Raw genomic sequence first — 288,358 nt, forward strand, 5'->3', positions numbered from 1 at the left:
GTGCCCGCTTCCCTTGCTAGAGCATAGACGTCTGACATCTGAATGTTAGGTTTCATCTTCTGGGGACTCCTGTTTGCATTCCATTTTAGCGTGCCCTAATTTTTCCTTGTCTTCCATCGAGAGGATATTCTTTCTTTCTTGGGTGAATTACTTTCTCGTTTACGTGAGGGGTCTGCAAAGGGTGGCGGTATAGTACGTCTTAGAATTGCTCTAAATATGACATTCTGAAATACAGACTCTGACAGTGAGATTAAAACTGTTTTAGGATTGTAACTTCTCCCTGGAAAAGGTGATTTAGTGGGCAAAGCCTCTGCTGGATGAGAGATCGTGACCTTCTAGAACCCCAGAGTTGGGTCCTTACTGCTTACACTCAACTTTAGCTGGCTGTTGCCCTCCTTCTAAAGACTGTGATACCTTCTTTTGTACCTTAAAGCCACCAGCATTTATATGGGTGAACACAACCATCTGGGAAAGAACTCACTACTTAAACTAATACTCAGGAGATTGAAGTTAATTCCATTAACAATAGACAGATCAGTCTGTTTTATTTTTACTATTTATTTTACTATTTTTCAATAATAATAATTTTTTTTTTTTTTTTTTTTTTTTGCGGTACACGGGCCTCTCACTGTTGTGGCCTCTCCCGTTGCGGAGCACAGGCTCCGGACACACCGGGTCAGCGGCCATGGCTCACGGGCCCAGCCACTCTGCGGCATGTGGGATCTTCCCGGACTGGGGCACGAACCCATGTCCCCTGCATCGGCAGGCGGACCCTCAACCACTGCGCCACCAGGGAAGCCCAATAATAATAATTTTAACATGAGTGTTACCTTTGCTTTCTAGACATGAATAAATAGCTTTCTATCTTCTATATTTGGGAACAGTTTTTATACTATAGATTTTTTTTTCTTTGTGAATTGGATAAGATTCACCAGTAGAAATATAGAGCCTACTGGGAGGATTCTTTGATGACTGTCTACATTTCTTTCTTCATATTTGGTCTATTCAGAATTTCATCAGTTTCGGTAACATTTTTTCCAGAAATGTTTTCCATCTCTATGAGTTTGTTGAATCTGTAAGCATGCAGTTATATAGACTCCTCTTATAATTTCAGTGAATTTTCTGATTATTTTTAGAAAGTGAAAAAAAAATCAGGGAGATGGTTTTTAAGATTGTTTTAATATTTTATTTGGCCGGGAAACGCAGAAATCTCCAAGTCAGGCTGTGGTTCAGTCAGCCCTCTTTTCTGAAGAGACTCCAACGGAAATATAAGAACAGGGTGCAACAGCAAAGTGAAACAAAGGAAAGTCAAGTTTAATTTCATCTGGGACTTTGCCTTTGCCCTGCAGGGTGGGATGGCAGTAGGCTGAGCTGGGTCTGGGTTGCACGGCGTCTTCTGGGTCATTGAGAATGGGTAGAACCGAGCAAGTTTCCCCTCGTCCCCCTGCAGTGATCCAGACCAAGAGGAGGAAGAGCAGGCACGAAGCACTGGCCCCAGTGACGAGCATTGCGCGGCTCCAGGGGTCCGCCCCAGGACATTTCTGACAGGCCAGCAGTTGCCTGCCTAGCTGCCACATTGGCGAGAAGACAGAGGAGAGAGGGTGAGCAAGTGATACATCAGGAGAAATAAGAAGCCCTGAATTGTACTTTTTATTTTCATGTTTTTACTTAGTGCAACGTTATTTTTTTTAATTTATTTTATTGAAGTATAGTTGATTTACAATGTCATGTTAATTTCTGCTGTTCAGCAAAGTGACTCAGTTATCCATACATATATACATTCTTCTTCATGTTCTTTTCCATTATGGTTTATCCCAGGACATTAAATATAGTTCTCTGTGCTATACAATAGGACCTTGTTGTCCATCCATTCTATATGTAATAGTTTGCATCTTCTAACCCCAAACTCCCACTCCATCCCTCCCCCAACACCCTCTCCCCCTTGGCAACCACAAGTCTGTTCTCTATGTCTGTGAGTCTGTTTCTGTTTCATAGACAAGTTCATTTGTTTCATATTTTAGATTCCACATATACGGGATATCATATGATATTTGTCTTTGTCTGACTTACTTCACTTAGTATGATAATCTCTAGGTCCATCCACGTTGCTGCAAATGGCATTATTTCATTGTTTTTTATGGCTGTTATTCCATTGTATATATGCACCACATCTTCTTTATCCATTCATCTGTCGATGGACGTTTAGGTTACTCCCCTGTCTTGGCTGTTGTAAATAAGTGCTGCTATGAACATAGGGGTGCGTGTATCTTTTTGAATTGTAGTTTTGTCCAGGTATATGCCCAGGAGTGAGATTGCTGCATCACATGGCAAGTCTGTTTTCACTTTTCTGAGGAACCTCCATACTGTTCTCCATAGTGGCTGCACCAATTTACATTCCCACCAACTGTGTAGGAGGGTTCCCTTTTCTCCACACCCTCTCCAGCATTTGCTATTTAGTACAACTTTATTATTATACGTTTCGGTGTTGACAAATGTTACTACTGACATTATAGTGGAAGCACCATCACTTCTCAGCCCTGTCAGCCGCTGGTTTGCTCCTGAGTCACTGTGATGCATATTTGCAGTATGAAATGGACACGTACTTTCAAAAGAGGCCAAAGAAAAGGCAGAGATTTGCGGGTCCAACATTTTGCTCTAACGCTTTCCTCTTTTCTTCATTTCTTATATTCTTTATTTTATCTGGTTCGAATAGGATTTATCATGGGTGATATTGTACATGATTTAAGTATTTTTCCTCCTTGTGAAAATCTGATGGGGTGAAAATGGACATTCTGCTTTTAATTCGTCTTCGTAAGATGTGAAGAATTGCCAAATAGGATTTTCTCTTTGGCCAAGATGAAATTTAAAACAAACAAACATATTGATATATATTTTTAAATTATAAATACTAACTGTTTTATTAAGAAAATAGGCTGATGATCTAATCTCCATTATATTCTTCTTGAAAATTTTATGTCATGGGTTGGCTAAAAAAGAATTAATGTTTTCCCAATATCTACCTAGTCCACTCTCTTCCACAACTGTTTCTATTGCCAGCTTTGTTCTCTATGTGTTTAACTATTTGAGAGTCCTTTTGTTCTTTTTCATACATAAATTAATGGTTTTCATGGACATCATTAATTATACCATTTTACTCTTGCATAGCAAATATACGTTTATATTTTAACTGACCGGTAGACTTTCAACCTATAAAGTATACAAAATTTTCATCTAAGTTTTATTAAGTGACTAATCAGATATTACCAATAAGTTGGACTGACACTGACATGTCTTATTTTATTTTATAAATTTATTTCATTTATTTATTTCTGGCTGCATTGGGTCTTCATTGCTGTGCGCAGGCTTTCTCTAGTTGCGGCGAGCGGGGACTACTCTTTGTTGTGGTGTGCAGGCGTCTCATTGCAGTGGCTTCTCATGTTGCAAAGCACGGGCTCTAGGCGTGTGGGCTTCAGTAGTTGTGGCTCGTGGGCTCTAGAACGCAGGCTCAGTAGTTGTGGCGCACAGGCTTAGTTGCTCCGTGACGTGGGATCTTCCCAGACCAGGGACTGAACCCATGGCCCCTGCATTGGCAGGTGGATTCTTAACCACTGAGCCACCAGGGAAGTCCCTGACATGTCTTATTTTAAATCGATGTGATGCTAATTAGAAATTTTGGTCCCGTGGTCATTGATATCATTCTCAAGTTAAGGAAGAGTAAAAGTGAAATAGAATTCAGCCCTTTGGCCTTCCAGATGCCCAACAGCAAAGCTGAGGCAGAAGAGCACACTTTTGCCACATTGGCAGCTGCAGCTGAAATTTGGTGCATCTTAACATTTAACTTCCTATGTTTTAGATGTTTTTCTGAATAGTTATAATTATGGTGTTATATTGTTTTAACCACTTGTTATTCGGGAGAATGACTTTGGGAATTTCCAAATAGTTCTTTTTTATGCAAACTAGTACTTATTATATCTTCTTTGGGTATTTTGCATTTTTTCAAAGACACTTTTTATTCTCTTTGATGCATTTTTAATTCTGCCTGGTGTCAAATTCACATAGTTGTTCCTGATTTCTTTTGGTTTTTATATGCCTGAAATATCATTTCCCCGTTGTTGTTGTTTTTCTTAATTGTAGTAAGATATACATAACATAAAATCTGCCATTTTAACCATTTTTAAGGGTAGAAGTTATTGGCATCAAGTACATTCACAATGTTGTAAACCATCACCACTATCCATCTTCATACTCCCACACAGAAACTCTGTCCCCATGAAACACTAACTCCCCATTCCCTCTCCTTCCGGTCGCTAGTAACCTCTATTCTACTTTCTGTCTCTATGAATTTGCATTTTCTAGGTATCTCATAGAAGTGGACTCATACAGTATTTGTCCTTTTATGTCTGTTTCACTTAGCATTATGTTTTCCAGGGCCATCCATGATGTAGCATATGTCAAAATTTCATTCCTTTTTATGGATAAATAATATTCCATTGTATGTATATTTATATTTTGTTTATCCATTCATCTGTCAGTGGACACTTGGGTTGTTTCCACCATTGGCTCTTGTGAATTATGGTGCTATGAACACTGGTATACAAGTATCTGTTTGAGTCCCTGCTTTGAATTTTTGGGGTATCTGCCTGGAATTGCTGGATCATATGGAACATATAAAGTTCTATGTTTAACTTTCGGAGGAACTGCCAAACTTTTCCACAGCGGCTGCTCTATCCTTTTATTTTTAACCGTTCTGTGTGGGTCTGTTTTAGTTGTGTTTCTTGTAAGCAGTGTATGGTTGGCTTTTACTTTTTAACCCCAAACTTTCCTTGGCTTTAACTATCCCAGTAATTTGGCAGATATATACTCTTTGTTTTATTAGGGCTTGTCTTTAATGTTTTTCAAAACATAGTCTCCAGTCTATATTTTCTGACTCTAAAATTAAAAAATTTAAAAGATGCTTTTTGACCTACCTTCCTGCCTATAATTCCCATGTAAGACCTGAAATTTAAATTATTTTTGCTTCTTCATCTTTACCCTGTACTTTCACCTCAGATACTGAACTTCTTTAATATAAATAGGAGTTTGAAATTGAGGTTATTGTTACTATTTTATAGTTTTTGTAGGTGAATGCATGTTAATGTTCAGATGTTATGTTTCACAGTTGCCTTGAGTTTAGCAACCATATTTGTGACAGTATTTTCTACAACTCTACCTTTAACTGACTTAGTGCTCACAGCTAATGCTTTTAGTCTCGTTTTCAGCATTTTTGGTTTCATTTCTTAAGCATCTCCAAATAATTTTTCAAGAGAAAATGAGTGCCATGTATATTCAGACCAGAAGTAACTTTTCCAGGATGTTTGTGAACTTTATGCTTCAGGTCTTCTCACTCATAACACCCCCGTCAGTGCCTCAGCCCTAAAGTTGCATTCGTAACACTACATACTTTTGAAAGTTCCCCAGATTGTACTTTAGAATCCACAAAGCCTGGATCCGCCCTTGATTCTTACTGATTAATCTCTGAGTACATTCATTTTTGGCTTTCTCATGGGAAACGATTACAGAGCTAAAGTCAAAAACCAATCAGATTTTTTACTCTTTCTAGGAACTATATTTTTCCTATCCAGAATTCAAGTGAGGTTGTTTTTGTTTGTTTGTTTGTTTGTTTTGTAATTCAAACATTTCTCTAGACTATATCACCCCCACCACCCACCAATTCCTGTGCTGAGTTTCTTCTTCCAGTGGTTACTGTCTTTGGATGACTGTAGAAAGAGAGCTGCGGGATGAGAAGGGGCACTTTGCTCAGCTAGTCTGAAGCATCACAACCAAAGAGGAGATGGCCAGATTTGAGAGTCCAGGCTTCTATTCCAGGTTTCAGACAGTGAAGTAGGAATGACATATTGGCCTATCTTCTTCCAAACATGGTAGAGCTGTCATAATTTGAGAGAGACATGGGTTATTTTTCTCAGTCCAGTTCCACTAGTCTTATAATTTGTGGAAAGATCAGCCAGATTGTTTTTTAAATAACAGTGTTATTGACATATAATTCACATACCATATGACTCACCCTTTTAAAGTGCCCAATTCAATGTGTTTTTTGTACATTCACAGATATGTGCAGCCATCACCACAATCAATTTTAGAACATTTTCATCACCTCTAAAAGAAAACCCGTACTCCTTAGCTGTCACCACCCCCAATCCCCTTATCCATTCATTCCCCTCCATCCGTAAGCAGCCACTCATCTACTTTCTGTCTCTGTAGATTTGCCTATTTGGGACATTTTTTATAAATGGTATCATATAATATGAAGTCTTTTGTGATTGACTTCTCTCCTTTCACATAATGTTTTCAAGAGTCATTCATATTGTAACACATACCAGTATTTTGTTCCTTTTTTGTCCAAATAACATTGCACTGTATGAGTATTACATTTTATTTATCCATTCATTAGTTGATAGACATTTGGGTTGTTTCCACCTTTTGGCTTTTACGAACAATGCTGATATAAGCATTTATGAAAAAGTTTTTGTGGGCGTATGTTTTCATTTCTCTTGGATAGATACCTAAGGAGTGGGATTTCTGAGTTATAATCTACCTCTACATTTAACCCTTTGAGGAACTACCACACTGTTTTCCAAAGTAGCTGCACCGTTTTACGTTTGCACTAGCAGATTAGGAGGGTTCTGATTTCTCCACATCCTCGTCAGCACTTGTTGTCTTCTGACTCTTTCTTTATGGCGATTCCTGTGGATGTGAAGTAGTATCTTATTGTGGTTTTGATTTGTATTTTCCTAGTGACTAATGATGTTCAGCATCTTTTCATGTGTTTATGGGCCATTGTATCTCTTCTTAGGAGAAATGTATATTCAGATACCTTGCCTATTTTTATATTGGATTTTTTGTGTTTTTATTGTTAAGTTCTTATTAAGAGTTCCTTATATGTTCTGGATACTAGCCCCTTATAAAATAGGTGATTTGCAAATATTTTCTCTCTTTCTTTGTGTCAACTTTTCACCTTCTTGATATTGTCCTTTGAAGTTTTTTATTTTGATAAAGTCCTATTTATCTAATTTTTCTTTTGTTGCTTGTGTTCTTGGTATCATATCTAAGAACCATTGCCTAACCCAAGTCATGAAGGTTTATGCCTATGCTTTCTTCTAAGAGTTTCATAGTTTTAGTTTCTACATTTAGGTCTCTGATCCATTTCGAGTTAATATTTTGATATGGTGTGAGGTAAGGGTCCAACCTCATTCTTTTGCATGGGGAAATCTAGCTGTCCCAATACCATATGTTGAAAAAAACTATTCTTTTCCTAGTGAACTGTCTTGGAACGCTTGTCAAAAATCAATTGACCTTAAATATAAGGGGTTACTTCTGGATTCTCTATTCTCTTTCATTGATCTATATGTTTGACTTTATGCCACTATCACACAGTCTTGATTTCTGTAACTTTGTAATAATTTTCGAAATCGAGAAGTATTAGTCTTCCAACTTTATTCTTTTTCAAGATTGTTCTGGATATTCAGGGTCCCTTGCAATTCCATATGAATTTTAGGACCAACTTGTCTATTTCTGCAGAAAGCCAGCTACAATCTTTTTTTTTTGCGGTACATGGACCTCTCACAGCTGTGGCCTCTCCCACCGTGGAGCACAGGCTCCGGACGCGCAGGCCCAGCGGCCACGGCTCACGGGCCCAACCACTCCGCGGCACACGGGATCCTCCTGGACCGGGGCACGAACCCACGTCCCCCGCATCGGCAGGCGGACTCTCAACCACTGCGCCACCAGGGAACCCCAGCTGCAATCTTAATAGGGATTGCATTCAATCTATAGATAATTTGTGGAGTGTTGCCATTTTACCAATATTAAATTTTCTAATCCAGGAACACAAATGTCTTTCCATGCATTTAGGTCTTGTGAAATTCCTTTCAGCAATGTTTTGTAGTTTTCAGTGTACAAGTCTTACACTTCTTTTGTTAAGTTTATCCCTAAGTATTTTTTATGCTATTGTAAATGTAATCATTTTCTTAATTTTATTTTTAGATTGTTCATTGATGGTGTATAGAACTACAATTGGTTTTTGTATATCAACCGTGTATTCTGCAAACTTACTGAACTTGTTTATTAGTTCTAATACTTTTTAAAAGATTCTTTAGGATTTTCTTGGCGCAAATAGTGTTAATATTACTTCTTTCCTCCTTTCTGGATGCATATTTTTTCTTTTGATTGGCTAACTGCCCCAGCTAGATTCTCCAGTTCAATCTTGAATACAAGTCCTTGGCTTGTTCCTGATCTTAGGCGGAGGTTTTCAGGCTTTTGGCACTAAGTATGATGTTTGCTGTGGGTTTTTCATAGGTGCCCTTAATTGGAGCAGAAGTTCCTGTCTATTCCTAGTTTGTTGAGTGTTATCATGAAAAGGTGTTGGAATTTTTCAAATGCTTTATCTGGATCTGTTGAGATGATCATATGGTTTTGTTCTTTATTCTATTAATGTGGTGTATTACATTGATTAATTTTCATATGTTGAATCAATCTTTCATTACTGGAAAAAAATCTCACTTTATCATGGTTTCTAATCTGATTTATACGTTACTAGATTTGGTGTGCTAGTATTTTCATAGGTATTTTTTCTTCTATGCTTATAAGAGATTTTGGCCTCTTGTTTTCTTTTCTTGTGAGATGTTTTTCTGGTTTTACTATCAGGGTAATACTGGCCTCTTAGAATGAATTGAGAAGTGTTCTCTCATCTTCTGTCTTTTGGAAGTGTTTGTGAAGGACTGGTTTGTAAAGGACTTCTTTATACATTTGTCAGAATTCACCTGTGCAGGCGTCTCATTCTGAGCTTTTCTTTGTGAGTAATTTTTGATTAATAATTTAATGTGTTTACTGCTATAGGTCTGTTCAGATTTTCTGTTTCTTCTTGAGTCAGTTTCAGTAATTTGTGTCTTTCTAAGTTTTTGTACATTTCATCTAGGCATACAGTTGTTCATAGTATTCCCTTAAAATCCTTTTTATTTCTGTAATGTCAGTAGTAATGTTTCCTCTTTCATTTCTAATTTAATAATTTGAAGCTTCTCACTTTTTTCTTGGTCAGTCTTCTGGCTAGATTTCTAATTTCATTTCACTGTGGTCAGAGAATTGTGTTTCATTTCAATCCTTTTACATTCATTGAGACTTGTTTCCAACTTGATATATTGTTTATCCTGGGTAATGTTCTTTGTGTACTTGAGAAGAATATGTATCCTATTGTTATTGGGTAGAATGTTCCATAGATATCCATTAGGTCTAGTTGGTTTATCGTGTTATTCAAGTCTTCTATTTCCTTGTTGATCTTCTGTTTTGTTGTTTTATTCATTACTTAACATAGGGTATTGAAGTCTCCAACTATGAACTGTTGGAAGTTCTATTTTTTTCATCAGTTCTGTCAGTTTTTGCTTCATATATTTTTGGGTCTCTGTTTATTAGATACACACATGTTTATAATTCTTATATTTTCTTGATACCTTGACCCTTTTATCTTGACTCTTTTATTAAATGTTCTTCTTTGTCTCTGGTCTTAATGTCTACTTTGTATGATAGTAGGATAGCCATCCCAGTTCTTTTGTGTTTAATATTTGCTATCTTTTTCCACTCTTTTTCTTTTTCTTTCAACTGATTTGGATCTTTGAATCTAAAAGGTGTCTCTTGTAGACAGCATATAGTTGGGTCATTTTTTAAAAACTTAATTTACTTTATTTATTTTTGGCTGTGTTGGATCTTCGTTGCTGCATGTGGGCTTTCTCTAGTTGTGACGAGTGGGGGCTACTCTTTGTTGTGGTGCTCGGGCTTCTCGTTGCGGTGGCTTCTCTTGTTGCAGAGCACGGGCTCTAGGCACGTGGGCTTCAGTAGTTGTGGCATGCGGATTCAGTAGTTGTGGCTCTCAGGCTCTAGAGTGCAGGCTCAATAGTTGTGGCGCATGGGCTTAGTTGCTCCACGGCATGTGGGATCTTCCTGGACCAGAGCTCGAACCCGTGTCCCCAGCATTGGCAGGCGGATTCTTAACCACTGCGCCACCAGGGAAGCCCAGTTGGGTCATTTTTTTTTTCCATTCCTTATCCAGTCTGCCAGTCTCTGCATTTTGATTGAAGTGTTTAATCCATTTAAATTTAATATAATTACCAATAAAGTAAATTTTACATATGCCATTTTCTATTTGTTTTCTATATGTCTGTGTCTTTTTTTTTTTAATTCCTGTATTCCTCGATTACTGCCTCCTTTTGTGTTAAATAGATAATTCCACCCTTTAGGAATGGGCCTTTGGAGGAACTCCAACCCCATCTGCCTCCTCCAGTGACTCCCAGTCTTATTTTCACTGTGATTGTGGAGCTGTTGGTTTACAAGATTATCACAGAGGCTGGCAAGAGGGATGGGTACACGGAAAGTTAAAACATCTCAAAGTTTGCTCTTCTTACTGAAATTCAGGTCTTTTTCTTAAACCAATGCTTCTCAGATTGTTGCAAGCCTTTAGTTAATTTCCAGAGTTTGGAAAAAGTTGATCTGGACAAATTCTTAGTGTTCTTATTGCTTTTATGAAGGGAGATGATTTTTAGGAGTTTTTACTCCACCATTCGTGCCCATGTCACCCCTTTTAAAATCTTTAAGCAGATTATATCACAACCTCCTTAGAATCTTCCAAAGACTTCTCTTTACAGTTAACATTCCAGTCCCTAGCAGGGCCTGTCAGGTCCTGCACGATTTTGCCCCTGCAGCGCCTCTCACCTCACTGCCTGTTGCTCTCCTCCTTCTCACTACATAGCCTCCGTGTCCCTTCTATTGCTTGAATACGCTGGGCTGGTTCCTTCTGCAATTAATGTCTCGGCTCCCTGTCACCTCCTCATAGAGGTTATGCCTTACCTCACCCTGTCCCTCTTTATCCCATTACCCTGGTTTCTTTTATTTTTAACATTTAGCACTATCTGAAAAGATCTTGTACTTTATTGTGTATTAGCTCTCTCCCTCACTAGACTGTAAACCCGATGAGAGCAAAGGCCCAATTTGTCTTCTTCTCTGCCACATCCTCACTGTGTAGAACTCTTTGGCATATAGTTAGGTATTCATTGTTGAATGAATTAAGACCTAAGTTCATGGTTTACAGGCAACAACAAGAGACCCACTTCAGTTCTTAAAAAGGATTAGAACTTTATTTTTCTCCCTTGAAATTTCTCCAATCTATAGTCTGGCTGTTAAAATGAAGTTAATAAACTTTCTCTTAAAATGAAGTTAAAACAGTTTTTTTTTAATGTTCTAATTTCACTCTTTTACATGTAGCTGTCCAGTTTTCCCAGCATTAAAACAGTTTTCACACTTGTTTTATGAAACTAGTTATAATCTACATTAATTATGCCCGATATATATTCTCAATCCCTATTCACTCCTGGCCTCATATCTTAAGACCTCTGTTTATTTTAGAATTCAACGTTGTATATTATATAACCTCAAAGATCATTTTCCTTCCCTTAACACTAGGAAAAATATCACAGGAAATTCTGAAGAATTTTAGTCTCTAAAGTGGGAGACCTTAAGATCTGAAAGGAAATTGAACTCTAATAAGCTGTAGGAGGTAAGATCTGTGGAAGTTTGGGTTATAAATTAGGCTCTTCAGAATATGAATCTATTCCTCATGCTATCACTTAATTTACTCCGTGCTAAATTATTCCCACAGGGTAACCAAACCCAATCTGTGTTTAATATAAGGCTATGCAACATTTCCCTGCCATTTTTATGTTTAAGAACCATTTTTCCTCTTGCGGCATTCCTTGCAGAGATGAAATCTGTGAAATTATTGTGAGTCCTTTCTTAGGGTCCTTGTGGTGAGTAGTGAGGTGTGGCCTGATGACTCATCCTGTGTAACTAGCGCCGCTCTATCCAGGAACCGAGCCATATCCATAAATGTATGAGCTCCAACACCAGATGTCAAAAAGTCAGCATTTATTTAGGAAAGTAAATATGTCATTGAGTGATTAACTCCTAGAAGCAACAGTTAAACTTTTGAATCATCTGAATTTATTTTAAAGTGCCACTTGTCTTCTTTACTTCGTAGTTGGAATTATTTACTAGGCACTTGGGTTTTCAATGAGAAAATAACATGGACACCTGTCCACATCAAGAGTTTTCTCTTTGTGGTTAGTCTGTAAAATTAGCTGGAGAAACTCAGCAGTTAATCATTTCCTGCTTTGAGAGGAGCTTTTGAACCTTACCAGGATTGTACCTGGGTGGATTCCATTCAGGTGTCCATTCCCTGAGTCAGGGAGCAGCCTGTACACGTGGAAGGATGCTGGGAGCCAGATGCAGGTGGCATAGTGACATGGCGGTGTAGGCTGCTTCTAAGAAGAGTTTCATTCAAGGAACATGTGGCCCCAAACATCTTTCCCAGTGGTTAGGATTCGACGCTTTCACTGCCATGGCCCGGGTTCAGTCCCTGGTCGGGAAACTAAGATCCCGCATGCTGCGCAGTGTAGCCAAAATAAATGGAGAGCACACGATGGCTCTGCCCTTCCACTGTACACAAGTCACGGGATATCTCGTTGACTTGCACACTGCAGGCTGAGAGGCACAGGCAAGCCTGCTCGGTTGGTTTGGTTGGTTACAGCACGATGCTAACAGGGCCCAAGGATGCCCTGTCTGGTTTCCCTCAGGTCAGCTTGCCTGGTTCAGGGAAACAGTCTAACCCAAGGCCACAAACATGACCCTTGGCCATTCACCTAAACCCAAACCACTCAAAATCCTCTTACACAGTTACGTTCTTGGTTCTACAGAAGGAGATAATGGTAAACAGGCTGTAGAAGTCACTTTCTAAATGCTTTCTTGTTCATTTGTCCAAGTTCCAAGTTTAACTCTAGAAACGTTTCTTCATGTGGGTGAAGGCTTTTTTTTTTTTTTTTTAAGGCGATAATGACTCTTTAAAAAATTTCATTTATTTTTTTACTGTGTTTTCGGTCTTTGTTGCTGCGTGCGGGCTTTCTCTAGTTGTGGCGAGCGGAGGCTACTCTTCGTTGCGGTGCATAGGCTTCTCATTGCGGTGGCTTCTCTTGTTGCAGAGCACGGGCTCTAGGTGCGTGGGCTTCAGTAGTTGCAGCACGTGGGCTCAGTAGTTGTGGCTTGTGGGATCAGTAGTTGTGGCTCGCGGGCTCTAGAGTGCGGGCTCAGTAGTTGTGACGCACGGGCTTGGGCCGCTCCATGGCATGTAGGATCTTCCCAGACCAGGGACTGAACCCCTGTCCCCTGCATTGGCAGGTGGATTCTTAACCACTGTGCCACGAGGGAAGTCCCAAAGGCATTTTAATAGATACATAATGGGAGAATTATACAGATTGTATAAGACATATTTAAACATTTGTTAGCCTATTCATTTAACGTATACAGAGTATGTGTTTGGGACCAGGTTCTAAGAATACAAAAGCCAGAAAGAAATCATTCCTGCCTGCCCTCAAAAAACTTACAGTGTAATTAATACTGAGTTAATTGGAAGTTCGAGTTATTTGGAAGGCGGGGGGAGGAAAACTATAGGGGAGGGAAACAGTAATATGTGGTCACATGAGATTCAAATATTCTCACATAGTCCTAAAGGTAAGCTTTTTATTTCTTTTCTTCTCATTAAAACTATCAAACCTATTTCTCTTGTTGCTGAAAAATAAACAGTAAATAACTACTCTGAAACTTTATTTCTGATAAACATAATATACTCACATAATAATATATAAAAATTAATGCCAGGTACTTTTAAAAAGGAATATAAGTTGAGTATCCTATTTAAGAATATAGTTCTTAAAAAACCTAATTTTTATTAGTTTTTCATTCTTACATATTCATCGTAGAAAATTTAGACTACACAAACCAAAAAGAAGAAAATAAAAATTATCCATCATCCTATTACTCAGCTATAACCAGATACCACTTAGATATATGTTTCAGAAGGTACTTTCCAGCCTTTTAATTATATAATAATAATGAACATTTATTGTATATATAACAATAGTTAACATGTTAGCATGCTGCTAGGCCTGTCACTTGCAGCATCTCATTTAATAAATGGCCTCAGGCTTTGCATGTGTTTCGTGGCAGTTTTTAATTTAATATATTGTGTGATGCTTTCCTTTTCACTAAATATTCTACTAAGGCATCATTTTAAATGGCTGCATGGCATTTTAACATATGATGCATTTAGCATAGATGTATTTAATCAAATGTTTAAAATTTTTGAACTTTTTCCTATTATGATAAATGCTAGTGATGAGCATATTGTTTATGATAGCAAACAAAACAAAACAAAACCCAACAAGCAAGAAAATATTTTGTAACCTCCAAAATTATTTCCTTAGGATAAATTCTTAAAAACAGTTCTGAAAACAAGCACTTGGATAATTTTAAGACTTTCAATAGGTATTGCCAAGAGAATATCCCTTTTTGCATTCAGCATCGTATTTCCAGAACATAAGGATGGGCTGATATTTTTCCATCATGTAAACAATCTGTTAAGTTAGGACGCAGTGAACTATGTTACTCCTCTTGGTCTGTCCCTTCAGCAGCTGCAGCTTTGGAGTTGCCAGGAAGTCACCTGACTGGCAAAATCATGGACATCTTGGCCATCATCAAAAAGAACACAAATAGCAAATGTTGGTGAGGGTGTGGAGAAAAGGGAACCCTCCTGCACTGTTGGTGGGAATGTCAATTGGTGCAGACACTATGGAGAACTGTATGAATGTTTCTCAAAAAACTAAAAATAGAACTACCGTATGACCCAGCAATTCCACTCCTGGGTATATATCTGAAAAAAAAACAAGAACACTAATTTGAAAAGATACACACACCCCAATGCCCATAGCAGCATTGTTTACAATTGCCAATCTATGGAAGCAGCCTGAGTGTCCATCAACAGATGAATGAATAAAGAAGATGTGGTGTATATGTACAATGGAATACTACTCAGCCATAAAAAAGAATGAAGTTTGGGCCTCCCTGGTGGCGCAGTGGTTGAGAGTCCGCCTGCCGATGCAGGGGATACGGGTTCGTGCCCCGGTCTGGGAGGATCCCATATGCCGCGGAGCGGCTGGGCCCGTGAGCCATGGCCGCTGGGCCTGCGCATCCGGAGCCTGTGCTCCGCAACGGGAGAGGCCACAACAGTGAGAGGCCCGCATACCGCAAAAAGAAAAAAAAAAAAAAAAAAAAAAAAGAATGAAGTTTTGCCATTTGCAGCAGCATGGATGGACTTGGAGGGCATTAAGCTAAGTGAAATAAGTCAGACAGAGAAAGAAAAATACTGTATGATATCACTTACATGTGGAATCTAAAAAATACAAGAAGCTAGTGAATACAACAAAAAAGAAGCAGACTAACAGATATAAGAACAAACTAGTGGTTACCAGTGGGGAGGGGTGTGGAGGGGCATTACATGGACAGGAGAGTGGGAGGTACAAACTATTGGGTGTAAGATGGGCTCAAGGATGTACTGTACAACGTGGGGAACAGAGCCAATATTTTCTAATAACTATAAATGGAAAGTAACCTTTAGATGTTGTATAAAAAATTTTTTAACTTTTTTTTTTTTTTTGCATTATGTGGGCCTCCCACTGTTGTGGCCTCTCCCGTTGCGGAGCACAGGCTCCGGACACGCAGACTTAGCGGCCACGGCTCATTGGCCCAGCCACTGTGCGGCATGTGGGATCTTCCCGGACCAGGGCACGAACCCGTGTCCCCTGCATCGGCAGGCGGACTCCCAACCACTGCGCCACCAGGGAAGCCCAAAAACTTTTTTAAAATAAAAAAAAAGTCATGGACATTCTACTGGGTTCATGGTACCTACTTGTAACAGTAGGGGAGGCAATGCAATTGACTTTCTTTCAATTCAAGGAAATGAATCCTAATAAGTTTGTATAAATTCAAATACCTAGTGAAAGTTTTTATAGGTTAAAACATACCCTGCAACTTTTTTTCCCATAGTCCCTCCTATCAACATAACATCCAGTTTCTGAGATGTGGCTGAGGAATTATCAAGAAAGGTTAGAAGGAGGTGGAAGTCTAGCCCAGCAATGTGGGGATACTTGAACTTGGAGATCACACTGGATAATCTTACACCCTTCTGGGCATCTTGAGACATGCAGTATCTACCCTGGAAAAGTCCCCAAAAGGTTCTGGATGTTCTCAACTAAGGCACTAAGGAGATTGCTTAGATCCTCTATATGACCTCACCAGTGTCCTGCAACAATTGATAAAATAAATTTGAAGATCCTATGTAATGTTGACATCAAATAGTAGAGACATTAAGAGGTCAACTCTAATAGACCCTTAACACAAAAGAAGTTTATAATTTTCTTTTAAGACCAAAGAGGATGCCGGTATTGGTTAAACATTAGAGAACTGTAAAAATTCCATCTCGGGAGACAAAAAAGAATAATAGTGTTCAAGGAAATTTGACTTCAAACCTCTCCCCCACATATATGCTTCCCAGTTGCCTCATTGGTTTAGATTTTATTCTGAAACTTTCTCTCTGGCATCATCTGGTACTATACTTGTGACTTCATTTTGTCCCCTAGAGAAAATGGTGTAATGTAATTAGAAACTTTAAAAAATTTTTTTACTCACAAAAATACCAAGCACAAAAATTAAAAACAAAACAAACAAAACCCTAAGTAATTATGAGTCTCTCCCCCTCCAAATAAATAATTAGACTCAAGTGTGGGTTATTCAGAAAAGGAATTCACTGATAAATGACTGGTAATAATAGTTCCTTTTTCTTTGCAGAATCAAACTGTAAAAAAATAGTTAAATATCATTTGCACATGGGTGGGCTTATCAGTACTTTGTCAGTCCACTTCCTGTGTTAGGTTAGAAGGTGGGAAGTAGTTACATATTTACTTTGGTCGCAGTGGCTGCTGTTTGAGAGTTCTAGTTTGTTCCAAATTATATTACTCACCAGTCATTTATAATAGGCTTCCTGCATTCATACTCTACCTACACCTTTCAAAGAAGCACTTAAAGTCAGTCCAGAATTATTTCTTAGGTTATAGTATTTTTAAGGCTAAAACAACTTCTTGTATCATCAATGGTACACTTAGTACATGTTCACTGATAAGCATGTGGTTTAAAAAATGAATGTTTTGCCTTGAGGGAGAAATAAAATCATGAATTTAAAGTAGGATATTCTTCTGGCTTCTGTTAGATTTAGCTAAGCCCCAAAGAATATAATTCCTGGTATGACATTTTAAGTCTCAATATTATACATTGAGTTTAAATATTGATGTTGCTTTCCAAACAAGTTTTCCATTGAAAGTGTTACTATTTCAAATTTGCATACTTCTTCACTATGGTATTTATTGCATTTTGGACTATACCTTCAATTTTATAAGGAAAGTTAATGATGATAAAATAAGCATAAGCTTATGTTCTCACCAACTTTCAAAAAAGAGCTCTACCCAATAAATGAGATATGACTTGGCTGGTGTGAAACCTATTAAAATGTACTGTAGCTTAAGTGATTATATGTAGTATTTAACAACATCTTTTTACTGAATTCAGTAGACTTAAACATTATTACGGTTGTTTATAGCCTGTATGTATGTATACACATGCACACACTTCTTAAAACTGGGCACGATATTTAAAAAAGAAAACATGATTCTTATATATTCAACAAGGACATTTATTAATCATGTATCAAACATTTATATGCCATGTCGTTACAATAATTTTTTTTCTTTTTTGCAGTACGCGGGCCTTTCACCGTTGTGGCCTCTCCCATTGCAGAGCACAGGCTCAGCAGCCATGGCTCATGGGCCCAGCAGCTCCGCGGCATGTGGGATCTTCCCGGACCGGGGCACGAACCCGTGTCCCCTGCATCAGCAGGTGGACTCTCAACCACTGCGCCACCAGGGAAGCCCAAACATTCATCTTTAAAATTGCACTTATGGCTCCTTTAGTTATTTGTGGATGCTTCCATTTTTAAAGGCAGCTTTACTAAAAGTTTTCAAGATATGTGGAGATGCTTAATATAGGATCCTCAAATTCTTTTTTTTTCGGTCACACCACGCAAGGTCTTAGTTCCCCAATCCCGACCAGGGATTGAACTCAGGCCCCCTGCAGTGGAAGCTCGGAGTCCTAACCACTTGACCGCCAGGGAAGTCCCTCAAATTCTTAATGATGCCCTCTTATTATTTTGCCTGTGTGTGTGTGTGTGTTTGCCTTTCCTTAAGCTCCTTCATTTCCCCCCCAAACTTCCATCGTGTGGCTGGATCGTGAGAAATTTTATGCCTTTGAATACACCCAGAGTTGCTGCAAAATCCCTCTTCGTGACAATTCTTCCTTCTCTGATGGATTTCCTTTCAGACTCTCTCCTTAAAAGATGCCCATACCTGACTTTATTAAAACTAGGACTTCCAAGAAACATTTGGGTAATTGAAACAATATAGAACTTAAAAATGGGGGCAGAGGGGCTTCCCTGGTGGCGCAGTGGTTGAGAGTCTGCCTGCCGATGCAGGGGACACGGGTTCGTGCCCCGGTCCGGGAAGATCCCACATGCCGTGGAGCGGCTGGGCCCGTGAGCCATGGCCGCTGAGCCTGCACATCTGGAGCCTGTGCTCCACAACGGGAGAGGCCACAACAGTGAGAGACCCGCGTACCGCAAAAAAAAAAAAAAAAATGGGGGCAGAGGAGACCAGCATCCAGGAACCTGGCTCTCCCCTGGGTCCACCTCTGGCTTGCAGCCCTTTCACGTGGAAGCTGCTCGTTCTCCCCCGAGGCGTTCCCAGAGCTCAAGAGATGCAGTGCGCATCCTCCCTGCTCCACACTGCTGATTTTCACAAGGAAGAGGAAAAGTAGTAAACTAGAAGCAGCTTTTCCACCCTCAAGCAAAAGATGTTTTCTCCTTTGAAATGGAAGAAATATCATCTTTGTCATTAATTCACAAATCTTTATGGAGGGTCCCCAGAGTTGTGTTAGGCCTTGGGGAAACAGAAATGCAGAAAAGACAACCTTTGACATCTCTGAGCTTCTGGTTTAGGGAGGGAGGGAGACCATCAACAGGTAATGATGCGATGAATAGTCTCCAGAAAAGAAGTGTCTCCTTGACTGCTGAGGGCAGAAAATCAGGAATGTTCCCAGAAGTCAACACCTTTTCTGAGGGCATCATTCAATACAGCAGACACTTATTGAATTGGTACTTTGAGGAGAATATCAAGATAAACAAGAAGTGATTGCTGCCCCCAAGGAATTTGAATTATAGTGGTGAATGCATTTCCACTTAAAGTTAATGCAAATTACATTGAAATCAATGCTGTAACAGGACTATAGTCAGAGAGCAGAGATGGGTGAGGGTCCGGGAACCCTGCCGGGGAAGGAGGGGTCCAGACTGCCTGGGGGAGGTTGAGAGAGAACTGTCTTAGGTCCTGACATTTTCATTCCTTTTTCTTTCTAAGTAATACATTGTGTTGTTGACACCTTTCTGTGAGATCTAAGAGGCCCTAAGGGATCAGCATTCCCAAAATATTCCCAGGGTTCTGAGATGCACTTTAAGGGCATCCTTTAGATGCTCCTTTAGAATAAGGGCGAGCAGTAGTGAAGAGTCTTCCGAACCAAAGGGGGCGCTGTTGTATGGAGGCTGTCTCACCCAGATCTGGTGTTCCCAAATTTGTTACCTGAAATGGTAATGTTAAAGCCCCCTTACTTTTCCCCCTTTGGTGGTTGATATTAAAACACATTGGTGGGGCTTCCCTGGTGGCGCAGTGTTTGAGAATCCGCCTGCCAATGCAGGGGACACGGGTTCGAGCCCTGGTCTGGGAAGATCCCACATGCCGCGGAGCAACAAAGCCCGTGAGCCACAACTACTGAGCCTGCGTGTTTGGAGCCTGTGCTCCGCAACGGGAGAGGCCGTGACAGTGAGAGGCCCGTGCACCGCGATGAAGAGTGGCCTCCTCTCTCCACAACTGGAGAAAGCCCTCGCACAGAAACGAAGACCCAACACAGCCAAAAATAAACAAATAAATTTATAAAACACATTGGTTGTAAGGCCACGCAAAAAAAGTAGTGGACAGTGAAGGAATATTTTATTAGTTAAGGAAATTTAATGTAAAAGAAGTTATTTGTAACTTCTCTTTGAATATAGGTAAGTTATTTGCTTTTCCCTTTGAATATAGGTCCACAACCCTTCATTGTTCTGTTTTATTGTTTGAAATCCAAAGAGCTTTCAAAACAATTTTTAGAATAAGTTGGATTAAAACATAATTAAAATCAGTTTTACCACTAAATCCTAGATGCACGAGACCAAGCCCTGAAAGTGAATAAATGGGAGCAGAGGAATTTTTTTCCCCCCAAAGCCTCACTTGTGTCCAGGTGACATGGTTCTGGTGCCATTTGTTCCTTTGAAATTGTACCTTTTTGATTTCTTTCCACTTTTATGATTACAGCATATACAGCTCCGTAATATGGATAGAATAGCATTTCCAGAATCACATGTAAAGAAGGTGTGTGTCCTTTAATGGAAGAGAATTTGAGCACAGAAAAATGTGTCCAGCATTCCGTCAAACACAGGGGAACAGCTGCAGAATTAGCAGGCAGGAAGCACCCTCTTTCTGACCTTTGACAACTTTGGTCTATACGTGGCACGTTTGAGTTCTGGCAGCCTCACTGCACAGTCCCTGTGATCAGTGTGATATCAGGAATAGCTAGCAGAAGGGCTAACAGCACAATCGCACAGGTACTCTAAAACTCATAATTCCTGGCAGAGGGAGCATTGATCATGGCTCTGGGGGAAGCCAATGGCTTGTTGTCATGGTCCTAATTTCATGGTACTGACAGTTGCGAAACCAAAAAAGAACACAGAGAAGAGATAACTGTTACGAAAATGTTTCCTCTCAAATCCACAGAACCTGTCAGTTTCATTGGAGTTGTCTTCCTTCGAGCATATGCCATCTTCCGGGCTGTCAAACTCCTAAGATTTGTGGGTGGCAAGATGATGTCGTTTGTATTCAGCAGCTTGTAGTAATTTCCACTCCCAGCCCCGCTCAGAGGTTGAGATTATTGCAGTTAATGGGATCCGAGCCTGCAGATGAAAGCTTCACTTTTCTTTTCCATTGAGACCACAATACTCTTCTCTTTAGCAGGATGACAATTGTGCTGTCACCAGCATTACATCAGTCTATCTCCCTTGAAACGGCATCATATAAGCGTGGGAGCACAGCTGTGAAAACAAAACATTTTACTGGGAGCTTGGTAAATCCTCAAGGCACAGATTAATTCATTTGCCTTTTTTTTTTTTTTTTTTGCTGTACGCGGGCCTCTCCCTGTTGTGGCCTCTCCCGTTACGGAGCACAGGCTCCGGATGCGCCGGCTCAGCGGCCATGGCTCACGGGCCCAGCCGCTTTGCGGCATGTGGGATCTTCCCGGACCGGGGCACGAACCCATGTCCCCTGCATCAGCAGGCGGACTCTCAACCACTGCGCCACCAGGGAAGCCCTCATTTGCCTTTTTAAAGTAATATCGAAAATGTAATGTAAGAGAGATGGCTGTGACAGGTAGTCAAGAGCAAGATTCAGGAGCTCAGAAGGCCGGAGAGATCAGACCTGCGTGCAGTGGCCGGGCCCAGCGGATGGTGCTCGCATCACGGGTCTTGCTTCTGCATGCAAGTGAGGGTTCCACTGCGGGCTGGGGAGAAGTGGTCCTCAACAGCCCAGTAGAAACCACCTACCCGCTATGCAAATTCATGCTTAGACCACAAAATGGGGTCCACTTACACCACCGGGTTATCACCAGGTGGTAACCAAAGGGTGATCACTGATTCCTGCATATTCTGGAGACGACGTCTACTGTGCTGCTGTTGAAATCTGAAAAAGTGGGTACCCTTTACAACTAGCGATCCCCAATCTAGAGACACGTCTCCAGGGAAGTAGAACAAGTGTACAGGGATCAGATATTGTCACCTAGCTGTGCAAAGCCAAAGAGGTTCCTGGTGTTGGAAATAAGCTTCAGCCGACCAGCTCTTACGCTGATGGATGGGAGAGGATTAGAAATGGTGGAAAGTGAATTGAAACGTGAACCTGAGGAAGGTTCACGTCCTTTATTCCATTGATGGCAAAAAGCTGTCTAACTCACCGACAGCGCCTGCTCCGTGGTTACATGGAAGCAGCGGCTTCACCCATACTGTTACCGAGTCCACGCTCAGACTGCTTGCCACGCGACAGGCCGATACATCGAGACACAAGTTTTGGGGGCCAGGAATGGCGACTTTATTCAGAAGCCAGCAGACTGAGATGATGACGGACTAGTGTTCCAAAGAACCACCTTGCCCAGGTTTGATGCTAGTTTCTTTTAAATAACAAAGAGCGGGGAAGCGAGGAAGTAAAGTAAAAAATGTGGTACGTTGTTGCAGATACGTCCTGGCTCCGGCCAGACTCCGGAGGGTATGTGGCAATATCTTCTTTCCTGCAGCCACTCACAGGTGGACCTGGTCAGGCTGTTTGCTGAGAGCTAAACATAGGTATTCTAGTGTAATGCTCAGGCGTGGGAGGCCCGAGCCTGGGAGGGTTCTGGGAGATGGACCACTATGTATATTTTAAGTTATAGGTGACATCCCTTTAGTGATTAACTCATAGCAAAAGCAATAGAATACAAATGTCAAAGTAAAAGAAACAGATCCAGCATGGAGTCATATTTGTTCTTCCCCATTAACAATACTTTGTGGGGGGCTTCCCTGGTGGCGCAGTGGTTGAGAGTCCGCCTGCCGATGCAGGGGACACGGGTTTGTGCCCCGGTCTGGGAGGATCCCACATGCCGCGGAGCGGCTGGGCCCGTGATCCATGGCCGCTGAGCCTGCGCGTCTGGAGCCTGTGCTCCGCAACGGGAGAGGCCACAACAGTGAGAGGCCCACGTACGGCCAAAAACAAAACAAAACAAAACAAAACAAAACAATACTTTGTAGGAAAAGGGCTCCTCCTGAGAACGCTGGGACATGTCTGTATAGTCACAGATGGAGTGGGCTGTGAGCAGGGGGTGCGGCTGCAGGCTGTCCCCCTTCCCAGGCAGCCGGCACCGTGGCTGGAGCTTTCTTAGTGACTTTGCTTGGTTTACCTCTCACTGGTCTCATATTTTGCTGTGTTAAGAAACACAGAGAGGAAAATCAGGAAAGGGAGTTCACTGGGATACCAGAGAAGACGTGGCTCCTTCAAAGAGCTGCGCTCCAAGGCGCAGAAGCCATCTAGGCAGCTGTCACTGTCCCCAGGATGCAGGTCTCCTTCCGACACAGGAAGATATTCTGAGACTCAGTCTCACCCAGTGAAGGGAAGGCTTGGATGGTGTTTGACTCTGCTCAGGCCGCCACAGCAAAGGACCACAGACTGGGGGGCTTAAACAACAGAACTTTGTTTTCTCGTAGTTCTGGAGGTGTTGGGGTCTTCTGAGGCGTCTCTCCCTGGTTTGCAGATGGTTGTCTTCTCCCTGTGTCCTCACATGGTCTGTCCTCTGTGTGCACCTGTCCTAATCTCTTCGTCTTATAAGGACGCCAATTATATTAGATCAAGGCCGATCCATATGACCTCATTTAACTTAATTACCTCTTTAAAGTTCTCATTAACTTAAATACGGTCACATTCCAAGGTACTGGGGGTTAGGACTTCGCCATATGAAGCGGAGGGGAGCAGATTCAGCCCATAGATGACAAACAGCACCCCAGAGTCTGTGTCTCTCACCAGCTAAACCCAGGCACGCTTACTGGCCAGACAGGATGGGATGACAGTGGTGTAACTAAGAAGGACACCTCAAGGACCTCCAAGGCAGCCCCATTTGGACTTAGCTTTAGAGCTCTAGTGTCAAGTCCTGTCACTAGGCCTTTTTTTTGCATTTACAAAAACAGCTATTGTCTTATACAGGGACCAAATTTAGAGCTGCTTTGGAAACACTTTCTTCTAAGGAAAGAGTGGATTTCTTCCTTCACTTCTTCCAAAACAAGAAGGGTGTAGGGCATTGCTTAAAAATCCATATGAGTCCCTTGCTATTGTGTCTGTTTTGCAGACAAAACACTTTGCCAGGAAGTCTTTGGCAGACAGCCCCGTAACTCAGAAATTCCAGGCTCCATGACAGATGTGAGCAGCTACCTTGGTGACGGGAGCTGCCCAACTGCACGTAGCAGGACAATGCCCGCAAGATGCCTGGTGTCTTCCTTGATAGGAAAGGGAGAATGCTGCTGTGGCTGTTGGGATTTGGCTGGAAGAACAGGAATAATACCACTATGTTAATGAAAAATGCAAAGGGAGTTTTAATGGAGCAGAAAAGTTACATCACTGGGGTTTGCCCATCATGAAATACATTTGGTTTATTTTATATTATGTCTGACCTACGTGTGTGGGGCTGTAGATTCTTCCATGTTTAGTAAAGTTGAGCAAGAAGTCACAACTGACTAAATACTAGATATTCAAGACCAAGTTTTTGGTGTTGGTCAAAAGGTTCACGGTTCTCCCATTATTTATAAGCATGGAGACTGAAGACCTGATTTTGTTGCCTTAATGGAATCAGTTATTAAAGTATCTTAAACTTTGGTCTTCTTTACACACATGGATTTAAAAAAAAAGAGAATAAAAAAATAGAAGATAATGACATCTAGAAGAAATTAAATTTGGACTAAAATTCTTTAAAAGGAGATTTTTATTTCTATGGAGATATAATTTTACTAAAAATTTAAAAAGAAGTAGATGAAAATGTACTTGTTAACACAAGTGTTTATAAACAACTTTAAAATTAATTTCATTGCCTTAAGTGTCAGAAATTTTGAGTCAAACAAAGGAAATTTAGACCTGCTTATTAAATGAAATAGATAATACTGAATGAGGCATCATTCTTTGAAGAGGAATAAACTGATGCTAATTCTTTAGACACTTGAATGCACCAGCACTGAGAGGTTTTGTTGTTTTTTCACAGATGGGTGTTAATTCACTCTGAATTGGCATACATATAATAAATGTTAACAATATTTCTAAATCAGCTGTTCATAAAATAAAATACAATAAAGGCTGAGGAATCTCTCATTGGATGGTGAGGGCATTAACTTTCACTTGAACTTCTCAATTCAAAGGAAACAAATTCATGAATAGATTCTCTTTCATCATGAAGGCAGTGTCTAATTTACAGTCTATTTATCTGTGATGCAAAAAGGGAATGAAAGTTATAATTTTTCAAGTTTAGAAAGTGCTTTTTAGGAAAACCATGTTGTTTAAAAGCAAAAGAAGGGGAAGAAAGCCCTGCTATAATCGCTATAAAGTAATTATGCTCTCATTAAAAAAAAAGTCCCAGATTGCTATAGACTGAGTATTCATATCTCCCCAAATTTCATTTGTTGAGAGCCTAACTCCCAATGTGATGCTGCTACCAGGTGAGGCCTCTGGGTTCTGATTAGGTCATGAGGGTGGAGCCCTCATGAATGGGATTAGTGCCCTTATAAAAGAGACCCCAGAGAGCTCCCTTCCCCCTTCTGCCATGTGAGAACACATGGAAAAGACAGCTGTCTATGAACCAGGAAGCAGGCACTCCTTACCGGACACCAAATCTACTGACACTTTGATTTTGAACCTACCGGCCTCCAGAACTGGAAGAAATAAATTTCTCTTGTTTATAAGCCACCCAGGCTCCAGTACTCTGTCATAGCAGCCTGAATGGACTACGACAGGGACTTTTCAGGTAAAGAGGCTTGGCTTTTGGATACAATTTATTTCTAAACACTCATCCGCCACCAGTTCCTAAAGAAATAATCTAAGAAGTATATAATTGGGGAAAGCATCCATTTACACAGAAAACTAAGGAATCAAATCATCAAAATGGCAGAATAAACCTCTCCTGAAGGTATGGCATGGCCTTCTGGGGAGTAAGTGGGTAAAGTGCTGGCCCCCAGGAGTCACTGGGCTTGGAGGGCTGAGCTCTGGAGAGGAGGGGAGGGTGGGCTGTGAGACTAACCTGGAAAGCGCCCTGTGAAGGCCGTGGGTGTGTGGACTGTGGGGCTTCCCCACTGACAGTGTCAGTGCAAGACTCAGAGATCTAGGCTGCCCTCATTAGTGGAGAGCTGTGGTTCCCTGCTCTGGAGAGGAAGTTTCCCAAAGTGCAAAGGTGATTGTAATTATAGTGATAAGTAGCCTGGTGAAATTGGGCTGGAGACCCCAGGGGGAAAGGACCACTTCCTTGAACAAGAGGCTGCTGGCAGCATCTCAGGATGGTGGCCAACCTTTGCTGACACAGTAACAGCTGTTTAGAAGAATTGGGCTGAAGAGGCAGATTTTCATGGGAGTTCCAGCCATAAGCCTGGGGCCAGGCGAAATGGCTTCTCTATAGATAGAGGAGGAATTACAGAGACCAGACTCCCTCATCAGCATAGCGTGTGGCTCAGATGCTCTTTGCTACCCTCAGACTGGATCACTGGATTAGCAACAATCAGTAAGCAAGAATAAAACCAATGTGGTGTCTATGAAAAGATTCTTTATCATGAAGTCCTACCAGGAAGATTCAGAGAAAGTGTACATTTCTGGAAAATATTTGTGGCCAAAAACCCCAATGAATTTCAGATACCATCTGCTCTTTACTCAATAATATTTAAAAATGCTCCGCATAAAATTAGATGAACTGTAAAATGACGTGACAGTGGAAGATAATGTTGAGATGTAAGCAGCACTTAAAGGGAAATAAATGAGGTGTGAAGAAATGATTTAAAACTAAGCAGATAACATCAGTGTTTCAAAACGCATTAGAAGCAGTAAAGAGCAGACTCAACCCTGCCAAAAATTATTTCAGTGATACAGAAGACAAGCTAGAAGAGATATATGTATATATAATGCAAAAAAAAAAGAGAGGAAAAAATTGAGGGATTTCATGGTCATACATGGAGATCCAATATGTGGAAAACTGTACTTCTGAAGATGATACCAAGAACAGATGGAAGAAAAACAATATTTGAACATATATAAAACTTCCTAAAGACTGAAATCTTCCAATTAAAATGGCCCACTGGGTACTAGGCAAAATGAAGAGATTCAAACACTTAACATACCCCGGTGAAAGTTCTGAAATTTATGTAAAAGTAAAGAACCCTATTAATGCCATGAAAGAAGGTTATATATTTTTAAAAAAGAGAGAGAAAAGAAGAAGGAAGGAAGAGAAAGAAAGAAAGATAAGAAAGAAACAGAAAAAAAGAAATACAAACTGGTCTCAGGATTTTTTTTTAAATAATATAGATGCTAAAATCAATGATGCAGTCAATGTCTAGAGTGTTTTTTTGATTTTTTTTGTTGTTGTTGTTTTTGCGGTACGCGGGCCTCTCACTGCTGTGGCCTCTCCCATTGCGGAGCACAGGCTCCGGACACACAGGCTCAGCGGCCATGGCTCACGGGCCCAGCCGGTCCGCGGCATGTGGGATCTTCCTGGACCGGGGCACGAACCCGTGTCCCCTGCATCGGCAGGCGGACTCTCAACCACTGCGCCACCAGGGAAGCCCTGTCTAGAGTTTTGAGGGAGAAACTTTGTGACCCAAAATTCCTTATGTAGCCAATCTTTCACCTGTCAAGAACAGAAAAAAACATTTTCAGAGATCCAAGGGCTCAAAACTTACAGTCCACGTGCAGCCCCTTGCTACTCAAAGTGTGGCTCACATTTAGCAGCATCGTATCATCTGGGACCTTGTTGGGAAGCAGAAGCTCTCCTCAGGCCCCACATCAGACCTACTGAATCAGAATCTGCATTTTAACAAGATCTCCATGTAATTTATATGCACATTAAAGTTCGAGAAGTACTGCTCTAGTAAACGAAGTAATTAATCAAAATGTAAACTGCACCCCCTCCCCCAGTAGTGAATCACAGTTGAGGACCACAGTGAACATTTAAATTAAGTACCATAGAATCAAATCTTAATAAGTGTATATTGAAAGTCTACATATACACTTATATAACATAAAATAATAACTTGAAAATAAATGTCTAAAATCTGATATAAATAGGGAAGGAGAATAGGTGACAGAAAATAAAAAGCCTATTGCATCATATGGTTCAGCAACATTCAATAAAATTCTTAACTTTTGGGACGTTTTATCCTTGGAATTGGTAAACAAGTATGTATATGTATGTGTGTGTGTATGTGTGTGTGTGTGTATATATATATATATATATATGTATATATATATATTTTTTAAATATGTTAAAGACAAATGATACCCAAACTATAAACTACCTTTAACAGAGGGCAAAAATTCACATAATGTAAAAGAAAAAAAATCAGAACATATTCTTTGTGAAAATAAATGTAAATGGGATAAACTCCTCTATTCAAAAAAGTAGGCAGATTTCTGTCAGTGAAAATAGTTTTATTAATTATCTTCAAATCAAAGAAAATATAAAGTACAGAGCAGGCACAAAAACTCTCCTGAGCTCCCATTATACACAAATAATCATTATAAATGTTCTGATGATCATTTTTCCAGAAAACAAATCCATCTGGTTTTTACAAATGGGACAATACGATGCATGTACTTTTTAAAACTGCCCATTAAATATGATATGTCTAGGTGTATTTGTAGTTGTTATTTGTTTGTTTCATATTTTCATGCTTAGGGTTCTCTGGATCTGTGGTTTGATGTATTTCATTCATTTTGAAAATTTCATTTAAAGTATTTTTTTCTGCATAGTTATCTCTCTCCTCTTCTTCTGGGAAACTAATTACCCATTGTTACTTCTTTTTCCAGCTCTTGAAGCTCTGTTATGTTTTATTTTTCACTCTTTTTTTTTTCTTTTTGTGTTTCAGTTTGGGTAATTTCTATTAACCTATTTTCAAGTTTATTGATTCTTTTCTCAGCTCTCAAGTCTGCTGAAGAGCCTGTTGAAGGCATTTTTCATCTACAATACCACAGTTTTCTTTCCCCTAATATTTCCATTTAACTTTCTCTTCTCACTCCCATTTCTCTGCTGAAGTTTCCCATCTCTTTATGCATGTCATATGCTTTTTTCCCCTAAACGTCTAACATATGAATGATAGTTATTTTAAATTCCTTGTCTGATAGCTCCTATACATGGATTACCTCTGAATCTGGTTGTGTTGATTGCTTTGTCTCTTGACTTTGGTTTTGCTTTGTTTTTTTAAAATTTTGTTTTGTGTGTATGTCTTTAATTTTTGATTGAACGTTAGACATCATGTATAGGCACTGAGGTAAATAGTATTTACACATGTAAGTGAGCATGCCTCTTCAGTTAGACCTTTAGTGTGGGTGTTGAGTAAATACATTCAGGAGTTGAAGTGGGTTTGAGTTTTCTTGTTGTTATGGTTCCCTTCCATGAAAACTGGCTTCAGTTCCTCTAGCATTAGCTTGTGCTTAGGGGCTGGGGTTCCAGAGGGTCTTTCTCAATATTCCTGCTCTACCCTCAATTTCCAGTCTTCCCTGTGTACCTGTGCCAAAGAGGGGGAGGTATCTCTTCATGCTCTTGCCCCCTTTCTAGAAGTAGACCGTTCTTGCATATCACTTGGTGCTTGCTAGCCTTGTGGTGGGGATAGGGAAGGTTGTCCTGGTCCAGCTTCAATCTTAGGCTGATCCTCTCTGCCTGGGTCTTAGGGGTGGGGCTTTCACAGTGATCCCACTCCTTTTCCCATGATAGCCAAACTGCCTTGTATCTGTGGTGAGTCTTGTATGGGGTAGTTCCTGCCCCTGCCCTGGATATAGGAGACTTCTATTCAGTCCCGAACCAAGAACTGTTTCCTGCTCCTTCTCCAGAGGTAAAGGATGTTCCTTTTTTTTCTTTTTCCTTTTTTTTTTTTTAACTTTTCCCCAGCCGCCCCAGCTTACCAGTGTCCCAGCAAAATAAAACTTTTTTTTTTGTTTTTTAATAGGGGATTAGGGTCCAATCAGAGTTTTGTGCCTTTCCTATAAAAGCAGCCACTCCCATTTTCAAGGTCTACACAATCAAAGGAGTTTCTCTTGGCCTCCTGCTTTGCTCCCGATCTTTCTTGTGAGCATTCAGTGGAGGTCCCTGTAGAAGACCCTGAATGTGAGTGCAAACTCCCTCTGTGTCTGTGCTCTCAGGGGATCTGTACTCTACTGCTAGCCCACACTTGGCCCTATGCAACTCATTTTAAAATCTAGCTGAATTCTTCTTACTCATGTGTATGGTCCCAGCATCTCTTCCTCCTGTGCTCTGCCGTAGATGAGTCAGTACTTGTGTCCCATTTTTCCTTGGAGGGGCCTGACTTTCCGTGCTTTTAAGGATACTTGTTTTGTGCTGTGGCCTCCGCTCTCTAATAAGTTCACGAAAGTTAAAATGTTGCCATTTTTCTGGATTTTTTCCCCATTGTTCGAGTGAGGCAGTTCTTCCTGCTCTCCCCGTCTGAGGTGGAATCAGGCAGGGTTTGGAATGCTGTACAAGTAATAACTCATCTCTTTCTTTCAACAAATCTATAAGGTAGATATTATTATAGTCCGCATTGAACAGATGAAGAAACTTAAGCACAGACATTTAAATTATCCAAAATCACATAGCCAGAAGGGCGAGAACTGAAATTCAAACTTAAGCAGTCCGATGCAGAGGCTGCACCATTCACCACGAAAATGCAACTGCTGTGCATATTGTAAATGGTCTGAATATGCCATTTTTTAACATCCAGTGCTCTCCTAAGGGATATTGGGTTGTTTCCAATAGTTTTCTATTATAAACAATGCTGCAATTAACTTGTGAAGTTATCTCCCAAAGATAAGGCCCTCAACCTGTTGTGGGTCAAGGGGTATACATGTACTTATTTAAATTTAAAATACCTGTTGTCAAATTGCAATCATTTCCTTCATTAAAATTAAATTTAAAGTTTTTTCAATTACAGAGTTCTAAAAGTGATATAACTTTTTTATAACGTGCTTACTGAAAAAAATTCAGATGAAAGATATTATATATATATACACCCATATACTTACGTATATATGTGTACACACACACAGCTCACTCCAGTCCTACTCCAGTCGCACTCCTTTCTTGTACCTACCACTATCACAGTGTAGTATATACAGCGGTAGAATTTTGAAAAGCAGAGAGAGCATTTCATTCAGAAAGCATAGCATGAGCAACATCTGGCCGGGCCAATCAGGAAACCAGCCTTTCTGGAGCAGGGTTACACAGTATAAGAAACAAGTTTGCAGGGGCTTCCCTGGTGGCGCAGTGGTTGAGAGTCTGCCTGCCGATGCAGGAGACAGGGGTTCGAGCCCTGGTCTGGGAAGATCCCGCATGCCGCGGAGCAGCTGGGCCCGTGAGCCATGGCCGCTGAGCCTGCGCGTCCGCAGCCTGTGCTCCGCAACGGGAGAGGCCACAACAGTGAGAGGCCCGTGCACCACGATGAGGAGTGGCCCCCGCTTGCCGCAACTAGAGAAAGCCCTCACACGGAAACGAGGAGCCAACACAGCCATAAATAAATGAATAAATAAATAAAAATTAAAAAAAAAAGAAACAAGTTTGCAAAAGCAGAGGGAGCTGTTAAAGCCATGCAGAGGATTTGTGATTCGATGTAATAAGAAATAATAGAGCTGTTCTTTCTTAGGGGCAAAGAAGTGACATACTAAACCTGTTATCCTTGGCAAAAGTGGTTGCACGTGGTTTGGATGGGAATACACGGAACTGGTGATAATAGCCAAGATACTAGAAAGACAGTCCAGGCAGGAAGCGTGGAATATGACTTCCCGATAAACTGACACGTGACCTACTGGAACTTACTAACTTATCAGAGATGTGACGAACTCGTGCATTATAGGTAGACACGACTATTACGACGTCGTAGGATACCTGTTTGATTACTTTAGCCTGCTGCAACTCCGCGGTCAAGTACTGTCATTCCTTCCCTACCTACGCTCTCACTCTGCCGCCTCAGTTCTTTGCTGCCCCCCTTGGCGAAACCCAACTCCTCGTCTGCTCTGTGGCTGCCCTGCACAGTGGAACATACCTGGAGGAAGCCCAGGTGTGTCCCATTGGCGTCAGGTGGGTCCCCAGGCCAGCAGGCAGTCATGCCAAACCGCGCTGGTCCATCACTCTCCCATGCTTTTCTAGACCTCACACTTCCTCTTCCCTCTCCAAACTCCAGTACTTCTTCCCCCATCTTCAGCCTCAGCTCACGATACTGGCTCCCATTATGGTGACAAAATGGAAGCCACCAGAAGAGAACAGATACAAGGGACGGGGGAGGGGCGGTGGTGGTGGGATGCATTGGGAGACTAGGATTGACATGTAGACACTAATATGTATAAAATGGGTAACTAATAAGAACCTGCTGTATAGAAGAATAAAATAAAATAAAATTTAATTCTCTCCAAAAAAAAAGAGAGAGAGAACAGATACAAGCTCTCACCACCAACCACACCCACACACCTCTCGAGATCAGTGCTCACCCCCCTGTACAGCCCTTCTCTTCTTACAAACAGCGGTTTGTACTCCTTGGGCCAGCCAACCTCTCCTCCTGTGCACCTAGTAACATCCCCCCACACTCACTCAGGGACATTGCCCCCAAATTCTCCCTTCTCCCTCCTACAGCATCAATGTTGCCTTCTTTTCTGGATCATCCCCATCAGCTTAGAAACAGGCTGATTCTTCTTTCAGGTTAAAAAAATCAAAACCCTCTTGGCCGCATTCTCCCCTCCAGCTACTGTGTGTGCCTTTCCTTTTCTTTACAAGAGAGGTTTTTGAACGTGCTGTTTGCACCCATTGTTGCACCCGTTGCACCCGTTTCCTCCCTTCCTGCCCCCTCGAAGCCACTCCAACCAGACTTTGCTGCCACCCCTCCACCCAAACTACCACAATCGAGGTCCCTGGTGACGTACACACTGCCAAATCCAGGGGTAAGTGTGAATTCTCATCACACCTGACCTATCAGTAGGAGGACCTGTCACTTGTCATCCAAACTGGGGCACGTTTGAGAGTGAATAGGGTTCTAGCAATGATTAAACCCAGTCCAGGAGTATAAGCTGGGATGGTCCAGGGCAAACCAAGACAAGTCAGCAGATACGAAGCAGCTGCTCGCTCCCTCCTCTTTGCTCCTGGCCTTCAGGCCAACAGTTAGCAGGCTGTCCTCCTGCCTTCCTGGCTGCTCCTTGTCTGTCTCTTTTTCCTATTCCTCCTCATTGGCTGGTCTTCTTTTTTTTTTTTTTTTTTTTTTCCATCTTTATTGGAGTACAATTGCTTTACAGTGGTGTGTTAGTTTCTGCTTTATAACAAAGTGAATCAGTTATACATATACATATGTTCCCATAACACCTCCCTCTTGCATCTCCCTCCCACCCCTCTAGGTGGTCACAAAGCACCGAGCTGATCTCCCTGTGCTATGCGGCTGCTTCCCACTAGCTAGCTATTTTACGTTTGGTAGTGTATATATGTCCATGCCACTCTCTCACTTCGTCCCAGCTTACCTTTCCCCCTCCCCATATCCTCAAGTCCATTCTCTAGTAGGTCTGTGTCTTTATTCCCATCTTACCCCTAGGTTCTACATGACATCTTTTTTTTTCTTAGATTCCATATATATGTGTTAGCATATGGTATTTGTTTTTCTCTTTCTGACTTACTTCACTCTGTATGACAGACTCTAGGTCCATCCACCTCACTACAAATAACTCAATTTCGTTTCCTTTTATGGCTGAGTAATATTCCATTTATATATGTACCACATCTTCTTTATCCATTCATCCAATGATGGACACTTAGGTTAACAGTGAGGTGCCACAGGGCTCAGCCCTTGACCCTCTGCTCTTCTGTATACTCGCTCCCATGGTGACTAATCCTATCTCAGGGCTGTAAATACCATCTTACATGCTGATGACTCTCAATTTTATCTCTGGCCCCATCTCTCCCCGGAACCCGCATATCCGGCTGCCTATTCTGTGTATCTGCTGACTTCTCCAGTGTAGTATGTTCACCATTGAGTGACTTTTTCCTCCCAATCCTGTTTCCATTAAAGTTAATGACACCTCACCCCTCCCAGTTGCTTTGTCTAAAAATCTCAAAGTCATCCACAACTTCTGTCTTTCTCTCACAACCCTCCTCTGCTCAACCAGAAGATCCTGCTGGCATTTACACCAAAACAGATCTAGAATCTGACTACTTCCGTCAACCTCCAGCCTCCACCCTGGTGTGAGTCACCAGCATCTCCAGCTGGGATTGTTGTAACAGCGTATGTCCGCCCTTGCCCCCTCTCCATTCCTCAGCCCAGCTCTCAGAGCAACGCTGTGTGCAGAGGAAGTCAGAGCATGTCGTGTTCCTGCTGAAAACACTTCTCACTGATGAAAGCCAGTGTTCTCTCACACTGGTCAGAAAGGCCATCATCAAAAAGTCTACAAATAATAAATGCTGGGGGCTTCCCTGGTGGCGCAGTGGTTGAGAGTCCGCCTGCCGATGCAGGGGACACGGGTTCGTGCCCCGGTCCGGGAAGATCCCATATGCCGCGGAGCGGCTGGGCCCGTGAGCCATGGCCGCTGAGCCTGCGCATCCGGAGCCTGTGCTCTGCAACGGGAGAGGCCACAACAGTGAGAGGCCCACGTACCGCAAAAAAAATAAAAATAAAAAAAATAATAAATGCCGGAGAGGGTGTGCAGAAAGGGAACCCTCCTGCACTGTTGGTGGGAATGTAAATTGGTGCAATCAGTATGGAGAACAGTATGGAGGTTCCTCAAAAAACTAAAAATAGACCTACCATAGGATCCTGCAATCCCACTCCTGGGCATACATCTGGAAAAGATGAAAACTCTAATTTGAAAAGGTATATGAACCCCAACGTTCATTGCAGCACCATTCACAATAGCCAAGAAATAGAAGCAACCTAAGTGTCCATCGACAGATGAATGGATAGAAATGTGGTATATTTATGTAGTGGAATACTACTCAGCCATAAAAAAAGAATGAAATAATGCCATCTGCAACAACATGGATGGGCCTAGAGATTATCATACTAGGTGAAGTAAGTCAGACAGAGAAAGACAAAATATCATATGATTTCACTTATATGTGAAAAAAAGTGATAAAAATGAACTTATTTACAGAACAGAGATGGATTCACAGACTTAGAAAACAAACTATGGTTACCAAAGGGGAAAGAATGGTGGGGGAAGGGATAAATTAGGAGTTTGGGATTAGAAGATACAAACGAGCAGATACAAACTACTATATGTAAAATATCAATAGATAAACAACAAGGACGTACTGTGTAGCACAGGGAACTATATTCAGTATCTCTTAATAACCTAAAATGGAAAAGAATCTGAAAACATATGAAACTGAGTCACTTTGCTGTACGCCTGAAACAGTGTAAATCAACCATACTTTAATTAAAAAAGGAATGATTTTTTAAAAAAAGCCAACGTTCTCCCTTTCACTTGCCTCACTCTTTGCCCAGGACCTTCAGTCTTTTTCTTTGGACTTTCTCTGTTGAGAGCAATCCTTCAGCTCTGCCCTCTTCCTCAACAATCACATTTGAACCATCACAAAAGCTCCTTGAGAAAACTACGGTTTCTCTTCTTCTTTAGATGCACCTTCCAGAATGTTCTGACCAACAGTTAGAACAAGAGGATGTCAGTGCTTTCAGTACCTGCCTAAAAGTAGTATTTGTAGCCCAATAATAACTCAGGATGCACCTGTTAAAGGGGTTCAAATGGTGGCATTTCAGTTTCCATATTAAGAGAATGTTCTGTGGAGTCCTCTTCTCAAAGTGGCAACACATTGGGGGTTCATTTCAGTCTCAGCAGGTGGAAGACAAAAACTGTAGTTTTCCGCTGTCAGCAGCAATTCCTCCCAATGGAGCTCTTGGAAGGCTTCAGATTTACAGGAAGAGGGCAGTGTATCAACACTATTTGTTAATGGTGGTAACACTGACGCCCCTGCCTGTTGTCTTATTTGTTTGGGACCTGGCTATGATTGTGAGGATTCTTTCTCAAGGAAGCCCATCATCTGAGTGAAAACAAATGGGACTTTTGTTCATTCATTCAACAAACATGTATTAAGTGCCTTCACCAGACATTGTGTTCACATCTCACCCCATAGAGACTAGAGGGGAAACCTGACACTACACAAAAAACTACACAAATACATAGTTACCGTTCTGTTTGGGGGTCCAGAGAGAAAGGACAGGTATTAGGAGAGCGTAGTGGAGGTGAGGGCTAAGCCCTGAAAAAAGTCTCCCCGGAGAGAACTGTATTTACTTCGTTGTTATAAAAATTCAATTTTCCCACTCTTAGGCTTTCTGGAGCTAGAAGGCAGGCTGCTCAGAGGTGGGAATCTAAGTAGGGGCACTCCTGGCTGCTGCCCTCTGACGTGGCATGTATGTTCCAAGCGGGGCCTGGGAATTCAGAGCAAGGACAGAGCACAGCCAGCCGGGGATGCTGGGTCGTGCAAGAAAGGCAGGCCTGTGGTGGGCTCAGAGAAGAGGAGAGTCATTCCAGGCAAAGGGAGCAGCTTGAAGTCTGTCTGGAAGAGAGCACGTTATTTAGTCTTAGTGGAGCCTGGGAGAGACAGATGGGTAGAAAGAGATAGAAGGATGGGCTCTACGTGCCAGGCGTGTGGGTTTCAGGGAGAGAGTGGTGAACGTGACAGATATAGCCGTAAAGCTTACTGATGGAGAAGAGGGCCAATCAACCAAGTGAGCACATATATCCGCAACAAAATGACATCAAATTGTGAAAAGGGCCACGTGGGAACTAAACTCGGAGGTGGTGGAGAGAGTGTGGTGAGCAGAGGGCAGTGGCTCCAGAGGGATGCTCGGGGTGGGCCGGGAGGTGTCCCCCCCCCACCCCCAGAGGTGATCTGGGGGCAAGAGACCTGAGCGCACCACGAGGCCAGTCACCGGAAAAGAAGGGAGAGGGACCAAACTTGGGCCTTGCAAGTGCAGAGGCAGGAAGTGTCGGAGGGGATTAGAAATAATCCAACAGCTAGAATCCGGGGCAGCAGAGGGCACGGGGTACTGGGTGAGATGGCATCTTTCCTGAAGGCCCTTGAAAACCGAAGCGAAGAGTTGGGGTTTTATTCTAAGAGGAAAGGAAGCCACTGAAGGGAATTAAGTGAAAGAGTCGTATGATTCGTTTGTAGAAGCTGTGTGGACAGACTGGAGGGCCTCTGGAACCCAGCGGTCCGGAGACTCCCGTAAATGAGACAAGGGACGTGGGGTAGTGGGGAGGGGGACGTTGACTGGAGCTGTGTTTCAGAAATGGAAATGACAAGCCCACTGATGTGACCTGGGGACTGCAGTGGGACTGAGACCAGCAATAGGAAAAGGGGAGCAAAGTGTGCAAACTGGGTTTCTGGTTTGAGCCAACAGCAGGGAAGTACCGTTTTCTGAGATGGAGAAGCTGAAGGCCAAGGGGATTGCGGGGAATCCCACGTGTGGGGTTTGGGCTCAGCCTGTAAGATAGGCTGGTGGTGAGACCAAATAGACAGTGGGCGCTCAGAGGTCTCGGCTCGGCTCGTAACAGAAATGTTGGTGTCATCAGCTTGCAGGTGTGTGTCTTGCCAGGGCTGTGAATGAGATCAGCTAGGGAGTGAGTGGACAGAGAGGACAAGCAGATTGGAGGCTGAGAAGCTAGCATCTTGGGGCTGGGCTGAGGGGCTTGAGGAGAGATGCATGGGGTGGGAGGTACAGCAGAGAAGTGTTGGTCCACATGTGGATCCAGAGGTAGCCAGTGCTGGTTGTCCCGAAGCTGCCAGGAAGCCCAGTAAGATGAGAGAGCGTAGCCTTCCTTGGATTTGCCAGCGTGGACATCTTTGGTGACTTTGGTGTATGGTGGGTGTGGAAGTCAGGGGGGCATGGGCTGAAAAACGAACTTACAGTGATGTGTGTGTAGTTCTGGAAAGATTTTGCTATGAAGGAAAACTAAGGAATTGGGATAGTAGCTGGGGGGTCATGAGGGCAAGGGATGTTTTCTATTTTTAAGTTAGGGAACGCTAAAGTATGTTTATCTGTGAGTGGGAATGATCCAACAGAGAGGGAGCGGTTGGTAATTAACGCAGGTGAGAGAAGTCTGCGTGGGAGCAAAGCCTGGAGCAGGTGAGGGGGGAGGGTGCCGGGGTTTTGGCTGTTCTAACAAACTACCATGAACCTGGGGGCATAAAACAACACACGCTTCTCCTCTTACAGCTTGGAGGTCAGAAGTCCAAATCAGTGTCACTGGACTAAAGTCAAATTGTCAGTAGGGCCAAAGGTCGCTCTGGAGGCTCTAGGGGACAATCTGTTTCTTGCTTTTTCCGGCTTCTAGAGCTGATTCCTTCATTCATTGCCGCTCCCTCCATCTTCAAAGCCAGCAGGGGAGGGGCTTCGAATCTGTTTCTGCTCTGGTCACATTATCTACTCCTCTGTCTTCAAATCTGTCTCTGCTCTGGTCAAATTTCCCTCTGCCTCTCTCCTGTGATTACATTTAGGGCCAACCTAGGTGTTCCAGAATAACCTCCCCACCTCAAGATCCTTATTAATTACACCTGCAAAGTCTCGTTTGTCCTGTAAGGTAACACTCAGCCAACATGGATAGGCTGCGGAGCGCTGCGGAGGACTGGCCTTGGCTCGGAGCGGGGAGACTTCCTTCCTTCTTGTAACTAGAGGGGAAAAGGGTAAGGGACCCTTGCAGGGCTGTGTAGATTTGGTGGCGCAAAGATGAAGGAGTTCCTGCAGTTGGCTTCAATTTTCTGCAAGAAGTATTGACAGCTGAGAGGAACGGGGACTGAGGGAGGGCGGACAGGGGAGCGGAGGGGGTAGAGGTCTGGAAGTGTTGCACGGAGTGGGAAACTTAACCACCTCTCAGGCAGGGTTCCTGCGAGAGAGCCTGGCCAGGTGTTAAGTATAGGACGAGAAACTATGGGATCCAATCAGGAGGCGGGGAAAACAAAGCAGCCGGGTGGCTTCTCAGGAGCCTGTGAGCAGAAGAGGGACAGGATCGAGAACGAGGGGACACTGAGTGAGAGAACTGTAAGTACCAGAGGGGTTGGGCAGAGTGGGATATCGCTAATGCAGATTTTGGAGACAGTGCAGATTTAGGTGATGACAAGTTCTGGGGTTTCGCTGGGGGAGGGAGTCACTGGGGGACAGAGAGATGGGTCATCCACCTGGACGCTGAAGAAAACAGAGTGGGAAACAACCACCTCTCAGGCCTGATGCTTAACACCTGGCCAGGTGTTAAGTATAGGGTGAGATGGGTCATCCACCTGGTTGCCGGGAATGAAAACAGGACAGAGGTGGCCAGGAATACTGTGAGACCGGAACCAAAATCTTCAGTGAACGGGGAGTGGGGAGCGACCCGGAAGAAGTTAGATGCTAGAAGCGGGTGGGTGACCGGAACCGGAAGAGCGGTGGGTGCCCTGTTCAATAGGATCCGTGGAAAGGGAGCTGGTGGTTTGCTGGAGGAAGGAGGAGAAAGGGTGTGGAAGGAGCAATGCAAGCAAGGAAGCCCAGCTTTTCTTGCCAACTCGGAGGAGTCAAGGTGTGAAAGACAAACCTCTAACACTTGAGAGGGCTCCCGTGCTTCCATGTTTGTATTAAGATAAGGAAAGTAGCTGATACTCTAAGAATGTGTGCTAATGCTTTGGTGGGAGAGTTGGGAGGTCTGAGGTTGGTGGCACATTGGGTTGGGAGTCTGGCTAATACTGGATTTTTGGAGAGGATCCCTGGGCTTCCAGTGGTGAGTGAGTTTCACAGGACAGAGCACATGGAATCACATAGCTAAGGGCCTTGAGCGGCAGTCTGAAGACTCTGTGTTTTACCCTGTAGATGGGGGCTGGGGGAGGGTGTTCACAGCAAACTATCATGGTCAAAGGCAGGCTTTGGGAAAGTTAACTTTCCAGCCTCGTGAATGAAAGAGGCCCTTAGAAGGCTACTGCACAGGCCAGGATTAAGGTCTGATCAGGGTATGAGCACTGAGAATGGTGGAAAGAAATGGTATTTGGCAAGAAATGTGGTTGGCTTGAATTATCAGAGATAAGGGAAAGGAGGGAGTAATTGGGAAACGACTCCCATGTGTTGAGTGTAACTGGTTGGGAGAATCGGTTTTGAGGGGAAATTGATGACTTGGTATTTGGCAAACCTTGGTTAAAGGGTGCGTAGTGGCCGGAGCAGTGTAGTGACAGGTGAATCACTGGGCGCTTCCCCTGCTGTGTCAGCAGTCACTGCCTGGAGTTTCCCAGACTGAGGATAAATCAAGGACAAGCAGGATCCCGGGAAGCAACCCAATGAGTCTCCTGATTTAGCTTCGGATCCCTAGGGCGGGGCCTAACCTTCAACTACCACGTGCAATCAGGCTTGCGCCAGCAGATGTGAATTGTGAGGTGCCCGATTCACACGATTCACACCTGGGGAAGCCTCGCAGTCTTTCCACGGGAGGCAGTGCAGCGAGAGTAGGCGTGTCTTTATAGCCTTGATGCAGTTGGGGAGTTAGGGCGCCATAGGACGCCAGCCAGGCGTTTTTGGAGGAGGAGCCCTGCGGGATTAGTGTCTAAGAGGATGCTTTGAGCTTTTCTCCTTCTCACCCTCAAGGTAAGGCAGGGCAGGGCACCCCCGCACGGGTTTCTCTTGTTAAGCGGCTTTTCATCAGTCCCTGAGCTCAGGGCCAGAATCACAGTTGAGGTCCAGCCAAGAATTTGACTCATTCAGGTGTAAAGCCCGCCCATTCTGCTCAGTTTCCTGAATTCTGCTGACAGCCGCTCTTTTTTCCTTTTGCCTGAAATCCTGGGGTCTTTGTGTACGTTGAGATGAACCGAGGCTGACATCCCCCTCTGTGGCCTCCCGGCGCTCCAACACTCAGCCCCACTCCAGGCCAGAGCGGACAGAGCCTGGGTTTGGGGAGGCGCAGCGCCCCGCGGGAGTAACCAAAGCCGTCCCGGGAAGTGCTGGAGGCCGGGCACGGAAGGCAGTCGGGGGCCAGGACCCCCTCCTTCCACGGGCTCCCATCCAGGCTCTCCGGGCGCGCGCGGGCCCAGCCTCCACCGGGGAGCGGGCGCGCGCCGGGAGGGGCGGGGCGCGGGCGGGGCCTCTCCGGGGCGGGGGGCGGGGCGGGCGGCTCGGAGGGAACCGGCCGCCGCGGCGAGAGCGCGCCCAGCCAGCCGTGATGTCCGCGCGCGCCGGAGGCCTCCTCCCGCCGCGGCCCCGGGCCCTGGCGCCGGCCGTGCCTCTGCTGATGCTGCTGTTGCTGCTGCTGGACGCCGGCGGCGGACGCGGGGGCGCCTGGGCCCAGGAGCCGGGAGCGGCGGCGGACGGGCCCCCCGCGGCCGACGGCGGGGACGGGCAGGACCCGCACGCCAAGCACCTGTACACGGCCGACATGTTCACGCACGGCATCCAGAGCGCCGCGCACTTCGTCATGTTCTTCGCGCCCTGGTAACTGGTCGCACCGCCCGCCTCGGGCTCCGCGGCGCGGGTCGGGCCCGGGTCCCGCAGTGTGGGCGCGGGGGGCGCGGGGCCGCGGCCTGGGGGCACCCGGCGAGGGACTGAGGGTCTTCCGGGCCGGGGGGCGGCACGCGCCGGGCGCTCGCGGCTGACGTGGCGCTAGGGCCGGGGTGGAGCAGGAGGGGGCGGTCCCCGAGGGCCGAGCCGGAAAAGGCCGCCGCTCCGGCTCCCGCGCCCCCTCCCCCGATCCTCTCACCGGGGGAGGGGAAGGGGTCGTCGCCCTTCGGGGACGCTGGGAGCTCAGAGCCCGTCCGTCCTCTGGCCCCAAACTTCTGCGCCGGCCGGAGGCAGGCCGGGACCCGGAGGCCACGTGCGGTCGCCCCGGCGACCAGGCGCCCGGCGTGCACACTTGGACTTCGGAGGCTGTTCGCTCGCCGCACGGCAGACCTCCGGCCTGCGGGTTTAATTGAAACACAGGGACTCACAAGGCGTGATTTCCCACCCTGCGGGAAGGGGTGGCCCAGGCAGAAGAGGGTTCCTGCGCTCCCCCGGGGGGTGGAGAGCAGTGCGGGTTCTGGGGGCCTGTCCGCAGCCCCCGGGCGGTGGGGAGCTGTGCTCGCGGTGATGGGAGCCACTGGCCCCGGACCCAAGGCCGACCTCTGGCTCCTGCTCCTCCCTGCTCTCTTGGGGCCTGGTCGTCTGCAAAGTGTGAGATGGGAAAAGTTACTACGTTGAGCAGACGGTCCCCCTCGCCGTGGTTCTTGGGGGGCGGGGGGCTTTGGTGTGGCCTCGGTGCCGAACCCAGAGACGTCTGCCCTGTGGGTTGTCCTACAGAAAGTCTTCCCGTCATCCGCACGAGCACAGGGACTGAGTGCCTTCCTCCTAGGGCCTAGATGCCCGCTGAAGGGGGTCCTCCGTGGGCGGAGCAGACAGCCAGTCTTCGGGCCCAAGGCCCTTTGCAGGCTTTACTGCAGAATTTGGCATTCTCCCCCAGAGCGGAGGAGGCTCCTTGAGATGTGGGAAGGGGATGCGGGAAGGAATAGGGAGAAGATGCCCAAGAAAAACGGCCTGTTCAGAACATGTGCTGGTGGAAGTTGGAGGAGACTTTCTCGTCCTCCCCATGTTCAGATGATGAGTGTATTTCAGTTCATTTGGAGTTAAATCAGCACTTTTGGTCTGGGTCAGAGCTGTCCCGTAGATACAGTGTGTTTCCAGCCGCCAAGAACCAAGAGTTGACTTTGTAGAAGTACCAATGGTGTAGACACTACTTTGTAGTGTACAATAACGGACATCGATAGTTACTTTGTGACGGGTATTATTCTCAGAGTAGCTATTCCAGTTAAATACACTACTGAAGTGAAGCCTATGTTTGTGGAATAAATCTGCCCATGGAATTTGTTTCCTTATATTTTAAAGAAAAACTGACATGCAGACATCGTAGGTCCGTGCAGTGCCAGTGGACTTTTAATTTTGGAGTCTCTGTAATACTCACCAGCTAGTCCTGGGCTGAGTGAGGGAGAGGACCGGGCACTTGGTATTAAGTACATTCCTTAAAGTAATGTAATGTTTCATTGTGTGTGGCTTATAGACATTTAGGTGGATGCTCCCATAAAAAGTAACTTTTAAAGTTTTTGTTTGCTTCTTAATAGTCTACTGTGAAATGCTTAAATAGAGATGTGTGGGTTTCGGTGACAACATTTAAAAGTTAGACTTTCAGAGCAGGTTGGAGCTCAGACGGAAGACACTGTGGGCTGCCCCTCCTCTTTCCATTTCAGTTTCTGGAATGTTGGGAGCCCACGTGCGATTTGGGGGCAGGAGCTAATAATGAAAACATCGATCTGTGTGTATCTGCTCTGAACTGGATAGTGGCAGGGCTGTCCTACTGCTGTAGATCTTGTGCCAGCGTCAGGTCATAGCTTCTCTATGGCCAGTTTTCAGGTCACATTGAATCTGGGGACAATGAGGTCAAGGTTGGAGCTGCTTCCTCAAAAGGACCAGGTGGCTTTGCTCTGTTATGTGACCACAAACTGCCTCTGAGTGCAGCTGCCGTCTCAGAGGTTCGTGCTGTAGCCCCAGGGGTCCAAACCCAGAAGTGCCAACTGCACGGCACCCGTGGATCCATCACTAAGAGATTGCCAAGCACTTCGTACGTGCCAGACACTGGGGATCCAGTGGTAGAAAGGATGATGCTTGTCTTCTTGTACCATATATACTTAAATCTAGCAGGGGTTTTCCCTCACAATTGTCTTCCAGAAAAGAGGGATTCATGTTGTATTTGAACCTCTTATAAAGCAGGATTCTCTTCCCTGGCCAAGAAAGTGCCAGGGAAGACAGGTTAGCTTGAAGCAGAATTTTCCAGTGCTTCCTTTAGGTGCTTCCTGGTGAGGTCATCTGTCAGAAAAGAAAAGAGGCAAGGAGACTTAACACTGATTTTATTGAGAAATTATTTTGAGGATGAACTCAGTTATTAAGTGTTGGGTGTTCTTAACCACACTTTAGAAAGCAATACAGCAAGTAGTTACATCGTAGACATCATGAATACACACTTACCAGGTGAATGGGGAAAAACACCCCACATGCCATAATGTTTGTGTATAGTTAAATTCATACAATGAATATTATAAGTGTATGTTTGAGTATATCAAATTTAGAAGTTTGGGCCGGCCACAAGCTTTTTGTATGCTTCTCACTGGAAAGAATGCAGAACTGATTTCATTTCGAGGCTGCCTTGCATTTGGGGAGACTCGGTTACATGGTAGAGGTGACCTGACCGTAGAGGAGCCATGGCGAGGGGAAGTGCTGAGCCACTGCCACAGAGGTGGAGCGAGGGAGCTCTCCAGAAGAGGGGGAGAAGAGAGTGGACACCAGACAGCCTGGGAGTCAGGGCTGACTTCCTGGAGGAAGTGACACCCAAACTGAACAAATAGGAATGAGCCAGGTGGGTTTAGGGAGGAAGTGTCAGAGAGAAGAGGGTGCTGATTCCCAGGGCCCGGCCAAGCTACGGCCCTTTCAGGAACCTGGAAACTCAGCAGCGTGGCCCAGCGGTGGGCAGCACGGGAAGGAGGGCAGTGTGCATAGAGGTCAGGTGGGAGGTCAGCAGGGGCCAGATGGAGGGGGATCGGGCACCTGGCTAAGTTTTGATTTCACGCTGAGAACAATGCGGGGTCTCTCCGGAGGGTTTAAGCAGGGGAGCAGGGTTCTGCAGACACTGTGAGCTGTCTGGCCCCGTCTCCACTGCAGTGTGAAAAAGGAGTTGGATCCGAGAGCCCCGCCACCCTGGGAAATGGCTGGGCGGGTGGGTCAGGCACCCTCTGACCCCGGCTCTCAGCGTGCTTTTCACTGTCACCTGGCCACAGGTGTGGACACTGCCAGCGGCTGCAGCCTACCTGGAACGACCTGGGAGACAAGTACAACAGCATGGAGGACGCCAAGGTGTACGTGGCCAAGGTCGACTGCACGGCCGACTCAGATGTGTGCTCCGCCCAGGGCGTGCGTGGCTACCCCACGTAAGTGACCGGCGCTCGCATCCTGTATCCGCCGGGTCCTCTTTGGCTTTTTGCCAGCCGCAGTCGGCCAAGAAAGTTCAAGTTAAACTTTTGGCGCCTTCCTTGTAGTTCTGAGGAGTGAGGGGATGCCGAGTTTAAGCAGGCACTCCCTGTTGTTGGGGGAAAAGGTTACATTTACACCGTGTATGTATTAGGTGCCTTTTTTTTTTTTTTACTTTGTTTGGAAAAAGCCTTTAATTAGTCAGTTGAGTTTTCCTGTTTATAAAAGAACGTGTTTGCCAGACAAAAATGGCATTCTCCCCGAGATCCTGTCACATTTGACGTTCACATGTACGTTTACACGATGAGCACCGACTGTCATGAATTTTCGTCTGAATTTTTGGTCACTTTAATTCTTAAGCCTCCTTTCTAGAGTTATTTCCCACGTGACTAGCCCACGGGCTGTTTTTGTTGGAAAGAAAGTGCAGCTGTTCTGACAAGTGATACTTGCTACCTGCTTCCTTGACAGTTAAAATAATTTTTTGGTTTTAAGAACAGAAATTGAAACTGGCTTAATGAACAAAAGAGGGAATTAATTTGAAGGCTGTGGGGGAAGGCCTCTGAGGCTCGGCTCCATGGGTTTGGAGGTCTGTTTTTCTGCCCTCCCACCCCTTAAGGTGACTTAACTCGCTGCTCTGCATCTCTCTGTTGCTGTGGCGGACTTGGGCCCGTCGCCGATTGGCCCAGCTTGGATGGAGTGTTCATTCCAGAAACTATCTTTGTGACCCGAGAGGCAGGATCTTGTCGGAAGACGACAGCCCCGTTCAGACTCAACATTTACTGGTGGAGTGAAGAGAGCTTCTCCAAAAAAGGGAAGATGCTCTTTCCAGAAGGGTGGGGGAGGGGTTGGGCACTGCAGGTCCCAAAATATTTGTTCAGATTGACAAATGAAGTCGATCCTTTGGGAAACCCGAGCTGATCTTCAGACTTGAGAGGCCGCATGGAAAATGGCGGGAGCTCTGGGCTGGAACCTGGATGCCACGGTTTGGACCCCCGCTCTACCGTCTACTTATCCTGCAGCTCTGGCCACTCACGTTCCTCAACTTCTGAGTCTGAAGTAGGGTGCTGACACACACACCCCCGTAACACTGTCGTGTGTAATAACGTGTGTGTAAAGACCAATCTGAACACACCCAATGATGTTAAGGTTTCCTGTAACCTTTGGAGATTTGGCATTTCCATAAAGGGCTCTGGAACTCTTGGTCTTTGGTGACTGCTTGCTAATGTGAGTGTAGTAACTCAAGTGTACATCACATCAGAGCAACAGAGACAAAATTTCCTGCTATGTGTACCTACCTGTTGGCATCACTGTCCTATGCTCCACTGCGTTGCCTTTAAAGGAAACTCTGCTTGTATGAAGAGCATCCCAAGGAAGCAGCCAGTGAGAAGTGGGACCAGTTACCTGTTGAGAACCTGTTACTTTCAAGGTGCAGGAGCAACAGAGATGGGTGGCCGTGGTGTCCACTCTTAAACAGCTGGCTGTGTGTGGCCCTGTGGCTCTGTGCACCGTAAACCACGCCATAGGGAAGGTGAAACAGGACCAGTCATAGGGCTGAGAAGGCAAGTGTCAGAGGGAGAGTAGAGGGTACCACCTGCACCCAGTCATACGCGCTCTCTGGCTGCAACATCAGTCACTCCACAGATGCTATTCACAGATACCGAAAGATCCATGTTGGATCAGGTGTCCTGATTTGTTTTTTAGAAGATATGGTCTCCCCAAGAAAACCACGCACTGGTTTTGTGTTGTTAAAAAGAACTATACAATACGAGCTGCCACTACATGGTTTGGGAAGGAACCTCGTGACCGTCACAGCCCGAGAACAGATTTTTTTCACAGAATGCAGGAGGTAGGGTCATGCTGCCTAAAATGTAGTGGCCTTAGGGCATTCATAGATGTACCTGTGTGAGCTTTTACTTCTAGGGATGTTTCGAGGCCTGAATCAGATGACAATGTAAATGCTGAGGCGGGTTGCGGAGCGGGGTGTCAGCACATTAGCTTTTAGGTCACCCCTCCCCTGTCACCTTTAACTGGAGTAAAGGATTGGAGAGGGAGGGAATTTGGGTTCCCAGGTCCCTGGAGAAGGCTGCCTACACTCGGGAAGACGTTTTGAGGTCTTGCTGTTGAGCCAGTAAAGAATCTTTATCATCTGGGAAAATGCTGTCGGGCAGGGCTGAAGGAGGTTCCCTAGGGCTGCCATGCAGACTGCCACTGAAAAGAATAGAAACGCATTCTCACAGTTCCAGAGGCCAGAAGCCCGAAATCAAGGCATCAGCAGCTCCGTGCTGCCTCTGAAACCTGTCAGGGCCCTTCCTTGCCTCTTCCTGGCTCCTGGTGGTTGGAGGGCAGTCTTTGGTGTCCTTGCCTTGCAGAAGCATCACCCCAGTCCCCTCCTTAACTTAGCCTTCTGCTGTTTGCATGTCTCTCTCTGTGTCTGAATCTCCCCTTTCTACACGTACTGGATTAGGGCCCACCTTCATGACTGCATTTTAACTTGATTGCCTGTGTGCAAATCCTATTTCTAAATAGGGTCACATTCCATGGTAGCGCGGGTTAGGACTTCAGCAAATCTTTTCGGGGACACAATTCGACCCATAACACCATCTCATCTATTGTAGTAGAACTTCCATCACGCTGTTTTCCAGAGGGACCCAGCAATGGGGATCTTTTCCCCTGCAGTCTCCTGACTGAGGCACAGATCACCGGGAAGACAAGTGCCCATGTGGGCGTTTGGTAACAGCAGAAGAGTTTGGGGCTATACTTGGGGCATGAACCCCATGGCCCACTCTGCATTGCTGCCTTCATCTCCATGTACAGTGGGAATGAAGTCAGATGCCCTGTAAGGGAAGCTGTGCCCTCCCTAGGCTCCGTGAACTTAACCAGAATCTCAGACTCGAGCTGGTTAGAAAGATTTTTAATCCAACAACAGGAAGAGATTTTAAAAATTAGTTTTGCTTCGCTCAGTGTACACCACATGAGGAAAAAGTCACAGATTAGGTTTTACTGCATTTTTACCTTAGCAAAGAAATGGAGGATGGGTTCAACAACGCCTGATCTGATTTCTGATTTTTTTTTAATTCTTATATAGTTTTATTGTTACAGTTAATATTTAAGTCTTCAGATTTTCTTTCTTTTTAACATCTTTATTGGAGTATAATTACAGTGGTGTGTTAGTTTCTGCTTTATAACAAAGTGAATCAGCTACACGTATACATATATCTCCGTATACCCTCCCTCTTGTGTCTCCCTCCCACCCTCCCTACCCCACCCCTCTAGGTGGTCACAAAGCACCGAGCTGATCTCCCTGTGCTATGCGGCTGCTTCCCACTAGCTATCTAGTTTACGTTTGGTGGTGTATATATGTCCATGCCACTCTCTCACTTCGTCCCAGCTTCCCCTTCCCCGCCCCCACGTCCTCAAGTCCATTCTCTACGTCTGCGTCTTGATTCCTTTCTGATGCTTTGAGGATCCACTTGTTTCCATCCTGAAGCGCTTTGGTGGAGGGAGGCACTGGGGAGAGAGGGAGGGAGTGGAGAGGGACAGCAGCTGCCTCTAGTCCTTTGTGGGCGCAGCTTACGTTTCCAGAGCATCTCAAGGTGGTGGATGCGGGTGTTCACAGTCTGAGAGCCTGCTTTGGAGTCGCTTGAAATGTTAAACTTCGTGAAGGAGGGGGCATACCGGCCAAATCGAGTTAGATTGTGTCTTTCTGTCGTGGCTATATGAGTATAAGCTGCTAGGGAAGGGGACATACATTCTTCATGGAGACACATTGGGATGTCCCCTAGCCCATCACAGGATCTGAGCTTCTGGGTGAGGCCAGTAAGCCCATTTTCCCCTGAGTGCCTTCTACAGCCAGTGTGTTGGTTTTCTTGTTTGGTGTGAAACTTCATTTTAAGACCTTTGTGGGGCTAGCTATCCAAACCCACAGTTTGATTTCTGTGTATCTTCACTTCTCGCACTCTGACACTGTGCATTGGGCATCTCCTAACAGAACCCATGTATGTGCCAGGAAGCGTTAGGGGTGTTTTAGGTGAGCAGGCTCGCCCCTGAATGCCAGCCTGTGTTTGCTTCCTGTCGGCGGCCGTATTTCCCCCTCCTTCCTGCTACTTTCTGTTAATTCTGTCAATAGAAGAATTATTCCCTCCCCTCCCCCCATTCCTTGACGCCGTCTGTTAGGTTTTACCTGGACCGTGTTGTCCCGTCACCAGTGGAGTGACACAGGGTCTGGACGTGTTCATCTCGGCCTCTGGTGGTGTCTTTGCTCCCCTCCAAAGGCGGAGCTCCTTGCTCTGTCTGCAGATACCTAGTGTGTGTGGAAAATGGAAAAGATTCCTTCTCTGGGGGCAAGTGAATGGGCCATATCAACCACTGTCAAGGTTGTCCTTATAGTTGGAAAGTTGAACTCTCACAGTAGCTGGATATTCATGCGTTGTAAGAGTTGAATAGCTGTGACAGTGTGTCCTGGAAATACATTTACTGCAGAGCAATGCTGTTTCTACCACAGTTGTAGATTGTTCTTCAAAGTGCAGAACGTAAAAACTCCTGAAGCCGGGGAAGGATAACAAATACGGGGCAGGGGAAAGCTAGAGAGTTCTGCACACCTGAACCCTCGTAGCTTGGGGTTTAACTCACGGCCTGATGTGTTCACCCCGGTTTTGTTTTTCAAGAATAACATAAGAAACTTTTAAAAGTTCAGGACTAAGTGAATATGTTATCGCCTAGAACATGACTTTTCTTTCTTGTCCAAGTATTACCAGAGAGGGGCAGGGGTGTGCTGGCTGCAGCCCGCCGACACCTCATTTTTTATGATTGTCCCGCTAACCGAGTTTGCTCTCTGCTCAGAGTGGTTTGAAGTGCTTTAAAATCTGCTGCAATTAATCCTCTGTTACTGTTTCAGCTTGAAGTTTTTCAGGCCTGGCCAAGAAGCTGTGAAGTACCAGGGTCCCCGGGATTTTCAGGCCCTGGAAAACTGGATGCTGCAGACGCTGAACGAGGAGCCCCCCGTGAGTGCACACAAAGCCGCCCCCTCTTTCTTCCTACATTTTTGGGGTGGTCAAGAGGCCAGTTTAAGTACCATCTTAAAGCAACTTTTATCATAAGTAAAGATTCACTTTTTTTTTCTTCTCAGTTTTTCTTTTTATTGTGATAAAATACACACACTCTAAAATTTGCCCTGTTAACTGTTTTTCAGCGTACAGTTCAGTGGTATAAATACATTCAGAACGTGGTGCCGCCGTCACCGCCGTCCATGCACAGAAATTTCCCGTCTTCCCGAAAGGAAACCCTGTCCCCATTAGACCCTGACTCCCCTCCCTCTCTGGCAGTCCCTGGCGCCCAGTGCTCTGTTTTCTGCCTCTATGAATTTGGCTCCTTTAAGTACCTTATGTAAGTGGGAAAAGATGAACTTTTAACAACTTTCTGTTATGGAAAAGTTCAAACAGGCACCAGAGTAGAAAGAAGAGTCCAATGCATGGTGGGCAGGAGTGCAGGGAAGGTGGCCCCGCGTGCCCGCCTGAGCCCCGACAGTGGTTCCCGTTCTGTGGGCCTTATCTTGTCTCCCCTGCTTCCCCGGCCCGCGTTTGGCTGCACAGTCAGCGTCATTTGTAACTATTTCAGGATGCAGCCCACAGATGAGGACTTACTACTTGTTAACATACCCTCTGTGCCCCCGTCACATGTAGTTCAGCTCACAGTAATTCCTCAGCACCCGAGATGGACTCGTGGCCACCCAGGGTCAGGGCCAGGCCCCCGCCAGAGCGTCCAGGCCGGGCCAGCCCCGCCCTTCCTCCCCCGGGACCTCACTCCCGCGGGCGGTACCCACAGTGTGAATCTTCCCTTTTCTTCTCAGCCCTCAGCCCCACGGCCCTAAGTGGCTTTGCTGATAACCGAATTCGATACCCTTCACACTCTCCATGTCTAATGGCCTCCCCCGTGGTAAGGATCATATCAGGAAATTGTGGAAACTATGAGTTCTGAGATTTCTTTTTTAATTGTAGTTGATTTACAATGTTGTATTACTGAGATATTTTTTAAAGACATAGTTATATGTAGAGTGTTACAGAGAAAAACCTGTAATCCTCCTCCAGCTGATGTTAGGAGCCTTAATTTTGTTTTAAATCACTGCGACCGTGAGCCCTGCAGTAGTGTCCCTTCATGTGTGGTGCTTTCGGATTGATGCTGAATGCTCAGGCCCACAGAGGCTGAGCTGTATTTGGACGGGAGTAGAAAGATGGCCAGTGTTCCCATGCTGTACGTTTCTGATGAAAGTATTAAGAGCATCTGAAGTCTTTGAATGTAATTTCCAGTTCAACACTGGACCAGGACTGTGGTATTGCATCAGGTGGGCGTTCCCCGACTTGAAGGCTGTCTGTGCTCCGGGGGTCTTCTGGGGGCCCTGATGCCCTTGGTGTCATCTGCCAGGGTGTGGCCCTTCAGCTGTGCCCCAGATCCTGTGTACAGGTCACAGCTAGTCAGAAACCCAGCTGCTTCCCAAGTGCTACTTTACCTCACATTTTTAAAAGTTTAGAACCACGTGAAGAATGTCGGCACGCGGTACTGGATAAGTGTTGACCAGAGACGTGTCTAATTTTAGGCAACGGGGGAAACCACAAACCTCGCAGAGAATAAATTTGCATCTTTGTCATGGCAAGAAAGCCGGAGGAGCAGGTGTAACTTTCACATAGATTTAAACTTCAAGTTTTTTTTGTTTTTTTTTTTTTTGTGGAAATGTCCTCTGAGGGGAGGAGGCCAGTTTTAAAGGGGAGTTCATGGTCTCCAAAAACACTTAAAGTAAACTTTTCAGCAAAAAGCCAGTCTTCTATGATGACTTTATTCACGAAACCATCCGCCAGTGTCAGGATGGCAGAAAGACTTCATCTCATGAGCCGAACGTCTTTCTGGGGAGCGGAGCCCAAAGCACAGGCTGGGGATGGGGCAGCCAGGCTGAGGCTCGCGTAGCCATCCTCAGGGGGGGTACCCCGGGGGCGTGGCCACATGGGACCCACCCCTCCCCACCTGAGACCTCAGTTACCCACTGGCCATATCTTTGTGTCTCAGAGCAGTGGGGATCTCAGATAATTGCTAGAAATGATGACAGGGTGCCTTATTATAGAAAAGTTCAAATATTCAGACTTAATATTGCAAACCGAAGTTCTTTTCAATATGAATTTTGCCTTATAAGCAAAAACTTTTTAAAAACGTCTTCATCTGTATTTATATCTAAATAACTTAATATATACATTTTCATCTTTAAACAGGATAAATTTAGATTTTTCCTTCCTAGCATTATGGCAGTATTAAAGGAAGTCAAAGAAAAGAAAACCTGCCATTTCTTAAATTTTACCCCAATTTTTATATTTCCATGTTTCCTTCTGTAATTTTTTTTTCTTTCCAGCTTTCAAACCAGGTTTGTGGTTTTCCCTGTTGCCTAAACAGTCATAATCAAATAAACATGGTTCATTTCATTAATGATCTTTTTATATAGTTGAATCATCTTTTATCTCATGGATTTGCCATAATTCAGCTCTTCTCTGTCCATGGATATTTAGGTTATGTATATTTTTTCTGTCATCAGAAATGCTATAAGGGACATTTTTATCTTTGTAAAGGATGTTTTTTTTTTTTCTACTTTGGAGTGACTTTTTAGAATATATTCCCAGACATAAAATTGCAAGGCAGAAAATAAAAAAGCACCACCACTTTTATGGCTCTGATGAATACTGCCAGATTGCTTTCTTAAGACTCTGTAAGCCCACATTGTCACCAGCCCGGGGAGAGGGGAGGGTGCCCATTCTGTGATACACTGTGGTGTTCCCATAATGGCCATCCCTACGTGCCACCGAGGGACATGCTCCTTCGGTGCCACGAATGGACATTTTACTACTGCAAGCCCTTTGAACGTCTTACACAGGGTGACACATAGTCTTTCGTTTCACGTTATTGGAACTTAACTGACTGTTCACTTAGCCGTCACTCTCGGGCATCCTTTGTCTGGCTACTTAGCACTTTGAAAGTTTTGTCAAGCCAGCAGTGGACAAGAAAACGTCATGGTGCTTTACTGCCCAGCTGTGTGCTGTCAGCACTTGGAAAGCTTTTAAAGACTTAACTTAGATTTTCTTTTTTTTCTTTTTAAGTTTTTTGTTTGTTTTTTTTTTTTTTGCGGTATGCGGGCCTCTCACTGCTGTGGCCTCTCCCGCTGCGGAGCACAGGCTCCGGACGCGCAGGCTCAGCCGCCATGGCTCACGGGCCCAGCCGCTCCGCGGCATGTGGGATCTTCCCGGACCGGGGCACGAACCCGTGTACCCTGCATCGGCAGGCGGACTCTCAACCACTGCGCCACCAGGGAAGCCCAGATATTCTTTTTAATAGAAATATGAACCGCTAGATAAAGACTGAGTAATACACACCCACATGTCTATAGCACAGTGGGGATTCAGTGGTCTTCTCTTCACCTCTGCTTGCAGGCCGTGGCTGTGTCGGCCTAAACAATTGAGACATTTCGAATGGTGTGGTAGAGTGGTTAGTAGTTAGTTGTCACACTGGTGTCTGCCAGGTACTGGAGAAACGCCACTTCTTGTCCGTTCACTGTGTGTTTATGTCCCAAACTTAGCCCCATGAACTATATTCTTGCTTAAAAGTTCAGCCCATGTTTGCCCTGTGGTTTTCTCTTTGCTGCCTTCCGTCCACCTGAATCTTCTTTCTCGTCACCTTTCTCTTTTATCAGCCCTTCAGAGTTTTACCTTCCTTCCCAGGTTTTCTTATGTTTGTGTAGATAAAGGATGGCCAGGCCCTCCTGTTCTCTGATGGTTTCCTGTTCCCCATTGTGTCCCTTTTGCTCCCTCTGTGTCTTTGGGTGCTGCTTCCTTCTGTATTCTGCAAGACGTCTCAGGTCATGTTTCAAAGGACGGGACAGGGTGCTGGTTTGGGGTGGCCCATCCTTCAGCTTGTCTGCTCTGTTGGGTAGGGTTTGGGGACAGCAAAGGACGGGTTGGGGCAGGGAGGCCATCACCCAGCTGCCTGGAGCATCGGTCCTCGAGCATTTGCCAAGGGTGACAAAGTCGCTTCTTTGCCCGGGGCACCACCTCAACACAGCAGTGTCCCTCGAAGCCTCGAGGCGGCAGGGGAGGGAGGAGAGCATAGAAAGTTCCAGACAGAAGCCTCCATGGGCTCCACTGGGTCTTCACACATACACCCAGTGCCTCTTGTTCCGTCTCTTCCCATCAGACGCCGGAGCCCGAGGTGGAGCCACCCCAAGCCCCCGAGCTCAAGCAGGGCCTGTACGAGCTCTCGGCCGGCAACTTTGAGCTGCACGTGGCACAAGGTAGGCGGGCGGGTGCGCCGGGTCTGCACCTCTGGGCACCCCTGCCCGGGCCGTCCTCCTGGGGGGCCTGGCTTTTCCTCTTGCCACTTGAGGGCTGGTGGGTCGCAGCATGGGTGGCGCTTGTCAAGAGCTTCTCTTCCCCAACCCCGATGACATCAGTGTTTAATGCTCTTCCTCTCGGAGATGATTTCTCCTTTTGTCTCTGTCCTTAGGGAAAGGCCAGTTCTAATACTAAGCTAAAGCCTCAGTGTGGAAAGCTCACTGATGGTGAGTGGGTGCACTTACTTGTGTACTGGCTGGACAGTGCGTCCTTGGATAAGAATGTGTTTGCTTATGTTAATGTTAATGTTAATCATATGCTTATTGACCTGAGGCAGAAACAAAGGTTTCTCTTACCTGTTTAAACCAGAATTTATTGGGACCATTATAACACACAAATCGAATCAGCGTAGGTGTTCTTTACACTTAAAATATTTTTCGATACCAAATCTCATTTTTTGAAAATAGTCTCCTAAATGTCAGAGTGACCTGAGGACGATTTCTAACGTTAATAATGTATAAGGCCTTTCTTCACACGTCCGGAAGTGCTGGCTCAGCAGTGAAAGGCCTGAAAGTGAATTCAGCCTCCTTGCCGACCTGCGCTCTCAGAGGCTGTCATGGAGAGAAATCCTCCTGGGAGACGGGGTTGGAAACGCTCTTAAAAGGGCTTAAAATTGTGTCCGGCCCTGAAGCTTCCTGCTTGCTGGGAGTTGAAATACACCCCATTTAAGGTCTGACATCGCTTATGGTGATGCTTTCAGCCGTTTTTAATTAAAGGTGGCTGGTTGGGGCTTCCCTGGTGGCGCAGTGGTTGAGAGTCCGCCTGCCGATGCAGGGGACGAGGGTTCGTGCCCCGGTCCGGGGGGAGCCCACGTGCCGCGGAGCGGCTGGGCCCGTGGGCCATGGCCGCTGAGCCTGCGCGTCCGGAGCCTGTGCTCCGCCACGGGAGAGGCCACAGCAGTGAGAGGCCCGCGTACCGCAAAAAAAAAAAAAAAAAAAAAAAGGTGGCTGGTTAATTGGTACAGATGCTCTGACAGGGTTTCTATCCTAAGTGGAGTCGCTTGAATTTGAGACGGGCTTGGGCTCCCTGCAGGATGCACGCCCGGGGCCACCCCGTGGCAGACCACCGTCCGAAGCCCGGCCCTGACCCTCCCTGAGCGGGTCGCCCACCAAGGGGGCCATGTGCCCGCGCGCCGTGGCCTCGTGCTGCTGGCGTGAGGGTCTCTCCTCGGAGAGCGGTGCGGCCCCGCCCCGCCTCAGTTCCTGTTGATGCTCCAGGAGACCCTGGAGCTCCTGTCTCCACCTCAGCACAAAGTAGCGACACACCTGTCTGGAGATGTGGTTTCAGCCTTGCAGATCAGCTGCTCATGTATATTTAAAATGTTTTCACTTAAATTTCTTAACTGGAGTATAGTGGATTTACAGTAGTGATTTTGAAGCAAGTTTTCCCCCATTTCCCTTGAACGCATCATTGCAGCGGTGACAAGATGCCACCGTGAGCGTTGCCATGGCAAAGTCCAACTCTGAGCCTGAGTCACATGTCAGCGTCCGTTGGTTGGTTCTCTCCTTGGCCACAGCCTGATTTCGGTTTGGTCTCAGCCTGACACCGTTTTGGCCCTAGGCTGGTCAAGGTAGAAGAGCCTAGATAAAAGTTTTCAGTGCCTAAATCATGATGTTGTGAGGCTTGTTTTTATCCTAGCCAAGGGAGTGATATTCAGTCTTTTTAGATCTTCTATCTTATTGTGAAATAAAACCCAGATACAGAAAACAATGTAGGGTGTAGTGAATGGTCATAGAGCGGTCACCCGGCTCAAGACAGAAAACTGCTCGCTTCCCGTGCCCCGTCCCAGCCCTCCCCCCATCCCCCAAAAGGCACTGCCCTGGCTGTAGGGAAGCCGCCACTTGCTTCATGGTGTGGAGTACAGTCTCCCTGTCCACATCACCCTGATGTCTCTGTTCCCTGTGAGTTGGCCGTTGAATCTAGGGACTTTATCACTTTCTGTTTGATGTTTTGGGGGGGGTGTGAGCAAGACTGCATAGCTGGGAAGTCTGTGATGTCAGTGGCCTCGTCCGACACCGCCTAGAGCCGTAACTCACGAGGGATGCAAAGCCTGCTGCTGTAATTCAAGCATCGCTTCTTCATTTTTACAGCAAGAGACACTTGCTCTCGTTTATCACTTGGTTATCCAGCGGTGCAGTTCACGTGGGAAAGACAGGCTAAGTGCCTGATTCTTTCCCTTTATTGCCCGTTTTCCAAATAATGAGTTGGGTCCCTATTGTCCTCCAAAGATGACAGATTAGTTTTCTTTTTTTTTTTTTTTTTGCGGTACGCGGGTCTCTCACTGCTGTGGCCTCTCCCGTTGCGGAGCACAGGCTCCGGACGCGCAGGCTCAGTGGCCATGGCTCACGGGCCCAGCCGCCCGCGGCATGTGGGATCCTCCCGGACCGGGGCACGAACCCGTGTCCCCTGCATCGGCAGGCGGACTCTCAACCGCTGCGCCGCCAGGGAAGCCCTGACAGATTAGTTTTTAAGGATCGTTATGAACTCATGGGTAGAGACATATCTGATGGGGAGTCACTTTTTACCAGTTCAAGGGTTCATTCTGAACTGAGCTTTGCAGGAGGACAAAGATGAGACGCTTCCATTCATGCTCTAGTCGGGTGGATGTAAATCACACTCCTCTCCCTTTCTCCTGCCTTCCTCCCCCACCCCCGAAGGAGACCACTTTATCAAGTTCTTCGCCCCGTGGTGTGGTCACTGCAAAGCTTTGGCTCCGACCTGGGAGCAGCTGGCTCTGGGCCTTGAACATTCCGAAACTGTCAAGATTGGCAAGGTAAGTGAAAGCCCTTATTAAACCAGAAATAGGCCGCCTTTGGCTGGATTAATTAGCTGAGTAGCCCATTATTCATTCTGTGCACAAAGTCGCAAATTTGATTTATTAATTCCATTTAGCGTGCCACTTGATAATTCATTTCACCTTCACAGATGGCAGCCGGGTTTCGAGTGTGCTGGCTTTTCCACAGTCTAGAGATAAATTATGGCTTTGGCTCCTTTGTTTATTTTGAAGCAATGGCCAATTCTGAATTGGCAGCCCCAGAGCCCTTTCTGCAAAGATATGGGGCAGAGCCTTAGAGAACGTTCACTGGACGTACTTGGAGACCATCCACAGTCGAAATCACCCAAGAGCTCTTTCCTAAAAGGACCTTCAGCTCTGTGCTCACACCCTGTGCGCAGCCTGCGTGCAGAAGACCCGCCTGTGGGGAGCCCTGGCTTGCCCTGCTGCCTGGAATTCTTTCCCACTTTACGGAGGGAAGCCAGAAGTGATGCCTTGACAACTGGGTTTTCGGGAAACATCTAGAGCAGCTTCCGGGCCTTCAAGCACTTTTAATCCGTCCATCCTCCAGCACCTACCAGACACCCTGCCTGAATTGCTTTTATAAAAATCTCATTTTCTACCTTGCCGGGGGCTGATTTGAATACAGAAGTAATGCTGCGTGTTCAGGAACTGTAGCTAATAAGGTGATGTGCCCAGCACAGTGAGATGGCCAAAAGCATTAACGTGGGATTCGGACAGACCTGGCCAGCCACCCTCGAGCAGCTTCTCCACACCTCAGTCTCCCCCTTTGCAAAACCAAGATGAGATCTGACTGGGGCGGTGGTGAAGGTAATGGTAAAATGCTGAGCACGACGCTGGGCACAGAGCAGATGCCTAGGAAATTGTAACAGTTGTTAAATGAATTTTTCACTGTTGTGTGTTAAACACTTAATTTGACATCTTTTCAGTTTTATCTTGATTATATTCCAAATGTTCCTATTTAAAACTCCTGAACCTGAGAATACATTTCTGAGCTAGCTTTGTGACGGGCGTGGGTCTCTGTCCACGACAGCTGGCCGTCCCCTTTTCCAGATGTCAGGTGAGGCTCCCTCTCTCCATCTGCTAACCTCCTCAAGGTAAACTGCTCCCCCAAAACTGGCATTTTTGAGTGAAAAGAAATCATGTCTCTAAATCCCATCACTCTGCTCCCTAAGCTCAGGTGTATTTTGGGGTAAAGTCTCTCCAAAAGCTGCAACTTGCTGGCGGAGATGCTACAGATGGGGAGTTTTAGAAATTTTCTTTCTTTGAAAAAGTACTAAGTGTCCAAGAGCCCATTTACCAGGAAGGCTGGCAGAGAAGCTGACTGGGCACGTTATCTGTATCTCTAGGTTGACTGCACGCAGCACCATGGACTCTGTTCAGGAAACCAGGTCCGAGGTTATCCTACGCTCCTCTGGTTCCGAGATGGTGAAAAGGTACGTTCTTCAGGTCTTAGTGTTGAGACAAGATGTGTGTCTTAACCACGGCTGAACGGTCGAGTGGTTTAACGGGTGGCGTGTTGCCAGCACAGATTGTTTGGGCACTGGTTTAAAGGAATACGCATCACGGAGCGAGAATGTCTCTCTCTTTGTTGGTAAGGCCTGGCGGGTTGCGAGAAACCATCAGACGTGATGCACTCCCAGAGCATCTCAGCTGGCTCAGGTTAACTCTAGAATAAGCCAGATCAACGGTCCTAGGGTAACTGCCCTGATTACAACCTTTGAGAGGGGTCAGCGCTCGCTCTTGGTAAAAAGGCTCCTAAACGCTGGCTTCGTCCCTGGCCGGTGGGCAGTGCCCAGACTTTGGAAACGCTTAGCTCTGCAGAAGGCAGGCGCTGTAAAGTTCTTTGCCCAGAGCCACACTGCGGTTGATCATCTCTGCTTTGCCTTCACCTTTGAGCAGCAGACACCACAGAGCCGGGACACCCAGACAGAGACGTCCGATGGGGGTGGGTCGTGCGTGGGCAGGTGGAGGGTTGAGGATTCACATCCCTGACGTGTCTTCGTGTGGCCCGTGTCCCGGACAGGTTGATCAGTACAAGGGGAAGCGGGATCTGGAGTCGCTGAGGGAGTACGTGGCATCGCAGCTCCAGAGCACGGAGAGGGGCGCCCTGGAGCCCACCCAGCCGTCGGAGGCCCCCGCGCTGGCCGCTGAGCCCGCGGCCGACCAGGTGGGTGCACGGTCAGCTCCCGCCTCCAAGCAATGGTGCATTCACATGGTGGGCTGGGGTCCACTTTTCAACACAGCGTTTTCTTGAACTCCTTTTACATGCTTGTTAGGGGGTCAGCATAGACAGAGCTTCCCTTTAAAGAACCTGGAGTGGGTGTGAGACAGGATCCCGCGAGCATTTGGTGTCAACATTTCTGGACAGTTCTTCCCTTTGGTTCAGCACTCACTAACTTGAAGGTATTTGCTGTGAAAGCTGGGCCGTTGCCTCTTGGGCCCATTCTGCTCGTTTCCATAACTTGCTGCAGTCAAGGTGGTAAAGGCCCCTGAAAGAGCTGCAGCAGAAAGGCTCTGCGCGTTGGAATGTCAGAGGCAAATCACTGCAGGATATTTCATTTGTCCAGACGATCGCTGACTTATCGAGGTGTCCTCTTCATATATTCAGAGCCTAAGGCTTCACGTTCGTTCTGCGTTTATCAAGCCCTTGTCGCGTTCCAGCCACCGTCCTAGGCCGCCAGGACCCAAAGCGAATAAGGCCGTTTTCCGCCTGTGGAGAGCGGCGGGTGGGAAGGGGGACACGCGCGAAGATGTCGGCGCTGCGACGCAGGCCGGGGCGGGGAGGCAGGGAGCCCGCCCCACCGGTGAGTCGGTGTCCGCCGGAGAGCCGTGGGGAAGGCCGCCTGGCGGCGCGTCAGCCGGCGGGAGCGAAGAGGGTGCGCGGAGGCCAAGGGCACCGTGCGGGACGCGGAGGGAGCCGGCAGCCGGCCTCCGGAGGGCCTCGTCCGCCAGCCGGGGATCTCAGGTCTGCAGGGAGCCAGTGGAGGGCTTGGAGCCGACGTGGACTTTAAGAAAGCCGGCTGGCTGCAGCCTGTGTGGACGAGACGGAAACCGCTGTATCTGGAGACAAAGGAGGCGGGGACGGCGGGCAGGGGCGTCCAGCTCCCCCTGCGCAGTCGGGATGGGGGAGGGGAGGGAGGGGAGAGGGGCTGGAGGCGCCGGGCGGGGTTCTGGCGTGTCCCAGGCGTGAGATGAGGACCGGGTGGGAGGGAGGGGGTGGGTCCATTTTCAAGGTGTTGGTTCCAGGGCTGTGGCGGTCTGCAGGTGGCGACAGGTGAGAGTCCGGAGCTGAAGCCGGATGTCTGTCTAGACGAGGAGGTTCCCACATCCACTCCTGTAGGTAGAAACTGACGCCGAAACCGTGGGTGAAGATGAGATTATTCGGGGGAGTCAGAATAGTGTTTTCCCAGGAAAACAGTGCTCGGATTTCCTAGCTGAGAACCATAAGGCCTGTTTGTCAGTTTATTTCCAAAGCTGAATCCTTGTGTTGCCGCTTCAGTTCACACAACTACACTCCACAGCACGTCAGGTTCTTACCCGGGACAGCGGGCAGGGCAGCCCTGGTGCTGGGGAGGACGCCTCCCTGGTGACTGTCCAGCCTCAGTATTTACAGGAGCGATCGTGACTCGCTGGGGCCGTCATGCCTGGGGCCCGGGGATCAGACTTGGAGGATCGGCAGCCGCCGGCCTCATCCTCCCAGGGTGGGGCTGTGATGGGGCCTCCGCCCCCCAGGCCCAGCCCCTAGTGGGACGCTTGTAGGTTGGGGACCGCGTGGGTGTTAGTTAAAAGTGGAAGTTTTGGTTTAAGAAGTAAACAAACGATTTCGTAGTTAAGGGACCACGCGTCAAGGGAGCATGTGTCATGGTGGTTATAAAGGTCACCCCACATCGAGTATAATTATATACTGTGGATGTTTTTGTCAAACCCAGAAGGGTTTCTATTTATAATAAGGTTTTCCACCACTAAGTGGGTCTTTCAGTGAGTGTGGTGTCATGTTTCTGGACATAAAGATGGCAGCGTCTGGATGGCCCCCTCAGTGCCCCTGCGTCCTGGTCACAGACACATGGTACTTGGTGCTGGACTCGAGTGGGGCAGCCCTGGTACACTTTGCCACGTGACACATCATCCATATTCTTATTTATTTATTTATTATTTATTTGGCTGCATCGGGTCTTCGTTGAGGCATGCAGGATCTTCGGTTACGGCGTGCGGGCTCAGTAGTTGTGTCACGTGGGCTCTGGAGCGCGTGGCCTTAGTTGCCCCACAGCGTGTGGGATCTTAGTTCCCCGCCCAGGGCTCGAACCCACGTCCCCTGAATTGGAAGGCGGATTCTTAACCACTGGACCACCAGGAAAGTCCCCATCATCCATATTCTCACGAGAGGATCACATATCCGTTTTTGGAGGAAAACACATAGACATAATTCTGTGAAAAACCTTCAAGATAGAATCGCTTTAGAGCAGACTGCCGTGTGGCACCTTTGCCCTGAATTCTCCAGCCTGAGTTCAAATGAGCAGTTTTCACATTTTGAATTTAAAAATGGAAAGCAGCCTGTTATCTGTAAAGCACATATTGCCTATGCTTGTGTAACTAAGGTCCTTCTATCACATAGAGAAGATAATTATGAATCTGTAGGATGAGAGCGATAGAGTCAGTGGGGAAAGCAGTGTGTACAGACTTCAGGGAGGCCGGTCAGCTTGGACTTCGGTCAGTGTCCGAGGCTCCAAGCCCGGGAGGCGCACACTTGGGCCCTGCCCACCCAGAGCCCTGGAGACAGCGGCTGCACCTGAACCTGCCTGGGCTGGCTGGGGGCAGAACGCTGGACGTGTCCTGTCCCCTCCATGCAGCATCTCCTGGGCTCAGGACCGTGGGACTGGTGATGAGTCACTGCCCTTTTGTGCTTGTGAAAAGTGAGTTGTGTAGGTATTTGTGTGTGGCCTCGGAGCACACGTCACAGCATTTTAAAAGATGACGGACTTGTATGTCTGCGATCCCAAAGCATGATCCCCCGCTCTGCTCTACGTGGTGTATTTGACTTATGGTTTTTCCCTCCCCCAAGGGCACTGTGTTGGCACTGACGGAAAATAACTTCGATGACACCATCGCAGAAGGCATAACCTTCGTCAAGTTTTATGCCCCATGGTAAGTGGCTGTTGAATTAGAAACTTTGTCGTCGTGCACTTGAGTCACATCCTATTTTTCAGCTCATAGGCCAACCCTGCGGACTCCGTGTTGGGCAGATACTACATTTACTTGTAGTTATAGGGAAAAAGGAAATGTTATGGTGTATATGTTAAAGTTTGGTGGTATTCATAAAGTTATAGAGAATGAGGTTAACTTAAAGTTCAGTCTGCTCTGGAGAAAACAAAAATGGAGACTTATTATTGTGGCCATATAACACTGAAGTTTTGTGGTATCTGGGCACTTTGCCAGATAGATGGCTTTTGGGGTTAAAAACACCATGAGCATCATGAGGTATTAATAGCTTTGCCCCTTCGTCTCTCTGGATGTTGTAGAGAAATCGAGTAGAGCTCAGCTTTCTGTTAGAGCCATGCGGTCTGTCAGTCACCTGACCTTCCTGGCCCGTGGCCCTCTGGGACCAGAGCAGAGACGGGCTGCTCGGAGCCCGAGACCACGGCAACCGCGATCGGCGGGAAGACGATAGGTTCCAGGGTGTGCCGGGAACCACTGCGGCTTTGGATGCCCTTTAAATCCTTTGAACCCAGTCTCCTCAGCTGTAAAACGGGGAGAACGCTTTGTCTTGAAACAACCCATTTGGAAAAATAGTGTTGAGGAGAGAGAGATCCTGTTTCTGAACAGAAACACACACGTGCCATCTTCACTTTGTTTCATTGCGCGTATTCATGAGAAACAGTAACAGCAGAGATAAAAAGTTAATGAGTGACCTGTATGACTTGCGCAGGTTTTATTCTTAAAGAGTAGAATCACTAGTAAATGATGCCTTTAAAACTATCATGTATTTTCTATTTTAAAAAAAAAAAAAACCTAAAGCTGTACAGATCACGTACAAGGACAGAAGAGCCCCTTTCACTGAAGGGGAGCAGGTCCTAGAGGGGAAGGTGGTCAGGAAGCGGGTAGAGTAACAGGTGGAAAGAATTTGAACCAAACTTAGGGCCTCGGTGCTCACACCACATCCCGGAAGCTTCAGGGAAGCTTTGAAGCTCTTGTGAACATTTAAGACCATAAGAAATATAATCTGTTTTTGGCATTCAGGTGATTTTTAAGAAAGTGTCTGGCGTCTTTTCTTTTGTTTCCTGCTCACGGTGCATTCACAAACCAGGGAGCCCACAGTTTACCGCATCGTAGAGATGGTTGCAAAGCTGAAGCTGTTTTTAGACCATCTTGTTGCTATCAGTCAGGTTATCCGAAAGCCTGCTCTGGCTTGGGTTTGAATTCCGTGTTTGGGGTGGGAGAGGACGAGCAGGTGCGGGGTGGGGTGGGGGGGTGTTAGCGTACCCCGCGGGAGAACCTGCCGTTTTATCAGCTTGTAGGCAGCTGTTGGCTGCTTCCGACAGAAGAAACAGGCTGGGCAGTGAAATGCAGGCGCGTGAGCTGGACGGGACCCCAACAAAGCTGTCGCTGTTCTGTTCCCAGGTGTGGGCACTGTAAGAACCTGGCTCCTATCTGGGAGGAGCTCTCTAAAAAGGAATTCCCTGGCTTGGCGGAGGTCAAGATCGCCGAGCTGGACTGCACCGCAGAACGGAACATCTGCAGCAAGTACTCGGTGGGTCCACATGCATGGAAACTCATGGGGACAGAACTGGGGGCGGATCCCAAGTGGAGCTGTAGTTTGGTATTGTGGACTCAACCAAGATAACTCATCCTCTCAAGAGTTTTTTGTGTCCTTTGGGGATTTTTTTTCCATTTGAGAAGCAAAAGAGCTGCTCTCTCAAAGGAAGGCTGTCTTCTGTGAGTGCACACAGTTCAGAGGGGGTTTTTCAGGCCTTGCCACCCGGGCGAAAGGCTGGCAGTACCTGAGACTCTGAGCTTGAGGGCAGGGCGCCACCTGCGTGGCCATTCTCATTGGCTAAACAGTCAGCTGGCTTGTAGCCTTCATCGCACACACAGACACAAGGCAGCGCTCCATGCAGAAAGTATTTGATCCTACACTTCCCCCTGAGAGGGCCACACCAGTGGGCCAGGCTTGGGTTCTTTATGTAACTGTTGCCTTCTTTCCAAGCTATTAGCACCATCGAATAGCCCAGAAGATTTGCAATTTATATTTTTCCATTTGTGGTGTTTTCCTTAAAACATTTTTGAGGTCTCTGGAGTTTATTAGAATAGATGTATGTAGCACAGACGTCATCTACTTACTAGAAGATGCCAGTCGTTTTTTAAGATTTTTTTATTTTTTTGGTGCTTTAAAGAGAAAAGAGGTGGAGCTGTAGCTGACACGTGTGTATCCTCGAGGGTCTTGCTGCCACTCAGCACGGACCACAGAGCACCCTGGTGTCGCCAGGGAGCTTGTGGGCAATGCAGCCTCAGGCCCCCGCCGTCCACACCAGCTCCCCAGGCAAGACTCCACTCTCCGGTGAAGTCACTCCTTGTTGCTAATCTTGAAAGTAGGTTTGGGTTGGAAACTGAATAAAGAGCCCCAAGGCTCTGCTTTCTGAACTCTTAGGTACTTTTTTGATGGTCTGTACGTTCTGAAAATTTAACTATAGGCTTCCCTGGACACGACTCTAGCATCTTTTCTGATTTTATTTAAGAAGCAACTTTGTGTCCGTTTTCAATTTTTTTTTTTTAAAGGTACGAGGTTATCCCACGTTGCTGCTTTTCCGCGGAGGGAAGAAAGTCAGCGAGCATAGCGGAGGCCGAGACCTGGATTCCTTGCACCACTTTGTCCTGCGCCAGGCGAAGGATGAACTGTGAGCTCGGCTGGAAGCTGTCTCCTGCCTGGCCCTGGGCAGGAGCTCAGTCCTGCGGCCGCTGCCCGGTCCCTTGCGGTGGTGACTCAGAGATCCGAACGTACTAAATTTGTGCTGTCTTCTCCATGTGTGTGCTTTTTAAGCCAACACACTCCACAGATTCTTTAAGTTTCTCTAAGTAAATGTGTAACTCATGATCCCTTTGCAAACTAAATATTTTCAGTGGCAAGCTACCATCCATCCCCTTTAACCTTCTCTCGGTGAAATCTCAATGGTTTCCTTTGAGACTAAAATAGAGTCAAGGAAATTCCAATTGCCAGACTGTTTTTGGCTTTGGAGTAATTTTGGTGAAAGCATCATCCGATGCATAGTTTTCGAACCATCCACGCACAATTTCTGGAAAGGTGGCCTTGCCTTGTGGTGGTATTGCGTTGCTCTGATCTGAAGGTCCCAGTTGACTTGTTAATAATGTGGTTGGTCCGTAGCTTGGAGCAGATTTAAAATGCAAAACCCCGTCGCCTCTGGAAGAGCCACTTTCCCAGCCCCTCCTGGATCTTCTGCCTCTGTTGATACCTCTCTCACGGAGAGTGGTAAGCCATAATGAACACAGTGGTAGTCCTGACGCGTGCCTGAGTAAGATAATGCTGACGCCATAGTCGTGTGTGTGTGTTGATACTTGACCAGTTGCTTATTACTGTTCAGGGGATACTTCTGTCCTTCCTGAGTGAGAGATTTCATTAGTCAACACGAAGCCAGAGTCCACATGAACTTTAAGGTTCGATGTCTCACGTGGAAAGTTCCACAAGGCTTGTCCCGACTATTCTGCTAACTCCTAGGAAGGTTCTGGTTGGCTTGGCCACCCGGGGCAGGAGGACTAGATGAGCTTCCCCAGGTCTGGGTATCAGGGACTGAGGAAGCCCCGCAGCCCCACGATGGAGCCCTAGCCAGAAGCAGCTTCGGACTCAGCAGTCCTTTTAGAGGCCGTGTCCTGTACTCCACCTGCCTTTGAGGAGGTCAGTCTTCTACTGTACGAAGAGTGGGATTAACTTGACCTTAAGGTCACAGAAGGAGGGAGGCAGGGCCGAATAGGCCGCATTACCGGCGTCCTCGTAACTCACGCCGTCCTGGGTGGATAAGGAGCACGCGTACCCTCACCCGTGGAAATCAGCAGCTGCAGGACCAGGCTCCCTCCAGGGATGGGCCCGTAGGTTCTTCGCCATCGATTGCTCCTGTGATAACACTCTTCACCCCACCGCCCATGCTCAGGAGATGTGGCCACTTGGCACAAAGTACCTGGTGGTAAGGACCTTAGAAACAAGACCCCGTCCGCTGTCCACGGCAGACAACAACAGCAGGATCCCGGCCAGCCTCTGCCTTAAAGGAAATCTTTATTAATCATGTATGGTTCACAGATGTTCTTTAAAAAAAAAACCCAACTTTCTAGAGAAGCACAATCCTCATGAGTGGGTGGATTCATCTTTGCATCATGAGTCTTGTTTTAAAAAGAAAAAGTGGTACAATTTGTTTACACTATGATACTTTCTAAATAAACTCTTTTTAAAAAAAAGAAAAGTCTGGTCTTTCCTTAAATGTTACAGCAAAACAGATACAAAATAGACAATAAATTATAGTTTATATTTACAAAAAAGCTGTAAGTGCAGTTATAGATCATAAATGTATTATTTAATCAGTTTAGTATGAAATTGGTTTCCGAGTACATGATCGTGAAAAAGACATTTAAAAAATATTCTCAGATTTAATCTGAGTCTTACTTTCTACAGGAGAACACCGTGATTTCGGTTTCTAGACCGCATACCCATCCTAACCTCTTTCTAAGGCTGGGTGCCCTTGCTCAGCTCATCGCCTTTGCTGGTCTAACCCCGAGATGCAGGATGCTGTCCAGTAAGGGGCAAGGAACCGTTTTACCGACATTCCAGATGAGGGCCGACATTCCCGACGTAAACGTGCTTTTTCAAAGAGCCGTCCCTCAAGAGAAGAGGTGCGGGCGTGTAGCTCGGTTAAAATGATGGCTTTAAAAGGACTTCTCATCCCCGGAGCCTCGCCTCAAAGTGGGATCACTCTAGTCTCTGTTTTTGGTCCTAGCAAAGAAAACAGCAAATGCTGGTGGGGGGGTGGGGGTGGGCGGTGGAAATGATGTGGTTGAACTGAGATAAGGATATTTTCACACGGACAAAACGCCTGCACAAACATGTAACAGCACGACTGAGACAAAAGGCACCTGCGGGCTGCCCGGCTCCCTCCCGGGCTGTTGATCCCACGTGAGAAACCGACCTCCCTGGGGTGAGAGCTCAACAGAGACGTTCTTCCCCCATTCCCGTTCTCTGCAAAATCTACCTGTGAGCAACTACTGAGCCCGCTGATATCTGAGCCAAGAAGAATTTTACTTTAAGATTATCTTCCCTATTTACTTACTAAAACCACGAAGAGCTTGATCTAAAGCAAAATAATTTGGGTGGGTTTGGGGGGCAGAAGGGAACCTTCAAAGTTAGGTTTCTTCAGTCACCAGACTTCATGCTACAGACACTCAAACTCAGCTTCCTAGAGACCGACAACTACTCACGACATTTACTACGTGAGCAGGTTACGGACAAGGTCCTTTAAGATGTCTGTTAGGGCGGAAAGGCAGCAGCCAGCACGAGATGGTGTCGGCGTCTTATCCCGCTTTCTCGGTGCTTCCGGGTGCCTTTTAAGGCGGATGTGATGCAGGAGTCCAAGGCAGTGCATGTGTCCCCAGCAACTCGTCCCGAGTCAGTGGCACCCACAAGCTCTGACGACCATGTTCCTGTATTTTTTCAGGATGACGTTGGAGTTGTCGTCAAAGTAAAGCACGGAGATGGCATTCAGTTTCGTTGGCGCACAGCACGGTTTGGGGACGTACTCGGGATTCATAAGGTGAACCTGTTGCAAACACAGAAGGAGGGGAGGTGTCGTTAGGAACAATACCTGGTCCGGGCCCACTCCCCAGTCACGTGGAGATGCCGGCACTCACCAGGGTCTGCACGATGGCATGGTTGGTGGCGTTCATGTGTGCGTTGAGAGGGAAGGAGCATTCTCCGTCACAGTAGTTGGCAGCGTAACCCTTGGGTGCAATGATCCAGTCCTTCATTCAAGGCAAAAGGAAGCAACAGAGAGAGTGATGTACACACACGCCTCGTATCACCTGTGCCCTCAGGAACCCTGCGAGAAGCTAACGCTCACATGGGGCAGCTAAGGAGACGGACACAGCAGGTCGCGGTCACACTCGAGGGGCAAAGCGAGGCTGTGAACCCGGTCAGTCCGACTCGGGAGCCCTCGCTCCTTCCACAGGCCCGCAAGGGCCTGACCTGCTCCTGGCCCGCCTAAGCCTGGAGGCCTGCAGGTGGCTGGCTCCATGAACTTGGACCAAAGGAGCCTCTCCAGGAGCCCGGGTACTCCCTGTCACTGCAATGCCACCTGCACACGGGAACGATCTTCCATCACTGGACGCCTAGCATTTGCGTCTTCTCTCCTGAACTAGCAGTGGCCCTGCGGAGGGCGGCGGAGCAGTGGTGCGCTTCTGGTCCGGGCGAACCGGCCTGCGGCCCTCGGAGAGGGTCACCGTGAGATGCTCCTCCAGCCCGTTCTCAAAGCACAGTGAACGCGTGTGTAAATGCCCAAAGCAATACAGGCCCTGTGGACCCTGAGAGAATGAGAGAAGAGCCCTGGGAAATGGGCTACGGATTTGGAGGGACAGGGAGCCTGTGCACCTGGAAAGGAGCCGGGGGGCTTCATGCACGAGTGGGCAGGCCTTTTGCCACCCCACTCCAAGACCCGGGCATCTGGAAGGGTTCCTAAGTACCCTCACAGGAGGAACCTTCTCAGGCCTCAAGTTCAAGGTCTTTTTTTTTTTTTTTTTTGCGTTACGCGGGCCTCTCACTGCTGTGGCCTCTCTCGCTGTGGAGCACAGGCTCCGGACGCGCAGGCTCAGCGGCCATGGCTCACGGGCCCAGCCGCTCCGCGGCATGTGGGATCTTCCCGGACCGGGGCACGAACCCGTGTCCCCTGCATCGGCAGGCGGACTCTCAACCACGGCGCCACCAGGGAGGCCCCAAGTTCAAGGTCTTTGATGATGGCTGCCGCCTCTGGGATGAGCAGAGACTCTGCTGAGAGAGGGCCCCCGTCCCCCTCGCTGTCCAGAGCACCCACCTGCCAGCCCAGGTCTTGGAAGCTCACGTAGAGCTCGTGCTTCCTGCAGGCTGTTTTCAGTTCGCTGCTGTTGTAATCTGTTGGAGGTCAGAAGATGCAACAGTTAACTCGTTCATTCTTCACTCACAGACTTACCCGGACAGTTAACCACGGGCCAGCCGTGCACAAGGCCCCCGCTAGACACAGCTGGGGCGCCCACAGCTCTGCAGCCTGCCAGCTGCTCAGGTGTTTGACTTACTCCGTCTCGTCCACTCTGGGGTCACTGCCGGGCACACTGGCACACGACACGTCATTACTGACCTGAACGGACTCCTTTCAAGCAACAGATGTTTGTCGTGATCCCCTGTTGGACCAAGATGCCCCAGACACCCCGGGGCCCCGACTTGGAGGACATCGTATTCACAGGCAAGACACACCAGGCAGGTTCCACTCGCTTTCTAAAACCGGGACTGTCGTGAAGCTGTGCAGGGGCTGGGAGGACAGCTGCTGGGCCAGGAGAGCCTCCCGAAGGGGGCGCCCTGGAGCCAGGCCTGCCCGGGAGGCCGGGAGTGGGGACGGGGCGGGAGCACCACGTCTGCTGAAGTGCACGCACCTGCTCTGTGTGTCAGGACCTGCTAGCCTGGCTTCATTAACCGACCGCTGGCAGGAGGACAAGGGTGCCCTGACTCATCTAGGCCAGGCAGAGCGGCTTCTATGTGACGTGCCCTCTGTGAGGTGCCACGGGAAACACGAGAATTCGTTAGGCAAGGCTTCTGGCCTCCAGCGACTCGGGGGACGGACGGGGTGCCGGGAGACGCGCAGAGCTCACGCCAGTACAAAACAGAATCTGAACGCCGCGCGCAGGGGCTGGAGAGAAACCCCACCGGGAGTTCAGAGAAGGGACAGTTAAAGAGGGAGAGAGCGAGGAAGAGAGAGCGGTTCTGGTGGAATGAAGCGAAGGACACGTGAAGAGCTACCCAAGCCGTGGAATTTCCTGTGTGATAATCCAGCTCCTAGTGGGGCCCCGGAGAGCTCAGGATGGGGCTGCTCACCAGAAAGACCACGTGATCAGAGGTCGGAACGCGGGCCAGCCTGACCTCCAGGGAAGGGAGGAGGACTGGAGATGGAGTTCAAGTCGTGAGGCCCACGTGACAACTCTGGACACGGGGCTTGGGGGGTTGTTGGGTGAGCACGTCCGTGCGCGGGGAGAGCGGCCCGCCGGGTCCTCTGGGGAGGGGACTGCCCCTCCTCCGCGTCCTTCCTGATCCAGCTGGAGTCCCAAGTGGAGCACTTTCCTGCGTCCCGTGAGTTGCTCCAGTGAATCAGCAGACCCGGGAGGGGGCGCTGCGGGAGCCCCTGAATCTCACCGAGTGGGACAGAACCGCAGGCGGCATCGGCAGGGGGCCAAGCCCTTGGCCTGGTGGCATCTGTGCCCCCCCCAGGCCGTGAGGATCAGACGGAACTGGGCTGCAGGACCCCCAGTGGGTGTCGGGACGCAGGCAGGGACAGTTGCTGCTTCTGCCGGACGGAACTGAGAGGGCGTGGGGAAGGGCCTCGGCCGAGAGCGCGCTCTGGCCGACCCCCCGCCGTCTCCGCAGTATGGCCCTTGCTTCCCTTGGGCAGAAGAGATTCTCAGGAGAGCGGGGCTGGGATGAGAAGGGCAGGGGCCCCATCACGCCGCAGGCGGGGCCGGGCGGCCACCGGGGAGGCGGCTGCACCTGAATCCCTGCGGCCCCAGCTCGGCCCAAGTCCCAGGGGCCCAGGTAGCCGGGCTGCTGTCCTTTCCAGCCCCAAGAGAGGAGGAGAGAGGAACAAAGGGGAGACTGGAGAGGCAAGGAAGCAGGAAAGAGAGAGAGTCAGGGCAGCCTGAGAAACCGGGGGTCAGGGGAGGAGCGGGAAGGCTTCTGCAGACGGGCCGCGGGCCGTGCAGGGCTGACCGCCTCCCCTGCCCCAGGCCACACCAGCTGCAGGCCCCATGCTCGGCCAGGAAAACACCAGAACAGCAGGAGCACAGAGCCTACTGTCGGCACAGCCCGGCTTTTCGGAGCTCAGGCTGCAGCGTCTTCCCAGAGGAAGCTTGGATTTTAGAGGGAACAATTCGCTGCTCTCATTTCCTTCCCTCCTAGAATGACAAGGGCAAAGAGCAGCTGGGAAAATGGCACCCCTGTCTGCACTGCGCTGGCCGCTCCTCCCCAGTCTCCGGCCTGAGCCGCCCAGCTTATCCCAAAGGAATCTCCGGCTCCCACGTACCCCACAGAATCAACGGGGCCTTAAGAACCTGCTGGAGGAAGCCCAGCTCCTGTGCCACTGACACTGTGGGACCCCGGGACCACACTGGGATTTTGATTTCTGGTGTCAATAATCTCGTAAAGTGTTGGGCGGGGGGCAGGAGTGGAGGGACAGGTTGCTTTTCAGAGGCTCAATTTTGTTTACAACAAGACGCTTAGCATGAAAGGCAACAGTAAAGTCCTGTTCTTTTGTGGCTGCAGGATTTCAAGGTCTTATACAGCTCCATTTAATCTGAGCGGGGCTTTGATCTCAGCCTTGGTCTTGATTATAAAAGAATATGAGGCTGAGTATCTTGAAAACAGACAGAGGCTCTCCTTAAAGACTGAGCCCTGAGACTCCCTGCTTCACACATCTCTGTCCCTTCCTAGAGGGACCCTGGCCCCCAGTGCCCTCTCGGGAGTTGGTAGTAGTTGGTGAATTATTCGGGCATCTTGCAGCACCTGTTCACGCCTCTTTATTATTCAGCATGACCGGCCATTAGCACATTCATTAGGGGTGAACCTAGGGATGGAGTACAAGGTCAGGTTCTAGTTGGCTTCACCCCTTGATAACTTTTATCCTAAAGGGGCGTAATGGCAGACGAGAGTCAAGTATTATAAATATGGAATTTGGAACAATTGTAATTTTCCAATCACTCATGCCCTGCCTGTCCTCCACAGCTGTGGAGAATTAAGTTCTGATTTCATTTAGAAAGCCCTGGACGAGCCTCTACCTCTTGACCGAGACATCTGGGAGCCGAGCTCCAGGCCCTAAAATTTGAATTTAAGATCAAAAGGACACATTAAAATTCGCAACGCCTTTGAAGAACTATGAACGGCTAAGTCACAGCCCTGACCCATGTCCATTCTTCCCAAGCGTTGGGTGTCCATGGTGGATGAGCCCTCTCATCTTTGGCATGTCAACCCATGGAAGCAAGTGCTGAGCTAGAGGGGACACCTGCCAGGAACCAAAAGGCCGAGCAAACATTGCTCTGGGAGAGTGAGACCCCCTAGTCTGTGCACTGAAATTCCCTGAAATCTACAGCAAAACATGTCGTAGTCATAATAAAGTACCCACATCACTGCTTTGCAAGTGTTGAGTTCTGGTTACCTTTCCTACGCTGGAAGCCTACTGAATGGTCCCAACTGGAAAGTTCAAGGGATAGAAGATATGAACCAACGAGAAGGTCAACAGTGTATTTACATGTACCAGAGCCACCTCTTCTCCCAGGACCCTTAAGGATACATGCTTGGGGACTTACCTGGTGGTACAGAGGTTAAGATGCAGGGGATATGGGTTCAAGCCCTGGTCCGGGAGGATCCCACATGCCACGGAGCAACTAAGCCCATGCGCCACAACTACTGAGCCTGCGTTCTAGAGCCCGTGAGCCACAACTACTGAGCCCGCTCACCTAGAGCCCGTGCACCACACAAGAGAAGCCACGGCAATGAGAAGCCCACGCGCCGCAACAAAGAGTAGCCCCTGCTCGCCGCAACTAAAGAAAGCCCGTGGGCAGCAACAAAGACCCAACACAGCCAAAAATAACAAATAAATAAATAAATAAAAATTTTAAAAAGGATACATGTTTGGGTGGGTTGGAAAGAGACAGGAGGAGAATTTAAGAGATGCTCACAGGTAGCATGTGAATCGATGAAGAGCTCATTCCAAAGAAGAGAGAGGGTCTTGAGAAGTTGCTGGTTCAGAGACAGTCGGCAGGGCTGAGGGACGGCATCATGAACATCAAGGGTGAACGAGGCCCAAAGGTCAGCTAATCCAACCTGACATGAACTGTTCAAAGTGGCAGAAAATGTTTCAAAACTATTCATCTGCCAAAACAAAGAGCCATTCTCAGTCACGGTGCTGGCAGCCAGCTGGTGGACGTGGCAGAAAACCTCAGGCTCACCAGCTGAACTGAAATCACATTCACTACCCCACGCCCCAAAGATGTCTTGGAGAGATCTTGGAAAATGAGCTAGAACAGAATCTAGAATCACCACATGGAACCATCCCTCAAGGCCGTTTGTTCACAACCTTTGTAATGGGTCGGTCAGGTGGTGCCAGTCCCCGAGGAGACAAAATCATGGATGCTGAGAGAAAAATACCATGAAAGAGGGTGAAAGGCAGCAGGTAGAAGGAGACCACCCAGTGAGAGCTCGGGGGGCCGTGGATGGGGTGAGGAACAGCGGGCTGGCTGGTACCTGGAGGCCAAAAAGAATGGCCAGAGGCACTAGAATCCCCAGTGGGCTGCACAGCACGGCTTGGACCAGGCCTAGTAAAACACGTGTCAAACGATGAACAATATGGTCCAGACAATATCCAAGCCCACTGGAGAAGTGCGACACGGCCAACAGCGACAGAGAAGCCAGGGCAGGTCAAACCCATCCAGGGAGACTTCGGTCCAAACCCCGTGCTTGGTGCATGTGTTTGGGAAGTCCAGCTTGAAGGCCAAGGACAGGTGTGAGAGCAGATTTTGGTGGGCAGGGGGCAGGGGAAGAGGCGGGCAGGCTCCTGGCCTCTCCCTCACTGGGGACGGGTCCCGCCGTCTCCGGCATCGGCAGCTCAGTTCCAAAAATAGCCACGGGTTTCCCTGCCATGTTTCACCCTGATGACAGGCAACTGGATGGATGATGCTAACTTCTTTACCCAGAGGCAGGATGGTCTCTGGTGGGCTGCCGCTGGTGTTTGTTTCAGTGGAGAAGTGTGAATTCCCTGGGAGCAGCCCACTGCGGAAGACGGGGGGCAGCAGAGGCCGAGCCATCTCTTCCTTCAACCTCCCGAAAGATCCACAAGGGGCAAGTCCCGCCTGGAGTCACACCCGAGACCACAGCTTTTTGCCTCGGCAGCATCTACCTGGTTCACGAAGACCCAGCAACATCTGGCCCCACCCTAGCCCGGAAAGAAAGCGCAAACCGATGGTCCGTTCCCCTGGGGAGCAGGCCATCTTTCTGGAAACACCGTCTCCAAGATCAATCCCCTCCGCACCTCCATCCCCGTTAATGGCAGGAATAAGGAAGCAGGAAAGGGCCAAACGGATAAAGCACTTTAGTGAGCCTAACCGGGGCCACTTCTCGGACCAGCTTGAGAGAGTCTTTGAAGAAAGTGGGAGGGAAGGAGGACCCTCCGTAGTAATACTTTCTTGGGGGTCTGGGCCTTGCAACAGGTGAGGCCAGGCCCATTGGTTATGAACTCTCTGCCTTAGTGCTGCTGAAAGGAACAAAGCATGTTTGAAAGTACGGGGCTGGGGGGTGGGAAGGCCAAGAAAAAGCAGATATACTGGCCTCTTCTTACAAATTAGACCACCTTTACTGTTCATACTTAATTGAAACTCATCAAACTGAAAACAAAATGCTGAAAGGGATTTGGAAGAGAATAATTCCGTGATGCCACGAAAACCCAAATCAGAGATGACATGTTTTCTCGATTAAAAAAGAAATGTATGTGTGTACTGGTGGGGGAGGGGATGTGGAGTAAACCAAGTGAGATTTTCATTTTAAAAAGCAATCGAGGGCTCCCCTCGTGGCGCCGTTGTTGGGAGTCCGCCTGCCGATGCAGGGGACGCGGGTTCGTGCCCCGGTCCAGGAAGATCCCACATGCCGCGGAGCAGCTGGGCCCGTGAGCCATGGCCGCTGAGCCTGTGCGTCCGGAGCCTGTGCTCCGCAACGGGAGAGGCCACAGCAGTGAGAGGCCCATGTACCGCAAAAAAAAACCAAAACAAACAAACAAAAAAAGGCAATCGACACCTCAAGAGCCGCCTTCAGGCCTGAGGTCCCAGTACCAAACTGACCACAGTTCATGAATGAATGGATGCCACTGGCCGCACCACCGTACCCTGAGGGCAGCACTGCGATGATTACTGCTCAGCAGGTTTCCTGCCAAGCGGATAAAGGCAAGCAATCATTTCTTCTTCTTCTTTAAACCCCAACCCTGACTGTTTCTAGCGGTAAACACAGGAACACCCATGCTGGGCGAAGCCTCCAAGAAACACCAGGGGGACAAAGCAGCAAAATGTCACATCACACCAGGTGGTGCAAGTTCCACATCCAGGTTACTGGTAACAGAAACCGCTGAGTCAGAACCCAAAATGAAGACGCTGTTTCCCAAAGGAAAACGGGGGGCTTCGGAAAGTTCCAAGAACTCTTGCCAGCCATGGAAGATGACACCGTTAAACAGTCACCTGGAAGAATCAATGCGTCTTCCGGAAGTATTTTACATCCCTTCAGAGGAGTCTAACATACACCCCGAGACCTTCCCATGCTTGGAGGCAACTCATCTTTGAGCCAGAGCAATGCTTCTCATTTAATTCCAGCAAAGCCACCGAGGATCAATCATCCCCACTGAACAGCTGGGTAAACTGACGCTGAAGTAGATTAGGTTTGTCCAAAGTCACGGAGTAGTAATGAGGGAAGCAAGATCTCCAACTGCAAATCCTACAGCAAATCTTACTTTGTGCTTGATTTCTGGGCTATTTAAAGGAAAAGGAAACCCAGAACTTGAAAGCACCAACTTTAGAGTAAGATGCACCTTGGTTTGAATTCAATACTGACTAGCTCTGTGAGCTGGGTGTCAGGAGGGAACACCTGCTACCCCCCACCCACCCACCGTGTTCTGATGAGTGGGCTTCCGTGCCTCTTCCCCAAAAGGCATGGCATGGGAGGGAGCATTTTGGAAAGACCTCTGAATTGACACTCGGGCAGCGGGAGCTGTTTCCTCTCTCCTGCACTTTGACCCTGCCTGTTCAGGGCAGGAGGGGGCTGACTCCATCCCCTATCCTCCACGGCGTGACCGGGGCCCAATCTGGCTGGCTGAAGCTACCACGAAAGAGGTGCTTTCTTTCTGAGGCTGAGGTTGCCTTCCAGACCACCACATCAAGACAGGCTTTCTGAGAATACCACCAACAGAGGAAGCTAGGAAAAGAGCGATTCCTAGTATCACCTGAGCCCACGGATCTAAACACATCTGAAGGCAGAACCCTGAACCTGCCAGTCAAACGCACCAGTGAAATCCATCAGCGAGGGCCGCTGGAGCTGACTGGCCACACCACTTCCAGCCAAGAGCACCGACGAACGCCAACCCGCCTTACACGGATATACCAAGTTTGTAAGTCACGGTTTCCCCGGCGTAACACAACTAGGAGAAAAGCTAGGCGCTCTAAGGCTCGGCACGGGCATGAAAAGAGGTGGAGAGACCTGACCAAACAAAAGGATGCTTTGCTGGAAAAACAGACTCTGAGGCTGTCTGCAGCCTGAGACAACCTCGGGGCAACAAGTGCTCCCCTCTGACGGCCTAGGGACCGTCTAGGTTATCGGGGGCTGACCAGGCACCTGCAGCCTCCGTGCGCGTCTGCGGAAGCCGCGCAGCGTCTGCAAGCCTTGGCGGGTCCTGTGTCCTCACGGACGCCCCAGAGCCCACAGGGTCCTGCAAAGATGGGGTCGCCCAACCCACCTGAGGCGCTGGAGGCCCGCGACACGTCCTGGGCCGGGGCGGAGCGGTTGCGGCTCTGCTGTCGCCGCCGGCCGGCAGCCGAGCGGGTGCTGCGCACGTGGACCTCGCTGGCCTTGAAGAAGGCCACCATGAAGGGCTGCTTGTCGTAGGGGCCGTCCCTGCCCACCAGGCCGGCGGCTCGGGGGTTGATGTCGAGCCCTGGAAGGCAAACCAAAGCAGGAGGGTGGTGGGACCCCCAGCCCCCTGGTTGTGCTGCTCTCGCCCCGGCCTGTGCATCCTTCTTCCCGGTCACGTGCCTCCCGCCAGCGAGGCAGCTTCACAGGCTCCGGGTGCCGGGCCCGCAGGCCCAGCGGGGACCCGAGGTGCGGGGAGGGCGCCCGCTGACCCACGCGGTGTCGGAGCTCGGACCTGCTCCCACCTTGCTCTCTCTCTCGATGCGCCCTGGCCTCCGCCTGGGCACTGCCCTCCGCGGGTACTCTCGGACCCTGGACCATCTCACCGTCTCCAAGTCCTTGCCAGGAGGCTTGGAGGGGAGGCCTTGCTGGCCCACAGTGGCTCTGAGGGGACAGGAAGCCAAGCCATCCTGGAGCACGGGGCCCACCCGGAAGCCACGGCTCTGCCGCGCCTGCCGCAAAGGAGACGAAGGCCGACGACCCTCGGCCCGAGCTTGGCCAACTCACCGTCCCGCGTGACCACACTCAGCTGCAGCCCCATGTTGTGCTGCGGGGTCAGGACCCACAGGTTGCTGGTGGCTGTGATGTCAAATTCCAGCCAGCCTTCTTCTGAGGCCCACACGGCGCGGGTGTCCAACAGAAACAGGTCAGAGTCTCTGAAAGAGAGAAAAGGTGGCAGGGTGAAGGGTGCAGGGCCCCCAGCTCATCCCCACTCCGTCCTGCCCGGTGTCAGATGACAGAGGCCACCGCACGGACAGCAGCTGCCTGCTGACATAGGGGGGCCCCTCGGTGTCACCAAAAGCCTCACAACGGCTGCTCGGGCCACGTCTTCTTTAGAATTAAGGTAAATTCAAAATAAATAAATAAACAGTCCTATTGTCGCATGCTTTGCAGCTAATGAACTCTAAAAAGAGAGGCAGTGGAGGGGGCAGTGAGGAAGAGGGTTAAGAAAATATTAAAATCAGGATCAGTAACGATGAGCATTTACTAAGTTGTACTTTGTTAATTTTTTTAAAAGCTCAGAACCCGACAATCCTCACGTGAGTTCCTGTGAAAGGAGAAGCCAGGATTCACGTCCTCTTTCTGAGTAATCATCAATTCTTTTCTTTTAATTAAGGCCTTCGCATGGCCTGCGGTGACAGCCGCGTCCTTCCCCACGTGGACGGGGAGTTTCAAGTCTGTCCTAGCCCCGCTGTGAGCCACGCTGGGGCCCTTTGAGGCAAACTCACCGAGCCCGTTCCTTCCACTGAGCTCCACTTTTACTTTTTTTTTTTTTTTTTAACAGTTTCCAGCTGATATAACTAGCGTGGGAAGATGGGGTGAGGGACCCACATGCCATGACAAGGCAGCGTGTAGGACGGTCACCTTGGTGTGTCGCAAGGACACAGTCTGAGTTGACGTCCCAGAGACACTGGCACGAAATGGCCTGGAATTCCCATGACAGGGAAGGGGGAGGTTTTAGCCATGGAAAGAGTCAAATCCCCTGGTGCTGGAAATATTTTGCTGCAAGAGCTTACAGAACAGAAAAACTACTAGAATTCAATACTAAATTTAAGATGACCATCACAATACTAACAGTGTACATTTACTTATTTTATAAATTTATTTATGTATTTATTTTTGGCTGCATTGGATCTTTGTTGCTACGCGTGGGATTTCTCTAGTTGCGGCGAGCAGGGGCTACTCTTCGTTAAGGTGCGCGGGCTTCTCATTGCGGTGGCCTCTCTTGTTGCGGAGCACGGGCTCCAGGTGTACAGACTTCAGTAGTTGTGGTGCACGGGCTTAGTTGCTCTGCAGCATGTGGGATCTTCCTGGATCAGGGCTCGAACCCATGTCCCCTGCGTTGGCAGGCGGATTCTTAACCACTGCGCCACCAGGGAGGTCCTAACAGTGTACATTTAAATCGGTCATAAAGCACTTGCATCTACTTTGCTTCAACCATCCTGAAAACTAGGTAGAATATCATTACCCCCATTTTACAGCTGGGGAAACTGAGACTCAGGTGTGAGTTTATGGACACATGACCAGTAACTGCAAGAACAATCTGGTGAAAAGAAAGTAAGTGGATTCAGAGTTTTCCACAATGACTTCCTGCCTTTTAAGATTATTATGAAAGACAACCTGTGACAAATGAATACAATGTATCTCTAGTCCATCAAATGTTTGGGAGGCCAGTGAAACATCTGAGTTAAAAATGTTAGACTTCTCAGGGGGGAAACAATTTTTCCTGTTTACATGGCTCAGAGTTAGAAGGCAATGCTATTGTCATCTTTTCCAAGTTCCAAGCAGTAGGTGTGCCTACACGTCGTTTACTCAGCTGGTGGACAGAGTCTGCAGGGGGCACACCGCCGCCTGCCATCTATAAAGCACCCCCTCTCCCCGCATGTGTCACATCCCCTGCTGAGAAATTACCCCCCCCCGCATCACTGAGGTGGCTGTGGGCAGGCAGACAGGGGGTGTTCGTGGAAAACAGCAAGAGGGGGTGGCGAGTCCAAAGCTTTGAAGTGAAGATGTAAAAAGACATCAATGCTGTTCTGGAAGGTCGGAGAAGACCTTCATCCAGAAATAACACAGACACTATGAACGGCAATGTGGGAAAAGTCACGCTGGTCCCAAAGGATGCACAAGACATGTTCTTGTCAGAGGGGCGGCTTCTAGAATGAAGACGCGGTGAGAATGTCAGGGCGTGAGGCTGCCCCTGAGGTGAAGAGGGTCCGTGTGGGGTTAGAGCCGAGGGCCACGGGTCACTAAGAGCTTCGACGGGGCAACCGGTACATGTTTTCAGGACTTGTCACAAGGATGCAGAGAAATACAGCCCAAGATATGAGCGTGGCACAGCTGGTAGAAGGAGCTAGAATGCGCTTTTATATTTAAAAAGAATTAATGATGAAGGAACGGGAGAGTCTGTTAGCAGAGAAAGAGGGGGAATGGTCCAGAAGACCGTCATCCAAAAACGGGAGAGAGAAGCAGAGAAGAAGGAAGAGAGGAGAAGGGCACGACATGAGGAGGGAGGAGGAACAAGGCATAACCACAACGGGGAAGAAGTGAAGTCTACAGGGTGAGTGGGCTTTGGGGGACATGGGAGCCCGCGTTTCTACCCTGACTCTGCTCCGGAGTCACACGGGGGTCCCCAGGGCTTGGTGGTGCTTCTGGGCCACACCTCGCTGACTGTCCAGCGAGGACAACGCCGGTCCTCACAGCTTAGGAGACCCGTGGATCCACCCACGCGGGGTCGCAGCTAAGCCTGGAGACGGGAAGAGCTCCGGGCTCAGGGCACCGAGGGCAAATCAGATTCAGCCACTTAAACCTAGGATGCTCAGGTCCCTTAGAAGGGAAGTGATGGAGAGCATGGGCTTGAAACAGCTGGGCTCAATGGCTGGAGGAACGGCAAATATTTCCCGTGTGCTTTCACCAAGCGGGGCCTCGAGAAGAGCTCCCGCTGCTCCAAGGGAAGCCCGGGGAAGGCAGGTCCTATTACGTGTCTCTCCTAGAGCGGAGGGCATGCAGCCTGGAGAGGGTAAGGGTGTGAAGGCCACATAGGTGTTAAGTGGGGTAACCACAGCTTGAAACCGGAGTTCAGGCTTCAAAAGCAGAGTCAAGAAAAGTAGGGCTTCCCTGGTGGCACGGTGGGTGAGAGTCCACCTGCCGATGCAGGGGACATGGGTTCGTGCCCCGGTCCTGGAAGATCCCACATGCCGTGGAGCAGCTGGGCCCGTGAGCCATGGCCGCTGAGCCTGCGCGTCCAGAGCCTGTGCTCCGCAACGGGAGAGGCCACAACAGTGAGAGGCCCGCGTACCGCAAAAAAAAAAAAAAGAAAAGAAAAGTATAGGCCGACAAGTATCACATGATATCACTTATTTGTTGAATCCTAAAAAATGATACAAATGAACTTATTTACAAATAAGAGACTCACAGATATAGAGAACAATCATGGTTACTAAAGGGGAAAAGGGGTAGGGATAAATTGGGAATTGGGGATTAACAGATACATACAACTGTATGTAAAATAGATAAACAACAAGGACCTACTGTATAGCACAGGGAACTATATTCACCATCTTGTAATAACCTATCATGGAAAGGAATTTGAAAAAAGTATGTGTGTATGTGTGTATGTACACACACAAAACTGAATCACTTTGCCGTATACCTGAAACTAACAAAATATAGTAAATCAACTCTAGTTCAATAAAAAATTTTTTTCTAAAGTACAGGGCAGAGGTAGTAATTACCCAAACAAGGGCTTAGAAGAAAGTCAGAGTTTGCAATCCACTGCACATCAATGCCAATGGCTGCTGGATACAGAAAACACATTCAGATGCTCAGGGCTGGCACAGGATGAGAAATCATGAGTGACTTCTCATGTCAGGGTCAGTGTCGGAGGGGGTGAAATGTCGTGCAGGAAGTAAAGGTTGAGATGCCCAACACCTGCTGCTGGGACTCCAGTGGCCTCCCGGTCTCACCCTCCTCCTCTTCCCAGGCACAATGCCCTCTGTCTAGACTGCAAACACCACCGACACACACTCAGAAAGGGGGAGGAACTTTCAAAAAGAATGACAGCTTTGAGGAGGGACTTCACTGGCTCAATGCTTCCAGTAACTCAGGTATTTAAGAGACACTATTTATGGCAAGTCACTAAAATGGGTCTGGTCTGACCCACATCTATTTACTTTTCTTCAATGACACATGACCTTCTCAGTCTACACGCTCTGTCAAAGTGTTGCCTCAAACAAGACGCTCCTGATTTTGCTACGCAAACAGCAGGGGTTCCCTTCTAAACCCCTCCAGTGGCATCGAGGTCTTCTTTAGGCGAGAAGTACAATTTTCAAATAGAATGAAAGTCAAAAAGCAATGAAAATTAGACAGTAAGGCAAGGATTTTTACTTTTTTCTTATGTAATGTATATAGAGGATTACGTCTAAACTTTTACCAACTGAAAAGATAGAAAGAAATAGGATATTTGAAAACAAAGCATTACAAATCAGAGTAAACTGCCACACACACACACACACACACACGTGGATTTGAGTAACAAGGGTGAATGAACATTATTATATAATCAGCCAAGCTCTCACTGATTTTATGGCACTTGAATTTACTCAATTTGCACCTCTAGGATGAGCATAAAGAGGAAAGGCACTTCCACTCTGTAAGGGATATTTCATCTTCAATAAACCAGTACAAGTCACTCTGCTGTCAGGATATTAACACAGCTCTGCCCTTACATGGTGTTTACCATGTAAACATATGTAGGACTGCTCCTACATATGTTAGCTTCTCACGGCCACCCGAAGAGGCAAACAAACTACTATTCATACCACCACAGGTTTACAGAGCAGGAACCTGAGGCACAAATGGGTTAAGCAACTTGCTCACACTCACTCAGCTGGATTTGAACCCAGGCAACCTGGATCTTAACCATCATAGCAGAGGTTCTCGAGGTCAGCCTGCATCAGAATCCCCTGGAGGCCTTGTTAGCACGCAGACTGTTAGAGTTTCTGAGGCGGGGCCTTGCAGACTCTTCTAGCAGATTCCCGGGTGATGCTGGCGCGGCTGGTCCGGGGACCACACTCAGAGGCGCTGTCCTCCAGCACTCTCCCTCTCGAGCGTGAGGAGAATGACCTTGGCCTGCTTTTTAGACTTAAGGTTCAAAGCTGTCGGCTCTCAAAATATCTTGCTCCTATCCTTAAAATCATGCAAAGTCATGTAGGCTTCACAAGTGTTTGATTGTCTTAGGGGTTGGCCTTACCCTCAGGGAGTTAGAGTTAGACTGATAATCAGAACCACAGGTTAGATCAAGTCCAAAGCAGCAGTTATTATTAGACGGCTTGCTTCTATGTGTCCAAGAAAGGGAGAGAGGGGGAAGGCGGAAGATTACTTCGTACAAGTTCATGGCCACCTAACCTGTCCTCTTTGGCCACGCAGACACAGTAATGTTCCCAGACACCGGGGCAAATACTCCAACACGCCCTAGTGATCGAACACAGATTGAATGAAGGGTCTGCCACCTTTTAAACATGTCATGGGCAAATCTTACATGTTTTAGTTCTTATCACCAACCCCACATCCATGTCCTTGCCCAATATGGGGAATTAAAATGGTAAAAATACTGTTAATTTGTGATTTTAAAAGAAATAGCAAAACAAAATCTTGACCACAACCATGGCCCAACTCCCACAAAGCTGGACGTCCTAGGGGAGATTCTGGCAACCAAAGCAACCTGTTTCTGTGAATGAATAATCCAGAAGGCATAGTTCCAGAAACAAAGACCTATGTTCTTTCTTTTTTAAAATAAATTTATTTATTTTATAAATTATTTATTTTATTTATTTTACTTTTGGCTGCATTGTGTCTCCGTTGCTGCATGCAGGCTTTCTCTAGTTGCAGCGAGCAGGGGCTACTCTTCATTGCGGTGCGCGGGCTCTTCGTTGCAGTGGCTTCTCTTGCTGCGGAGCACCAGCTCTAGGAGCACAGGCTTCAGTAGTTGTGGCATGTGGGCTCAGTGGTTGTGGCTCACGGGCTCTAGAGCACAGGCTCAGTAGTTGTGGCGCACGGGCTTAGTTGCTCCGCGGCATGTGGGATCTTCCCAGACCAGGGCTCAAACCCATGTCTCCCGCATTGGCAGGTGGATTCTTAACCACTGCGCCACCAGGGAAGCTCAGACCTATTTTCTTTTCTCTGCCACATTTACCAAGTGGATAAACAGTTCCAAGCAATAGTTCCTCTGGCTCCCCATGCCCTGACATCCCCCTCTCCCCAAACTTAGCATTATTCTGAGTGTATCCAATTCTGTGTGATAATGTTAATTCCTCTCTAACCCTCTCAGCTCCCCTGTGCCCTTGCAAAGAACAGAACGTAGACAGGCAGAGGAAGAAGATTTGGTAGCTTCCTGAATCTTTTTTTTTTCTTTTACTTCAGGGAGATGATTCTAAGTCTAAGGAATATGTTCTTGACTAAGAAGATGAAACGAACGGGTTACATAACAGCAGTTGTGGGTCAGTTACATTATCCCCTTTTCAGGGGCAAAGGAACAAATACTGAAAAGTTCAGTGCTTGCCCGGGGCCCACGCTGAGTGCGTCAGAGATTATCAAGCCAGCAGTAAGATTGCAGGAGTCCCTGGGGATGGGACCTGTGAAAGCCAGATACAGAAAGAGAAACAGGTGTGGCTGGGCACAGCGATAAAAAGGCTTTGATTTTCCTCCACCCAAATGACAATAGGGTTCTCCTATTCCTGGCTTTCTCAAGTTTGCCCTTCTCTTCATAAAAGAAAATGGTCCCAGGTATCTCACTTTCATGTCGGTGGAGATAAGAGTTCACATTACTTCACTTTGGGGAGGCAGCACTGAACATCTGACGGAATTCATACAGCAATCCGTTTATGAGAATCAGTCTATGAGAAATGCTTTTCTAAGAAAACAACTCGCCTAGATCCCTGGCTCAACTACCGCGTTCAGGTCTGGTTTCCAGAACTATACTGTTTGGTTAATGACTCAAACGTCAACATTTGTGGGGGTTCATTATAAAGATTTCCAAATAAAAATAATAAAAATATGATACTTCAGAGATGGATGCTTCTGGCTACAATGTATCAAACTAACACTCCTGCTAAGACTAAAAACACAAACCTTTTTGAAGCCATCTTAGAGCAACCGAGAAAGGCAATGGTTGATGAGGCAAGAGCTCAGAGAGAAGAGAAATGCATTGAGGTGAACCCTGTATTTTCTGTTGCTTTTTCATCTCAGGGTATTTGTTAATTCCTAGCATGACGCAAGGATGTCAAACAGAAAGGAGAAGCAGCCAGGAGCCTGGAGCAATATCACTGGCTGGGGACGCAAATTGGAGCTTCAGGAAGTTATGACTTGAAGGGCTAAGGTCCCAGAGGAAAGAGGCTGTAGAGAAGTGAGCTCATAAAAGTGATCTCATAGAAGTTTGGGTTCACTTCCTCTAGGACCTTGGCTCTTCAAGTCCTGGTGTCCATGAACTCCAATATTTCCATTTGAGATGCCTGCCAAATATTAGACTGTGTTTGCATGCAGGAGGAAGCTGAGAAAACAGGCAGAAAGAAACTGCTTAGAGGATAAAAAGCAAAGCAGAGTTTTTGGCAGTCTCTCAATACTGGAGAGTTAAAAAAATTAGAGTTCAGAGGCCACCAAGGAAGGGAACTTCTGGTAAACAACCTAGATCTTCAGCTGAGACCCCTAAAGAGCTAAACTGTAGGAGAAATGGAAAACCAGAAACAGAGAAGCCTTAACACATCTGGAAACCCAGCCTCAGTTAAGACAAAAGAACAAGGTGATCTGCCTGTCTGTATTTTTTCTGCCTTCCAGAAGAAAATGAAACCCAGTCTGGAAGGAGATACCAGTATCTAGAATTGATTTCATAAATAATGCCCAGAATTTAATTTTAAAAAATTATCAGGCATGCCAGGAAATAAAACCAAATGAGGAAAAACCAAGGGAACAAACAGATAATAGAAATAGACCCACAGGTGATCCAGATAATAAAGTTTTCAGACATGATCTTAGAATGTAGCCTTATATTAAAAGGATAATAAATCACAAGTTGGGTTTGTTCCAGGGCTGTGAAGTTGGTTTTACACTTGAAAATCATTTAATATAGTATATCACATTAACACTATAAAGGACAAAAGTCATATATAGACATCCCTCAATATCCCTGGGGGACTGGTTCCAGGACCCAAACCTGGATACCAAAAATACCTGGATACCAAAATCCCCATATGCTCAAGTCCCTTATATAAAATCATGTACAGTATTTGCATATAACTTACCCATATCCTCCTGTATATTTTAAATCATCTCTAGATTACTTATAATACCTAACACAATGTAAATGCTATGTATCAATAAACAGTTGCCAGCACACAGAAACTTCAAGTTTTGCTCTTTGGAACTTTCTGGAATTTCTTTTCAAATATTTTGATCCATGGTTGGTTGACTGCACAGATGCAGAACCCATGGATATGAAGGACCAACTATAATCATCCCAAAAAATTCAGAAAAAAGATAAAATCCACATCAATTTCTAATTTTAAAAAACCCATAGCAAACTAAGAATAGAGGAGAATTTCCTTAATAAAATAAAGAGTATCTACAAAAACATTTATAGCAAACATTATCCTTAATGGTGCAATATTAAACATTCCCCCCACCTTAGATTAGAAATCTGACAGAGATTTCCAATCTGAGATTAGAAATCTAACAGAAATCTGAATGGAATTCAACATTGCACTGGATATCTAGTGAGCACAATAAAACAAGAAAAAGAGAAGTAAAAATATAAGAATTACAGAGGAAAAAATAAAAATATTTATAGATGACATGATTATATTCATGGAAATTCTAAAATTCTGCAGAGAAAAATTATTAGAATTAATATGTAAATTTGCAAGGTTGCTGGATATAAGGTCAATATATAAAAATCAATTGTATTTCTATATGTGGGCAAAAAAGAATTAGACACTGAAATTTTTAAAAGCTAATAACATCATTTACAATAGGATAAAAACTTCAATTCCTGGAATAACTCTAATAAAAACATTCAAGACCCCCTAAACTGTAAAATGTTATTGAGAGTAATTAAAGAAAGCCTAAATAAACATATTCTTGGACTGGAACACTCAATATTAGGGAGAGTCAATTCTTCCCAAATCAAGCTCTAAATTTAATGAAATTCCAAACAGAAGCCCAGCAAGTTTCTTTTGTGGAAATTGAAATGCTGGTTTTACAATATATATGAGAATGCAAAGGGCCATCAGGAGCCAAGAAAATCTTAAAGAACAAATTTGGAGAACTTACACACCAGATATTAAGACTTCTTACAAAACTAAAAGAATGAGAGTTTTTATTGATACAAGAAGAGAAAAATCAATCAATAGAACAGAATAAAGATCTCAGAAACAGACCCAAACACATGTGGTCACCTGATACATGACAAAAATGCCACTGATGTGCATGGAAAAAAGATAGTATTTTTAATAAATGGTCCAGGGTCAGTTAGGTTTTTCTATTCTTACACAGCTATCTAACCTACATCTGTAGTTCACCTGTGATCTCAAATATCCATTCCTGTAGAGTTTAGCTCCTTCTGCTGATCTAAGCACTCCCATATCCCACTGCCTCCTGGGCGTCCAACCACGACTCAGACATGTCCCAACCCGAACTCATGTCCACCCCCCTTCCTAGACTTATTCCTACATTCCCTGTCTCTGTGAATGGTTCAGAGCAGCAAATCAAATTAAAAATTTTGGAAAACTGTTTTTTTGCCTTTTGACAGTTATTTTCTCTCCTGGGACAATTACATTCTATCTTAAAAAGCAGGTCAGAAATGGTGAACTTGGTCACAACTTTAAACAATATATCAGTCTGGCATTGTTTCTGGGGACTCCACCGGCATGGCCTCTGGGTGGCCTAAGGAAATCTTTCTTGGTTTTAAAAACCAGCTTTTAACACAGCATTGCCCTGTTCACTTGATTCAAAGATGCACATCTTCCAATCCTAAGGATTCTGAAGTTAGGATGAAACATATGGACCAAACTGGAAAAAAATAAAATAAAAACCCTGCTTTGCCTGTCTGCAAACAGAGTCGTGATATCGCTTATACCAGGAGGAACTGAATTTTGAATTTGGTAATTAATTCTCACTTTAAATGTCTTCCAAAGGACTGCACCATGATAGAACACAAAAAAGAAAAGTTATCCTATACACAGAAGATAGATGATCACTGCCAGGCAATACAACTGCCAAACCATAGAGAGTAGAATATGGGATGTCAAAACTATCAGAGGCACGTGTGGCCAGTTCATGTACCAAACAGAACCATCTTTCAGACACTGAAAAAATTTCTGGCTGGCTTTCAAGAGATGCTGTTTGACTTTGACTTCCAGATATACAGAATTGAAAAAGAAGAGTCAAAGTATGTCTTTCACCAGATAGAAATGTAGATGCAAATGATATTCTTAAAGGCCCCCAAACTGCACTATTAATCTATGGGTGCTATAAAAGTAAAGATCAGGAGTACTTGTTATGAAAAGCAACATGCTACCATCACACTACTACACATGACAATGGAAGGTTGACCGTTAATCAGAGCAGCCTTTACCCTCCAAGTATGAAGACAGCTTCGTGTGTATGAGATTCAGGAGAAAATAGTAACATAAATGGACAAAGATATAATACTGTGAATAAGGACAAGTACTTTTATGTAAATTTATTCTAGTCTTTTCTCTCCTCCACACCCCCTCCTCTAGAAGAACTGCTGGTAGATTCATGGCTGACCAAAAGATTGATGAAGGTTTGCAGAGGTTTTCCATCGCAAGGCCTTAAAAGCCAAAGTATCAGTACCAGGGCCTGAATTCTAACAGACACATGTTTACCCCTAACAGAGCTGTCTCCTATGCCATCCAAACAGAAGCATCCTTGAGATGTTCGCGTCCAAGCTAAGGAGATGAAGATGCAAGGCATGCCATAAGGGGACCGCTTACCTCTTTCTGGCACTTCACCTTTATCTCAGGACTGTCCCCATGTCACTGGGATGACTTTGAGGGAATCAAAGCAGATCACAGTTTAGGCCTAATTTGGACTTGGCAAAATCCATATGTGCCACGTTTCATCCTTCTAAGGATAACCTGCCTGCCCAGCTGTCTGATGGGGTCATGGCTAAATCCTAAGGAAGGAACATGGGGGAAGGTCTTTCCCAAACTCTAAGCACTGTATAAATGCCAGTTTCCACCAAGGTCATCATAAAAACATAACAATTTCTTACATCAGATAGTAACACCAAACTCATCTTAAGATATCAACCCCGCACCATACTCTAGAGTAAAATTTTGAAATAAACCACAAAGGGCCCCCTGTGCTTCTCTGATAGGACCGCGTATGCTGTGGGGTCGCCAACCCCACTCCACTCCGTGAGATGCTCCAGATCTTTTCAGGACTTAGATTCCATCTCTTGGCTTATTCTCAGGTTTTGAATACGGTATCAATTGTTACCCTGTCCTACCTCAAAGCACCATCTCTTCAACTCATCACTCTTTTGAACTTACCTGGTCCAGTGATTTCTTACCAGTCAGAGAAATAAGGTTTCTGCAGAGCTCACAGCAATGGCCTATCTTCCAAGAGTCGTCTCTGACCCTCCCTGGGTCAGGCGCCCTAGCTGCCCTTTACACGAGGAGGCCCAACACAGATCTGCTTCTGCCTCAGCTGAGGGTATGACTCAGCACTGAAACACCTGCCTTTTTTCTTTTCCAAGGAGGCCAACGCTTTTGCAACACACACGTGTGTTAAGCTGATCCATCAAATGCTACAAATTTCACTGAAACAGATTAGACAGCTACGCTTCTTCACAGGCCTGGAGGGTCCTTTTCAGCCAAGACACCCCAAGATGGTACAGATGGGGAGATCGAACCTTCCCCAGAAGGGGTCCCACAGTTCAATCTGGAGGCCTCTGGAAGGACATGAGCAAACCACAGGCAGCCTGGGCTCCAGGCCCACTGATAAGAAAATCTTCTCCTGGCCAACCTGGAACTCTTGAAAAGCATGAAATTCTCCCAATTCTCCCAGGATTTCCTCTTGCCTATGCACAAAAATGAAACACATCCACTCACCAAATGCTCCCATCCTAAAACGCAGAGAAATTACAACTGTGCTTTGACACGGAGTCAGCAAAGGTTGGGACCATTTGGGAGTTTTGTTTTCCAAGCTCGCTGCTGGCCTGAAGGAAGCATGACACCACGATCTGAAGCTCAAGGCAGCTGTTCGTTTTTGGCTGGAGTTCAGTATAAACCTTACAAATGGTCTGCCAGCGCGTGCTCTCTTTTTTAAAATAATAATAATTTTGAAAAAAATCCATAGTCACAAAACCTCCAATCTAGTGTTTTCACTCTAAAGCTTTTCCTGCAGAACACAGAAAACTATGTTTTCCAAACAAATGTCTGAGCCAAAAAAGGCACCAGCAGGTTATTTCCATCAGAGAAAGGCAATGGGACCAGTACTTAGGCAGATTGAAAATCAATGGCTAAAGCAGTTCCGAAGAATCACTGAATAGCAATTCTCTCTGAAATATTGAAAGATGAAAATCTAGCAATGAATAATTTACTTTTCAAAAGAGGCCCTTAACAGGTAAGTCAATGAATACACTTTTATTTAGGAGCAAAAATCAGACATCAGAAAACCTGCCTTGCATTCTGAAATTTTGGTCTGTTATAAAGATCCTGCAACAGCTCTGTTTTACCTACAATTTAACTGCCACAACTAAGAATTCACATATAGCCATCTGTGTGTCTGTCCAACACCAGGACATGTCCCCACAGCCTGGCATGTCCCTCTTCCTCCAGTTCCCTCATTACAGACTTGAATATGCATCAGGGCCAAATGTTGGCAGTGCTCTCAAAATGGTGTTTGTATGGGGCAAGTTCATGTTTGTTATTATTTTAGTGTGTGTATTTGCGACAGACCCACACACAGATCCATAAGTTCAGGAGAGATCCAACTCCTTCCTTTGGACCTTCTTAATCCAAACTTTTGGACCTTCTTGGGAAATTAACAGATTTCCAGGACCAAAAGCAAGAATCTGGAGGTGGTTTATAAAACAAAAGCTAATAGAGTCCATAAATAGAGGACATAAATGTCCCTCCTCCTCTGCATTCTCTTCCTTTCCCTTTTATCTTCGTATTTACCATACAATTGCCAGAATGTCCTATCACGGGCCGAGTTCCTACCTGCTGCCCGCTGAGAACCACGGGCAGTGCTAACCTCTGCGTCGGACTCTCTGTTCTGGCCAAACCACTCAACTGAGCCTTACATACAAGCAGAGTTCAAGGTCATGGGCTTGTTTTCTGTGTGCCGTATGTAGGACTGAAATAACTGCTGTAATACTTCATCCCAGCCCCTCCGAGGCTCTAGAAATCGCTCCATGGAAGTTTTCCTTTATTTGCTAGGCAGCCCCAAGAACACAGTTCTTCTGTAAAACAGTGTGGCCTCATTTCAGGAAACAAGAATAATATAGACATGGGGAAAAAAGTCTACCGGTCCCTTGCAACTACATGATAAAAAATACATTTGAGACATATATACACACACACTCACTTACTCAAAGACATATTATATCATATATGTGTATATTATATGCACAAACACACAGCCTTCTATTCGCTTGAATCAGCAGCATTTGCAATTAAGCATCCTCATATAATTTCTGTGTGCGAACTTATGTTAGCCACCCTCATCCACCATTCGAAGTAGGGACTAAAACATAGTGGGAAACATTTTAGTCCCAGTGAGTTATATGTTTTCCAAACACAAAGGATGCTTAGTAGATACCATTCGCTGGCTTGCTTCGGAAAAGAAAACTCTTTGGGAAATTTTCACCTTAAGAGCAAAAAAGTCGTCTTGCTGGCTCAACGCTACCATTGGGAACACAGCCCCTGTCACACCCGTGTGCTGCCCTTGAACTCCAAGCCACCTTCCAGAGACAGAGTCGGGGTTATAAGGTGATGGGGTGAGAAACGGGGGCCAGCCCCACCCTTTGGGGTTCCTCGAGCCTCCATACCTGTGCTGCTGCTCCTGTAAGACTTGGTAAATGCCGACAAGAAAAGTTTGGTTTTTAAAACTCCCAACAACACAGTCCTTGTAGATTCGGAACTCTGCAGCCGTCACCGCCTCACCCTCAGGAATCTGGGATAGGTTGAACTTGAACTCTTTGTGGTGTCGCTGGCGAGGGGAGAACTCCTTGTCGTCCTCCACTATAGGATTAAACAAGAGAGAGTGACAACTATCGTTACTTGGCTAAGTGCCACAGGCTCACATCTAGAAAGTTCCCCCGTGTTCATTCCTAAGTGGCTTACCGTTACCCTTATTAGAGGGATTAGCGGGTGGTGGAAAGGGCCACGGGCGAGGCTGCCAGGCTGAGACTAAAATCCTTCATTCTCCCCAGGGATTAAATACAATGCTTAGATTCTCTTTAACGACTTGAAACTATTTAACCAAGTTGCATGACAGCAAGTTATTTAAACTCTTGTCTTCCGGCTTCCTCATCTGCAGCACGAGAGGAAGAGGGCTTCCCAGGGAAGCTGCAGGGACCCAGGCAACAGTGACTAAGAACGCCTCTGCCGTCCTGGCCCCGTCGTCCCCTCCCAGCCCCCCTTTCCTGCCGCTGCTCTCTTATCCCCTCAGGTTGGTTCCTTCTCTCCCCACCAAGCAGTTGCCAAGACCAAGGGCAGCCCTGAGCTAACCTTTGCTGGGGGAGGGGTGTTCCGTGGTCGGAGATGGGGGGTGGGCAGCGCCTTCTGCCCGGGTCTGAAGCTCGAACGGTCCTCGCATTTTGCCTGATGTCCAGGGGGAGTTTTTGTTGAGGGGTTTAGTGTGAAACTTCATAGAAAATATTGCTCTAACTGAAGTCCACTGCCCTCCCTCTACTGGAGGAAACTGAGGGCTGAACGCCTCTGAGGGGAGGGACCCTCTGGGTTGTGAAGCTGCCGGGGTCTCCATTTAACCTGCATGTAGAACCCACGTATGAGGACAGAGACGCAGAAACACATCACCAATGGGATAATATGCTATTGTCTAAGGCTTTTTTTAAAAACTGGGAAAGGATCGAGTCTAAAAGCTTTTTTTTTTTTCATACTTTGGCCATGCCACGTGGCTTGTAGGATCTCAGTTCCCCAACCCGGGCCATGACAGTGACAGTGTCGAATCCTAACAATTAGGCCACCACGGAACACCCTAAAAGCTTTTTTTAAATGAAATCTTTTCCCTGCATAAAGACAAACTATGGAAAACTACAAACTACTGATTACCATGCTTCAGAGTCAGCCTTCAGATGGCTATACAAAGTCCTGGGTGAGAGAAACACTGTCAACCTCGGATGCTTAACCCATAATCGTTGTAGGAGAGAAAAACGAGCACCCTGCTTCCCACCACAAATCCTGACTCTTTTCACCAGAGCTCAGAAATGCTTCTGCCCTGCTGCTCCTGTTAGGTTTTTCTTAATGGCCACCGCAGTAAAATCTCATGAGCAAATTAATCCTTGATGGCAGAGTTTTTCCAGGGCTTGTGGGTAGAAAAAAAAAAAAAAGATCAAGTTATTTGCCACCTCCAGTGGCCCACTTTCTCCCCCATGTGCTGTTCTCCATAATCACCAGAGAAAAGCTCTGCAGATTAAGCTCCTTTAAAGCCAATAACTTTACACGAACTTGAGACCTCGATGGCATTGCAGAAGCTTGGGAAAGTTAAGCCATCCATCGGTACAAGGTTTTTAAATAAAGAATTTCTGAAACTGCCATGTGACTATGCAACAAATCTTTCAGATTCAAGTTATCCCTTTTCTGGGGGTGATGGGGGGGAGTTGTTAAAAAACAGTAAGCTTTGGCTTGTGTAAGAGCTTGAATATAAGTTTAAAAAAAAAAAAAAAGGTCCAGCCAGAAAGTAAACCATGGTTCAGTCCCAACAAGAGAACAGGTTTTTTAATTAGTGGCTAAGCATGAAAAGCAATATTGTTGGGGAGTTCACCCAAGGACACCCACACCTGATGGTGGATCACTTTTCCCTAAAACTGATCTGCCTTTTCAGTTTGATATGTTATCATCAGTGGTTAAAAAGTGAATCGAATCTGATTTCCCAAAGAGACTTTCTGAAAAATAGTCACACAGCTTTTCTAGAGGGCCTCTTGGGTGCTTAAAAATGTCAATATCAAGAAATGAAAGCATATTCTTAAGATTCTTTTGAGAGAATGCATAAGAATTCCTCAAGAAGTCTTCCAATCACTCTTCACATAAACAACAGAAAGAAAAACTATGGATGCGAAGCAAGATATAAAACAGTGACTTAAAAATAAAAATAAAACAGTTATAAGGAGGCGAGAAGGCACAGACATTTCAATACATGAAAAATATGTCAGTTAGTCTTTGGAGAGGTATACCACCCCCAGTAAGCCACACCTTCCTGTATGGACACCCTTAGGGGGTCCCTTCTCCCCTGGGCTGGTTCTGTGACCTTCTCTGGACCAATAAGAGGCAGCAACCATGGTGCTGATTCTGAGGCTAAGTCATAGCTTGGAACTTCCATTTAGGTGTCTTGGAATGCATGTCTAAGGAAAGATGGCTACCACGTAAGAAGTGCAACTACTCTGAACCCCCTAGACTATGAGGAAGTCCGAGGTAACCACGTAGAGAGGCTGGGTGGCGCACAGAGAGACAGAGGGAGAAGGAAGGAGGGAGGGAAGAGACCACTCAGTCCCCAGCCACCTCAGCTGAGGCACCAGACATGGTATGAAGACGCCATCTTGGATGTCCAACCCACTGGAGCCTCGGGATGACCCCAACCCCAGTGACCACCTGACTGCAACAGCATGAGAGACCCCGAGGGGGGGCCACCCAGTTCATCCTAGTCTTTTCACCAGACCGTGAGAGATGATAACAGTACCTTGCTGTTTGAAGCCACTAGGTTTTGGGTGATTTGTTACACAGTCAGAGGCAACTGACACAAGATGAGAAGGGAGTGCAAGAGAGGATGAGAGGGGAAGAGGGAAGGGGGGGAAACTGCATGCAGTTCTTAAGAAGGAGGGATTCTGAAATCCTGGGAGGCAGTGTGTGTGACTAAGGAAGGATCCTGGCAGCCGCTCACAGACAGATGTGAACAGATAGATAAAGAATCTAAAAATGAGAAAGTGGAAGCGCAGTTCAAAGCCTTCCATTTTATTACCGTGCGAATTAGAACGCATTGCCTTATATGTACATTTCCCCAGTTCTCCTCTGGTCGGTCTTGAAGCACTCCACTTCCTCCTGCTTTTCCTTAATCCTTCTTGGAGGAGAGGCGTGGTCTCCTCAGCCCCGCCCCGTGAGTCTCCGATTGCTGCCCACCTCGTTATAAGCTCTGCTGCCTAAACTCTATTGTCGCCTGAACCTCTCCTCGTGCCTCGTAGCTCAAAGCTACGCCATCTTCCTCCCTCTTCCCACGAGACCTCAGCTACCGGTCATTGGAGTTTGCTGGGAATGCCTCCTCTCTCCCCAGATCTTCTGCCCACAATGAAAGTCACACAGTGCATTTGCTAATGTCTCACAGGGATACAAGAAATAAGTACACTTAGGTCACTGCCTACACATGCCTTTGAAGACCACCACAGTAAAATGGTAATGGTTCCAATGAGATTAGCATTTCCCCTTGGAGCTCTGTGACCTGGGCTCCTTAAACACCAGACAGTTCAAGAAAAATGAGAGACGGCTGAGGTGGGGATCCAGCGCTCAGTACCTATTTGTAGCCCCTGCATCTGGCTTCTCAAAGATGGTGCCCTGTGTGGAATAGGTAGTAGCGAGGTAGTGGCCAAGAATGTGGATGAAGTGTGACACTGACAACACGGTTTTGAAATCCAGCTCCCCCTAATCTTACTCAGGTGATACCGAGCAAGATATCAGCCAAAGTTTCAGTTATTAGTTAAATGGGAATACCATTTCTGAGGATTAAGGGAGACAATCTGTACAAGACAGTCAGTGATAGAGGAGGGGCTCAGCAAATGGTCGTTGGAAGCATCGTTAGCAGTATTTGACAATCTAGCTCCTCTGAGCTGAGAATATGTCTTTGCTGAGTTATTCAAATTTACTCACGTCTCTAAATGAGCTTTTTACTGTGGAGGACTTACATTCTCTGGAAAGGGCGGTGAGTAAAATCACTGTCCTAAGTGTCATCAGCCCTGGTGTTTGGCTACTGAGCACAGTACTGTGTTCTCTGAAGCAACAATTCCTAGAATTTTTTATTTCAAGGACCACTGAAAACATTTTTTTTTTAATGGTAGTGACCTTACACAAGGACATCTACTGTTTCTGTTTTCCTTTTGTAAGGACAATATAACAAATAAGACAACAAACTGCACCCTTTTAACACTCTGATTTTATTTTTAAAGGTCCTTTTAACACCAAATCAAGTAGGGAGGATGTAATTCAAGGACATATACAATCCTTGAAATCGAATCAATTTCGCTTTATAAAACTCACTCTGTTCTCTCTCTTTGCCTCAGACGATACCAGCTGAAATTTCAGACCAGCACCAGACCTCTAGTCAACAGGTAGGAGCCACAGCCCAAAAGAATAAACGTTACTAGGTTAAGATTATAAGTGTAAATTATGTACTATTATACATGCAAAAGTACGTATATATACGTAATTTATGGAGGTAACGAAACATAATAACGAAGCACAAATGAGACCAGCACCCAACCTAAAAACTGGAAGGTGAACAGTATTCCTCCCCGGTGCCATCCCCCACTCCCACCCACAAGGGACCTCGGATCATGAATAATGTCTGGCAGTCCCTTGCCTTTCATTTATTTATTTATTTATTCTGGGCTTTCGAGACTTTAGTTCCCCGACCAAGGACTGAACCCACGCCCTCGGCAGTGAAAGCACAGAGTCCTAACCACTGGACCGCCAGGGAATTCCCAGTCCCTTGCCTTTGAAAAAGTTTTACTACATATGTATGTATCACTGAACCATAGAGTGTTTAGTTTTTCTTTTTCTTTTTCTCTTAAAGTCTTTCCTTTCAGAGACATGATGGAAGTTTTACAGGCACCCAGGGAAAATCTAGTCACGGCCACAGCTAAGCTTGAAGGCTGCCCAGGCAGGGGGCTGTGCTGCCCATCAGCTGGTGGGGTGCTGAGGTTCTGTGGGAATGGATGACTAGCAACTTTTCTCCTTCTGCAGCCCTACCGCGTGTAGATCTATTACAAACACGGGCATTTTCTTAATATGTGCTGGTGGGGATGTCGAGAAAGTAAAACCCCTGTGCGTTGCTGGTAGGGATGTAAAATGGTGCAGCTGCTGTGGAAAACAGTGGAGTGATTTCTCAAAACATTAAACAGAATTACCACACGATCCAGCAAGCCCACTTTTGGGTGTGTACGGGTACCCAAAAGAATCAAAAGCAGGGACTCAAACAGATATTTGTAGACCATGTTCATAGTAGCTTTACTCACAAAAGCCAAAAGATAGGAAGAATCCAATATCTACAATGAATGAATGGATAAATAAAATGTGGTCCATAAGTACAATGGAATACTGTTCAGCCATAAAAGTAGAAATTCTGATACATGCTACAACGTGGATAAACCTTGAGGACATTTTGTTAATTGAAATAAGACAGTTACAAAGGGACAAATATTGTATGATTCTACTTGCATGAGGTACCCAGAGCAATCCAATTTGTAGAGACGGAAAGTAGAATGGTGATTTCCAGGGGCTGGGGGTATGACAAGTTAGTGTTGAATGGGTATTGAGTTGCAGTGAGGGAAGGTGAAAAAGTTCTGGAGAGGATGGGGGTGACTGTCACACAACAATGTGAATGTACCTGTACCTAAAGTGGTAAATTTTATGTTATGCATATTTTACCATTGTTAAAAAATAAAAAATGGACATTTTTCTTACACGATCACAATGTATGTTCACGCCTCAGTTAAAATAATTCCTCATTGTCCTCCTATACCCAATCCATAATTAAATTTCCTCAAATGCCTCAAAAATTGTCTTTCTACATTGGGTTTGTTGGAATCAGAAGTCCAACAGGGTCCATTCCTTACACTTGAGTCTCTTCTAAACTAGCAAACCAGTGGGTGGTGGGGATGGTGGTGGTGGGATGAATTGGGAGATTGGGATTGACATGTAGACACTAATATGCATAAAATAGATAACTAATAAGAACCTGCTGTATAGCACAGGGAACTCCACTTTGCTGTACAGTAGAAACTAATACATTGTAAAACAACTATACCCCCCCAAAAAAAGAGCTGCTTATCCAAAAAATAAATAAATAAATAAATAAAAATAAACCAGCAAACCAGGAATAGAAAGAACTCCATTAACCTGATAAGAAGTCAACATAAAAACGTACACTAACAACAAACAGTCCTAATGGTGATACGTTTGAACCACTTCCTGTAAAACAATGAAGAAGGTGAGGGTGCTCATCTCAGTCTTGTGTTGGAATCTAGCTCAGTGCTGCTAAGGTTAAACAACTGGAAAGGACGAGGCACATTACAAACTGTGGACCTAATAAGAAGTTCAGCAAACTGCTTCCCTGTCTCAGCGAGTTGTAACTGCTGTAACAAAAGTACTACAGACTGGGTGGCTTAAACAGCAAACATTTATTCCTCACAGTTCCAGAGGCTGGAAGCAAGAGATGAGAGCGCCAGCAGGATGGGGTCCTTGCTGAGGGCCCTCTTCCCAGTTAGGTCCTCACATAGCCTCCCTTGGTGCTTGCTCGCAGAGGGAGAGAGTGTGTGGGAGCTGGAGTCTCTTTTTCTTATAAGGACACTAATCCCATCCTGGGGCCCCAACCTCATGACCGTGTCACCTAGACCTATTTATCATCCAAAGACCCCACCTCCTAATACTGTCTCATTGGGGATTAGAGTTTCAACAGTATGAATTTCAGGGACACAAACACGCAGTCCATGACGTTGACCTGAAGGTGTCACGTCATGTGTTCCACTACCTTTCCAATTTATGGTTTGAAATTTTTGCATCTGTTTTCATAAGTGACCCTGGTGATGGTCTCATATCATCATGTTGTTTGGTTTCAAGTTACACGTGCTCTTGGCATAAGTTGGGAAATGTTCCCTTTCTTTTCAAGAAATGATCTCTTCCTGGAAAGTTTGGCAAACTTATCAGTAACATCTGATCCTGGAATTTCCTTTGGGGAATATTTTTAATTACTCATTCATTTTCCTTTAAACATATAGAAATATTCAAGCTACCTTTTTTTTTTAAGTCAGTGTGTATTTTCTAAAATGTGTTAATTTGGGTTCAATTCTTTAAATTTATTGCCATAAACTTTTTCAGAGTATTCTCTTATTATTTAATCTCTGCTCTATTTATGTTTTTCTCATTCTAATATTGTTTATTCGTGGATTTCCTTTCTGACTCATCTTACTGAAGGTCACTTTTTCTTTCTCACTACTGCTTAATTTGATCGTGATAAAGATATGTTAATATAGGTATTTTCTGAACATCATTCCACAAAATCTGAATTCTATCAATTAAAGTTGTCTAGAGAAAAATAAAGACACCACCTACTTCAACTGCAAATATAAAAGAAGAAAGAGGGAGGGAAAAGTATGGAATACTCGTGGGATAAATTGGGAGATTGGGATGGACATATATACACTACTATGTATAAAATAGATAACTAAAAAAAAAAAGAAGAATGGAACACTCTAATACATTTAAGAGAGTCCATATTCATTACGTTCTCACTAACTGGACTCACTCGGTGGTTAATTCAGTATAGCTCAGTTCAGGGAATTACAGTTGACCCTTGAATAACTCGGGGGTTAATCTGAGTGTGACTTAGAGCTGGCCTTCCACATCCTCAGTTCCTCCAAATCCATGGATTCAACCAACCACGCACTGTGTTGTATGAAGCATTCACTACTGAAAAATATCCCCAGGTAAGTGGACCCACGCAGTTCAAACCCCCGTTGTTCAAGGGTACATTCATTCCACAATAAATTCTACATTTTCCAAATGCTTAATGCTTCCACTTATAGACCAAACTTGAAAAAGCTGAAACCCTTTTTTAAAAAAATTACCATTCCATTGATAACTATAAACATTTTTTTTCATGCTATGGCACAAGTTGATTTCATTTTAGGCAACATAGAAAGTTCTGGCTAGTTTTCCAAGGGTTGTAACAATGGTGGCCTTTTGACTTCTCTGTTGCAAGCTTGCAACCTTAAATAGTGACAGAGACACTGAGTTCAACTCTCCTACTCACTTTTTTAACCACAGTGCCATGACCCTTCCCTCCAGGGTTCACCAAATATTCCTAAATATTTGTATTCATGTTCTATGGGAATCACAGATATCAAGAAGAAGCTATTTTCCTGGCTACCATGCTCTAAATGACTTTTTTAATCTAAACTTTACTTTTTATTTTAAATAATTATATAGATCTATTAAGTGGTTGCAAAAATAGGACAGATTTTTTTTTTAAAAAAGCAGAGAGGTCCCATGTAACATCATGTATAACTAAGAACAATAATAAAACCAAGAAACTGACACTGGCATTAATACCTTAGCAAGACTACAAACCCTCTCTCTGATTTCCCCAGCTTTACTTTTTATTTTTTTTAATTGGGGTATAGCTGTTTTACAAAGTTGTGTTAGTTTCTACTGTATAGCGAAGTAGAGTTCCCTGTCCTATGTAGCAGGTTCTTATTAGTTATCTATTTTGTACATATTAGTGTATATATGTCAATCCCAATCTCCCAATTCATCCACCTCCCCCGCTCTACCCCCTTGGTGTCCATATGTTTTTTCTCTACATCTGTGATTTCACCAGCTTTTACATGCACTTTTGTGGGTATGTATGTATGTCATAACTCTATGACATTTTGTCACACGTATAGATTCCTCTAACCACCACCACAATCCAGATCCAGAGCAGTTCAGTCACCATAAAGGAACTCCCAAGGCTGCCCTTTGATTCCCAATGACTTTTAAGACCAGACTCAGTGCATATATTATAAAAAGATTTAGGACCAAAAATCAGTGCCTACATACCATCACTAGGAGTAAGGGTTAAGCAAGTCATTTTTTTATTTTGAAAACCTCATTCTAGAACCTTCTTCCCTACCCCAACAGATGTTAAGCTCACTTTAGGCTGGGAAGAAGTTCAGTCACTTCAACCACACATGTCTTACAGCAGAAACAAGGCACAGACCTCAGCTAACACGAGGGAGTGCACTCAGGCTCCTAATAAACATGTGTCACCAGGAAAGACTTAAGCTGAACAGGGGCAGCCTTGATAGAGTCCCATGGAGAGCAAATAACCACCATTTTGCCTCCTTCTAGGGACTGCTATAAAGAAGCAATCAGATTACATTTAGTAAACATCAGCATACATAACATGCATTTTCCCACAAATAAATTGACCATCTTCAGTCAAAACAGACAAATGGGACGGCCCAAAGAGAAAAGTCAACCCTCTCCGACCTCTGGTTTCGACGGCACAGCAATAGCGGGCGCGCAGCGTGTCCTCACTGTGACGGAGAGGAGACGTTCAGTCTGTATTCATTACACCAGACCCATCATCTCTTTTTGGATGATCCGGTTTCTCGGGCTGCGTTTACGTCCTTGTGCTGGCTGCGCTGCAGCTTCACTACAGTGCCCTGAGCTGTGCGTTTCCTTGTGTTTATTGTGCTGGGATGACACTGGACTTCATATGTCCACGGCTGCCTATCTCCCATCGGTTCTGAGAAAGTCTTAGCCACTGGCTCGTTGACAGTGGTCTCTCCTGGCTTAACTTCAGTTTCCTCTGAGATGAAAGTTAGATGCATGTTATATTAGGCCTTCTCATTCTAATTTCTGCCTCTCTTAAATGCACGTTTACATCACTTACCTCCTCATATGTGGGCTGAACCATCTCTCTAGACCCATCTGCAAGTTCACCAATTCTCTCTTTGGTATTTAACGTACAGTTTAAGGCATATATTAGTTTGTCATTTAAGGATTTAAATTTTTTCCCAATAGCTTTCTTTGTTGTTATAGTTGCTCTGTGGTCTACCTGGTCATTTTCCATTGTTCTGTATCACTATTATGTATTATTATACTATTCTTCATTTTTTGTATTTCCTACATAGTTGTCTTCCCTTTTCTAACTTGGTGTCTGTTTTCTAATATGTGAAATCCTTGGGGAACTTAATCCACATTGCCCTCCCATCCCTCTGATGACTTTCCTTTTGCTGGTTTTACCTCCTTGGGTGTCTGGAAATTTTTAGGTAATTTTTGATGGAAATTCATCCTGAATGTTTAAACTGGTGTTGCTTTTCTTTAAAAGAAAAAAAAAAGTACATTTGCTTCTGAGAGGACTACAAAGCTGGAATCAGTGATCTCTTCTGGAAGCTTGGAGGGCCCTGGCTTCACGGGGGAGCCTCCAGGACCGCTCTCCCACCTTGGCCTGGCCCCTGAGCTGGTCTCGTGATCTGAGTGGTGTTGGTATTTGCACTCGCAGACACCGGCTTTTATGTTTGTTTGCTCACAGTAACAACCTCAAGGGAGCCCTCCAAGATGTCTCGGAGTCCCTGACATTCCTGACGGAGACATATTTGCCTCTGTTTATCCTGGACTAGTCATCTTTTAGCAGGAGGGCCTGATGGATTATCTAGCTTGCAACACTTCCAGAATTCGGGGCCTTTATCTTCTGTGTTTGGAAAATAACATTTGGGACACATTCCTCTCCACTCCGAACGATGTTATAAAACCCGCCTAATGTTTGAAGAGTCTACCAGCACCGCCATAGACATCGTGTCATCTGTTTCTCTGAACAGTCCCAGCAGGCAGGCAGAGCAAACAAGATCATCACGGTATCAACAGGACTCTGAGGCCAAAGGCAGTGAAGGGGCTTCCCTAAGCTGCTCACTTTTATGATTTCTGCTAGGATTTTATGCTGATGCCTCCCACCTGGCATCTCCAGCCACTGCTCTCCCTTAAGGAATGTGTTTGTCTTACTGCTGTGTGCACGTCATCATCCAGATGCCCCTGGTCCCCTGGAAGCCCCAACACACACAGAGGAAACTCATCCATCCCCCAACTGAGCTGCGCTGTAGCTTCACCTCTGTCCACCTGGCCAGGCCCAGCTGGCCGATCAGTCCCCGGCTTGTGTGGGTTTCACCTTCTAGAAACGTGCTGTAGCCACGAGTAGCTATTTAAGTGTAGAGTGGTTAAAGTGAAAAGTGCAGTTCCTCTGTCACACCAGCCACGTTGAAAGTGTTCAGGGTGGGGCTTCCCTGGTGGCGCAGTGGTTAAGAATCCGCCTGCCAATGCAGGGGACGTGGGTTCAAGCCCTGGTCCGGGAAGATCCCACATGCCGCGGAGCCACGAAGCCCGTGCGCCACCACTACTGAAGCCTGTGCTCTAGAGCCCGCGAGCCACAACTACTAAGCCCACGTGCCACAACTACTGAAGCCCACGTGCCACAACTACTGAAGCCCGCACGCCTAGAGCTCGGCTCCGCAACAAGAGAAGCCACCGCAGTGAGAAGCCTGTGCACCACAACAGAGTAGCCCCCGCTTGCCGCAACTAGGGAAAGCCTGCAAGCACCAACAAAGATCCAACGCAGCCAGAAATAAGTAAATAAATTTATAAAAATAAATAAATAATTTTAAAAGCGTTCAGTGGCCACATGCAGCTGGTGGATGCTGTACCAGAAAGCAGGTCGGGGAACACTCCCGTCGTCACAGCAAGTCCTCCTGGACGGCACTGCTCTAAGGGTCTCTCTGACCCACCCGTTCTACTCCCTCCACGCCCACTGCCCCTGCACAGCCTGTACCACTGCCCTCACTTCTGCCCCTTGTCCATCTACCCCCACACCGCAGCTCGTACCACACTCACACCCCTGACCTACGTTGCGGCGTGCCTGCCTAGAGCCTTCAGTCCCGACCCCCCAACCGCCTTCCCGTCCCGCCCCTCACCTTCCCCTGCCTCAGCTCTTCTTAGGAGGAATTAAACTGCTCTGTTTTTCTGACCACACTCCCCAGAACCTCATGCCTTTGCCTTACTTATACAATCGCCTTGCCCTTTCAAAGATCTTTCAGATGAATGATAAAGAAGATGTGGCGTGTATGTATACACACACACACAATGGAATATTACTCAGCCATAAAAAAGAATGAAAACTGGCCATTTGCAACAGTATGGATGGACTTGGAGGGCATTATGTTTAATGAAATAAGTCAGACGAAGAAACACAAATACTGCATGTTTTCACTTATATGTGGAATCTGAAAAATAAGATGAATGAAGACAACAAAACAGAAACAGATTCACTGATATAGAGAACAAACTAGTGGTTATCAGTGGGGAGAGGGGTGGTGGGAAGGGCAAGACAGGGGTAGGGGGTTAAGAGGTACAAACTACTATGCACTAAAATAAGCTACAAGGATACATTGTACAGCACAGGGAATAGAGCCAATATTTTATAATAACTTTAAGTGGAGTATAATCTACAAAAATACTGAATCACTATACTGCATACTTGCAACTAATATGAAATTGTAAATCAACAATAATTGAATTATAAAAAAAAGATCCTTCCCTCCCTCACCTCCAGGATGAAGACTTTACTTACAGGCCCCCAATTTTGAAAATGCTTTGGGGCTCCTATGTAATGTTAAAGAAGGACAATTTATTAAAGCCAAAAAATAAGGGGAGGTAAATCAAAGTTCTTATTTCCTCTGTAATTGCTAATGCTTTGGTGAAAAATATCAAAGTGAAACTCTTTTTTAAAAATGTGTTTCCACTCAGTTTTAAGTGTTTCTCTTTTGCTAGAACTAAAACCATTACTTGCAGTACTTCATGGGCAATCGGCACTCTTTTAAATCTTCAAGGCTGAATTCCAGGAGGCCTTCCTTAACTGCCTTCCTTCTCCACCCTACCCCCAATCCCCACTGGTTTGGGGACCCTCCCTCTAAGGTCCCATAACGTCCCATGGAAATTGTACCCCGACCTTATACTACGATGGCCAGCTGCTCATGTGGCTGCCACCCTCCCCTGCTAGACCATAAGCCTCTCAAAAGCAGGGACCATGACAGGTTCACCTTCATACCCCCAGGAGGGCTCAAAGAATGAATGCAGAAGCCAGGACTGAGGCCTGCCCTGTGCCCTTTCCTGGGCACCACAGTGTCCCCAACAGGCAAAGGGAGCCAGAACAAACTCAGGCTTTGCACTCTAGCCCCTGCAATCTTTCCTCAAGCCCCAGGGGCATCCTCCAGAACACAGCGAAACCGGGGGACCGACTGGACACATCTGTCCAGCTTTGTTTTTTGAAGCCGCAATACTCTGGGCCCAGAACACCAATTTTCATATTGCTTTGCACTCAGCGTGCAGGATGCAAACTCCAAGCATTTTAAATGTTAAAGAGCAGAGGGAAAAAATTAATCAGCTCAAAATACTTCAATAATGCTCAAGCCATATCACAAGGTCACCGTGCACAAGACAGAATGGATTTTTAATCTCATCCTGAATTCAGAGAAACAGACCTCTGACATTCTCCCTCCCTTCCATTCTTCTTTTTTTTTAATTGAAGTGAAATTTACATAATAAAACGAACCATTTTAAGGTGAACAATTCAGGGGCGTTTAGTACATTCACAGTGTTGTGCACAACTACCCCTATCTGGTTCCAAAATATTTTCATCACCTGAAAGAAAACCCATGTCCATTAAGCAGTAAGCTCCCCATAAGTTCCCCATTCCCCCCTCCTCCACCTCCTGGCAACCAGCAATCTTTGCCCTACCTCTATGGATTTGCATATTATAGATACTTCATATGAATGGAGTCATACAGTCCTTTGTGACTTGCTTCTTTCACTTAGCATAATGCTTTCAAGGTTCATCAGTAGTGTTAGCATGTATCAGTATTTCATTCTTTTTTTTTTTTTTTTTTTTGCGGTACGCAAGCCTCTCACTGTTGCGGCCTCTCCCATTGCGGAGCACAGGCTCCAGACGCGCAGGCTCAGCGGCCATAGCTCAAGGGCCTAGCTGCTCCGCGGCATATGGGATCCTCCCAGACCAGGGCACGAACCCACGTCCCCTGCATCGGCAGGCGGACTCCCAACCACTGCGCCACCAGGGAAGCCCACTTCATTCTTTTTTGTGGCTGTATAATATTCCACTGTATGTACACACCACATTGTATTTACCCATTCATCCATCGGTGGACAGTTGGACCATTTCCACCTTTTGGCTGCTATGAATAGTGCTTATAAGAAGGTGCATGCACATGTATTTGAGTGCCTGTTTTCTATTATAATACCTCTTTCATTCTCTTTTGTTCTTCCTCTTTTTTTTAAAATAAAATTTATTTTATTTATTTTATTTTTGGCAGCATCAGTTCTTCATTGCTGTGCGCAGGCTTTCTCTAGTTGCAGCGAGCAGGGGCTACTCTTTGTTGTGGTGCGCGGGCTTCTCACTGCAGTGGCTTCTCTCGTTGCATAGCACTGGTTCTAGGCATGTGGGCTTCAGTAGTTGTGGCGTGCAGGCTCAGTCGTTGTGGTGTGCAGGCTTCAGTAGTTGTGGCGTGCAGGCTCAGTAGTTGTGGTGTGCAGGCTCAGTCACTGTGGCTTGCAGGCTCCAAGAGTTGTGGCGCATGGGCTTAGTTGCTCCGTGGCATGTGGGATCTTCCTGGACCAGGGCCCGAACCTGTGTCCCCCGCACTGGCAGGCAGATTCTTCAGTGCTGCGCCACCGGGGAAGCCCTCTTTTGTTCTTCCTCTTCATCTCTCCTTCTCAGCCACAACTTCCCCAGAGTTCATGCTGGAGCCACTAAAAATGCTCTATTAGAATTTAAACACAGCCTGTCCCCAGAAGCAGGGCGATTAGCTAAAGCCCCTCCTCAGGACCAAGCTGGGCAGGACCTCTGAGCAGAGAGAGGCTGGAGAGTCACTGAGTGTCGAGTGAACATGCCCGGCACCGTCTCTGGCGCGTAGCAAGTTCACAATAAATGTTTGTTGACTCTGATTACAAAGGAGGTTAATTCAGAGGAGTTACAGGAGGGACCACGAGAAGGAAAAATAGATGCACAGACCAAGCAAGTGTCAAGAGAAGAAAAGGGCACCTCAGAGGGCAGCAAAGTGGGCAGGGTAACAAGAGACTGAAAATCAAGCTCTGATGAGAGAGGCACCTTCTCACCAGAAGACATCCTGGGAAAGGTGAAAAGGGAGGGACCCTTATCAAACGGCTACCGTTTCCTTTTTTGAAAGTCCGAAGTCTAACATGCAGGAAAGAACACAGGACCAAGAGGTGGGGGCTTCTTTTTAGCCTGTCAGCTGACCCAACTGTTTTCAGTCTCTTGCCACATCTACAGGGCAGCCTTAAATCTGCAAACAGGGGCTTCCCTGGTGGCGCAGTGGTTGAGAGTCCGCCCGCCAATGCAGGGGACACGGGTTCATGCCCCAGTCCGGGAAGATCCCACATGGGCCCATGAGCCATGGCCACTGAGCCTGCGCATCCGGAGTCTGTGCTCCTCAACGGGAGAGGCCACAACAGTGAGAGGCCCGCGTACCACAAAAAAAAAATCTGCAAACAAAGATAATATTACTTTATCAGGTACTAGAACGGAATATCAATAACCCACTTAGCAGGGGTACTAGGCCTGTGTGTACCGACTTGGTGACCACCCTCCACAGGTGAAGTAACTTCCATCCATGAGGCAGAAAGAATTCAGACCCCGTGCACCAACATGCTCAGGCAATGCCCGGCAGGGCTATAAAGTACTGGATGATGCATCCTTTTTATTAAGGTCACGCCCATCAGGGGTCTTCTTCACATCCACCCTTGCCCAGCCAATACACCCTACCTCTTCCATCTCCTTTTGCAGAGACCGGGCAAGAGCATAAAAAAATCCACAAAATAGAAAATCAGTCCTTAAATAGTTGAGAAGTGAACTATGTGGGACTGGTTTCTCTCGCTGGGTGGCAGCTTAAATAAACACTAAATCCTGTCTTTTTCCACAGTGGACTTCTGACCATGACAATGGAGCTATTTGGTTTTGATGAAACGTTCAAGTTTTAAAGTTAAGAGTAACTGGCAGCCCAGCTCCTTGCCCCGGTTCCCGGGGTGACCGCGGTTTCAGATTCCTGGTCAGTTACACCGCATCAGATGACCCGTTATTAGCCGAGGCCCAGTGTCGGACATGCCAAGCAGGGGACGTGGGGAGAGGCCTTTCTCATGCTCCCGTCCAAGCCCCGGGTGGCCTGACAGCGGGGGCCCGCAGCACAGGACACTGCCTCTTAACCCCAGCCACACCCAAACCCGGGGACCATGGAGAAAGAAAACGCGTACTGATACTGAGGGCGAGGGCGAGAACCGCCGCCAGTGTGCATGCACAGGGGGCGGGGCGTCTTGTCTTGTGCCCTTCTGTGTCTGAGCGCCTGGACCAGCAGCGGCACAGAGCAGGGGGCCAGTGTGTATTCGCTGAGTCAGGGAACCACCGACATGGAGGCAATGGGGTCACACCTTCCAGAGCACCGGCCGGCCTGGCCGCAGTGACAGACGCTTGAACATCTCCTGGTCAAGCTAAGCCCTCGGTTCTAAACTCAGATGTGATCACGGCTGCCGTGTTCTGAACAAGAGAATGGAAGGGTCCCCCCATGGGGAGGTCCCCGCAGCACGGCCCAGCCATCTGAGCGCAAAACACAGAAGAGGGCTGTTCCTTCCCTTTCAGAGACAAAACTTGGATCGCCATATCCTTGCAAAAACACAACAAGACGCTTCTCTCAGGGCTGCTCCCGGAGAATCTCTTTCCCTTTCTGGGGCACCAAGCTTTCCTGCCCGCCGGTGTGTTTAGCCCTAATTGACTCCAAGTGTTTATCGGCAACACTTCCTATATTAAAATAACACAACAGAGACACCAAGGTTAAGCATTTGAATGTATGATTTGGAAGAAAAAAAAAACACAACAGAAAACACCTATAAGAGGCTCCAAAGAGTGGAAAACACAGGACCTCACTGCTCCCATCTTCCTGTTTCTAAACACAATTCTCATGCAACTTCTGAGTGAAGTGGCTAACTAACACTGACCTGAACGATGTAATTTCTCAGGCAATTGTATTTATTTCTACGAGTAAAACGGACTCCGACCTACCAAAGTGCTTTGGGGTCCTCAGAGATGATGATGATCACAGATAATATAAAGTCAGAAAGACAGATATGAGCCGGGAAGTGTTCAAGTGTGACAGATGGGTGGTATGCACTTGTTTGTTGTTTTTCGTTTGGTTCTGATTTCCTCACTAACAAGTGCTACAAGGAAAACATCTCTGGGTTGAGCTAGAAGCTCAGGTCCTTGTCTCCTCTTCCTGGAGCCCCCGTGAAACCGTCATTTTGGAGGCACTGCTCTGGGATAATTTCTGTGTCTAACACGGCCTTGTCAATTCACCGCAAGGCTGAGTTTAGGAAAAACTAGGCTGGAGAAGATTCTTATCCAAGCATCTATCTGTGGGAAGGCAGGGGAGGCAGAGGAACAAGGCAGTGACAGCCAAATGTTTCTCAGTAACTCTCCCTCCCTCTCCTAATTCAAAACATTATACTTCATTATTGCTGTAGCACCAGAGTACATTCTTTGCTCCGGTGATTCACTTCATTTTCCTGAGAACACAACGGAGAGAGGCTCCCAGTGTAGAGTTACTGATCTGCCTCCAGATTAAGTCCAAGCTAAACTGCTCACTTAACATTTTGTTTTCCCCGAAGCACAGCGGGTCCACAGGGTGGGGGCAGTCCACAGGGCGGGCGGCTCCCTCGGCCAAGTCACAAGATCTGGGTTCTTTCGGGATCTCAAATCACAGGCTGAGGAGACCAGCAAGCAGGCTTGGGAGAAGCTGGGCTCCAGAAAGAAGTGAGGTGGCCTATGGTGCTAATGGTAAATCAGTGAGGGCACTTGCCTTAGGAGTTCAGATGCACATGGGGCTGTGACTGATTTGGACCAAGTCCAGCCTCACTCGGGCACTGAAATGATCACAAGTCGCGGTTCACAGGACAAAAAAAGACAGGGGAGAGGAAATGAAAAGAGGCTGCCTGGGGATCCCAAAGGGCACCCCACATAAGTCAGGCAGCACGGCGTTAACAAGGAATCCACCACGCAGCCGTGGAAGGATGAGGCTGGTTCCCATTCAGTGGGTGGTTTTGCCCTGGACCCCGCTGTACTCTCAATGCACGGGGCTGGGGCCCGTGCACAGTGGGTACCACCAGGTGCCGTAGCTTGGTTCACCCACATCGGTCTTCCCCTTGCTGTTTCTCTTCCTCTCTGGCATTGGCAAAACTTAGACAAACCAAGTCCAAAGGAGAGTAAGAATGAGAAAAAGTCACGACTAATTTTTCAAGCTACCTTTGATCATCAGTGCCTGCCCCACAAAACTCGTCACCAAAGTCATTAGCAATCAGTGCAACTCATGGGCTGGATTTTAGCCTTTCTCTTTTTAGAGCCTTCAAATGCCCCAGGATGGCAGCAAGGAACCCATCCCCAAATACACCATGAATGAAATAACTAGTCCTCAGGTAATTCAAACCCGGGCTGACAACAGCATTTCCAGAGCCCCTGAAGGTGCGGGACCATCCCGGCCCTCTGAACTCGGCTTCATCCTGACGATGAGAAAGCCACCTGGGAGATAAACACACCAAAGGCCTTCGCCACACGGGAGAGGGAGAAGAACAAGACAGAGTGACACGTAGGACAGGAAGGGCTGATTGGCTGGAAGTGATCTGTCAAGTACGAGAAAAGGAAGCTGTTGCTTTACGGCCCTTTTGAACCAAGAAGGAAGTCCACCCAACTGGGCTTGGAAACAGAGGTAGTCAGTCGGCCCCAATCTTCTCTGAGTGTTCTGGAAGGATCCACAGCCACTGTGACGTGGTCTCAACTCAGATACTGGAGTCCACACCATCTGTGAGGTCCCCCTTCATCCTGCTCCTGGCTGGAAAGCCTTATGAGTGGGACCAGGCAGGGCCAAACAGGGGAAAATGGACCATACCTGTGGGTGTGAAGCTACAGAAGAGTTCGGAATGACATTTCTTTTTTGTGGCGCTGCCTCAAACAAAATGCTGTTAGGGAAGAAAGAGAAGATGGGAACGTTCTCTGGGACAGGCTGCCACTGGACTATGGTAGATGGCGCTTCTGATATCCACGCGGTTGGAAAAAGCAGTGCATACTTCAGATGACAACTTGGGAAAACACTTTGTCTCTTCAAACCATTAACGCTTTAAAAGTTACCAGATATGGCCAGATTTTATGCTGACCTAACGGTGTCAGCAAATCCAGCAAAAGAAGACCCTAGAAAGGGAGCATGGGTTGAAGGTTTGCACACGTTCAATGGTGCAACAAGCGTGTGAATCCTGAGAGCAAACGCCTGGGATTCGGCCCGGAGATGCTCCTGCATGTTTCTGGCTTCCTCAGTGGGGAGCCAATGGTGTCTTCTGGCGAAGTGCCTCCACTTTCCACTTTTCCCATCTCAGTTTCCTCATCAGCAAAGAAATGGGAACGCCAACACTAATCCCACCTGAAAGTGAGGTGTGACTGATCACCGGTACCCAAAAGAGGATGGAAATATACATGTTCCTGAAAAAGCCAACACTGGATATTCACCTAAAAAATAAATCACTAAATTCAGCTAAATATTTACCGAACACCTATCATCTATAAGGCATGCTAATAAGCCTTTGGGATTATCAGAGCATCCTCTATAGAGTTCACATTTGCACACGAATAATTTTAAAGGTCATTAATGGGCTTTTAAGGATATTACCAATACTAAGTGACATGTTTAATTGGATATTCCGTTAAAGCTCCCCCATCCCCCTCCATGTCCTTGAAATAAATTAAAAGATTACACAACAATAACATACTAACCCCTCCCCTCTATTGTGTTCCAGTCAGAAAGGATCAATAAATGTCTATGGTCAAAGTGGGTTTGATAGAGGGAGAAAGGGGGTCTTGTAGCAGCCATATCACTTCTTAGAAGACTCACAATGGCCATGGGGAGAAGAGCCCAGCCAGAGGAAGACCACTGCTAGTCACTGACCCTTGCTCAGAATGTTCTGGAAAGAAGGCCAGGAGGGGCGTGTCACTCAGGAAGTCTGGACCTGCCATCCGTCAACAACGACATCATATTACATCCCTTCCTGAATTCTTCCTCTGAGCTTAGAGCCCTTCTTGACCCCCTCTTTCTCTCACAGCCTCCTCCCCTACTCCAGCCAATCCTGCCTGCTCCATCTTCAAAATTGACCCAAATCCAGCTGCTCCCCAGCTCCCCACTGTTATCTAAAGTACTGCAGTAGGCCCCCACCATGTGTTTCTGGTTCTACTTTGCCCCTACGGCCTATTCTCCACACAGTGGCCACAAGGACGCTTTTAAAACATAATTCAGATGATGTCATCCCCAGTACATAACTCCCTAATGCCCTCTCTCTAGGAGCTAGAATACAATTCAAAATCCTTAAGGTGGTACACAAAGCCCCCCCCCCCCCCGATTCAGGCTCTGGCTTGCTCTCTGACCTCACTTCATACCCTTGAAGGCGTTTTTCAATAGGGCAATTCCGTGAACACGCCAAGCACGCACCTGCCACAGGATCTTTGCACTTGCTGCTTCCTCAGCAGTAAGATGCCCTTACTCCCGAAAGCCCTATAGCTCACCCTCTCACTTCCCATGTCTGCAGGCTCAAATGCCATCTTCTTGGAGAGGCCTTTCCTGACCACCTAACTGCACATCTGGTTACTCCCCATCCTTGTTGGTTAGGTCTCCACAGCATTTGTCACCACTGGGCATTATACTGAATTTATTAACTCACTGTCTGTCATCTTCTCTAGAAAGCATGTTCCATGAGCGCCGGAAGTCTGTTGTGCATTTTTATATCCCGTGTGCCTAGAACTGGGCATGGCATGTGGTTGACAGCCACTGATCCTTTTGAATGAATGAGTAACCTCCTTTGTTTTCTTCATTGGCAAAAGGGAGGTAATAGTAACTCACCTGCTTCGCAGAACTGTTCAATACTTAAATGAGATAATACATGTGGAAGCATTTTGCAAAGTATAAAGTGCAAAATTCTCTAAGTGAAAGGTATTATTTCTATTTACCCACTGGCCTGGGGACAAAGCAGAGCCAGTAACTCAATCAGCATCACCTACAAGTGAGCTTCACAGATAGATATTCAGGAAAACATAGTTTTGGACATGCAGTGGTGGTAACTGCAATCCCTCAACTGAAAAACCTTTTCCATGCAAGAAAAAAAAAAAAGAGAGAGAGAGAGAAAAAAAAATCAGGGAGAATGTAAGATAGAAAAATGTAGGGTACTGAGTATTATAGAAAATGTGGAGCAGGCCTGCTGTAATATTTGAATTCCATATTCACAAACTTTAAAATGAATCAATACCAGAAAAAAGGAGGAGGTATATTCACTGGGACAAACACACACAGCACGGATCCCGCTGCAGCGCCGGGGGTCCCACCGCGGTTTCCACAACTAAATGGCCTGGAGGAACCAGTTGCTATGGCTTAAGACCCCAGCACATCAAAAGCCTGAAGGCGGCCCTGACGACTTCTGTCACTGGAGCTTTGGAAAGTCACACCACTCCTTTGGTAATTTGTACCATTTTGCCCCATTTTGTCCCGCTGCTCCCGGAGAAGTGGTAAACAATTAGGAAGGAGCATCTAACAGAGGGTGAGAAAAAGGAGTGCCTAGGGCTTGACTGTGCAGTAAGAAGAGGGAGGGGTGGGCCTGAAGGGTGGCAGGAGGCCGTTTCCACACCCACCCCCAGGACGAAAATAAAACCCACAGAAATAGGTCAGCGAAGCAGCTCCGGGCTGTGATCTGGTGTGAGATGAGGCTCAGGACCAGGGCTCCAGGGGGCAGGAGGCGATGTGGGGAGAAGGGTCTTGAGCAAACCCTGCACAGAGAAGACAGAGAAGGCAGAGAAAGGAAGGTACCTCCCCCATCAAATGCCAGGGCCCACGGTCAGGACACCACGCAGTGAGTCCTCGGCTGCACAGGGAGGAGGGAGCATATGCAGGGTTGAAATCATAACCTTCAGGCCTGTGTGGGTGAAACCCCATTCGCAGCAGCTCTTCCTCCTCAGATTCCACATGGCCCGAGTCCCTCTTAGACCCCTTTCTAACGCCCCTAGTGTCGAATATTCTTACAAAGTAGGGAATGTCTGGGCCTCCCTGGTGGCGCAGTGGTTGAGAGTCCACCCGCCGATGCAGGGGACACGGGTTCGTGCCCCGGTCCGGGAAGATCCCACATGCCGCGGAGCGGCTGGGCCCGTGAGCCATGGCCGCTGAGCCTGCGCGTCCGGAGCCTGTGCTCCGCAATGGGAGAGGCCGCAACAGTGAGAGGCCCGCGTACCGCAAAAAAAAAAAAAAAAAAAAAGAAAGTAGGGAATGTCTTTCTTAAATAAAAATATATTAAATATTGGCTGTGTGCTAGACAGTTTGCTAAGTGATGGACACACACTGTCCTACCTAAGCTGCATGATGCCTGAGTACAGCCGTCACTGTTACTCCACCACTGTCCATTTGGGAAGATGGACTCTCAAAGGGGCAAGGAACCTGCTCAAAGTCACGTGAGTGACAAGGACAGCACTGAGACCTGGCCCCAAAACTCATGCCGTATCCTCACCCTGCAGCTACAGGTCCTACGAGAGAGATTCTGGGAGCACACGTGGCCTAAGAGCTGCCCCAAGGCTTGGAAGTCTTGACGGGCACATGTGAGAACCCTAGACTGTAACCCTGAGTCCCCCACTCAGACTAGGTGAAGCCAGCCCTCAGGTGGGGAGGGGAAAGTCAGAGCCCAGGGCCCCAAAGCTCTAAATCTTGGCTCCAATAGCCAGACCCTGAGGGATGAGCAAAGCAGAGCCTCTAAGATGCCTGGGGGTCCCGTTCAGCTCAAGAAGGTTGAGGTTTCGCTGCAATAAAGGGCCACCTGGAGGAATAGCCCACGACAGGCAGGAGGACGTTCTCGGGGAGAAAGGGGCCTGAGGAAAGTACAAGATGAAGCAGGAAGAACTTCAGGTCTAGAGAAAGGGCTGCGCCCTTCCCCTGGGCCAAGCTCACCTGCCTCAGGGGATGAGCGGACAGCCCTTCACCCGCCCCCCTTCAGGAGCGCAGGTACTGAAGGTGGTGACAGTGACTAGGCCATGCCACAAAGCACTCAGAGCTAGAAAAGCTCCTGGACACGGCTCATTCGGGTGGGGAGAGGGGAAGGGGCCACACGAGGCAAAAAGAGCAGAAGTGTGCAGGCATCAGCAAGTCCTGAGACCCAAAGGGAACACTTTTCTGAGAGCATCTGAGCTTCCCAACCCCTCACACACCCACCAAGGTTTGAATTTATTGTCTAGAGGTAAGAGCTTTAATCCTGCATAGAGAACAACACAACGTCCAAAGCGATCTTGATAACGAAAAAGAAACTGCATTGCATATTTGAAAGTTGCTAAGAGTGGAGATCTTAAAAGTTCTCATCGCAGGGAAAAAACCTTGTAACTATGTATGCGGATGAATGTTAACCAGACTTATTGTGGCGACCACGACCACTTCGCAGTATATACAACTACTGAATCATTATGTTGTACACCTGAAACTAACCTAACATTATATATCAATTATATCTCAATTAAAAAATGTTTTAAAAGAATAAACCTTTACAGTGTATCTATTTACTAAAGTGTATGTCATTTGTAGCACACATATATATTAAAATGTACATACATACACTTTTTAAAAGGCTGAAAGGATATACAATAAAATTCTAGTTAGCAGGGATGATAGATTATGGATAATTTCTATTTCTTTATTTTTGGTTATCTCTATAAATTACTCACAATGTCGTCTATTTACAATAAAAATCCACTGCATTATTTAAAATAAAAAAGATTTTTAAGTACATCACTTAAGTGGACCACAAAGGCCCCTCATTTCACCAGCCTCCTAACTTTATCTCTCAAAGAAGTTGTTAAATATTCTCAGATGTCTAGAAACACAGTTGGGATGCCTCTTTCCATCTGATTAAAAAAATTACTCACTGTAGGCCAATTTATGGTAACTCTACTACAAAAAATGCAACGTATGCTTCTGGTTGAAAATCACAGCATTACCTCAACTTCAGCTGGAAGATAGAGAAACAACATTTAGGATTGAAAGACTGAGTTTTAGAAGAAAATTGTAATTGGAAAAAAGAAATTAAATACAACTAAAAAGAATTTCCAGAAAGGATTCTCGGCTCCCATGGCGGGGCTTACTTTGGTCCAGTGTCATTGCTGAGACCTTCCAGGTAGGGCCTAGGCAGTTCCCCAGTCCTTCCCGTTCTCCCTTCTCTCCTCCTGCTTTCCCCTTTCACATCTCTCACTGTCTACTTACTGGCCAAGTTCAAACAATTTCTAGATCTCCAGACCTGGTAGTAAAATATGCTGTGTCGTCAGGCACACAACCCCTAAACATTAGCACATAAGCTGACCTGGATGAACTCCAGCCAGCCAACTGCAAGCGATAAGACAGGCAAAGAAATAGGTGTGCAACATGCCCTGTCCACTCGGGTTTGAAGTTCCTCTGGATCATTTTCACCAGCTGGATCTTAAAGATGAATCTATAAATAAGAGGTACCCTGACTTACCATGCTGGTTTGCCCAAGTCTGATGGGTTTTCTAGGACACGGGCCTTTTAGTGCCCAAACTGGGATAGTCCCAGGCAAACCAGGACGAGTCGGTCACAGTACTGCCATAGGACATCTATGCTGATAATACCTCAGACTCTAGAAGCTACCTGGATTAGAGATCATACGTATGTGCACATGGGCACACACCTCTCACTCACATACACATGCCTGTAGGGACGTGCCTGTGTACATCTCACACCAGAGCTGGTCCCTTTCTTTCCCTCATTTTCTGCTCCAGCCAACTCTCACAGTTCATCTTGTCATTATAAATGATGTTTCTCCCTCTGATTACTCATGTGTTTCCCTGGTTAGACATGGGATACTTCTCTCTGAAACCTGAAAAGAATATCTTGCCAATTTCATGTGTTTATGTATTTTTTAAAATAAAATGCAAGCATCAGCTCATTAAAAGGATCTCCTTTCCCCAGATTGTGATGGGCTTTTCCTTTTTTCGATATTATCAACATGTCTGCACATGACCTCTGACCCAGGGGGACCCTGACAACTGTATGTGACGTGATCCTGAAGATCACGAGCAGCTCCATCCCCTTTTCACTTTGAAAACAAGGGCTATGGAGCCAGATTCCAGGACCCCAAGCCCTGGACGGGGAAGCCTTGTTTGAGGAGAGGAAAATCAGGGCCCTGGCTTCATGTGACTGTGACCACACCAGCCGGGAGCACTTCCCTTTGGGGCTTGTTTGTGACTAGGGTTTAATCGTAGACAGGGTCCACAAGAAAGGAAACCTCAAAAAGTACCAGGCCACAATGCAAATCACTCCAGTTGTCAACAATGTACAACTCACATAGAGATGTCAGTTACTGCCCACAGTGCTGAAATATTCACAAGTGGTGGTAGTGAGCTAAATAATATGATCCTACGAGGAGTATTAAAGATTCCAAAATCCCGGGCTTCCCTGGTGGCGCAGTGGTTGAGAGTCCACCTGCCGATGCAGGGGACACAGGTTCGTGCCCCGGTCCAGGAAGATCCCACGTGCCGTGGAGTGGCTGGGCCCGTGAGCCATGGCTGCTGAGCCTGCGTGTCCGGAGCCTGTGCTCCGCAACGGGAGAGGCCACAACAGTGAGAGGCCCGCGTACCGCAAAAAAGGAAAAAAAAAAAGATTCCAAAATCCCTTCTGTTTTCAATCTCCTTCAGTGGAATATACAACATCCCTGAAGTATAAAACAAACATGATGCTCTCTCTCATCTGACATAAAAAAGCAATGTTTAGCAACGCTTTTTTATACTTCCACGTCAGTGAGATAAGCAAAACTGGACCTCTTCCCTGGCTCTAATTTGTACGTATTTGCTTATTTTTGATTTATGCAGTTCTTTGTGTTTTGTAAATTCTGAGAAAAATCAGCAGAACAAAATAGTCTAAGCCACGGATGTGGTCTATTTCATGCTCTGAAAAGATTTCTCCAAGTAAAGAGTCCAATTATAAATGTGTTTTAAAAAAATAAAAGCAAAAACAATGTTTGGGCATGGAGACATGATCTAAATGTATTCACCTGTTGGACCCGTAATGTGATTACCCACAACAGACGGGGACCAGCTGAGTCATGTTGGGCAAACAGCCTGACATTCCGGACCTCTGTTTCCGCACTTTCGACAAGATGATAACCAAAGCCCATTTTTTCCAATGCTGCATTTCTATCATGACAGGAGGTGTTGGGGAAAATCTAATATTCGAGTCAGATGAAGGTTCAATAAAATTTTAAGAAACACTTCTAATTCAGCTTTAAAACATAAGGCAGTTTTCTGCCTTAATAAACATACATCATTCTTTAACGACTGAGGCTCCTGCAGAATTATGGTAGCTCCTACTGAGAAATAAGGTCAGAAGAAAATAATGTTGTCTGGTTGAAAGAATCCTGAAGACACAGCACACACCTCTCTCCCTCACACACGCACAAAATATAAGAATCAAATGAGCTCATTCACACATGTAAGAACATTTTGTAAACTGTCAAGTTCATGGGCAGGGCATTATTTTAAATTAGACTGAATGCTTGCTTGGCCAAGGACCTACCTAGAAGTTGGTTTCTCCAGAGTGATAAAAGTGGGAGCCTAAATCTTTGCTTGCCTTTGTTTTGTTTTGTTTTTTTAACTGAAGTATAGCTAATTTACAATATTGTGTTAGTTTCAGGTGTACAGCAAGGTGATTCAGTTATACATACCTATCGACATATATACGTATATATGCATATATATTTTTTTTTTCAGATGCTTTTCCCTCATAGATTACAAAATATTGAGTAGAGTTCCCTGTGCTATACAGTAGGTCCCTGCTGGTTGTCCAATTTATATATAGTAGTGGGGATATGTTAATCCCAAACTCCTAATTTATCCCTCCCCCTCCTGTTTGTTTCTGAATTTGTCACTTTCTTTCCTTAGTAGAGTTCAGAATAATAGATAATCCTGATTAACTGAAGGATCTGTTCATAGTCACTGAAGTATTATCACAATACGAAGATCAATCAGCTAATAACCAGTATTAGAAACAGTAGACGGATAAATTTTTTGCATTCTACAGGATTTTCTCCTGATACCATAGTGGGTTTTCTTTTTTTTTTTAACCTAATATATAACCCTATAGGGAAACTGGACATTAAGGGGAAAAAATAAAGTCAAAAACAACCACCAGGAAAACAAACAGACTATACTCTGATGTGCTCACTCAGTTTGATAAATAGAACCAGTTCAGAGTTTAATTAGTTGGTCTAAAATAGAGGTCAGCATACACAGACAATGTAATCTTTCCTAATTAGGAATTGTACTTTGGGCCAGAATCTGAAGTAATATACCAGTGGAAAATGCATGGCTTTTTGTGGTCAGATAGATCTGGGTTGAAATTCCAGCTCTATCACCTATCAATTCGTGTGATCTTGAAGAGTTATCTGACCTCTGACTTACCTTTAAAGTGGGGAGCAATCTACTCTGCAGATTCGGGAGAGGACTCAACTAATGGAAGCAGGTGTCATACAAATGTAAACACCATCCTCTTCCCCCACTTCATCTACTTATTTTTCCATTCTTTTCTTTTCTTAACATACCTGTCAGGAAAACATACACACAAGCCTCTCTAGAAATTTTCCATCCTACTAGTTGATGACTTTGCAACCCAGAGGGCAGGACTTCCGTAGGTTCGCACTGTGGGAAATGTTTAACATAAAAGTCCTCAACCCCTCCAAGTGTCAGATTCCGACTGCAGTCACTCTGCCAGCAAGCACAGGTTAAGCTACATCGATACACAAATGATTAATAAATGCCCCACCAACCATTGGATTTATGGCCAGAACTACTATTTCTACACTACTATGTTCTATTTCCTCTTGCTCTATTTTTGGTTAAATGGGTTGTATTAGGAAGTCCAGCAACTGGAGAGACAAAGGAAAATGTTAATACTAAGCACATCCTTGCTGTGAAATGCTCATTAATTAATTACAATGGGAATGAATTTAGCCATTTTCCTCCATTCTTAAAGACCTCACTATAGCATTTACTTTTTAAAAATTTAGTATTAATTAATGATTCAACTATATGACCCTCCTATGTTCATGTCAACCTTTGAAATGTTTCATTATAATGTGATTTTAACCAAGACTATGGTATTGCTATTGCCACTATTAATTCTTAGCAGCAAAAACAATAATACCAACTAGTTATTGAATACTTGCGTGCCAAGCAGTGATAGGCTCTCTACAAACATCTAATTCATTTTTTGCAACTCCCAATATCATTCTAATTTACTGATGAGAAACCTGCCCAGATTCCCAAAGCTTATCACCGTCAAAGCCAAGATTTCAGGCCATATATTTTTTATCACCAAGTCCACGCTCTTAGCCTCTCTGCTATTCTGCATGCACAGAGGAGTTGCCACTCACCCAGCATCATCTCCACACCCATCAATTCATCAGCGTTTTAGTACCACAGCTTCCAGGAAGCACCTGGAGTAAAGGCTGATTGCTTAGTGAAAGAATCCACAGCTGATCCTTTGATTAAATCCCAGGAGTTCTTGGTCTTATCATGAGAGAAAAGACCCCAGAAAGAAAAGAACAAATAATCTCACAATAGGTAACTTAGTAGCCTGGCATCACATAATTTGAATATCTTGAAAGACATTTAAATGAGCTCATTTTATATCCTAAACAGGTTAACTGAGACATGTTTGTTCCTGCCTGCTGAGGACACTAAGGCACTAAGGGATCAAGTCGCATCCTTGTTTTAGGGACAGACTGGGCTTCCTGACTCAGACCACTACATGGCTCCTCCCAGTGGCCTGAGGAAAGAGTGAGATGTAACTGTGGTTGTTACTGAAGAATCCAGAGATGACAACAAAAGATAAGATTAAGAGGATATGTGTGCTTTATGCAAAGGGATAAAAAAAAACACCTGAAATAAAACTGAAGAACAGGGAATTCCCTGATGGGCCCGTGGTTAGGACTCCACGTTTTCACTTCTGGGTTTTCATTCTGAGTCCCCGGCTGGGGGACTCAGGAGAGGGGAGAGGGGAGCAGGGAGGGGACCATGGGAGTGAGGAGTTCAATACCTGGTAGGGGAACTAAGATCCCACAAGCCACATGGCACAGCCAAAAAAAAAAAAAAAAAAAGATCAGCAGAAGGTAATGAACAACAGAAAGACAGAAAGGGGGAACACAAGAAATACCATCTTAAGGATGAAAAAAGTTAAGAGTTTTGGCATTTGGCTGTGGCAGGCAAATTCCTAAAATGGACCCCATAGACCTCTTGCCGTAATCCCCAGGAATGAAAATAGGATGAGGTATCACACCCTGATTATATTACCTGGCAAAGGGATTTTGCAGATGTAATTAAGGCTAATAATCAGTTGATTTAAAGTTAATCCAGACAGAGGTTACTATCCACGTGGGCCTAATCTAGTCCCCAGAACCCTTTAAAAGTAAAGTTTTCTCAAACTGGTGGCAGAAGATGAAATCAGAAAACTTCCCGGCATGATGCCATTGCTGGCTCTGAAGTGGGGGAAAGATGGTCTGTTGAGACTGGCTGACAGTGAGCAAGCAAACGGGGACCTCAGTCCTACAGCCACAAGGAAATAACTTCCTCCCAAAACTTGGACAAGTTTCAAGGTAGATGCTTCTCCAAGCGTTTTCAGAGAAGAAGCCAGCTTGGCTGATATCTTGATTTCAGCCTTATGAGACTCTAACCAGAGCACCCAGCCAAGCCCCACAGATTTATGATCTACAGAACAGTGAGCTAACACGTGGATGTTTTTTTTTTTTTTTTTTTTTTTTTTTTTTCTGCAGTACGCGGGCCTCTCACTGTTGTGGCCTCCCCTGTTGCGGAGCACAGGCTCCGGATGCGCAGGCTCAGTGGCCATGGCTCAAGGGCCCAGCCGCTCCGCAGCATGTGGGATCTTTCCGGACCGGGGCACGAACCCGTGTCCCCTGCATTGGCAGGCAGACTCTCAACCACTGCGCCACCAGGGGAGCCCTGGATATTGTTTTAAGCCCCTAAATTTGTGATAATTTGTTATGTGGCAGTAGAAGACGAATATACTGTCTGACTTGGGTTCAAATCTTAGCTCTGTCCTTTCTTCAATTTGTGATCTTGGGCACGTTACTTTAGCTCTTTGTTACCCCATCTGTAAATGGAGATGATGAAGTGCAGCCCAGAAAGTTGGTGGGAGGACTGATTAGCTGCCTGGTCCTGGCACCTAGAAACTGACCACGTCTGCTACCTGTGAGGAAGAATCAGAATAAACTAGCTACCAGGTGGTGCTACCAAACACGAACAGCTGGGTTTTCATTCTGAGTCCCCGGCTGGCCCAAGAGAGAGGAGCAGGGAGGGGACCACGGGAGTGAGGAGTCGATGTCTGGCTATTTATACCTATGACTGTTCACAACTCCAGTGTACAGAATCAAAGGGATTTCAAAGGTAAACTGCAGAGAGATGCTATGGAAAATCCGCAGAATTTGTAAACTATTTTATGTAATGATCTACTTAACACCCGTGTCATTCCAAACGTATTTGAGGTAGTCTACAAAAAAAAATCGTATACCAGGATAAAAATGAATAAGCCAGGAAACTGGGGAAATGGAAAGAAAACCAGAGATATACAAACTGAGTGGAATTAAGATCTTTTACCCACACTAAGGACTGTGTTTGATCTTCCCACTAATCACTGAAAACAAGGGTATAAGGACAGTTACATCATTCACAGAGAAAGTTGCTCAGAAAAAGTGTAGACCTGGGAGAGAGTCCTCTTCTGGGTCCTTATAAATGGGACACCACATCATATTGGGAAAGAGTTGTTGAAAATACACCATAGACACATATTTCTTTCTTGATTTTTTTTGGTGACTTTTGCATATTTTAACTTTGAATTTAGTATTTTTCTTCGTGATTTGTATTGGTTTGTTATACAAAAAGAATACCTTTTTGTCTTATTTGTTGCTTATCATATTTGCAACAAATACACCAAGGAGTTAATATCACAAATGTATTTATTTTAATTTTGCTTATAGTGTGACATGAGTTTTAAATTTTTATGTAGTCTAATATGTAGGTATATAAATTCCTTACATATATCTGTAAGGAATATATATACATAATGTACATATATATTATACAATTTCCTATTACTTTAAAGCTAGAATGCATTTTTCCATCCAGAGACCAGTTAAATAATTACCTCTTTCTTCCAGTTTGTAACGGTTTAATTTTTTAAATTTCTGTTGCCTACTATTTACAATAGCCAAGACATGGAAACAACCTAAATGCCCATTGACAGAGGAATGGATAAAGATGCAGTATATACACACAATGGAATATTGCTCAGCCATAAAAAAGAATGAAATAATGTCATTTGCAGCAACATGGATGGACCTAGAGATTATCATACTAAGTGAAGTAAGTCAGACAGAGAAAGACAAATACCATGATATCACTTATATGTGGAATCTAAACTATGACACAGATGAACCTATCTATGAAACAGAAACAGACTCACAGACATAGAGAACAGGCTTGTGGTTGCCAAGAGGGAGGGGGTGGAGGAGGGATGGATTCAGAAGTCGGGGTTAGCGGATGGATAGGATGGATAAATGAGGTCCTACCTTAGAGCACAGGGAACTATATTCAATATCCTGTAATAAACCATAATGGAAAAGAATATGAAAAAGAATGTATATATGTGTAACAGAATCACTTTGCTGTACAGCAGAAATGAACACAACAGTGTAAATCAACTAGACGTCAATAAAATTTTAAAAAAGAAAATCTAAGAAACTGGAAAAAATTTCTGTTGCCTATGACCATTGAATTTCAAAATGCATCTGAGGTTCAGGCCAATGTTCGTGAGAACTGGGATGGGTAGTGTTCTTTCAGCAAATAAAAGGAAACTTTTTCTAAGATTGAAAGTTTAGATACTTGTTATCTGGAACTAATTCACTATCGGTCCTGAGAACAAGTAAACAGATTCCCTTATTTCTTCTCCCCGAAGTCCTTCCATTTTCTCAATCCAATTATAACACAGCTCTATCAAAGTCTATAAAATGTACCAAAGCTTGATCTAACTCAACCCTAACCCAAAACAACTAAATTGATGTTGAATTTGGAATCTCAGCCCTTGGTCCGCTATCCCCGCCCTGTTTTCCCCACTTGAACACCTGCCTATGTTTACACAGAGCTCTGAGCAGAGGCACTGCCCCGTTCTCTCATAACCATGTGCAGGCAGTAATTTTCACATATACATTTTTCCCCACTTACTTAGGAATCCCAGTTTAAAAACAAACACCTAAGTACTTGCATCACCAGAGGCTTTTATGGCCAAAGAAAAAATGAGGCGCTTCCATTAACAGAAGTTATCTGTAGAAAGACTTTTCACCTCCGTAGGAGTTTAACTGAAAAGTTTAACAGGAGGGCAGAGAGAACCCATGTGAATTTAATAAAGGGGAGGGGGGAAGACGTTAGAGAGACAATGATGAGGGATGAGGCCTGGAATCTATTAGGTCAAATTATACCCTGTGTTACCGTCAAGTGGAAGAACAGAAAAGAATACTACCCTGAACTTGGACCCTATTTCAGAACGCTGAGTACTATATAAACAATGTCTCCTAAGTCACATTGTCTCAGGTAGACAGGGGGTCAGAAAGGGCCCCCTGAAAACACTTCTCTCTAGGGGATAGACATATGCCCCAACAGGGGGCCCATCCCCATAGCAACTAGTTATCAGGCCAACAGTTTTGCCTACAAATCAGACCTTCTTCCCAAATATTCTTTTCCCATTCCCTCTTCCACTGCTGATTTCCCCAACTCCTGTCATTTATCCCCAAGCAAGCGTTTCCCACTCCACGACCTGCCATGTACCCTGAATCTTGGCCCCCATGGGCCTCCATGCCCGTCTGACTCTGGCTCCAAGAACTGGACCCTGGGGACCCCCAGTTTATGCCCCCAGGGGAGCCAGGAAAGCAGGGCATCTGGGTGGTGTCTTGGATTTCTGGGCACAGGAGAGAGTGGGGTGGGAGTGGGGGGGCAGTAGACATGTAGCATCATTGCTACAATACCAGAGGACCGCGGCCAGGGAGGGTGTTAGGAGCCTGGGATACAAGGGCAGGTGGGTGTCATCTGAAGAAGACAGCAATCAGTTTACCTATGACCTCTGACACCATTTAGCATGAGCTCCATCATTCACCAAATGGCACTCTCTAGCCACAAAGTGTGAGCTGAACTGAGGTGACCGTGCACTTTTCAGGCCCTTGACATGGCATTTCCCAATCAGAGGAAAACATACAACAGCTGGGGGCGGACAGCCCTCTGTTTCAGACCCAGGGTTTCAAAGCACAGCTCTGGCTGGGTCAGAATCCCAAGCCCAGCAGTCAGACTCCACACAGTTGCTACCCCCATGGGAACACACCAGAAGCCCGTTTCATCTCAAACGCCCCGTCCCTAGGAGTCACTGCTGGCCAACGGGTGGCTTCTCTCATACCCTCTGAGATTCCCCTTCTCTCAAGAATATATGTATCTTGACACTTTACAAACACTTTTAGGAAAATACAATGAGAACTACTATTACATAGAATGAATCCTTCACAAAATAACCGTCCTAACGGATCCTCTGGTTAATTTTCACACTTTGCAAACTTCCACTCTGCAACCTTCAAGGAAGAAAGATCTCAAGGCAGAAACACCGTGAGCTACACCAGGGTGGCGACTTTCCATTTTGTTTCTTTATTGTGTTAGTCATTGAATGCAGCACTGGGGCTGGAACCAAGTCAGTACCTCCGGAAGGGTTTGGTGCCAGTCGAGCACCTACCCCGAGGGAGGCAACACGGCCCCTAGGCTTGGCAATCTCCCCAGCTGCCTCTGGTGCCTTGGGACAGCCACTTGAGCTAAGCTCCGTGTTCTCATCTGTACATTAAGGCTAATGAACTGGATCTTCTCGAATACCTCTTGGAGCTTTAGGATGTTCTGTTCCTGTTTTCTGAAACTTTGGGTGTCACACAACTTGAGTAGTACCATTTTATTATAGATGGATGAGCAACTCGGCATGGAGAAAATGTCTCATTCTTATTCTTCAGTGAGCCGGATAAGTGTATATTTTTACCTGTTTTTTTCTATCAATATGTACAGTTAACCAAGAAAGTTAGATCTAACTTTGGGAATCCATAGAGCAGGCAATGGAAATATAGGTCCATATTTTTTTTAATGGCTTAAAAGATTTAGACTAACAATGTCTAGCTTTGTCATAATAAGCAGCCATCAAATATCTGCTCAGTGAACAAACGTATGAATAAGTGACTTCACCATGTAAGAGATTTGGGAGAAGTAATACATGTTCATGATCAGATTCTGTTTCCCTTAATTTTGCTGTCTCTGATGTTTTATCCCCTAGAAGACTTCCGAAGCCATTCGGGCCACTTCGGCTAGTTTGTACACAGCCTTTCTCTCAAGCCGAGTGTAGTAGAAATTCAAACACGATCACGTGCTGTCTGCCGTTTGGGCTCTAAACCCTAAAATACAACAAACAGCCTTTGCAGTGATAACCGCAGCCACATATTTCACAGTCTGAAGGTCTCCACTGGATGGCGGTGGGTGAGATATCGTCAATGGTCGGCAGTATCTCCTGGATTATGTGCTTTCTGGCCTTTTTCAGAGAAGAGCAGTTAGTCTGCATTTAATTTTTAAACCGTGTTTCATCCCTTTCCACCTCTACACAACCACACGCAGGAAAAAAATCCTGTTGCTCTTGCTATACGTTCTTTTTCCAGTTCTTCTGGGCTGTTCTTCCATTTCTGCTTAGAACAGCTAATCTTCCCCAAACCAGGGCTGAGTGCAAGAGACACATCTTGCATATCTCTCATCACACAAACAGAAATAAGGCTTGGACATCGTTAACCCCTTGAACAACGAACAGCTTTCTCCTGGCCACAGACCCAAGGAAGGTCCAGGAAACATATGATATCTATTTCCCACTCATTCCAATGAGTTTAGTACAGGGTGCAAAAAAGCTGCCAGAGAGTTCCATTTAAAGAAACTCAAGCCAGAAAATTTTTAAAGGATGAAGGTTTAAGCATTTGCTTTTAAATCTGTACCATCATAGACATTCAACAGGGGTATGTTTCTGTACTCTATGCCCATGAGAAGAAACAGGGCCCCTGCCAAAGCAACTTTTTTGTATTTAAAAGAATTAGTTCTAGATTTTCCTATGATCATAAGTTCTCTGGCGTCTCAAGGCCCAGAAGTGCTTATGGGAAGGGATGGTTCTGATCCCAGTAGCTGGACCTTCACCTCGTTTGCTCTGTCAAGGTAAGTAAAATCTGACAAGTTTTGTGCTTGTTGGAAAGGCAGAGGGGGAGGGGTTTCAGAGACCAGCTAGGTCTTTAGACCTCCCATGTCCTAAGAATAAATGCAAAGTTGAAAATGGACAATTCAGAACTTGCAATCTTGAGAAATTAACAGCAGCACAGAAGTTCCAGGCAATTGGTTTTGGCATGTTGACAGTGGTCCGCCATGTCCCTCAGGAGGCACTGAGCAGCTTCCGGTCAACGGAATAGGGGTTAATTGGTCTACTTGAGAAACGCTTCTCCATTCATCTATCAGCAAATGTTCAGATTTTATAGAAATTTGACTTCTACCAACCAAAAGCATAAGCTGACTTTAATTCTAAGTACAATCCCTTAATATGCACACATAGTTTCTTTTAACATTTAAAACCTTTCAGTAACACAAAAAAGAACAGGCATCGTTCACAGGCATGGGGGTACAGTAGGGTGGCATTCCATGCTTGACTTCAAGATGCATTTGGAGTGGGATGGAGGGCCAGAGAAGTCTGCCCTTCTTGGGGTGATCCAAGTTGTCCTCTGCCCTTTGGGACTGCCTCTCCCCAGCTTCCTCTATAGCAAGGCTTCTCAAACGTAACATGCCTCAGAATTACCTGGAGAGTCAGTTAAAAACACCAATTGCTGGCCCCAACTCTAGAGTTTCTGATTTAGGAGTCTGGGGAGGGGCCTAAAACTCGCAGGTCTAACAATGCCCTGGAAGGTGCCGATGGAGCTGATTTGTGGACCGCACTCAGAGAAGCACTGCTCTCTGTGTATGGAAAGGGTGGAGATGGGTCAGGACATATAAGGTTCCTCAGGCACTATTCTCTCCATCAGCCACAGTCATAAGGAAAGCATTACGTAAGAGGATGACCCACGGCTTCCTACTCATGAGAGTAAATGGAGAATTGATGATCTGAAGCAAGAGATGTTGAGACTAGATGTTTATAGACTTGTACATGTTGAAATGGCATGGCAGGGAGATGGTGGCATCCTCTCGTCAGGAAGTTATTAAGACTAGAGGCAACTTTTAGTTCAATGCTATGATTTAAACTGAAGACGGGGGTGTAATCCTTTCCCATCCCATGATAGGTGAAGTTTTTCTTTTCCTACCTGCCTAGCTACACCAGATTAATCAGCCTCTTGATAAAGCATGAAACTTTAAACGACATTTTTGTTTTAAAACGTAATCTAATTAAGATGGACTATTAAGTGGAAAAATAATTTCATTAGGATGTAAAACATTTAGAGTTGTCCAACTCAAAGAAAGAAAAAGATAATGGAGAAAAAGGCCGTGGTATCCATGGATTTATTGCTTCCAGGACCCACCTTGGATACCAAAACCCTCTGATGCTCAAGTCCCTTATGTAAAATGGTGTAGTAATTGCGTATAACCTACGCACATCCTCCTGGAGACTTTAAATCATCTCTAGGTTACTTATACTTAGTACAATGTAAATGGTATGTAAAATAGTTGTAAATACAATCTAAATGCTATGTAAATAGTTGCTGGTGTGGCAAATTCAAGTTTTGCTATTGGGAACCTTCTGAAATTTTTTTTCCCAAATATGTTCGATCCCAGGTTGGTTGACTCCATAGATCTAGAACCTGTGGACACAGAGGGCTGACTATTCTCTATAGGCTCCTTTGATACACTCCCTTTATTCAAATCGCTTTCTTTTCTACTTGTTAGGCCCAGAAGTAGTATGTGTTCCTTAGAATCAGAGAAAATATCAAGAGCCAATAGAATACACTTGTACACCCACGAAAGCCATATACTTGCAAGTCAAAAATCTAGGTAGGGAAGAAGTTAAAATTTACACATGAGAAAAGCTACAAACATTTTCAGGATGAGAATGCAAAGGATTATAAAGATGTTTGTCCACAAGGAAATCAGCTGGTGAGCAATCCTAGAAACCGAACGGAGAGGAGATAACTTGCAGGTTGCTTACACTTGCTGTAATAGGTAAGAACCTTTGTATTCTATTACAAGTTAATCACTAAACGGATGTTGCCTATAAGCTTAAATTATACATAGCGACCCAACTCTCGGAACCCTGACTCCCAGGTCATGAGCATTAAGCTAACATACCTTTGTTTAGCTCACAGGAAACATCCTGACCAGGCCCACTGGTGAACGACTGCAGGGAGGAAGAAATGAAGGCACCCCTTCCGGAGGCTGATGGGAGCCAGGAAATGTTTGACTTTACTCCCTCCCCTTTTAGTATAAAAGAAGCATAAATTCTAACTCAGGCAAGATGGTTCTTTGGGGCATGAGCCCACCATCTTCTCGGTTTGCTGGCTTTCAGAATAACGTCACTATTCCTTGTCCCAAGAACTCGTCTCTCGATTATTGGTCTGTCGTGCAGCGAGCGTAACATTGCTAAGAAGAGATCACTACAACAGAAATCGATGTCCCCGAGCTGGGTGGGTAACAATGCCTGTGTCACCATCAGGTGAAGATCCTGTGCCCCAGGTGAGATGGAAAGTCCGCAGGGGCTGGGACTCCAGAAAGTGGTGATTGCCTCCTGCTGCCGGGCCCCTGGGAGCCTGGCACCAAGCGGTCAACTGGACGCGCTGAGCAGGCTTTGCAGAAAATGTGTTCGATGTTAATCTTCTAAAAAGCGTCCAGCCGCATTGCTGACCCCACGTCTCAGAAAGCAGCAATGCTCACATGTGGGAGCCTGCATTCTTTCCAAGCGGACACTTCACACTTGAGCAGTAATGAGATGCAATGTGGCTGGAGTTATGTGTCATTCCAACCAGAGATAAACAGACCCAAATGTGCTGTCCATGAGAACCCCGTTCTGTGTGGGAAGCCTTGCTTGGGACATTTTTCACATCGCAGAGTATTTAAGATTTTAATGGCCTTGTGACTTCTGTGCTAGAATATTTTATGATCTCTGCTGACCCTCAAAATGCTCTTTGCGGGGTTTTATTTTGCCTTACATGGTCCGACAACAGCTCTTCTAAAACGGAAGCACTCTTGAACCCAATATTGACACTGTTTGTTTTCCCCAGTCATAATGAAATATGTGCTCGCTGGTTCTCATTCATTCCTGTTCTTTGAAACCCACCCCTCCCCCCGCCCGCACAGAACTCTAATGGGGTTAGATCTGCTTTCCTTCCAGAGTATGCGATGCAGCCACACAATTAAAATTCCATCCAGCCCGAACCATTAAAATAAGACAGGCTGGACTCGGTTCTTTAAGTGAACTTCGGAGAGAACCACAAAGCATAGTAGCATCTCAGTGTCTCCAATTAAAACGATACACATCTCAGGCTACTTCTTAAGATGACTGCAACTGAGATAAAAAATGTGCTGAAGAGCTACAGACCACTTCACATACCTGTATGTCAGTGTGTAGCACTGCAATCCAAAAGATAACATTTATGAACTCCACATCACACACGGTATTGACAACGAGCTCAGGGATAACTCTGGCTCCACTGCACGGATGACAGATGGAATGACCAAGGGAGCTCTTTGACACGGGACAGACTCAGGCGGGCCCCTGAACCTCTGGGTCGCTCTCTGTCTGCTAGATCTGATTGACTCTCTAGACTAGGGATGAAAAATTGAAATGGGCCAAGAAAATTTACAGCAGATCAACAACAGTAAATAGGGTTACATTTTGCACAATAAAAGTGCTTCAAATAATAATTTGCCTAAGAGACTCACAGACACAGGGAACAGACTAGTGGTTGCCGGGGAGGGTGGGGTGTGGGAAGGAAGGATTGGGAGCTTGGGATGAGCAGATGCAAACTATTATACATAGAATGGATAAACAACAAGGTCCTACTGTCTAGCACAGGGAACTATATTCAATATCCTGTGATAAAACATCATGGAAAAGAATATAAAAAAGAATGTATGTATATATATAACAGAATCACTTTGTTGTACAGCAGAAATTAACAACATTGTAAGACAACTATACTTCAATTAAAATAATACTTTTCTTTCTTTGAAAGACTCTATCACTCTGGTGTGACCTGTGAGTGCGTTTACAAGCATCAGGTTGGTGGAGAAAGGGGACAGTATTTCTGGGTAATAGTTGTTCTTTATACACTAAAAATCAGTCACAGAAAAAGATGGAAGGTATTTTTTAAATCACCCACTCCAGTCATGGAAATCACCTAACTTCAATCAATCCAGTACAGAAGGTTGTCTACACATGTCTAATAAGAGTCCTAAGTATGCTCTTTCTCACCCTAACACTGTAGATAAAACCTACTAACCAACTCTGTGTTTAGAACAGAAGCTGCTTGAAGGAAGGGAACACATTTTTTTTTCTGTGTTTTGTGAACCCAGCATAGTAACTGGCATGCAGAAAACACTAGATGTTTGCTGAATGAATGAACGAATTTTCCAATAATGGGGAAAGAGAAGTCTTCCAGCCTTGCCCATGTGTCTCTGAGATCTAAAATCTTTATTCCCACTGAAGTTCAGGTTGAATGTGAAATTACTAATTTAAATAAAGGCTTTGGAAGAGGCACATGAAAAGATGCTCAGCATCACTAATTATTAGAGAAATGCCAATCAAAACCACAATGAGGTATCAGCTCACACCAGTCAGAATGGCTATCATCAAAAAATCTACAACCAATAAATGTTGGAGAGGGTGTGGAGAAAAGGGAACCCTGTCACACTGTTGGTGGGAATGTAAATTGGTACAGCCACTATGGAGAACAGTATGGAGGTTCCTTAAAAAACTAAAAATAGTTATCAGATTAACCAGCAATCCCACTCCTGGGCATATATCTGGAGAAAAACATGATTTGAAAGAATACACGCACCCCAATGTTCACTGCAGCACTGTTTACAATAGTCAAGACATGGAAGCAACCTAAATGTCCCTCAGCAGATAAATGGATAAAGAAGATGTGGTACATATATACAATGGAATGATACTCAGCCATTAAGAAGAATGAATTAATGCCATTTGCAGCAACATGGATGGACCTGGAGATTACCATACTAAGTGAAGTAAGTCAGACAGAGAAAGACAAATATTTCTCTCTTGTATGCAGAATCTAAAAAAATGATACAAATGAACTTATTTCCAAAACAGAAAAATAAATAAAGCCCTTGCGTAACGGGTCCGATAGTCACTGAGCTGCCTGAAAATTCTGCCCGGACATTCATTATGTGTAAGACCGGGATCTCTACTGAATAATAAAGAGAAAAGCAAAGAAGAAAAGGGTGGGAGTGTTGAAAGTCAGTTTACACGGCAAGATGGCTAGTGGCAAAAGAAGGTAGGATCTTTAAAAATCTATAATGTTTTAAGTGGGGAGAATCATGAAAAAAAAAAAGAAAAATCAGAAGTGAGGCTTAAAAGCAAAAGGAAGGTAATAATAACACCCTCTTATGTTTTCACTTCTTAGTTAAACCTTTGCTTTAATTTCCTGCTTCAGTGGCTTAGTTCAGGCTGCTATAACAAAAATACCACAGATTGGATGGCTTATGGACAACTTATTTCTCTCAGTTCTGCAGGCTGGGAAATCCAAGGTCAAGACACCAGTGATTTGGTGTCTGGTGAGAGTCCGCTTCATGGTTCACAGAGGCCACCCTCATGCTGTGTCCTCACATAGCAGAAGGAGGAAACAAGCTCTCATGACTGTTATGAGGGCACTAATCCCACTCACGAGGGTCCACCCATATGACCTCACCTAACCCTAACTACCTCCCAAAGACCCCACCCCTACTGTCATCACATTTCACCACAGGAATTTTGTGGCGGACACAAGCATTCAGTCCGTAACAGTGACTTTGCATCTAACTTGTTGTCTGAGATAATCCTAAAGAGAAGATCAAAGTTCTTTAGCTTGGGATTTGGACTCAACTAAACTGGTCACCTACCCAGTTCTAGACATTTCCAGCTCTGATAATGCTCCAAGTAGGTCCCTCTGATCTCACTGGAGTAAAATTATTGCTTCCTGCACATTTTTCTCTCATTTATCATTTTAGGTTCATTATGGAGCAACCAACTTTGCATGTCAGCAAGTGTGCTTACCTTGGAATACAGAAAGGGGTACCACGTGGTCCCTGAACTCAGAGCTCTCATTTCAGGGGGATAAAATGCAATCATATTGATTACAGTAGTACATAGTAAACTGATTACCATGTTTCATCCAATCTAAGATTCCATTGGTTGTAAAAAAAAAAAAATTATTTATGCAACTGCTAAGAAAGTTTAAACCTCTGCCAACTAAACTATGATATACCAAGTGTCAGGCACAACCTAACTTCAGAAGTTAAATGTGGAAAAGAAGTTCATCTTGAAATTAATAAAACAGTGGCAGTCAAAAGCTGGTGGAGAAGGGAGATGACATCCAGTCTGGGAAAGCTATGAAGGAAAGGTGTGGTGAAGGGGACGCCATGTGAACTGAGACTCGACGGGGGTGAGTTCTCTAAAGATGGAGAGAACGACAAGTACAAACGCTCGAGTAGGAGAGCACAGGGAGGAGACGTGGACAGGACACTGGACCTTAGTTTGCATGAAGCAAGAAGATAAAACCCAAGACAAGGGGCTTCCCTGGTGGTGCTGTGGTTGGGAGTCCGCCTGCCAATGCAGGGGACACGGGTTCGTGCCCCAGTCCGGGAGGATCCCACATGCCGCGGAGCGGCTGGGCCCGTGAGCCATGGCCGCTGAGCCTGCGCATCCGGAGCCTGTGCTCCGCAACGGGAGAGGCCGCAACAGTGAGAGGCCCGCGTACCACAAAAAAAAAAAAAAAAAAAAAAAAAAAAAAAAAACCCAAGGCAGGTGGAAGGACACTGAACACTAGCTGCAAGCTGCTGGCGGGTGGTCCCCAAAGATTTTATGTAACATAGTGACCCACAGAGACCACTAATCTGGTAGAGGTATCTAGGATTATGTCACAACTGTATTCCAACACTTCGATGGAGTCTAGTTAGGACAAATCCAAACTCCTTTTCAAGGACTCTAAAGCCCTGAATGATCTGGCCACTGCCTCTCTCCTCAGCCTAACCTACCTCTCCCACTGGACCACTGATCCAGCCGCACTTGAACCAGCCAAGGTCGCCTGCCTTAGGGTGTTTGCACCTGCTGTTCCCTTTGCCTGTGATGTTCTTCCTTGGCTCCTCACAAAGCAGGTCCTTTCCTTCCTTCAGTTCTCTCCTCACCTCCTCAGATGGAGGGACCAGCCCTGGCCAACCCCATCCAAAGACTGTTCTTTTCCTATTCAACCCTTTCTACGTCTCCCTCCTAGCACTCATCAAAGCTTGAGGTGATGCTATTTACATTCTATTTACTTGTTTCTAGTTTGTTTCCCTCTTAGAATGCAAGGTTCATCAGTGGATGGACCAGGTCTCTCTTCACTCCTGTTGTGTACCAGCCCCTGGCAGTGTCTAGCATGAAGCAGGCACTCAGTGCAGACCTGCTGATTGATGAGTAAGCGCCTGACCCACTCCTCCCCTCCGGCACACACACTCTGAGCCAGGAGGCCAGATGGACCCCAGATTGACCCAGTCTCAGCATCTGGAAAGAGGGCGTTGCCTAAGGACGTCTCTCTGGGATGGAAGAAACCATGGTGATGCTTCAAGGTCAGAAGACCATCCAGAGGAAAAGTCTCGGTCCACTCAAGGGCACTAATCCCTCCCTCTCCTTTTAGCAACCTGCTCAGAGGAAGCCCATGCTACCGACGGCTGCACCTTCTCTACTGGTCAGGTGTCCACCCTGCCTTCCTCCCTCCCTGGTGGAAGGTGAAACTCAAGCTTATCAGGTAAGAGTGTTCTAATTCCGCCATGATTCGAAACCAGGGCCACGCTGAACCCCATGCCCCATCCATGAATTCTGACCACTGTATGAAAAGCCCCTTACTTGTGAATCTTCTAACCCTTGGAAATCAGGGTTCAAGAAAGATGAGCTCTCAGGGCTACCCTTATGAATGACACTCTGTTATACAAATCAACAGCCTGCAGGACAGGGACACATCTGTTTAATCCACCACTGCATGAGGTGCCAGGAACACAGGGGGACTCAATATTTATTGACCGAGTGAATGAAAACTTCCAATAAGACACTCTTCTCATTGGACTCAGTCACAGTTTTCTTTTAAATCCAAAATATCTGTAAACAATCGGGCTTTTCCTTTAATAACTGATGATAATAAGAGATGAGCTGAATTAGGTAGTGAATTATCTGACTCACATAAGGCTCTCATTCATGCTGAAGATCTCTTGAGTGGTCCTCCAAATGCCTTCTAAATGGCCTGCTGGCCAGCTCTGTGTTCAGGAAGCTGATTTGGAATTTGCCCTCTGGATCTCTGTCTGGTTAAGGGCACTCTGTAACTCCCTGACAGAAGGGGCTTTCTACAGATCTCAGGGCAGCACACATGTCACCCTGACCTAGATCAAGCTGATCTTATCCATCAGTTCCACTACAGAACCATCTGCATCCCACCTTGCTAGCTGTCAGGCAGGCTGTTGCTTCTGCCAACCAAGAACCACATTTGCTGTGTCTTCTCCAGAGCTCGCTGTCATGAGAGGCACCCCCGGGGCTTATGTACAGAAACCGTGTGGAGATACAGAAGGCAACTGTACTCCTGGCTGCACTCTGCAAGTGCTGAACTTCCACCCACCCCAGTCTGGCACACAACTCCCAAACTTGGGGGGGCAAGGGGGGGAAGTGGAGGGAAAGTGTTTCCTCTGACACTGCTCTATTATCTGGACAGACCTCCTTCGTCCCTGAGCTATTTCGTGAAACCACCTGAGATCACGGGGGTGCCAAGCCCCGTGGGCAAGGTATGACTGGGCAACATCCAGTTGTCCCCAGGCCTCCATGTCTGACCACTGTGGACCTCAGAGCTCCATGCTGACCAGAAGGAAATGATTTCCTGTTCACCTGGATTTGCCCTTAAGGATGTATTCAGGTCCAGCCTGGCAGAGCCCAGCCTGAACGTCAGACGCTGCAGGTGCGTCTCTCTCGAGTTTCTCAGTGCGTCACTACTCCACGATGAAGAGCCGGATTGAAGTCCAATGGTACCAGGCAATGCCAAAAATAAGAGGACTGGTCTTCCAGCAAACAATAAACAACGCAGTTGGGGAATTCGGCAAGAAAGTTTTTCAGAGGATACGGTTTGAGTTCATAAATGCTCTATTAAAACGTTAATGCTAAGCCACCAGAATGAAGGAATACTATTCATCTGCCCGGGAGGGATCATCCATTCGGAGATATTTTGCTTCATCATTTTTGCCATCATTACCGCATTCTGGGAGACGTATTTCTCCTTCCAAATTAAGTGGCCAAACGAGAACAATATCAATTCTGAAAAGCTTATGTACAGCTCCTTCCAACGTGAAGCGAGCTGATGTTTTTCCCCAAAACTGATACAGAACTGGTTGGGATTGACCAGCTCAACTGATTGGAGTCAAGGCCAAAGTTCAGGATTTGTGGCCCACCTTTGATTTGTTTTATGGCCACAACCTGAATACCTCCCCCTGACCAGTTCAGGCAAAGACTCACTGACACTAGAAAATATGCATTGAATATAATTTTTTAAATTAATGAAGTATTGTTGACAGCGATCCCAATTCTAGGCATATATCTGATGAAAACTCTAATTCGAAAAGACACATGCACCCCAAAGTTCACAGCAGCACTGTTTACAACAGCCAAGACATGGTAGCAACCTAAGTGTCCATCAACAGATGAATGGGTAAAGATGTGGTATATGTACAAAATGGAATACTACTCAGCCATAAAAAAGAATGAAATGCCATTTGCAGCAACATGGATGGACCTAGAGAATATCATACGAAGTGAAGTAAGTCAGAGAAAGACAAATATCATATGATATCACCTGTATGTGGAATCTAAAGTATGATACAAATGAACTTATTTACAAAACAGAAATAAACTCACAGACATAGAAAACAAATTTATGGTTACCAAAGAGGAAGCGGGGGGAGGGATAAATTAGGAGTTTGGGATTAACATATCCCCACTACTATATATAAATTGAACCACCATCAGGGACCTACTGTATAGCACAGGGAACTATACTCAGTATTTTGTAATAACCTATAAGGGAAAAGAATCTGAAAGAAAGTCAATATATACATATGTACTCGGTGTCTTGTAATAACCTGTAGTGGAGGGGAATCTGAAAAATGTGTGTGTGTGTGTGAGAGAGAGAGAGAGAGAGAGAGAGACTGAATTGCTTTGCTGTGCACCTGAAACCAACACAGCATTGTAAATCAACTGTATTTCAATAAAATTATTTTTAAACGTGAAGTATTATTGAATCAATTTAATCAGTTGGTTTGAAAAATAGTCATTCCAATAAATACTTCCACTATGCTCGTGAACATGGAAATAAAATGGACAATAAAAGGAACCCCAGAATCCAGAATTGCTAATATATAAACTCACCCCCCAAAGGAAAAGACAACTTTAGTTAGTAGAAGAGCTACTCCTGAAACCCCAGAGCTTCATAAGCACAGAACCAAGAGATCCCACCACACAGATATGGTTTCAGACCTGGCTTCCAAGAACTGTGCAGCAAGAGGAGAGAGGCAGAGGAAGAGTAGTTTCAGGATATAGGTGTTAACAGATTTTGCGAGCCAAAACGGCTCAAAGGCAAAGGTCAATATGTGGCAGTGCATGAGCTCTAATATTTGATGGACGTTAATGATTAGCTACAAAGTTTTCCACTGAAACTACTGGACTCCATGAGACAACTTTTTTTAAGTCTGTATGGAAAAGCTCTCTCCTTAAAAGTTCGAAGAATGTTCATATTTATTCCCTCATTTGTCTCTACTACTTACTGTGAGGTAGGAAGGACCAGGATTATCCCATTTTACAGCCTTTATCGGAGCTAAAGGATAGCAGCCCATGTGAGGTGCCTGGAGGGGGTCAGGAGAGGAGGGAGGACATCACAGGGTAGGGAGACTGCTTTTAGATAAAACACACATTCACACACCTTCCTTTATTGTAATAGCATTCGCCTCTTTGGGATAAGAGAAGAGAGACTGATAAAGATAATATAAACAACACAAAAACTCAAAAAGCATCAGCCCTAGAACCTCATCAATTCAGGACTTCATTCCTTTGGCATGTCTGCTTTCTGGATGGCGCCTATCGACATTTGCACTTATCCATAAGCAAAAGGTTCCCTAAGCAAATGGAAAAATGTTCCCTATCAAGGGAACAGGCTCAGCTGTTAATGAGGGTGGGGATTAAAATCAAAGCTTTCAAGTTTTAAAGATTCTAAGATTATCTGCTTTGAAGCCCTGTAGACACTTTTTTTTTCTTTTTTTTAATACAAACACTATAATACAGGGAAAGTAGTTTTGGCCGGTGCTCTTGTCAATTCTAAATCACAACTGTTTATTTATAAAAGTGAGCTGATTGGTCGGGATGCGTGATTAGCTACATTATCAGTTACTGCAGGTATTTTAAGTGATGGCCCCGTGCTTATAGGGTGTTGGCACTGCAAGAGACCTTAAAATTCATCTTGGTCTATCCTCCTTATTTACAGGGAAAATCCGAAGCCCAGAAGAGGTAAGTAATTCACACAACGACATTCAGTTGGCATCAAATGGCCTTTCTTTGAAAAAAAAATATTATAACTTTAATCTCTCCAATAATTTCAACAGGCCTTCCCCAAATTAATCCAAGTTACTGGCAGTTTTCTGAAATTGACTTTATACAAAATTACTGATTTAGCATCTGACCCCCTGCTTTGATTGGCTGAGACTTGGTGACCATTGAAAATCCACAACATAAATAACCCTTGAAATGGATAACTGCGAACCAAGTGTAGTAATTTTAACAAATTAGCTTGGCACTCAGGCCTTAAAATGAGGTTATTCTGTTGAATAAGCGGCTCTCTCCTCTCTGCCCCCTTTGGAGTCTTTGCCAGATTTTACCATCCGAACCTGGGAATTCGCAGCAGCCGAAATTTTCATGCTCTATGTTGGAAAGTTCATGTAGGCTCGTTACTCTTAGGCTACTGACCAATTAAAATCAGTACATGATGTGGTGTGAGAGAGAGTGAGGTCAAGAGGTAATAATTAAAAATGATGTAATGAGATGATCCAATCTCCCTAGCCCCGCCAGAAGGTCCGTCAGTGACCACGTCCCTGGTTTGCCTGTATCACTCTGGCGTCTGGCCGTGGAATTTGTGAAATCAAGTCACCTCTAATCCTAGCTGGGGTTTCTCTGGTTCCCGAGCTGAGGCAAGTCATTAAGGCTGAATGTAAGGGAATTACTTTATAGATCGTCCTCCTTGGGCTACATGTGGCGTGAGGATCGAGGACTACTTAGAAATACTTCACATTAGCTGGTGTATGATGGGTCCATGCACCCTGACCCTGAGGCCCGTGTGTGGCACCAAGCAGGTCCGAGCACAAGTGTGGAAGGAATATCTGAGTCCCCACCCTCAAGATGAACAGGACTGACAAGATGCCACCCTTTGGGAGGAGGAAAACACAGACCTGGGAACACGTGGAACATGAACACTAAACTGGTGTGTGTTTGCTTGCTTCCAGCAATGATCTGGGATGTTTGATGAGACAACAGGAGGGAACTGGACTGGATGGTGGTCATCCAGCACCAGCTCTAAGAGCCTGCATGACTGTAAACAGGCACTTGACCTCCTCTGTCTCAGGTCTGCATCTGTAAGGCGAAGATGATGACCAAGGGCATCTCTGCTACAGACTGAACGTTTGTGTTCTCTGCCCCCCATATTCATATGTTGAAATCCCGACCCCCAATTTGATGTGATGGTATTAGGCGCAGAGCCTTTGGGAGGTGCTTAGGTCACGAGGGTGGAGCCCTCTTGAATGGGATCAGTGCCTTTAGAGACCCTGGAGAGCTCCCTCGCTCCTTGCACCATGTAAGGACACAGCGAAAGATGGCTCTCCAAGCCTGGCTAGGAAGCAGACGCTCACAGACACCAGATCTGCCAGTGCCTTGATCTTGAACGTCCCAGCCTCCAGAACTGTGAGGAATAAATGTCTATTGTTGATAAGCCACCCAGTCTGTGATATTCTGTTATAGCCACCCTGACAACTAAGACAATCGCTGGGGGTCCTGCTGAGACCCCAGTCCTCAGCCCTCTGGTCTCCCAGCCTGTTTGAAACTTAGGACTCATGGCAGGAACGTGGTTCGTTCAGCCTACGAGTAGCCTGTGGCCCTTAAACTGTAAGAAGACTGATGGAATCTACAGAGATAAAGGTACTCCGTCCATTTATGTCCATACATGAAATACAGGGTGATTGTCATATTAAATCCAAGACTTGGTCTCCTGAGTACTTCACTCAACCAAACAAGTCAACTAATTAAGAGACCAAGATTAGACAACTAGAGAGTTTCTAGAGGCATATTTAGCTTAAGGGAAAGGATGATGGACAAGCATGAGGTTCACAACATAGTGGCAGGTAGAAGTCATGTCATCCCAGGAGAAGGATGGACCCACTGACACGTCAGATCTCATCAACTGCTAGTTTCTGCATTTCTCAAAACATCGTGATGAAAGAAATTATCATAGAGAAGTTCATTTAGTAAAAAAAGAAATACACAAGAAACAAAAGAGTCGAGTCTAAACTAATTTCTCTTTCACCTTGGCGCCCTCGAAAGCTTGCGTCAAACCGGTTTTTTGTTGCTGTTGAAGTCTAAGAGATGAACCAAGCGATCTCCTGGCCCATGGAACTTACTACTCATGCAGTTTGTCCTCCAAGAAAGAGATTTACGGACCCAGCGAGAAAAATAAATCAAAGGTACGCCTGTGAATAATATCCAACGAGGACAGTGGTGTGATGACATGTCGCCATTTGAAGTTTGATGGTTTATTGCTCACTCTCAACACCCACTCTTGTGTCTCACCTAAAACACAATTTCACATTGAAATAATCTAAGTATCAATTTGAAGGCTGATTGCTAACCTTCACTTTTCACGCAATGAATCTGTAGGTGTTTATTAGGATTTAAACTACATCACCTCTCAGAATATTAGTTCTTTGCCTTTAGATGCCAAGAGAAAGTCGAAGCAACTATACACTTCATTGCTTGGGATCTGTCACAGCCCATGTTTTGTGGTGGATGGAAGGGGTGGGGGCTGCCTCACCAGATTTATTTTGGAGCCTGAGAACTTAGGGGCACATTAAATAGAGCATACATTTAAAAATAAGCACCACCTGAAATTTCCAGTGTGTCATCTCCACAAAGAGTCTGATGATGTATATTTGTTGTAGTTACTGCAAAGTTTCCTATTGCTTTACCAAATTCCCCTCATTATTGGATTTGTTAGCCTACGTTGAAGCGTGTTACGAATAGGCAGTACTTTAAGAAGACATTTACGTCCAGAATTTTATAACTTAAATTGATAAATAAAAATAAATCCCAACCCACGTGACCTCCCCCCGCAAAAATAACTACCCAGGGCTCCGTTTATGTACCTCAGAATGTGCCAATATCTGGAAAAGAGAACCAATTATCCAGGAAGATTTGGATAGCTATGACTTGAGAATCAGAAGATGATTTCACTGAATTATTTCACTAATTTACAAAATTTAAAGATTTGATTTGTGAATCCAGCAACTTTTTGTTTTAAAAAATCTGCTATTAATTTCTTTACGGAGTAAAGATTGTATGAAATGGAACTAAAATTCCGTTATGTATTGATTATACTAAGAGTAAAGCAGTGAAAAAGAAAACATTGTTTTCTAAGTATGACTTTTCCCTGGCAAAATAGAAACTTCTTCGCTATGATTTCTCGGCCCCATAAAAGTTGACATTTGACACATATGGATAATTTTCTCTTTCTCTAAACAGACTGTTCATAATATAACTGAAAAGAATTGACGAAAAATTAGCTAAAATATTCTGGCATCAAGACAAATCCCAGAACTAATATTCCTACATATGAGGAAGGGAGAGATGTTATTTAACATGCCCTCATGCAACGATGTGGGGAACCAGGTGAAAATAACATACTATTTTTCCACCAAGGCAGAAGGATTTTCCTGCTGCAGAACCAAGGCCTTCACAGCCATGATGGCTGTGGTCTGGCTGCATCCTCGGAAAGGCTGCCAAGTATTCCTGCCTCTGGTCAAGTGAGCTCCCCACTGGCAACCAAGATGGCCCTCCCTGTCTTCTTCTTTCAAGACTTCTCTGCAGTGTGACATTATTGATCCCACCCGCCCTCCTTCCTGAATGCTTTTAGATTTCATGCATTTCCGATTCTGTTCCGCCTCCTTCCCAGGTTCCCAGGATCATCCTCTTCCACGTGCATAATGAAGGCACGTTCTGTCTTCACCCTAGGTACTCTCCTTGGGCAATGGCGTCCATCCCATGGTGTTAACAATCGCTCCACGCTGCAGACTCCAAATCCTACACTTCTAGTCTTGACCTTTCGTACAATTACAGACTTGGTTCCAACTGCCTGCTTGATATTGGGTGACCAAAAAGTGCCTTCGGTTTTTAAGTAAAAATAAAAGACACATTTTTCATTTTCAACCAAGAACTTTATTGAACAACGTATTCACCCTTTTGTTCCACTACCTTCTGCCATTTTTCAGGCAACTTCGTAATTCCATCTTCCCAAAACTTTTTATCTTTTTGAGCAAAGAACTGTTCCAGGTGCCTTTTACAGTCTTCCAGGGAATTGAAATTTTTTCCATTAAGGGAATTTTGTAAAGACCGAAATAAATGGAAATCTGAACGTGCAATGTCTGGTGAATATGGCAGATGAATCAGAACTTCCCAGCCAAGCTATGACAGTTTTTGTCTGGTCACCAAAGAAACTGCAGTCTTGCGTTATCCTGATGGAAGATTATGTGTTTTCTGTTGACTAATTCTGGATGCTTTTCGTCGAGTGCTGCTTTCAGTTGGTCTAATTGGGAGCAGCACTTGTTGGAATTAATCATTTGGTTTTCCGGAAGGAGCTCATAATAGAGGACTCCCTTCCAATCCCACCATATACACAACATCACCTTCTTTGGAATAAAGACCGGCCTTTGGTGTGGTTGGTGGTGGTTAGCTTCACTTGCCCCACGATCTCTTCTGTTCCACATTATTGTACAGTATCCACCTTTCATCACCCGTCACAATTTGTTTTAAAAACAGAATGTTTTCATTACATTTGAATAGAGAATCGCATAAGGAAATACGTTCAAGAAGGTTTTTTTCGCTTAACTTATGTGGAACCCAAACATCAAAGCGATTAACATAACCAAGCTGGTGCAAATGATTTCCAACGCTTGATTTGGATATTCTGAGTATGTCGGCTATCTCCCGTGTGGTATAACGTTGATTGTTCTCAATGTCTTGATTTGATCGCTATCAACTTCAGCTGGTCTACCGGACCATGGAGCATCGTCCAGCAAGAAATCTCCAACACGAAATTTCTCAAACCGCTTCTGAGGCGTTCCATCAGTCACAGCACCTTCTCCATACACTGCACAAATCTTTTTTTGCATTTTGGTTGCGTTTCACCTTTCTTGAAATAATAAAGCATAATATGCTGAAAATGATGTTTTCTTCCATTTTCAATATTAAAATGGCTACACAAAAATTCACCAATTTTGATGTCTTTTTTTCAATGCACGCTGATATGACAGCTGTCACATACAATCTAACAAAATTGTTTTGAATGAAGTTAAAGACAACTAAGAGCTGCTAGAGCCATCTTATGGAAAAAATTGAATGAACCTTTTGGCCCACCCAATATTTCCCAAGGGGACTTCAAACTCAATGTATGTCCAAATGAACTCATCATCTTTCCCCCAAACCTACTGTTTCTCCTTGTGATGATAAATTTTATGGGTCACCTTGACCAGCCACCGAGTGCCCAGATTAAACACTGTTTCTGGGTGTATCTGCGAGTGTGTTTCCAGATGAGATGAACATGTGAGTTGGGAGACTCAGTACAGAAGGCGGTCCTCCGATAGGGGTGTGCATCATCCAATCTCTGGGGGGTCTGAATAGAACAGGAGGCGGAGGAAGGAGGATCGTGCCCCTTTTTCCCTGTATCGTTGCCTGAGCTGAGACATCTCATCTTCTCCTGCCCTCGACTGGGATTTGCACCGTCGGCTCCTCTGGTACTCAAGCCTTTGGACCCAGACTGAATTATACCAGTAGCTTTCTTGGGTCTCCAGCTCACACATCCTGGGACTTTTCCATCTCATAATGGCATGAGCCAATTCCTCATAACAAATATCTATCTATTTATATAAATCTATAATATATTGATGATATATACTTTTAACATGTAAATATATACTATATGAATTTATATAAGTATATAAACCCAGGATGTATCCTAACAGTTCTGTTTCTCTGGGGAACCCTGACCATCACAGGCCTCATCCTCTACCTCATTTAGAGGCATCACCTCCACCCACACACCCAAGACAGGCGTCTGGGGTCGTCTTCAACACTTTCCTCCCTCCCCACGCCCTTCCCTTTCCAATCAGTGCTAAGTCCCACCAGCTGGACTTCCCTGGTGTCCTGAGAACTTGCCCCCTGCTCTCCACCCGCACTGTCACTACCTCGGCCCCGGCTCTCATCTCTCTGCTTCCCACAGTCATGTTCTATCCCATGAAGCCTCCTCACTGCCGCCCAGCAGTGCACTTGGTCATGTCACTCCTGATCACATTCCTTCCATGGCTTCTCACCACCCACAGGGCTGGATCTAAGCAGCTTCGTGACAACCTGGCCCTCTGTGGCTGTGACCCTGCATCCCTGTCCTCCCCGAGGGAGCAGGGCACCTCACACCTCTGTAGCCCTGCCCGCCCACCTCCTCGGTCGGGAGGACCCCCTCACCGCCCAGCACACCCCCTACATCGTCTTCCTGGGCCAACTCCTCCTTCCTTAGGACTTGACGCTGTCTTCAGGCTTAGCTAATCAGTTGAAGGCCTTAAGAGCAAAAGCAGAGGTTTCCCAGGTGATAAAAAAATTCTGCCTCAAGACCGTGGCATCAACTCCCACCTGAAATTGCAGCCTGTTGGACGCCCTGCAGATCTGGAACTGTCAGCTCCCACCACTGTACGAGGCAATGCCTTGAAATAAATGTCTAACCATCCGTCCATCCATCCTTTTAGTACTGTTTCTCTGATTGATACAGGAACCTAACCTGTCTTTGTGAGGTCAAGGAAGTCTGTAGGGTACTGACCTTTAAATGAGATGAAGGGTGGGGAAGGATAAAAATAAGTAGACTGGGAGACTTCCCTGGCAGTCCAGTGGTTAAGAATCTGCCTTCCAATGCAGGGGACGAGGGTTCGATCCCTGGTCAGGGAACTAAGATCCCACGTGCCACAGGGCAACTAAGCTGGCGCTCTGCAACTACTGAGCTCACGCGCCTCAACTAGAGAGCTCACGTGCTCCAACTACAGAGCTCGTGTGCCACAACTAGAGAGAAAACCTGCACGCCACAGCTAGAGAGAAGCCTGCGCACCGCAACTAAGACCCGACACAGCCAAAAATAAATAAATTAATTTTTAAAAAAAGTAGACAGGTGTGAAATACACTAAGAAGGTAGAATTGATATGATTTGGCAACTGAAATGGGTAGGTGGAGGATAAGAAAAAGGAAAAAATTAAGATAATACCCTCTTTGCTGGTTTAGGAAGCTGAGTGTGTGTTGATGTCACTCAGTAGCCGGGGAACACTCCTGAGCACGGAAGCCTTTTTGTCCCCCATTTCTTTTAGACAAGACTCCAGCCTCTATGACCTTCCCTGAATTCCAAAGGGCAGATTCGAACAGTTGCCAATCAAGGGAGGATCAGCCAAGAAACCACCTGGGGCCAGATTAAAGGGACCAGAGAAGCTCATCAAGATGAGGAGACCCTGCACACACCCTCATCTTGCCAGCGACCCCAGCCTTGAACTATTCCTGTAAAACTCTTCATCAAATCCTACCAGGTTGGGACACACAGTTTTCAAGGGCAGGAGCCCACTGTGGTCCCCCTTTGCCTGGCAAAGCAATAAAGCTCTTCTTTTCTACTTCACCCAAAACTCTGTCTCCAAGATTCAATTTGGCACCAGTGTACAGAGGCCATTTTCAGCACTGAGAGGAGTGGCAGGCTTGGGGGACGTGATGAAATTAAGTTTCCTATGTGTTGAATTTGAGGGGCCTCTAGGACTTTCCAGGGGTGATGTTCAGAGGGCAGTTAGGAGGGTCTGGAGGAGGGGGAGAGAGAGGGGGGGAGAAGGAGAGAGGGAGGGAGGGAGGGAGGGAGAGAGAGAGAGAGGGAGGGAGAGGGAGAGAGGGGGAGGGAGAGAGGGGGAGAGGGAGAGAGGGAGAGAGAGAGAGAGAGAGAGAGAGAGGGAGAGAGGGAGAGAGAGGGAGGGAGGGAGAGAGGGAGGGAGGGAGGGAGGGAGGGAGGGTGAGTGTTAGAAATACAGACTTAACAGACATCATTTCAGTGACAATCGAAGCCCTGGGAGAAGGTGAGGTTGCCACAAAGAGCGAGAAGCCACGCAAAGGGCCCAGGGCAAAGCGCAAAGAACTCTAACATGTGAGCCATCTGTGAAGATGTCAGGGCGGGGGAAGGAGCCAGGAGGTACAGAGGAAAGACAGGGAGCAGCAGCACGGACGCCAGGGGAAGGCGATGCTTCCCAAGGGAGAGAAGCCACAGCAAGAGGACATCAGGGCTCAGCCTCGCTGTGCTGGTGGGAGCAGCCATGAACACACCGCAAGGTGATGTGTCTACTGGAAACACTTCAGAATCGTCCAAAGTAGCTGAAATTGGTTAAGTAAACTGTGCAACAAGATGTGACTCTGTTTGTGCTGGGAGAGTGTAAAAATCAAAATTTGAATAAAGAAAGGAAATAAAATGTTGCCACCTCACATGCAATCACGCACCCGCCATCTGATTGGGGGACGCAAGACAGGGGTGTCCGGGGGGGCGGGGGGGTGGGAGGAGCCAGTGCACTGGCCGAGGGGGAGGGAGAACCGACGTGAGCCTGTTTTCAGGCTCAGGGAAGGAGCCTGCAGAGAGGATGGATCTGAACCTGTGGATGGGCGGGACCACCAGTGGGTATGGGGAGATGGGAAGGGCAGGACCTGGCGGACAGAAGGCGTCAGAGCTCTTCCTGTGACAGGAGGAAAAGAGGAAGAGATGCTCCTTAGAGAAGCTTAGACATGCGGTGGCGGGAAAACCTGCAGGAAGAAGAACGTGGAGGTGCAGCAGCATCTTACAGGTGTTGAGAGACGAACTGAGTGGCTTTTGTTCTGTTCTGTTTTTACTACAAAGGCCCGAAGGAGCACGATGAACACTGCCAGACTCTGCCAACACCACCGACTTGACACTCGCTGCCGCACGCTAGGAAAATTCTCCCCACGTCGAAGGGGCAGGAGGGAGGGGACCATGTGCAGAAAACACTTGAACACAAACTGGAATAAACCCCCCCCCCAAGTAAGAACAGCTGTGCATATGAGGTCCTGAGCCAACATCACAGCAAGTAGTCCAGGTTGAGAGACCCGGCTGAGTGAGGCAACTGGTAAAGCACAAACAGCCTCCGGAACCCAGGGCATCACTCAGAAGAACGGACAGACGGGATGATCCCAAATGGAAGCCTGATGAATACCAAGCCATGCCTCCAGCACGGGTGACACTGAGAAAGCAGGGGACGGGGGCCGGCTGGCAGCCTCCACCCCAGGCCAGTCGGAGGGTGTGAGAGCAGCAGCCCCGAGTTCTAGAGAGGCCACTGCACACTGGCCAGGGTCAGCACAGGCCCGGAAGAATCTTCTGCATCTTGAAAAGATACGAGGGTCATTATTTAAAGGCCAGTCAGGGAGAGTCTCTGAAGAAATCCTACAAGCTGGGAAACGATGACCAGCCCAGAGCACTTCCAGCAAGGAAGGTGTCAAGACATTTTGGAATTGGCCAACTAGGAGCAAGTTATCTGCTGTCCATCAGCCTCGGAGCGTCTGCCAGACTGTCTGTCTGTCTCCCCCACTAACATTATCCCTACGTTTTCCCTCCAAGGTCCATGTGAACTACAGTCTCCAGTGTTTCACTCTTCTTTGCAGTTTACTACCTATTTTTAAACTTCCATCTATTCTTCAGATATTTTAATTTTACTTTTGTGTGTGTGTGTGTGTGGTACGCGGGCCTCTCACTGTTGTGGCCCCTCCCGTTGTGGAGCACAGGCTCCGGACGCGCAGGCTCAGCGATCATGGCTTACGGGCCCAGCCGCTCCGTGGCATATGGGATCTCCCCGGACCGGGGCACGAACCCGCGTCCCCTGCAATGGCAGGTGGACTCTCAACCACTGCGCCACCAGGGAAGCCCCTGGAGGCCCTTTTCCTTGACCCTCCTCTCTACATAGATGGCTGCCAAGAGTCATGTGCTCTAAATCAGTCATCTCCCAACTGGGGTCCACAAGCCCTGGGTGGGAGGGTGACAGATTTTCTGGAAGGGGAATGAGCACGGATAGTTTTTAAGAGTAGATTCCATTTCCAGAACCTCAGTTTCCCTATGAATCCTTTCCTAAACCTGATTAGCCTGAGATTCTGTTGGTTCTCCTTTGTTACCTCCTCTTCCTTCTTGCCCCTCCAGAATCTTAAAGCACATTGACAGGGGAGTAAGAGCATCTGCGGTGCCGAATAAAAAGAGTAATTCAAGGATGCATTCCTGAGGGAGAGCCCTGGAGAGAAAAGTACAGAAAATGTCTCTGTAAAACAAAGACAGATGATAATAATAAGGGGGGAGGTGTCTTATTTCTACCAGGTGACACATTCACTGCAAGGCCCTTGACTTTCCAATCCATATATGTTAGAGCTTAAATTCAGAAGTCAGACGGTTGCTTGGAGATACATGTTGACATGTTTACTTAAACTGGAAAAACACAGTGACCACTTCTGATCTGCCTGATTTGTTTTACAATGAGGACTGGCTTTGCCATTGTTTGTTTTATGATGAGGACTGGCTTTGCCACTGTTAGTTTCACATTGGTGGATGGTTTCCAAATATGAAAATCCATAACTTCCACATTTTGATGAAAATATAGTTAAAGCATATATACACTGTTACAATGGACCTTTAAAACTATTCAAGTTTATAAGGAATCTTTAATTGTTGGCTTAAAAATGTATAAAGGGGTTCCTGGTTTCTTTACATAAACATGGAGGACGGTATTTGGAGCACGTGACTAAGCGTCTCCCCATTTGGCACTATATACAATCTGTATATGTATATACAATAATAGACGCCGTGTTCTTTCTTTGAAGTTGAAGTCACTCTCAGTATACACAGAGTTTAGCTGGGAAGACCGATACATAACCCCTGGTACTTTCTATATTAGGTTCAAAGGGTGACTCTCCTTTCTCTAGTGCTTATGAGTACTAGACAAATTACTTCCAAGCCTCTCTGCCCAGGAATACCTGAAGGTCTAAATTCAATTGATTGAGCACCAGCAAAATGCTTCTGAGGACTCCATCTTCTTCCACAGATTTAAGAAATGTTCTCTAAGACACACAGATGGCCAATAGGCACATGAAAATATGCTCGTCATCATTAATTATTAGATAAATGCAAATCAAAACAATGAGGTACCATCTCACACCAGTGAGAATGGCCATCATTAAAAAGTCTACAAATAATAAATGCTGGAGAGGGTGTGGAGAGAAGGGAACCCTCCTACACTGTTGGTGGGAATGTAAATTGATACATCCACTATGGAGAACAGTATGGTGGTTCCTCAGAAAATTAAGAATAGAGCTACCATATGATCCAGCAATCCTGCTCCTGGGCATATACCCAGACAGAACTATAATTCGAAAAGATACATGCACCCCTATGTTCATAGCAGCACTATTTACAATAGCCAAGACATGGAAACAACCTAAGTGTCCATCAACAGATGAATCAGTAAAGAAGATGTGGTACATATATACAATGGAATATTACTCAGCCATAAAAAAGAACGAAATAATGTCATTTGCAGCAACATGGATGGAACTAGAGATTATCATACTAAGTGAAGTAAGTCAGACAGAGAAAGACCTATTATACCATATGATATCATTTCTATGTGGAATCTAAAACACAACACAAATGGACATATCTACGAAACAAAAACAGACTCAGACATAGAGAATAGACTTGTGGTTGCCAAGGAAGAGGAGTGGGGTGAGAGAGGGAAGGATTGAGAGTTTGGGGTTAGCAGATGCAAACTATTATATACAGGATGGATAAAAAACAAGGTTCTACTGTACAGCACAGAGAACTATATTCAGTACACTGTGATAAACCATAATGGAAAAGAATATGAAGAAGAATATATATATATATGTATAACTGAGTCACTTTGCTGTACAGCAGAAATCAACTCAACATTGTAAATCAACTAAACTTCAATAAAATTAAAAAAAAAAACTTTTCTCTAGACTTGAGCAAGGACTTCCCATACACTAGGGACTGACCACTCTTGTAGCTAAACATTAATCATCAGTTTCTATTATTTCTAACAGGTCACACTTATCACATATGGTGTGAAGGAAGCTACACTTGAAACAGGCACCTTGCTTGATGTAATTTTATCAAAATGACTTTTGATCTAAAAAAATCAACCTACCATAGTCAGCAATCCAGAAGGTGGATAAAACATGCCAAATATAAAATGTGAGCCCACCAAGCAGTAAAAAGGAAGGAGAACTCTAGGAGGAAATGCCAGGATCAAGTGATTTATGGGATTCTGGGTAAGCAATCTCGTTATTACCGTAATGAAAGTAATAAACATTCCATAGGAGTTAAGGAATACGAATTCCAGAAAAGTTCGACCAGTGTCGAATAGTTACTAAATTGAGAGTCTTCATTCCAACCTAACACACAACTATGCCAGAGTCAAGTGTGGCCTTGACCCTTTCAGACAGAGCACAAAGTGGCCAAACGGCTCGCCACGCGAAGCAAGCGGCCCCTTGCCTTGCTAACAGGGTTGCAAGGAAACAGCTCCCCAGTTCTGAGAGTGGAGTCTAGCAGATTCCTCTTCGAGCTTTTTCGCAGCCTGCAACAATTCATCTGTCAAAAAAGTGCATGAATGGGAAAAATCCAGCAGCCGAGCCAAGCACTGTGCTGCAAAGTGTCTCAGATTTTTGAGAGCTGGCCAAACACGCCTTTATGGATTGTTTTCACTCTCTTGGCTTTGTAGCCCCTCACCCCGAAATCCTTGCTAACTGTTTTAGAGGTGCAACTCCAGTTCAGACACCGACTTAACTTGGGCACTTTTAGAGAAATCCATGCACATTTTTCAACACAGATGGTGTCTTTGCATATGGACCACTGGCCAAAGGACAAGTCAACACATTTTCCTTTTCCTGAGGGCTGATCCACACTTTGCGAGCTCGCTATTCAAGGACTGATCTCCCAAACTCCTTACTCACATTTCCCTCCCTGCCCTCTTCCACAGGACCTTTGCTTCTCCCCACTGTCCTTCTCCAAGGATCGGTGGAAAGGGAACAAGAGGAGGTTGAACTCAAACTACATAACTGAGCTCCATGTGGCAGCTCTGGGGAAAAGATCACGAAAGGAGGATGTGAATGCCATTACCCCAATTTGGGGATTGTCTGTGGATCTTAATTACTCCTGTGCTTCCTACCTCGAAAGGTCAGGGACGATTAACAGCTGGCTGCTGGTGGAATTCCAAGTGGGACAGCCTGTCAAAGTGGTGGACCCTCAAGGCAATCCTTCCTTTGACCCCTGAACCAGGTCACCTGTATGGGCTCTTCTGCTGATGCTCTGAGTATGCGTTATAAATCACTGCTTTCCCTTCTTCTTTCTGGGTTGCCTCCTGAAACGCTCAGGAGGGCTTGCTTGTCACGGGGGGCCATCTGTTCCAGGCCGATTGAACCTACAGGGGTTTGGGACACATACACAAAATTCTAAGTCACAGAACAGCAACCTGCTAAGGCGATGGCCAGCCTATAGCGACAGCGCTGGTCAGGGGCATGGCATGGCGAGGAATGCGAGGGCTTTTACTAAGGAAGCACTGCCAAGGATGTGAGCTGAAAGGCTTCCGGAGGGATTTTATTTAAAAAAAAAAAAAAAAAGGAAAAACAGACTAAAGAAGGGGAAAGCAGCTGTTTGGAAATAAACTGTAAAACATCTGTAGCACACGAGCAGAATCCTCCAAGTATGAGCATGCAGTTTTAAAGGGACCTCATCTTGCAGAAACAACACTCCGACTCCATAGCAGACACCAAAAGCAATCCATCCTTTGAGGTGCTCCTAGCAGGGCAGAGGAAAGGTGTGGCCAGATGTGCTGATAGGGGAGAATCCAGTTTTCCTGGCAGCCCCTGAACACAACTGTCCTCTACCGCACCAAGCCCCAAAGAAGGGCAAACTCAGAGGGAACTTAGCAACCTGGCACTACTGCCGTATCGTGGATGGAGCTTAAAGGGCCAAACACGCATGGACCTGCTCTCTCTCTATTGGGAAGCCTGGGCTTCTGCTTCGTGCGTTTTCAGGACTCCTTGGGGGTACTTTCGTTAACAAAAAGGCAAAGAAACTTTCTGCATAGTTTCTTGGGCTTCATTTGCATCACTGCAATAGAATTCAGAGATTTTTTTTTAATCAAGGTTCAAGGGTCTAAGTAGCTCAATTTATTTTCAGTAACTAAGTTACCAGAAACTTGTAGCGTGGCTGTATTTATTTTCTGAAGGAGGCTCCAAGTTGGCAAAAGGGTCCTTGGAAGGACATATTTCTTCACGTTCTCTTGATCTCAGTGTGTGGAGATTCGCTTAACAGCTGTTTTATGTACAAGTGTTTTTTCAGCCATGTCCTCCCCCTCCATAAACAGACTTTTTTTTTTTCAGGCAGGAGAAGCCTGCAAGACACAACAAAATATGAGGCTGCTCCTCACGCCTCTGCCAGCAGCAGACAGAGGAAGAGTTTAAGAAGATCATCATGTGGCATGTCCCCATTTATTCCTTTCATAGCCTGAGACGAAACTGGAGTTGAAAGATGCTCCCTCTCGCCTCTGTCAGCCACAGAGGCCTCTCCCCACTGATCACCTCTCAAAAAGACAAATCATAATAAACACGCCAATTCTACTAAGTGTCTGACAATTCTGAATTTCAAACACAAAGACCCTTTTCTCATTTATCAAGGAAGCTCAGACCGAGGACTCAGAGTTGTGACACATGAAAAGAAATGAAGAGAAGGAAGCCAATTAAGCATCACTCTTTACACTCTACCTTTGTATTAATTACAGCAATAATTCCTTACGTTTTTAAAAACAACATTTATTTGAAGAGTGCCAAACTCAGTAAGCCTGTTAGCTTCTTTCCCTCTGTAGCCCTGGGGGGTAGGAGACAAGTACTGTTTTTGTAAATACGGAAGAGGATCGTCACAGCCATCTGGTATACCACCACACTCAAACCTCGACGGCCCTCCTCCAGCTGCCTGGAACAGGTGTCTAGGGGGGGCATCTGTTTCCTCCAGAATTCATCTAAACTTTCTCATCTCCATGACCACTCCTCTTGGTTTGCCAGTGAAGTATTAGTGATGCCTTGCTAAGTAGGTGGCAGATGGGTCTAGGGACCTCCCCTTCCTGCACTGAAAAGCCCACCTCAGACCGTAATAAACACAAAACCCTCCTCCACCTCCTCAGCACACTCTGGAGGCCAGGAAGGAGGAAGTGGCCAGGTGACTGGTGATCCAAGGTAAGGGGCAGCCGGTCTCTGTGGGAACGACAGAGACCTCTGCTGCTCCTATAAGCTCAGGGTTAGCATCCTACTGAGAAGTAAGAAGAATTCTAACACCCCTTCCAAGATCAACTTACTACACTTCCTTCTCTTCTGTGTTTGATCTTCTCTCATGCTCGTATCAAATGCTATCATCTGAAGTTCAAAGGATTTTCTAAGAAAAAGTGAATTTTGCCAAATGTGTTAATTGGGAAAGTGAGGGAGTGTGGGGGGCAGAGTAAGTCTGGAAAAAGTATCTAAGTTGAGGCATGAATTTTTTAAAATGTATCCTGGCACAGAAAAGCTTTATTTTGCAATAATACTCGTGATAACAGTCTGAACACATTACTAGCACATGATGTGAACACCCACTCAGACACATATACCTAGACCCATTAAGCTAAACTTAAGACAGCCAATTCATTTCAAAAGAAATAGGCACTGAAGATTACTAACATTCATATCTCTCTTAAAAAAGATTGATTTAGATAATATGCAGAGGAGATTCAAGAAGATGAGTCACACATCTAATAATGAATTGCAAAAAATGTCAACAATCACAAAAGGAAACTGGAAAGGAGGAAACCAGATCTTAGAGCATTATGTGTATTATAGACTGTGAAGGTTAGAAATAAAGGCATCTTGGGGCTTCCCTGGTGGCGCAGTGGTTGAGAGTCCGCCTGCCGATGCGGGGGACACGGGTTCGTGCCCCGGTCCGGGAAGATCCTGCATGCCGCGGAGCAACTGGTCCCGTGAGCCATAACTACTGAGCCTGCGCATCTGGAGCCTGTGCTCCACAACAGGAGAGGTCACAACAGTGAGAGGCCCGTGTACCGCAAAGAAAAAAAAAAAGAAATAAAGGCATCTTAAGACATGGAAAGGAAACCATAAGCAAAATGAAAAGACAATCCACAGAATGGGAGAAAATACTTGCAAATGATGCGACTGACAAGGTATTAATCTCCAAAATTTACAAACAGCTCATGTGGCTCAATATCAAAAAAACAAACAACCCAATCAAATGGGCAGGAGACCTAAATAGACATTTATCCAAAGAAGACAGACAGGTGGCCAAGAAGCACATGAAAAGATGCTCAACATCACTAATTATTAGAGAAACGTAAATCAAAACTACAATGAGATATCACCTCACAGCAGTCAGAATGGCCATCATCAAAAAGTCTACAAACAATAAATGCTGGAGAGAGTGAGGAGAAAAGGGAACCCTCCTATTTTGTTGGTGGGAATGTAAACTGGTACAGCCACTATGGAGAACAGTATGGAGGTTCCTTAAAAAACTAAAAATAGAGCTACCATATGATCCAGCAATCCCACTCCTGGGCATACATCCAGAGAAAAACATGGTTTGAAAGGATATACGCACTCCAATGTTCATTGCAGCACTGTTTACAACAGCCAAGACATGGAAGCAACCTAAATGTCCATCGACAGACGAATGGATAAAGAAGATGTGGTACACATATCCAATGGAATATTACTCAGCCATTAAAAAGAATGAAATAATGCCATTTGCAGCAACATGGATGGACCTAGAGATTATCACACTAAGTGAAGTAAGTCAAAGACAAATCTCATGATATCGCTTATATGAGGAATCTAAAAAAAAATGATGCAAATGAACTTATTTACAAAACAGAAACAGACTTACAGGACAAACTTATTGTTACCAGGGCGGGAAGGGTGGGAGGGGGGGATAGACTGGGAGTTTGGAATTGAGATGTACACTCTGTGATATTTAAAATAGAGAACCAACAAGGACCTACTGTACAGCACAGGGACGTCTGCTCAATACTCTGTAATAACCTAAATGGGAAAAGAATTTGAAAAAGAATAGATACATGTATGTGTATTACTGAATCACTTTGCTTACACCTGAAACTAACATATTCTTAATCAACTATACTCCAATATAAAATAAAAATTTAAAAAAGAAAAGAAAAAGAAAAAAGGAAAGAAAACACACAAAATAAAACTTACAAATTGTTTATTTCTGGAATTTTCCATTTGTTTCCCAATGACAGTTGACCTTGGTAACTGAAACCTCAGAAAGTTAAATCATGGATAAGGGAGTACTCGTATATACTCTTTGGATTAGAAAATTGCAAAGGATACAGGGTAAAAATATAATTGTCTCATATTTAATAAATACTTATTGACCACTTACTAGTTAGAAGCTGTTTGGGACATAAAAGAAGGATTTAGATTAATTCAAGGATTAAGGAAAACTAATAGAGTTTGAAGGGTCTTCCTTGCCTTTAAAAAGTACCAAAAATGCTGTTGTGGTGGATGGTCAGTCTGGTACCATAGACACAGACCAGGAGACGCGGAAATAAATTGGTCACAGAAACACATCATATGGGTGAGAGCATCTCGATTCCCCAGAATAAGTTATGACACATTAACACTACAGTTAAGTAGAAGCAGCACAGAAATAAATGACTGGGTGTGTACGCTATCTAGATGTGACTTAATTCAAACACACACACAACCACACGCACCCTATGAAGTAAGGTAGAATGAGGTGAACCATAGCTGCAAATTGGTTTCCCAAAGGCAGCCTGTGGTTTCAGGGAGGAAAAAGCATATGCACCCAAACCCTCCCCCCAGACACCACAAAAAGACACAGTGAGCACCAAGGAGGCACCAGTAAAAGGCTGTTTCTCATCAATCCCTTCTTGACCTCAGATGGCATCTCTCTGCTATTTAAGTATCCTCCCTGCTTTGGTGTCCCCATCTCTAAAATGGGGCTAAGGGCCTCGCGAGAATACACTGCAGATGAAGTGAAACAGCACACCTGAGACCACTTTGGAAAATATAGAGCTTTATGTAAGAGCAGTAACATTTATGACCATTCTTAATAAGTACACAATTTGCAAATTAAAAGCTCCTTAGAGATGAAATCCACCCAGGTGAAGAGTGGAGGTTATAACTTGAGCATCCCCCAGAGGGCACCATGGCAACTTGGCATTATGGCCAGCACACCTGAATTTAGTGTCTGGCTGCTTGGGTGCCCACCACAAACACCTGCTGAGCTGTAACCTGGGTGGCAGGGTAAGCACACGGGTCCTCTTGTTCAGCTCCTTTGGGCGACCCACAGGGATCCAGAAATTGCCAAAATAATCCACGCACCAGCACCAGAGTCAGAAAATACTACTACTACTCCCCAAGTTGTATGGCGTGCCTAATGTTACATCACAAATATTGGAATACCTGCAAGTCTGGGGGGCTGGACAATGAACCTGGGGAAAAACAAAGAAGTTGGACAGTACCTGTCCTCAGAATGTTTATAATCTTATTGGAGAAATAAGACATGAACGGAGAAGAAGATAATCAGCAAGGCAAGAAGATGACTAAATACCTAAAGAACGAGAGAGGTCATAGAAACAACAGATAAGGGGGAAGAGTCTGGTGTCCCAGACTCCAGACAAGCTCTGGGAAGTCACTTCATAGAACCAAACTCCAGGGAAACAGTGCAGGGTTAAAACAAGACCACCTCAAACTCTTTTCTAGGTGTGAAATCCCAACACTCTGACAGCAGTTCCAATTTCTCTACTTCTTTCAAGTTTTTCCTGTCCTTCATTTAAAGAAACATTGCAGCCACAGAAACAATGTCTAGGAAACAGCTCCACGTTCACTCATTTACAGAGAGGCAGAATCCTCCAGTGGTCAGCGGGTGGGGTGTGGAGTCAGACACACCTGGACTCTTGCTGTCACTGACTCTGAGACCCAGACAAGGTGCTGGGCTTCTTCACAGGTGGGTTTAACACCAAAACCTCCAGGGTTGTCGTGGAAATAAAATCAGACGGCACATGTACAGAACGGAGCACAGTGTTCGCTGCATCGTACTCAATACAGGTTAGCTGTTAATAATGGTTGTGTTTTAACATTACACACACACACACACACGTCTATTTCCCTACAATGTGCATTTATCCTCTGTGTACTCCCACTGCTTTGAGATGAGGGTACTTAAAAGGTATGTCACATCTGGTATGACACACCTCTCTCCCCACAGCCTCACACTGTACCCTGAAGCTTGGCTGACAGTCAGTAAACAGTTATTTAAAGCAATTTCCAAATGGCTCAGTCGCCCACTCGGAGGAGGTGCTCCTCTGAATGGAAGCAGGTAACCAGCCTTCTGAACCACCAGGTCATGTTCCTTATATAGAAGTTATTAGCACTCATTTTGGGAAAGGAGGGAAAACAGAAAGGCAATGCCATCACTATTTGACGTTCCAGAAGCCAAAGGAAACATCAACATCAACAGGCGAGTCCCAGGGAGGCGGGGGCCACAGGGCTCAAAGTCACTGCCTCCCAGGCAAGCAACCTCCAAGAAAGGTCACCTGAGCTGCTCCAGCTCTAAATAGAAAGGTGTGTTTGCACAGAGTACTAATTTGGTAGTTCTGATGTGTTTGCTTGGGTTTTACACTTTACTTTCACCTTTTTTTCCTCCCGTTTATTAAAAAAAAAAAAAAAAAAAAAAAAAAAAGATGCCAGAAAGATACAGGTCTTCATTTGGTTGATGTGTTTGCTTTGCTTTATTTTAATACTGGCCCCAGTTCCCTCTCTTCCCAGCTTCTCTCCTCCACCTCCCACCTCCCTTCCCAGCTTCTCTCCTCCACCTCCCACCTCCCTTCCCCAGCCTGCAAATGCCAGACGTCTTCTAAGAAACAAGGCCCTCCCTATGCCTTCAGCTGGCCTCGGGGAGCTCCGTGTACCCTCCATCTCCCTGTCTCAGTACATGTACCAGAGGGAGAGGGGGCATTGCCTCTGAGCTGGTCCCCTCGGGGGAAGCTGCAGAATGCTCTAAAGAACATGCCCTTATAAAGCAAGTATTCATGGATTACTTTGTATGATTTTTTAAAACCACAATGTGTAAAAATGTACCAAGTCCACTCTCTCTTAACCTGATGGCTGCCTATGTGAAGTATACGTTCGTGCACACTTGTGCAGTGCACACACAGGATAGGTGTTAACGGTCTGACAGCTGAGGTGCACTCGGGGGCCACCTGCCGGCACCCAGGGCTGATGTGACCAACCCAGCCTCTGTCTCCCTTCACCTCGCCATGCGCCCTGACCGAGAAGATGCCTCCCAGTTCCGAGGAGGACCTTCTCAGCTGGAAGGTATCTTTCCTTGACAGGGCATAGCAAATGCTCCACTTTCTGTGGGACCCCTCAGGTGAGGCTGTCGTTCAGAAAACTATGGGACTATCCCTAGCTCTACAGCATCAACAGTTTCTGATTATGACCTCCCCGTGTTGGGGTAATGAGGGTGCTTGACCTTCTAAGAAAAGGTCTGGGACTAGATTTAAGTTGTGACCATATTAAATCCCTAAGGTCTCGATTCTCACCCTACTGTATGCCTTTTTTTGGTATATATACATCTTCTCCCTTTCTCTTCACTCCTACTGTCATAAGGAAGTCAGGGTATGACCTGAGTGACTTCTCATATCAATAGAAATATTAATGTAAGATACATTATCTAAATATTATAATTAATACTCTTTTTTTAAAATTAATACTCTTCTTTTTTTTGGCTGCACCATGCAGCACTCAGGATCTTAGTTCCCCAACCAGGGATGGAACCCCGGCCCGCGGCAGTGAAAGCAGAGTCCTAACCACCTGACTGTCAGGAATTCCCTAATTAATACTCTTTTAATCTGACAGCAACCAATAGTAAAGTTGGGAAATGAGGCATAAGAACAAATTTGGCAGAGAAAAACACTGAGGAAACAGCCCTGGTGACCAAGCTGACGCTGTGAGGTTCTTCCTCCTGAAACACTGGAAATGGGCAGGGGAGACTTGCTGACAAGATAAAAAGGAGGGGTCCCTTGGGCACCATCCTTTTTCCTAGGGACCCAAGAAAGCAAGCCACATAAATAAAGCAGAGAACCTAATGTCACGTTACTTTCATCATATCAAAGTCTCTATGAAAGTCTCTTTTAAATGTTCCAGTCCAGTTCCAGCTAGTTAAAGCTCTTGGCCAAAGTGAAAACATGGAAGGGGCAGTGTGAGAGGGTCTGTCAATGCATTCATGTAGAACTTGGGCAACTATCTCAGTGACTGGATTCCTTATTTCAGCTCTGAATTTTGCTTAATCAAAAGTAAAACATTTCATTTCCAAGCACTGCAATACTTGCCTCTGATTCCCTCCCTTGGCTATAAAACAAATCAGGGGTGCTGTCTAATAGTTTCATTATTATTTTTAAATTAAAGAAAAATGTAGAAAGTCCTATATTTGAAGTACTATTTCATCCTAATGTGAGCAGAATGGATGGAAAGTAAGTTACTAAAAATGCATGTCATTTCTTATTAAGAGATGGTGAGGGCTTCCCTGGTGGAGCAGCGGTTGAGAGTCCACCTGCCGATGCAGGGGACACGGGTTTGTGCCCCGGTCCAGGAGGATCCCACATGCCGCGGAGTGGCTGGGCCCGTGAGCCATGGCCGCTGAGCCTGCGCGTCCGGAGCCTGTGCTCCGCAGCGGGAGAGGCCACAGCAATGAGAGGTCCGCATACCGCAAAAAAAAAAAAAAAAAGAGGTGGTGAATATTGATGCCTTCTTTGTTGCCCTAAATGTTTACCTTAGTTTTAGAATCACAGAGGAGAGATTATAAGTACTGAACTAAGTCACTGGAATGAATGAAGAACATTAGCAATTTCCTCCCCAATAATCAGGAAGAACTAATATGACCTGGAATGCCAAGCAAAGAAGGCGTCATTATTTGCCTTTGATTTGGGATGCAAGATAGTGGGAAGGTGACAAAATCAGAAGTGACCTTCCACATTCCTCCAACTGGGAGACATAAGCCCCAGGTCCCTAGACTCTCTGCCAACGAGTGGTCAGCTTCATAGGCTAAGGGTGCATCTTTTTCCTGGGGATTCCATTTTCCTCATTAGGTGACAACTTACCACATTATTTTACATTTAAAATAAACAAGGTGTACTATGGACAGAAAGCAAAATCTGCATGATTTTTTGAGTGAATGCAAGAAATTTAAAAAATATATATCTTAGGCCTTTGGTGATGGCTGTGGGTGCTCCAGACCATTCCAGAAGACAAACTGGGTCTCCACAGCCACTGAGGTCATTTCAGCAGCCCTGTGAGTCTCAAGATTTCCCATCAAGGTCATCCTTGGAGCAGAGAAGAGAGTTTTATGACCAGATATCTCCAGCTAAGCTACAAGTCCACAATTTAACCTTTCATGCCTTATCTTAAACATTCATCTGAATTTCCAATGTGTTTCACAATATTTCCATATTTGTTTTAATAAAGAAATAATGTCTTAAGGCCTTTACCACTGAGGAAAACAGAGGGTCTGGGAAGGTGTGCTGTGTGATCCTTTGTACCTCAGAAATCCTCAAGGCTATGTTCTCCCGTGGAAGCAGCCGGTGGAAAGGACCCTAGGCGGGAAGTTGGAAGGTCTGGATTCTATTTCAGTTCCTGACACTAGGTAGCTGTGGGCCCCTAGGCCAGTCACTACCTCTTTGAACTAGATAAGCTCGGCGGTGATAAATTTTCTGTATCAACTTGACTGGACCACAGGGTACCAGATTTTGGTCAAATATTCTAAGTGTTTCTGTGAGGTTCTGGGTGTTTTGGGATGAGCTTAGCATTTAAATCAAGAGTGCATAAAGCAGATTGTCCTGGGGACTTCCCTGGTGGCACAGTGGATAGACTCCATGCTCCCAAGGCAGGGGGCCCAGGTTCGATCCCTGGTCAGGGAACTAGATCCCACATGCATGCCGCAACTAAGAGTTCACATGCCACAACTAAGGATCCCATGTGCCACAACTATGGAGCCCCAGAGCTGCAACTAAGGAGCCCGCCTGCTGCAACTAAGGAGCCAGTGAGCTGCGACTAAGGAGGCTGCCTGCTGCAACTAAGACCCAGTGCAACTAAATAAATAAATAAGTAAATATAAAACTACTAGAAGCTAACACAGGAGAAAAGCCAGGTGACATTGTGCTTGGCAATGACTTAAAAAAAAACAGGCAGATTGTCCTCCCTAATGAGGGTGGGCCTCACCCAACCAGGTGAAGGCTTGAATATAACAAAAGGCTGACTCTCCCCCAGGTAAGGGAGAATTCTCCTGCCTGACATCCTCAAACTGGAACATCAGCTCTTCCTGCCTGATGAGCTGGGACATTGGCTCCTGCTGGTTCTACAGTAGCTTCCAGTCTTTGGTGTTAAATTGGGACATTGTGTCTGCAGATTTTGGACAGGCTAGCCTCCAAAACTGCATGAGTCAACTCCTTATAACAAATCTCTTTCTATATATGTATATGTACACACGTCCTATTGGTTCTGTTTCTCTGGAGAACCCTAATAAATACAAGCTCTAAATCTCCACCACCTCCAAAGTATTATAACCAGAATTATACATTCAATGCTTTTCACTGCCTCTCTCCCCCACCCAAATTCTAAAAATAATTGGCACTTACTTATTGGACACACTTTGCTCCTTCCTTCTTCTAGCTTTTGTAGCCCTTGAGCTAGTATTACTGGGGTTGGGAGGGGGAGAGGGGAGTGGAACTCCATTTTTTTTTATGTAAAATATGACAACATCTCTTAGAATTTCACAATGTACCTTAATGTGAAAAGACTAAGTCTTGCAGAAATAAATCTTTTAAACTGTTTGGAATCCTTCTCTAAAAAAAAGAAAATATAATGTCTGTTAACTCCACCACCACAAAAGTTCAGCACACGTTTTGAAAAATGGCAAACTGGAATAACCATTCACCCCCCATACAATGGCCTCTCTCTCCTCACCTACCACCCTATTACTGCAGACACCAGGTAACTAAGTCGTGATTCACCCAGGTGGCCATACAGAGGGAAGTAGGTGGCTCAACTCTTACTGAGAAAGTGTTATGAAGTTCCCATCTTATATTTCTCCCTGGGACTTACCAAGGTAGTGACAGGGGTGGAATTACCCCTCTTCACCTCAATACCCTCCAGCTGCCCTTGGCTTCCAGTGGAATCTAAACTCACCTGTAGGATCCAGGATAATTTATCCTTGACCCACACCCCCATTAGGATGTGCCTGCTGGTCAGGGTTGCCATTTATCCTCTATCTTGTCCTCTGTCCTAGGAACCAAGAGTTTCATCCATCCTGTATCCCCTGGCACAGTGTTTAGAATAAAAAAAGCACTTGATAAGTATCTGTGGAATATATAACTAAATGAATAAAAGTGCAACACAGCACTTGAAATGCTGGAACTTTCCACAGTGTGAACCTAATTCTGACAGCCTTTTGGCAATGATGGTGAGAACCCATCATAGGGTCCTTCTCACCATGGATCTCAAACTCTTCCTTCATGACAATAACAAGGAATAAGTAGCCCCCTAGGATGTCGGGAATGCAAGAAGGATATACTGAACAGTATACGGAGAGGACAACACAGCGGATTGGTGCCAACTTGAACACTTATAAGCTACAGCTTGAACTCAGACTCAGCGAGGACTCCTCGGCATGGGGGGGTGGGCGTCAGGACAAAATGAACTCAGCAGGCACAGGGGGACATCCCACCTATTGTGTGACGTGGATCTGCCCCTCAGCTGCCCAAGAATAAATCAGGCAACCAATGCTATTAGGATGGCAGCCACGGGGGCCAGTAATAACTTACAGATTGAGATATTTAAAGCCAGAAAGGATGCCAGAAGGATCTATTCAAACCCTATCGTCCCACAAATGAGAACAGCAAGGCCAAGCGTTGCTAAATAACTCAGCTCAAGTTTAAGATTTCAGAGCAAGGACTTACACCCAACTCTTCTGGTTCCAAGTCCAGTATGTTTCCTACAACACCACTCTGCTTGGGCCTTGCTCAGGCCTTAAACCTGCCGCTGAGGCTTTTAACACAAATGTTTTGAAATTGTTTTGAGCAATTCTTGGAAACATCTGCTGACATTCTTTCAAGCTGTCAGAGTCTCCAGACCCCATGTGCAATCCACCCAACCACAACACACAAGGTTACTGATGTTTCCCATCCCGCTGCAATTACTCATCTCTATTAGGACACCAGATCCGCCAGTGCTAAATGATAACATCAGCACCTGCATATAGAATTACTACGAAAACATGTTGTTACAAAAACGGTTTCACTAACGGGGTCTGTGGGGGGGGGGGCCAGGTAGCAGGAACGTAACCCCAGGAGCACATCTTTGCTACTTCTACTACATGTTCGTCATCCAGCGTACACGTGAACTAAGCAAGAGGCTGACCCAGGGTTCCTTCGATGGATTTCCTTTCTGTTCCCAGTACTTTGGAAATGCTTTTCTTCTGGTTGGAGAAATGGAAAGGAAGATACAGGTTTCAGGTCTTCCTCTTGCAAAACATGTACATGGTTATAAATTCTTTCATCCGATTCGGTTAAACCATTTAACATACATGACATCACAGCTTTCTTTTTTTTTTTTTTTTTTTTTTTTTTTTGCCGTACACGGGCCCCTCACTGCTGTGGCCTCTCCCGTTGCAGAGCACAGGCTCCGGACACGCAGGCTCAGCGGCCATGGCTCACGGACCCAGCCGCTCCGCGGCATGTGGGATCTTCCCGGACCGGGGCACGAACCCGTGTCCCCTGCATCGGCAGGCGGACTCTCAACCACTGCGCCACCAGGGAAGCCCTCTTTCTTTTCTTTTCTTTTCTCTCTCTCCCTCTCTCTCTCTCTCTCCCTCCCTCCCCACCCCCCCTCTTTCTTTCTTTCCTAAACCTATTTCAAAGTAAAAAGTTTAAAAAAGAAACAATGGAAGAAGGCAGGAAGAAAGGATGGGAGGTGGAAACAGTCCCATGAGCACAGAGCCTTGCCTGCTGTGCCATCCTGGCAGGGAGGGTGTCTGGGTGCCACCAAGCAGTGACTTGTCTGTATAGTCGGGGGTCAAGTGCAGACACAGAGCCAACCAAGCAACATGAGGCGGAAAGGATCTTAATTCAGGCAACGAGGTGCTTATAAAACTGGTGGAAGAGCTGAAAATGCAGGCTCTGGAGTGAGCAACAATCCAGAGTCACCTGCCCAAGGGCGCTGCCAGCAAGGCAGTCAGGAAGCTACTGCCCCATCATGGCCCCTGGACCATCTCAGCCACCCTCAGAGAAGCTACCGCCGGCCCAGTTGGCTGGCTCCAGAGGCTCACAGGGCTCGAGAGATCGCACCAACCAGCGAGTGGGCGCCTCCCACCCCCCAAGTCGGTTCCGACTTCAGTTCCTCCACAGTATGTCAATGGGGGAATGTACATCACATCTAGAAAGGTACTCTAGGAGGAGGATGGAGTGGATGCTGACCAGGCCGGCGTAGCGTACGTCCTGCATCCACCAGCCAGAGAAAGAAAGCCCTCCTTCCACGAGCAAACACCTCGAGTCAGGAGGTCGATCCTCACTCCTTTCTAGAGGATCGTTGCTGGAGTCCAAGCCCTCTTCCGAGTTAGCCAGATCTCCATAAAAACAATAGGCTCCAAAGAACACGTTCCAAAAAAGACATCCAAATGGCCAACAGGTACATGAAAAGACATTCAACATCACTAATGATCAGGAAATGCAAATCAAAACCACAGTGAGATCCAGTTATAAGCTAAACAAGTACTAGCGATGGAATGTACAACATGATGAATAAAATTAACACTGCTGTATGTTATACATGAAAGCTGTTAAGAGTAAGTCCTAAGAGTTCTGATAATTTTTTTCTATTTCTTTCATTTTTTATCTATATGAGATGACAGATGGTCACTAAACTTATTGTGATAATCCTTTTATAATATATGTAAGTCAAATTATTATGCTGTACACCTTAAACTTATACAGAGCTGTATGTTAATCACATCTCAAAAAAACTAGAAGGAGCAAATGATGAGAGATCACCTCACACCTGTTAGCATGGTTGCTGTCAAAAAGACGAGAGATAAGTACCGGTTGGGAATGTGGAGAAAAGGGAACTCTTGTGCACTGCTGGTGGGAACGTAAATTGGTACAGTCACTATGGAAAACAGTATTCCTCAAAAACTTTAAAAATAGAACTACCATATGATCCTGCAATTCCTGTTCTGGGAATCTATCAAACAGAAATGAAAACACTAACTCAAAAAGATATCTTCACCCCCATGCTCATTGCAGCATTATTAACGGTAGTCGAGACATGGAAACAACCCAAGCGTCCATCGATGGATGCATGGAAAGAGAAAATGTGGTATATATACATGCAGTGGAATATTATTCAGCCAGAAACATAAGCAAAGCCTGCCATATGGACAACATGGATAGACCATAAAGGCATTATGCTAAGTGGAACAAGTCAGAGAAAGACAAATACTGTATGATCTCACATGTGGAATCTAAACAAAGAAAACAAACAAACTCATAGATACAGAGAACAGATGGGTGGTTGCCAGAGGTGTGCCCAAGTGTGTGTATGTGGAAGGAGGTCCAAAGGTACGAACTTACAGATATTAAAAAAAAACAACCACCCAATAGGCACAGGGCGATCTCACTGGAGTCGTCTGGAGAGCAGACCCTGGACTGCCCACCCAGCCACCCCAGCCCAAGCCATGAAGCCATCAGGAGACTGACCGCTGCTAGCAACTGCCCTCAGTCAGGCGCCCTGTCTGGGCCCACTTCCCTCTTGGATACCGAGACTGCCCTAGTATCACCGTTGAGACTGGGATCCCACTCTACTCCCGCTCCCAGAATTCCCGGGCACGACTGTTCTTCCCTGACCCCAGTCACTCGAGCTGGACCCTGCCACCTGCCACCTGCCAAGTGAGCCAGCGGCTCTGATGTGATGCAAAGAACAAAAGAACTGAGTTTAAATCCTGGTGCTGACACTGACAGCTGAGTGGACGAAGCGAGCCCGCCACACACTGAGCTTTAGTCTTCTAACGTGTAAGACCGCGAGCCTGGTCCACCCAAGATGTTACAAGACCTTGAGACAAGATATCCTAGGGCCTGGTGGGCCGGGTCCAGAATGAGCACTCAAACCGTTCTTCATTCTTCGGGTTTTGCCCACGGTGTATGGCTCTGTCTCCACCTTCCTTGCCCCCAGTGCTTGGGGATGAGCAGGGCACGCCTGCCATCAACGGCCCACCTCTCTGGACCTCCCCTGACCGCCTGCTGCCAGCACCGTCCCGGCCAGCAGCCCCTTCCGGGGCCTCTTCTGAGCCTGGTGGTTTTTCAACCACAGTGAGTCATAACCAGATGTAATAAAATACTGGAGTCTGCAAAAGAGTCACTTTTTTTAAAATAAATTAGATGAATCAAGGCTATCCCCCCAGTCTTGCTCCTATCCTAGCACTTTCTTGGGTGGAAAGGAAGAAGTCAGGTCGGGAGCTAGCAAGCTGAGGATTCTGTCACAGACCTGATGGAGCCACCCAGACCCTGGAGCCGACTGGGCACCACGTGGATCTCTTCCTAGAAAAGCAATTTCTTCGGGGAACCTTATTCCAGTGTGTAGGACCCACTTGGCAAAATCCAAGTTCTGTCACTAATTGCCGTCCACTTGCTAGCTTGGCTCAGGACTAGCCCTCCCTGGGCCAGCAAGGATGGAACGACCTGGACCCCTCTTCAGGGCTCCTGGCCCTTTCATACAGTCCCAAGAAATCATTACAAACGGATTAACAAGCCATTTCCCCCAAATTCCAAATAAGCTCAAGAAAAGAGTCTCTCCCAGAAGAAAGAAATAGAGGGAAAGAATCTGTTCCACTACCTCTGCCCCAATATGAAGACCAAAAGCAGGAGAGTAAACACGTGTGGAAACTCCAAACGATCCACTCACCTGCACTTGGATTAATGGCACCAGAATACTCACTTTAGGATTACCTACCATTAACTTTTTTTTTTTTTTTTTTTTTTTGCAGTACGCGGGCCTCTCACTGTTGTGGCCTCTCCTGTTGCGGAGCATGGGCTCCGGACACGCAGGCTCAGTGGCCATGGCTCACGGGCCCAGCCGCTCCGCGGCATGTGGGATCTTCCCGGACCGGGGCACGAACCTGTGTCCCCTGCATTGGCAGGCGGACTCTCAACCACCGCGTCACCAGGGAAGCCCCACCATTAACATTTTTAAGTCCTATGTTTCAGTCTACCCGTTGTTCACATTTCTCTTTGTCCCTATTCCTTTAAAAACCTTTGGCTTTAGGATGCTCTTTTGAAAGTCTGCAAATGCACACACATGCTAATGGAAAGAGAACTACAGTATACACTCTATAGTCATTTGAATAATTTGCATATTCATTGTGAGCTTATGTTTATGCATGGTCCAGGCCTGTGGCCAAGTCTGGCTCACCTGTCCATCGTTTCCCTGTCCCTGACTGTGTCTGTATGGTATGCTGCACAGCCACCTCTGCTGTCCTGTTCCTCCCCAGACTCTGCCCAAGCACACTCACCAAGAAAATGCACTGTGCTGAGTGAACACAACTCATAGCAGATGTTCTCTCCGCTTCTGTTCCAAAGGGAAATAGGACTTACCTGGCTTTGCCAAAAATGCCATCATCTATCATAAAACTGGGTCTATTGGGCTGTGTACATTTGTGTAGACAGAGGTGGGGGGCAGAGGGAGGGTTATACTGGGGTTTTATGTGTACCACTTGAGAGCATGTACAAGTGGAAACTACAGAAACAGCATCCATTGGGCAAAATTCTATGCAAACTGAGAACCTAGGTTCTTCTAAGCACCTTTCTTTTGTCATCTTCCTGACCATGACCAGCACAGAGGGGCTATAGTGAGAAATCCCCCAAGAATCTGAAATAAGAGAAAATTGCCTTTGGAAAATGAAACTTTAAATCAACTTGTAATGAATCCAATTAAGCCACCATAAAGAGAAAGCCTGGTTCCCAGGCTTGCAAGGCATGAAAATAATCAGATCAAATGTTCTGTAAAATATCTAAAGAAAGAAGGTAAGAATGCACTAATCGACAGTGAGCACAGGGGGTGCCTGTCACCTACTGGTCACGGGACCTTAGGAGGGAAGGGTTCAGAGATTCAGACAGACAGGTTCTACACAAGCACGTCCGGCGTTAGGGGAGCCCTGGCCTTGGGGATTCCGGGAAGAACCCTGATTTTAGAAGCTCCTGCTTTCTAGCTCCTGTTCTGCATAATTACCTGTTATAATGTGATTCCCAAGGCATCAGGAGAGGCCCAATGCCTCTCAGGAGAGCACGTCCCGGGGGGAGGACACAAGCACTTGATCCCGTTGGCTGTATCAATCTCACTGTAAATCAATAAGCTGGCATCACGCCTGGGACTTGGCTTTTGCTGACAGCCCCACCCACAGGGGGAGAACGTCCCCACCATTTGACTATGTTTGTCTGGTCCCCTCAGTAGTTATGGTCTCATCATAAGTCAATATATTCATTAATGACTGAACGGCCTGTGGGCCTTTACAGCTATAGGACAGACTCAAAATTCAGCAAGGAAAAGACTCCCCGACAGGTGTGAATCTGCACGTGCGAGAGTGAGAAAAATGATACGGCAACATCCCCCCCGCCATGAAAGATGACAACAAAATGGAGGATGTCCCCATTTCCTGGGGGCCCCTCGCTTGGCTTAGGATCTGGATGAGTGTGGCAATGCTGGGTGAGGGCGCAAGTGCATAAGAAAACAGAGGAAGATGAACGTGGAGTTCCCAGGGGTGATCCTGAGAAGGGAGGATGGGGACAGGGGTGGCCGGTGCTGGCACTGCCATGCCAGGGGCACAGACCAAGTGACAAGCCCCTTTTAGCGACAACTAAAAGGACTTCTAGTAAAAGGAATGACTGGGGGAGGTTTCAGGTTTCCACTGTGCCATCACCCCTTGTGGCCCCCCTCGAAGCCCTCTGTCCAAAGCCTTCAGTAAAATCTACCACTCAGGCATGATCACGTGACTATAAACAGCATCAAACCACAGACTCTGGGGCTGGGCCGCGTGAGCCCGACCTCTGGCTCTACCACTTACTGCTCCACCGTGGAGAAATTTATGTAACCTCCCTCTGCCTCAGCTGCCCCATCTGAAAAACAGCAATAACGACGGCAACGACCCCACCTAAGGGCTCCGTATTGGTGGCATTACTATGTGCGAGCGGAGATGTCACAGCCAGGTCCACTCAAGGCAGAACCTCTAGGCACCAAAGCAGATCCCCAGGGACTGTGGCCAACAGAACCAACAAACACCAAGGCAGCAGAGAGCTTGAGGGGGATGTGGAGGGGAGACAAGGCAATCAGGTCTAGGGCTTAAGGAGCTGGATGAGCCCAGCTGACGCCTGGATTAGACCAATAGTAATGAACGTTTACTGAACATTTACTACGGGGCGGGCACACACCTGTTTTCCTGCAGAGGTTTAACTTGGTTGACCAGTTTGATTTTTAAAAGAATTAAATCAAAGAGAGAGGAGGAGGAAAAAAATAAACATCAGAGCAGAAGGAGGGTCTCCGCCTTACCCGTTATGCAAAGGGACAGAATCTACTCAGTTACATTGATTTTCCAACAAGATGAGGAATCGACGGTGGCTTCAAAGAATTCCGCTCAGCTCTCGGGAATGCTGAAGGTCAAGGACCCTCAATGCTGGCGCTGAACATTTAAAAGCCCGATGACCAGCCTGCTCCCGAGAGATGGAGTCATTGGTGGGTGCAGCCCTGCCACAGGAGTTCTAAAATTCCCATTTGATTCTAACATGCCTTCAAGGTTGAGAACCATCGCTGTCATGAATTTTTTTTTTAACAGCTTTATTGGAGTATAATTGCTCTACAATGGTGTGTTAGTTTATGCTGTATAACAAAGTGAATCAGCTATACATATATCTCCATATCCCTTCCCTCTTGCATCTCCCTCCCACCCTCCCTATCCCACCCCTCTAGGTGGACACAAAGCACCGAGCTGATCTCCCTGTGCTATGTGGCTGCTTCCCACTAGCTATCTATTTTACATTTGGTAGTGTATATATGTCCATGCCACTCTCTCACTTGGTCCCAGCTTCCCTTTCCCCCTCCCCTGTGTCCTCAAGTCCATTCTCTACATCTGCCTCTTTATTCCTGTCCTGCCCCTAGGTTCTTCAGAACCTTTTTTTCTTAGATTCCACATATATGTGTTAGCATACAGTATTTGTTTTTCTCTTTCTGACTTACTTCACTCTGTATGACAGACTCTAGGTCCATCCACCTCACTACAAATAACTCAATTTCGTTTCCTTTTATGGCTGAGTAATATTCCATTGTATATAAGTGCCACATCTTCTTTATCCATTCATCTGTCAGTGGACATTTAGGTTGTTTCCATGTCCTGGCTATTGTAAATAGAGCTGCAGTGAACATTGGGGTACAGCTGTCATGAATTTTAATCTATTTCCAGGTAGTTTTGTTTCTCAAGCTTTCCTGATAGCACCGGGGATAACTGTTGAAGCTACAGATTTCCCCAGCCCCTTCTCTAGGATTTCTGAATTAGTAAATCTAGGATGAAGCCCAGAAACCTGCATGTTTACAGGCACCCCAGGTGATGTACATACTCAGGGAGGTTCAGAAAACAGGTTGTACTTTTAGGAGAGCGCGGAGACAATATCGTAAAATCAAAGGGGAAGTTACGTGCTAATAACAGCTCTAAGTACAGCTGTGCAGCCCCAAGGTACCCTCTGGGGCTTAGTTCCAGGACCCCCGCGGACACCAAAACCCACAGAGGCTCAAACCCCTTACACGGGGCCCTCTGCATCCATGGGTACGCGGGGCTGGCTGTATACATGTTTATATCCCTCTCTGGAGTTGTTTTCCAATCCCAATCTGCGTCCAGGACTTAAATGAAAGACAAAATGTGAACAAAATTCCCAGTCCTGCAGATATTCAATCTTTACTCGGTGGGCCACAGGCCAAGAGAAAGAAGAATCATTGTGACATGTGGTTTCTGCCTCTTCTTAAGGGATCATTTTTTTCACTATTATTTGGACCAAATCACCAGGACCTAGAATTTGAAATTGATGTAAGCTATACACACATCACTGAATAAGCACTCAGACAGCAATTCATGTAAAAGTATATTCAACTGCGTAAAAACAGGATGTGGCTTATTTTTATTTTAAATGTTTTATACTGTATTATTTAAACTGTTCCATACACTTTAAAAAAAGGCAGAAAGCTTCCACATTCAGTTTTTAAGTTCACACTATAAGTAGCTATATAACCCTGATATCAAAACTGAACAAGGATAGAAAATAAATGGAAATGCATAGCAATCTCATTTGACTATATCCAAAGATCCTAAATATAGGAGTCTATTTAAATATTTGTATATGAGAAGGGTTTATTCCAGGATGCAAGAATGTTTCAACATTAGAAAATCTGTTTATGTTAAGTCACTACTTTGAAGGATGCCCATTGTTGCCATAATATTTTTTAGGAACTCTCAGAGGTCCTAGACAATGAAGGACAAGGAAAAGACAGTTATGAATCCTGGAAAGAAAATTTCAAATTTATCTTTATTTGTAGATGATATGATGGTCTACCTCAAAAATCCAAGAAAATCAACCTCTCTGCATTGTTTTGATTCTGGTTTGATTTTTTAAAAATAATTGCAATTATAAATTATGAATTATAAATTATGATAATACTTTTCCAAATATTTTTTCCCTGACATTCCAAAACGCTTAGAGTAACTACCTTAAGTATTTTCCCACACTTGATTTCTCTGTGACCCTACCAGGTAAGTCTTTCAGATGTTCAATTCACAGGCTAGAAAATGCAGAAAAACAAAAACCTGGCAGAGGTCATAGGAATAGGGATGTGATGATCGCAAACAGCTGTGCTGAACTTGACCCCAACTCAACACATCTGAGCATAAGCCCCTGGCTTTCCAACTTTGCTGCACCCCGCAATCCGCTGGGGTATCTTTAAGAGATGTGTGATACCAGCTCCCACCCCAGACACTGTGATTGATTTAGGGTGCAACCTGGGCACTGGGTTTTTAAAAGCACTTCAGGTGATTCTAAAACCTAACAAAGTCTGGGAACTCCTGACTTCAGCGGTTCCCAGGCTGCTCGTCATTTTGGCAAGTCTGGGCTCTGAAGAGCTGAGAGCATAGCTCTGCTTCGTCCTTTCCAACATCTGGCTCAGGTCCTTTTACCTATAACCCATCTCTGTTCTAGTTCAGAAACTGCCTGCGACATCTGAGCACCTCTTTGGCCTTTGGCTTTGTTCATCCTATCTGCACTGCCCTACTAACACGTTACGTACTTACTGAATATGCTGGTTTGGGGGGGAAGTGTGTATCCCTTTAGGATGGTTTATCTAGTTAGTACGGCAAAGCTCCTATCAGATTTACTGACCACCTACTGTGCAGGTGCTGTGGGGTGACAGCAATGATTAAGGCCCCATCTTGAGCCCCCTGGTGTTCACAGTTTACCATGTGGCAGAAGAAGACACAAAATAACCATAACAACAAAAAACATGACTGAGCATAATGAACTGAGATAAGTACAACAAGAAAGGCACAAATCGGGACTTCCCTGGTGGTCCAGTGATAAAGAATCCACCTTCCAATGCAGGGGACGCGGGTTCCATCCCTGGTCGGGGAGCTAAGATCTCACATGCCACGGGGCAACTAAGCCCAAGCACCACAACTACTGAGCTCACGCACCTCCACAAGTGAGCCCACGTGCTGCAAACTACAGAGCCCATGTGCTCTGGAGCCCATGCACCACAACTGGAGAGGAGCCCGCACACCGCAACTAGACAGAGAAAAACCACACACTGCAACTAGAGAGAAGCTGGCGTGCCGCAACGAAAAGATCCTTCGTGCTGCATGCCTCAACAAAGACCCCACATGCCGCCACTAAGACCCAATGCGGCCAAAAACATAAATAAATAAAAATTTTAAAAGAAAGGCACAAATCAAGGGAAAGAGAAATATCCCTTTACGTTGCAAAATAATGAGACAGGAAGAAGTAGAAGTAGCCAATCCTAGAGGGTTTCTCAAACAAGAAAGAGGAGACTCTCAGGCCCCTGGCAGGGTAGGGAGGTACCACAAGGTGATGCCAGCCTGGCAGGGGTGACCTGATGAGCACACGTGGTGAGGAAGTCAAGATGTGGCCTCTACAAGGCTGGAGACAGGTTCAAAAGCAGCTAAGAAGACAGCCTGGAGAAGCAGGTGCAAAGGGGGCAGAGCCCATGGGAGACGTCAGTGTGTCTGAAAAAACCCAGGGGACCCAGCTCTGACGAAGGCAGGGCACCAGGTGCAAGTGAAAACCAGTCACTTTCAGTTTCCGGTTTGGCGTGTAAGGATTTGGAAGTCACCGATACATCCTAAGAACAAGTGAAAAAGCTAACAAATTGAAAATCAACAACTCTTCTTGAACTCATCAGAGAAGTGAGGTCAAGGGCAAGGCACTGCCCCAGAACTTGGACAGACAAGCAGAGACAGAGGATTGCAATTTAGGAGAGCAGAGACTCATGAGCAGAAATCGCTATGGGAACCAGCGCTGTGGTAGGAAATCCTGAACTGTAATGGATGAATTGCTGGCGGGTTGCTGTGAACAATTCTGAGAATTAAAACTCCAGGGGGACCCCATGCTTCTGTGAGTTTCACCTTCTTCGGGAACTCGACCAGGTTCTCACAGTGAAGATCAGAGAATAATCCCCACGTGCTTTCAACAGGAAGAGGGCAAAAGGGGTCATTTTGAAGTATACCAGAGCGCTCTGTTCTTAACAAGGCCTGAAACCATGAGAAATTATTTCACTAGAGCCCAACCAACCTGGGAGAAAGGAAATACCCGACTGCTGGCCCCTGTAGCCATCCTGCCCCACCTAAGGGGGAAAAAACCACAGAGCCTGGTGAAGTTCAGGGCCTGGGGCACAGGTTCACTGCAAGACGGAGATCTAATCACAGGCCTGGAGAACACTCTCCCCTCCTCCCATCTCACCACCACATTCCTTGGGGCTTATTTACCCACAGTTCTTTTGACCCAGTACGTCATGTCTATCTTTCAACAAAAAATTACAAGGCATACTAAAAGGCAAAAAACAACACAGCTTGGAGAGACACAGCAAGCATCAGAACCAGGCTCCGACATGGCAGGGATGTTGGAATTATGAGATCAGGAAATTAAAATAACAATGACTGTCAGGTAACAAAAGATTTGCCCGCTAGTACCCGAATAAAAACTATCCCTGGCTTGAAGGCACTAACAGTATTACATTTTCACCTAAGATAACAAATAAGAAAAATTACAGCTCTGTACCTGGGAGAAAAACAGCTGACAACTGAGTTTCCTGAGCTCGCCCCCACCGACCTATTAAATCCGACTCTCCAGGTGGGACTCAGGATAGGGATGGTATGTAAAATATCTTCAGGGACTTCCCTGGTGGAGCAGTGGTTAAGAATTCGCCTGCCAATGCAGGGGACACAGGTTCGAGCGCTGGTCCAGGAAGATCCCACATGCCACAGAGCAACGTCTCAAGAGAAGCCACCGCAACGAGAAGCCCGCGCACCGCAACAAAGAGTAGCCCCCGCTCGCCACAACTAGAGAAAGCCCACGCACAGCAACGAAGACCCAGCGCAGCCAAAAATAAATAAATTAATTAATTTTTTAAAAAATCCTCATCCATGTCACCCGGCAAAGTCTCCTGCATAAAGGACATGCCTTCAAATATATATATAGATTTTATTTGTGTGCATTACTCTAATAACAGCAAGCCTACATTTAGGCACAAGTAAATAGTCTGCCATTACATGCTTTCCAATTAATTATTTCTAATAATCCACTTTAGCAAACTCATCATTAGAGGTAGACTTCAAAACCACTCAAAATCTGCAGATAAGATACAATCCTAAAAAACACTCTACAGGATCTTCCTCAAAAGACCACCTGGGAGCACATACTGAATGCAGAAAGAATCTCCCACTTAAACATGCTCAGCCATCGCAAGGCATCAAATTTACTGTAGCAGACAGAATAGTGGCCCCCAAAGATGGCCACGTCCTAATCCCTGGAACCAGGGAATGTGTTACCTTACACCGTCAAAGGGATTTTGCAGATGCGATTAAGTCACAGATTTTGAGATGAGGAGATAATCCCCGGTTATCCAGCTGGGCCCAACGTGGGACACAGGAGAGTCAGGAGGAGAGGTGATGAAGAGGGTGAGAGAGATCTGAAGATGGAGGAAGAGGTCACAAGCCAAGGAATGCAGGTAGCCTCTAGAAGCTGCAAAAGTCAAGGAAATGTATTTTCCCCTAGAGCCTCCTGAAGAAACACAGCCTGGCTAACACCTAAAATTAACCCAGGGAGACCTATGTCAGACCTCTGGTCTACAAAGCTGTAGGAGAAGCTCATGTTGTTTTAAGTCACTCATCTTGGGGTAATTTGTTAGAGCAGCAACAAAAGCACGCTTGCCATCTACCAGCATGTGCCAAAGTGGGTCAGGCCAGCGAGTTAACATGAGAACAGGAACCGGGGTCCCTCGCCTTGGGAGGTACTGATGATGGCAAGGTGAGGAAGGAACTTTGGTTGATGGCTGCTTCTGATGCACTTACATGTCCTTGCTGATGGGAGGTGGGATCTCAACACAGAGTTAACCTGCCTCAACCAACTGAACCAAACAAGGACTGACCACCCAAGTTGTTTGGTTTTTGGAAGGGCAGGTGAAAGGGACTCTTCTCTTATCCTGTAACAGTGAGAGTTGATGCAATTACCTCTGTCCTTCTTAAAGTCCTGAGAAGCAGGTAAGATCATGAATATGTTGAAGTGAACTGGCGTTTCCCCTCCCTGGGAAGCAGGCCTGACCTCTTTGAGAAATAAACCTACAAGCCCGGGCATCCCTGGGCCAACCTATCAGGAGGGAGATGCAGAAACCAATTATCCATAAATTCAAGGCTTTAAAGTCTCAAGACTGGTGCATTCCTGGAACATTTTGTAAGTCACCGTTTGTTAGAACGCAGTTTCATAACGAAAGGGAATGAGATGCGTCCCAGTGAGAGTGAAGCAGGTCACTGTGTATGTGTGACCAAACCTTCATGGTGCAGCTGGAACCCCAGGTGACACAGTCGCCCCTCACCCTTGGAACACACAGCATGTCCCTTCTGAGTGGCCAGCGACCCCTGCAGGGTGTGCCCCACATTGGTCTCTGCAAAACCAGCCACAAAACACCCGCTGATTGGTCTTAACAACTCCAAGGAACAGCTAAGGAATAAGACTGGATTTGCACTGTGGAGGGCATGCAAGTTATTCAAGTCAAACATTTTAAAAGTTCAATCTATGGGGCTTCCCTGGTGGCGCAGTGGTTGAGAGCCCACCTGCCGATGCAGGGGACACGGGTTCGTGCCCCAGTCCGGGAAGATCCCACATGCCGCGGAGCGGCTGGGCCCGTGAGCCACGGCCGCTGAGCCTGCGCATCCGGAGCCTGTGCTCCGCAACGGGAGAGGCCGCAACAGTGAGAGGCCCGCATACCACAAAAAAACAAAAAAGTTCAATCTATGATCCCTCTTTAAAGGGGCCAAGAGCCAAGGTGACAGTGACACACTATGAATGATATTGCATGTAGGCAGAGGAGAGGAAGAAGACTGGGAATGAGACAAAATTCAAACGTGTTGCAAGTCTCCCACTATGGAGAGAAGATGTGAAGTCAAACTAATTCCCTGCATGCGGTAAGTATTTAACACAAGTCTATTCGGTGAAGGCAGGAATAGAACCCTCAAGCTGTCAAGGTGACAAGATCTCCAGGCACAAAATAAACCCCTGCTTGGCTTCTCTCTCCCAGTCCCCCTTGGGCCTCCTTACTGCTGGGGACCCTGCAGTTCCAGCAACAAGAATGTGGTAGCAACTGGACCACAGAAATCTGACCTGCACATAATAACATCACTGGAATGGACCACTGACGAGCATCCTCACATGTGCTCTGTGTGCATTACAGACCTCCTCCCTACCAGACAGCAAACCTACGTTTGTGCAGTAAAGGGGGAAGAAAACAGGAGTGTGGTCTGAGACTTCATCTTAGTGGGAATCGTTACAAATACAGGTTTTGGGGCCCATGAATTTCTAACGTCTTCTTCTCGAAGTTGCAGATGATTTTAAAACAAGTGGAGAAAGATAAACACCCCCTTCCATCCCCTCCAGAAAAGGACAGCTCCCTGCTTGAATATTCAATAGAGGTTTCATTTGAGGAAAGTAGATGAAATTTCAGACTCCCTTCCCCCCAAAGCATTCCCACACGAATCATTCTAAACCCTTGAACCGCCTGAGCTGAAAATCCAGACTCACCTCTCTACCTGCCCCGTTTCCCCCAGAGCTCACGGCAGATACCCAGTCACGTAACCTCCCTCCCCCGCTGGGGTCCCCCTGGCAGGGCATCACTATGTTTTTTCACCATTTCTGAGGACAGATCCTTCACTCAACAGCTGTGTTTGTTTACAGGATGAGAAATGAACACGGGACACACGCACTTGATCCAGCAGAGTTTTCCTTTTGGCATCTCCCTCTCCAGACTACACAATATACCCGACCTTGTAGTCCGGTTAGAATTTGCCATCGGCCGGAGCCAAGAGGGTGGGTAGAGAGGACGTCGCCATGGAGGGGAACCTTGAATCATTTGCTCTATAGACAGACATCAATTTTTCCTTGAAGCGGCGCCAACAGGCCACCCCGTGTGTCCCTCCGAATCTGCCATTTCTCTACAGCGGAGGGACAGGGTCCCCACTTCTCAGACACCAGGGGATGGATGGCTCTGTGAGTCCCTCAAGGTCCTGCCCAGGCACGATGGAGCCAACTTGGCTGTCCAAGGCCACAACCCACACTTCCATATCTGGCAAACTGTCGCCCGTAGCAAGGTGCTCTTTGAATGAAATTCACCAGGCTCCTTTCTATGTGGTGTTTTAAAAAGACGAGGGTAAAAGTCTCCTACATAAAAGAAAAGGCAGATGTTTTCTTGAAACTTTTTCTGTTCAGAAAAAGACTTTGCTTTTGGTGGTTTCTTAAAATTCCCAAAAGAATGCTCCCTCAACTTTTTAAAATAAAATCATCTGAAAGAGGATCACTATTCTATATAAAAATACCAAACTTTATCATTCCTTTTTTTTTTTCTTTTTGGGAAGCGTATACTTCCGATCTTCTTGTTTCAGAGTAATGAGGTGTCTTGTGCTTTCATTTCTCTGCAATGTCTTTTGGATTATTCCTCACCCAGGGCCGGCTGCAGAAAGCAGAGGCTGAAAACACTGGTGAGCTGTCTCCAAGTTTTAAATTCACTTCTGGGATGTATGTTTTGTCTTTCGAAATGCGGGTTTCTGAAAGCTCACCTAGTTATCTAAGACTTAGGGAATCCACAGGAGTATCTGCAGAGCAGAGCGTGCGTTGCAAACACGCAAGGGAGTCCCAAGGGCAGGTGGGAAGTAGGGCCAACATACACGGCCACGTTTTATGGGCTGCATCCCAGGTGTTCAAAGGCCCAGCCTCTAGGCTCCCAGGACACCGCAAATGCAAAGCAGACGTCAGCTGGCTGCACACTGGTGTCACTAGGCAGCTTAAACATCAAGCCAAGCATGGAGATTCCTTTCTCATCTTACTGCTGCTCCCCTCGAGGGGCAATATGAGAATATGAATGCACAACCAGCGTTCTCATAGGATTCTGTGGTTGCTGGAACAATACTTAAAATGTGTGGACACACACACACTCAGACACACACAGTGAGTCGTATATTTCTATTAGAGCAGAATATAATATCGTTATAGATGCTCTAACATTTAGAGCCAGAAACAATATTTCATACGCCACAGATTAAGATTAAACTCACATTTCTAATAGTATGTGTTGACTGTTTTACTCAGCTAGCTCCTAGAATATATTTATGTCCTAACTTTTTGTTTTATATTCATCTTATCTCCCCTGGTAGGCTGTAAACTCCAGGAGGTCAAGGACTACTGCATAAGGATTTGAACCCTAGTCAACCCTTAGCAATAGGAGGTGCCCAGTAATAGGGTGAAAACTACCTCCTTCTTAAAGCAAACCTTCAGGTCTGAATAAAATGTCAACCCAGGAAGTCACTGGTGAGGCCCAGACACGTCCTCTGAAAAGTAACACGTAACACGTCATAAACACATGGCTGCTTCCATTTTAATGAAGACACCACCTCTTCCCTACACCAAATGCAAAGTAAGACCCTGCCCATGTCCTCCAGGAGGTGACAGATGAGTGGGGACGGGAAAAAGTGAACAAATGACAGCCGAGCCATCAGGAAGTGCCAACCAAATGCTATGAAGACTTCGAGGAAAGGGAGTTTGCATCTACCCCAAAGAGGTCAGTAAAGGCTTAAGGAAGGAGCTACAATTTGAGATGGGCCTTGAAGGGTGGCTAAGAGCACATAGGAAGGTGGTGAGGGTGGAGATACAGAGCCCACTTCAGCGGCTGCGTCTGGGTCTTGAATGCTGACCCAATCCCTTCAAACACAAACCATGGCTGCTGCGGTGGATCACCCCTCAGCAGGACTGGAATTTTCTATGCTATTAGCTGATCACACTGAGTCCACCACAGAATATCATATGTCCTTCTCCACCTTACAAAAAGAGACTAGTGCACGTGGAATTCTATGTTAAAATAATACACTGGGCTCCTTCTGTCTCCAGCCCAATTCTATGATGTTGGAACACTCTGCTGGAAAACTTGCGATAATGACCAGCCAGGGCTGAAGGGCATAATGTTTCGATTGTCAAGCAGGTTTTTGCTCATGATGCAAATCTATGACTTCAGACGTGATTTCACAAACATCTTGGTAACAGCCATCTGACTCATAAGCTCCAACGTAGTCTTATAAAGCAGCTGTGTGTGTAAGTAATCCAAAGATGGTCCTTGAGAAATGTTACAGAGAAAAGCATAAAATAAGACAAGAGAGCCTGAATCTTGAAGAAGGTATCATTTCGCAGTGCAACTTTAACACTCAACGTAAGGCAAGGGCCAAGCCAACCATGCAAAGTGTGCCAGTGCAGGGCATCGCTGATCCAGGGGGAGAGAACACATGTAATAGGGTTATGTGATTTTACAAAATTAATGGGAGACTGGCCACCCGCTGATTACAGCACTAAGCAAAGAAAACTCACTTGGAGGTCTCATAAGACAATCCTTACTTCACACAGAACGTTTTGATCCATTCAAGACTTTTACTTTGATTTTTACGTTTTATTCTCCAGGCATCTGTTGTTTATGTGTTAAGAAGCTATGGCCCAGGAGAGGTAAGTGACTTGCCCAGGGTCGCCCAGCAGTCAACTCAGGGTGGGAGGATGGTGTCTCTCACTCCACTGATTCCTTCCCTTTCATCCACATGCAGGCTGACAAAGACACTCAGGAAAAGGGCCAAATATGTTATAATTCTGCATTTTCTGTTTCAACTTCACTGCTGTTTATTACACCAGCTCAAAAAAATGTGAAAGTCTGGTTTCTTAAAAATAAGAATGGAGGGCTTCCCTGGTGGTGCGGTGGCTGAGAGTCCGCCTGCCGATGCAGGGGACGCAGGTTCGTGCCCCGGTCCGGGAAGATCCCGCATGCTGCGGAGCGGCTGGGCCCGTGAACCATGACTGCTGAGCCTGCGCGTCCGGAGCCTGTGCTCCGCAATGGGAGAGGCCACAACAGTGAGAGGCCCGCGTACCGCAAAAAAAAAAAAAAAAAAAAGAATGTCTAACAGCATCTCCTGAATCACTGAATGAGTCCCCAAATCAGCAGTGAGAATAGCATTCTGAAAAAGGAAAGCCTTCCTTGCACCAGGTTACCATTCACAAGGTAATTCCATAGCTAACATGTGCCAGGCTCTGCGCTCAAAGAAACACAGGAATAAGACAGCCCCTGCTCCTAGGAGCTCTTGGTCTGGCTGGAAGCACTGACGAGTGAACAGATCACTGGCGCTGGTCTGACATGAGACACCTCTGCTCCACCACTGCCCACCACCTCTCCTCACACCGCAGGTGCACCTGTGGGCAGGTGAGCAAACAGAGAAGGGAACATGGGCTCCACCTCCCGTGGTGCATGTGAGCCCGTGGTAGGCGGCTGGAGAGAGGGTAAGGGGGCTTGTTGTTGGGTCAACAAAGAGACTGGACACCAAAATTGCTAAGCACAGCCTGACCCAAAGGCTGCACTCTTCTCATGTGTCAGGTTTGGCAATGGGCCTCCTGTGACCAGCCCCTCTGAAGCATCCCCAAGCTTCACCTTCTAGCCACTACCACCACAGCTATTCAAAAGAAGTAAAAATGAACATGCAAAGACCACAAAGCACTGTAGGGAAGAGAGAGGGTTTGTTGATCCTGTTTTAAATAGGCTTGGTTGCAAACCAGAGCTGTCGGTATGGCCGTTTTCCAAAACACAAATCTGGTGAGGTCCTACAAGGACCTAAGAGGAGCCCGGATGAATTTCTTAGTCCTTAAATAAATGCCTGGGGGTGAGTGTTCAGCAGAATTCTCTAAATCTATTCCTGATTCTGCCAGTCATTCCTAGGCTTGAGTGAGAATCTTTGTTCCTCTATTCAGCTCCCTGCCTGGGTGGAGCAGGGATATCACTTATCTAAGGGTGTTGGCTACTCAACTTGCATTCACATCCTCAGTGTGCATTCAGAGATGCTGGAATCTGCACAGATCACCATCCTTCCAGAAAGAAGCCAAGCTACAAGTCCGAAAGGTAACGTGTGGAATGTTTGTGGAAAATGCTATATATTTGGTTGGTGGTATCCCCATGTGTGAGCATTCTTCTCTAACCAGAAAGACTAGTTTGCCATGATTCTATTTCTCCTCTGCAGAGCCTTGATCTAGAAAAGAAGCCACTTCTAGAGAAACGGGGGAGATAATTTGAGGCAGGATTCCCAAACACGTGGACTTTCAGAGAGTGGCCATTTTAGCAGGCTAGGGAGTGGAGACCAGCAGTCATGACTGAGGACTGTGGAAAGAAGGAAGAGGAATCCTTCCTGCTCTGCAGAGCAGGGAGCCTTCAAAAGGAGAGAGTGCAGGAATATCTATGAAGACGAAGCTCTGGGTATAACCATAAAAGAACACCAACAGGTTGCTGGTAAGGTGGGGAGACAAAATGGGAGAGGTCTGGAAAAGAAGCAAGCAGCATCTCTGAAACCAGTCTTGTTTCAGCATAAAGAATTGCCTCGTCAAGAGTAATCGTTGAGGTGTGTTCCTTTTTCTCTGAGGGAGAATGAAGAAATTAGAGACAATTCATAGCTTCAAGGGATCAAAGGAACTTTGGGGACTCACAGTTGCCATATGTATTGAGTTGGACAGTATCCCCGCAAAATTCATATCCTTCCCAGAACCTCAGAATGTGACCTTATTTGGAAATAGGGTCCTTGTGGATATAATTAGTTAAGATGAGGTCATAACTGGAATAGGGTGGGTCCTTAACCCAATATGACTAATGTCCTTATAAGAAGAAGTGAAGAGACATAAAAACAGCAGAGAGAAAAAAGAATACCACGTGAAGACAGAGGCAGAGATTGCAGTGATGCTTCTACAAGTCAAGGAATACCAAGGACAGCCAGTAACACCAGAAGCTAAGAGAAGGGCATGGAACAGATCCTCTCCTAGAGCCTTCAGAGAACACAGCCCTGCCAACTCCTTGATTTCAGACTTTTAGCCTCCAGAACTGTGAGAGAATAAACTTCTGCTATTTAAACCCACCCAATTTACGGTACTTTGTTGTGGAAGCCCCAGGAAATTAATACACCATACTATGCATTTTGCAAATGAAATAATATAACTAGTACAGTCTTTAATTTGACTTCTTTATACCACACAATGGGAATTTCCCTTCTGTCCATGAAGACTAAACACTATGGAATTGCACTCCCACCATAAAACAATTAGAAAACAAATGAATAAAAGTTATGAAACAAATGATGTGAGCCTTACGATTGCCCCAGATCACTGCCTAGAGAATTTCAGATGTGAGGGGTCATACAGAGCCCAATAATCTCACTGAGTTCAAGAGACTGAGACTGGAGTTTGGGGAGGCCAACGTAGCTAAATTTGCAGGGCTGAATACCAGAAAAAAGGGAGTTACACAAAGAGAGCAAGCTCCAAAGATATGCAAAGGAGTCTTCTCTAGCCTTTAGCTGAATTCTGAACTGCTCATGTCTAACAAAACCTCCAAGACATGGAAAGAACCATAGCAAAAAAAAAAAAAAAAAAAAAAAAAATTACCAGAGCTCACACAAGGCTGGGAAGTTTGTATCCCCAAGAACCAGAGTGTTGAGACATCATAATATATGGAGCATTAGGTAGAATCTTCAAAAAGAATGTGCCTTAGTAGGGGAATAAATTTTTCCTAAAATAAAAGCTGACCTGTGCCCACTATAACAAAGCAAACGTCAAAAGGATCCTCAAATAGATCTGCAAGTAACTTAACAGCATATCAAAATAAAATTTACCTTTCCTTAGTGGAACATAACAAAATCCAGCAGCACACAACACACCAAATCAAAAATGAATGGGCATGCAAAGAAACAGGAAAATATAACTCATAACCAAAAGAAAAATCAATCAATACAGACTCTAATAAAAGAGATAAAGAGTTATAATAATAATAGTAGGCAAGGACCTTGAATAGCTATTATAAATCTTAAATATATGCTCAAGAATGCAAAGGAAAATATTAGTATGTGGAGGAAATAAATGGAAGCTATAAATTGTGCAAATGAAACTTCCAGAAGTCAAACAAAGAATACACTGGATGAGATTAACAGCAGTTTAGATAATGAAGAAGAAAATATAAGTGAAGTTGAAGTCATAGCAACAGAAACTGTGCCAAATGAGACAGAACAGAGACAAAAAAAGACTGAAAATAAATGAACAGGGTTTGGTGAACTGTGGGATAACATAAAGCAGTCTAGCATTTTGGGAATTTCAGTCCCAGAAGGAGGGGAAGAAAAGGGGAAGACTGAAAATTGATTTGAAGAAGTAATGACCAAATTAAAAAAAAAAAAAAAAGCAAACAAAAAAACCTATGAACTCACAGATCCAAGAAACTCAAAGAACTCCAAATAGAAAAATCATAAAATAACACCAAGGCACACGATAAAAAAAAATTGATGAAAAACAGTGATAAAGTTAAAAATCTTAAAAATCAGCCATATAAAAAAAGACACATTACATACAGAGGACAAAGATAAACGTGATAGCAGACTTCTCAACAGGCCATTCAGAGTAGAAGTCAATAGAATGATATCTTTAAAGAGATATCTTTAAAGACATATGCAGAAAGAAAAAAAATACTGACAACCTAAAATTATAATTTGAAAAATTAGAAGTTGAAAGTGAAAAATCTTTCCAAAATGGAGATAGACTTTTTCAGACAAACAAATGCTGAGAGAATTTATCACCAGTAGACCTGTGCTACATGAAAGTTTTAAAAAAAGTTCTTTAAGCAGAAGGAATTAGAAGTTGAAAGTGAAAATTTTTCAAAAATGGAGATAGACTTTTTCAGACAAACAAAAGCTGAGAGAATTTATCACCAGTAGACCTGTATTACATGAAAGGTTAAAAAAAAGTTCTTTAAGCAGAAGGAGAATGGAAATTTAGATCTACATAAAGGAATAAAAAGTTCAGGAAATGGTAAATACATAAACATAAAAGACTTCTTAAAATTTCTTTAAACATAATTGACTGCTTAAAACAAACAAAAATAACAGAATATTGAGGATTTGTAATGTATGCAGAAATAAAATATATGACAACAATAACACAAAGGACCAGAGGGAGAAATTTAAGTATACTTTGTAAAGTTTTTAGAGTATATGTGAAATTGTGAAGAATTTGAAGGTAGACTGTGATAAATTGATGGTAATGGAGATAAAATAAAATAAAAAATACACCATTAATCCAAAAGACGGCAAAGAAAGAGGGGGAAAGGAAAAAGAACAGACAGGACAAAGAGAAAACAAATAGCAAAACGGTATATTTAAACTCAACTGTGTTAATAATTGCATTAAATTTAAATGGTTTAAACATTCCAATTAAAAGGCAGAGACCACCAGATCACTTAAAAAACCAAACAAAATCTAATTACACACTATTTACAAGAAATCCACTTTATGTATAAAGTCTAAAGATACAAATACATTAAAAGTAAAAAGTTGGGGGCTTCTCTGGTGGCACAGTGGTTGAGAGTCCGCCTGCCGATGCAGGGGACGTGGGTTCGTGCCCCGGTCCGGGAAGATCCCACACGTCATGGAGCGGCTGGGCCCGTGAGCCATGGCCACTGAGCCTGTGCATCCGGAGCCCGCGCATCCGGAGCCTGTGCTCCGCAACGGGAGAGGCCACAACAGTGAGAGGCCCGCGTACCGCAAAAAAAAAAAAAAAAAAGTAAAACGTTGGAAAATTATGCCCTGCAAACACTAATCAAAGAAACTATAATGGCCATATTAATTTCAGATGTAAGATGGCTTCAAAACAAAGAATATTACCAGAGATAAAAAGGAATATCTCATAATGCTAAAGAGTCCAGTTCATCAAGACATGTAACAATCCTAAAAGTGCATTCCCCTAATAACAAAGCTTCAAAACACACGAAAGAAAAAAAAAATGATAGAACTGAAAGGAGAAGTGGGCAAATCCTTAATGATGGTTGGAGCTTTCAACTATGAGTAATCAATGAAAGTAGATGGAAAGTCAGTAAAGATACAAGACTTGAACAACACTATCAACCAACTTAACCTAACTGCCATTTATAGAACACTCCATCAACAGCAGCAGAATACATGTTCTTTTTAAGTGCACAAGAAACATTCACCAAGACATGACTCCAAACAAGACTCAAATTCAAAATGACTGCCATCATCCTGTGCTCTCTGACTGCAGTGGAATTAAATCAGAAATCGGTAAATCCTCAGATATTTCAAAATTAAACAACATATTCCTAAATAATCAAAAGGTCAAAGAAGAAATCACAAGGGAAATTTTAAAAATATTTTGACCTGAATGCAAATGAAAACATAACAAGAGGAAAAACTGGTGGTGAGGGGGAAATCTATACCATTTAACGGTTATTTAGAAAAGAAGAATGGTCCATACACCAGAGTGATGAGAGTACTTATTTATAATTTGGGCACTCAGAATTAATTTTAATTTGTAGATTTGGGGGCAGAGTCTCAATGACCTTGGAAGCCTGACTTCTCTCCCCCGCTTATCTCCCAAGAAAGGAACTAAAGCTCTTTTTAAATAGGGGCATTTCTGAAACAAAGATACCACTCCTGTCAGCTCTGTGAAGAAGGAAGGCTGTGAACTAGCTCAATACCTCTCAAAGTTTAATTTGCCTATGAATCACCTAGAGATCTTGTAAAAATGATATTCTGAATCAAAAGATATGGGATTAGGCCTGAGATGATGCATTTCTAACAAGCTCCCTAGTGAGACAGACCACACTTCCAGCAGCGGGGAACAAGAACCCTCTCCTCCAAACAATACATCAGCCTCTTTTTAACCAGGAACAATTTCTCCCACTGAATCTGATTTTTTTTAACTTCCTCTTGTGTCCTCTTCCCTCTCTGGAGAAAATGCCAAGAAAAGGTCTGTAGGTGATGGGGGCAAAATTACTTAATAGAGAAGAGACAGGGCTGGCCACTGACCATTTGATCAATTAAGTAGTAGGTGCTTGATTGAGATCAGTACTGGCTTTAATAACCATTATTTTAAAAGTTCTGAAACCTTTTTGAATGCCTAAAATTACTTTGGACTCAGACCAGTTTTTTGTTTTTTTTTTTTAAGACCAGTACTATTACCACATATAATGAGAAATCTTAAAAACGAGGTTGGTTCTGTGCTTAATATTACCTGCTTCTGCAGCTTGATAGACCCTGACTCCTAGATGACCCTGTTTCTTGATCCCCTGAGCTAGGTGTAGGTGTTCATTACACCCAGCAGATAATACTCAGGCACACCATGGTCCTATAGAAGAGGCTAATCAGTAAAGAGGAAAATACAAAGAGCAAGAGAAGAGGGGAGACCACGTGAGCTGGGCTTCATGGAACTATTCTGTACATCCATCCACAGTGATGAAAGGATGGCTGTATTCAGAGCTGTAAAATAGTCTGCACTTTGGGGGACAAAGATTTTTGTTCACCTGCATCTTCCTTATCTGCAAATTGCCAATCCCAGCCAAGAAACCTCAGTGATGGAACACTAAAAGCTCTTTTTTGAACTTATTGCTTCCTGGCATGGAAAATTATGCAGAATTAAATTTATCCCCATTTAAAAAAAAAAGAGGAAACTTTAATTCCAGTTATAAATTCATTTCTATTATGACTTAAAGACTTCTCTAAGATGGATTGAATGACTGTAGATAGACTTTCTTAATTAAGTCATCCAGCAGAACAAATGGAGAGTAAGTGCCCCCATATATGTCATGGAACCAGCCTGGAATTAAAAGTTTAAGTAATTCATACTCAGGATCTGGATTATACAGCTTTAGAACAGAAGCCAGCAAACTACAGCTCATGAGCCAGCCACCTAGTTTTATAAATAAAGTTTAATGGGAATATATTCCAATTAAACTCCCATTTTTTTGAAGTACTGCTTTGCACCTACTGCAGCAGAGTTGAGCAGCTGCAGCAAAGACTCTGCCTGCATCAGGCCCTTTAAGAAAAAGTTTCCAACCCCTGCTCTAGAAGAATGTGCAAGGACCAAGAAGTTTGAAGGAAGCAGAAAATTCTTACACTGAGCAGAAAGCTCTCAATATCACAGTACGAAATTTAAATGAAGCATCTTTGTGAAGTAGTGAGTTTCCTGTAACACAAAGGGTTTAAGCAGCTCCTAGATGACCACCATCCTAGGACTGTGGTGAAGGGGATGGAGGGTTTCTTAAGTCACATCTGTGATTCCGCCTCATCTTATGCTATCAATGGCACAGAGGCCCACACTGGACTTCTCGAAACGTAGTCTCACTTGACCCACAAAGAAAAACATCTTACGTTACAGCTAAGAGAATCTAAAGAAAACATGCATCTTGAAAAGGACAGCCCTGGGTATCTTCTGGTGGCCAGCTTGTCTACAATTGGCCCACAAAAGTGACTCTGCTGGACAGAAGCCATGTCTAATTCTGTGGCCATTACAGCTTTTAACATGCCGTGATTGCTCCACAGAGATTTGTAAATATAATTTAATGATGTCTCTGTGTAATCCAGATTGCCAAATCTTTCTGCAGTCTTACTCATGGGCACAGAATGTACGTGTCAACCCAATTATAGACTTCAAAATATGTGCGGCACCACTGGATCTTTTACAACAGTTAAGTATTGTTTTCTAGAAATCCAGGTGGGTGGGCTCATGGAGAAAGAAGGCCTAAAAAGTCAAAGATTTATCTTTGTTTTTCACTTCTTCACCATATTGCTTTTATAATGTAGCAAATTAAGTGGGGTTTTTTTTTTTTTTTTTTACGTTTCCAATTAAAGTATTTGACCTGTCTGCTGCATTTTAGTAGACTGAGCTAGGCTCCATTCTTCTGCCAGAGGAACACACTTTGCAATTCTCAAGCCAATTCTTTCTCTGACCAATTTGGCAGTGTGATTGGCTGGGCTTGCAGGTAGTAGTGAGAGCGGAGCCCTCCCAGTAAACCGTTCATTTTTATGGTGTTGGCTTTCACCTAAGTATCAGCAGGAGGCAATACCACTTGGTCAAGTCCGCCTTCAGGCGACATCAAAGGCACTGAGCTTAACGTGGCTGAGTACGGACTAATCCAACAACATTTGAAGCTTTGGGTTGTAGCCAAGGACAAGTAGGTTGAGACTTTCCATTCTGGCTCTAGATTAAGAGTAGCTTAGGCAGCATCCTGAGATGGACCCATTCCCCATCACAGCTGAGACAGTCCAAGAAGAGACACAAGGTAGATAGAATCAGAGCTCTGACATCGCGGAATTGCGGCAGATGTGGAGGGAAGGAGGTTACGTGACGCTTAACCTCAAAGTGTTTGATGCCCATGGAAACCAGACTAAAAAAGAAATGTTTAGCCAAGTCATTAAAACTCTTACCATTTATTAAGGCTCTCTTGCAAATAAAGAATGTTCACTTTGTTTTTTTAAAGAACAGAGAATTAAAAATATCAAAGAAACTTTGATTTTATTTTTTAACTTCAAATTCCAGAACCAGCTGGAAAAGTCTCAAGATACACCTACTGGAGGTCCCTATATTTATGGAGTTCATTTAATTAAGGAGCGAAAGGACAGGTAAAACACAAGCAAACCAGCCAATGAAAATGAAAATTTACTGTAAAAGTCACTCTGGGGCATCTCAAGGTAAATCACGGCCATTGTGCAAGTTCAGAAATTCAGGAGGAGGAAAATACCGGCTCAATATCCAGATCCAGAACCCTTCTGCTTCCTCAAGCTGCGCTTACCACTCCCTAACTGATACACCCCAGACAGATTTCTATCACAGAAGCTCTACACTCCTGAAGTCCTGTGTATCTACGCATCAGCCGCTTCCTTCTGAACAACCTTCTGCTGGCATGATGTGGCCTCTAGATTTCAGTATCCTTGGCGCCTGGCAAAGCAGCTGGCACATAATAGGCACCTCCAATGTTTAAGGGGCTGGATATACAAATGGCATTGACAGTAGGAAAAGTGCCCTCAGCATACATGGGATCCCCTCTTTAGCCTCCCTGTCACCCATTCTTACCCAGTATCATAATTTGTGCCTTTGCTTCTATGAGTTCTATCATCTGCTTTTTTTTTTAACATCTTTATTGGAGTATAATTGCTTTACAATGGCATGTTGGTTTCTGCTGTATAACAAAGTGAATCAGCTATACATATACATATATCCCCATATCCCCTCCCTCTTGCATCTCCCTCCCACCCTCCCTATCCCACCCCTCTAGGTGGACACAAAGCACCGAGCTGATCTCCCTGTGCTATGCGGCTGCTTCCCACTAGCTATCTATTTTACATTTGGTAGTATTTATAAGTCCATGCCACTCTCTCACTTCATCCCAGCTTACCCCTCCCCCTCCCCATGTCCTCAAATAAGTTCTCTACATCTGTGTCTTTATTCCTATGCTGCCCCTAGGTTCTTCAGAACCTTTTTTTTTTTTTTTTAGATTCCACATATATGTGTTAGCATACAGTATTTGTTTTTCTCTTTCTGACTTACTTCACTCTATATGACAGTCTCTAGGTCCATCCACCTCACTACAAATAACTCAATTTTGTTTCTTTTTATGGCTGAGTAATATTCCATTGTATATATGTGCCACATCTTCTTTACCCATTCATCTGCTGATGGACACTCAGGGTGCTTCCATGTCCTGGCTATTGTAAATAGGGCTGCTATGAACATTTTGGTACATGTCTCTTTTTGAATTATGGTTTCCTCAGGGTATATGCCCAGTAGTGGGACTGCTGGGTCGTATGGTAGTTCTATTTTTAGTTTTTTAAGGAACCTCCAAACTGCATCTGCCTCTTTAAATCCCACCCGCCCTTCTGGGTACAGTGCTTCTCAAAGTCCGGTCCCATGAACAACTTGACTAAAAACCATTTAGGATGCTCCTTAAAATGCAGATTCCTTGGTGCCATAGCAGACACACTGCTTCAAACCATCTGGGAGGGAAGCCCAGGACGGCACATTTTAAACAAGCTCTTGAAATTATTCTGACACCCATGATCTACAGACAAAGCATGTTTAACGTCAAGTCCAACCTGCCTTTAGAGGTCATCAACCAGGAGATGTCACATTGTCCGCTCTGCACTGGGAACTGTGTATGACGCATAACTATTTGGCAAAAGACTCCAGCCCTGGGGCTTCCCTGGTGGCGCAGTGGTTGAGAATCTGCCTGCTAATGCAGGGGACACGGGTTCGAGCCCTGGTCTGGGAGGATCCCACATGCCGCGGAGCAACTAGGCCCGTGAGCCACAACTACTGAGCCTGCGCGTCTGGAGCCTGTGCTCCGCAACAAGAGAGGCCGCGACAGTGAGAGGCCCGCGCACCGCGATGAAGAGTGGCCCCCGCTTGCCACAACTAGAGAAAGCCCTCGCACAGAAACGAAGACCCAACACAGCAAAAATAAATTAAAAAATAAAATTAATAAACTCCTACCCCCAACATCTTCTTAAAAAAAAAAAAAAAAAAAAAAGACTCCAGCCCTACACACATGGTGGCATAATGGGGTGTGGGCTGTTTCTGTAGAGGAGCGTGCCACAGGCCTGGCCATAGCTGTAGGTGCGGGACCAGTGGCTCCCATGGTGGTTCCAGGCGATGGTTGCTCTGACAACTCACTACTGATCTTGGGAAGCAATTTATTTCTCCCCCACCTATACTGAAAGCAGATCTGAGACAGTTTGCAGAAATACAATTTTACAAAATACACATGAAGGAGGGGTGGACATAGGAACAAAAGAAAAAGAGGGCAAGAACGTAAGACAAGGTTAATATAGAAAAATAAATACCACACAATAAATGGAAATAGTTCTGAGTTTCCTAGTGACCAACAAAGATGGGACCGGAACCATGTACAACATTCTCGACATTCACAAAATAAGACAAAAGCTGGTCAGAAAAGAAATCCTGAATTTCCCTAATACTGGCAACTTGAGCTAAGCAAAGCTTTGTATTCTGAAAGGCATAGCCATAACACAGAATGCCAATCCCTCCCCCTCCCCAGTGGAGGTGCAGTGGTTCATCAGTGGTTGCCTTTTGTAGATGAAACACACACTAGATAATGAGTATCCACAGGAAAGTTCTAAGCACTTCAACTGAAGGACAGAAAACCAGTGGCATCGATGTGGGAGTTCAAGATGGTAGAACTAGAGATTATTCCTATTTTACTAAAATGCCTGATTGCCTAAACGATGCAGGGATTTCCAGTATTTTTCACAGGTTCATCCTCTATTGATCCCAGGCATAGGACATCACTGTAACACAGCAGCATACTTGCAGTCCTAGAGACTAAGGCCATCATGGGATGCAAGAAAATTATAGACTATGGAAATCACGGGACTACGGAATTACAAAATTATAGGCCTATGGAATTGGAATGTTTCTCAGTACATGACGATTCAGACATCAACAGTGAATCTTGGATCATTCAGCTTGGGTAGGTTTAGTAACGGCCAACGTCTCCACCCAGTCAGAAGCAGACTGTTGGCACTGAGCTTATTCACAGGGTATCTGTGGTCCCCACAACTGGTACAGCACCCAGACATCCTCCTTTATTTTACCTTACGATGACATAGTGCTTCAGCTTTATAAATCTCTCTCAAAAACATTATCTCCTCAAGTTCCAGAGAGCACATAAAGCCTAAGAGCTTTCCAGAAGAACTTAAGAATCTATATGTACTGCCCAATGTTTTCCAGTTTTCTTTTTGGATGGTTTCCTACCCTCAGCATCAGAAGATGATGTGTTAAATAGTAGGACAAAGAACATGAAGACTTTCTTATATGACCTCCAACTGGAAACACATCCAATAGCAGCATCTAACTACCGAGCACTTAAGATGTACCAAGTGCGGTGCTAGGCTCGCTACAGGGAAAATCTCAATTAATCCTCATAAGCACCCTGAGAACTAAATGCAATTGCTGCTTCCTGTTTCTACCGGTGATAAAATTAAAGCACAGAGAACTAGCGGGTAAGGCTCATATCCAAACACAGGCAGTGTGCCTCCACCATTCAAATATTCTAATTCAAGGGATCCCAAGGAACCGAGATGAGTACCAAGACCCTGTGTAAATACCACCGTATCCATTTTTTATTGCTGCTGTAACACATCCCCACAAACTCAGCAGCTTAAAACAATGCGTATCCATTCTCTCACAGTTCTGTAGGTCAGAAGTCTGACATGTGTCCCACTGGGCTCAAATCAAGGTGTCGACAGCACCGCTTTCCTTTCTGGAAGCTCTAGGGGAGGGTCTGTTTCTTTGCTCTTTTGAGTTGTTGGCAGATTTCAGTTCCTTATGGTTGTAGGACTGGAATCCCTGTGTCCTCGCTGGCTGTGAGCTGAGGGCCGGTCCCAGCTTCCAGAGGCCACTGCAGGCCCGGGCCTGAGGCTTCTTCCTCCATCTTCAAAGGCAGCAGAAGTGGAAGAGTCCCTCTCACCCCTGGAACCTCTCTTCCTCTCCCTCCATCGCATCCCTCTGGCTCTGCCGCCTCTGCTTCTGTTTTCAAGGGCCCCCATGAATCATCATCCAGGATAATCTCCCTAGTTTACAGCAGCTGTCTAGCCATCTGAATCCCCTTTTTGCCATGGAGGGTAATATATTCCCAGGCTAACACCAGGGGGCAGGTACCACAAAGGCCAGAATCCTGCTACTGCAAACACTCCCAACGGTGACCATCCATACGTGTCTGAACCAGCTCTCACACACAGGGTGGGCCTGTGAACTGTACACTGTAAATGAAACTTTCTTAGGAGTAGGTCCTCATGTGATTAACTGGGGACGTAGAAAGGAGAAGAACGTGTCGCCTGCTTGGATTGGCACTGGCTAGTTCCCAGCCCCAGGAGATGAAACCTCTTTCACGCTACCTGTCACACATATGGGTTGGCCAAGAGACTGGAGACAAACCAGGTGGCAGACGAAGCAGAATTTCCATCTGGTCAGTTCCATCAGGCGAGCAGCCTGTGGACGAGCCTCAGGTCACTGCTGAAGTCTCCTCTTGAGCCTGTTCATTTCAAAGACAGGAACGTTCTCTGCACCTTGACCGCAGGTCTACGCTCCCAAGTAGGTGTTTTTAATTGTGAGGAGAAAAGAGGGAAAGCGTTCCAGGAAGACCAGGTTAAGTCTAGTCAAAAGTCTATTTAAATCATAACCTTTCAGATTTTAGTTCCTGGAAGGAGTCCTTTTTCCACCAGTGATCATCTCGTAGGTGTGACTCATGAATCTGTCACCTAATTTCCCCTCTTTATTAAAACTTCTAAACTTAATTGAAGGAAAGGAAAATTGCAGGAATGCCTGTGATTTCCAAAGTCATCAGCAGAAACCCACTCCTCTCTACCCTCGGCCTGAAGGTCACGTCCCCCCATGAATTAATCACATCCTCCTAGATGCTCCCATAATATTGTTTTTACCTCTATCATAGACACCACAATACAAAGGGGTTTGGGGTCAGGGTTAGGGGTCTATGCAACTCCACCTCTCCCTGTCCCTACTGTGTGTGGTCAGCACCTAGCTGGGTGCCTGCAAGGGACTCCGTAAACACTGGACAAACAATTCAACCTGTCATTTCTAATGTGGAAGATAATCCCTGGGTTTCAGGAAGCTTTTCTTCAGGGTGCTACCACCCAGGGTGCCTCAGATGCCGTCTAGTTAGAGGCACGCTCTCTACCACTATCTCCCAAAATGTAAAATGATGCAGCAGCAGAACCAACACCCTTCTGTCGTCATGTGCTACCTGTAAGCCGTTTACAAATAGATCTGTTTTGCATTCTGTGGAGGGTACATAGATATTCACTAGAAAATCTTTCCATTTTTCAGTCTGTTTGAAAATGTTCACAACAAAATGCTGGCCAAAATTAAGAGATGAATCATAACTTGGAATTCACTTCCTCAAAAAGGTGTGGAAGTCAATCACAATGTTTGCAAGCATCAACAAGGAGGAAGCCAAGAACTCATCGTGGAATTATAAACGAAGAGCTCTTAGGTAAGGGTTTGGTAAACCAGGTTTGCTGCCCAGTAGGAAAAACCATGTACTGTAGTTGACCTTAGAATCATGGAAATAAATTCCTCATTCCAGTGAAACGTCCTGGTGACATATTTTATTTTTGCAGAGTGAAACAGGGCTACCCCAGTTGTCCCTGTGGTGTTTAGGGTTGTCCCTGTGGTGTTTAGGGATGCAAGGTGGCACTTTGGAAGGAGTTTCGATTCTGAGCTCAGTTTCCTGTGAGCCAGGCCCCAAGCACCAGAAGAGCCACAGAAACGGATCGCCAGATGGGGGAGACAGAGGGATCAGGTGCGTGGGAAGGAGCGAGCATTTCCACTGTCCTGAAAACAAAGGCCTCTAGGAAAAGAGAAGCCAAAAGGATGAACCATCTGCTTCAGAAAAGAGTGTCTCGTGTCATCCAACCCTGAGAGGACAGTGGAAGTGCCCTGGTTAGAGAACACCCTACAGATGCAAGATAAATTGTGCTCCTTACAAGAGCCAAACGGGAAAAAAAAAATGAGGGGTAGAGAGTACAACGGCTGAGACACCGTAACCTTACAATTCCCAAATAATGCAACATTACACACGGTTACTTGTTCCTAAAGACGGCCAAAGGTAAAAATAAAAAACAAAACAGTCAACTAGCCAGGATGTGGAAACAACCTAAGCGTCCATCAACAGATGGAAAAAGAAAACATGGGATATACATGCAATGGAATAGTATTCAGCCTTAAAAAGGAAGGAAACCTTGCCATTCTCAACCATGTGGATGAACCTGAACATGATCCTAAGTGAAATAATCCAGACACAGAAGGATGAATACTGTGTGATCTCACTCATATGTAGACTCTAAAATAGCCAAACTCGTAGAAGCAGAAAGTGGAATGGTGGCTGCAAGAGGCTGGGGGAGAGGGGGAAACAGGAAGATGTTGGTCCAAGGGTACAAAGTTTCAGTTACACAAGATGAATGGGTCCCTGAGATCTCCTGCACGGCGATGTGACTACAATAACAATACTGTAATGTATACTTGAAATCTGCTAAAAGGGTAGATCTTAAGTGTTCTCACCACAAATAAAAAAAAAAGAAAATGGAAATTATGTGAGGCGATGGATATGTTAATTGCTTGATTGTGACAATATTTCACAATATATCAAATCATCACCATGGATGCCTTAAATATATACAATTTCTATTTGTCAATTACACTGCAACCAAGCTGGAGAATATATCAATAAACTATTTATTTGGGGTTGGGAGGTGTAAAGAGAATGTCAACTGTATAATATATCTTCCTCTACATTTACCTATATTTAAAAGGTATAAAATTCACAAGGTTATCACTTAAGATGGGACTTACAAGTCTCGAATTATTTTCATAGTTCCCGTGGCTACATCCTCGCATTTCATCAAATAAAAATGTGAAAGTGAACTAGATTTGCTACTTCTCTGGCCTCTATCAATGCCACCTCTCCCCATTCCCTCCACGTTAAGGCTAATATATATCCTGGAAATGAAAGTGTTTATGTCTAGCAGACTCTAGTAGAGAGCGCGAAATTAAAGTGGGATAAGGAAGAAAAAAAAAAAAGTTCTGTTCCAGGACCTACCTGTCCTCGTTATACATAATTTAAGTACTGAAGAGTTGTTTAATTTTAAACAACTTTTCTAACAGCCTATAAAAAGAAACATCCCATCTTGCATGCGCTTACACTAATCTGACATTTTTTCCGACCTATTTGGACGCACTTGCGCCCACTTAAGCCGTCTCTCTGGATTGGCCGCTCAGAGTTTTATTCTGCATGATTCGTTTCACCAATGGTCTGGAAACACAAGGAGGCGATAATGCACGTCTGTTTCGGACACCCACCCAAGAGACCACCCTCCCTCTGGCCAGACCTCACTGCTCCTGGGCAGGGGTATCTCAACTCTGCCCTTGGCTTTGATCTGGTTTGGGTATTTAAACGCTCCCTGTTGCCCAGTGGGGAGCTGAGTGACTTTGATTCAATAGACATGATGTCACCCCCTCAGCCCTTATGTAAACAGAGTGACTAACACCTTCACGACAGAAGCCAAGCCAGCCGCCTCCTGGAGAAGCTGACAAGATAAGTATTTGGCGTTGACACCTGCAGGCGGAGTCGTGGCATAAGCAGGAAACTTAAATTTAGATCCAGCAGCAGTTCTGACTCCTGTGAACACTTATTAAAGCCATAACGACACCAGAGAGAGGGAAAACAACATCTCTCCTCCCTGAGGCCTTGTCTTCCCCCTCCACCATCTAGAAAGTCACAGAACATAAACCCCAAAAGACAACGTTTTGTTTTATAACCACCAGTGAAATGGAAGTTCATAAGCATTCCTCAGATCTGCAGTGTTTCACCATTTAGAATTCTCTCATTCAAATAACTGATGTGATTCGCGTTGAGAGAGAGAAGGAAGACCACACACAGTCATATTTTAGAGAAACTGATCCTCATCCATCCTATGAGCACCTATTGAGTATCATGTAAGGTAAGGCACAGCGCTGGGTACCTGCGGGGAGAAGGGGTGTTGAGAGGAACAAAGCACTGCATGACAAAGACTCAGAGAAGTCAGTGTTGAAGGTGATTTGCCCAGATCTACCCAGCTGGCAGGTGGAGCACCCACACTGGAACTTAAGGCTCCCAGCTCCCTCCTCTAGGCCACAAGGAGTTCATCTGCAAACACATCTGAACTGCGAATGCCACTCCACGCTGACCTGCACTGGGGAAGGTCACTAGACCCCAAATGTTCTTCCCAAGAGTCGTGGCACATGGTAAGCAAATTCCCAAAAGGATTCCTTGCTAAGATGGCATTTGAGCCGGGGTTTAAAGAACAGGTCGGGGGCCTCCCTGGTGGCGCAGTGGTTGAGAGTCCGCCTGCCGATGCAGGGGATACGGGTTCGTGCCCCGGTCTGGGAGGATCCCATATGCCGCGGAGCGGCTGGGCCTGTGAGCCATGGCCGCTGGGCCTGCGCGTCCGGAGCCTGTGCTCCGCAACGGGAGAGGCCACAACAGTGAGAGGCCCGCATACCGCAAAAAGAAAAAAAAAAAAAAAAAAAAAAAAAAGAACAGGTCGAACTGAGAATGTGGAAATGGGAAGTGATGCAATGTAAATGGGAGAAATCAGGAGAAAAGGCCACAGGAAGGAAATCACGGAGCAGACTTGGTTGGTTGAATGACAGTGGGGACAAGAGGAGGGGAGAGGATGAAATGGAAAGGGCATGGAGTCAGAATGGCATCCTGGCTTCCTTCGGGGCCATAAGGATCCAATGAAGGTGATGGAGGGGAGATAACAGATCACATCTGTGCTACAGAGACACCGAGCTGGCGCTGATGCAAGGGTGGATTAGCAGGAGGGCAGGCCAGCATAGAAGTCCAGGCCAAACTCATAAAGACCTCATCTGGGAAACGTGGGGAGAGAGTGGAGGAAAAAGATGGGGGGACGGGCGTGAGAGATTTCAGAAGCAGAAACAGTAAGTCCAGCAACTGCTTGGGTGTGGGAGTGAGGACAGAGATTGAGGGTGACCCTGAGCAATGAGCAGCCCGGCTCTCAACCCTCTGTCAGCACTCTCACGTGCACGTAGGCTTGTTCAAGTGTAGATTCCCACAGCAAAGCCCCCAAGTCCTGGCGAGTCCAAGAAGGTTTTCATTGCATGTGAATAAAAATGAGAGATCTCTGGGCTTCCCTGTTGGCGCAGTGGTTGAGAGCCCGCCTGCCAATGCAGGGGACACAGGTTCGTGCCCCGGTCCGGGAGGATCCCACATGCCACAGAGCGGCTGGGCCCGTGAGCCATGGCCGCTGGGCCTGCGCGTCCGGAGCCTGTGCTCCACGACAGGAGAGGCCACAGCAGTGAGAGGCCCGTGTACCGCCCAAAAAAAAAAAAAGAGAGAGATCTGTGCTGACTCACAAACTCTGCGTGACTGTCCTGCAGTAAGACGAGTACAAAAGGGAGACTGTCCAGACAGTTTGGTAGCAACTTGACCAATCATTTTATATCGATGGAATCTGATTAGAAATTGAGGCTTGATTTTGTATGTATTTTGCTTTTTCCATGTCATCTCTCTAATTGTTCATTTTTAATGAATTTGACAAAAGTATGGGTCCACAGAAGTTTAGACATTTGAAAAAACCCAACTGGGTCTTGCACAAAGACAGTCTGAGAAGCAAACTTTGACTACACTTTGAATGGCTGGGTAAGCAAAAGGGAAGTACACGAGGAGGGACTCTGAGCTGAGATACCTCCCTGTCGCTGACATCTGGCTGCCTGAATCCACCAGCTGCCAGGGTCCCCATCACCACGGTCCACTCAGCCTGCACGCACATCACTGAAAGCTGGCACCTGGCCACCATCACACCTTGTGGCTGCACGTTGTCTCCTAACTCCTACATCTGCGTGTGCTCCCCCCCGAAACTCACGGCCATCTCAGCCCCATGTGTAGGTTGAGTGCCACATGCCAACCCTCTGAATCTTTTGCTGTTTTTCAGGAATGTCTCCACACAGCAATCTGGAGGATAGAGAAAGAACGAAGAGGGTGCAAGCAGAGTTACAGAAGCTAAGGAATTTCTCAGGACTGTACAGCGGGGGGTAAGGAGTGTCAGAGGGAAAAAGGCTTCCGGAGAGGAGGGTGAAGACTCAGGACAGAGTGGTTAGTTGCCCCTGACAGAAGAATGTCCCCACAGTGATGGGGACAGAGGTCAGACGGCAATGGGACAGGAGAAAATGGGCAGCAAGGGAAGAGCAGCTTCCCTGAATGGCAGGGAGGCGGGGCAGAGAGCTAAGCAACTTCACCAGACTGTTCTATCGTGTGACTGGGTGTTATCTGGAACATTAACACTACTCTAAATAATAATTTTCTCCCCAAATCTCCAAATTCTCCCCTATCTATCTATCTGCTTTTATAGCTGTAAGTTTGAAGCTATAAACGTCTGTTTTTGCCTTGCTGAGGTAATAGGATAATAAGTGACATCAGTCATTCTTTAAGGCAAAAGGCCATAAAGAAATACAATACTGACATGTTCTTACCACCTGCCCCCCACCCCCCCGCAAAAATGCAGTTCTGTTTAAGCTTACAGAACATTTGGAGAAGGATGAGCATAGCGGGGGGAAAGTTAGGAGTAAACTGGAGTCTACTTTCGTAAATTTCTTGGACCTGTGCCCTACCTCAATTGCCAGAATTTAAAACAGAAACACAAGGAAGCATCTTTGTGATGTTTGCCAGAAGGATCAAACCTTTTCAACTTGAGGACTGAGAAAGAAGATGCCAATAGGATCATTAACCATCCCAAAGTGCCCCAGATGCTTGACGTCGAAATTAGAAGAGATCTGCCTAGTTTTATCACGAGCTCCTAAAATAAATATGGGAGGTAAGATACAGGATCGAGGCCAGTCACCACAGCAAAGAGTGGGCTTGACCCCAGAGTTCTCTAATCCAAGAAAACCATTCACAAGCATCTTCAGCAAATTATATTCTTAAGGATGTTCAAGGCATACAAAAGCATGAACGGCAAGGGCATCAATGAAAGATGGGAATTTTCACTACGCTTCCTGTGGGCTAGGATATTACTGCACTTCCTGGCATAGGCAACTGTTTAAAAGAATAGCTCTGGATACATTCACTATCTTGATTGCGGTGATGGTTTACAGAGGTGCTTGTATAAGTCAAAGTTTACCATATTTATACTTTAAATAAGCAGCTTACTATATGTCAATTATACTGCAAGAAAGCTGTTTAAAAAAATAATCAGAGCTACACAATAGAATTACACTCCTAGAATTAATTTCTGAACATTATATAGTCTGGGGTTTCTCTGCTGTGTTCCAGAGAATTAAAAGGCCGTAGCAATCAGGGTCCAGCCAGCGAAAGAGAAATCCCAGCAAGTGTTTACAACAGAGGGAATTGAATGCAGGGGACTGGAGGCATCACAGTGGGGAAGGCAAGCAGGTTGTGGTGAGATACCCCATGGATAAGCAATAGTCAGAAGCCACTTCCATCCTCAGGAAGAGAGCCTGGGGCCACCAGTGGAAGATGGCACAAGGCAGCCCTTCCAGAGGGAGCCAGAGACACAGAAGGGTAGTAGCAGCTGGAAAGGCAGCCTTCTGGGGTCCCATCCCTGCTCTACAGAGAAGACCAGGGGAGGGTCAGGAGTGGCCCTTGGGACAGAGAGGCCCAGGTCTGACACAAGGATGTTTCGGGGGGAAAAAAGGGTTAGAGAAGAAAAGTCGGTTCAGAAAACTCTATTAAAGCAAGTTAGCAGACTTCCCTACTGCTGGGCTTGTCAGGGCTTTAACATGCTCCTAGACGTGGAAATCTCAAAGAAAAGAATATGACATAAAGTGCATCCACGCTCTTCCTCTGCAGAGCATTTGGGAAAAGTGTTCCATGAAACGCTATTTGGAAAATGTTGATCTAGCCCAATACTCACATTTTACAGACAAGGAAAGACTCAGAACTTTGGTTAAGTGGCTTGAACATGCTACTGTAAAAAGGGATAACACGAAGACTAGAGGCTTAAGCTTCCCGAATCTCAATCAGGTGCTCTTTCCTCAACTCTATACTGAAGAGGCCTTACGCACTTTCTAGCACCATCAAGAAAACCAGCTACTTAACCATTCTAGTGAGTGATGCATCGTTTTGGTGGTAGAAGCTACCAGAATCCATGGAGATGTATACAATCTGCTGTTAGGTCAAAGACAACCAAAGGCATCAGCACTACGGAAAAAGAACACATAGAAAATAGGAAAAAAATGCAATGGAGTTGCCAAATTTATTAATGGGAGGAAAAGAGAAGAAAGGGAAAAGCAAGAGGAGAGAGGGAGAAACTAAGCACCAGTGGGTACCACCTGCATCCCCGCAGCTATGCTGGCTTCCACATCTTAGAGTGATGACATGTATGTGCATGTATAACAATAGAGACAAACAACCTCAATTAAGTAGATGAAATAAGCAAGGTGCCAGATTTGCGGGATGAGTTCCCAAAGCTGGTATTAGGGGATTCTGCCCTAAACAGACCCCATAAAAATGCAAAGGCCTGTTCCATGGACCTCGGGAAAAATGCAACTCTCCAAATATCTTCAACTGAAGACAACTGTGTCTTCCTCACTTTAACTTCCATAATCTTAGCCCCACCCTTTGGTATCACTTCACTTTTGGCTTGATTAAACTTCTATCCCACCAGACAGAGAGGTGGTTAAACCACAGCACGTACCAAGTCAGGTGTTAGAGAACAAAGCTGAATTTCTCAAATCCACTGATCTGGCCCTGGTCCCAAGCTCCTCTTTTTGAGAGGTTTCATCTCTGCAGGGATGTGGGGGAAATAAAGGAGGTTATTTAGCTAGAATTCAGTGAGAAGACATCCCAATAACACGGAGAGCTGACACAAGGAGACCTGGGGAGAATTCATGAAGTGTCTCACCTGTACAGTATTTGTAAAGAAATGCTCACAAGCTCCCAAACCACCTCAAATGAATTGCTAACTAGTTGTTCAACAGCACTCTTTAGGGTTACCATGTTCCTTGTTTACATTATTGCACCTTCTCATTTATTTACCATTAATTTGTGTAGCCCTTTCTCATAGAAAACAGTTCAAAGCAAATGAGCCTCACCCACACAGACCTCTGGTTTACGGAGTCTCTATTAATTTAAGTTTAATCTGATCTAAACAGTCTCTCCTGAGGAAACCTTTTCAAGTCCCCGATCCTGCCACTAAGGCCACGAAAAGGTACTTCTGTGAGTTTTTCAATGCAGTAATCACACTGAGTTTTAACAATATTTTTTCTTCCTTTCTGAAAACTAACCCCTCCCACAAATTTTAATAATTTATAAGCACAGAATTCCTCTAATTCTTGTTCATTCTTCAGGCCTCTTTCTTTCACTCGCCCAAATCCCGCCAAGCATGGATCAAACAGGGCACAAGCCAGGGAGAAATTTAATCGCTCATATCTCTGCCTGAGGGATTGTCTAGGTACTATGGTGACAGACACCTCACTGAAAGTATGTGGGCGAAAAAAGATTTTTAAACTCCTAGACTAAAAAAAAAAAAAAGAGAGAGATTTCTAATGGATTTGGTGTCAACACACAGAAGCACAAAATAAGGCCTACGTAGTCCATCAAAATTACTTATACACTGATGGGGTAAAGCAGCAGAAATGAAATATTGTTCAACAAAGGTGTTTTGTTTGCCTTCCCCCAAACTCTTCATGTTTTGAATTTTAGGATTTTTACTGATTTGCTTTTCTGGCTAAACGTACAGTTTCTCCTCAGAAGATTTTTAGGGCAGTGAAAACTACTCTGTATGGTACCATAATGATGGATATATGTCAGTAAACATTCATCCAAAGCCACAGAATGTCCGACACCAAGAGTGAGCTGTAATGCAAACTATGGACTTTGAGTGATAATGATGTGTCCATGCAGGTTCACTGACTGTAACAAATGTACCACCCTGGTGGGGAATGGTGATTCTGGGAGGAGTTGTGCACATGCGGAGGCGTGGGGTTGTGGGAAATCTGAGCTTTTCACTCAATTTTACTGTAGACTTAAACTACTCTAAAAAGTGTTGTTTTTTTTTAATGCACAGCTTCTCTGCTAATTTATCCTGATAGAGTGTTCGATAAAATTTGCAAAAACAGTAAAACTTTCAGTCCTTCACTGTGTAGTTTACAAGGCTCTGTCTTTAGAATATTTCAACTCATAGACTGAAATGGGGGGGGGAGAAAATAAGCAGTCTCAGAGATTAAGCAAGGCCGATTATAAAAATCTCCCGGCCTCATCAGCACAGAGAATAGCTCACGCGGATGATGCAGTTAGTTCATGCTCTGCTGAGACACGAGTCAATTTTCTGCCAGCCCATGTTCATGAACAGGAAACCAACAAGACTGTAAACACAGAAATAACAATCAACAGGCACAGATGTTTAAAGCTGGAAGTTACATTCTGGACAAGGTGAAAAGGGTAAGTGGTAGGAGAGTCATAATAAGGCTGTCGGCGGATATCAAAGTGCAGCGTGGAGAGGGCTCCTGGGCAGTGCTTTCTGCCTGCTGTGAAGCCACCCGGCTGCTCCCCCCTCAGAGCTCTCAGATGATGAGAAAACAATCTGAACATAAAATCAGCACTACAGAGCAAGGACATTTCAGGCGTAGGACAATCCCCGAACTATCTGGCAGGATCAGGAACCAAGGGCGTGTGCCCATAAACCCAAGAGCCAGGAAGGCTCTCCCACTCAGAACCAGAACCTCATTCTGCAAAAATGTTTGAAGGGGAGTCTTCAACCCAGTCGTCTGGGACTGCGTTAGAGATAACAGGACCGTGGGGACCCATCCAGGAATTACCTGATGCAATTTAGATAGCATCTCTATTATGGACCCAATCTCTTTAATAATGGATATGGGCAGGGCAGGAAGAGAATCAGTGCCTGCGGACATCAGTAGAACAATGCCGCTCAGGGCAGCAGGGTTTTCAACTCATTTTTGGAGCAGAAAACAATTCTTTAAGGTCAACAGTCCTTCGACATACCGAAGAGGGGGGATATTTTTAGAGATGCATAGTTTTTTCTTTTCTAAAAGCAGAGTTCTAGAAGAGAATGCTATCCACTAAGAGAAAACCCACAAAATTCCAGATTTGGGTTCCCCAACTCTTGCTGTGGGCTGTGGTCTTGCATGCTTTTATAATTTCTCCTGAATTATCCACTCACACCTGACCAACAACTCGATAGCCCTATTCCTCGGATGCGTTAGGCTCTCTCTGTGGTTCTGTTGGTTGTTCCTCAGCCTTAAGATGTACCAGCAGCGAGGAAGAAACCGTTCTGAGTACATCTAACAGACGTAACTGCAAACACAACAGAAAACATGACATGCAAGAACCTTTCAAGCTGTAAACTCTAGGACCCATGGATAACACAAATGGACCAATCATCCCCAACTGCCTATTGATAGAGGAAACCCAACTTAAAAAACAGGTTGTCCGTTGTTGGGCATGTTCCTCCAGAAAAACAACAGTCATGGAAGGTAGCTGTGTGATCCCAGCCAGCTCCAGAGTCTAACTTCATAAGGAGGCTGAAATACTATATATTTACAGTGGAAAAAGTAATTGCAGAGAACAATATTTTCAAAACACTAGTAAACTGAGCCAAAATATCCAATCTGCTTCAGCGCATTACAATGTCTTATTTCTAAAGCTTGGGGTGGGGAGGATAAATTAGGAGTTTGGGATTAACATATACATGGTTACTATATATAAAATAGATAAACAACAAGGACCTACTGTAGAGCAAGGGAACTATAGTCAATATCTCGTAATAACCTATCAGGGAAAAGAATCTGCAAAAGAATCGATATATATGTATAACTGGATCACTTTGCTGTACATCTGAAACTAACACATCATAAATCAACTATACTTCAATTTAAAAAAAAATTTTTAGATAAAAACACACAAAAAATTAAAATAAATAAAAAGCATTTTTAAAAATGCTTGGTGGGGCCTCCCTGGTGGCGCGGTGGTTGAGAGTCCGCCTGCCGATGCAGGGGATACGGGTTTGTGCCCCGGTCTGGGAGGATCCCATATGCCGCGGAGCGGCTGGGCCCGTGAGCCATGGCCGCTGGGCCTGCGCGTCCGGAGCCTGTGCTCCGCAACGGGAGAGACCACAGCAGTGAGAGGCCCGCATACCGCAAAAAGAAAAAAAAAAAAAAAAAATGCTTGGTGTGGGGGGGGAAGACATACACGTATAACTCTGCAGCTCCGAGAATTTCTGGCGCGCACAAAAACTATAGAGGTTGATATGGCCCTGGTTCTTTAGTAACTAATTTTTGTGAAAACGGGAATGGCTTTCCTTCTCCTTGACATAGTCGTCAGCACATTCATACATTCCAGGTAGGACTGGGACCGTTTTCTGGTCCCAAGTTTCCAGAGGGCAAGAGGTGGAGGAAGGAGGAGCCAGGAAGTAAGGGTATTATGAGAAAATGTGCTTGAATAAGAGCAACTCAGCTGTCATGATGAAAACAGAAATGAAGGCAACAGAACACACCAGCTCTTCGTGGGGAACACAAAAGGGGAGGAGAAGATGCCACCTGCCCACCCTATCAGCCCCTGGGTGACGGCTGCTCGGCCAGGACACTATGTCGCCTCCCTAGGATGCGGCGGGGTAGTGTAATGGCCTGGGGAGGGTCAGGGAGAAAGGTTAATGGATCACAGCTGTTTACACTCATGGGATTCTGTAAAGGACTCACATCTTAGGAAGTGTCTATGTTGGTTTCTACCCCTTTTACTCAGATACTTACGGAAGCTTAGTCTAGTCAGGAATGCAATGATCCGATTAAAATATTGCCTACTTTCCCTCCTACTGCTGGAGGCGCTGAAGGTGGTGATGTGACAAATTCAGACAAGAGGAGAGGCTTGTCCTTATTCAGAATAAGGCTCCAAATGGAAAAGTTAAGAGAAAACTGCAAGGGGTGGGGTGGGAGGAACTGGGAGATTGGGATTACACACTATTGATACTATGTATAAAATAGACAACTGAGGGGAACATACTGTACAGCACAGGGAACTCGACTTACCACACTGTGGTGATGTACATGGGAGGGAAACCCAAAAGGGAGAGGATTTTAAAAAAAGAAAACTGCGAAGGCTTTATATTAAGGAAAAAAGAGCATTCCATGGAAGAATTCAGTTTTAAATACAGAATGGGAAACAGTAGAGGACTGACTTGAGAAAAAACTTACACAAAGCTGGTTAATTACCCAAGAAATTGTACTCACTTTGCTTTGCTTTCCTTTCCTAACTCAGCTTCATAAACAGATGAGGGAGAGGCAAAGACGAGAGAGCCATTGGTTACCTGAGAGTTTGCTGTCCTACCTTTGATATCCAGTATTCACCCTCCCACTGCCGCATCCAAGGAAAATACTGATGTGAAACCCAACATTTAAAGTAGCTAAACTCTGAAGACACAGTGATGAAACAATTACATGCTGAAGAAAGTGCTGAAGTTTGGGGTTTTTTCACTTACACAGATGTTTATATCACTAGGAGTCCTTCCTCCATGCTAATCAGAGGTAAGCTCTCAAGTAAAGGAACCAAGAATGATTCAGCACATTTCAAAAGGATTTCTACCCATTCTTAGAAGGACAAGCAGAGGAAGCATCATCCAAGGTCTAAACAATGATATCTGCTTGCCCTTTGATCCGAGTTGAAGAACACTTTGTACAACTTTTTTTGTTGAAATACCACTGAATCTCATTTACTATTTGAAATCTCTTTAGGAGACTATCTACTCCTTCTTTAAGCCACACAATTGCAACCAAATTCTCCAAACTATTTTTGCTGTGAATAGCTTGCAGGCACGGATTTATTTTCTGCTAACAAAAATCTTCCTGGGCTTCCGTGGTGGCGCAGTGGTTGAGAGTCCGCCTGCCGATGCAGGGGACACGGGTTCGTGCCCCGGTCTGGGAAGATCCCACATGCCGCGGAGCGGCTGGGCCCGTGAGCCATGGCCACTGAGCCTGCGCGTCCGGAGCCTGTGCTCCGCAATGGGAGAGGCCACTACAGTGAGAGGCCCTCGTACCGCAAAAAAAAAAAAAAAAAAAAAATCTTCCTAAGTACAGGCAGCTTAAATGAAAAATAGGACCAGTGATCCTGTGAGAAAAAGACAATACAGTGTATCTAGTTACAAATCCAAGTAGGGAGTATTCCATTTTTCTCCTAATTTATGTTTCCCGAGAGTAATTTTGTTCAGAAGATTGCCAGTATTTTTAGTACAATAAGTTTCTTGTTACTTGTACTAACACATGCTGATTCCTTTTTCTGACCATAGTTTGAGTTTTTTATTTCATTGTATCCTAGCATCTGTAGGTCAATACCTCATTAATTTAAAATAAATAAATGAAGTCTGAAATGCAGAGATTTAATGAAACCTTTGCACTACTCTCAAATGTAATGTGTATTACAAATTACTATACATATGGGTAACTAATAAAGAGGTATATTAATAAAGCATGATGATATACATCAGATATCATGAATCTCAATGTCCTAAATGTCTTCACTTACCTCAAATGTTTTACTTAATAAAAATCAGGTATACCATTTGTAAATGATCTAAATAAAACATCGATATACCCTTCTAGATCAGTGAAATATGAATTGTAAATGAATGTGTCTACTTTCATTCAATCTTGATTAAGCACCTTCTGTACGCAAAGCATTATGTTAGGAACTTAAGTTACAACAGTGGATAAGCCTGGTTGCTTTCCGAGGCTGACATCCTAGAGGGGTGACAAAGAAATGAGTAAGCAAATTTTAAAAGAAAAAAAATACTCCTTGTGATAAGTGCAACCAAGGAAATAAACAGGGTGCAGTGATGGTACATAAGCGGGTGAGGGTGAGAGCAGCGCCAGTTTCTATGGAGCGGTTAGAGAAGGCTTCTTCTCACAGGTGAATTTTAAGCTAAGACCTGAGCTATTTCAGGATATTTCTCCAAGGTCACCAAATAGGCAGGCTTGCTTATTAGGCTGCCAAGACACTTTTTAGCATTAGAAAACAAGTAGAAAACGGCATGTGTTGCCCAGATTGAATGCAGGTTCACGAGTGCACCAAGCTTGCCCAGCGGGCACTCTGCACACCAGCCAGTTAGGACAAAGGAGGTTACACATCCCCAGACTACTCACCCAGAGAGGGTGTAAAACCGTCAACATAAACAATAGTGGGCCAGTCAAATGACCAGCCTTTGGGATATACAAGAGAAATGTATCCTGTTGATTCATACTTCCTGATAACCACTCTGACAAGGCTCAAAGCATTTTCAATGTATTTCATGAGTAAGTTACTCCCCTGTCCCAGGGAAGAAGGATGTTTACAACTATGTAACATATTCCCTTATTTCAGTTTGTAACTTACCTAACTCAGCAGATACAAGAATACTTTAAAACCCATGCTGTAACCTATTTCTTTCTGTAGGTTCTTTAGAGTCATGTAACGCAGTAGCTAACATGCCATTGACACAGAGTAAGAAATCTCTGGAATTCTCCCAGCGTCCGTATTTAGACGGTAGTAATTGCTAAGCAATTACTTCCTTCAGATGAACTGTCCTTATGCTCAGAGCTATGATAATCAGATTTTATCACATTTTTAGCCTCTCATTATGAAATCCCCCTTTCCTACTGCTAAATGGATTAATATTAAATGGAACTGCTTGACTGGCAGGTGGCATAGCTTGTGACTTGGAGTCTACATACCTGGAAATGATTTTCTCCTCTAATCGCCCATGTAGAGTCCAGGATTGGACCTACAGATAGTTATAACTTGCAGTCAGAAAGCCCAGTGGTATGATAGGAGGGGCATGGGACAGAATTCCCATGGGACAGAATTCTTTTTCCTTCTATATCAGCCTGTCCTGGGCCTGAAATGACCCTACTGTTGAGTTCTCTTGGAATTTTTCAGTGCTGTTTTTTGAATCTTTAAAAATCTTTCTGAAAAATGAAAATATCCCTAAGGAGATACTACGTTAAACCATCGCTTTAGCAGGATTCGTTGACAACTAGCCCCAAGCAGTGTGACTCAGAAGCAGTGCCTACCTGTAGACCCGGAAAGGTCAGAAAAGCAAGGAGTGGGGAGAATTTGCAGGTCATTAAACACAATAAATGTCACCATACTTTACTCAAGCTAATTCTCACAATTTCAAATACCAGTGGTTCCCAAACACCACTAGAATCACCTGCGGAATCTTTAAAAACGCGGATACCTGGCTTCCACCTCACACGTTAACTAGTGATATGGGGTATCACCTGGGCATCTAGACTTCAAAAGCCCCCAGGTAATTCTCATGTACAGCAATGTTTGGGAGCCACTGACATAGGAAGCATTGCTCTTAATTGCTTTCTGGGATGCTTTGATTTCCTTCAGACATTAGGATCTCCCACACCAGTGTTTCTTGACCATGGCAGCACATTAGAAAAACCTAAGGCAAAAAAAAAAAAAAAAAAAAAAAAAAAGCCAGAAACTCACCAGCTTAAGATTCTGACTTAACTGCTCTAAGGAGAAGCCCAGCATCCCTTACTTCTTTCCATGCCCCAGGTGATGCTAATGGTCAGCCAAGGTCGAGAACCATGTTGTAAAGCCTAGGGACTGTTTTCTGGAGACTATAATATGATTGTCCCTGGAGGAGCCAGAAGTGCCACTCTACCCACTTTGTTCAGGTTGGGACTACCCCCAAAAGGCAATAACACATTTCCCCAAGGCTGTGGGGAAACTTAGGGGAGGGCGGCAATGGGTGGAATTTACTAAGCCAGAAGCAGCAGAAATGTTAGAATAAGGAAAAGCACTGGTCCCTCTCCTCCCGCCCACGCTCCCCGCCCCCCAACTTTACTGACTGGCATGAGAATTTCCTTAGAATACTTCTTGGAGGTGGCTCAACCCTGGATTTTGTCCCAACACACTGTGACATTTCCTGTCCAATCAGAAACCCTGGCACTGCAAGAAGCAAGACTGGCCGGCCTGGAGACTCCACTCCCTGGGCCATGAGTCTCCCAGGAGGATTTCTGCACCACCTGGATACAATCGTCCTGCTCTACATGCTCCCGGACCTCGCCCCTCAGCCCCACTTCTCCTTGCTTCCCCCAACGCTCAGCGGAGTTGAGAATCATCTCCTAGAGATACTTGTAAAAGATTCGCTTCAAGTTTTTACCTGGGAATCATTCAAGTAAATAATGTCCTTAAAAGACGGACGTCTTCGACGTGGCTTGGAGACGTGGGTGCTACTTTGGTAAGTATCTGCTAACCCACTTTGAGGCCCGGCCAGAGCCACGCGTCTCGCAGCGGAAAGGAAGTCCGCGGAGACCCACCCCACGGCGCTGCTGCGCCCACTTGGGGCGTGGTTACTGCGCCCCTTTTCTCCCCGCAGAGAACGCGTCCCCTACATCGCTTTGTCTACGCTAAGCTGAGTCAGTTTATGAATGAAGAGTAGCACAGATCAGAGGCACTGGTTCTGGAAAAAGTCTTCCTTACACCATTCTCATTAACAGATGAGAAAACTCAAGGGGGTAAAGGCTCTGTGACTCCGTCCGGGTTTGCCACAGAACATTTGTGGCTGAGCCCGATTTAGCCGCCCTTGAATTTCCATTCTGTTGCCTGGCAACCGGTTCAGACCAGCTCAGGGCCCAACCCCGGCCCCCAACCCGCACCCTTTCCCTGCCCGTGCAGCTGGAGCCTCACTGATGAAAAGTTCGGCCTTCTGGGGCACTGGCCAAAGGCATGTGCGCGAAGGCACTGGGTGGGTGACCCCAACTGGGCTCGGGGTCGGGCCCCAAACCCGCGCGAGCTCCGCCTGGCCGGGACTGGCGCGCCTTCCGCGGTCCTTTCGGGACCTCCTTCTGAATCCCTCCTCCCCCAATTCCATGAATACCACTTAACGCAATCATGTTAAGTTTCCAGAGTTCTCAGCTGCTCTCGGATTCCCCAGAGTCCCGGTGGGAAAACTGGCACTCAGAGCGTTAAGGATGCAGAACCAAAACAGGAGGAGAAAGTGCTGAAGAGCTTTCTCCTTCCCAGCTGGCTCCACTCGGGCCGGACTTCGCTGCCACAGTCGGGCTGGCGTGGCCCGAGCCGGGCACCAACGGGAAAAGCGCGGACTGTGCTCCGGCCACTCAAGGAGACGCGCCAGCCAGCGCCGCTCTCGGGACCCAGCGTCCCAGCCCGCCCGCCGCAGCAGCGCTCAGCCCCGGCGTGGGGAGCGCACGTGCCGCCCCAGGCCGCGCAGGTGGCGGGAGGACAACCGGCCCGTCCCCGCGTCCCCGCCGCGCCAGCCCGGCTCCCCAGCGCCAGGGGCTCCTCCACCCTCTCACTCCCCTCCCCGGGCCCGGGAGACTGAAGGGGGGGGGCGAGGGGAGAATGTGCCGGTCGCTACGCTCCCCCAGATCCTTACCCAGGTTCACGAAGCTCATGACCATGTCGGCGTCGTTGAGGAAGGCGCTGTCCTGCGCGCTGGTCAGTGGAGACGCGCCGCCGCCGCCGGGTCCGGGGGCCAGGACGCTCCTGCTGCCGAGGGCCGCCTGCCGGGGCTGGGACGAGCCGGCCCCTCCGCGCGGCCCGGGCTGCCGCCTCTCCTCGTCGGAAGCCCCGTCCTCGTCGTCGGCGGCGGACAGGGCGTTGTACAGGTCCAGCATGAAGAGAGGCGCGGACTTCAGCCGCCCGGGCGGGGGCTCACCGCGAGGCTGCTGCTGCGGCGGCGGGGGCGGCGGGAGCGCAGGGGGCTGCGGCTGCTGGAGGCCGTGCAGGGGCCGGGGCCGGTGCGGGAGGCCCAGCACGGCGAGGATTTCCTTCTGCATCTCCCGCTTCTCGTGCGTCTTGAGCCTCCGGTAGAGAAAGCCCGAGGAGGAGGTCTGCGGCGGCGGCGGCTGCTCCGCGGGGCCGGGGCGCCCGCCGTCCCCCAGCAGCGCGCCCCCGGCGGCGGGCAGGGGCGGGGGCCCGCAGCAGCCGCAGAGCAGTCCCCACCACCAGCACAGCCACGGCGCCCTCCGCCCCAGCATCCCCGCCGGGCCGGGCTGGCCCCGCGGGCCCCGCGAGGCGTGGAGCGGCGGAGCGAGGCCGGAGCGCGGCCGCGGTGGCCCTTGGGCGTAAAGAGCCCCGCCACCTCTCGGCGGGCTCGCTTCCCCTTCCTGGCCCTCAGTCCGTATCTCTCATGGTCGTCTGGGGCGCCCGCAGTTGCCCAGGCTGGAAGGGAGGAGAAGGGGGCGATCCCCGGGAGGGCCGCCGGAGGGGCAGGGGGGGAGCCCCACGCTCCCGCGCAGGTCCCCGGAGGCGCAAGCTCCGGGCCAGGTGTGTCCGAGTCGGGGCGGCGCGGCAGCCGGCGCCCTGGCTCCTGGGCGGGTCACGGCGCAGTCTCTCCGGGGTCTGGCTGCCCGCGCACGTGCGCTGCCTTGCGCCCTCCGGGGCGGCTGGACGGACGGCGGGGCCGCTCACCAGCTGGGGAGGATACCCGGCATCATCCCCGCGCACGCCTCTCCCCGGCTTGCACGGTCGCCGTGAAGTTTACCCCGCCGCAGGGCCCCGGCCGTGGCGGACTAGGCGTCCCAAGATGCCCACCTTCTCCGCGAGGCTTACACGTCCTTCTCCCTCTCACAAACTCCGCGCCCCCTCCGCCCTCGGGCACGGCACTGTCGCTCCCCCTCAAGATCTCGGCGCGCCGTTCCACTCCCCAAGCGGAGGCGGTGAGGCTCTTGCTTTCCGTTCCGTGCTCGTTCGGCTGCCCTGCAAACCCCGCTCGCAGAAGGGATGGGAGAGAAGCGGACCCGTGCGCGGAGTGGCGGCGTCGGCGGCGGAATTCGCAGGCTCCCGCCTCTCGGAGCCGCGCTCCCCGCAGCGGCCAACGTGGGCTTTCTGGTGCGCGTCTCGCTCAGGTACCGCACTCCAGCCCCCGGGTCTCCCCGCCCTCCTGGTAACGGACAGGCTGGCGGCCAATGAAGAGGCGAGTCTCGCCTGTATTTAAATAGGCCCGCCCCCTTCTTTCACCCTCCCTCTCCCGGGAGGCATCGCCTCCGCCGCGCGTAGGTTTCAAGTACAGAGAATTCTCGGAGGCACCCGAGGAGTGGCGAGGTGGCAAAGGCAAAGAAGTCACTGCTAGGAAGAATGATCTGATCAACACCCCGATGGGAACCTTTCCCTTTAACGATCCCATAAATGGCCTAAATTGATGCCTTAACTAAATAAAAGTAAAATCAGCTGTTAAATCAATGCCACCTGAATCAATTGACGAAGAACAGAAAACCATCACTTTTCCCCATTCCTTCCTTAGTTTCTCTAATTGATGTAATACAGGCGTTGAGCGTGCACGTGGCTTCCAAAGGCAGCTGATGGAAGTTGGGACACACCCTCGGAGAAGCCGTTCCCAAACGCCACAGAGAGGGCCAAATATAAGCCATACCCGTCGTCCTGAGGGCTTGGGCTCCGAGTATTGTGATTTATCTCTTCATTTGGGCTTTGGCTTCGCTTCTTAAGCTAGCACCCAAAAGAAAGAGGGTGTAATCAGAGAGTGTAGTAAAAAAGCCCCTCCCCGCCGCCCCCAGCTTCTTGGAAATGTTTCAGAGCTTCTTCAGTTTGTCTGTGAACGTTGCATTTTAATGTACTGAAAGACAATCGAATTTACATGATGCAAGATCAGTAAAACTTGAGGAGAGGTGGTAAAGGTGATTTCAGTAAGCGTAGGGGCTTGGCATGTCCCATTCAGGATCACAGGCAGGGCCCTGAAACTCGGGTTGCTGGGAGCATTAGACAAGGTCAAACATGTAAAACCCGTTGTAATTTCATGGCAGGCTCACTTCTCAGTTACAGACACTGCCCCCTCCCCCAAACAACACCACCACCATCTGCCATTCAGCATGCACATTCACTTGCCCTTACCCTACCCAAGAAGGCCCAGTTATTGGTGGTTCCTAGAAAGAAGTTCTCTTAAAACGTTATGATCTTTTACCTGGTGAAAGCGTGTGCATTAGAAATCAAAAACTGCAATGCTGACCTGGCAGTCTTGGTTCACATCGTCCAGGGCATTTGGGAGCCAGACCAACCAAATACATACAGACTATGGAATTTGTGAACTTATAAGATCATGAGGTTTCTGCTGATCCAAGCCTTTTAAGCATTGTTATCTTGTTTCAAAGAGTCTGTGTTGAATGGGTAAGGGTCTTTACCTCCCACCATCCCACCATCCACTGGTTCCCTCTTAGCTGTTGTTCTCTCTTGGTCCAGACACAGTGGTCTTTAGGACAGACTTTAATTTTACAAACGTCCCGTAGCCATTGATCTCAGGCAAGACAACATCAGCAACACTGAAGGCCAATCTGTAACCACCTGCAGGGATTCTTTTCATCTGAAAAGAGGAGTACATCACTACATGGTCTGGGATGCCAGGCCCCTTAGAATTAGCCTCCATCACCTCTTTCTCCTGTCTGGGACTTGTTACCACCATAAAATCATTGTAGTGCATAAAATACCAGCAGCCGAGAGCTCTGATCAGAAGATCTGGAATTTCGGCAGGTATATGTGGGCTTCCTCCCAAGGGCCTCCTCCTTTCTCAAAGCTAGTCACACCTTCTTAAGACTTCTAGTGAGACACAAGCAGAGTAAAAGCAGCTCCAGCCCATCAGGGCAGTGGGTAAAGTATTGGAAAGCTGTAAAAACCCTGAGCATAGGGCACCTAGGAAGGGCTATGCCATTTAAAACACAAAAGCTCACTGTGACCCATCTATTCCAGGTGCACCTATTATATATGCATATCTGACCCAGTGGAGAACAAGCACAGACACACCGCCTTCCCCTATTCTTGGATACTTGGTAAGAGGTAGATGGGCCTCTATGACATGGGTCTAAAATGGCCCTTAGTGATTTGCTATCAATTAACATCTGAGCAGCAACCCTGATTCAGGTCTGCCATGGGCTTCCCATCTCAACCAAGATGGACTCTCAGGCCCTGTTGCATGACAGAAGAAAAAGGGGGTGCCTCCCGATGACAAACACAAGAAAAGCACATGACTCGCTTAAGAGCCAGAGGGGAAATATGTGACCTGAGTTATGACAACGATCATAAAGATGGTGACATTCAACCGAGGACCACAGAAGAGGGCGTGCTCTCCTCACGTCCCCACCGCCTGCAACGTGTGCACATATTTGTCAGAAAACACTCAGACACGACCTTGGATCCATTAGGGGCAAAGGACATAAAGAGGTATGGTTCTGAAATTTTAATAACTTCAAAATTGGGACCACTGTTTCTTCGAGCCTATCGGAACGCTGAGTAGATAAGGGACCCCTAACCACGACCTCGCCCACTCCCTGCTTTTCTGACCACTCCCCATCACCCACCCGAACAATCCCCAGAAGTCCCGGGACAAGGGGTTGGGCAAAGTCCAGATGTAATTCAGGAGGGAGGGAGTGAGGGAGAGGAACAGGTCTGGCTCTGGAGTCTGCCGGGATGTGTGACTGGAGGGAAATCAGAGGGAACTTCGCCCCCTGCAGGACACCAAAATATCACCGCCCCTTGCTCTGTGTGCCTGGACAAGCTTCATTAAGTTCCCTGCATGGGCCTCCAAAACATCTGGGTGGAAAGAGGAGGAATTCGGTCAAGAAGCCGGATGTAGAAACCAATCTATATCAAACATCTGGTGGCTTGGCTGACATTTCATGCAGATGGCCTTCAGTTTTCTGGACAAGGTTGCCTGTCCCACTCCCACACACGAACTGAGGGAGTGAGGAACCCTCACTGTAAAGTGAAGGACTACCCTGTGCCTTTGGTGATATGGGGATAGGGTGAAAATCCGGTACCCAGGTGTCCGTCAATGCACAGGGTAATTCACACGACAAAGCCTTTAAAAGAGGAGTTACCCATGTTCCTTTCATACTATGAGGGTTTCTATTTTACATTTATGACACACTTGACCAAATAATTTCTATCTTTAAAAGATGCTGTTTATTAATTTGATACATTAAATATTCTATACTCTATGCTTTCCTTTGAATTATCTTATTAGCAATAAACTGCAATTGCAGTCTTTGATTTTTATGCTAAGTCACACCTGGGCCCCTTTCAACTGACTTTCCTAAAGATGTAAGTAGCTGCCTTTAGAATTAATTTAACGTAGAAGTATTATAAGCTGTGCTGCTCTTGTGCTTCAAAGCCTGAGGTCTGGTCACCTGGGATCCTTGGGCAACTCCACTTAAAACACTACATTTTTATCTTTAACGTTCATGTGAGGCTTTGAGTATTTCCTAATATGAATTTCTCAATATAATAATTTGCTCCAACTTTCAAACTATCAATTTGGAGTTGCGTGAAAAGGAAGTATGGTAAGTAAATGTTTGCAGAGCACGGAGAAACAAACATCTGAGAGTTAAATAAACATTTTGCTTCTAAAAGCTACACCTGTAAGGCAGCCTTCAAAATACGTGTCTCATCCAAACGTCTGTGGCAACACTTACATCCACTCACTCTTTCCTTTCACTGTCAACTATTCAAAAATGCTGGGCATTCACACTTCAAAATATCATTCGAGCCATCATATTTTCCTACTCATGAAGGACATCTGGTGGCAAAGTGAAAAACTAATACATAAATCTGTTTCCAGAGATTTTTTTCCACTCTGTAACCCAAACGGCAAATCTGTTACTGATGTGTGCCTCAGACTATTCTCACCAGCCACAGGATCTTTAGAAACATCCAGAATACTCATTTTTGAAATTTTCATTGGATAACTGACATGGCAGAGTAAACCCCCTTTTTTTTTTTTTTGTACTGAGTAAAACAATGCTTAACATATTTCTATGACGAGCGCTACAATCCCTGAAGTTTTGTTCCAAGAAATCATTGGACATTTAGCTCCACTGGGCAGTGCCTGAGGCCTCTGAGCTCCACCCCGCCTGTGGTTCCCTCTGGATGTGTCCTGTCCTGGATGTGTCTCTTGTGTGTCAACGAGGAGGTCTCATGAAAATAGGATATTATTGTGCTGCCTGTCCCCTTAACTATCAGAGCTGTAGAAATGAGAGCAAACCTCAGCCGACAGCCAGAAAGAAACCAGTCTTAATTCTGGATTCTGTCAACAACCTGAATGAGCCTGGATGGAGATTCTCACCCAGAGACTCCAGGTAGAAGCCCCAGGCAGCTGACTCCTTGATTTCAGCCTGGTGGGACCCAGAGCAGAGAAACAAAACCTACCAACTTCCGACCAACAGAACTCTGAGATAATAAGTATGTGTTGTTTTAAGCCACTAAAGGTGTGGGATTTCTTTCGCAAACAACAGGAAAATAATGCGTCTATAGTACGGTAACAAGTGCTGTGGAGAAAAATTAAACAAGGAAGAGGCTGTAGAGAGTGTGGATAGTCAGGAAAGGCTTCACTGAGAAGGCAACGCTTGAGTCCACACCCGACAGAGGAAAGAGAACCAGCCCTGAGAATATCTGGGGGAAGAGCTTTCTGGGCAGTGGAAAAACAGTAAGTGCAAAGGCCCTGAGGCAGGTGCATGCCTGATGAGCCTGAGGAAGAGCAAGGAGGCCAGTGAGGTTAGAGCAGAGAAGAGAGGGGAATAATAGTAGAAAATTACATCAGCACCCCACAGAGGGTGGGCACTGGAGGCCAAGGTGGCATGGGATCCTGGGTGTCCTTGTAAAGAATTCACCTTTTAAAAAGCACAAGATGGCACAACAACATGAATACATCTCACAAACATAATGTTGAAGAAAGGACACCAGACACAAAAGAACACATACTGCAACTCCATTTATACAAAATTCAAAAACAGACTATTCTAGAAGTCAGGTTAGTGGTTACCTTTGGAGAGAAGAATAAGAGTAATTGATCAAATGAAACCAAGAGGCGTGTTCCTGAGGTTGTTCTATTCCATTCCCTGACTAGTGGTTATAACAGGAGCGGTCGATTTTAATAATTCATTGAGTGGTACACATATCATGTGTACACTTTTTTCATGTGCATTATATTGCAATAAAATTTTTGATTACAAAACAAGTAAAGGACTGCCACCACCACCAATAAAAAGTGTGAGATGGGAGGGTCACTGAATGGTTTTGAGCAGAGTGACATGAGTTGACTTAAATTTTAACAGAATCACTCAGGCCACCGTGTTGAGAACAGACTATAAGGTTGCCAGGGCAGAATCAGGGAGGTCAGTTAAGAAAGTCTTGCTAATGCTCAGGCGGGAGGTGACTGTGGCTCATAGGGGACCTCAGATGGAAGCAGTGGAGAGAGAAATGGTGGGATCCTGGACACATTTTCTTTTTTAGTAAATTTATTTATTTATTTGTTTATTTTGGGCTGTGTTGGGTCTTTGTTGCTGCACACGGGCTTTCTCTAGTTGTGGCGAGCGGGGGCTACTCTTTGTTGTGGTGCGCGGGCCTCTCACTGCGGTGGCTTCTCTTTTGTGGAGCACGGGCTCTAGGCACACGGGCTTCAGTAGTTGTGGCGCACGGGCTCAGTTGCTCCACGGCATGTGGGATCTTCCCGGACCAGGGATCGAACCCGTGTCCCCTGAATTGGGAGGCGGATTCTTAACCACTGAGCCACCAGGGAAGCCCCCTGGACACATTTTGAAGGCAGATCCCAATGCCAAGAGGATTCACTAATTGCAGCTAAAAACAAGAGCGCCAGCTACTTCTCCCCCTGTATAGGGCCAGCAAAATACCATCTCCCTCACTGCACAAGGCATGGGGTAGTAGTGTGAATTTGCAGTGGACTGAGGAAAACAAGTGTTCATGCCCTCATGATTGTGGGTTAATACGATGGTGGTGACGAGGCGTGGCCTGAGGGGCTTTAGCCAACCTGTAGGCTCCATCACAAAAGCCGCTCAAAATAAAGAGTGCTTGCTACCCAAGAACAGCTTCAAGACAAGTGCCCTGATAGCCTTCCAACAATATTCCCTATATAGTTATATAATAGCTCCATCTTGGGAATATCAATCTCTTCCAAGACATGAAGTTTGGCCATTAAGAATTAATTTTAAAAGGACTTCTATGAATGGGGTATCCTGGATGGAATATTGGAGCAGAAAAAAAAGGATAGTAGGGAAAAGATAATGGACTGTGAATAAAGGGCAGAAGTTAGTTAATAACAGTGTATCAATATTGGTTCATTAGTTGTGACAAATATACCATAATAATGTAAGATGTTAACAATTGGAGACACTGGGGATGGGAGACAGAGGAACTCTGTACTACCTTTGCAACTTTTCTGTAAATTTTAAATTCTGCTAAAATAAAAAGTTTATTTGAAAGAATGTTCCTATAGCTTTAATCTTAAAATATAATAATTAAAACTTGGCCACCTCCTCTGCTGTAGAAAGTAATACTATGTGCTTTTATTCCACATAGATTTATAATGGCATTGTTTCTAATCACTTTTATCCATCTCTTTCCTCTCTTTTTCAGATTGGGTGAACTCTGCTGGGTGTCCTGCAGCTCACCTATCCTGTTTATCTCCACTCTACTAGAGCCCATCTGGGGAGCTTTTTATTTCTGCGACTGTATTCTTTCCATTTGGTTCTTTTTTTGGGGGGTGGTGTACGCGGGCCTCTCACTGCCGTGGCCTCTCCCGTTGCGGAGCACAGGCTCCGGACGCGCAGGCCCAGCGGCCATGGCTCACGGGCCCAGCCGCTCCACGGCATGTGGGATCCTCCCGGACCGGGGCATAAACCCGTGTCCCCCTGCATCGGCAGGCAGACTCTCAACCACTGTGCCACCAGGGAAGCCCTGGTTCTTTTATATATATATATAACTTCTGTTTCTTTGCTGAGATTTTCTGCTTTTTCATTTGTTTCCAGGGAATTTGTAATTGACTGTTGAAGTGTTTTTAATGACAGCTGCTTTTACATCCTTGATTTGGGTGAGATGAGATCATTTGACATCTGATTGATCTTGGTAGTGGAGTCAGTGAATGGTCCTTTCTCATTTCAAGTGGGCATTTTCTTGATTCTTTGGAGGGTTTCGGGGGGGGTGCTATGCTTGTTTGTTTTGGTATGTTTTTACTTTGCTTTTGCATCGTGGGCATTCTATTATGTTATGAGTCTCTGGGTCCTACTTAAATCTTTTATCCGGCATCACCCTGCCTAGGTCTAGCTGGCAAGTCCTGGCCTCCTTTTGTTGGCCGTGGTTCCAATGGCAACTTAATTTTCAGGGGCTTTGTGGTATTATTATGGTCTGTGTGGTTTGTCCGGTGCTGCTGGGGTTCCTGTCATCCCTGCTGGTGCTGCCTGAAGGGCCGGAGGGTCATCCCCATATGGACCACCAGGTGGCTCTCCGTGGGGCGGGGGAACTGCAGGGACGAGGAGGCTCTCTGGGAGTCAACTTTTAAGCACCCACATACTGATGATCTACAGTAAAATGTTGGTTCCAGGCCGGTTTCCACCAACGACTGCATAAGAGTCATTTTTGTCATTGTTGTTGTTATGATATGGAGTCCATGATTTAACTGATTTTAACTTAAAATCCGTATGGTCACAAACACAAATAGAGGTAACTTATTAAACTAGAGGTAACGGTTAAAGATAAATAAGGAAACCAGATTATTAGGTTGGAACCAAATAACCATGAAGGTATCTAAAATCATAACAGAAGTTAAGCATTGTATTTAGCTCTGAGGTTCCTAGAAGACAAGACAAAAATGGAAATAGAGGGCTATAGAGTGCTCATAGTTTAATAGAAAAAAATGCCATAGTATCTGGAGACATTTTTCTTGCATGGAATCCTCAGAGGATTTTTTTTAATATAGTTTCTTTTAGAGATAACTCCTTCTGCCTGTTGATGACCACATGTTCACTTTTCCTTTGACTGAATAAGCCAGATCCACTCCAATAAGATTCATACAGTATATTCCGGAAGTAAGTAGACAGGGCCATTTGGGATTTTGTGTGGCATTATTTCTCCACATCTCATGCGGAGGCTAGGGAATTTACCCTATGAACAGGTGAACTAGGGTGGAGGACACAGCTAGTCACAAATAGCTAACTCTTCAGTCATCCTCCAGATATGCAGTCTGTACACCTCACTTTTACCTGGCCAGAAATCGAGACTGTAAGCTCTTTTGTATTCCAGCCCTGGCCACAGTGCCTGGCACATAGTAAGATGCTAAATCAACATTGGTTTAATGATAGAATTTTATTGGTTCATGGCTTGGGTGGGAAAAGAGAACAAGGCATAGGACATTTTCCCATCACATACTTTCTCTACCATGAGAAGATCCCAAAACACAAAGAATTATGTGCATTCATCAATAGTTAAACTAAATTGTAGCCCATGAAAATAAATATTAAATTGTTCACTAATAACCGAAATGTCAGGGCTTTAAAACTACATTATTCTCTTCCTACACAGACATTAGCATGGGATCACCAAAACTAATTTTAGCAGTCACCTCTACTACTTAAATGTGTATAAATCACACTCATAAAAATGAGACTTTCATGCAGAAATAAAACTAAAATTTGCCAATACACCTCAGAGTAAAAATGTTATTTAAGGATTAGTAAAACATTTATTTTCCTAGCATGTGAATAGGACACTTGTTCTCATAATTTTCCTTCACGTCCCTCACCAGAACTGAATCTTCTGGCATCTGGAACAGATTCTTTCAGATGCATACATACACCTGTTTCAAATTCAGACACCCCAGAATCAGTAAAAGAAAGCCCTTCCAGACATCAGTAGAGCAGGACTCCTGTCAACAATGCACTTTGCTAAGGAAAGAAAGAGGTCTCTCCCTGCCAATAAGAAGTGAGCTGAGTGGAAATTTTGTAGATGTTACTTATTTGAGATTAATGAAATGATGTTAGTATCACTTACAGGTTTAGGGAAGTGTGTGTTTCACATTAAGCCTTTTACCGTAATTACCTTAGTTCTAGGTCATTTGCTCTTACTTTTTATCAGAGGAACTCAAAGCACATTCTTTTCAAGACAGCTGTGCTCTAGTTATGCAAGAATCAGTGTTAGAGACCCTATGTACAACAGAGTGCCTCTGGTCAACCATACCCTATTGTGCACTTAAAAAGTTGTTGAGGGCTTCCCTGGTGGCGCAGTGGTTGGGAGTCCGCCTGCCGATGCAGGGGACACGGGTTCGTGCCCCGGTACGGGAAGATCCCCCATGCCATGGAGCGGCTGGGCCCGTGAGCCGTGGCCGCTGAGCCTGCGCGTCTGGAGCCTGTGCTCCGCAACGGGAGGGGCCACAACAGTGAGAGGTCCAAGTACCGCAAAAAAAAAAAAAAAGTTGTTGAGGGGAGATCTCATGTTACATGTTCTTACCCCCCCAAAAGGGAGGGGGGGCCTAAGGAAACTTTTGGAGGAGATGGAAATGTCTTTGACCTTGATTGTGGCGATGATTCCATAGGTGTCTGCGTATGTCCAAACTCATCAAATTATTTACATTAAATATGCGGCGCCTGTTGATGGGAATGTACAGCCACTATGGAGAACAGTATGGAAGTTCCTTAAAAAGCTAAAAATAGAACCACCATATGACCCAGCAATCCCACTGCTGGGCATGTACCCTGAGAAAACCATAATTCAAAAAGAGACATGTACCACAATGTTCATTGCAGCTCTATTTACAATAGCCAGGACATGGAAGCAACCCTGAGTGTCCATCGACAGATGAATGGATAAAGAATATGTGGCACATATATACAATGGAATATTACTCAGCCATAAAAAGAAACGAAATTGAGTTGTTATTTGTAGTGAGGTGGATGGACCTAGAGTCTATCATACAGAGTGAACTAAGTCAGAAAGAGAAAAACAAATGCCATATGCTAACGCATATATATAGAATCTAAAAAAAAAAACAAGGTTCTGAAGAACCTAGGGGCAGGACAGGAATAAAGACACAGATGTAGAGGGTGGACTTGAGGACACAGGGAGGGGGAGGGGTAAGCTGGGACGAAGTGAGAGAGTGGCATGGACATATATCCACTACCAAATGTAAAATAGCTAGTGGGAAGCAGCCGCATAGCACAGGGAGATCAGCTCGGTGCTTTGTGACCACCTAGAGGGGTGGGATAGGGAGGGTGGGAGGGAGACGCAAGAGGGAGGAGATATGGAGATATATGTATATGTATAGCTGACTCACTTTGTTATACAGCAGAAACTAACACACCACTGTAAAGCAATTATACTCCAGTAAAGATGTTAAAAAATATATATATGTGCTGCTTTCTGTATATCAATTATACTTCAATAAAGCTGATTTTTAAAAAGTGATCTGAGGTGGAAAAGATAAGCAAGAGACATATCAGACAGGATCTTGAGAAGTTTAGACTTTCAGAGGATAAAGGGACAGCACCAAAGGGCTTTAATCAAGGGAAACACAGGCTGATAAAGTATTTTAAAATATTTAATGGGCTGCTTTGCAGAGCATAAAAGCAGGAAGGCCGGGAGGTGAATAATGTAGTAAGCGAGGGCACAGAAGATGGCGGCTTAGATTACGGTGGAGATAGTGGATGGATTGGACATATATTTGAAGGTAGGAAAATTATAGGACTTGGTGATAGACTGGAATGGAGGACTAGGGAAGAAGAGGAATCAAGGATTTATACTTGAGCAAACCAAGTGGCTGATGGCTCCATTATTGAGATGGGGAATTCTGGAAAAAAAATATGTTAAGGAGAGAGAAGTTGGAAAAAGAGAAGTTCCATTACAGAGGTTGTGTTTGAGGCCCCTTTGAGATTTCCAAATGGGGGTACCAAGTAAGCCGTTAGAGAAACCGCTGTGTCATTCAGAGGAAGTGCTGGCTGAATAAATTAATTTCAGGTTCATCTGGATATAAGTGATATTTAAAACCCTGGGAATGGGTGAGGTTCTTTATGGAAGGAGGGAGAGAAGGAAGACAGAAGTGAGCCTGGGAAAGGTTTAGAGCACAAATAGGAGAAAAGCCACCAAGGAGAGCAGAATGACTAGAGAAAACACGTCCCTGTGAACCCTGGTGTCATGGAAATCAGGCAAGGAGGCGGGACTGGTCCACCGTGTTGAAGGTGGTCAAGGATAGAGGATGTCCCTTGGATGTTACAACATGGACATCACTGGTGACATTTACAAAAATAATTTCAATGGAGTGAGAGGGGCAGAGGCCTGATGGATTAGAGCCCATGAGTGAATGGGAACTGAGGTGTGGAGGGACCACAGAAACGCAACTTGTTCGAAAGTTTTTTGTAAAAGGGTGCAGAGTAACCAAGTGACAGCTGGCAGAGGACAAGAAGCCTAGCGGCCATTTTATTTGTGACAAGGGAGGGCAGGAAGGAGGGCAATGTGTCGGGGTTAACAAGAGGAAAGAAGGGGAAAATGGCTGAAGATGAAGAAGGTGTGAGACGTAACTGACAGAAGATAAAAGGCAGCGTATCATCTGTTTCCTTAAAGAAGAGGAGGCCGTTTCTTCAGGTGAGCATGGGAGCTACAGCGGCAGATGCTGTGGTGTGAGGATAGATGAGTTTGTAGAGGCCCCGTACGTGGCCCTCAGGGATCCTTGCCTCCTTCTCTTTGTGAAGTTGTGGGATCTCCGCCCCTTGAGTGGGGGCAGGACTCACTAACCTCTGATGAATGGAAAATGGCAGAAGTGATGGGATGTCCCTTCTGAGATGAGGTATACAGGACTGTGGTTCCCTCTTGGACTCACTCTGAAGGAAGCCAGCTGCCATGTTTCGAGCTGCACTGTGGGGAGGCCCATCTTCCAAGGAATGGAAGGCGGCTTCTGTCCAACAGCCAGGATGGACCGAGGCCCTCAGTCCAACAGCCATGAGGATCTGAGTCCCGCCAACAACCACATGCATGAGCTTGCAAGGGATCCTCCTTCAGTCGGGCCTTCAGAGGAGATGGCAGCCCCAACCAGCCCCAAACTCAGGAGAGTCTGAGACCCCCAGGTAAGCTGCACCCAAATTCCTGACCCACAGAAACTGTGAGATAATCAATGTGGGTTGTTTTCAGTTGCTAAATTTTGAGGTGATCTGTAGTAATGGAAAACTGATATAGAGAAGAAAGCAAGGAACTAAAATCTTGAACAAAAGAAAGAAAGTTAGAGAACTATGGTTAGGATTGACAGTGTTAAGTAACCAATGTATTAAGAAGCCTCAAACTCAATGGGGTCAAAATGTAAAACATCTTATATTTCTCCAGTCTAATGCATTCAGCTGTGCTCTCTCAAATCCCCATTGGCCCTTCCTTAATTCAGATGGGGAAGATTTCATCATTTGTCACTCACTTTCAGTTGAAAAGTCCATACAGTGTAACACTTCAATGTCTTTACTAAAATGTTAGATTAAAATTTTGAAGGAGCATCCCAAGCCCATTGTTTCATCCACATGTTGGATAACTAGTCCTCAGAACCTTATAATAATGTTTCACCAAATTTATGGTTACCAAAGGGGAAAGGTGGGGGGAGGGATAAATTAGGAGGTTGGGATTAACATATACACACTACTATATATAAAATAGATTAACAACAAGGTCCTACTATATAGCACAGGGAAATCTACTCAGTACTCTGTAATAAACTGTATGGGAAAAGAATCTGAAAGAGAGCAGATATTGTATAACTAAATCACTTTGCTGTACACCTAAAACTAACACAACACAACAATCATAAATCAACTATACTCCAATGTAAAATTTTTAAAAAAATTTTTAAGTCATAGCAGAGACTTTCCTGGTGGTCCAGTGGCTAAGACTCCACGCTCCCAATGCAGGGGGTCTGGGTTCGATCCCTGGTCAGGGAACTAGATCCCACATGCTTCAACTAAGACCCAGTGAAGCCAAATAAATAAATAAATAAAATATATTTTTTTAAGCCATAGCCAAAAAAAAAAAAATGTTTCACAAAGTGTATCCCACAGACATGATAGCTTCTGAGCATATTCTTTAGAATCTGCCAAAACAAAATAAAATCTATTCTGTTTTTATTTTCCCTAGAATTCATTTAAAGTATAACTGTAAGAAAAGTGTTTAACTGTATTATAAAAATTGTGCGTTTCCTCATTCTCGATACTCTGCCTTTTCAAACGTGCCCCATTGGAAAATGGGCAGACGTTCACTGTGATTGCCCCATGCATGAACAAACAGCTTCAATCTGTTTACTGATAGGTATGAATGTGTCTTAATTTATTATTGGTTTGATGTCTTGATTTGATGATCATTGATTTATATTCAGTATCTTATTTAAAATGTCAACTTCTTTGATATCTTGTTCTTTTTCCTTTGATACCTCTAATGTTTAAATGGATAGTAATCTGTTTGGAATGATTTCTTATAGGAGTTAATTCATCCGTGGGACAGTCGTCCACGACGCTAGCCCACGTTTGCAACACATCTTGGGTGCCCCTGCTGCTGTTGTGTCAATTTATAATTTACACGTGTTCAGTAGTTACGAAAGCCTGAGACGGGCTGACCTATAGAAACTCTCAAGCACTGGAAGTAATGTTTTTATTTCCAAAAGTATGTTCTTGGCTTCTAAAACTCTGTGTGTGTGTGTGTGCGCGCGCACACGCGCACGCGCGCGCACACGCACGATTTAAAGCCGTTCTTCTCCCTCAATATCCTCCTTTATCAGTACCTCGAAGGGTGTGGTCAGGTTCTGACACAACTTTCCCTCTCTTTCTGGGGCCTCGCTCCTCCAGGGATAAGGACTCGAAGAAACAAACAAGAAAGCAGAGGTTTTCCTGAACAATTGACGTCCACCTGGTGGTGGTGATGAGGAGCATCTTTGATCCACTCTGGTTCACCTGATGCTGCTGCCCTCTGCCGATATGGTGGCTTCTATACACCCAGTACAAGTGTTCAGGTTTATCCCTGCCTTTGCCATCACTGACCATGTATCTCTTTGGCACCGACAGTAGTCCATGCCCTCAATCACTTCCCCACGTTGGGCATCCCCTCGCTGGCCCAGATGCCTCCTGGAGGGTCCTCCTTCCTGTCTCTCATCTAACTTCCATGCTCCTTATTATTCAGCCATGGAAGCCACTGAAGGCCTTTGCCATGTCCCCTGAAGGCCAAAGAGAACTACAGTGAGGCTCCCAACATCCATCTTCTTCACTCAAAGCATGTTAAGCCATGGTCCTTACTCACCCTACTGGCAAGAGTTAGACAGCCTCTCAGCTTAGAAATTTCAGGCAGAGGCGGCACTGGTTTCTATGGATACGTATGCTCCTAACCTCCAGGGACACCTGTCAAGCTCCCCCACGAACCCCTTCACCACGCTCCTCTCTGCTCCTATGGTGACAACAGAGCAAAATAACAGGTTTCCAGCTTCCCGAGCATGAAGCCAAGGAGTGAGACCCAGCCATCTCTTCTTGTGATTCAGTTATCTCTACAAGTGACCCTCTTGATGCTCCCCATGTACACTTGGCTTTGTCAGAAACAGCCCCATCTCCCTAGTGAGGAAGTGAAAAAGCCACGTGTTCCCCAACCAGGTCATTGGCTCCTGACTCCAATGATTCCCCCTCTCTGCTCTCCTTGGGAGTATGGGGAGAAAGGAGTCATGGCTGAAGGTTTCAGGGAAACTTCTGCAGCCTCTTTAATAATCCTTGATGGAGTGTCTGCCCCTAAATCTGGGCAGTTGCTAGAACTTATTGCTTCTCTGTCCTCCATTTTGGACCCCCAGTTACTGAGCCAGGAAAATAGTAAATGTCTCAGTTTGTGTGACAAACAATCATGGGAGGCTATCCCAGGGAAAGGGAACAGCATATACAAAGGCCAAGAAGCAAGAAAGATCACAGTTCCTGATGAGTAAATCCATATGTTTGATTTGCAAGGGCTCTAAAACCTGAGTCAAAAGCTGAGGCTAAAGGCGCAAAAAGAGTCCTAATTGTTAAGAGACTTGTATGCCCTTCTATAGAGTAAAAGTATACACTATAGGTGATACAGAGTCATGGAAGAGTTTTTTGCAAAGGAGTGACTAGACTCAGTTTGCACATTAGAAGGGTGACTCTGCTGGCAATGGGACAGGTAGATTACATTGATGTGTCCAGAAACAAGAAGAAAGAAAGGAAGGATGTTGCCATGACACAGGCGAGAGAGGAGAAGGGCTTGAACTAGAGCAATGGCAGCTCTGATGTGGGAAGTGAACAGAGGTGAAAGCATTTAGGATACAGACCAGATCAGTCTTTGTGATTAACCAGAAGTACAGGAAGAGGGTGTAGGAGACATTTACAATGACCCATGGGTTCCTGACTTGAGGAACTTTGTGGATAGCAATGATATTTGCAAAGACAGCGTTCCTCAGAAGAAGAAGATGAGCTCCACGTTGGATGTATTGAGTCTGAGGTCCTCATAGGACATCCACATGGAGCTGCCTAGTTGGACATACAGGAATATTCCTCAGTATCACCTGCCTGGAGACATCAATTTGGAAGATGGAGCCATGAGCGTGAGTGGCATAAGTATAGAATGATAAGAGGACAGAGTTCTAGGGACCACTGACATTTTAGTAGTGCCACGAGGAAGAGGAAACCACCAAAGACACTAGGAATTTACCACTGAGGTAGGTGGGAAACTAGGAGAGAATAGTGCCATATTATTCAATACGGAGGAGATTCCATGGTGAAAACGCTACAGGAGGTGTCAAGTAAGATGGCAGTTGAAGTGTTTCCACTGGACGTAAGCAACAGAACATCCTTTGAGAGCCTAGAGAGTGAACTACAGAGGGATGGAAGCTGGTGTATAAGGCAAGTCAATGGAAAGTGAAGAAGAAGAGAAGACAGGAGGAGGTGGTCTCCGGGGAAGGAAAGACAAGACAACAAAGGCTGGAGGGGGATGCAGGGTCAAGAAAGGATGCGTGTGTGGGCGAGGGGGTATGCTGGTTGGTCTACTTCAGTTCAGACAAGGGGGAGGAGACTGACCTTGAGGGTTTACTGCAGTTCTGCCCACTGAGATGACCATGAAGTCGAGAGATGTATTCTTCTAAACTAATCATGGGGCTTACTAAACTTTATTTACCAGCCTCACGAAGTATGTAATACTCCATCCAGTAGAGTTTAGTAGCCAGAAACTAAATTTCCAACATTTAATTCTTTGCCTAAATCTCTGCTTTCAATCCCAAGAAAAGAAATACAGAAGCCAGGAATACCATGTCAGTGATGCTGAACACCTGTGAATTCAATCAGTCACTCTGGAAGCATTATATTTACATCCAGCATTTTGATAAAAACTATAAGCATCTTTGAAAGCACACCTAACTGTAAATTATTAATCATCTGAATCAACCAATAAGTCTTCCCGTATTCTCCCAAACCTAGATTAGCCCCAAACACTGCTGGAGAAGAACACCCAGTGTGGAGACTGGCATCAAGGTCATACTCATCAGTTTCCCAAGGACACTGCTACTAGAGCTTTCTCTCCATCTCCACGCAATGCCAAGTTCATACCTCTTCCACCTCCGGCTCCAACTCCCTTTTGCCCTTCACTATGACCTTGCTTCCTGCCTCATAAAAGGTGGGGGTGGGAAACCTATTGCAAAGAAATATCTTCATCTTCCTACCAAATCTACAAACCCTCTTCTCCTCCCCCTTTTGTCACAACAAAGGAGGTGTCTCTCCTCCTATCCCAGAATCAGTGCAAAATGCTTCTCACGCACCCTGGTCATATCCCCTTGTGACTCCCCAGGGACTTTGCTCCCTTGATTAGCCAACAGCGTGTGTCTATCTCACACACTCAGCAACATCACCACCAATCTCCCTCTCGATGACAGATGACTTTCCTTGTGCCCAAATACTTTAGTATGTTCCACTTTCAAGACCTTCCCTTTGATCCCTGCCCAGCACACACCCTCTCCAGCTTCCTCCCCATCTTTCCCCTTCCTTAGATGGCTATGAAGCCGCCACTTCAACCCACCCCAGTTGGCTTCCACCCCCACCATGCAGGGGTACTACTGGCCTCCATATTGTCAAATCCAGATGTAACCTTGGAAACTTCTCACAGACATTAACTTGACCTCTACCTTGTTCTTAGCACACTTTCAGCTCTCAGCTTTTATGAAACCTTCCTCTCTTGGCTTTGTCCTTTCCCTCCGTCCAATCCATTCTCCTTGCAGGAACCATGATGGTTTTACATGTAAACTGTACCCCTGCTCAAATCTTTTGATGGGCCCCCCAAACCCTGCTGACCTCTCCAGCCTCAAAACCTTGCCACTGCCTTCGACACTCACTGCTCTCTGCATCCTTCCATTTCCTGGGAGGTGCCTGTATCTCCCACCTCAGGGACTTGGCAAATTTTGTTCCCTCTATCAAGAATACTCTTCTCTTCCCTAACCCCGAACTTCACCTGGCTAAATCCTACTTTAATGCTTAAATGTCACTTTCTCCCACTCTACACGTTGTCCCCCTGTAATAATCTCTCATAGTGCTCTCTAGGTTTTCTTTATAATATTTATCGTAGTTTTAAATATTTATCTATTTGTGCATGATTATTTAATCTAGAGTGTCTTTCTGACAACTCTGTCACCTCCTAGAATGCAGAGCCCACGTCTGTTTTCCTCCCAGAAGCCAGCATTGTTGTAGCTTCCAAGAGGTATTAAACGAATACCTGCTGAATAAAATGATTTATTGGGCTTCCCTGGTGGCGCAGCGGTTGAGAGTCCGCCTGCCGATGCAGGGGACACGGGTTCGTGACCCGGTCCGGGAAGATCCCACATGCTGCGGAGCGGCTGGGCCCGTGAGCCATGGCCGCTGAGCCTGCGCATCCGAAGCCTGTGCTCCGCAAGGGGAGAGGCCACAACAGTGAGAGGCCCGCGTACCGCAAAAAAATAAATAAATAAAATAAAATAAAATGATTTATTATTTTGAAATAACTTTGTCCAACTTTAAAATAATCATATTCTCAGTATATGAATTATATCATATCATATGCAAAGAAATTTTTTTTAGAAAAAATTTCTCCCCTTTCTTGCTACAAGATGGCGCAGTGCAGTGAAAAGGATGTAACACAGCTGAGGACACAAAGAGGCAGCCCTGGCACTGCCTCTGAGTCACACTTTTCTCATTTGTACAATAAGAATAAGAATCATAGGGCTTTCCTGGTGGTGCAGTGGTTGAGTCCGCCTGCCGATGCAGGGGACACGGGTTCGTGCCCCGGTCCGGGAAGATCCCACATACCGTGGAGCAGCTGGGCCCATGAGCCATGGCTGCTGAGCCTGCACGTCCGGAGCCTGTGCTCCGCAACAGGAGAGGCCACAGCAGTGAGAGGCCCGTGTACCGCAAAAAAAAAAAAAAAAAAAATCATACTTAACTGGTATTAACACAAATTGTTGTGAGGACTGAAGAAGGGAAAAAATAGGAAAAGTGCTTTGTAAACTGTAAAGTGCTAAATAAAGTTATTAATATGATGCTACAGCTAGGTTGAATTCTTTAGAGAAGGCCTATTTCCTTATTAGTTTTCCTTACAAAGAAATAGGCCAGTTAATTGTTTTTTGTTTTGGGGTTTTGTTTTTGGCCATGACACGCAGCTTGTGCGATCTTAGTTCCCCAACCAGGGACGGAACCCACGTCCTCGGCAGTGAAAGCTCGGAGTCCTAACCACTGGACTACCAGGGAATTGCCAAGGGAGTTAATTGTTTAAGTATTGCAAAAATATATAGCTGTTGCCTTGTTCTAGAACACATCTATTTTTTCAATTCACCTAGAAATACACACCGCACATTCTGTTGAGAAGAATTCATGGAAAGTCTCTATTTTTTAAAAGGTGCATTTCTGGAGCCTTCACTGGTGGCACAGTGGTTAAGAATCTGCTGCCAATGCAGGGGACATGGGCTCTATCCCTGGTCCGGGAAGATCCCACATGCCTCAGAGCAATCCCACATGCCCATGCGCCACAACTATTGAGCCTGTGCTCTAGAGCCTGTGTGCCACAACTACTGAGCCCTCATGCCACAACTACTGAAGGCCGCGCGCATAGAGCCCATGCTCCGTAACAAAAGAAGCCACTGCGATGAGAAGCCCACGCACCGCAACAAAGAGTAGCCCCTGCTCGCCACAACTAGAGAAAGCCCACGCGTAGCGATGAAGACCCAACGCAGCCAAAAAAAAAAGTGCATTTTTGGATTTATAAATTGGATTAGCTTATTGCGATCAGCACATTGGAATTCACCTACAATTTAACTTATGTTGAAAAAAGCAAGAAATGGGGCCATTAAAAGTCTAATGAACAAAAATCTTAAATAAGAGGACTCCTTTGTATGGCTAAGCTAACAGGACATCTAGCTCCAAAGTGCAGTGTATTGGGGAAAAGAGGTAGGGCCTGTGTCCTTGCAGGAATCTTGAGATTCTGTTCTTCTTAAATTTTGAAAGATGGCTACATAAATACGCATCAGCCTCTCTTGTAGAGGAGCTTATATATCAAAATGGTAAGAAGCCTAAATAAGTGAATTTTGTAGTTCAGCCACTGATAATCTCAAGAAAATTTCACGTGAGGAAGTCATCCACATCCTCTTACCCACCATTTCTGCTTTCTTTCTTTTAAATGGCTCACAGGACAAACAAAGGGGTTGGCAGTGGGGGGAGGGCATGGGGAGGTAGGGGTATTTGGAAGTTAGACCATGATTTCTATTCTCATGTCAACTTTAAAGGGCATCAACTGTTTCTTTTAAAAATTACGTTCTGGGGCTTCCCTGGTGGCACAGTGGTTGAGAGTCCACCTGCCGATGCAGGGGACACGGGTTCGTGCCCTGGTCCAGGAAGATCCCACATGCCGCGGAGGGGCTGGGCCCGTGAGCCATGGCCGCTGAGCCTGCGCGTCCGGAGCCTGTGCTCTGCAGCGGGAGAGGCCATGGCAGTCAGAGGCCCGCGTACCACAGAAAAAAAAATTACGTTCTGTATACATTAATACTAATATATTCTTTCCTTAAAAGGGTATTTACCTAAATCTGACTTTTCAAAATGAAAACTAATTTACTAATTTAGAAAGATTATTCTTCTCCACTATATATTTAGTCAGTTATGCTGAAAGTGCTTTCATAAAGCTGACAAAGTAATTCAATAGACCAGCAGAATGGCTTATTTTTTTATTTTTTATAAATTTATTTATTTATAATTTATTTTTGGCTGCGTTGGGTCTTCGTTGCTGTGAGCGGGGGCTACTCTTCGTTGAGATGTGCGGGCTTCTCACTGCAGTGGCTTCTCTTGTTGCGGAGCACGGGCTCTTGGCGCGCGAGCTTCAGTGGTTGTGGCTCGTGGGCTCTAGAGCGCAGGCTCAGTAGTTGTGGTGCACAGGCTTAGTTGCTCCACGGCATGTGGGATCTTCCTGGACCAGGGCTCAAACCCGTGTCCCCTGAGTTGGCAGGCAGATGCTTAACCACTGCGCCACCAGGGAAGTCCCATAATGGTTTATTTTTGCTGAATTCTCTTTTCAGTTTTACAAGACTGTAGATATATAAGCCCTACCAACATCTGCATCTATCATCCTGATGTCTGAAGCATGCTTTGTAACTGCGAAATATGTGATAAAACTGTCAAAAGTCTATGGAGGCAGCTGCATAAATTTTGAAACCAAAGTCAAAGTTCTATTTATTCTGCGACAGTGTAAGAGTTGCACATTTTACAGCATTATGGAAAGTAAAACCCTCACCCCACCTTCTGTTGCCTGGTTTTTTTTGTTGTTGTTTTGTTTTGTTTTGTTTTGTTTTTTTACTTATGCTACAGGAATTTCTTTCATGGGCTGAGCATTTACTAAATTGTTCTGTTCCTAAGATGAAATGTTATATATATTTCTTTACTTTTTGTTGAAGTATAATCTACATTCAGAAAAGTGCATATGTCTTGATGCAAATTTGATGAGTTTTCACAGGCTGAGCCCACGTGTGTAGCCAGCACCCAGTTCAAGAAACAACATGACCAGCCTTTAGACCCCCTTCCAGCAACTACTCCTCCCAAAGATAACCACAATCCTGACTTCTAACAGTCTAAGTAGCTTTGCCTGGTTTTGGACTTCATATAAATGGAATCATGCAGGATGCTGACTTGTGTCTGGCTTGTTTTGCTTAACACTGTGGTTTAAACACCTTATTAATGTGTCTATAGTTGCAGGCTAACCTCCACAGCACTGTAGTTCTTATTCAACCATTCAACAAATATTTGCTGAGCTCCTCATGTGTGCCAGGAACAAATGAATCTTCGTTTCTATAGATAACATTTCAGTGCTCATTTGTTGATAGAAAGTCAGTAAAGAAAACTTTAGTTTCCTAACATGTCTTTCAAAGTGAATTGCTTTGCCAAACTGAATTTCAGCAACTTCCAAAATAATCTCAAAATCATGATACACATAAGGATACAGGCAATACTCTGGTTTTTTTTCAGTAGGCACAATGTCCATTTGTATTAATATTCTCCATGTTCACTCAATATTCTCAGTGTTCTCTCTTATGACATTTTGTGATCAAAATAATTTTTTTAAGATTTGTGAATCTGAATTCTTGGGAACAGTCAGTTCTCTGGACCAATTTGTTCTAAAGCAGGTGGTGTGATTCAAGGACATTCTGAACTTAGCTGCGAGTCCCAGTTTTACCACCAGTTAGCTGTGTAACTTTAGGCAAGTTCCTTAACCTCTTTGTGCTACTTTCTGCATCTATAAATAAAATGATAAACCTACAGGATTTCTGCAGAAGCTCCTAGTTCCATTTTCTGTGGGGTAAATACTTGAAGACAGTGTATAAAGAGGATGTATACATGTACCACATCCAACGAATGTCACTGAAATATATAATTTCTTTTAAGCTAACACCCTTGTTACTGGAAGAAAAGCTCCACAATGATATTTCCACCTTTTAGACTGACATTCAAGTACCCAAATGCAGAGCTGAGTCTGGTCTCACTGACAGCGTGCCTAGCATAGCATAGATTTTGCTATGGAGCATTTTCTAAGTGGCAGGCCTGAGAGCTGACAACAATAGAACACAAAATCTGGGTCTATTTCCCGAAGAGAAAATAGATCCAATGTGTTGTCTTTTCCCTTGGTTCTGTAAAACATTTGATTAACGATCTCTCTCACAAATAAAAACAATAAAAGTAGCACCTTTACATGTGAGTCCTTAGAATTCTTAAGTTTAACCACAAAGCTCAAATTGCAGTCATTTAGTAGATAAGGGACAAGTTCCATCATTTCTTCTGTGTCCCCTTTCCTATGCATCCCCAAAGGGGAAAACCAGGGATGTTCTTCAGGCTTAAGAGGTGATCAATAAAACGAAGCCACATTTCTAAAGGATGTTGATAAATAGACTCATAAATTGTCTACTGGAGTCCGTGCCTGTTTTGCTCTAAGTTCGTGGCCTCATGTAATTAATATACATGGAAGAAAAAGCAAAACCCAAAACAGGACCAATTGATTTGGGCTTTCTGTCACCTCCAAACGGGAAATTACCAACATTTAAATCAAACTCCTATCCTATTTTGGGTTTATTTGAGGGAGAAATATATCAACAAGGATTTTTTTTTTTTTTTTACCTCTGAAAAGTAAGTCATTACTTACGTAAAACAAACACCCCAGAAAGGAAAGCTCCATCATCCTTCGCCTGCAGTGGGATTTGGGGAAGTGTGCTGACGCAGCTCGGGATTTCATGTGCCAGACAACAGCTGAGCTCCTCTGTATGCAGTTGGTGAATGTGAAAGGTAAACTACAAGAAATGTGGCATAATGACACCGTAAGGGAAAAAAGTCATTTCTGAGTCCGCTGTCCTTTAAACTCTTTGAATTCTTGCTTCTGCGGCTCTGTTGAGTCACAGCTGTGATCCGTGTTGTCATGAACCAAAAATAACACCACTGGCTAAAAGGTTACAGGGTTTGGGCCAGCTTTTTATGGCCACACAGCAGTACCTTTCTGTTGAGTGGAAAGGTAACATTTAGCTTGTAAGGGAAATCTTTCTCAAGCAGTTGTCTCAGGCCTGCCCGGAGTGCTGTTTCTGCTCTGCTGAAAGCAGACGGCTAACGCATAAAACGCACAGAATTAGAAGGACACACTTATCTTCAAGGGACTTCCTCTGAACTTCCAATGCTGGACAAGACCACTGATGGAGAAAATGAAGTGTGTTCCTTAAACGACACAAAATCAGTTCTACATCTGACTTTGATTAGAAAACATAAACCCTTTTCAGAATCTTTCCCCTTTCTTCCCCTCCTCCCCCCAAAATGGCACTGCTTCACTTTTTCCAATCATACAGTGACATTTGGAAAGTTCCCTGTGCTTCCATTAAGAAAAATACAGAGAAGGAAAAAAATACATAATAGCCATCTATCATTTTGTATGTGAGGCTTAGTTATAGGATTCTCAAAAAAAAAAAAAAACACAACACAAACCCAGCTGTGCGTTCTTTGAATAATTTAGGTCTGAGAGTGATAAGCCTATTTTGCTCTAAGAAATGACTTGTATATTCAAGGGAATGATTTGTTTTGTAATCTCTTTTTTTTTTAATTTATTTATTTTATTTATTTTTATTTTTGGTTTTATTGGGTCTTCATTGCTGCACATGGACTTTCTCTAGTTGTGGCGAGTGGGGGCTACTCTTCGTTGCAGTGGGCGGGCTCCTCATTGCGGTGGCTTCTCTTGTTGCAGAGCACAGGCTCTAGGCGTGCGAGCTTCAGTAGTTGCAGCACTTGGGCTCAGTAGTTGTGGCACATAGGTTTAGTTGCTCTGTGGCATGTGGTATCTTCCCGGACCAGGGCTCGAACCCATGTCCCCTGCATTGGCAGGCGGATTCTTAACCACTGCACCACCAGGGAAGCCCTGTTTTGTAATCTCTTAACAAGGGCTTGTTTTGCCCTGATCTTCCTTTTATCCCTTTTATCATTTATTCAACACATATTTCTTAAACACCTATCATATTCTAGGTGTCCAGATACAGAGGTGAGTGATGTCAGCCGTTGTGACAGGGAATCTAGTAGGAAAGAGGGATGTGAATCACAGAATCACAGAACAAGTTTGGCAAAACCACTGTGATCAGGTCTCTACAGGAGAACATCGCACTCTAGAGCATAACGTCAAGGGAGTTGAACCTAATCAAGGAGGTCAAGAAAGGCATCACTGAGGAAGAGCGGAGCAGAGATAGGAAGAGTGGGGCAGCTCACTGGGAGTGGAAAAGGAGCAAAGAGCAGTCCAGGTGGAGGACCACCGTTCCCTGGACCATCTGAAGAACTAGAAACAGGGCTGGGTGGAGCCCCAGAGGGAGTGAGCATCGAGGGATGGGGCTGGAGAGCCGGATAGGAAAGAGACCACAAAGGGACTAGTGGCCACTGATAGACATTATAGTCTTTCTCCTAAGACCAGCAGGAAGCCACTGAGGTATAGTTGTGAGTAAGTAGTGGGTGACGTAAGCAGATTTCAGTTTTGTGTTTGTCGTACAAACTCGTGGTTGAGTAAAAAAATCAAAACTCCGGGAGACGCAAAAATGAATCATTGCCTTAATTATTCATTATTGCTCAGAATATCCCTAGCAACACAAGTTTAAGGATAAACTTGGCACATGCCAATTTCCTAGCAGTGACAGATGACGATTCTTCTTTTCATGGTCATAAAAAGTTGACCCAAACCCTGGTAACCTGTGTCATGAGTCATATCAGTTTTGGCCAATCCCAACTCACTTATTTCCAAAACACTGGGGAGATGCTCTGGTAAAACAGGTCCAATGTCCTCAACAGACCAGTCTATCCAAGTAGCCTCAGTCCTTGGGCATCTCCAGATGGACCATCTGGAGGAAAATGCAAAGGCCAGGGGCAAATCCCAGGAGCTCAGAGTAGTGACTGCTTATCAGGATGGTAGAGCCTTAACTAGAGCTATCCTTCCAGAAGGGGTTTTTGTGTTTGGGTTTTTTTTGTGTGAAAGAGCCTTCAGACTTTCTGAAACTAGAAAGCAGTCCTGCTGTGGTGACCCTCCACATTCTACCTTCCTAAGTGGCGATGCACGGAAGCCTACATGATCAACCCACTGCAGGTCCCATGACCCAGAGAAATCCACACCTTGGAAATCGGCTTCCCATGCCTTTCACTCTCTTCTTTGCCCACCTCCTACTAGCTAAGCCTCCCCAGATTCACAGCCACACACACACACACACACACACACACACACACACACACACACAAATCAGCAAAGTTCTTACAAGAGAAAAGGTGCTTTTTAAGATTTTTCAAAATGTTTTCAAGAACGAGGAGGATGGGCTTCCCTCGTGGCACAGTGGTTGAGAGTCCGCCTGCCGATGCAGGGGACACGGGTTCGTGCCCCGGTCCAGGAGGATCCCACATGCCGTGGAGCGGCTGGACCCGTGAGCCATGGTTGTTGAGCCTGCATGTCCGGAGCCTGTGCTCCGCAATGGGAGAGGCCACAACAGTGAGAGGCCTGCGTACCGCAAAAAGAAAAAAGAAGAACTAGGAGGATGAGATGACGATGAAGCATAGGAAAGGCCCTGCACTCTCTCCAACCTCCTTGCACAAGTCAGTCCCTGAAGGATAGTCCAAGGCAGCTGTGAAAGTGATACGGACACATGAAGCTGAGCAGACCTGCAACAGCAATGACTAGAACGCTCTTAGTAGCCCTGGACTTGGATTGAAGGAGCCCACGTCACATGTCAGTAGTGGAACTGAGTTGAAGACTCCGGAAAGGGCTTCTCTTCACAGTAAGTTCATATAATCAGGACACGTTATGACTCTCGTGGGCCTTAGGTACTTTTGCCTTTCTGGCCCCTTGGGATAAAGACACATATATTAATATTATATATTAAGACAGATTTTTCAATCTAAAAGTTAATTTGTTTCTTCTGCCTTTAGAAGAAATAAGAACATTTTCATGGACCCCGCTTTTCAGCCCTGACTGTGATCACTGTGCCCCACCGAGCTGCACTGACACTCACTGATGCTTCTGGTGCTCCGTGTTCAGGTGACCCCGGCACGCAGGACCTCCTCTGTCCCAGTGTGATGATGGCTCTCACGTCCGCATGAGTCCCTGAGCTCTTTGAGGGCAGACACGTATTTTGGGCAGGTCTTCCTCCTCACTGATCAAGTGCCCAGCATTTCACAGGGACTTGAATATTTACTGAGTGAGTAAATGCACTGAGCTGCGGTTAGCGCTTGGCTGAGAGAGTAAACACAGCCACATCTGCTGTGATAGGAAGACGTGAGCCTGGCCTCAGGGCCCTGCAAGGACCCCCTGGCAGGTGGCTGAAAACACAGGCTCCAGGTTAGACCTCTGGTGGAGGCTCAGGCTGAACTTCACAGTGGAGCAGCTTTGGGCACATTTCTTAGCATCCCCAAGACTTGGTTTCTCCACAATTAAAGTGGATGATCGTGGAATTATGGTAAGAATCCAAGGAGATAACGGTATGGGGAACTTAGCACAGAGCCTGACCTGTGTAAAGAACCAGTACAAGAGGGTGTGAAGAAAAAGGAACCCTCCTACATTGTTGATGGGAATGTAAATTGGTGTAGCCACTGTGGAGAACAGTATGGAGGTTCCTTAAAAAAACTAAAAATAGAGTTACCATGTGACCCAGCGGTATATCTGGAGAAAACTCTAATTCAAAAAGATACATGCTCCCCAAAGTTCATAGCAGTACTATTCACAACAACTAAGACATGGAAACAACCTAAATGTCCATCAACAGATGAATCAATAAAGAAGATGTGGTACATATATACAATGGAATATTACTCAGCCATAAAATGAATGAAATAATGCCATTTGCAGCAACATGGATAGACCAAGAGGTTATCATACTAAATGAAGAAAGTCAGACAGAGAAAGACAAATATCATATGATATCACTTATATGTGGAACCTAAAAAAATGACACAAATGAACTTATTTACAAAATAGAAATAAACTCACAGACATAGAAAACAAATTTATGGTTACCAAAGGGAATAGTGGTGGGGGAGGGATAAATTAGGAGTTTGGGATTAACGTATACACATTACTATATATAAAATAGGTAAACAAGACTTCCCTGGTGGCGCAGTGGTTAAGAATCCACCTGCCAATGCAGGGGACATGGGTTTGAGCCCTGGCCCGGGAAGATCCCACATGCCATGGAGCAACTAAGCCTATGTGCCACAACTACTGAGCCTGAGTTCTAGAGCCTGTGCACCGCAACTACTGAGCCCGTGTGTCACAACTACTGAAGCCCGTGTGCCTAGAGCCCGTGCTCCGCAACAAGAGAAGCCACCGCAATGAGAAGCCCACGCACCGCAACAAAGACCCAATGCAGCCAAAAATAAATAAATAAATAAATAAATTTTTAAGGTAAACAACAAGGACCTATTGTATAGCACAGGGAACTATATTCAATATCTTGTAATAACCTATAATGGAAAAGAATCTGAAAAAGAATAGGTGTGTATATATGTGAATATATGTATATATATATACCTATATATTTAACTGAATCATTTTGCTGTATACCTGAAACTAACACAACATTGTAAATTAACTATAGCTCAATTAAAAAAAAAACAAGCAGTACATGTTGAATATTATTGTCATTTAGCCTGAATCTCTTCATCTGCATAATAGAAATGAATATATCTGTTATGGAGTCGTGAAAATAGTGAGATAACAAAGGTTGAAGAGCTTTCTTAATTGCATTGTAGTGAGAAAGTATTAAGACAGTGGAATGTATTCAAGATCTGAATCTGCATCCCAGCTCCAAAACTTACGAGATAAAAGGCTTTCAGCAAAGTATTTACCTTACGAGTCTCACTCTATTCACCCTCATAATGGGGGTAATGCCCACTTCAGAATGTGGCTTTAGAGATGAAACGATATCACGAATGTGAAAAAAAAAGAGCTTTGTAAAGTCCACGGTGCTATAAAAATACTTACTGCCCGGCTCTCCTGATTGGTTACAAGTATCCAAACCAATAAATCCACAGTTCAGGCTTAACAATGGCCGTCATGGATCTCAGCGTTTTTCCTCCTAATTCTTTCTGGTCCCCTTACTTTTCCCCTCCTCTGCTTTCTGATTCCTTTGGGTTTTAGCGTTGCTTCCTTAATGAGATCTGCCTTGGAGTTTCCTCATGTTCTTAACCCCTTAAACTTTGGCTAAAACCCATTGCCACCTTAAGGTCCGGCAAATGATCTCTGAAATTTCTCTGAAATTTCTCACTTCTCGAGGGGAACAACCGCAGTCTGCATTAAATGAGATAACAAAACGCACCGTCTTCTATTCAATTCCTTTTCCCTGCAATAGACACAGATGGATCTCCTGCCCTTTTATAAGGCTATGGTTCTAGGTTTAGGAGGAAGTTGTAAAACAATAAAACAGGAGAAAGAAAAAGGCTCTCAGATAGGTTTATCCACAAATAAGGTCCAAACAATCCCTCCCTGCAATAGACAGATCTAAGCCCCAAAAGAGTCATGTCTGACTTTGCTCTCAGGCCTCAGACCTGCCACCCCAGCCGCTGACTCACCCTCCCAGAGGAAAGGGCAGGGCTGCCAAGAACAAACAGAGAGCAGGACACCTACATCTGAGGACCTTGGGATCATAGCATCTCGGGGAGGCGGCTGCCCAGCCTCCGCAGAGATTGTTAGGATGGAGAGGTGGTCTTGACGGAGATCCCTGAGGACCAGCTTGCGTTAATATTGCCAGTTTTTTGCTCAAACACTAGACAAGTTTGCCTGTGAGTCAGCAAATATCTCCTTTTGGTTTTATGGTGAAAAGTAGAATTTCCTCAAATTTCTGAAGTTTTTTAGAAGAAAGGATTCTCCTTTCTTACCCATGCCACTGCTTCTTCCCTGCCCCCCCCCCCACACACCTCTACCTCCACGCTCCAGACCTGAGAATCCCAGGGCAGTGGAAGCAGGTAAACTGGGAGATGTCCCCCTCATACTGGCATTTCCCCCTCGACTGTACCCGCTGCCAGGAGTGCCCTGGGGAACAAACATCATCCAGAGCTTAAAACCCCCCTTCTAGTGGGAACTTCGGGGCGGCCCTCTTAGCCTGGCATCTCTAAGGACCATCAGGCCTGCCAGGCACCCCACCGCCCCTCACCCCACACAGGTGGGTCCAGGGGTCTTACCTGGACCAGTGCATCCTGCTTACTTCAGAGCACATGCCTGACCCGAGCTTGCCAACGTAGATCCTCCTAGGAATGAGGAATTGGAGATCAGAGGCTGCAAGTCAGTTTCTGTTTATGTGAGAAGATAGAGGAATATGAATATACCAGAGTTGAGAGAGAGCCATCTTCTGCCATCTGCACTGATGCACGGGACCTGACGGTCTATAAACAATAAAGCCCCATAAGAAGATGAGCCAAAGAGAGGGTGGGAGAGAGAAATGAGAAGAGAAGAGAGGAAGTGACAGTTGTGGTGACTGATGGCTCCTGACTCCTGTCCCCTCTGTCCCCACACCCCTCTGCTTCCCTGTCCCCAGGTTCCATGAGACATGTCTGTATCCATTAATTAACTCCCACCCTTTATTCAAGCTAGCTCGGGTTGATTTCTGCCGTTTGCAAGTCCAATAGACCTCAGCGTTGTCTCCTTACACGCATTTTCATTTTCTTGGCAACTATGTCGGTTTGCTTTCTGTCACCTACATTTCCTCCATGCCACATACATGCTTTAAGGGACTGTGATCTCAGAACAATACATATGACACAGGCTTAAGTTAACCGACAGCTGCAGGTTTAGGAGTGAACCCAACAGCCATTGAGGCCAAGGAGAGGTGAGGGGTGGTCTTCTGGGAGCTTCCAGAATGACCCCCTCACTCACTTCTGTGGTTCTGACGAAGAAGTGGGCAGACCAGGGAGATGTTGACAGCCGTGTTATAACCACACAGAGGACGCCACAGACGACTAAATGGAAAATGGAAAAGAAGCCTTGTTTCAGACGACATCACTGAGCTGCCAGATCAGACCATTCCCAGCGTCTACCCTCTCTCAGACTATCTATTGACATGGTCCCATAAATCCCTTTAACTAAACATCTTAACTAAAATTCCCAAGACACTACTCAAATGTACATTCTTCCACTGCAATAATCCCAAACTCCCTCAGTATATTCTGGGAGAATAAAAAGGAAGACAGGAAAAGAGGGCTTGGCTGGAAAATCAGAGCCTTCCAAGATACCAGCCGTCCTCTGCCACCAATTACCAATGGAACCTTAGGCAACTGTGTACCTTCTTTGAGCCCAGGAACTCATTTGCAGAGTGAAAAGGATTAGACTTCCAACACTAAAATTCTATGATTTTAATTGTAGACCCTAAGCTCCAACTTACTGAGTCCTATGGGGTTAGTTTATAATTACAGATGTGAATTGCTCCACACTCTCAAATTCAGCAACTAACAACAACAACAAAACATTTTATTTGCATTAAAAACTCTCAGCACGAAGCAAGAAACCCAAGGTTAGAACTCTAACATGGAGAGGTAGATAGAGGAAATGAGAGAATACAATTGAAGAATCATCTGGCTGAGCCCTGTTCACAAAGGTCAATCCTTGGAGTATTTGGGGGTTACCATAACCAAGGAAGCCATGGTGTGGTGGCCCTGCAGGTCACACCCAGCCAGGGGACATCTTTCACTTGAGCTGTGTGGTGTGGGTAACCTGCAACAATGGAAATGGTGACTAGTCCTTCAGGCTTTGTAAGAAGGATCTAAGGGTGTAATATTTAATTTAGGCTTTGAATTAGTTGGAGAACACACAGAACTCTTAAAAGTTAGTATTTGTTACTGATATTATTTTTCAAGACCTTTTTTTTTTTTTTTTTAGTCAGAGATTGTTTTGTTTCTCCCTTTCGTGGCGTGGTTACTGCTAAGAAAATAAAACCTGTCCCAACCCAGAAACTCAGAACTGATACTCCAGATTCTCTCGCTGGAAAGAATAACAAAAACAAAACCAGTGTAATTGACTTCCACCACAAAGGGCACATGCAAGATGGTGCGCGCACACACACACACATGCAAATTGATAAAGAATCTTGGACCCAATCGTGCAGGAATCAAGCTGGAACCAGACCTGCCATATGGATTTACTTTTACTGGAGGTTTCCAAATATTCAATTTTAGAGCAGACCTCGGTACCATATTTTTCAAGAAATCTCTTCTCCCCACAACTTTAAATATAGCTGTGCCAAAGTCAAGCATGATCTCAAAAGAACAAAGCAAGAAAAGTTCATAGATCATCTTTTGGTAAAGTACCAAGGAGGTATCATATGACAGGATCAGTATATCAGGCCAATTTTAAGACTGATGTCTACCCATACTAGGGAAAATAATACTGGAGAAAAATATAATTCTAGAGATCATAAGAAACAATATGGTGTGCATTTCCCAAATGCCTTTAGATTAGCTTTTTAAAAAAAAAAAAAGATGGTTAGTTTGTTTGGCCAAAAATGTATTTCAAACAAAAAATATTTCACAATTTTCTCAACTCACAGACTCCAAATTTGAGAACTATAAGAAATCATAGTAATTACCCAATCCAGTCTCCCCATTGCTAACTGGCCTATCTATACTTAGTTATGTAGAAAACTAAGAATAAGCCTATTAAGAGTGCAATATTCAATACAGCATGATTTTGTTTACGTGAAGTTCAAAAACAGGCAAAACTAATCTATAGTGTTAGAAGTCAGAATATTGGTTCCTTCTGGGAAAGAGGAAGCGGGTAGAGGAGGGGCCTCTGGTGATGCTCTTTCTCTTGATCTGGGTGGTGGTTAGTTAAGTGCATGGGAGTTATGACATGTATAATCAAGCTGTATGTTTATAATTTGTGCATTTTTATATGTATGTTATACATCAACCTAGAAGTTTATTTCCAATAAAAGATCCCGGGTAACCAAATCTAAGTCAAAAAACAAACAAAAAGATGTCATTTTATTTTTGATGCAACAGTTAATTTAGAATCACATTAGCTTTTTACTCACCGTTTTAATTGATGTACAAATTCCCTGTTTCTGGTGCACACTTCTATGAGTGGAACAAATGCATGAAGTCAGACCCCAATTTCAAGATACAGAACAGTTCTCTCACTCCCAAAGGTCTCCCCAAGCTGCCCCTTTGTAGTCACCCCTCCCGACACGTTCAACTCCCAGCAACCACTGATCTGTTCCTATAATTTTTGCATTTTCCAGCATGTCATATAATTAGAACCACACAAAATGTAGTCTTTTGAGTCTGGCTCCTTTCGCTTAGCAAAAAGCATTTGACATTCATCCACATTGTTACATGAACCAGTAATTTGCTACCTATTATTCCATTCTGAGTAATATTCCAGTACTTGGATGTACCATGGTTTGTTTATCCATTCACCAGTCAAAAGACATTTGGGTTGTTTCCAGTTTGGGGCATTCGTGGACAAGTTTTTACGTGAACAAAAGTTTCCAGTTCTCTTGGGTCAACACCTAGGAGTGGGATTGCTGGATTATATGGTAAGTATATGTTTAACTTTATAAAAAACTGTCAAATTTTTTTCCCTGAAGTGCGAATGCAAGCACTTAATATTGTCTTTTTTAAGAAGCCATTCTAATTGGTGAAAAGGTCATCATCACGGAAAATACTTGCCCAAGATTCTGCTAATAGTACACATAGTAAGTGTAAAATTTAGGAAAAGATAGTATACATTAATATAATTCTGCAGGCCAATTGAAAGTATTCTATGTTCTTAAAAATAATGAACTATCTTTTCTATCTGAATTTCTTTAAGATTTGATATTGAGTATCTTATATTCATTGGCCATTTGTATTTCTTTCATGGGAATGGCTTGTTTAGGCAATTTGCTCATTTTTATGTTAGTATTTTAAAAGCTAATTTGAAAGAGCACTTTGTGTTTTATGGAAATCAGACTGTCAATTTTGTTGTAAATAAGTTTGTGCTTTTACTTTGTTTATGAAGTTTGCTGCTACAAAAAGATTTTCTTAAGTTTAGAGTCAAACTTACAGAAAGCTCTCTTCCACTCAAAGATTATTTTTAAATCTTCACCAATGTTTTTTATGATTTGTTTACTTCATTTTCTTCCATGTAAAATCTATCTAGAATTAATTTGGGGGTGACAAGGGTCTCAACCTACAGTAAAGGAAATTAAAATCTGCCAGTAAAACGTGGAAAAAAGATTTCTTAAGGTTAATAAACTTCTTTCCAGAAGTCATTTTTTTAAATTTAGGTTTCTCTAGTCACTTTTGTTTGATGTCCCACTCCAGCTTTATAACCTTTCGAGATTTTTACTTTTTCAACTTTCATTAAAATTGAATGTAATAGAAACTTCTTGGGGAAATGGGCTATCGAAATCTGCTCTTAACTTAAATATCTGGAATGTAAATGTAAATTTAAATGACATAACTTGATCTTGAATGGCTAAACAGGACAGCGGCCACCATTTATTTTTAAAACTTCATGGGAAAAATGTAAATTCAAATGGCAATAGTTTGATCCCAGTAAATGTAACTTCAAATGCACCATGTTATCCTAAATAAGTAAGAATATTCCCATCACTATCTGTTAAGCAATGCCTATTTCCCCTCCACTGACTTGAGATACCTCTTTTATTATATAATAAATTCTCATTTGTTCTTGGATTTATTTCTAGATTTCCCCATGATTTTTCCTAAATCAGTCTATGAAATGGACACTTTTACAGTTTCATCATATTGTCTTTAAACATGAAAGAGACTAAACTTCAAAAATTTTTGTATTTTACTGTGAAAAGTAACAGATACAGAAAAGTGCATAAAATATGTAAAAACATTTAAACAAATAGTTATAAAGAGAACACCTGGGTAAACACCACCCAGGTCAAGAAATAGAACTAAAATTTATTATTTTCACAGGGCTTCCCTGGTGGCACAGTTGTTAAGAATCTGCCTGCCAATGCAGGGGACGTGGGTTTGAGCCCTGGTCCGGGAAGATCCCACATGCCACGGAGAACTAAGCCCGTGCACCACAACTACTGAGCCTGTGCTCTTGAGCCTGCGAGTCACAACTACTGAGCCCGTGTGCCACAACTACTGAAGCCCATGCACCTAGAGCCCATGCTCTGCAAGAAGCCACCACGATGAGAAGCCCGCGCACCACAACGAAGAGTAGCCCCCGCTCACCACAACTAGAGAAAGCCCACGCACAGCAACAAAGACCCAATGCAGCCGAAAATAAACAAATAAATAATTTTAAATTTTTTTGAATTTATTATTTTCAGTTGTGTCCCACAAACTACCTATTTAAAATAAGAATTATCAGCTAGTTCTGATGGTTTGACAATCATATTTTCAATCAGTTAGTAAAAATTTGGATGTAAATTGATAGTGGAACTACCAAATCTCCAGTAAATAAGAAATACTTGGTTAATTTTGTTATGTTTATAAGTAAATGGGGTTTAAACCTCCTTATAATTTCATATTGTACAACACAATATTTTTTCCTTATTATATAAAAAGATTTTTTTGAGTATATCAATTTTGTAAAAAAGAACATTTAAACTTAAGAAGGACCCCTTTTCAGAAGTTTGGAAGCATTTGAGAATTTATAAACAATTGGCCTGCATTGTCCAACATGGCAGCTACCAGCCACAGGTAGCTACTTAAACTTAAACTTAAGTTACTTAAGATTAAATAAAATTTAAAACTCAGTGTTTCAGTCACACCAGCCACATTTCAAATGCTCAAGAGCCACATGTGGCTAGTGGGTACCCCAAGTGTTCAGCACAGATACAGAGCATTTTCATCATCGCAGAATATTCTATTGGATGGCTCTGGTCTAGACCCTTCTTGGCTTCCACAAATGATCGGGGGGGGGGGTCTAAAACTCTAATCTGAGTTATCTTTAAAACATACAAGATATACAGTCAAAATAAACATAGGAAACAGAGATCAGAAATTACAGAGAAAGAAAAAGAAATGTACTAGGAACGGATGATATACAATGGAGCACTAAATCTTGTTCTAACCTTGTTTAGCCAAAGCTGCACAAATAAACAAAACATGCAATGAATTATATAGTTCTCATTCGGCAGAAGGAAGCATATGCTTTTATTTGACAAGACATACTGTTTCCTGGCGATAATATCTGGCGAGAAAATATTATGGGGAAACTTCCATCAGTGTAACCCACGGGTGGTTGGACTGTTTAGGTGGCTGGACTGTTTAGGTGGCCTCTGCTTACCCCACACACCTTGAAGTTGACTCATCACATCAAAAAAGTAGCAAAAATCATCAGTAGCAAAAATCATCAGTAAGTGGTGTCGATATTCCTGAAGATTTCACGAGCGGATGAAGGAAAGGATTATGTCATCTAGCACAGGGCAAAGTCTCATCCAACTTTGTGCTAGCTCTCTCTGCCCTTGTCTGTCCCAAGGCCTCTTCTCTGGCCACCCTTCGGCTAAGTTTTCTTTTCCTCCCCTCCCTCCATTCCCCTACTCCTCACCCACAGCCTCTAAAAAATCATCTTTATTGGTCCCAGCAATTCAGCTCATGCCTTTCCACGTATACCTTGCTCAGCAAAGCGAAAGCTCAGTGAGGACGCAAATGGTGACCCCTAGTAACCCCTCCAGCCCACTTCACAGGAGCTCTCCCTTTACCTTGCCACATAGGAAATACCGAGCCACCATTTTAAATACCTTTAACAGCAATTTTGAAGGGGGTAAAAAAAGAGCTGAGGCTGTGGCATTAAATTATAATTTAGTCAAAGCAGTTCTTTAGAGAATTAAATTAATTTGGTCCAGGTATTTTGGTTTCTGCTAAACTTTGTAGACTTCAAGGCAAAACAGAAAAACAAATAAATAGACATACATACAAGAAATACTATGTTTTCCTGGGGCAGAGGGAAGCATATGAGTTCTTATTGGGAGGACATTCTCTCATTCTCTTTTCTAGCTCTACAGCTGGTGACATCTGGGACTCAGGGAAAATGACTTTTCCAATCACAGAGATCTTTAAGAAAAAGATCTGAGATTCTAGCAGATGTCTGTCTAAACAATCCCATTATAGCGCCATGTCTCCCTCATCAACCACAACACGGGATAGAGTAAGCGAAGCAAAAGGTCATCATGGTAGCCCCCAAATCTGGCCCTGTCTTAGGGTCCAGTTAGCCAACGTTGGTCGCCATAATGAATTCCTCCAGAGTGGCAGCCCTCTGTTGACAACACACACTTCAGAAGAAGGAGCGTAAAAGATATGGTCCCTCTGCTTCCCACCCTTCTTAGCAGACAGAAATTAATCAGAAGTCTATTTAGACATTGAAATCATAGAGTCATAGACCTGGGAAAGATTCCAGAGCAAGTCCTGTACACTTACTGCTCCATTATAGATGAGGTCACAGGGGTCCAGAGAAGTTCGGTGTTTTGTTTCAGATCACTAGCAAGTTAGGGGCAGAACCAGAAGAACACAAGGTTGCCTGTAGCTCCAGTTATTTAAATCAGAGGCCACAAATCATTGGCCCGTACTGTGCTTTTAATGTTTTGATTGTTTGCTAAAATTTTAAAGTTGGGAAATTGTTATCCCGTAAGTCTGCATTTCTGACTTGAAAAAAACATCAGATTTGCTAACACAGAATTATGGCTGCCTTCTTTAGGTGAGCTATGAGCCCCTCAGTTCATAACTGGTACATTCCCCCCGACCCCAAGCAGGCAGTAAGCTTCCCATGTTCCAGATCCATGTCAGATGTATTTTTGTAACCCCAGTAAAAGGGTTTAGACTATGATTGGTACTTAAGGCACATTAACTTTTGAATGAGCGATGCATGGATGCTGGGTTGCCATTTCGGTATAGAGGGTCATGAGAAGAGGCACAGTTTTCTGGTTCACGGTTCTGCTCTCCATCCTGAGTTGCTAGCTTGCTGGGTGACACTGACACCCATGGAGACCACCTGGTAGCCTGCCCACCTCATGGGTCCCTGCCCACCTCAGCTCCAGCAATCTTCCACTCTATTTCCACACTCCCCATGGTCACATGCAGAAACTTGGAATTCCTTTGAAGCATGAAATGGCCAACATCTCCTTTCTCTGCCCAAACCTCCCATCTTGTTAGCTCTGTCACCCCCTTGCTTCCACCAAAACAGGGACACAGCATCAGCTCTCTGTCACTTTCTTGTCACCCAGCCTCCATGCTCCATGTCACAGAACCTCAAAATGTTTTTCAGACTCAAAAGGAATATTGTGGTCTAATAATTTCAGAGCACTTTTCACAAACATTTTTAGGGCCCAAAATGTGTAATTCAGCAACTTTAAACAAATGCCCTACTTTGAGGAGGTTTTTGGTCTGCCTTTGTTTGGGGTTTTTTTTCCCTCCCTTGTGCATTGTAATTTCTTCTTTGTTGAGCATAAGGTTTGCATTGTGGTGTGTGTGTGTCTGTGTGTGTTTCAGTTGTCCACCAGATAAAGCAATATGTTAACTCTACTGAAAATGTCGGGTTTATCATTCCTGGGGCAACTGTTTAGAAGAATGTAACTACCAGAAACTGAGCTTTTCCCCTCCCGCTGTAGAAGCATCACATTCAAACATACAGAAAAGTTAGAAAGTTGGCCTTAGAGGCAAAGATACCAACCACAGGGGGATAACATAGAATACTGCCATATAGTGAATATGATATTTCCAAATGAGTAAAAGGCCACAAGTGGGAAAGAGTGAGAGCCAAAAAAAATCCAAATTTCATTAAAATAACGGTTGCCGACAAAGCTGAATTACCTTTGACAGTCACACTTGCATGAAAACATCTGTTTTGACATGTGTGTCAAGAGATCCAAACATCTAAAACTGGAGAATGAATGAGCCATTGTTTAGTCTGCAAAAGGGCAGGATTGTGTAAATGAAGATACAATTGGGAAAAAATAAGGTACAGAAAAGAAAGTTTCCAATAGAAACCTTCTAATAAAAACACAAACACATGCACAGAAACTTCGCCAAAGACAGATGAGAGAGCAAAAATCCTGAGGAAGAAAGCAGCAAAACGAGAAAAGGCCTTTCAGTGGCTCAATGGTCTAAAACAACATTGGAAGGAGGAGAGGGTCAGTTACACAGATACAGTTGGGAGGCAGGGGTCTTTGCAGGAGTGATCAGGGGTCGGCAGCCTCCAGACCCCCCCACTCAGTGTCCCAGCAGAGGCCACTCCCAGAGAAATAGCCAGTGAGACACAATGCAAGTCCTCAGCCCCTTTATCCAGGATTGTTGCCCTCCGTCCTCGCTGTATGAAATTTCTGGGGCTGCCACTTCAAGGAGGCATAGCAAACACTAGGAGTTGCTTAAACAAACAATCCAAAAAGATGAGCAGACAGGTTGAAAAGAAGAAAAGAAAACAAGAGATGGGATGCCTCAGAGCATCATCTTCCTGATATAATAACAATGACCACTTAATTAGCAGGATTAAGACGAAGAGCTAAAAATAAAGATTTCAGCCTCATTTGTTTTGCCATCTCAGCCAGCCAAAAAATTTTAAAAGCAATTAAGTCAACCATCAAAGCCAGAGGGACCCTGGTCCTGCAGTTTCCGATGCCGCCTTAGGATGTGATGTATCCTTATGGGGAAAAGAAAGAACCAGCCACAGCCACTCCCTTCAGAGCTATTTCATCCAGACATGAACCAAACCACTGCGGAACAGCCCAAAAATATAGCTACGGGAGATCAGCCAGGAGGAAAGCCAAATTCCCCCACCGTGGGCTGCATCAAGTGCAGGCTCGGAAAGCTACTTTCAGGGGAGACCCTAGCAAAACAGGCAAGCAGCTTCAGAAGCACCGAGTCTGGGTACCAAAGACTGCCCACACCCACACTGATTCACCAGTGGTCGTTTTTCACGACGCATTCTGGTAGCTGCTGGTGAAGGTGAGATGGCTCTGCTACCGCCAGCCATCCCCAAGGCCTTACCTCCTGAGTGGCTGCTCCCTCCCTACCTCCTCTCTGTTTTCTGATTTATCTGTCATATAACATCCTCTCGCGTCCTTGCTCGGAAATGTTTAGAGTCAATTCAGCTCTGCATTCAAGGCCCTCTGCAAGTGGCCTATGCGTACCGTTTCTATCTGACCTTTCTGTTTTTCTATGCAGACCCTGCAAACCTGCTCAAGAGACACGTGCTCTTTCCCGAACACTCTCTGAGTTTCCCCCCTCCGCGAAGCTCTCCCCCATCTCTGGTGATAATGTGAATTCACTGCCCTTTGAGCCTCCATCCCTCTTTCCTTCTTTCAACACACCACTGCTTCCCTAGTTCTAAAACATCACCATCCCAAGGAGGAGGGCTTCCCTCAAGAGTTCTGGAACTTTCTGGTATTTACTTCCGCCCTTTCTGCGGGTCTGTTCCTGACATCAAGGGCAGGCTTTCATACTCTCAGACTCATGTACCTCCAGCACCTAGTGTGGTGCCTTGCACTTAGTGTGCACTTAATAAATATTTATTTGAATATTCATGGTTGAACTGGATTGAATTGTAAAATGAGGTTTATGTGGTTCAAGCTTTGGGTACCCAGAAGCTAGTTTCGTACAATCAGAACTTTAACGCCAGAAAGAATCGAAAGACCATCTAGTCGACCCTACAGATGAGGAAACTGAGACCTGGGGAGATTTTTAATTTGCCCAAGGACACACAATCAAAAACAAAAACCTGAGACTGAGAACAAGCCCCCAGGACTTAATTCTGACAATCACGTGGGATATTAAGGCACAATACTGGTATGTTAATTTTAGAACATCTCTTGAGGAAATCATCTGATTTCCCAGTCGCCTATCGAGAGCCTGCTGCATCCCAAGCACTGTGCTAAATATGCAGGGGAGGGGACCATTGCCTTTTAAGTATGTAAATGAAAATAGTTATTATTGTCTTTAGAAAGGCGGACAGTAGGCTTTCCTTCAGCCGAGATTCCACAAAGTAAGGCTACGTGGAACCAGAGAGACTCTGACCCCCTGTGTGTCTTAACTTATCATAGCTCCTCTGTACATGCAAATTTCTCTTCTGTTTCCCCATCTGTTCTCATCTGTGCCTTCCCAAAGACAAGCCTTCGTTTTAAGTCCATGCCCGATACTGCAGTCCCCTTTCCTTTTTATCTACTCGAGTATCACTCCTGGCTGCAGCTGCATTCACTGTAGCCTGTGTCTTTAATGCGGATGTTACATAAGACTCAAATTTCTGACATTACGAGGTTTCTGATGGGTCATTTTAATCTAGGGGATACACACCACTTCCCAAGATTCCAAAGGAAGGAAAGAAGAAGAGGGCACGTACAATGATTTGAACGAGTTTAACTCCTAATTTGGTCCTTCTCCTCCGCCCCCCCACCCCCCGGGCATTTTAATCTTCCCTTTCCTTTTTTTTTTTTTTTGCGGTACGCGGGCCTCTCACTGCTGTGGCCTCTCCCACTGCAGAGCACAGGCTCTGGACGCGCAGGCCCAGCGGCCATGCTCACGGGCCCAGCCGCTCCGCGGCATGTGGGATCCTCCCGGACCGGGGCACGAACCCCTGTCCCCTGCATCGGCAGGCAGACTCTCAACCACTGCGCCACCAGGGAAGCCCCTCCCTTTCCTTTTTAATCTTTTCAAACTCACTGTCTTCTAACGTAACACAGAAAAGAATGGATGCTTCTTAAGATGTATCCTAGATAAGACATGGAAATTAGCCTCTGTTACATGCACTTCTTTATGGCTTCTCACTTCTGTTTCATTTTAATTCCTTCGACAGACATGAGTGCTTTTAGACATGTCACCAGGACTGCTCCCTGAGCTGCCTTACTTCTTTACAGGACCTCTTTCCTTCTGCGCGCATCGTTTAGGAGCTAATACCTCCCGCAATACAAATCACCTTCATAAAGCTGACATTTTATTCTTTGCATGAGCCTTCTGGTTCAAATACCCAACCATTTGCAAGCATGGAACATCACACAGAGCGTCAGAACTCCAGCCAAGCCTGGGCAGAGAGGGGTAGGTCAGGGGAGTCTCCGTCATATTTTAAATTTTCATTTCTTCCATTGGCTTGTGCCCTAAATGCTATTTAACAGTAGTTAGTGCCAATTTCCTTTGTTTCTGGGAATGTATCTCATGTGTACCTAACATGAATGTAATTCCTTATCAGAGTTGAAAGAAGAGTTTGCACGAAGTATGAACAATCCTCCCTGTAGATTTAAGGGTGAACCGTCTTGGTTTTATCACTGGATTATGGGTTCTCCTGACTAAGAGTGTTTTGGCTGCTCTGCCCTCAAGCAGAGGACCTGCTGTAAAGGATTTACAGAAAATCGGAGAAGTCTGAGGATGGCCACAGATAAATCACTAAGAAACATCAGATTCCTTCATCAACTGGGTTAGTATCTCTCAAAGAACATTCTGTGGGTGTATAATCCCAAATATTTTAGATGCAAATTAGTAAATACTGTCTGTTTTCCTTTGCTCAGAAAATGTATCTCTATTAGTCAGTGTTCTCCAGAGAAACAGAACCCATGGGGTATGTACACACACACACACACGCAGATTTATTTTAAGGAATTGGCTCATGAAACTCTGGGGGCTGGTAAGTCTGATATTTGCAGGGCAGGTCAGCAGGCTGGAGACCCAGGGAGGAGTTGCTGTGGCAGCTTGAGTCCGATGGTCTCTGGAGGCATAATTCCTTTTTCCTCAGGGGACCACAGTCCTTTTCTTTTAAGGCCTTCAACTGATTGGATGAGGCCCACCCACATGACGGCGGGTATCCGCTTTATTCAGAGTCCACTGATTTAAATGGTGAACTCATCTGAAAAATACCTTCACCGCAACATCTGGACTGGTGTTTCACCAAACATCTGGGTACCATGGCCTAGCCAAGTCAACACATAAAATTAACCATTGCACTGTCACATGTTCAGTCTGAGGTTTTCTACAAGAAAATTAAAACATTATGATATTTTGTGCAGTATCTTCTAGTTTTCCAAGTACTTTATCATTTTGGTCTTAAAGACATCATGCCATGAAAATTTTACAATTGGGACCCACTTAAATATTGGAAAGAATAGGCCCTTTTTCAAAAGTGTAAGTCCTTTGTCTGGAATTTGTCATACAGCAATTGCAACAATTAATGTAAAAATGGTTTGATTTCACCTCCTTAATCCATCATATGACTGTAAAGTATACGACTGGTGGTTCTCTTTGGGGTACACCTCATCACCGTTTGTAATGCTGTGTCTATGGGAAAATACTTTCAAAACTGTAAATCAAAACACCAGTGATATCCCCTCCTTCCGGTGATGAACAGAAATGGGAAGAGTGATTATGTTCTTGGATCCAAATAACTTATTTTTTCTCCACATTTACATAATCATCAAAAACTATCACTCTACTTTTTTTTTTTTTAATTATTTTTGGCTGTGTTGGGTCTTCATTGCTGCGCGCGGGCTTTCTCTTGTCGCATCGAGCGGAGGCTACTCTTCGCTGTGGTGCGTGGGCTTCTCATTGTGGTGGCTTCTCTTGTTGCGGAGCACTGGCTGTAGGTGCGCGGGCTCAGTAGTTGTGGCTCGCGGGCTCTAGAGCGCAGGCTCAGTAGTTGTGGCACACGGGCTTAGTTGCTCCGAGGCATGTGGGATCTTCCTGGACCAGGACTCGAACCCATGTCCCCTGCATTGGCAGGCGGATTCTTAACCACTGCGCCACCAGGGAAGTCCCCACTCTACATTTTTATTAGCTGATATTCTCTAACCCAAACAATCCCTGGTACCCAGGTGATCATTCCAGAGAACAAAGAAAACGTGTTCGAGAGAGAGTCCCTTCTATACCTGGTCCCATACAAAGGTTGTTTATTAAGAGAGGGCCAGCTCATCTAGATAAAAGTAAAAGTGTCGTTTTAAGGGCTCAAATAACAGCATTCAGTTGTGATGTGAAAAGCAGAGTTAATTTTTTTTGTCTGTGAATATACAAAAGCATGGAAATAAGAGTAGAAAATCTGAACCGTGCAATGGGAGAAAAAGCTCACAAATCCCAACTATGTGCTAACACAGTTACTCTGTTACCGAGATGGAGCCATAAATAAAAGCACTCCCAAGCTGATAAGGGCAGCAGATACAATGCCATGCATTTACCAGATCTTGTTGTATTTTCCTCCTCCCGGCCCATGTCTCCCAGCCTCCTAGCAGTTGGGTGAGCTGTCGGAAGTTCATGCCCGGTGATGACCCACCTGCCCTCACCCCCCAGCAGGCCACCATCTTGTCCCCTCTTTTGGCACTCACACAGACTACACATTTAAGATTGCAGTGTCACAAGATCAAAGGACCCTGGAACACTGAGACACTGCTTGATAAGGAGCCACCCAAGAAAGCCATCTGACCAGCATGATGTGAGCAAGAAAAATCCTTTGTGATGTAAAGCCATTGACATCCTCGGTTTATTTATTAGACATCATGACCTACCCTAGCCCCATAGAATACGTTACCTAAGTCTTGCGATCTGACAATAGAAAACAGCATTTCTTAAAGCAAAAGTGGCATATGCTAAAGAAGATTTGTCCTGTGGAACACTATTCAGAGAACAAGAAATAGCATAATGGATTATGTAAACTGCTCAAAGCCTGTTTTCCACACGTGTAAACATTCAGCTGTTTCCTGTATTGGCCAAACTTCCTGCGTGGCATTCGAGTCCCTCCCATGGCCTGGCCATTTCCTCCTTTTCTAGTCTCATCTTCTCCTTGTTTTTCATCTTATTTCTGGAAATAACCAAGCCACCTGTGCTCCTTGCACAGCCTCTGCCGTTTCACGACGCTGCTCTTTCTTTTCCTCCTGCCGGGACCATTTTCCTAGACATCTTGAACTAGTTACCTGTCAAGTTTCCACAGGAGAAACAGAACCACAGGAGTAACACAGAACAGGGGTCAGTCCCACAAAGAGCCAGCGGGAGCCTGATAAACGGTGTCCTCACGGCTGTTTCTGCATTTGGTGCCGAGGCTGAAGTCCGCAGGGTGGGCAGGTGGGAAGGAAAGCTGGAGTGCAGTGTGGCTTCCCCGGGAGCCCAGAAGGCTGAGGGGGGCCCAGGCCGGCCTCTCACATCGACGGCACGGTGAGGCCGTCAGGGAGGCTGGCGCCCTTCTTCACAGAGCTGAGCACAGCCCCGGTCCCGGGGTCACAGGGGCTGAAGGAGGCAGGCCAGTGGCAATGGAAGTCCCTGCAAGCCTGGCTGCTACCGCATCCCCGCAAGGTAAGTCCACAGACCTGCGACCGCAGGTGAGCTCCAGCTGGCCCTGCGTCGACGTCTGGACACAAGCATGGCTGCGTCTCCTCTCCCACCTTCCAGACTCCCCGCAAAGGTCTCCTGTGGTTGGTCGTAACCCAGGACCCTGCAGGAAAGGGGATTCTGGGGAGAGCAGTTCCAGCTTAGCCAAGTGGACCAGTACGAGGCCACCACACGGGCTAAGTTCTACTCATTTTTTAAAAACTGAAGTATAGTTGATTTACAATATTACGTTAGTTTCAGGTGTACAGCAGAGTGATTCAGTTACACACACACACACACATATATATATATATTTTTTTTTTCAGATTCTTTTCCGTTATAGGTTATTACCAGGTATTGACTATAATTCCCTGTGCTCTACAGTAGGTCCTTGTTGTTTACCTGTTTTATATATAGCAGTGTGTTTCTGTTAATCCCAAACTCCAAATTTCTCCCTCCCCCTCCTTTCCCCTTTGGTAACCATACATTTGTTTTCTTCGTCTGTGAGTCTGTTTCTGTTTTGTAAATAAGTTCATTTGTATCATTTTTTTTTAGATTCTACATGTAAGTGATATCATACGATATTTGTCTTTGTCTGCCTTACTTCACTTAGTATGACGATCTCTAGGTCCATCCATGTTGCTGCAGATGGCATTAATTCGTTCTTTCTCATGGCTGAGTAGTGTTCCACTGTGTATATATATATATTTATACCACATCTTCTTTATCCATTCATCTGTTGATAAACACTTAGGTTGCTTTCATGTCTTGGCTATTGTAAACAGTGCTGCTATAAACACTGGGGTGCGTGTTTAACTTCTGCTCCATTTTTAAGACTCAACCAAGGCAGCACCTTCCTGGCGAAGTCATCCTCAGCCCCCGGAGTTTGCTCAGAGCATTCTGTGCATCCCACTAAGACAGCACCTCACATACGTAGGTACTTAACTTACTATCTAATGTGCCTTTCTCTTCGGGTGGATTGTAAGGTCCCTAAGGGCAGGGGCCGTGTGTGCCACTGCTCTGTCCCGAGCGCAGTTTCTGACACAGAGTTGGTCCTCAGTGACTGCGCTCCAGATCATTGCCATTCCTGCTGCCAATAATTTATTACCACCCGTCCTCAAACTAGGATCCCAGTTAGAAACACAGGACAAGGGCAGGAAGACTCCCTCCTGCCTGGTGCTCCAGTCTCAAGGCAGGCGTGCCCCAGCTCAGGCTGACCCAGGAGGGTCACACAAGGAGCAACCCCCTAACTGGGGGGCGGGGCATGGGTGAGTCTAGAATAGGAAATAACAGTCATCAGACATGTCTCAAGTGGCAGGCCTTACTCTAAATGTCTCACACGCTTGGACCCATTTTGATTTGGGTTCTGTAAGGTGGGCGTGATTACCCCCGAGAAGGATGCAGAGCTGGTAAGTAATCTGCCCACGAATCACAGCTGGATTCGTCCAACTCCAAATGCAGCTTATTCCACTGCCCGCCCCCCGCATTTCCTCCCCACCCCAGCTTGGGAGCTGCAGGTGGCTGGAATGGCCCCGCGTGACTCAGAGGGGCCTTAAACTAGAAGAGAAAGAAGTGGCACCATCAGCTGGTGCTGTAAAAAGGCCTGAGGTGCCTATAAACGGTCCTCCCTGAACTGGTCCCACGCTCGTCCCCCTGCAGAGGCCCAAGGGCGGGCGGGGCTGGAGCTCAACACCACCTCCCTCCTCCCGCACGCCACCTCCCTCCTCCCGCACGCCGCCCTCCACACCCCGGGGCTGCCCCGGCCCCAGCCTTCCACTCACTCCCCTTCAGCTTCTTCCTTCTGCCCACATCTTTTCCTGGCTCTGGCGATCTTGGTGGCCCTGCCGCTGAGGGCTGCCCAGGATAATCTTGTTTGAAATAGAGCCCTCCAGGGAGTGGGTCACAGGCTGGGGTTTACCCGAGATCCCCACCACCCCTCGGCTGGCCTGATTCTATTCCCAAGCTCTCCAACTGTGACTACACGGTGTTTCGCATTACTTGGCTTTGGGGACAAAGCATGACCCCTTTGGGAGGATCGTGGAGGGCAGCACGGTGAGGTGGCCTTTGGACTCAGACCAGCCTGAGTGCAAGTTCTGGTCATGTCCCTTTCTACGTGATCTCGGGCAAGCTGCTTAGCCGGGCTGGGCCGCCCTTTCCTCATCTCCAAAGTGAAGACGGTGCCCACTCTTGGGTGGCTGGGAGGGTCAATGGGTAGGAGGCCTGGGACCCACTCAGCACAGAGCCAGGCACACAGCAGTCGCGGTCATGGGGACCGTCCTATCGGGAGACATGGAAGGAAGTGGCTGCACTTAGAGCAAGTTCATGGTTCTTTTTTTAATGTTTTTTTTTAGTTGAAGTATAGTTGATTTACAATGTTGTGCTAATTTCTGCTGTACAGCAAAGTGACTCAGTTATACACATATAGACATTATTATTATTTTTCAGTTTGGGGTTAGTAGATGCAAACTATTACATTTAGAATGGATAAACAACAATGTCTACTGTACAGCACAGGGAACTATATCCAATCTCCTGGGATAAACCATAATGGAAAAGAATATATATTAAAAAAAAAAGTTCATGGTTCTCGTAGCCCTCAATTGCTCAGCCCGCACAGAGGACTCAGAACAATGCAGCTCAGGTCAAACCATTCCCATCTCTCCATGAAAAAAGCAAACACTGCTTCTCTCCTGGATCATGCCCTGGAATACCTACAGTGTGCCCACCCCCCGTGTCCCGAGCTGGATGTGAAGAGACATCGAAAAGACATCGAAGATGTATTTCCTGGCTTCAAGGAGCTTTCAATCTAAGTATTTCGTAAAAGGAAAATATTTGGATCGTGTGAATAAGGGGTTAATGGCGTCTCTCTCTGCCTTTATGCTGTTGCTACTTCACAGCAGTAAATTCTCATCTGAACTGCACTTGACCCTGTGCACACAATCATGTTATTCATATTCTTATAAACAGAGGGTACAGTATGTATAATTTCCTAGATTTCTGGGAGGAGATGTATCATAACTAAACTCCAACTTTTCCTTTGGAGAACCAGTCCCATTTGTTTCTGGTTAGCTTCAAAGCAGAAACTAATTTTTTCCTTTTATGTGTCAGTAACTTGAGTGAAATTTGTCACTTGTTTTTATGAAAAATTCTTTGCCCTTGCCTTCATTGCTTTAAAAAAGCAAAACAAAACAAAAAAAACCACCCACAACAACTCATACTTCCTCCACGATACAAGGCACTTGAAACGCAGTGACAGAAGGCTGATGTCATTTCTAGTCATGGAAACTAACAGGAGTCCCACGGAACGGCCTGACCCCATCTGTCCGACGAGAGTCTATTTTCAAGTGTCTACTGTGGAAGCAAGACCACTGGTGACATCTTGTTCCAATTTAAGCAAGGTTGAGCTGTGGGCCAGCGCCTTCAAATCATAACCAGCCCAGAAATTACCTCCTACCAAAAAACCACAAGGGTTAGACTCTGTAAGAATCAGTCCCGGAAAAGTTGGAACTCTCCAATCCGAGCATATTTCTGAAGCCATCCAGTCAAGAACAGCGTTTTCCTTTTCTTTAGCTGGGAGATGTCTTGTTTGTCCTGGGATGAATTACCAGCGTGGCTGGGGGTGATGAAGAGTAGCTTTATTTTGCCTTAAAACAAACTGACTACTCTTTCACCACTTTGCTGTGAGCCAGAGCTATTTAGAAGATGCTCAACCTATTTTTACCTTTCTATAGACCTCTTTAATAGAGATACCATGTCATTAGCAAATTCTCAAAAAACATGAGCTGACACACCGTCTCAGAAATGACTCAAAGTCAACAGGATGTCTCTCTAGGAGCACGGCTCTCCCAGGGGAAAACTTCCGCTGGCCTGCATTTTCCATCCCAGGCATGCCTCAGTTCACCCAGAGGACCACGAACACTGTGACATTTTAGGTAGATTCCCTGTCAGCATCCCAAACCCCAAACATTATTATACACACCGTGGCTTTGAACTCTCAGTTTATTTAATGCCTTTAAGTTCAAGTGACCAACGAGCAAGGAAAGAAATAGGAGTGGCCCTGAGATGATTCAAATAGGCGGGTGCGCCCAGGATAAATGAGCAGTCAGTTCAAATCTAGGATCCAGGGGCATAACACATGTGTCACCATGGAGATGATGAAAGGGACCGAGGAGGGAGAGAGAGCGCTGAGGGCGGGGGTCAGCAGTGGCCACCTGGACTGCTCTTGCAACGGAGATGGGCGATACTGGTTATAGGGAACCATCTGGCTGTACAGCCCAGCTGAAATGGTCACTGGTGTTATGACCTGAATTGTGTCCTGCTCCCACCCAAAGAAATTCATATGTTGAAGTTCTAACCCCCAGTACTTATGAATGAGACTGTGTTTGGAGGTAGGACCTTTAAAGATGTATTTAAGTTAAAGTGACATCATTGACAGGTGTCCTTCTAAAAAGAGATTAGGACATAGACACATGCACAGAGGGGAGACCATGTGAGGACACACGCAGAAGATGGCCACCTACAAGCCAAGGAGAGAGGCCTGGAACCGATTTTTCCCTCACAGCCTCAGAAAGAACCAACCTTGCCCTCACCTTGATCTTGGACGTCCAGCCTCCAGAACTGGGAGACAATAAATTTCTGTTGTTTCAGACACCCAGCCTGGTATTTTGTTCCAGAAAGAACAGCAGCCCTAGCAAACAAATACGACTATCGACTAGGATCTGTAAAATCAAATTATTCTGGTATTTCTGCCAAACTTCATATATTTTCAAAATTTTCTCAAATTAAGCAAATTCAGACAAGCCTTTCTTTGGGATTTTAAAATTAGGAAAAGTAATAGCCTTTGAGGAGGGCTCACGACCACAGTCTCGAATCTATTCCTATTTTCCTCACTCTTTCCTTGTCAAACGCTGGGTGTCTCCCACCTCTCTCTCCCCAGGTCCTTTTATATCCCTGGTCACCTGGCTTCAACCCCCCATCACCAATAGCATGTCTAAGCCACTTATTTTTTTTTTAAGTGTTGACAGGATGCAGAACAACGGGAATCACATCCATTATTTTTTTTATTGAAGTAAAGTTGACTTCCAATACGGTGTTTCAGGCGTACAGCACAGTGATTCAATTATACATATGTAGATATATTCTTTTTCAGATAGATAGATAGGGGAATCACTGTGCTGTACGCCTGAAACTAACACCATATTGGAAATCAACTATACTTAAATTTATTGAATTAATTTATTTATCTATTTATTTATTTATTTTGGCTGCATTGGGTCTTCGTTGCTGCGCGTGGGCTTCCTCTAGTTGCGGTGAGTGGGGGCTACTCTTCGTTGCGGTGCACAGGCTTCGCATTGCGGTGGCTTCTCTTGTTGCAGAGTGCAGGCTCTAGGCATGCGGGCTCAGTAGTTGTGGCACACGGGTTTAGTTGCTCCGCGACATGTGGGATCTTCCCGGACCAGGGCTCGAACCTGTGTCCCTTCCAAGGGCAGGCAGATTCTTAACCACTGCACCACCAGGGAAGGCCCAACTATACTTAAATTAAAAAAAAAAAAAAAAAAAAGATGTCCAGTGCCGTCTAAAACTCCACACTTCACTGAAGGCAGAACTTCTCCCTGTCCAGCTCAGCCTGCTGCAGCCTGGCCACTCACCTTGGGAAGGGAGAGTGTCTTCAGTCTTTCTCCAGCTGGTCCTTCTGCTTTGCCTCCCCTGCTCTTTCAGTTCCTCAGGGAACAAAGCAGGGTGAGAGAGAAGGGAAGGACGAGACTAGTCCCAGTTGTCCAGTCCTATTTTTTTAAATTAATTAATTTATTTATTTTTGGCTGCGTTGGGTCTTTGTTGCTGCGTGCGGGCTTTCTCTAGTTGCGGCGAGTGGGGGCTACTCTTCATTGCAGTGCACGAGCTTCTCACTGCAGTGGCTTCTCTTGCTGGGGAGCACGGGCTCTAGGCACGCGGGCTTCAGTAGTTGTGGCTCATGGACTCTAGAGCACAGGCTCAGTAGTTGTGGCGCACGGGCTTAGTTGCTCCAGGGTATGTGGGATCTTCCCGTACCAGGGCTGGAACCCGTGACCCCTGCATTGGCAGGTGGATTCTTAACCACTGCGCCACCAGGGAAGCCCTCCAGTCCTATCTTGAGCTGGCCTGGGATCAACCTGGGCTTGGCAGATGTTAAAGCTCCTTCTTCCTTTCATAGGACATTACTTTAGTTCTCCACAAACCACCCCATCCCTCCCCATTTCTGGAACATTCCCACCTGTATCTTCTTTGAGATAAAAGTGTGTCGCCTCCTCCAGCTGGCCAGTTATGCCTCCTTCCCCGTGGATGCATACCACCAGCTTACTTTGGCAGCCTCTTCAGGCCTCCAGGTAGCCCTCTTGGGCAGTGTATTAGTTTCCTAGGGCTGCTGTAACAGAGTGCCATAGACTGGGTGGCTTAAACAACAGACATTTATTGTCACATTTCTTTCTTTTAGAACAAATTTATTTATTTGTTTGTTTGTTTGTTTGTTTGTTTGTTTATGGCTGCGTTGGGTCTTCATTGCTGTGCAGGGGCTTTCTCTAGTCGCAGCGAGTTGGGGCTACTCTTTGTCACACAGCACAGGCTCTAGGCAGGCGGGCTTCAGTAGCTGTGGTGCATAGGCCTAGTTGCTCCACGGCATGTGGGATCATCCCAGACCAGGGCTCGAACCCGTGTCCCTTCCAAGGGCAGGTGGATTCTTAACCACTCCGTCACCGGGGAAGTCCCTATTGTCACATTTCTAAAGGCTAGAAGCCCCAGATCAAGATGGCAGCAGAGTTGGTTTCTTTTGAGGTCTCTTTTCTTGTATTATAGACTAAATTGCGTCCCCCCGCCCCGCAAAATTCATAGGTTGAAGCCCTAACCCCCAGTGTGACTGTATGTGGAGATGGGACCTTTAGGAAGGTAATTAGGGTTTAGATGAGGTTATAAGGGTGGGGCTCTAATCTGATAGGATTAGTGTCTTTGTAAGAAAAGGAAGAGACATCAGTGTCCCTCCCACCCACCCCCACCCGCCCCCCTCATGTGAAGGAAAGGCCACGTGAGGACACAGAGAGAAGGCAGACATCTGCAAACCAGGAAGAGAGCTCTCACCAGATACCAACACTGCTGGCACCCTAATCATGGATTTCTAGTCTCCAGAACTGTGAAAAAATAAATGTCTGTTGTTTAAGGCTCCTAGTCTGTGGTATTTTATTATGGCAGCCCAAGCAGACAAATAAATACACTTTTGCTTGTAGATGGCCATCCTCTCTGTGGGTCTCAACATGGTCTATCCTCTGTACAGACACAAATCTGTGTGCTAGTCCCTCCTCTTATAAGGACACCAGTTAGATTAGATTAGGGCCCACCCTAATGACCTCACTTTAACTTAATTACATCTTTAAAGACCTTATGTCCAAATACAGTCCCATTCTGAGGTCCTGAGGGTTAATACTTCATTATATGAATTTAGGGGGACACAATTCAGCCCATCACAGGCAACATCTAAGAACCCACAGGAACTATCATGAGACAAGGTACACATCTGCTCCATGGAACTCTTTGCCCCTGAGGGTCCAGGCGATTCCCAACCATGGTCTCACATCCTTTCGATTTTTTTAGGCATGAATCACACATCAGTCTACCAGGTCCCTTAAGCTCCAGGAGTTAAATATATACCTCCTTCAGGGGTCCCATTAAAGCCTCCCTTCCTTGGGCTGGAAGTGAAGGAAAGTGGGAAAGGCACCCCCATCACTTCCTCGTGGGATGAGAATAGAAATCACAGAACACTAACCACTCTCCAAAAACCTGTGATCTCAAACCTCCTGGATCCTTGCTTTTTATACCCTTGGATATATGAGGGACCAAAGGTTGCAAAACTGATTTTTTGAGTCTTTTTCAAGTCCTACATAAGTGCTTTTTACTTTGGCTTGTGGGAGTAGTTGGCATCAATTACCATGGTGCATTAGGTGAATATGAAACAGACATAGCTCAACTTTAACATCCTTGTGTACCTGTTGCTGTAGATGATAAGGGACTGAGTTTTTCACATATAAAGTGCCCAAGTAGGGCAGCTCTAGGCCCATCAGGATGTTAGCCCAGTTCTCTGCAATTCTCTTAGCTCTGCCCTCTTCCATGTGTTGGCTTCATCCTCAGACGGGTAGGTAGCAAGGTGACTATAGCAAGCACAGACATCGCCTACAGACAGTACAGAGGCTACGAATCTTTTTACACCAGTGGCCCCTGGGAACATCTTGTCAAGTCCATGGACCAGAATCAGGATACATGTCCTCACTGAGACCAGTCAGCAGAAACGGGAGTGTGTTTGCTATGAACATCTTAGTCTGCTCAGGATTTGTACCTCCTGAGTGTGTCCAGAGTGGAAAAGGGAGCAGCTCTACCTGCCCCCATCACCACCACACAGATCCAAACCCAAGGAGAGTCCATGGCAGCCCACAGCAGCGCTAACCGAGTGAGATGCTTCCTGGCCTTATATCTTCTCACTCCGCCACTTCAAACCCTGAAGCAGCCAAAAGAGGGGGGGAACATCAGCCAGTATTATTTTTAAGATATACAAATGGGAGTCTGGTAACCAAACAAATTGAGTTGGGAATTTGGAGTTGGATCAGCTGCTGTCCAGCTGCCAATGGGGACCTCATCATGGACAGTGGCTGGAGCCCAGATCGCCCCAGGTAGGAGGGAACAGGTGAATTATTGCAACTTGCATCTGAGGCGAACTTGGATGGTGTACCAGTGAAATCGAACACGTCAGTGGGTGTGATATATCAGGTGTGTACTCAGCCTGTATATATGTATGTACATTTTTAATAGATGCTTTTCCTAGGAAAGTATAAATCGCAAAACCAACCCCAGAAGAGGGGGGGGAAGGGTAAGAGTCTAATTACCATAGAAAGAATTAAGACATCTATCAAGGAGCTAACGATGCACCCTGCACACACACACACACACACACACACACACACACACACCCCTGAGGAAGCTCACATGGCCCCGCAGAGGCCTAAGCCTATAAGGGCTAAATAACGCCCAAATCTATTTAAACTTTTCTAGAGCATAGACAAATAAGAAAACATCCCAATTCTTTTTTATGAAGCTGCCATACCTTCATACAAAAACCTGTCAAAGATAATAACAGAAGAAAACTCCAGATCAATCACCCTTAGGAATAGAAAAGAAAAGATCAACATTGGGAAATCTATTAATATAAGCCACACAGGATATCACTACAAAACATAAGCAAATCGGGCTTCCCTGGTGGCGCAGTGGTTGAGAGTCCGCCTGCCGATGCAGGGGACGCGGGTTCGTGCCCCGATCTCGGAGGATCCCACATGCCGCGGAGCGGCTGGGCCCGCGAGCCATGGCCGCGGAGCCTGTGTGTCCGGAGCCTGTGCTCCGCAACGGGAGAGGCCACAGCAGTGAGAGGCCCGCGTACAGCAAAAAAAAAAAAAAAAAAAAAAAAACATAAGCAAATCAACTGAGAAGTATTATACAAGAAAATGCAGTATAATGTGACTAGATACATATAAACAGTAGCCACTCAGAAAAAGATGAAAAAAATTATATTTACAAAGGTACCATGAAATACAGAAGAAATCCATTGCCTAACGCAAGTCCTCAAAGATTTACTCTTCTAAGAGATTTATAGTTTTAGGTCTGAGTTAGAGATGTAAAAGATATTTATAAAAAATTTTTTTACAAAGTAAGAGTTGAATAAATGATAAAATATATGCTGTTTTTAGGTGGGAATCCTCAATTTTATTAAATAGCAATTCTCCCCCAAATTAATCTATACATTTACCATAATTTGGGGGGGAAAATCAATAAGATTTCTTAAAAAAACAAGAAAAACTGAATTCTACATGATCTACAGTTGGTTGTAATGCATTCACTTTAATGTGCTGCTGGGTTCCTTTCGGTAATACTTTAGAATTTTTGCATTGATACTGATCAAGAAATACAGAGGAAATAGTGACTATGAGGACAATGAAATTGGATGATTATTACCAAGTTTAATTGATATCGGGGGAAAAAATTAAAAGCTGAGAATAATTAAAACTGGCCAATAAAAGTTAAGGGTGACCAGGACAATTAAACAGGGGAATGAACAGCTTTTTCAGGAACACTCCTACACTGTTGGTGGGAATGTAAACTGGTGCAGCCAGTATGGAGAATAGTGTGGAGGTTCCTAAAAAAACTAAAAACAGAGTCACCATATGATCCAGCAATTCAAATCCTCGTACATATTCAGAAAAGATGAAAACTCTAATTAGAAAAGATACATGCACCCCAATGTTCATAATACCACCATTTACAATAGCTAAGACATGGATGCAACCTAAGTGTCATTGACAGGTGAATGGATAAAGGAGATGTGGTGTATATACACAATGGACTACTACTCAGCCATAAAAAAGAATGAAATGATGCCATTTGGAGCAACATGGATGGACCTAGAGATGATCATACTAGGTGAAGTAAGTCAGAGCAAGATAAATATCATATGATATCACTTATATGCAGAATCTAAAAAATAATACAGATGAACTTATTTACAAAACAGAAACAGACTCACAGACATAGAAAACAAACATATGGTTACCAAAAGGAAAGGGGGGGAGGGATAAATTAGGAGTATGGGATTAACAGATACATGCTACTGCATATAAAATAGATAAACAACAAGGACCTACTGTATAGCACAAGAAACTATATTCAGTATCTTGTAATAACCTATAATGGAAACGGATCCGAAAAAAATAAATATATATATATAACTGAATCACTTTGCTGTACACCTGAAACTAACACAACATGGTAAATCAACTATACTTTCAATTAAAAAAAAATACATGCAGAAAAATAAAGTTGAATTCTGACTCCACACTATATACAAAAATTAACTCAGAATGGAACATAGATTTAAACATAAGACCAAAAACTAGGTGAACTTGACCTGTGATATAAGACAGACCTGCCTCTTTATTTTCTCTTATATGTAACACTCATTATCCCTGCCCCCCACATGCCTTCTCTCAAGAAACTACAGGAAAGTGTGCTCTCCCTACCCATGGGAGCAAATCCAGGAAGCAAGGGATCTAGCAAAGGAAAGAGTTGAAAGGAAGCTCCATGTGACATTGCAAAGTGGGCCTGCAGAGTGACCAGTTCATTCCGGAGCTGGAGGATAGAGGTATCCAAGAGAGACAACTCCAGGAAAGAAAAAAAATATGGAACCAAACACCTGACATGTTTGGGTATCTTTAGGACATACTGGACTTTCACAACTGCAATAGGGGGTCGGAGCCACTGGTCCCCAGGCAACCAAGCCAGTGAATAGATGACCAGATGAGACAATAACATCTGAGAAACCGAAACACTTCATAAGAGAGAAAATAGACTCTGCGTTCATTCTTTGGCTGGGCTGCGAACAATATTTACCTGGTTCTCATGGTGCAAACACGGAATATTGATTTAACAAAAAAACCGAAGGTGTTGGGAAAATAGGGAAAGACACAAGTCTGGGTGTGGGGAGGGCAATTTAAGAGAGCTAACTCCTCACTTTCTTCAGTAGGAGGCCAAAGGGTGACATCTAAAGTTGGAAAGTCAAAGAGAGAAATAGGATAAACAGATTATTTTGACATATGGAAATAAACACCATGCGAAAGAACTGAAAGTTAGAAGTCACACCCCTCTGGCAAGAGGAAAGCCAAGTAGGGAAGAGCAGAGTAAAGAACCACTGGTTCTTTCTGGTTGCAAATTGTGTAGAAATGTTTGACTTCTTAAAACTATGTGCATGTGTTACTTTAAAATAATAAATATTATTTTTTTCAAAGTAAGGGAACCCCATAAATCCTTGATTGATTGATTGACAGATTGGTCCAACATAAGCCAATGGATTATTTGATTTTCAATAAAAAGTGCCAGGAATAAGGAGTGGATTCAAGCTATTAAATAAACTCAAAGCTTGTCTCATCCTGAGTTAACCACAATCTCCACTCACCCTCACCCAGCTGAGATGCAGAAATAAGCCAAATTCAGGACCATGTGTCATTGCTGAGACCCCCAAAGCTGCTGCACCCGAGCGCTGGCACTTCGTTTATTTATTTAGAGAAGTCTCGAATTCACCCAAATTCAGAAAAATGTTCTCTTTTTTTTTTTCAACTTTTATTAGGCAAATGTTCAAACATGCACAGGAGTGGAAAGAACTCATATCTACCCATCTGCCACCTTCAACAATTACCAACATTCTATCTATTTATTTTATTTGCCCCACTCCCGCCCTGCCCCATTTATTTTGTCTGGAATATTTTAAAGCAAACCCCAGACTTTATGGTATTTTACTCGTAAACAATCCCGTATGCCTCTCCAACTGACAGGACTTTTTATTTCTTTTTCACATAGTCACCATGCCATTATCACACCTAATAAAATTAACAATAATTCCTTGATATCATCTAGTAGGCTGACTATAATTAAAGTTTGCTGATTGCCTAAAGGGTGTGATTTTGCAGTTGTTTTGTTTGAATCAGGGTTCAAATAAGGTCCACACATTGCATTTGATTGCTATGCCTCTTAATGCTGTTTTATTCTTTAACAGCTCCTCTCTGTTTGTTTTTGTTTTTTGTTTTACCTGTCTTGGTCACTGTTTTTTGTTTTTTTTTAATTTTTATTAGAGTATAGTTGATTTACAATGTTGCATTAGTTTCTGCTGTACAGCAAAATGTATCAGTCATACATACACATATATGCACTCTTCTTTAGATTCTTTTCCCATATAGGTCATTACAGAGTACTGAGAAGAGTTCCCTGTGCTATACAGTAGGTCCTTATTAGTTATCCATTTTATACATAGTAGTGTGTATTTGTCAATCCCAGTCTCCCAATTTATGCCCCTCCTCTGCTTCCCCCCCTGGTAACCATAAGTTTGTTTTCTACGTCTGTGACTCTATTTCTGTTTTGTAAATAAGTTCATTTGTACCATTTTTTTAGATTCCACATATAAGCAATATCATATGATATTTGTCTTTCTCTGTCTGACTTAACTTCACTCCATATGACAATCTCTAGGCCCATCTATGCCGCTGTAAATGGCATTATTTCGTTCTTTTTTATGGTTGAGTAATATTCCATTGTATATATGTGCCACAACTTCTTTATCCATTCCTCTGTCAGTGGACATTTAGGTTTTTTCCATCTCTGTTTATTTTTTTTAATTTTTTTTTAGAAGATGTTGGGGGTAGGAGTTTATTTATTTATTAATTTATTTTTGCTGTGTTGGGTCTTCGTTTCTGTGCGAGGGCTTTCTCTAGTTGTGGCAAGCGGGGGTCACTCTTCATCGCGGTGCGCGGGCCTCTCACTATCGCGGCCTCTCTTGTTGCAGAGCACAGGCTCCAGACACGCAGGCTCAGTAGTTGTGGCTCATGGGCCTAGTTGCTCTGCGGCATGTGGGATCCTCCCAGACCAGGGCTCGAACCCGTGTCCCCTGCATTAGCAGGCAGATTCTCAACCACTGCGCCACCAGGGAAGCCCCATCTCTGTTTATTTTTAATGTCTTTGATTTGATGAGGAAACAAGGTCATTTATCCCGAGAATGTCATGCATTCTAGATCTAGCTAATTGCTCCTTTGTGCTGTTTAACTTGTTCCTCTAGCTGTCATGTTTCCTGTAAGTTAGTTGTCTGATCTAAATGTTTGAAGAGATTCAGGATCAATTTTTGGACAGAAATATTTGCTGAGTGATACCGTGTGCTTATCATACCACATCACAAGGTTCAGAATTCTGGTTGCCCCACTTTGAGAACTGCCCAGACTGGTTATTAGATTCACAGTGTCAGCCCGAACTCTCCAGCATGAAGTTCTTCACCAACTTTTCAGCTAAAGACTTTAGTATCTGTAATATATTGTCTCCAAAGATCACCACCAGTAATTCCTCCCACCTCTGGCCCCAGAATTGTGGGAACAGGTACGTGTGTCTGTCTGGGTTCAGAATTGCCGTGCAAGAGTGACTGCCATGTGGTTCCCATTCTTCCCTCTTTCGACCAGGGGTGCCCACTGCTGACTTGCCGTTGCTTGTTGGGCATATGGAGTGGAGATAACTTACCTTCTTAGTTCATAGTTCCCAGGTCAGTAGGAGTTGCACTTGAGGACTTGGTTTAGATCACAAAATCCTAGACTTTGAGATGATGACAAAATGGAGACATTCGGGGGAGACTGAGAGTATTTTGCACATGGAAGGGATGTAAACTATTGTGGCTAAGAGCAGACAGTGTTAAACTGTTCCCAAGGCTGGCCATGCCTCTCATCAGCGCTGGAGTCTGTTTCCTCTCCCTCTGCACCTGGACTTTGTTTTTTGCTTCAACCAATAGAAGGCAGCAGAGGTGACACTGTGTCCCTTGTGGGTTTAGTCCTTAAGAGACCCGCCAGCTTTGACAGCTTCTGCCCCCACCCTTGTGGAAACCAACCACCACGTGAAGAAGTTTGGGACAGTCTGTGAATGATGAGAATCCCCTGGAGGATACTCAAGGCTCCCTGGTGACAGCCCCCAATGTCAGTGGGGCCATCCTGGACATTCCAGCCCTGGCTGAGTTCCCAGAAGAATGTAGCTACATTAGTGACCCCAGCTGCCCCACACGATGGTGGTTTGTCATGCATCAGCAGATAGTTGAGATCGATGACAATGGATAGATAGATAGATAGATAGATAGATAGGGACATCAATCCATTGATGACTATTGCCTGAACTCATTAGGGGTTGCAAAATGGGATTTTCTAATTTCTTCTTCATTGAGTAACTGGAAATCTGCTGAAAAAGGAGACGTTTTCCCCAACAAAAATTTATTTTCCCCTGACAGGATAAATATAAGAAAGGGAGGGCAAACACTGGATGCTTCCTTTTACTTTTGAATTTTCATTGTGCCCCGTAATTCCAATTGACCATTGAAGTTTGTGGGCTTTTTGCTTTTACTGATTTCTTTTTTTTTAGTATCATTATGAGCCCTTGGATTTTTTTTTTTTTTTTTTTTTTTTTTTTTTTTTTTTTTTTTTTGCGGTCTGCGGGCCTCTCACTGCTGTGGCCTCTCCCGTTGAGGAGCACAGGCTCCAGACGCGCAGGCTCAGCGGCCATGGCTCACGGGCCCAGCCACTCCGCAGCATGTGGGATCTTCCCGGACCGGGGTACGAACCCGTGTCCCCTGCATCGGCAGGCGGACTCTCAACCACTGCGCCACCAAGGAAGCCCGCCCTTGGATTTTTATAAGTTTAACCTATTTCAATCCTTTGCAGTTATTAGCCTTACTGATACTCAAATTGTCCCATCTTTGGCCCATGGCAGCCTCCTCCAGTTGGATCTGTGTCCTTGTGACCTGACCCCATTTGTCTTGATAGCTTCCTTTCCTTCTGGCATAACAAGATGCCCGAGGTTCACCATATACATTTCCTGCCCCAAACCTGGGGTCGGCCATTTCTCCAAGGAGTTCTAGTTCCTTTAGTGGGAAGTGGAACCTATTTATTCTCAATTTACATTCCATCCCAAGAAACTTAGAAATTAGATTTCCCGGCCCCAGATGCTTAGAAATATTACATTAGAAATGGGCTGCTAAATCTTGTATTCAACATCTCAAATTTATGTGATCAGGAGAAACATACTTAACCCTCTAATGCTCAGTTTTTCTCATCTGTAAAATTAGGGTAATGATAGTACCTCACTCATTTTTGTGAGCTAATACTTTAAAAATTCTTGGAAATAATACCTGGGAAGTACTGATAAGTACTGGTTGCTATTATTATTGTTGTTGTTATTAATTTATCCTATTTAAGGAGAGCTTATCACTCAGGATTTTCACAGGTATTTGAACATTCTGTGCATTTAACATGTTCTTTTAATTAACTGCCACAACTTTATTTGCATATGCCTTTATTTGCATATAGATATCTGTGGACCGTATGTACAATTCCTCTGTTTGTGGTTTTATATACATCTTTTTTTTTTTTTTTTTTTTTGCGGTACGCGGGCCTCTCACTGTTGTGGCCTCTCCCGTTGTGGAGCACAGGCTCCGGACGCGCAGGCTCAGCAGCCATGGCTCACGGGCCCAGCCGCTCCGTGACATGTGGGATCTTCCCAGACTGGGGCACGAACCCGTGTCCCCTGCATCGGCAGGTGGACTCTCAACCACTGTGCCACCAGGGAAGCCCTATATACATCTGGTTATACCTTCTGTTTTGCTTACGTTTTTAATTCATCATGTTTCTGAGATTTATTATACATATATAAGTGGACCTAGTTCATTTCTTTCTGAGTTCCAGAAAGACTTATAGGCATGTAGCTTCTTTTTTATGTTCTCCCTTTGATGTCCGTTTAGGTTGATTTAGCCTTTTGCCTTTCCCAACAAAGCTATAATGAACAACTTTATATTCCTTTGTGTACCTATGTGAAGGTTTCTCGGAGATGTATACATAGAAATAGGATGACCTACTTGGAGGATATATGTGGTCTCGATTTCACTTAACCCTGCCAGATTGAGTATCTCTTGGAATGCTCTTTTGCTAGTCTAGGTTAAACAGATAAATTTCTGGTCTTAACAATTTGCCTGTTTTTCCTTTTGGGATGTCTGCCTCTTGCAGATGATAGGAATTCCTTATTTATTCTCAATAGGCATCCTCTGTCAGTTATGTACATTAAGAAGCACTGACGTATGCCATTATTAGCACAGTGTTAAGGCAGACTGCCATGGCTCAAACACTTGGCTCCCCCAAGGTCACTAGCTTTGTGACTTTGCTCAAATTCCTTAACCCTTCTGAGGTTCAGTTTCCTCATCTATAAATTGGGATGGTAACAGTGACCTCCCTCATGGAGAACTATGAGGACTGAATAAGTCAAAGCATGCAAACCACTTAGAATGGAATCTGCACAAAGAAAGAACTGAGTTGTCTTTCGGAAATTTTAATATGCCTACAAACATTTCAGACATGCACGGACATTTTCACTAATTTTTTTTAACTCTGTTCTAATCGTTTGATCCTACCCTTATGCTCACTCAACTCCCCTCATGCTCCCTGATGGAATTTTGTGTTCTTTGGGTCAAGAACCATGTCTTGGTAGATTTTTGTTTCCAAGTGCTTAATAAACAGCCTATCCCATAAAAAAAAAGAAAGAAATGGGCTGCTAGAGACATACACTCATGGCTGTGAGAGGGAAAGCTAGTAGCCTATTAATAGGAGAGAAAACTGGAAAAAAATTATGAAAGGCAGACATAAGAACTCAAAAATTTCAGCAATCTGGCCCAGCTCCAAACTTGCATTCTCCAAAAAGAGATCTTCGGTGTTCCCATTTGAAGCTAATCTTGTCCTCCAGCCTTTCCTTACATTTTATTTATATCTCTATTATAATATTTATCAAGTTGTTCTTGTCTAGGTCTGTTTGTCTAGATTACTATCCCAGATGCCCATTCAAGTCACCCAAGGAGCTGTTTATTTTTTTTTTTTTTCTTTTTGCGGTATGCGGGCCTCTCACTGTTGTGGCCTCTCCCGTTGCGGAGCACAGGCTCCGGACGCGCAGGCCCAGCGGCCATGGCCCACGGGCCCAGCCGCTCCGCGGCATATGGGATCCTCCCAGACCGGGGCACGAACCCGTATCCCCTGCATCGGCAGGCGGACTCTCAACCACTGCGCCACCAGGGAGGCCCAAGGAGCTGTTTATTTTTAAAAATAAAATGAAAAATAAAAATATTCTAATTGAGATATCATTGACATATAACATTGTATTAGCTTTAGGTGCTCACCATGGTGATTTGATGTATGTATATATTGTGAAAGGACTACCAGAATAAGTCTAGTTAACATCCATCATCACACATAGTTATAATTTTTTTTCTTGTAAGGAGAACTTTGAAGATCTATTCTCTTAGCAACTTTCAAATATGCAGGACAGGATTATTAACTGTAGTCACCACGCTGTGCATTACATCCCCAGGACTTATTTATCTGATATCTGGAAGTCTGTACCTTTTGACCCCTTCTCCCATTTCATGCAGCCCCACGCCTTCTGCCTCTGGCAATTGCCAATCTATTCTCTGTGACTATCAGTTGGGGTTTTTTTGTTTGTTTGTTTGTTTTTTAAGATTCCACATATAGGTGAGCTCATACAGTTAAAAAATAATAAAATAAAATAAGAAAATGTTATCTGGGTCCCACTCCCAGAGAGTCATATATAACTGGTCTAGGATGGGGTCATCTATATATCCTTTTTTATTTTAAATATATTTATTTATTTATCTTTGGCTGCGTTGGGTCTTCATTGCCGCGTGCGGGCTTTCTCTAGTTGCGGCGAGCCGGGGCTACTCTTCATTGCGGTGTGCATGCTTCTCATTGTGGTGGCTTCTCGTTGCAGAGCATGGGCTCTAGGCACACTGGCTTCAGTAGTTGTGGCACGAGGGCTCCGTAGTTGTGGTGCACAGGCTTAGTTGCTCCTCGGCATGTGGGACCTTCCTGGACCAGGGCCTGAATCCGTCTCCCCTGCATTGGCAGGCAGATTCTTAACCACTGTGCCACCAGGGAAGTCCCCTCTATATATTCTTTTTTTTTTTTTTTTTTTTTTGCTGTACGCGGGCCTCTCACTGTTGTGGCCTCTCCCATTACGGAGCACAGGCTCAGCGGCCATGGCTCACGGTCCCAGCCGCTCCGCGGCATGTGGGATCTTCCCAGACCGGGGCACGAACCCGCGTCCTCTGCATCAGCAGGCGGACTCTCAACCACTGTGCCACCAGGGAAGCCCAGCTCTACATATTCTTAAAACTTGCCAGATGATTCTGATAGACAGCCAGGGCTGGGAGTCATGGGTCTATCCTGTAACCCTGGAAGGGTGGAGACCTGCTAAGTCATCCTGTTATCTCCCAGTGCCACCGTTACCCAGAACTGCCATTCAATAAATGCTTGTTGTGAGTAGGAATCTTGAATCAAAAATGGTTAATCAGGGAATTCCCTGGTGGTCCAGTGGTTAGGACTCTGTCTTCCACTGCCAAGGGCCTGGGTTCAGTCCCTGGTTGGGGAACTAAGAATCCTGCAAGCCGCATGGCACAGCCAAAACAAAACAAAAAAAACGGTTAATCATTTTCAAGATAACAAATTAGAGAATGTGTCCCATCCCATCCCCTCAAAGGACTGGACCCAGAGCCATCTGAGAAATTGGCTCTTCAGAGCAATGTGTTCAGATGTGTTCAGATAGCTCAGGTTTTCAGTTATTTAGGAAAAAATTACTATACTGTTTCGCTGAAGCCTTTATCCCAAAACATTAAATCTCCAGTTAGAAGGGTAGTTTAGAAAGACTCCCACAGGTGCAGTGTCGGGATCCACATGTAGACAGTATAAAGTGGGAGGTATGATAATGTGGCTTGAGGATGAAGCTACCGTGATGTGACAGATGACCAACAGTAGGTTTTCTGAGCCATGGGGATCGTCACAGTGGCACGTAATCCCAGCTGCCCCTGAATGTGGCTCATTGGAACTCCTGGTGGGAAGGGAATAAATGTAACTTGTGCAACACACATTTTTGTATTCCCTCAGCACCTAGCAGTGTGTTAGACATAGGACATACTCAATAAATAAGTGTTAAATCTTTTAGAAAGGAACTGCGCATGTGCCTTCTTGTATGAGGACTGTATCTAACCTTAGTGAGGGCCACATATTTTGACTGTTCTCATTAACATGATACAGCTACAAAGGCATTGAAAATATGATCCTTTCTATTTTAGGCATAACAAAGAACTACAATTTTCTCTAAAAATAACCTAGATTGGAATTTTCTTCCACCCATGAGAGCGCTATGTTTATGAACACACAGTCCCAAGACCTGTGTCAACAACATTCTAAAACAATGCTTCACTTTGATAATCACATATAATAAGCATTTGGTTCCTTAAACTTTCGTTAGTTTTGGAAATTTTTTTTTATCCTAACAAAGCGAGGATCTTTTTTTTCCCATAAAACACAAACCATCTGATCAACAGCAGTCCAATCCTGGGTGCCTACAGAGGGACAAAATGTAAATTATGGAGAATAGCACCCCATGCCCTGAAACTGGCCCAGGCCAAGAGGGTCCAAGACTCCAGCATAAGCTCCATACATATCAGACCTGGTCCTGAAAACAGCCCTATTTTCAACACACATATATATATATTTCCAACCCCTAGATGCAGAATAGCTTATGATAAACTCTAGAGCTAAAGTAAAGTCTTGAAATGAAATTAAGCAGCTGTGGTCTTTTAGAAGAATTTTCTGGAGCTATTCTGTGTATGGATCAAGAACATGACCAATATATGGAGATGTAACTTGGTGCAGCCACTATGGAGAACTGTATGGAGGTTCCTCAAAAAACTAAAAATAGAGTTGCCATGTGATCCAGCAATCCCACTCCTGGGCATATATCCAGACAAAACTATAATTCAAAAAGATACATGCACCCCTATGTTCATAACAGCAGTATTTACAATAGCCAAGACTGGAAACAACTTAAATGTCCATCAACAAATGAATGGATAAAGAGATGTGGTGCGTATATATGAGGGAGTACTACTCAGCCATAAAAAAGAATGAAATAATGCCATTTGCAGCAACATGGATGCAACTAGGATTATCATACTAAGTGAAGTCAGAAAAAGAAAGGCAAACATTATATGATATCACTTATATGTGGAATCTAAAATATGACACAAATGAACTTATCTGTGAAACAGATAACAGAGACAGACTTACAGACATAGAGAACAGACTTGTGGTTGCCAAGGGGGAGGGAGGGTGGGGGAAGGATGTATTGGGGGTTTGGGATTAGCAGATGCAAACTATTATACATAGAATAGTCCTACTGTATAGCACAGGGAACTGTATTCAATATCCTGTGACAAACCATAATGGAAAAGAATGTGAAAAAGAATATATATATATATAACTGAGTCACTTTGTTGTACAGCAGAAATTAACACAACATTGTAAGTCAACTACATGTCAATAAGATAAGTTAAAAAACAAAAGAACTTGACCAATCTAGAGTCCAAGTCACATGATGCAGAATGAGCTACTTCTAAGTGGAGAACGAGAGCTTTATTTATCAGTTATCTATCCTTCAGGAATCCTCAGGAAGGTGAGCATAGATTTGCCATGTGACTCCCAGACACTCTCTTAAAAGCAATCCTTATTCTTTTAGTGCCCTTCAACTAGGTGAGGTGTTTGACAGGTGTAGGAGCCGTCACATTACCTGGTAGGGTGGGGCTCAGGATGCTATACATCCTGCAGTGTATAGGGCAACCCCTCGCACCAAAGAACAGTCTAACCTAGTTACTGGTAGCACCTCCTCTGAGCTTAATAATTAAGTTGCTTAATTACTGAGTTGGAAATTAAGACATTAAGACCCCCACTGCTTATTTGCCTCTTCTGCTGTAGGTAGGTTGTGATCATCTATTTACTACATTATTAAACAGACAGCCAAGCCCATCTGGAAAAAGGAGAGAACAATATATTTATCCCCCAAGGAGAGGATCATCCATTGGTGGGACATACTCCTCAGCATCTGTCTTTAGCTGAGGCCACAGTTTAGCATTTAGAGACATTTAGGGGATATAACACTTAATTCCACCTTCTACTCAGCCCATAGTCTGAATTTGAGGATGGTGATAAGAAAATCTAGAAATTAGCTTCAGGAAAACTATGCCAACAAAAAGAAAATCAAACCAAAAGCAAGTCCAGCACTAGGCAAATGTAATGGAGACAGTCTGGAAAATTATCAGATGAATTAAATGACTGAATACAACGACTATTTACATGAAAAATACTTTTGGTAATGAAGGAAATTGGTCTAAGTTCTCTTCTATGGTTGATAGTTATTAAATTGTTCTGCTTATGAGACAGAAGTTCTTGGGTTTTTTGGTGCTTTCAGTTTGTACCTAAAAATAAAAATGAGCGCCTATAAAATCAAATGGAATTGCTGTCAAGAAGATACAACCCGGGGCCTCCCTGGTGGCGCAGTGGTTGAGAGTCCGCCTGCCGATGCAGGGGATACGGGTTCGTGCCCCGGTCTGGGAGGATCCCATATGCCGCGGAGCGGCTGGGCCCGTGAGCCATGGCCGCTGGGCCTGCGCATCCGGAGCCTGTGCATCCGGAGCCTGTGCTCCGCAACGGGGGAGGCCACAACAGTGAGAGGCCCGCATACCGCAAAAAAAAAAAAAAAAAAAAAAAAAAAAAAAAAAAAAAAAAGAAGATACAACCCGAGGGCTTCCCTGGTGGCACAGTGGTTGAGAGTCCGCCTGCCGATGCAGGGGACACGGGTTCGTGCCCTGGTCCGGGAGGATCCCACATGCTGTGGAGCGGCTGGGCCTGTGAGCCATGGCCGCTGGGCCTGCACGTCCGGAGCCTGTGCTCTGCAACGGGAGAGGCCGCAACAGTGAGAGGCCCACGTACCGCAAAACAAAAACAACAACAAAAAAAAGAAGATACAACCCGAAGTGAAAGTCTTGAGATGCAGTGCTTTTGAGAGACTTGCCTCTGTTGGAATCCTACATTGTTTGCACCTGGTTCAGGTACAAATGAGGAGGAATGTCCCCAGGGCAGCCTTTAGGTGAGAAACACAATCCAGAATCCCAGCTAAATTCTGGGTTTTAAGGCAGTGCCCCAAATGTAAAGAGGTGAGGTGCATTTTGACTAAAGTACTAGAAATCTAAGAATGTTATAAAAGTCTGCCCAAAATATGTAAACAAACACACCTTCATGTATTAATCACATATTTGTTGAGCCCTCCTGCATACCTATGCTAGGATGCCAATAGAACTAGAGGTTTTTTCCCAGCATGCATTCTGATTCCATCGAGCTGAACAAAAGGATAAGGAATGGAGGATGGGTAGCGACAGAGCAGACTGGCAGAAAACAGGAGAGAATGGACCAAGCAGGATGCAGGTGGATTGACTGTTTCCATAATACAAATCATCATTGGAAACAGTCTTCCAGTTCTCAGCAAAGGCAGGTGGTTTAGGTATGTCCATAGGAAAGCCAGCAACATCTCCTGTTTTCTGGCGCCTATGCTTTGAACAGCTTCTTGGTGCCCTAAAGGGTGTCCTTCAGCTCTTCTTGGTTGGCCTACGAGATTCTGTGTTACAGAGAATCTCTTTCTGACTCTGTGTCTATCATAAATACAGCTGTTGAAATACTCTTCCAGGATATATTTGAGCACATGGTGGAATTTGGATAATACTTTCCAGGACCAGGATATAAACTGCAGGCCATAATAAGATGGCTGGGATGATCTATGAGGCAGAATCTATTATCTGTGTACAAGAGGCTGTGACTGAAATGAATGGAGACCCAGCACAGGGCACTTCCATCTCTGGAAGTGTCTGATGTTACTAAATATTCTGTGGGTCCAGGAAGCAGCATGGAGTCCATGTGCATGTTTCCCAACAGAATTCAGGAATCAGGAATGAAGCTGACTCTCTGGGTCTTCCATTGTCCTGGGTAAAAATGTCACAGTTATTGTAACAAAAGGCATCATCCTAGACACAGAGCTTCCAGAAATCTCTGCAGACCATGATCACTATTTTGCAGAGTAGGGTCATAGCAGAAATGCAACTCAGAAGTTTGGGCTCTCCTTTTTCTGGATATGTTAACTGGTTATTTTGGCAGAACAAGGCCTTCCTAAATGCTGAATCCTTTGGGGGAAATAGAAGAATATTCTCAGGACTTGAAATAGTTTGGTTAAATGCCTAAAATTGGTGATGGGGGTTCAGGCTGTCTTGGATTAAAGGGGCCTCGGCCCCTTTCTACTCCCTCTTTAGAAGGGACAGAGAAAGACAGAAAGGGAGTGATCTAATGCTACAGGAGATACCATATACTTCCACTTCATGACAAGGTTTGTTTTTTTGTTTTTTTGTTTTACTAAAGACAAAACATCTCTCATGGCAGGATGTAGTTGCTTTCACTCTTACTGAGGCCATTTAAAAGCAAAAATATTCAAACAATTAAGCAAAGATACAGCCAAGGGGCTGTGTCTACTACTTCAGCAGTGGCATCTGGGAAGGTTTGGCTAGCAGTGAGAGGTCATCTGGGTAGGAGGTAGCCCAGTAGGTCTGCACAAGGGAAGATCTCGCTTTAACACACACACACACACACACACACACACACACTCTCTCTCTCTCTCTCTCTCTCTCTCTTTCTCTCTCTCGGTCTATTTCCTGTCTGCTGTCCCACTGGCCATTTACCCAAGGCAGTCTCTACAACGCAAAATTAAGTTATCACAGACTTGTAGTTCAGATGCCTCAAGACCCAAAACAATTGGAGGAATGATCCCATCAGTTAACAGATTTCACATCCACTCCCCTCCCACACTTATCTCAAGGAAAACACAGCAACAGATATAGCTGGTTGGCAAGCCAATTGTCAGCCAAGTTAGCCTCCAAAAATTTTTTTTAATTTACTGGTTAATGATTCTACACATAGGCATACACAATTATCTATAGACTCTGAGAAGAGATACCCATTACATGGTTGTTTTCCTGGAGGAAGGAGCCTAAGGAAAAAGTCCTCAGGTTATGTCCCTACATTCTGATGTGGCTCCTCTTGACCCGGTTTCCAGCCTATATTAGCACAGATTCGATTTGGAATTCAGATAGGTCAAGGATTAGACTGACCTCATCCACTGTAATCGTTAGCTGTCCTGGCTTGTCTCAAGTTCTTGAGAAGAGGGTAATCAGGTTACATGTTCACTGAGTTCTCGATCCATCCAAGTTTGCATCTTGGCTGCTTAAACTTCTTTGATATTTAGAAAGGTCTCACATCCCACTGGCAAGTTCACCTTGGTCAAACCAAAAGTAGGCGTAGGAGCAGACAGAAATTGTTCCGGAGTCCTCTTATGAAGAGGTGCTGCACCACCGTGGTATTGGAGGCATCAATTCGCTGATTTGGAAGAGGCTAATCCCAAGGTAGGGGTAAGCAGGTTCTTCTCTTCCTCCTACTGATTTAAAGAGGTCTGTTATTGGAGGAACTTGAAAGGAAAAAATGGGAAGTGGGTCGTGTAGCAGACACTCGCGGCACAGCATGCCACATCCTTTGTCCACCTAGCTTTGGCACATCTGTGATGGACGGGTCTGTGCATACAGCCAACATCCCACATCCAGTGCAATTTCTCAGAGCCCCTCTACTTTGCTGGCTTTGAGTTTTCTCTAAAACTATGGAAATCTGCCCCAAAATAGTTTCAGCTATTCGCAATCCACATGTATGCTGGAGTTAAGACTCCTAGGGTCAGCCTTCAGATAACTGGGAACCGAGGCCAGCGTATAAATGGCACAGACTCCCCAACTCCTGGTGGGACAGTTTTGAGTTGCATTTCACACAGTTCTTCAGAGGTCCCCAGTGGGATTGACCCTTCCTGTCTCACTTTCCCCACTCCCTCACTTCTGCTTCCAGGAATCCCCTCCCGAATCAACTACGTGCACCCGAGCAAGTCCGTGGCTCTGGTTCTTCTTCAGGGCATCACCTCCAGGGCATCTCCAGGAGTGTGGCATTTGTTCAGGGTATCAGTTGAGACTCCTCCAGTTGAAATTGGCAGGGAATCCAACAGAATGTATATACATAGTTCTTTTAAAATAAAGTTATTTATTTATTTTCGGCTGTGTTGGGTCTTTGTTGCTGCGCACAGGCTTTCTCTAATTGCAACGAGCGGGGGCTACTCTTCGTTGCAGTGAGTGGGTTTCTCATTGCGGTGGCTTCTCTTGTTGCAGAGCACGGGCTCTAGGCATGCAGGCTTCAGTAGTTGTGGCACACGGGCTCATGGTTGTGGCTTGAGGGCTCTAGAGCGCAGGCTCACTAGTTGTGGCGCACGGGCTTAGTTGCTCCGCAGCATGTGAGATCTTCCCGGACCAGGGCTCGAACCCGTGTTGCCTGCATTGGCAGGTGGCTTCTTAACCACTGCCCAACGAGGGAAGTCTCCAAAATGTATATTTTGATAGATTGGAATGTATTGGCTCATTTCCCTGAAAAATCTAAGGCTAGAGTTGATTTCAGGTACCGTGATGTAGAGATTTAAAATATGACTTCAAGATATAGAATCGCTATCTTTTTGCTGTGTTCTGCTGTCCTCCGTATGTTGGCTTTATCCTCAAATAAACTCTCCCTCTGTGGTCAGAAGGGGGCTATAGCAGTTCCAGGCTTTCTCTTATTTAAGTTTCAATTCCAGCTAGAAACAGCAGGAATATCTTTCCCAGAGATTCCAGAAGTCTCGCTGTGTTTCTTTGGCTTTGCCTGGGTCATGTGCAGATGGGGAATTGGATGCCCCAACTCTACATGTGGATATGTAATCAAGGGAATGGGGAAGGGATGACCTCCCAGAGGGAAATCACACATGGCTGTCAGAATAAAGGTAAATGGTTGCTGAGTGACAAAAAAACAACTGAAATCCATTACAGTCCACTCCTCTGGGCTGACCAGAATGCGCGCGTGTGCACAGCCCCACACATGCACGCACGCACGCACCGTTTCTCCCATACTTTGTAAAGTCGCCATGTCTACTTAAAATAGACACTTCTCCAAAAGAAGATTCACCACTTCTCCAAAAGAAGATCATCTAAATCTAATCCAGCACCAAGCCTAGAATCTCTGGAAGATATGCAGTCTTATCAGTCAAGGTAAATTGTCATGCCTCGTAATCTGATAGTCTACAGCTAAATGATCATTTTAGCAACCCCTGACACACCCGATACTATACAAAGGTGGGGAGAGAACAAGATAACTGCCGTGAAACCACCCTTTGAGAGAGGCAAGAATTGGAAATAACTCAGTGTTCACCAATCTAAAGCACATGTCATGTCCGGCTGGACAGGGGTAGCAAGGCTCCCTTCCTGGCACTGGACTTTGATCGTCGGTTAGCCAGTCTGGATAGCCCTGGGAGACCCTTCTTCACCTATTTTCTTCCATGGCCCATGCTTTCTCCCTCTTTTTTTTTTATGGAAGTCTAGTTAATTTACAATGTTGTGTTAGTGTCAAGTGTATATCAAAGTGATTCAGTTATACATATACATATATATATATCTATTCTTTTTCAGATTCTTTTCCATTATAGGTTATTACAAGATATTGTACATACTTCCCTGTGCTCTACAGCAGGTCCTTGTTGTTTACCTATTTTAGTGGGTGTATGTCAATCCTGAACTCCTAATTTGTCTCTCCCCTCACCCCCTACTATCCCCTTGGTAACCATAAGTTTGTTTTCTATGTCTGTGAGTCTATTTCTGTTTTGTAAATAAGTTCATTTGTATCATTTTTTAGATTTCACAAATAAGCGATGTCATATGGTATTTGTCTTTCTCTATCTGACTTCACTTCATATGGTAACCTCTAGGTCTGTCCATGTTGCTGCAAATGGCATTATTTCATTGTTTTTTATGGCTGAGTAATATTCCATTGTGTATATGTACCACACCTTCTTTATCCATTCGTCTCTTGATGGACACTTAGATTGCTTCCATGTCTTGGCTGTTGTGAATAGTGCTGCTGTGAACACTGGGGTGCGTATATTTTTTCAAGCTTTGTCTCTCTTGGAAGATCTCCTTGCCTGTTACTGTCCATAGTCTCATCTGAGAAGGTCTTAAGAGGTAAAGCCTGACTCAAAGGCTACACCCTATCAACTCACTTCTTAGTGACATGAATTTAGGTCTGGAGAGTATCTTCAAAATTAAGCAATCACAAATTGTACTTGGACTAAGCTTGCATTTTTATTGTAAGCCCTCACTGTAGACCACAAGAAGGAACCAGCATACTCCGACACCTGGAACTCTTCCTACCAAATCTCCTGGTGTTACCCTTAGTTGTCCGTGGTGTGAGGGTCAGCACACAGCAGGCAAAAATGTGATCAGCATTCACTACCACTTAACAAGTACTGACACCTTTACAACCTGGGATAGAGGATTCCTTATGACTTCCACTCAACATTAACTCAGCCAATTCCCTGTTCAAGAACCTGCTACTTGCTACTTCTTACTCCTGGTACTAATTTATCTATCGCTCATTTATTCAACAAATATTTCTTGAGTACCTATTATGTGCCAACCATTTGTTCTCAGTTCTACGGATATGGTGGTAAATCAGGCAGACAAGATGCCTGCTTACATGGAATATATAGTTAGAATTCAATCAGTTCCAAAAGGCCAAAAATCCAACCCAAATAGGCATAACGCAAAAAAAAATGTAATTTATTAGCTAAGATAACTGAAAAGTTCAGGGGTAGTACTGGCCTCAAGCGTAGCTTTATGTAAATGCCAGACAGTGTTGCCAGGACCCAGTTTCTCTTCATCACACAGTTACTGGCCGTAGCCTATTCTGTGTTTTGGCCTTATTTTCAGACAGTCTCTCTCTTCCTGATCACAAGATGTCTACAGAAGATCTAGACTGTATATCTTCCAGGCTTTCAGCCCAATAGGATTTCATTTTATTTACTTTGATTGAGTCATATTGGGTCCCTGGCCAGGGACTGAGACACCCTGATTGGCCAGGCTTGAGTCATATGTTCTGTACCTCAAAGGAGCCAAAACCACCAAAAGTAGATGGAATGAAAGTGGATTACGGGTGGTTCCCCAGAGCAGTACTGGGGTGTGGTTATCAGAGAAGAGTGAATGGATACTGAATGGCAAAACCCATCTACCAGATCCAGAGGAGTGTGGATGTCCTGACTCATGTACACATCCGACCCAGGGTCTCCAGGAGTTGACCAGGAATTGGTGGTGCTCCATCCAGCTGAGAAATATCTGAATCAGTGATTCCTAAGAGGCCAGGAAGTACAGGAAGTTCAAGTCCCAATTCTGGAAGCTGTTGAAAGAAGGTATGGGCATTGCGTATGCCAAAGAGCCTGCCAACTATCCTGAGCTTGTCTGGAGAGCCCTCTCCACTCATCACTCCCTGAGATCTGGGTGAGGTTATGTGTCCCTAAGATTCAGTTTTACAAAGGCTTGGGCTCCTCAAAATTGCTCCAGAAGATTGGAGATTGGAGGGGAGGGGAGAAGGAAGGCTGTAATTCCATATTACCCGACTTCTCAAACTTACTGCCAAGAATTACTCAAAGCTAGAGAATAACAGGATAACAAGATATGGATATGACACATCTTTTCATAAAATATATTTTGCTCAATAAAAAATAATTTAAAACATGACTTATATAATAAACAGATGTATAATGGAATAGAATGCAAAATTTACATTCATTTTTAGATCAACCATACACTTCAAAGACATTTTCAAGCTTGCTGTGAATACTCAAAGGAAAATAACTTGCATAATGGAGAGAGAGAAAAAAACAAAACAAAACAAAAAAACCTCTTTTCCCCAGACAGAGATTAGGAAGCATGATCCTTATCTAAGAAGTTAATCCAGCCTCTCTAAGCAGAAAATTCAGCGTACTGGCAAGGTCTTTTTAGTAGCCAAGGGAGCAGCCCCTGAGTACGGCTGAGTAATGGCCCTGTTTATTATCCCCAGCAGACTCCCTGGGAAACAATTTGAAATCCAAAGTGAACTTATTCCTTTGTGAATAAGTAGGCCTTGCAATTACAGAACCATGAGGAAAGTATTAATCTCTTTCTGCTAGGCAATCAGGAAAATAAATATGCACTTTCACAACTCACACCGGTGGCAGGGCAAAAAGAAGAACAGCCTTGGAGAGCCCGCCAGGACTGTCTCATAGAAGACACAGGATATTGTGAAGCAATGGTATCAAAGACTATTGCCTGGGCAAGTCTGGGGGCTTGGAGTAGCAAAGACCCAGAGCCCCTAGGATGCTACTTCTAGACTGACTTACTAAGACTTTGGGAAAGTACTGCTGGGAGGAGAAAGGTGTATTCTGGGGCATAACAATCCCTGTGATTGGGTTTCCCAAACAGCAGGCAGAGAGTCGAGGTGGAGCTTGGAGGAAGGAAGCACAGAGCACAGAGGGATGGGGGCCTGAGGGCAGAAACTGGGGGCCTCAGAACAGAGCCCCCTGCCAGATGCTGACTACCTTGCATGCTTGTCCTCAGACCATGGGCAACGTCAGCATACTGTTTGCAAGTCTTTTCACTATATGTTGCCATTCCCTTTCGTTTTCCCCAGTCCTGCAATAAAAGTTGATCTGCCCAGATAGCAACGTGTGAAAGGCTGTAAAGAGAAGCTCCACAGAGCTACAAAGAGGGGTGTGAGGCCTGTCTTACTAGAGTAGAAACAGATGGAGAAATGAGGTGGCTGCCCAGCTCCCAATTCCCACTGTGATCATGTTGGCCCTCCTTTCTTCTTTGGGAATGTTGCTTTGCTCTAACAGGTGGTCCACATGTGAGCTGCAGGGTGCCACTCCCATGTCACATGAGTCCAAGGGGAGCTCTGGCCCAGGGTGCAAGCCAGGTCAATCAGAAATCTCACCCAGTTTTTATCAGCAGAAGCTAGATGAAGCCCTTTCCTCTCAGAGGGAAAAGAGGGGAAGATGTGTGTGAGAGCGGCAGCCATGATTCAAACCCTAAGGAGAAGAATAATTCAGAAGAATGAAGGGATGCAGGAAGAAGGAGGGGAAAGAGGGAGCCCTCGTTCTGGGCATCC

The 288,358-nt window shown here is 45.3% G+C and overlaps 2 protein-coding genes across 2 annotated transcripts; one reads left to right on the forward strand and one right to left on the reverse strand.

Moving 5' to 3' along the window:
- Positions 1–41,028: 41,028 nt before the first annotated feature.
- On the forward strand, positions 41,029–65,225 carry TXNDC5 (thioredoxin domain containing 5). Its single transcript, XM_082638490.1, has 10 exons — positions 41,029–41,335; positions 44,701–44,850; positions 49,785–49,890; positions 54,110–54,206; positions 56,964–57,079; positions 58,450–58,536; positions 59,127–59,270; positions 62,163–62,245; positions 63,719–63,848; positions 64,874–65,225. Exons 1-10 carry the CDS (start codon positions 41,067–41,069, stop codon positions 64,994–64,996), a joined length of 1,305 nt encoding a protein of 434 aa, XP_082494616.1. The 5' UTR covers positions 41,029–41,066; the 3' UTR covers positions 64,997–65,225.
- Positions 65,226–66,410: 1,185 nt separating this feature from the next.
- BMP6 (bone morphogenetic protein 6) lies at positions 66,411–212,837 on the reverse strand. The gene is made up of 7 exons (XM_082638482.1): positions 212,141–212,837; positions 91,609–91,801; positions 77,547–77,695; positions 76,867–77,064; positions 69,178–69,254; positions 68,003–68,113; positions 66,411–67,911 (listed from the first exon to the last, which is right to left on the reverse strand). The coding sequence occupies exons 1-7, from the start codon at positions 212,742–212,744 to the stop codon at positions 67,762–67,764; spliced, it is 1,482 nt and encodes a 493-aa protein (XP_082494608.1). The 5' UTR covers positions 212,745–212,837; the 3' UTR covers positions 66,411–67,761.
- Between the last annotated feature and the right edge of the window lie 75,521 nt (positions 212,838–288,358).

The sequence above is a fragment of the Mesoplodon mirus genome, assembly GCF_964341445.2.
Source record: "Mesoplodon mirus genome assembly, chromosome: 12".
NCBI classification, from domain to species: domain Eukaryota; kingdom Metazoa; phylum Chordata; class Mammalia; order Artiodactyla; family Ziphiidae; genus Mesoplodon; species Mesoplodon mirus.

Bases quoted from the DNA above. Each gene is read 5' to 3' on its own strand.
- TXNDC5 (XM_082638490.1), top strand. From the start codon at position 41,067: ATGTCCGCGCGCGCCGGAGGCCTCCTCCCGCCGCGGCCCCGGGCCCTG. The intron at 41,336-44,700 runs GTAACTGGTCGC...ACCTGGCCACAG, and splicing joins GTCATGTTCTTCGCGCCCTG to GTGTGGACACTGCCAGCGGC. The intron at 54,207-56,963 runs GTAGGCGGGCGG...CCACCCCCGAAG, and splicing joins TGAGCTGCACGTGGCACAAG to GAGACCACTTTATCAAGTTC.
- BMP6 (XM_082638482.1), bottom strand. From the start codon at position 212,744: ATGCTGGGGCGGAGGGCGCCGTGGCTGTGCTGGTGGTGGGGACTGCTC. The intron at 91,802-212,140 runs GTAAGGATCTGG...TTAATCCTATAG, and splicing joins CATGAGCTTCGTGAACCTGG to TGGAGGACGACAAGGAGTTC. The intron at 69,255-76,866 runs GTGGGTTGGGCG...GACCTCCAACAG, and splicing joins GCGGGCCTCCAGCGCCTCAG to ATTACAACAGCAGCGAACTG.